At 45.6% G+C, this 228,751-nt stretch overlaps 6 protein-coding genes across 10 annotated transcripts; 2 read left to right on the top strand and 4 right to left on the bottom strand.

Moving 5' to 3' along the window:
- Positions 1 to 27,022: 27,022 nt before the first annotated feature.
- On the bottom strand, positions 27,023 to 53,816 carry TYROBP (transmembrane immune signaling adaptor TYROBP). Its single transcript, XM_053268212.1, has 6 exons — positions 53,789 to 53,816; positions 42,678 to 42,851; positions 36,033 to 36,068; positions 34,425 to 34,568; positions 30,473 to 30,510; positions 27,023 to 28,589 (listed from the first exon to the last, which is right to left on the bottom strand). Exons 1-6 carry the CDS (start codon positions 53,799 to 53,801, stop codon positions 28,527 to 28,529), a joined length of 468 nt encoding a protein of 155 aa, XP_053124187.1. The 5' UTR covers positions 53,802 to 53,816; the 3' UTR covers positions 27,023 to 28,526.
- Positions 53,817 to 54,670: 854 nt separating this feature from the next.
- LOC128332811 (IgGFc-binding protein-like) lies at positions 54,671 to 76,443 on the top strand. Its single transcript, XM_053267573.1, has 7 exons — positions 54,671 to 55,250; positions 56,295 to 56,893; positions 57,447 to 58,002; positions 59,251 to 59,416; positions 72,377 to 72,546; positions 74,784 to 74,921; positions 76,250 to 76,443. Exons 1-7 carry the CDS (start codon positions 54,671 to 54,673, stop codon positions 76,441 to 76,443), a joined length of 2,403 nt encoding a protein of 800 aa, XP_053123548.1.
- Positions 64,566 to 158,694, top strand: LOC128333117 (IgGFc-binding protein-like). Of its 5 annotated transcripts, none has more exons than XM_053268209.1 (26): positions 64,566 to 68,565; positions 71,276 to 71,436; positions 71,688 to 71,818; positions 72,377 to 72,546; positions 76,156 to 76,439; positions 119,708 to 119,914; positions 122,937 to 122,990; positions 126,753 to 127,970; positions 128,431 to 128,780; positions 131,316 to 131,889; positions 133,565 to 134,166; positions 135,712 to 136,279; positions 137,648 to 138,246; positions 139,566 to 140,145; positions 140,397 to 140,596; positions 142,766 to 142,907; positions 143,639 to 143,967; positions 145,477 to 146,050; positions 147,345 to 147,940; positions 149,170 to 149,734; positions 151,597 to 152,189; positions 152,981 to 153,551; positions 154,762 to 154,961; positions 156,360 to 156,740; positions 157,653 to 157,939; positions 158,498 to 158,694. In XM_053268209.1, the coding sequence occupies exons 7-26, from the start codon at positions 122,939 to 122,941 to the stop codon at positions 158,505 to 158,507; spliced, it is 8,991 nt and encodes a 2,996-aa protein (XP_053124184.1). In that variant the 5' UTR covers positions 64,566 to 68,565; positions 71,276 to 71,436; positions 71,688 to 71,818; positions 72,377 to 72,546; positions 76,156 to 76,439; positions 119,708 to 119,914; positions 122,937 to 122,938; the 3' UTR covers positions 158,508 to 158,694. The 5 variants fall into 5 exon arrangements, with proteins under 5 accessions (XP_053124184.1, XP_053124182.1, XP_053124181.1 ...); XM_053268207.1 differs by lacking the exon at positions 72,377 to 72,546 and adding an exon at positions 78,475 to 78,587; XM_053268206.1 differs by lacking the exon at positions 72,377 to 72,546.
- Positions 81,134 to 98,926, bottom strand: LOC128332812 (IgGFc-binding protein-like). The gene is made up of 10 exons (XM_053267574.1): positions 95,357 to 98,926; positions 94,037 to 94,610; positions 90,780 to 91,369; positions 88,900 to 89,464; positions 87,988 to 88,592; positions 87,094 to 87,667; positions 86,111 to 86,310; positions 84,593 to 84,973; positions 82,069 to 82,357; positions 81,134 to 81,159 (listed from the first exon to the last, which is right to left on the bottom strand). The coding sequence occupies exons 1-10, from the start codon at positions 98,924 to 98,926 to the stop codon at positions 81,134 to 81,136; spliced, it is 7,374 nt and encodes a 2,457-aa protein (XP_053123549.1).
- A 1,266-nt stretch (positions 158,695 to 159,960) lies between the features above and the next one.
- Positions 159,961 to 188,654, bottom strand: LOC128332814 (IgGFc-binding protein-like). The gene is made up of 14 exons (XM_053267575.1): positions 188,587 to 188,654; positions 184,425 to 184,490; positions 181,047 to 182,315; positions 179,119 to 179,447; positions 176,656 to 177,313; positions 174,512 to 175,110; positions 172,412 to 172,976; positions 170,421 to 171,016; positions 169,700 to 170,270; positions 168,380 to 168,579; positions 166,037 to 166,417; positions 164,928 to 165,214; positions 164,082 to 164,118; positions 159,961 to 160,487 (listed from the first exon to the last, which is right to left on the bottom strand). The coding sequence occupies exons 1-13, from the start codon at positions 188,591 to 188,593 to the stop codon at positions 164,112 to 164,114; spliced, it is 5,535 nt and encodes a 1,844-aa protein (XP_053123550.1). The 5' UTR covers positions 188,594 to 188,654; the 3' UTR covers positions 159,961 to 160,487; positions 164,082 to 164,111.
- Positions 188,655 to 189,990: 1,336 nt separating this feature from the next.
- Positions 189,991 to 224,513, bottom strand: LOC128332815 (IgGFc-binding protein-like). The gene is made up of 19 exons (XM_053267576.1): positions 224,420 to 224,513; positions 220,814 to 221,154; positions 217,732 to 218,305; positions 216,938 to 217,539; positions 215,153 to 215,720; positions 214,058 to 214,758; positions 210,756 to 211,413; positions 207,054 to 207,253; positions 205,412 to 205,553; positions 203,651 to 203,979; positions 201,423 to 201,996; positions 199,619 to 200,217; positions 197,471 to 198,035; positions 196,380 to 196,957; positions 195,672 to 196,242; positions 195,331 to 195,530; positions 191,587 to 191,967; positions 190,464 to 190,750; positions 189,991 to 190,201 (listed from the first exon to the last, which is right to left on the bottom strand). Exons 1-19 carry the CDS (start codon positions 224,511 to 224,513, stop codon positions 190,192 to 190,194), a joined length of 7,974 nt encoding a protein of 2,657 aa, XP_053123551.1. The 3' UTR covers positions 189,991 to 190,191.
- Between the last annotated feature and the right edge of the window lie 4,238 nt (positions 224,514 to 228,751).

Here is a 228,751-nt window from a genome sequence, read left to right on the forward strand (position 1 = left end):
TTCTTTCTTTCTTTCTTTCTTTCTTTCTTTCTCAATCAGATAGGATTACATGTACCAGTTATATTATACAGTTTCTTAGGAATAATATACTCCCTGGACATATCTTGATAACTTTATCTTGAAGAAGACTTTCCCTGCCTATCTGGATGTGGCTTAGAGAGACCGGAACTCTCCATGTCTTTGTCATTTTCAAAAAGAAGCCATGGGAAGGAGAAAGAGAATTTTGCTTGGGGGTTCAACATAGAAGAGGGAGCAAGGATGAGTATATCTAATTCCTTCCCTCTGTGCAATGGCCTCAGATCAAATCACTCACTACAAAGCTGCAATAAGCAAAAAAAATCATGCCGCCACCCACAAGTAATAACGGTGAGGGTTACCAACTTGGACTGAAGTTATTCCTGGATATGCTTTTTTTCTTAATATTTCCCTATTATTTTTCACTCCATCAGGCCATTAATATTTCTAAGATTGTTTCAATAGTCACCTGGGCGTTTTTTACACAGCAGCCTTTACTGCCAGGCTTACTGCAAGTTCAAAGTTACCCCCAAAACCAACGCAAAAAGTGGAATTTCTTTACCCTGGATATAAATTGGGCTATATTCTAACTCAGGGTTTCTTAACTTGGGCGCCTAGATGTTGTTGGACTACAACTCCCAGAATCCCCAGCCACAAAAGCCATGTCTGGGGATTCTGGGAGTTGTAGTCCAACAACATCTGGGGGCCCAAGGTTAAGAAACCCTGCTCTAACGAGCAATGAAAAACCCAAATCATGTGTGAAGTGCTTCCTGATAGCTCGCAGGAGTTTCAGGGTAAATCTGGCCAATATGTGAACACCCCCACTCCATTCTGGAGGAGTTGCAAACTAAAAGCCCTGTGTGAAAAACACCCTGGAGATTGATCCTGGAAATTCTAGGAGGTTTTCCAGATGAGTTTATTGCAAGAGGAAATGATAAACTCTAACCAGAGTCAATATGGGCTGTCCACATGGACAGCGTCTTTCTTCACATTGTTTCCCCTTTGTTCTGAGCACACAGGAGGCTTTCATATTGAAAAACTGCAGGTTTCAGTTCCCCACCTTGAACCAGGGCTCCCTGTAACAGGGATTCCCAGATGTTGTTGACTACAACTCTACTACTACTACGACCACAATGATTATTTATATACTGATCTTCAACAAAAGTTCTCAAAGTGGTTTACACAGAAAAATAAACAATATATAATTAAGATGGCCCCCTGCCCCCACAGGGCTCACAGCCTAAAAAGAAACATAAAGGCAGACACCAGCAACAGCCACTGGAGGGATGCTGTGCTGGGGTTGGATAGGGCCAGTTGCTCTCCCCCTGCTAAATACAAGAGAATCGCCATTTGAAAAGGTGCCTCTTTACACAGTTAGCAGGGGTAAACTCCCACCATCTCCAGCTGCAATGGCCTTTGGCTTGCCTACAGAACCGCCTCTCCCATCCCGTCCTGTTAGATCATCTCAGATGGCCCTTTTGTCGGCCCCTGATTTTCGAGAGGTTCGGGGTTCTAGGACCCGTGAAAGGGCCTTTTTGGTTGCTGCTCCCCTTCTTTGGAACTCTCTTCCCCTTTAGATTCGTCTAGCCCCTTCCTTACTGATCTTCAAATCTCTATTGAAGACTTTTCTTTTTCACCAGGCTTTTGCCCTGTAGTTTACTTTATTTGTTTTCCGTTAGCTACTTTAGTTTTTAATTTAGAATGCAATCTTTAATGTTGCCTTATTTACATGTTTTTGTACACCGCCCGGAGTCTTCAGAGTGGGCGGTATATTAAATGTTTCTAATGAGTAAATAAATAAATTATAGGAGTTGTAGTCAACAACATGTGGGAATCCCTGTTACAAGGGACACTGTGCCTTCCTCTTCCTGTACCCACTGCTTGCCATCCTCTCTAGCATGAGGTCTATCCTGGAGGGTTGGCAACCCTAATAGCAGATTGGGGGGGGGGCAGCGGTGTTGTGTGATTCCCATCATCTCTCCTGTGGCCGGTCACAGAACTTCAACATCCCATCTAGTTTGAGCATCACATCTGGCAAACTGTTCTTTCCCATGGAGGTTCCACAAAATCACCATGACTAATGGCCACTGATAAGACCTTTTCTTCCTCCATGTCTAATCTCCTGCTAAGCTTGTGGCCACCACCAAACTCTATGGCAACAAATTCCACACCTTAACAGCATGGAGTGTGATGACATGGGAAAGCCCCACCCACCCTCCTCCTTAGCATGAGTCTTGTCCTGAGCATGAATTGACGGTGGACTGACTAACCGTCTCTCCTCAACCAGGCGGCTTTTATAGAAGTGATAATTATAGTCTGTACCAAGAGAGGGGAAGTGATGTGTCACCGGGCGGCGAAAACAGGAAAAAGGAACAGTGGGGTCTGCGGGTGATTCAGGTGGTCTCTCACTTCACTGCTGGGGGCATACCGGGCTGGGGTACGGGTGCAGCCCTATGCTGAGGGAGGGCACGCTGCTCAGAGAGAAAGAGAAACCCGGAACGGCCGTGTGAAGACACAGAAACCCCATCACTCATCTCTGAACTGAGTCGACTCTCGAAAGTCAGGGGAACAAACAGTTTGTTCTCACTTGTTCTCCACTAAACAACAGGCTCGAGTATTGATTCATAGTGGGTTTTCCTGAGTGGCTCTCTGGGCCGATATTTTTTGTGCCTGAGCAGTGACGGGACCAGGAAAAGAAACTAGGGAGGGGGTGCACAGAAGGGGCAAAGTGCCTTTCAGGGTGGGCAAACTGTGTCCCACCCACGTGTTAGAGTCCTGAAACAGAAATGGGGCGGGGGGTGGCACTTGACTCCCCACCTCTGGAGCCACCCTTGTGCCTGAGATAACAGCATTTCAAATGATACTTGCCCTCCCTCCCACTAATTAAAATGGATTCTAATTTTAATTATAAACCACCCTGAGCCATTTTGGAAGGGCGGTATACAACGGTATACAAATCTAAATAGATAGATAGATAGATAGATAGATAGATAGATAGATAGATAGATAGAATTCTCTCTCTCCCCTGGGAAGTTCTTTTGCGCAAGCCCCATTGAAATAAACAATAGGGATGCTCCAGGAGCTCACCTGGATGGATTGTGCTCTGGGGCAGCTCTTCCAGAGGCAGGGTGAGGAAGCTGCCTGAGGCACCGGCGTGAGGAGGGCTGCGGGTGGGAGGAAGCACTGGCTCCCCGCCTCATCATGGGCATAGTATTTATTGGACAAGAGGGGGACAAATGTCCCCAGGCCAGGAGATTCAGGGGGCCCACAAGGCTCGGGTGCATGTGTGTTTGCCTGTGGGAGCGGCCCCCTCGCTTGCTCTCCTCACTGCTTACTGTCGCTGCCCACATCCCACTCGGCAGTGGCGGCAGCGGCAGCGACCAAAGTAGGGTAGGCGAGGAGTAGCCAGCAGCAGTTGGAGTGGTGCGCACCTGCGTGTCCCACTGGCGTCCCTCCCTCTCCTCCTGCCTCCGTCTCCCCGAAGGAGGGGGCAGCATTATTACCGCTCTGGGCTTCTCAGGGATTTGCATCTCTCCCTGGAGGAGGTTGCCCCGCCCCCTGGTGTCTGACATCAGATGCAGGGGGCGTGGCTTGGGGCGCTGGGGCATGCAATGGAGGCCTCCTGCCCCTGGCCCCCTGGAAATGCCCCTGCCCATCATCCATGGTGAACCTGCCCCCAGATCGGGGGGGGGGGCATCATATTGTCCACCTCAGGCAGCAAAATGTCTTGGACCACCCATGTTGTGCCCCATAGGTCAGAGCTCTCTCTCTCTCTCTCTCTGCCTCTCTTCAGTGTCACCCCAAATATGCTTCTCATTGCAGCTGCCTGCCTCATGGTCTACGTTCAGAAAAGACAAAAAACCCCACAATGACCTAAACACCCCATGGATAACTAAAAACCCTCCTCTCCCCCTGTGCCCAAACTTGAATCACCTTCTTCATTTCAATTAATGATGCTGGAGTGAAGCCCTCACTGGATTGTAAGGCTACTGTCGAACAGTCAAAGGGAAAAGCAGAAAAAAAGTTTCTGTGATCGTTTCCATAGGTTCTAATGAGAGAAGAGGAAAAACCTTCTCTCAGTCCACTAAAATAGTTTCTCCACACCATACATAATTTAATAAACCTCCATCATGTGCTCCTTAGACACAGTACATCTCAATGAAAAAGCTCCAAATGTATAGCCTTTTCTCGTAAGGGAGGTGCCCCAGGCCCCTGAGCATAATGTTTCAGTCACACAGCTTCACTCAGTTTCGGACTGAAAGCAGTATCAGTCAGGGCCAAATGACATGTTACATTACAAGCATTGAAAGTAATGCACTTAGCATTGGCCCAGTCTCTTCCTTAACAAAAAGAGGTGATGGACCATGACCATGAAGCACTCTGAGTGTGTCCTTTAACCAATTCCTCCTACCATTTTTATGCCAAAAATATCCCTTGAAGTGCTATTTGCCCTTGGAGTTGCCATAGAAAATAACAGCTCTGGGAAGCATTTTTGGTGGGGAAATTGTGTCATGGGGAAAAAGGGTTTAACAAAACCTCAGAGGGCACTGCAGTCCTAATCCAGATTGTATCCCCATTGATGATTGCTTTTTGTTCAGAAAGAGACTGGGCCAGTTTTAAGCACACTACCGTATGAAGCTTTTAAAATAATGAGGTCATTCACACAATCAAAAACTGTGTTCTGCCTGGGATTGGGAGCTGTGTGTGCTCCCAGTTTTCAGTTGTGTGGAAGGGAGGTAAGAGGAAAATCTGGGCAGAAGTGATTGTGTGGAAGCAAGGTAGGAGGAAAACCTGGGTAGCTTTTTCTCCTACCTTGCTTCCACACAATCACATCTACCCAGGTTCTCCCCTTAACTTGCTTCCGCACAACCAAACATTGGGAGCACACACAGCTCCCAAGCCTGGATACACACAGCTCCCAAAACCCAGATAGAACACAGTTTTTGAATGTGTGAATGACCTCAATGTGTGGTTTGGTCCTGACTGAGACCATGCACCATTGGCTTGATCTGGACCACCATTCTCCCATCTGTTCTCTAGCACTGCTTGAAGAGGCCCATACTTCATGAGGCTGCTTCCTTGGCAGGACAGCTGGTCCTACCATGAAGCAATCTGAAATAAGCCTCTTCCAGTGGTGGATTGTGGGCCAGTTCTCAGGGGCTACATGGCAGCTCTCTCAGCATGCCCCTCAGATGACCCATAGAGGAAGGAACGAAGGTGAAATGGCAGCACTTCCCCTCTTTCCTTTCTCATACAAAAGGAAGGGGAAGAGATTTGAAACAAAGATGGAACAGGGGTGTGATTTTCACAGAAAGAGAAAGGGAAGCAAGCTGGAAGCACCATGTTCTGCTTCAGACAGCAAAATGTCATGGGCCAGCACTCTCTGGCATGGCTAATCCCCCTAGTGTGGGTCTCAGTGTTCATTTCTTATTTCTTTTTATTTCATTTTATTTAGCATATTTTATACCACGCCAAACTCATCTCTCTGGACGGTTTACAATAAAACAACTCAGATTAAAAACAAAGTTAAAACACTAAAACAATGTTCAACACCAATCGTGAGACCCGGTTTCTTAGAGTGAGTGGGGAGAGTGGGCTAAGCGCCTACTCACAATCCAATAGCCTGGGTTTGCGGAGCACTCGCTCCACAAACCCAGGTTAAGGGGCAGGCTACTTGAGTGGGTTTGCCGCTCAAGAACCACTGGGCTCACCTGTGAGCACAGTGGTTCTTACGGCCATCTTATTTATGTATTACTTATTTTTCAATGTAAACCGCTTTGAGAACTTTGGTTGAAGAGCAGGATATAAACATTCTTCTTCTTCTTCTTCTTCTTCTTCTTCTTCTTCTTCTTCTTCTTCTTCTTCTTCTTCTTCTTCTTCTTCTTCTCCTTCTCCTTCTCCTTCTCCTTCTCCTTCTCCTTCTCCTTCTCCTTCTCCTTCTCCTTCTTCAGAAATCAGCAGGCAAAGCTTTTTACAGCATGGCTATAAGCACCTGCTATGGATCAAGTTGCTGTGAACAAGCACAGCTACATGTCCAGAAGTTGGCAACCCTATTCACAGAGCTCATCTTCAGTTTGCTGCAGTGCTACTAGCTGTGTCTGTGAGTTGCTCAGCCACATCAGAGGTGGGGGGAGCAGGAGAGGAGACCAAGTGGAGTCTTGTGGTTCTGGGGAAAGCCATTGGATGCAGTGCCAGAAGCTGGCTCTGTGGAGCTGACATGTGTCTTCTTATGTCATCCCACATCCTGCTCAGAAATTTGCAAGTGAAGCAACCTCTTTGCAGATCCTCATATTTGCCTGCTTCTTCCAGAGGTCAGACTTGAAGAACCATGTGGACGCATGCTGTTTCTGTTCTCTTCCTCTTCGTTGGTGAGTATCTTCAGATGTTTTCTCATGTCCTGGGGCATAAATTTAGGGTTAGGGGCACAGGGACATAGGGAGCTGCCTTATACTGAATCAGATCCTTGGTCACCTAGCTTAGAATGGTCTCCACTGACTGGCAGCAGCTTCTTCAAGGTTTCAGCCAGGAGTCTTTCCCAGTCCTACCTGGAAGTTTTTCACATGGGGCTTTACCTTTAAGTCGCATCTCCTCCAGAATGAAGGGTGTGAGGTCACATATCGGCCAGATTTACCCCAAAGTCCCCGAGAGTTACAGGGGAGCAGTTCACACTCAATTTTGGTTTTTCACTGCCAGACGAGTGTAGCCCGATTTATATCCGGGGTAATAAAATCCACTATTTGTGTCGGTTTTTTGGGTTGAGTTCACAGTAAAGCCTCCCAGTAAACCCGTGGCAAAGCCTGCTGTGTGTAAAAGTCCCTGGAATTGCCTGGGACTGATCCTAGGACTGATCCTGGGATCTTCTATATGCAAAGCGGATCCTCCGCCACTGAGCTATGGGCCCATTCCTGATGCAGCCATGATGCTCATCCAAACTCATGTGGTTCTAGGACTTTCCTACAAATCCATCCATTTCCACTTCATATGCTTTTTGCTGGGGACCCAGTTCATTTATACCTCCTTGTCCCACTTCTCTCCCCAATCTCCATCATGCCTGAACCAGCAGATGTTTTAAACAGGAGGAGCCATGACTTCAGTGGTAGAGCATAGGCTTTGGACACGTATGGTCTCAGATTCTGGTTAGGAATGTCTCAGGCAGCAAGGTTGGGAAGGCCTCTTCTTGAGCCCCTGAAGAACAGTTGCCAGTTGGGACAGAGACTGTATGGGCCTCTATGAGCTCAGTATGAGGCAGCTTCATAGAAGACATGGCTATTGGTTTTGCGAACAAATGACTTGTGGTGCCCCAATGAGATATTGTAGAACTTGCAAGGACGTTCTTTCCCAGGGGCACAGCAAAGTTGGAATGGGCCCCCTGGGACAAAAGTGTAGATGGGTCCCTGCCACCCCAACCCTCCTCCTCCCCACTTCCTCCCCACCTTCTCCTCCCCTCCTCGTCCTCCTTTGAGGCACAAGGAGGAAAGCAAAGAGCAAAATGTCACTGTGGGCCTCTCTTGTCCACATGAGTGGGGAGGGGAATTCTGCATTCCTATAACTGCTCCCCTTGAGGAGGAGAGCTGGTCTTCTGGTGGCAAGCATGGATTGTCCCCTTTGCTAAGCAGGGTCCATCCTGGTTTGCATTTGAATGGGAGACTACATGTGTGAACCCTGTAAGATATTCCTCTTAGGAGATGGGGCCGCACTGGGAAGAGCAGCTGCATGCTGCATGCAGAAGGTTCTAAGTTCTCTCCCTGGCGGCATCTCCAAGATAGCACTGAGAGAGACTCCTACCTGAAGCCTTGGAAAAGCCGCTGCCAGTCTGGGTAGGCAATCCTGAGCTAGGTGGAACAATGTCCTGACTCGGTAGAAGGCAGCTTCCTGTGTTCCTATGATTCTAAATGGCTCAGAGACCATGGGTGTCTGCATGAGCAGGAGGGGGATGCTGGAATCCTGTACCCATTTACCTTGGAGTAAGCTCCACTGAATCCAATGGGACTGGTTTAATCCACGGGAGGCAATTGCTCACTTGCTGCCCCCAGATGGCCATGCCAGGGGCGTTTGTCCCCTCCCCTTGTTCAATTGTATTTATGCTCCTGATCCTTCCTGTCCTATGTACTCGAATAGGGCAGGTCAATGAGCTAAGTTCACCGTTTGGAAGTCATGTGGCACAGCCTCGTGAGTCTATCACAATGCTCAGTTGTGATGTGCCTCCCACACAGACATTTCCCATGGCATGGAGAGTGGCCACTGTCAGCACCAGGAATGCCACTCCATGGGATGGAGAGTTAGGCTTCTTGCCTGGTAAGCGGCTCAACATCTTATGCCTGCCCACATTAACTGTGTGTGTACCCGTGAACCCGTGGGGTTGTCACAGAAGATGATGAGGCACGCTCTCAGTGAGTGCAGAAAGAGAGCCCCAAGCAGCATTTTTCACCTTCTGCCTCGCTAGGCTGACTGTACGGTTGACTAGGGCCCAAGGCCAGATTTTATGCTCTTTTAGAATGGAAACAATTGTTTTTGAGAGCACGTGGATAGGCTGAGATGGACTGTGCTTCTCATGTACAGTATACATTATTTTCCTTTGTTCCATTATCCCCTTTGGTCAAACAAGTTTGTAAAACTATACCAACATGTGCAAAGACAGTCTACCAGAGGCAAAAATGAGATGAGTGTAAAACCATCTTTGACACTCAACACTCCTCCACCAACAAAAACAAAAAGCAACCACTTTATCCAAGCTTTCCAGTTTTTCTGGTTATGCTCTTTTAGCAAACTTTTGTTTAATTTTTTTTGCTGTTTTAATTTTGTGGGTATTTTCAATAACATCCTGCCTGAGCCAATTATTTGATCAGCTAGAGATTATTTGATCATGGTTACACCCATTACTTGGAAGCAATCTTACTGAGATCACTTCCCGTACTGCTCTTAATAAGAAGTTGTACTCTTCTAGATAATGAGTGTAACCCAGTCTGTTTAAAATTGATGAGTGGTTTGCCTTTGATTTCCGTGGTAGGTAGATTGCACATAACCGGACATTTATTGAAGAGTTTGTAACATGACCAACCTGTTTCTGTTGCAGTTTGCTGTTTGCAAGCTGGCCTGTAGGGTCCCTGCCAGCATCCTTATTTGAAGGAGAAGAGTGTAGAGCAGGCTGAATAACATTGGGCCTCCTGCAGATGTTAGACTACAACTCCCATCACCCCTCACTATGGGCCACTGTGGCTGGGGATGACGAAAGCTGCAGTCCAAAACAGCTGGAGGGCCAAAGTTGTGCAGCCCTGGATAGAGTTTCCCCACCATCCTCTGCTCCAGAATAACTACTATTACTACAAATATTCATATACCACTTCTCAACAAAGGTTCCCTAAGCAGTTTACATAGAGAAATAAAAATAAACTGGCTTAACCCACGCACAGCATCTGCACGCTAGGATTTGATTGCTCCCCTCACCCCCGTGACAGCTCCCCTCACCTCAGAGATCTCTCCACCCTCACCTGAGCCACACTCCTGCTCCTCCTCCTCCATCCGGTTGCTTCCATCCCCCTCACCCCTCTCACCCCTCTTGGTCATGGCTGCAGCCTTGCTGGGGCCTATTGGCCAAGCTGCAGCCTCCTATCCCCAGAGACCTCCCTCACCAGAGCCCCACTCCTGCTCCTCCCCACAGGAGCAGCAGCAGCAGCAGCAGCAGCTGTTGACAGGGCCCTTCCTCACTGCCGCCACCACCATGGCCACTCGTTCCCCTCAGGCCGCTGAGAGGCCCGGGCCTGTCCCTTGCTTGCCTTCCTTCCTCCACCAATAGCCTTGTTAGCCCCAAACAGCAGCAGTGGTTGACTGGGCCCTTCCTTGCTGCCAATAGGCACCGCTATGGCCGCTCATTCCCCTCAGGCCACTGACAGGCTCACGCCCGTCCCTCGCCCTTTCTTCTTTCTCTCTTTCCCTCCTTCTCTTTCTCTCTTTCTCTCTTCCCCTCCCTTCTTTTTCTCTCTTCCTCTCTCCTCCACTAGCTATTCCCCTCAGTCTTTCTTCCCTCCGTTCTTTTTTCTTTCTTTCTCTCCTGAAGGGGCTCTTTCCTTCCTCATGACCCCTCTCTTCTCAGACCCCTGCCCACTATCCTTTTATATATATAGATTCCTCTCCTCTACAATCAAGAACATCTTCCAACCAGTAACAGTTGCATTCCAACTGACCGTAACCATCACAGGCTCTGCCCCCCACCTGCATATGGAATCCCCACTGCCCAATCACCATGGTGTGTCTGCTCTCACAGGCTCCTCCTCCCTATTGGCATATGGAATCTCCACTGCCCAATCACCACTTTGCTTCTGCTCACAAATTCTCGCGAGAGCTGCCACACATGGGATTATCCACGGGTACTCCTTAGATAATGATAGATAGATAGATAGATAGATAGATAGATAGATAGATAGATAGATAGATAGATATGGCTCCCTGTCCCCAAAGGGTTCACCATCTAAAATGAAACAACAGCAACAGTCACTGTTGGGATGCTTTGCTAGGGTTGGATAGGGCCAGTTGCTCTCCACCTGCTCAGTAAAGGAAATCACTACTTTAAAAAGGTGCCTCTTTGCTCAGTTAGCAGAGTAACTCTTGTACTCTAGTGGCTGAAAGTGTGACCCAGGAAGCTGGCTCAGATCTCAGCTCAATCTAGGGTTTCCAGTTCTAACTCTATTCAGACATGATGTTGCACAAGTGTACAGATATCATGTTTTTGTGTGAATGACTTGTACCTGCATTCATTTAAAAAGTGAATGTGGCTACAGGTTCCTCAAAGGCATGGTACAGATAGGAAGTGTGCTGCTGAACCTGAAATCAAGATAACATGTGAATAACTGTACCTGTGTACAGGCCTGTATCCAGCCTAAACTATGCGGGGGGCACAAAAAAGGAGGGAGGGGGAGGTTTTACTGCCTTAGTTGCTCTCCATTACATCACTACGACAACTACTACTTATGTCTTGCTTTTCAACAGAATTTCTCAAAGCAGTTCATATAGAAAGAATAAGTCCCCAAAGGGCTCACAGTCATAGTACAGCAGTTTAAAATTTATTTGAAAAATAGTTAGGGGAAGAAAATGACGGGTGGGGGCTAGCCCTGTAGCTTTGGATCTGGTACCGATGGGTACCTATGTATATTGTATACTCATATGAGTGTTGAACATAATATGTGAATAGGGCTACTGACTGAAGTCATTCCAGGAGATTTCCCCCTCTTCCCTGATAGTCTTAGTCTTCTGAATATCAAGCCACTAACATGTGCAGGATTGCTTGTAATAATCACCTGGAGATTGATGTTGATTCCTGGAGGCCCCAGACCAATCCTGGGGGTTGGCAACCCTAGTCAACCCTAGACTCATTAGATGGTCTTGGGGAGGTGCCTCAGTAGTCCATCTGTAAAAGTGAGATAAAAATACTAAGTAACTTTACAGTGTTGTCGTAGGGATGGCTAAGATTAAGCTAATATAATATAATATAATATAATATAATATAATATAATATAATATAATATAATATAATATAATATAATATTCCACTTTTCAACCAAGAAAAGTTTTCAAATCTGGTTACAAAGAATAAGAATAAGAAGGAAAAGATGACTCCCTGTCCCCAAAGGGGCTCACAGTCTAAAAAGAAACATAAGATGGACACCAGCCACAGCCAGTGGAGGGATGTGCTGGGGCTGGATAGGGCCAGTTGCTCTCCCCCTGCTCAATAAAGAGAATCACCACTTTAAAAAGGTGCCTCTCTCCTCGGTTAGCAGGGGACTATTTAATAAATATTTATCAATCGCTTGATTTATATTCCGCTTTCCAACCAAAACATGTTTCCAAAGCTGTTTACATAGAAAAAGAATAAGAAGGAGAAGGAGAAGATGGCTCCCTGACCCCAAAGGGGCTCACAGTCTTAAGAAGAAACACAAGGCAGACACCAGCCACTGCCTCTGGAGGGATGCTTTGCTAGGGACGGATAGGGCCACTTGCTCTCCCCCTGATAATTCTTAATTCCCCCACAAGGGCTGAGGGCTAATGGCGTACCGAGGGATTTTGAGAGCAGGGACCTAAAGGGCTTTGGAGGCCCCCCCCCACTTTAGGGAAAGCTGGGAACTGTTTTTTAAAAATACTGCACTTCACGGTGTGCCCACCACTCTTCTGTCCCTGGGGGCTTCCATCTGTCCTGGGGGGCCTCCCTGCTGTGCCCCCTGCTGCCATGCCTATCTCCTCTACGGTAGCGGCAGCTAAGCCACTGGTGGGCTCGTCCTGGCCTGCTGGAGGCCTGAGCACAGCTGAGCCGCTCCTGTGTGCGAATCGTGAAAGTGGCAAGTGGCACAAGCCCATGACGTCACCCAGCCGCTGCCACCACTGACACAGAGCACAGGAATCCCGCTCGGCTCTCACCTTATATCCCATCTGTCCACATGGCGGCACTCAAAGAAGAGATTGGTGCGGCAGCGGGGAGAGGGGGCTGCAGGGAGCCCCCCCAGAGGACATTTGGAGGCCCCCTCCTGGTGCTGAGGACCGGACTTGATCCCGGAAGTCCGTTCCAAAGAGCACCGCTGCTGAGGGCAGCTAGAAAACATGGTCCCTCCCCATTTTGTCTGCACAGTCCCGCTGGGAGGCACGCTGGGCTGAAAGAGGGTGGCAGGCCCCAAGTCACTCAGGGGTAGGTAGGGATGCCAATGCTCCCACACTGAGTGGGATGGCCCTATTTCCTCAGGAGAAATGCTCGTCCCGTTCAGGACTCAATTTCTCCCACCTTTTGGCTTTGAAAGCTTCGAAAGGCCTGAAATCGGCCCAATCTGCCTCATTTGGGAGGCAGATGGGCTGTCTGAGGAGCTCTTTTGCCACCTCTCCCGCCTGCCTCCAGTGCATGTGCCTCGCCCCAACCTCAACTGCCATAATTTGGGAGGCGGGTGGCGCTTTCGCCGCCATCCCCACTCCGCCAACACCGTGCAGCAGCAGCCACCACCGGTAAGCGCCCCCGGGCGCAGCTGGCTTCAGAGGACCTTGACCTTGGACCCTTGCCATCTGGGGCCAAGTCCCTCCCCTAGGTGGCCTTGCCCCCAACCCCCCGCCGTGTCCTGATTCCGGCCAACGTAATGAATGAGGGCTTCCTCAGCCTGAGCCCTGCTACGAAACCTCAAGTCAACTGTGAATGCTCAAGGAAAGTTTCGCATGACTACCAGACACTGGCTGTTGTGATTGCCGTGCCATGTGACATCGGCACGCTGACCTGGTGGTGTAGGTTTTAGCAAAAGGATGTGGTCCTCTGCTGCGGGGGAAAGGGAGGGTGCCCCTCTCAAAGCTGTTTCCTCCAGCGCATTAAGGGGGTTCTCCATGTCTCGGAGGAACTGAAACTGATGGCGGGGTCCGTGTTTGGTGGAAGGAAGGGGGGCGGGGGAGCTGGGGGATGTTGCAAGAGGAAGTAGCAGCTGGTAGCAAAGATAAGTGCATGAGATAACTGTCCAGCTCTTCTCGACACCGGTCTCCCCAAGAGCCCCCATTTCTTTTCTTCATCGCAGCTATTGGCCAGAATTCTCATTCACTGTCCTTGTAGCCCCCAGTCCTTGCAGAATTATTGGTTTACATCTGTACCAGTGTTCCCTCTAACAGGGATTCCCAGAGGTTGTCGGCTACAACTTCTATAACGCCCCCCCCCCAGCAAAAGCTATCGCAGCTGAGGATTCTGGGAGTTGTAGTCAACAACCTCTGGGAATCCCTGTTAGCGGGAACACTGATCTGCAGCCTAGTGGCCCTACCCTTCTTCCAAGGATCTCAAGGCAACCATGAATGAACTGACTTCCATTGTATCCAGCCAGGAATCCTGAATATTTGGTTAACTAGAGCAGAGTTCCTTAACCTTGGGCCCCCAGATGTTGTTGGACTACAACTCCCATCAGCCTCAGCCACAAAGGAAGTAGCAGCTTACACCCCCTGCTAACTTGGCAAAGAGGCACCTTTTAATGTGGTGGTTCTCTTTATTTAGCAGGGGGAGAGTAACTGGCCCTATCCACCCCCAGCACAGTACAAACAGTAACTGTGGCTGGTGTCTATCTTATGTTTCTTTTAGATTGTGAGCCCTTTGGGGACCGGGATCCATCTCATTTATTTGTTATTTCTCTGTGTAAACCGCCTTGAGCCATTTTTGGAAGGGCGGTATAGAAATCGAATAAATAAATAAATAGATAGATAGATAGATAGATAGATAGATAAAGGCCATGTCTGTGGACCGTCACTTGCTTTGTGCATTTGGGACCAGGTGAACTGGCTGCAAATAGACATGAGGGGAAAGAGCCCAAAGACTTCCCCATTCTATGCTGTGGCTTCTCCCTCCTTTATGTTTGTGCAGGTATCAAGCTACTCCTGGTGGGTCAGAACGTGCCACAGTCACTCCTAAGGTGGGGTGGGCCTCACTGTGTTGCAAAGAAATAAGCATCTGGACATAACCTTTGAGAAGCTTCATTTCAGAGAATATCGGGAAAGGTCAAGGGAAGAAAGAGAAGAGGGGGAAGGGAAAGGCGAAATGCTATCATTATGTCTGTCTGGACTTCAATAACTGACTTCTCCCCACTTTGTTTGTTTGTTTGTTTGTTTACAGTTGGCGCAGCCACTGAGGAAACAGGTGAGGAGTTTCAACAATAAACAGAAATGCATTTTTTATAATGAATTTGAACTAGCTCATTTGAACAAAAACAGGGTTTTCAGTAGACATCAGTCATGGGTAGGGGGCGGGGAAGTTATGCAGCAAGAAAACAGCAAAGGAGCGAGGAAGCAACCTGCCTAGAGAGCTGGAGGCTGTTGGTTCGAATCCCTGCTGGTGAGTTTCCCAGAATATGGGAAACTCCTATATCGGGCAGCAGCGATATAGGAAGGTGCTGAAAGGCATCATCTCATACTGCGTGGGAGGAAGCAATGGTAAACCCCTCCTGTATTCTACCAAAGATGACCACAGGGCTCTGAGGTCGCCAGGAGTCGACAGCACAACCTTTCCTTTCCTTTTTATATGCAGGGTTGGGTGACCAGATGCTAGAGGATAGGCTCCTGCACTTTTAACAACCCTTTCCCCTCCTTCACTCTTTTGGTACTATGCTATCCCCGCCTGCAGTTGCTGAAATTCTCATTAGTACACAGCTGACAACCTAGGAACATAGTAGGAAGCTGCCATATACTGAGTCAGACCATCGGCCTATCTAGCTCAGTATTGTCTTCACAGACTGGCAGCGGCTTCTCCAGGATTGCAGGCAGGAATCTCTCTCAGCCCTGTCTTGGAGATGCTGCCAGGGAGGGAACTTGAAACCTTCTGCTTTTTCCAGAGCGGCTCCATCCTCTAAGGGGAATCTCTTCCAGTGCTCACACTTCTAGTCTCCCTTTCATATGCAACCAGGGTGGAACCTGCTTAGCTAAGGGGACAAGTCATGCTTGCTACCACAAGACCAGCTTTAAATAGCGCTTCTACTGCAAACCTAACAGCTGCTTTTCAGATGCAGTTTTTCTCTGAATCCTAAGAGCTTCCCCAATGCAGACTCCTCTCAGAGAACACTTGGCACTAAATTGTGACAGAGCACCCTCTATTTGTGCTCTGAGGCATTGCAAGAGATTTTACTCAGTGCGGGCTGGTTCTCTAATTCACACAGGGAGGCATGAAGACTGCTACCAGATCACCACAGGCATCATGGCTGGGATTGTAGCCGGAGATATTCTCCTCACGGTGCTGCTCCTCATCCCTGTCTATTACTGCATTCGTCAAAAGGGCACGGAACAAAGCGACAAGGGTAAGTGAGGTCCACTCAAGCAGCTGATCTCCACAGTTCCAGGAAAAAAAACAACAACCCACAGTGGAACGCCTTCTGTGGAAAGTGAAAGGATGGGACTTTTTTTTGAGAACTGTGTTAGATGATGAAGGTGCCGGTCTTTGGAAAAGATGGGAATGGGGAGGAGAGCTGGCCTTGTGGGTCTGAATGGCCCCCTTTGCTAAGCAGGGTCTTCCTTGGTTAACAATTGGATGGGTGACTATCTATCTATCTATCTATCTATCTATCTATCTATCTATCTATCTAATTTTATTTTATTCATTCATTCAATTTCTATACCGCCCTTCCAAAAATGGCTCAGGGCGGTTTACACAGAGAAATAACAAATAAATTAGATGGTTCCCATTTTCCCAAAGGGCTCACAATCTAAAAAGAAACATAAGATAGACACTAGCAACAATCACTGGAGGGGGTGCTGTGCTGGGGGTGGATAGGGCCAGTTACTCTCCCCTTGCTAAATAATGAGAATCATCACTTTTAAAAGGTGCCTCTTTGCCCAGTTAGCAGGTGAGTGCTATCTGCTGTAAGATTGGACCATAGCTCAGTGGAAGAGGATGCTTGCATACAGAAGGTCCCAGGTTCACTCCCTGGCATCTCTGGGTTGGGCTGGGAGAGACTGCAGCCTGCAGCCTTGGAGAGCCACTGCCAGTCAGTGTAGACAGCACTGAGCTAGATGGACCAATGGTCTGACTCAGTATATGGCAGCTTCCTTCCTATGTTCCTCCTTAGAGGTGCTGCTTTTCCACGGGAATTTGTTTGGAGGTCAGGTCTAGGGAATGTGCTGAGATAAAGTGCATTTCCGAACAAACACACACGGATACCTAAGAAAGGATGAGGGTCAAACTAGGATGGATGCCTGGCTGCAGCTTCCCTGTGATGCTGAAGAAGACATCTGGCAAGGTGCCACACTACATTCAGGCAGAGTACCCCATTCCCTTCAAATGTCAGCCAATGAAGAGGCATCGTGGTGGGGAAACTGAGTATGTCATAGGAACATGGCATAGGGAGGACAGCTGGTCTTGTGGTAGCAAGCATGACTTGTCCCCTTAGCTAAGCAGGGTCCACCCTGGTTGCATTTGAATGGGAGACTATGTGTGCACACTGTAAGAGATTCCCCTTAGGAGATGGAGGCACTCTGGGAAGAGCATCTAGGTTCCAAGTCTCCAAGATAGGGCTGAGAGATTCCTGCCTGCAACCTTAGAGAAGCCGCTGCCAGCCTGTATAGACAATGAGCTGGATGGACCAGTGGCTTGACGCGGTATATGGCAGCTTCCTATGTCCAGCCCTACCTGGAGATGTCAAGGATTGAACCTGGGACCTTCTGCATGCAAAGCATATGGTCTCCCACAGAGCTAAGGCCAGTGTCATGTCAGGTATCTTATTGTAGACATGGTTCACACATGCAGGAGAATGAGGTGGTGCAATCCTGAGATCTTAACACCACAAATGGGGGAATACCATTTTTTTTAATGCTCCCCCATGTTTTTTTAAAAAAGGAACACCCTCTGAAAGTGAAGATCTAGTATTACATTCAAAACCAGAAATATTGTAAAAGTGTTTCAAGACAGCATTTTTTAAAAAACAAAATAATCATGGATGCTTCTGACCAGTAGCAATACTTGGGAGGCAGGCCCATATGGCTTTTCTGCTCCATACTTCATTTCATATGCCTTTATATCGTATTCATTTCTGCTCCAGTGTCTCAGTTTTTCATCTGTGAAATGGACAGAATAATTCATATCATGCTGGGCTGTTTGATAGACACCCAACAGGAAGATGTGCAAAGCTAATTAAAACTGAATATAAAGTATTAACAATAATTCTTGTCCTAAGGATGCTGCTTCTCTAAAAAGAGGAGACTCCTCTGCCTTGTCTCATTTCAGTATATGCAGCTATGAAATTGTCCATGAGTACTGATGCTGATTCATACACACACACACACACACACACACACACACACACACACACACAGAGCCAAGATATAAAACACAAGTAGCAATATTTATTTATTTATTTATTTATTTGAAACGTTTAATATACTGCCCACTCTGAAGACTCTGGGCGGTGTACAAAAACATGCAAACAAGGCAACATTAAAAATTACATTCTAAATTAAAAACTAAACTAACTAACAAAAAACAAATAAAGTAAATTACAGGGCAAAAGCCTGGCGAAAAAGAAACGTCTTCAACAGAGATGTGAAGATCAGAAAGGAAGGGGCTAGATGAATCTGAATGGGAAGAGAGTTCCAAAGAAGTGGGACAGGAACCAAAAAAGTCCTTTTGCGCGTTTTGTGCAGCTGGTTTAGAAGCAATTGTGCAGCTGGTTTAAAAGCACCCCGGCTGTGGCAATCTTCTCTGGCCATTCATCTCCGTGTGAAGTTCTAACTGTTGATCCTTACATTTGTCTGCAGATAAAGCGAAGAACTACATAAATATGATGGCGAAATGTAATTGATGCTCCTCCCCATCTAAATCTGACCACCAGGAACTGCACCAGACTTGACCCAAATCAGCACTTCCTATGACACAGACTGAAGAAAGTTGGGTGGAGGAACCCTTCTTCTGGTGGGCAGCAAGTCTTGAGATGTCAGAAGAGGGAAAGTGATATAAATCAGACTACACTCTAACATGCAATGAAAAACCTGAATCATGTATGAAGAGCTTAGAGCTCCCTGATTGCTTGCAGGGACCAGGGTAAATCTGGCAGATATGTGAACACACACCCTCCATTCTGGAGGAGATGTGAGCTAAATGCCCTGTGTGAAAAACGCCAGGAGAGTTTCCACACAGGGCTGTTACCATGAATCTTTTTCTGAAGAGAGTGTGTGCATTCACACACTAGCCAAACTTACCCCGAAGTCCATTCGAGATCCTTGGAAGCACGCCATACACAAATCAGGCTTTGTCTTCCGAGTCTAGCTTATCTTGATGTATTTCCAGGTTTTTAAAATGCTGGTTTTAAGTGAGTTTTTTAAGAATCATTAACATGATAAGAGGGAAACACTCTTTAGGAATGCAGATATAGCTCTCCAGAAATGCAAATTGAGCAGGCTTGCCTAGCTGCAGGAAGCAAACTCTTTAAGTTCTAGTTACAAAAGTAAAACCTCTGTGTTTGCTCCAGTTGACTTTTTTGAACAATATCAGTCCGGTTGCGTAAGGTTTTCGCTGGTTAAAACACCACGCATGTGTTGGGAAAAAGGGAATAAATCTGTTAGTGTATACAAATGCTCCCAGTCTAGGACACATGGTTTAGAAAGCAACATTGTGTTCCTACCCAAGGAGCACTCTCTCTCTCTCGTTCCGCACTGGCTACAAGGAAAATATGGAGGCATGCAATGTGAACCTGCACCAAAAGAAAACCCGAGAGCAGAGGGGAGGGGTTGCTTCCCTCATGCCACGAGTGTAATTCGAAGTGGCTTCGCTCAACATTTACCCCAGAGCTTTACCTGCTGGGTGTGAAAGCAGGGATTGAACCTGGGATTTTCTGCACACACTTTACCACTGAGCCAAGGCCCCTCCCTGGAAATGCACAAAATCTTCAGGATGTAAATCTATAGGTCTGGTTTGGTATCACTTCCAATATTCACCTCTCATCACAGTAAATATGAGAAGTGATGCCAAACCAGACCTATACGTGATATGCTCTGCACCTGACATAACCTAATTCACAAATAGTTCACTAGTGGAGAGTTTGCCGTGCCCATAAGGTTAGTGGATAAAACAACAGAATCAGTAAAATGTGTTTCATCTGACACATCTCTGAAGATGCCTCCCAAACCTTTTAATCCAGTTATTGATTGCATGTAAAAAGGTTTGCTTCCTTTCTCATGTATAGTAACCCAGAAGGGTCTGCAGGGGCTCTATATTTGCATGGCTGCAATGTAATGCGTAATTTGACCTTGAGGGAATGGAGCAGATCCTAGAGCTATGGAGCTGACTTCTCCAATTTCTAACAGGAACATTTTCTATAAATACCCAAGGGCAGAGACAAGTGCAGCAAAAATGCTACTTGGTGCTCTCTCTGAAAATACGAGGAACACTCCCCAATGGATCATGAATAAATGGATTCTAATGATGACAGAATCAACACAGGCTTTAAAAACACCTGGTCAATTCCATAAACAAGAACAGAAATGAATATCACAGAGATGATAAATCCATGGGGAAACAAGTGGGTTGGGAGAGGGGGTTGCCATATTCTGACTTTCCAAATCCAGGGACCTAATCTGCATGTTATGTAAATTGGTTTGAAAATAATTTCTGAGCAGAATAGTGACTGCCAATTTTGCTCCATAACTCCGCTTCTTTAAGGGCTAGAGCTTAGCTTTAAAAAAGAAAGAAAGAAAGAAAGAAAGAAAGAAAGAAAGAAAGAAAGAAAGAAAGAAAGAAAGAAAGAAAGAAAGAAAGAAATCTGGGTGAAACCCAGAATTTCGGGGGGTATGTCAACTCTAGGTGGGAGAGAGTTTCAGGGAGAAAACTGCTGAAAGGTAAAAATTAAACATTGCCTTCCCACTTGGAACATAGGAAGCTGCCATATACTGAGTCAGACAATAGGTCCATCTAGCTCAGTATTGTCTACACAGACTGGCAATGGCTTCTCCAAGGTTGCAGGCAGGAATCTCTCTCAGCCCCATCTTGGAGAAGCCAGGGAGGGAACTTGAAGCCTTCTGCTCTTCCCAGAGTGGCTCAATCCCCTGAGGGGAATATCTTCCAGTGTTCACACTTCTAGTCTTCCATTCATATGCAACCAGGATGGACCCTGCTTAGCTAAGGGGACAAATCATGCTTGCTACCACAAGACCAGCTCTCCTCTCTTGGTCCTCCTCCAATATAAATCACCTTCTTCTGAGCAGGGGCGGCCCTTCCAAGAGGCAGGGTGAGACAGTTGCCTTAGGCGTGGGCACAAAGAGGAGTGCGGGGTGCAGTAAGTGCGGACCTTCCCACCACAGGTAGCACCCCACTGGTCTTCCTGACACACATTGCCACCATCCATCTGTTTATTTCCCCCTCCTTGCCTTGCTGATGCTGAGCCACACCGCCCCCCCCCCCACCCATGGAAACTAGGCATAGTGTCCCTGCTACCACAGCCTGGCTTGGTGTCATAGTTCAAAAGTGCTTGCATCATCACCACAACTGTCTTGACAGGATGGACTGGGAATGTTGAGGGCCCACTTGCACATAGGTGGGTGTGTCGTGTTGCCTGACTCCGGCAGCAAAATGTCTTGGGATGGCCCCTGGTCCTAAGGGTGGCTTGCAAATGAGAAGGGGATGCCGGGGCTTTATATTTGCATGGCTGCAATGTAATGTGTAATTTGACCTTGAGGGAATGGAGCAGATCTTAAGAGCTATGGAGCAAATCAAGCACAGGATTCATTCTTCAGGATCACTCGATTCCCAGGACCAGGAGGATTCTGGTCTGCGGCGTTACTGCCCTTCCTTGAAGTATCGGCCATTCCCTACTCAGTGGTGCAGGGAATCAACACCTCCCATGCAGTGTTTCTGGTTTGAGTCATAAGCCATTTGACTGCCCCTTTGTTAACTCTAACCATCAATCAGTCAGTCTGTCAGTCAATCAATCAAATAAATATGCCTTCTCCTTCCTGGAATTGCCCCATATTTTCCAACAAGATCAAGTCTAGTGGTGGTGGGGGTAGTGGTTGGAAGCAGAATGGAACTTGTCTAGGTTGCTGCTTGAAGTTTCTCTTGTGGCTGCTCTTTTTGGTTTTTTCCTACTGCAGCTTTTGAAGCTTACTTCTTGGGTGATGGATGAAGTCATCCAGAAGGAAAAACAGGAAGACCACTTTTTTATATGTGGAAAAAACAATTCACCTCCTGGAGGGAGGGAGGGACTAGGGAGGGTTAAGCGTGGAGATGGGTAAGCCAAGGGAGGAAACTGGCCGAATATGGTGGGCCATGCACAGATCTTGTTGAGTTCATGGATAGGTCCAATGCGTAGACCGGGTCTTGGGGAGGAGCGCTGGTGGTAGTGAACATGAATTGTCCCCTTTGGTCAGCAGGGCTCAGCTTGGTTTGTATTTGGATGGGTGATTACATGTGGACATTGTAAGATATTCCCCTTAAGGGATGGGGTCATAGCTCAGTGGAAGGGTGTCTGCAGGCTTGCATGCGGAAGGTTCCAGGTTCATTCCCTGGCTTCTCCAGGAAGGGTGGGAAATGACGCCTGCCTGTGACAATGGAAAGCCGCTGCCAGTCACTGTGGACAATTCTGAGCTAAATGGACTATGTCCCTATGAAGTGACCTCTTAGACCAGACCTGCTCAACTTTGGCCCGGCTGTTTTTGGACTACAACTCCCATAATCCCTAGTCGGAGTGGCCACTAGCCAGGGATTGTGGTAGTTGTAGGCCAGCAGGAGGGCCATTAACCTGCCTTAGACTGATTTCCTCCTGCAGATTGATTGGCCTGGCCAGTAAAATGGCCACTTGGCAACCCTGGTGTAGGAGACTGATGGAGCAACACTCAACATCATTGTCGCTGCTTGCTATTCCCAGGGGTGGCGTGCAGACACTGCAGTCTGTGCTCACTTTAAAAGTGTTCTGTTGACCGTTCTGTTGTGCATGGTGTGCATGATGCAATCCGAGCTGAAAGACAACTGTCCTGGCCCTTGTGCAATGGCCGGGTGAGCTAGTTCTCCTTTGGCAATGACTAGGCAACACCATTTCTGAGAACTCTGGGCCTGCAGTTCCCCAGGTGGTAGGCCAGAGCATGCTAATCTGCCACGATAAATAAAATAAATCGAGTAAGTAAAGACTCCTGCGAGCCCAGGATCCTCAGCCTGCCTACTTCCTCTCGGAATGACCCATCGTTGCCCTGGCCTTGCCGCCTTCTCATTGTCTCCTGCTGAGGCTGGGTAATACTAGGGCTGTTCTCATGACTGTTAAGTAGGTAGGACAAGCATCCTACCCACCTTCGGAAGCGGTGCCCACTCCAGTCATGTGTGAGTTAAAAGCTAGGGCGGAGGAGGGGGAAGTGACCGTCTGGGAGGCGGGTATGGGTTCCAACCAGAGGCGCTCTAACCCCTGGACCTTGGGGCCCTGATCCATGGCCTCCAAGGTCCGGGGGGGGCTCCAAATGGCCGTGGGGGGGGGCCTCCTGCAGCCACCCTGTGCCAGCCACCTCACACCTGCCCCAACAATCCTTCTCAACTGCGCAGGCACGCCTCACAGCTAGCAAGAGACACTGGGCCGAACTGACAGGCCCAGCATCTCTCCGGCTGCTGCCGCCACTGGGGGTGGGGGAGAGAAGGACAGTTTGGCTCACCCCTGGCTGCAGGGTGGCTGAAATTAAAAAACAACAACGGAGGTTCAGCTCAGCAGGACCCCAAAAGTTGGTTTTGGGGGGACCTTACACTGGGGGTGGGGCTCGTGGCATTGAGCAGTCCGGGCACCAAAATTACCTAGGTGCACCCCTGGTTCCAATGGCATTTCTTTCTACCTTGGTAATATAGGCGCTGTTAGAGCCTGCTCCTGCCTCCCATATAATCACTCTTCCCTCCTAGCTTCTAATTCCCCCGCAATTGAAAATTAGGAACATGCACAGCTCCCGAAGCTGAGCAGGACAGCTGAGGGCAGTTCACACAAGCACAGACAGGATAGGAGGTGAGTCCTACCCAGTTTTGGGAGCTGCGAGCACTTCCCTGTTGAGATAATGTGTGAGAGAAAATCAAGGATGAAGGTGGGGAGCTCGATCATCTGTCAAGCCGTGGCAGCAGGGTAGGACGAGCATACCCTACCCAGATTCCGTCTCCAGCTTCTGAATGAGGTAGGTGGGAAAATGGTCCTATCCAGCTGGGGCTTGAAAGATGATCAAGCTCCCTGCCTCTTACCTTGTTTTTATCTAACACAGCAATGCAAAGCTCCCAGACCTGGGTCAGACTTGTTTCCTACACAGTTTATGGTCATGTGAACTGCTGTTTGAACTGCCCAGTTAACAGTCACGAGGACAGCCCTATTGGCTCACCTCTGCATGTGGTGTGACTGGATCATTCCATGACTTTACTGTGAACACGCAAGCAACTCGATAGCCCGATTCAGACATTATGCTGTACGAGTGTACAGATATCTGTACACTTGTACATGTGTTTGTGTGAATGACCGTACCTGTGTTCATTTTAAAAGTGAACCTGGATGCAGGCCCTTCAAATGCATGCTACAGATAGGAAGTGTTCTTCTGTACCTGCATTCAGCATAACGTGTGAATGGCAGATCTGTACCTGTGTACACTGCACACTTATATGAATGTTGAACATAACATGTGAATAAGCCTTATAACTCACCTTTAGAGGATGCTGTCTGTTGTATCTCTGTATGAGTCACTGCTCTGGGCTTCCTGTCCATTAGGAAGCTTGTCCAGAGTCATGCTGAAATAGGGAAGGTGGGGCTTACTGTCAGGTGGCCTCTGTCTCTCGCTAAAAAGTAACCTTTGGATGGGGCACAAGGACAGATTTTAAGCCAGAGAGCAAAATGTGGCTGAGCGACAAAACGTTAGGAAATGTTTCTTTAGAACCCTTGACTGCTTGGCCTGTCTCAAGGGCCAGAGGAAATGACTGGACGGCTGTTCTTGATCAGGGTGAGCGTTGGTGTTTGGTTAGAGGGAGGATGGAAACTTTAAGAACCATCTCACAGGTCAGGTGGTTTACATGAATCACTTCATATGCTTCTAGCTGAACGGAGGCTTCAGCCAGCTAGCAGGAGCTATTGTGCTGATTGTGCCATGTTCAAAGGGCACACAGGAAATGTGGTCATACTGAAGCTTTTGCACACAGCAGGGAACAAGCGTTTCATTAAAGCAACAGGGAGACATAAAAAGAAACAGAATTGGCCAACCCAGAGTCTTCACATTGCCAGCCAACTGTAGGACCAATGTTGCACACACATGTTCTTTCCTATGCCTTAAGTGGGTTCTGAGGCCCGACGCAGTCCATGGTAGTTCACCAGGCTCAGCAGCAGGATCCCAGCCACAAAGCTCACCATGCCCCATTCAAGGCCTGAATCCTTGACATCCCCACAGCAGGCCTGTGTTACCACCTACTCACTGAGGTCATTCACACAAACAAAAACTGTGTTCTACCCAGGTTTGGGAGCTGTGTGTGCTCCCAATTTTTGGTTGTGTGGAAGCAAGCTAGGAGGAAACCTGGGTAGCTTTTCCTCCCACCTTGCTTCCACACAATCACTTTGACCCAGGTTTTCCTCTTACCTTGCTTCCACACAACCAAAAATTGGGAGCACACACAGCTCCCAAGCCCAGGTAGAACATAGTGGCTCAGTGGAAGAGCATCTGCATGCCTGCATGCAGAAACTCCCAGAGGCTCCGGGGAGAAGGTAGTAGGATCCAAGTGCAGCATACTTTATTCCAATTCCAGCCCCCCCACCCCATCATGCCATCCTTAAACCGAAACCTGAGAACTCATCTGTTGGTGGTGTCAAGGGTGGGAATGGAGCTGTTCTTAAAAGTGCCTCCCAACAGCAGTCATAGCCAAACAGACTCTCTCTGCGATGCAGGAGAAGCTAAATTGTCAGCAGTCCTTTGCACTCAACATGCTGGAGTAGAATCAGTCATGGAGAAGTGGCAAGTTCTTCCTAATTGGGGAGCAAGGCCCTCTCTGTGAGAGTCAACAGAACCCTCCTCCTCCCTGGCCCCATGCCTCATCAGCAAGCTGGCAGGAAGTTGCCTGTGGTTCTGCTGAGACAAGAAGACAAAAATGCTGCTGATTGCCCAACTCTCCTTCCTACCAGCCTCAAGAGCCATACTCCTGCTGTTTTCCAAAACACTAGAGAGCTCACTTAATAATAGAATGTCTGTTTCTGAGTCTTTTCTCCAGCCATGCTCTCCCGCACCTCTTTAGATTACTCAAACAAAGAAGATGACAACAATAGATCACCATTTATTTTTGTAGAGGTGGGCTTCACGTGATTTTGGCCATGGATATATTGAATCTACCCATTATGTCTGCAGAGGCTGGAATCCCAAAAGCCAAAGCTCATATGGATATAAGTAGTTTCACTATCATGGCTCCCCCTGACCCCACAAGAATCTCGGGAATTGTAGTCTTGCAAGGGTCCTGAGAATTCTCTGCTAAAGATCCCCAGCCATATTCGCAGAGTTAAAGTTCCCAGGGTTCTCTGGAGAGAGGGAGTAACTTTTCAGCCAGCTAGCTTGTCTGTCTTGCTAGCCCTCTTAAAACATCCTAAGCATGTCAGCTGAAAAGTGTGTGGTGTGTGTGTGTGTGAGAGAGAGAAAGACAGACAGACGGACGGCAGACAGACAGGATTGCAGTGGCAAATTCTTGCCCCCATCCCACCTCCTTCAGCCTATGTGTGTCCATTTTGAAGTCAGAATACTTATTTTTTTCCCCATGAGTGTCTGGAAAGAATAACTTCACAACACTGGAAAGTTGGGGAGGTTACTAAGTCCACAGAAGGGCTGGCACGGAAATAAAGGTTTCAGCTGGGATCTTTAAAAAAACAACCCAACATACTTCTGTGCAACCCTTGTTTTGGGCTGCCTTGTAGAAGGCAGCTGGTCTTGTGGTAGCCAGCATGAACTGTCCTCTTTTCTAAGCAGGGTCCACCTTGGTTTGTATTTGGATGCGTGACTACATGTGAGTGCTATAAGATATTTCCATTAGGGGATGCTCAGTGGAAGAGCATCTGTATGCTTGCATGCAGAAGGTCCCAGGTTCACTCCTTGGGCTCTCCAAGTAGGACTGGGAGAACATCCTGCCTGAAACCTTGGAGAGCTGCTGGCAGTCAGTGTAGACCAGGGATTCTCAATGTTGGGTCCCCAGATGTTATTGGACTTCAACTCCCAAAATCCCCAGCCAGAGGCCACTGGGCCTGGGGATTATGGGAGTTGAAGTCCAATAACATCTGGGGACCCAACGTTGAGAATCTGTGATGTAGACAATACTGAGCCAGATGGACCAGTGGTCTGACTCCGTATCAGGTAGCTTCCTATGTCCCAAAAGAACATAGGAATAGGGCCCAGAGCTATGTCCCAGGGACCAGCAGTGGGTCTTCCTAAGCACCCATGCCTGTTGCCCAATGATGCCCCCCCCACCCCGAGACTTACCTTTGATACACCTTATATCAATCAGAGATATTGGATTTCCTCTGTGGTGCCATTTTGGGCAAACTTTGTTGAAACAAAATTACTTGAGGGAAGAGAATAAGCAAAACAGATTTATGTGGAGACAATCACAAATATAAAGCAAAACACAAGCTGACCTCCACCCCATAAGCGTCAGCCACCAAACTCTAAAGTAAAGGCATCAGTTTGTAGGAAGTCTCCACTGAAATGAAGCACAGACCCCATAGAAATGAGTGGGAGCCACAGGAGAGCACATCTGTTCTCCTGTGCAGCTGCTATTAATTGCCCTGGGATCTGTGCAGGAGAACGTCTGGGAAGCCTGTGTGCCATAGAGATCTGGGGGGGGGGGGGGAGAAATTATTTGGGGAAAAAAATGAGAGCGGCGGACCAAACTACACATTACATGAAGATGCATCACAGTAAGATATATTGCACTTGGTCCTGCATATTTATTTTTCTACATCATCTATAGCAACTTTGGCGAGGAGAGAGAGCAGGATTAGGATGCAGGACTGGCATGAGGGGAGGAGGGGTCAACCTTTCCCCATAGGCAGGGGCAGCCCTTTCGGGAGGCCAGGCCAGGCAGTTGCCTCAGGTGGTAGATTATTGGGACAGCAGCAGGGTGGCAAGATGACCCCCGTGGCTGCCGTAGGAGCAGCTATTTGGGACCAATTCAACACTTGCAACCTTTGCAGGGAGAGCCTCTCTTCACACGCCTTGCAAGGAGCACATGGAGGGAAGAGGAGGCTGTCGGCCATCTTCCCTCTCCCCCACCCCTTGTGCCATTTCCAAGGCTTGCAAAAGGTCCATTTTGAAAGGAAGCTGGCCCCCACCAGGGTCTTGGGACAAGGCAGCATTTGGTGCCTTGAATCAGCTGCCCCAAAATCTTGGGCCACCCCTGCCCATAGGTGCCGATTCTATCCATGAAAACAAGTTTCCTTCTTGTTTTATTGAACTCCCCCCAAAACCCATACTGTCAATCCCTAAAACATATCTTTCTCCCTGCACAAAGCATCTACACACCCACCCCCTGCAAATAAAATTAAGTGAGGAGTTACTCCTCAAGCTTTCCCTCTCTCACCCCTGGCTTTTGTCCCTGGCTTGACAAAAGTGCTGCCCCTTCCCAAAGCTGCTATTTCTTTTGGGAGGTAAGCTGCTATTACTACATTCTTCTTTGGCATATGAGTTCAAGTCCAATCTTGGGCACAACACAACACAAGCTGGGTTGTAGGACAAAACTGGCCATCAACCAGAGCCTGTGCTCTTGAATAGCAAGTTCCCCGACTGGAGAGCTCTGGGTTTCCATGTTCTTCTGAGAGCTTTGCACTGGCAACCATCAGCAGCGATAACCATGTGGTGATGATGGTGGTGTGTGAAATCACCCAAAAATGGGCCAGATGCGGAAGAGCACTAGGATCTCCGTGGCAATTATTCCCAAAAGAATCAGATGTAAGTTCACAATTAAAGCCTGCCCCGAAGTACAGTTTCTGAAGAGGTCCATTGAAAAGAACCCTGCACAGACATCTTCTATGTAGGTGCTTCTTGTGTAAAGCTCCTAAGAGCAGCCTGGAGAAAGGAGACTATTAGTAATTGAGTCCTGGTCTCTTCAAGTCGCTGTAAATATCCATTCTGGCTCCTTGAAGTTCCTATGACATAAGAAATGGGCAGAGAGTCAGGGCATAGCTACATTTTTAAAACAAATATTTCATTTTTATTAAAAAGCAACAGAGGGGGAAATGTAACATAGCAAAAGAAACATTGTCTCGCATTATGGAAAAAAGCCCATGTCTGAATAATCTCATCAACCTGTTGCTCTAGCTCCTAGAAAAAGAAATCGATTTATCATTAGAGCTATGCCCCAGGCCAATTTAAGCCATCCAGAATGCGATGGTGCAGCAGCAGTTTTCCAATTTGAAGCCTTGTGCATCTTGGAAGCTCTCAAAGAATTCAATTTAATTCAGTTGGGTCTGTAGAGTTAACTTCTTCCTCAAGATAACACAATAAAATCTTCTTAGGTCCCATAGGGATATTGTATCCTGGAATGGGGATATCTACATTATTAAGCTGACTATTATTAAAAAGGAGGCATTCCTTTCCCCCAGAGAATCCTATGAAAAGCCCTGCTAGATCTGCCTAAAGTCAATCCAGCCTAGAATCCTGTTTCCAGTAATAGCCAGCTGAATGTCTCTAGGGCAGGGTTTCTTAACCTTGGGCCCCCAGATGTTGATGGACTATGACTCCCATCATCCCCAGCCATTTCCATTGTGGCTGGGGATAATGGGAGTTGTAGTCCATCAACATCTGGGGGCCCAAGGTTAAGAAACCCTGCTCTAGGGAGTCCACAGGCAGGGGAATAGTTTGGTACAAGGATATTGGAAGAGCCACCTCTCCCCACCTAAATCTGCCCAACTACTTAGGTTATAATTGGAGGACTTGCTCCATGTTCCCCTGCCATCAGATGTCTGGTGGGCAGGGAAGGCGTTCATGTCATATTTCTTCTCTTTCTGCTCTCTGTGTTCCACTTTCTTCAGTCTTGACTTAATCTTATTACTCAGGCAGCCTCAGTGGAAAGTACCAATTGGCTAGCACCGATGCCATCACCCACATATATTTCTCTCCAAGCCCTTTATCAGTTTTGGAAATGTATAAGAAAAATTGAGATTGCTTTTTTAAAAAGATAAAAAATGAAGTGATATAATGTCCGTGCATTCCTTAAGTAATTTTTTTTAAAGGTAGAGAGCTTGCCTGATGCACTGCTAGGTGGTTGTCTGCCGACCTAGTCTTCTGATTGCTTGTATGTCTGTCATGCAAATTGCAAAGCTAGGCTCACACTGGGGGTGAAGAAGCCCCACTTTAAATATCCACCCTCATCTGGTTTTTATTTGAATACATGTGCATTTAGGGTTTGGGTGACGGCATATACCATAAACTGGCAATCTGTGTGTCTGTGTGACCTGTGGAAAGAACCAAGAGTCCTTTCTGAACTCCCTCCTGATGAATATTTTTCCATGACTATGGAAAGCATCTATGTCTCCATGGAAATGATTCCTAATGGAGGACAACATTACAGCAGATCTGCCCAGTCAGAAAAATCCATTGTCCAAAACCAGCACCACCATGAACTAAGGCAAGGAAGGCACCTGAGGAGCCTGGATTTGGGTGCCATTTAAGGGTAGCAGACAGGTCTGATCTACAGGGTACATATAAGTCACCAGGAAGCTTTCCTGCACACACCTCACTGAAATGAATGGGCATCATCTGCTCCTCTTCATTTCAGTGAGGTTTGCCCTGAAGTGCTTCCTGATGGATTGGTCTTTGTGTTATTTCACAAGGACATGAGCATGCCGAAATGTCATCTTCCATTTGTGACAGTAATGCAAGGGTCACAACAGCAAGCATTGTACTAATCACAAGCAGGCCTCAAGGATATATTGTTAGCCGCGCAGAGACAAAAGTTTGGGATGGTGTGCAAATCTGATAATAAAATAAAATAAATAAATATATGTTACAGGCGACTGGTCACACTCACCTGGTATGGTGATTCAAGTTCTGCTTTCGTGCTACTCCCTAAGAAGGAAGGCAGAGGGAAGTTGAAGAGGACAATAATTGGTTTGGCTTTGCTTCCCAACAGAGAGCAAACACAGATGCACTGTACTGATACTGTTCTTTCTCATCAGCAGTTCTTTCCCTCCAAATTTTCCTTCCTTGGTATACAGCTCCTTCGTTCTGCATTGGATCTGGCAAATGCCACAGCCCAGTAAGGGATGGGGCTGTAGTTTAGTGGCAGAACATCTGCTATGCGTGCAGAAGGTTCCAAGTTCCCTCCCTGGATTCTCCAAGATAGGGCTAAGAGAGATTCCTGCCTGGAACCTTGGAGAGCTGCCTCCAGTCAGTGTAGAAAATACTGAGCTAGATAGACCAATGGTCTGACTCAGTATATGGCAGCTTCCTATGTCCCTATGTTCATTGATTTGCAAGGACTGTGTCAGTGTGATTGCAGTATCAATAAGACTGTGACTATTGTTAGAGGGATGGCACACTATTTGTCATACTTGTCATACTCAAGTATGTAGTACACCGCTCTGGGCTCCTTGGAGGAAGAGCGGGATATAAATGTAATAATAATAATAATAATAATAATAATAATAATAATAATAATAATAATATGAGGCAATGAATCGAAGGCTTTGACTACAAGAAAGCCTTCGATTCATTGCCTCACACATGGATACTAAAATGTTTAGAAACAACTGCTGTCAGCAAAAACATTCAGATATTTATTTTAAAAAGCAATGAGCATGTGGAGTAAACAGTTAACAATCAATGGCGAGACACTTGGACAGGTTAGCATTAGAAGAGGCATTTTCCAAGGGGACTCACTATCCCCTCTGTTGTTTGTAATCGCCATGACCCCACTTTCACAAATACTAAACAAAACAGGCCTCGGATACCAAACATCTAAAACATCAAGTAAAATCAACCATCTGCTGTACATGGACGATCTGAAGTTGTATGGAAAGTCCCAGTCAGAAATCGAATCACTGCTAAACACTGTCCGTATATTCAGTAGCGATATAGCAATGGGGTTTGGACTACACAAGTGTGCTGCATTAATAATGAACAGAGGAAAAATAAGAAAAAATAAGGAATAGAACTACCCAATGGAAGCAACATCAAGATCCTGGAAGAGAAAGAACATTACAAATACTTGGGCATTCTCCAGGCTGATAACATCGCACACAATGAAGTTAAAAGAAAAATTGGAAGTCCAAACTCAATGGTGGGAACACCATACAAGCCATAAACACCTGGGCTATACCTGTTATCAGATACATTGCAGGAATAATAGACTAGACCCATGCAGAGCTAGAGACGCTAGATCGTAAGACCAGGAAAATCATGACCATCAATCATGCTCTGCACCCCCGCAGTGATGTAGATAGGCTATACCTCCCTCGCAGCTCAGGTGGAAGAGGAATACTGCAAGTCCATCAAACAGTAGAGGAGGAGAAAAGAGACCTTGAAGAATATATCAAGGACAGTGAAGAAGATGCACTTCAAATGGTCAATAACAAGAAACTATTCAACACCAATGAAACAAAGCAGGTCTACAAGAAAGAACAAGTCAAGAACCGAGCAGAAAAATGGAGATATAAGCCCCTGCATGGTCAATATTTGCACAATATAAGTGGAAAATCAGACATCACCAAGACCTGGCAATGGCTTAAGAATGACAACTTGAAGAAATAAACATTACTGGGAACAGCCTATATTCTGTGACGATATCTATAACAACAGCAACAACAATGACAATAAAATTCAGCCATCCCAGGTCCTTGGGAAGGACTCGATGTCTGGATAAAACAAACCAGTTAATAACACCTGTCTGACTGTGTAAATAAATAAAATAATAATAATAATAATAATAATAATAATAATAATAATAATATGAAGATGCAACAATATTATGGGACTTCCAAATACAAACAGACAAACATCTGCCACACAATACACCAGATATAACTGTAGTTGAGAAGAAAGAAAAACAAGTCAAAATAATCGACATAGCAATACCAGGGGATAGCAGAATAGAAGAAAAAGAAATAGAAAAAAATCACAAAATACAAAGATCTACAAATTGAAATTGAAAGGCTGTGGCAGAAAAAGACCAAAGTAATCCCAGTGGTAACTGGCACCCTAGGTGCAATTCCAAAACAACTTGAAGAGCACCTCAACACCATAGGGGCCACAGAAATCATCACCAGACAATTACAAAAAGCAACTTTACTGGGAACAGCCTATATTCTGCGACGATATCTATAATAACAGCAACAACACTGATAATAAAATTCAGCCATCCCAGGTCCTTGGGAAGGACTCGATGTCTGGATAAAACAAACCAGTCAATAACACCTGTCTGACTGTATAAACAAGAAATAATTATAATATGCGTGTGGGGGAGATATGGCCTTGTAATCTTAAAGCACCTTCTTGACATCCCCAGTGGGTAAAAAATGACAGTCCTCTAATAATTACTCTCTCTGTCTCTAGCCCTGCCTATATGCTGCATGTGGGTACCCTGAAGACATAGGAAGCTGCCTTATATAGAGCCCTTGGTCCATCTAGTTCAGTACTATCTAGTAGGGATGTGAAAATCAATCCGAATCTGAATCGATTCAACTCGAATCTAGTGAATCAACTCGAATCTAGTGATTCAATCTAGTGATTCGAATCTAGTGAATCAACTCGAATCTAGTGATTCGAGTGATTCAAATTTGAATCAAATCACCCCTTAAAAGGGCAATTTGAGTCAAATTCAAATTGAGAGCCATTTGGCACTTTAAAAAACCCATTCAGGCCCCCTGAGTGGTTAAAAAAGGCACCAAAACAGCATTGAATTGATTTGAATTTGATTCACGTTCAAATCGAAGTTTCGAACCAGATTTAACTTTGATTCGAATTCAAAATGAATTTCTGGAATTTGATTTGAATATGAAACAAATTGAAATATTCATTTTGTGCACATCTCTAGTGCCTATACTGACTGGCACTGGCTCTCCAAGATTTCAGGCAGGAGTCTTTCCCAGCAGCTGGAGTACCTGCTTTCTGCAGGGTTCCTAGTGTATACAATTTGTTCATGCATAGGTTCTGTGGTGACCTGATACTGAGCTGCATAAGTGTGGTGTGGAGTCAACACATGGGATCCCCCACTTCTCCTGAAGTGTGCCTTTGGCCATTGTGGCTAGGGATCAGGGATCTCTAAAAGGGAAATTCAGAACTCGTAGCACAATGCAATGTGATTTTAATTTGCATGCATAGTGTGTGTCACTGCAACACACACCTGTGCCTTTTCCTGGTCTGTGCACACATACTTTTTTTTTTTGCCTAGAATAACATTCCATGACATTTACAAGCCATTTAAAGTGGGAGAGAATCCTCAGAACTGGGAATTTGACAGTGCTATTGCAGAAGAGTGTTATCATCCCTGGGGAATACTCAGTAGGGAGTGGCAGTGGAGTCTGTGGGAAGCAGCTTTGGCAGGGGGAGGAGAAATGGGTGTGCTTGATCAGGGTCTGGGTTCTAAAGAAGTTGGATTACTCATTGGACTTTTTAAAAATTATCAGTCACTTTTTACATCATCGAACATAAGGCAACCTTTGCATGACCTGACGTTTTGAACTGCACAAATGTTCTAAAAGACATTTGACTTTTAGAACACATTTTGCTTTAGAACTGCATACTTGCTTTATGTCTGGTTGCACGTTGAAAGAAAGCCCTGCTAGGGATGATGGGAGCTGTAGTCCAACAGCATCTGGGGACCCACGCTTGAGAACCCCTGTTGCACACACAGGTAACGTGGGTACGGGATGCCAGTTCCTTTCACGGACATACACACAAGATTGACCTCTGACATTTCTCAGCAGGGAGTAGCCAAACACCCACAACCGGGGCCAAGCATGACCACCCCACACCCTGCTCACCACCACCACTGCTGGCATTCTGGCGCTGATAGATGCAGCTGGCCATGTAGTAGACAGCCAATGCGATGAGCAAGGTCAGCAGCAAGTCCCCGATCACCACGCCTGCAATGGTGCCTGCATTGAGCTGGTAGCACTGGCTACAGTCTGGAGAGAGACCAGAAAGGAGTTATCATAAAATACACAGAACATTAGTCCCTACCATCATCAACTTGGGGCCCTGATGTGGTTGGACTACAACTCCCATCATCCTCATCGTCCATGGCTGGGGATAATGGGATTTGTAGTCCAGCAACAGCTTGGCTCCCAAGTTGGAAAACTTATCTATCTATCTATCACATTTATATCCTGCTGTTCCTCCAAGGAGCACAGAGTGGTGTACATGGTTGTGTTTTTCCTCACAACAACCCTGTGAGGTAGGTTTGCATGTTAGGCAGTGTTCCTGGGGCATGACCACTTCTTTCCTGCCTTCTGGCCTGTTCTCTCACCTTCCACTCTCAACATGGGTTAACAACAGCACAGGCATATTCATCCCTATAGCCAATTGGGTTGCCAACTGATTCGAAAAAATGCCCTGGCTTGTTCTTGTGCCTGTAGCAGCAGTTTGATGTGCAGAAATCAGCAGCTGGCACTTTTTGCCACATAGAGATAAGCATTACCATCTGCTCAGGTCTGCACATGAATGAGCCACCACAGGCCAATCCCCAGACTAGAGAGAACTTTCACAGCACTTGAAGAAGTCCCCACTAGCCAAGAAGTGAGACCAAGAGCAGTCCTTTCATGAGGCGAGGAGAGGCGGTCACCTCAAGTGGCAGATTTTTGAGGAGGCAGTGCAAAGTGCCCCCTGCCTCCCTCTGCTGCCTTCTTCCCACTGCCATCAAAATAGCTCTTCTCTATGTGTTTCCTTCCTCCTAGCCCAGTGTGACCCTCATGCCTCCTTCATATTTGGTGGCATATGACGGGGTGGGGTCGGGTGGGGTGGTGAGGCAGTATTGGTTACCCTGCCTCAAGCAAGCCAAAGTCTCTGGCTGCCACTGGGCATGACCATGAATCACTATGATAGCATGTACTGATCGTGGAGCAAGGAAGTGATGATGCACCAAGAGGAGCAGAGTAACAGTACTTTCCAGACTAATTGCGCAGGGGCAGCAGGGAAGGGGCAATTTTTGCTGACTTCCTCTTCCCCAGGAAGCTTTCTGTGCCATCAAAAAATATGTCCCCAAGGGCTGCACAACCCGCAGGGACATATTTTTGGGTGGCACAGAGGACTTCCTGCAAAGGGGAGGGTGTCAACAATTATGCCTTCACTGGTGCAGCTGTGCAGTTAGTTTGGAAGTGAGGTTACTCTGCTCCTCTCACTGCAAGCTGCTTCCTTGCGCTGAATGCCAGCCAGTGACTGAAAATGGGAACCAAAGTGTTTTGTAAGCGGATGTTTTTAGGAAGCAGTCTGGGGACCAACCAGCAAGGAACCAACCCAGAGCAGCACTCGGCTTGCAGTAAAAGTCGCACAGCTTAAGTAACATTCATTTGTGGCAGACTCCAGCCTCCTGCCTTGCATAGGTTACAAAGTTAGCAGCAGCATCTACATAGGGGGTGCAGGTGAGTTCTTACCTTTCTGTACTTGGCCAGTGGAATCTTGGGCAGCTCCTACAGGAAAAAGAAATGGAAGCTGAATCCATCCTTAAATCAACGCATTCTACACAGTGTTCCCATTACAAATGGGAGTGACCTCTGCTAATTGAGGCAGCATCTTAGGAGCTAAAAGGAGCTTTGACTCTAGCTTCTGGGAATTGGTGACTGCAAGTTGATTCCAGCCCTAGAAAAAGCTGACAAAAGAAATTGTTGGAGTCTTTGGAGTGCATTTCTAGGGGCCAAGTAGATCCTTAGAAATGGCCCTGAGAGGAGAGCCAATCTGAGCTAGCCTGACTTGGTCCCCTTTGCTAAGCAGGGTCTGCCCTGGTTGCATATGAATGGGAGACTAGAAGTGTGAGCACTATAAGATGTTGCCTGTAGAGGATGCAGCTGCTCTGGGAAGAGCATCTGAAGTTCCAAGCCTCCTCCCTGGCATCTCCAAGATAGGGCTGAGAGAGTCTCCTGCCTGTAATGTTAGAGAGGCTGCCAGTCTGGGTAGACAATACTGAGCTAGATGGACCAATGGTCTGACTCGGTAGAAGGCAACTCCCTATGTTCTTAAGCTCCTGCTCCTCCTACCTCTACAACTATTTATATATTGCTTTTCTACTAGGTTCTCAAAGCCGTTTACATAGGGGAAGAAGATTGTCCCCTGTCCCCAAAGGGCTCATAAACTAAGAAACATGATACTATGTGCCTTCTCTTCTCTAGGGCCTTCTCCAGGGTTGCTCCAGTGCTCTGGAATACGCTCCCAAATGAAACCAGAACCTTCCCATCTCTGGCTGTTTGTTTTTAAGCGACTCTTGAAAATGTACCCATTTTATCCAGCGTTCAGTTTATAATGTTATTGATGGTTATTTTTATTTGTTTTATATGACTGAAGATTTTAATTGTGGTTGTGTTTTAATTTGCAAACCACCCAGAGATTTTATATGAGGTGGTATATAAACGTGATAGATAGATAAGATTGATAGATACCAGCAACAGTCACTGTAGGGATGTTGTGCTAGGGCTGGATAGGGCCAGTTGCTCTCCCCCTGCTAAATATCAGAGAATTGCCACTTTAAAAGGTGCCTCTTTTTTTAATAGCAGGGGCTGCGTTCTGACTGGAGCTTAACAGAAGGGAGTCCTTCACACAAAACCTGGGACCAAGCTACATAAGATGTGGGCAATTCGTAATCAGATTTCCTGTGCTTTTAAAAAATACACTCAAAAGCAGTCACAGGGCGGCCTGAACTGGACCTGGGCAGTGGTGCTGGGAGAGAAGGGCTTAGCCCTTCCCCCATGCCGTTTTCCAGATCTAAATGGTCCTCTAACTGCTATTAGACCTGCGGCAGGGGAAAAAAAAGGCAGCTCCAGTTGGGGGACCTGTATTTTTTCTGCTGTGCATCTAATAGCAGTTTAGTGGGCCAAGCAGTTTAGGTTGGCAAAGTGGTATGAGGAGAAAGGATTAATTATCCCCACCCGCAGCACCACTGCTCTCATAAAGATCAGAGCTCCCTGTGGTTGCTTGAAAGTGAAGAAAAAAGAACCACCTTTGGGAGATCTAATCACATCTCCTGTGACAGATCTGTTTTGGCCGCAGCTAACTCATCACGTCCAGTAGAGGAGTCTGAAAGGAGGAGAGAGATAACACCCAAAGATCAGCCTGGGATTGCTATAGCTGTGATAATTTAAAAATGAACCTTTATTTGAGGCACACTTTGACTCAAATTATCAGATGTTGGAGAGAAGCCACAGAAGTTAGTTAGTTACCACCATGGAACCTGTTTCTGAATTTCCTAAAGATGTCTGGTTGAGTGCTGTCAGAGAGATGCTTTCCAGATTAGACCCTGCAACGGGGTCACGATGTATCTCCAAAGTGTGCTTCGGCACCTCCTGTGTTGTGACACCGCAGTCCCTACGCTGACAGCAGGGTGCCGTTCACATTTCTGATGCCTTGTTTCGGATTTAATCGCTGCGACTTATTGCTAAAAGGTTGTATGTCTGGCGTAAAAAGGTTGCTGTATTTTCCGGTTGTTCATTTTCATGAGACTGCTCTTCCTGCTGGGCATTTTGCTATTTAAATTTTGAATGCGATTTGCCTGAACTGAAGCATTTTGCCCCTATTGAGCAGGTAATCTGGAAAGGGCTAGAGAGAGAGAATGCTAGACTAGATAGACTTTTCATTTGATCTAGCCAGGTAGTTCTTATGCTTTTACCAGGTTTATACTAACACGCAGCTGGGCACATTTTATTCAGTGCAAAAAAAAGGTGGGGGGGGGGAGAAAAAGAAATATTTAATATTTTAAAATAGCCTATTTCATTTTAAAATATTCTAAACTGAAAAATAATCCAAGAAAATGAAGTGTTATATTTGTTCCTGAGCTGAATTTTATCTGTTTTGGGTCATTTTTTCTTTTTTACTTTCCTACACAAATTAAAAAGCAAAAGGAAGTTTTTGTGCAGTTGGGCCTATGGAGTTCAATAAGGAAACAGGTTACTTCTTACAAAGAAATGGAGGGAAAGAGAAAAAGAAACATAAAATAAAAATCGATACTGTTTTATTTCAATCTCTTCAACTTTATACAAAAAGTATATTGGAGCCTACATTTACTGTCTCTTCTTGCTTCCGGTTTTTGTCTTCCTTCCTTCCTTTTCCCTGTTTGTCTTTCCTTTTTTATTCACTCTCATTTTTGCTGGCACCTTTCTTCCTCCGTTTCTGTTTGAATATTCTAGCGTAAGGGGATGCTTATAAATGCGGGTGGGCTGTGCCTGTCGCGTACGCAGTAGTAAACGCAAAGCTTAGAACAAACTTGTGCTTCTACACACTTATCCAAGCCAGGAAAAAGAATTTCTAGAGTTCATTTCCCACAAGATGGAAAGAGATATTAGGAACCCCGCTGGCTTGCAGTGTTAGAGATCACATGTGCTACATCAGTGCTTCCAGTCTCTGCTTTCCAAACAAGCAGGCTCCCTGGTGGTCCACAATGATGACAAGGTCCTGTATGGGACCAGCTTGGGCTTTGAAGTCTGCACAGCTTCTTGTGTGTAGTCACGGCATATCAAGAAGTATTTTTCCTTCTGTGCCACATTTCCTGTTACTGCTGCCTGCACAGCGCCTTTTGCACTTCTCTGTTCTTACCACACTGTGAATGTACAGGCCCTCTCCAGATCAGTTCCATGTGACATAGCAGAGCAGCCGACTAGGGTGCTTTAGAATAAAAGCAGCTTATAGAGGTTGGAGTATGCAAAGAGAAGGAGAGATTGGGAATCTTTCTTCCTAAGACTTCACACGGTCGTTGAGACTGCTGCAAATAGGAGGCAGGGATAGTCTTCAGATGGGCAAGGCAAGGGGCAAGCCAAAGCATCAACATCCATTTTTATTATGCATTTATTTTTATTTATATACCAAATATAATTATAACTTAATTAATTAATTAATTAATTAAGATTTCTATATTGGCCATGATAGCTCTTTCCTTTTTAGATTGTGAGCCCTTTGGAAGAGGGGACCGATTCGTTTGTTATGTTTCTGTGTAAACCACTTTGAGAACATCTGTTGAAAAGCAATCTATAAATGTCCATAGTAGCAGCAGTATTAGAACTTCCATGATCGGAGGCAGTCTCCCTCTGAAAACCCAACACTGGGGGACAAACGACAATAAGGAATATTGTTCAGCTAGAAGTGAAGTGCCTCTACACTTGCCTGATTACTGCAAAAAGTAGAATGTAGGACTAAGTTGACCTTGGCTGTGTGATCCAGCGAGGCCAGGGGTAGGGAATATATTGTGGCTGGGGGTGATGGGAGTTGTAGTTCAGCAACATCTGAAGAGCCAGACGTTGCTTACCCCTGAGCTAGGCTATGTTCTATAGCAAGGGTAGGCAACCTTGCCTCCCCAGCAGTTGTTGAACTACAATTCCCAGCATCCCCAGCCTTACTTACTTACTTACTTAGTTATAAAATATTTATACCCCACCCCTCCAGAACACTACTGGTTGTGGCAGCTCACAACATTCATTTAAATAATTAATAATGTAAAATAAATTGTGGCTGGGCACAGGGGCGTAGCCACCTAATGGCGCAGCAGGGAAATTGACTAGCAAGCTTCATGCTGCAGGGTAAATGTTGAGCGAAGCCACTTCGAATCACACTCGCGGCACTGAGGGAAGCAGCCCCTCCCCTCTGCTCTCGGGTTTTGTTTTGAGGCAAGTTCACATGCCATGCCTCCATGTTTTCCTTCTAGCCAGTGGCCGGGGGGGGGGGTGGCTTTCTAAAGAGCTACTCCTTTCCTCACACTCCTTGCAGAGCTTGCAGGAAGCTTGAGAAAGAGTTCCTGGCAAGCTTCTCTCACCTCCCTGCCCCTCTGCTTTCAAAGTTTGCAAGGGTCAGGTTTGAAAGAGGGTTGGCCCCCACCAGGCATGTGGGGCAAGGCAGCATCTGGGGGAAAGGAGCCAAAACCGTTCTCATCCTGCTGCAGCTTTGATCAAATTGGCAGCCCACTGTGGCTGCAGGTCTATGGGGGGTGGGGATGGTGATGACGATCTTCCTGAACAGGAGCAGGCACTGGATGGAGTCAGGCTTGTGGTCAGGCTGGCCTCCCCTTCACTGCATTGGGCTGCCTCTTCCCCAGTTGAGCAGATGAGAAGCAAAACCACATAGTCGTGCAGAGCAGCAATTGGATTTATATGTTCTACCTGCGTTGGCCGCATATCTGTCAAAGGTTGGCTACTCTAGTTCAAACACCATATAAGCTTTCAAATATGCCCACAGCTCTGTAATAGTTCTCAGGCTGATGCAGAGAACGGGGTGGCATGTGCCCCCCCCGCCCCCCCAGGCCACTTCATTATGTTTGCCACGGATTAATTGTAGTTTCTCCATGACATCCGCCTGCTTTGGCATCTGGCACACCACCACCTAAATGTTTTGCATCTTTCCAAGCATATCGACATGTAGCTAAATTTAAAACTAAAGGACAACCAAATTGAAAAAGAAAGGAAATCTGAATTGAGAATGAAAGGATTAAAACGGAGTTTTAAAGCGGAAGGAAAATGGTCTTCTACGACTTATGACTTAAATCAGGGACTTAAACGTGGGGAGCTACATGCCCTCCAACTACTTGATATTACTACCCAATTTGGTTTCAATTGAGTCTTCAGCAAGTACATCAGGTAACATTAGTAAAGATGGCAAATTTTCTCTTCTTCTGCTCTCTGTCTCACAAGGGACCTCTGTGTTCCCCTCAATGCTGAAACAGATCCAAGCAAATGCTAGAGTTTATATTTTCAGAAGCATAAGCTTGGCGAGGGACAGTCATTTAGTTTCTAGTAGCTTTTGGTGCAACCTGTCTTGCACCTAGCCGAGGCTAATTTTTATTTACTTATTTACCACCCCACATGAAATGTCTGGGTGGTTTACATTTAAAACCCAACAACAATTAAAACCTAAAATCAGATAAAACAAATTAAAATAACCATCAATAACACTTTAAAACATTGTACACTAAAAGCCCGATAAAATAGGTGTGTTTGATATTGACAAACGTAGGCATCTGTGTGTGCGGAGAGGGGTGGAATTGGCCCTATACGAGGGACCAATTTCCTCATCGCCTCTTCAGCAAAGACAACATGGAAGCGCCAACTTCCTCTGCTTTTACAAGGGAAAAAGAACTAAAAAGTGGAGGAAGAAGGAAAGTAACTCCTTCTTCCCCTCTGGACTGGTCCGGTTGAGAGTTGGCTGTATAGCTTGCTGCAGAGCCAGCCATGAAACCCCCACCCCCAACATGCTCAGATTCCAGGCTGTGCAGGAGAGTTGAAAGCCCCCTCCCCCTGCTATCCTGTTCAGGTTGCCCCACTGTCCTCCCTTCCCACTGACCCCCAATGATTTCTTCAGCAGAGAAGGAAATGTGAGCTCTCACTAGCCCCCAACAGCTTTGAATGTCATAATGATTCAGACAATTAAGCTGTCGATAGGGAACTTACAGATTTCCATAAGTTACAAAATGGAAGCCCAGGGTTGGGTGAATGACAGCGAAAGGGCGAAGGAAAGAAACAGAGAGCTCCTGAAAGGCTGTTTTGGATTGCCCCATTCTCAAGGCCATGCCAAAACACAGGGCACAGTTGACCCCCATGTTTTCTGGAAGCAAAACCTCTTAGTTACATCATGAGCCATGGAGAAGGTGCCAGAATCTGGGAGGTATGATAGGGCTACAGATCTCTGGGTTGAGAACGGAAGAGAACCAGATCCGAGGAGACAAAACTTCAAAATCCTGCTTGTGGCCTAAATCTAGGAGGGAGGGCTACAACAGCCCCTGGTAAAGACCAGAGAGGCCTATATGTACTTTGCATTAACAAGGGCCATTTGTCCTGAGCTCTGACAAGAGAGACTGTGTAGCAAGGTTGCCAGAACCTAAGGGGTATACTCGTGGGTCAAATGGGCCGTAAGCCAGAATTTGGCTTTAAAAAAGCCAAATCTGGCCACTCAGCTGTGTAGCACTAGGAAACGTGTTGTATGTTGTATCTGGCAAGCACCGTCAGTCCAGGGCTGAACTTCGCCACGAGCTAGGGGAGAACACTGGCCGAGAGATCACAATTTCCCAAGACCAAATACAGGGAGGAGACAAGGGAGTGTTTGATCCAACTCACCCATCTGTGTCCAAGCCAAGCCCAGGAGAAAGTGGAGGACTGGGAATGCTCTTTGGCCCATGGCGAAGACTCCCAAGTTGGGGATGTTGCTGACACTGAAGTCTCTTTCCTGGAGATGATGTGATTTCCCAAAGAAGTGGAAGCCGGGACCCCAGGGACAGCAGTGGTATCTGACTGAAGAACAAGAGAGCGGTAGCAGAGAAATAGCGTAGGCAGGAAACCTCAGAAAAGGGGAAGGGAGATGTCATAGGGGCGGGAGTCGACTGGCGGGCAGTGTCCTACTTCCCCTGTGGAAGTGAGTCCACAGTACAAAATAAGAGAAAGAGACCCTGGACTCTTCTCTCTCATTGCAACAGCTTCCCTCTCACTATCCACTGCTCATATATTACCATTTTGGGGTTTTCTTTTGCACAATTCAACAGATATCCACCTGACAATGGCTTCCTGTCCAGCTGTGGGAGGAAATGCTCACTCTCCCACACCAGCCCTCTTTCTCAAACTCCCCCCCCTCCTCCTTCAGAATGCTCCGAGAATCTCACTAGGCTCATGTTCGTGGGCCATGCTAGTGACAGGCTCTATTGTGCTGCCTCTCCCCTCAGTCCCTGCCTGAGAAGTATTCACACATGCCTTCATGCCCCGGAGTAGCTGAAGAGTGAATCTGCTTCGTAGCAGATTCGCAAGGTATTTAATTTGGCGGTCAAATGGGACAGTCCACATGGGGTCGGCTCCTCTCTGCAATCCCTGTGATGTTTCCCCTGTGTGCGTTCCTACAGCTTGCTCCAGGTTTTTTCTCCAACCAATTGCAGGTGAAAGACCTTTTGTTGTTGTTGTTGTTGTTGTTGTTGTTAGTTTGACAGAGGGAGCAAGAGGGAGGGTGTGCAGAGTGAAATTGCAACATAGGAACACAGGAAGCTGCCATATACTGAGTCAGACCATTGGTCTATCTAGCTCAGTATAGGTTTTCACAGACTGGCAGCGGCTTCTCCAAGGCTGCAGGCAGGAATCACTCTCAGCCCTATCTTAAAGAAGCCAGGGAGGGAACTTGGAACCCTCTGCTCCTTCCAGAGCGGCGCCATCCCCCAAGGGGAATATCTTACGGTGCTCATACATCAAGTCTCCCTTTCATATGCAACCAGGGTGGACCCTAATTAGCTAAAAGGACAAGTCATGCTTGCTACCACAAGACCAGCTCTCCTCTCCTATTCAACTTGGACCTTAAGATCTTCTTTGGAGGCCCTCCTCTGTGTGCGACAGATGTCTCTGGAGAGGAATGTGCTTCTTGAGAGGGGGAAATGGGAGGTGATGTGACACTTAGCTAGGCACCTGTTCATTACTGCTGCTGCTGCTGCTTCTTCTGAGCTGCCCTTCTTCCCTGTGGGAATGAACCACAGCACCTTCTTGCCGGAAGAGCGGGCACCGCAGGGTTAAGAAGCAGCCATCCCAAGTGGCTTGTCATGGAGAGAAGGGGCTGCTGAAATTTACTGAAGCTTTTGTGCTGCTTTCTCTCTTTCTGCCTCTCTCTACCTGTGCTACTGCAAGGAGAGCAGAATGAGGCTAGGGAGAGGAGGAGGAGGAAGAGGAGGAGGAAGAAGGAGAAGGAGAAGGAGAAGCAGCAGCTTGTATGAGCTGAGAAGCCAGCATAGGCGTGCATCCCAGCTGGACAAAGATCTATTATTTAGAGCTCAGAGACTTTAGTGGGAAGCAGCAGCTGCCCCACCACTGAATCTTTTGCAGAAAACATGCATTTTCCCTGGTGTCTCTAACTCAACCTGCCTCCCCTCCTGCCAGTGATCACACACAGCCTAGTGATGTAGAATCAGCATCTTGCATGCTCCTCCCCTCCTCCTCTTGCTCTGCGGTGGTGGCAGTGGCTCCTCTGAGGAGGGAAGGGGGCTGTGTCCCCACTGTCCAGCCCCCTCGCTTGGCTTTTGGTTGAATTCAGACAGCGTTTTGCTCAGTGCTTGGGAGATGGGAAGCAATGATAGCTGGCACCCGAACGGAACTCTGTGGCCCCCCCCCCCCCCGGACTCCAGTGTCCGCAACTGCAAATCACTCAGAGCAGACAACACAGCTGTCAAACTCCCCTTCGTTGTGTTTTGAAAAAAGCTGAATTACTGCCAATGGCCATGCCACATATCTTGGGAGAAACTGCGGGAAATACAAGAAAGCTTGGCTTAAAAAAAAAAAAAAAAAGCTGTTGCATTTTTTTTACCCTGGACATAATTCGGGCCAAGCAAGAATGCGCAGTAATTCTTAACAGTAATTTGGGGGAAAGCAGAGTCGGGTGTGTACTCATCCCTGATAGTCCGCAGGGACATCGGGGTAAACAAATCTAATATGTGGACTGGCACACTCCAATCCAGAGTGGATTCGAATTAAAAATCTGGTCTGTAAAGCCTCCTGCTGAACTAACTATAAAGGCTTTCCAAGGCTTCTTGGAATCCTGTTAGAACCAATAGCCTTCCTAGGCAGACCATCCTAACAAGTCCTTCACTCCTGCAGAGGTGGGTTGTGGCAACAAGCCAAACATTAAGCGGATGGTGGTCTGCTCATGACAGTGGGGAAATAATAGGAGTCCCCACCATGGAACACGATGAAATCGAGCATGTGACCAGCAATATGTGTTGGTCATTAGCAAGATTTGAGATTTATGTTTTTAAATATCCCTTAAAATGGCATCTCAAAAGGAGAAATGTTTCCAAATTCAGCCTGAGATTCAAATTCTGAAATGTCGCCCGATTTGAAATGTGTGCAAAATTTGCTGCAACCATTCATGAATTCTCAGGTTAATGTGGGATCAAATAAACAAATCTTAAAATGGTGCTCAGCTGATACATTAGAGATAGCACCTGCTAAATGATCAAAGAGGTGCCTTTTAAAAGGGGTGATTCTCTTTACCGAGCAGGGGGAGAGCAACTGGCCCAATTCATCCCCAACACAGCATCCCTTCAGTGGCTGTTGTTGGTGTCTAGCATAAGGACATAAGAACATGAGAACATGAGAACAGCCCTGCTGGATCAGGCCATCCTTCTGGAAGCCCAACAAGCTCAGGCTTTCCCATTCCTTCTTCCAGCCTAGCTCATATTTTCTCCCATGCTAGTAAAGACAAAGACTGAAATTTTGCAATTTTTAAAATAGATTTTGAATGCAAATACTCTGTTCAAATGCTGAAAAACTGGCCAACTCATTTCCTCATTCCAGAGGCCAGTGGCTGATGAAACCCTGTAAATCTACCCTGTTAAGTCCAGGATGTCTGCATTTTATTGCTGATGGAGAATTTGGGTCTAGCGTTCAGAGCAACGCAATGGAAGATAAGGAGACTCTTCTCCTTGCCTTTCTACAGATTAAATCACTTGTCTTCTTGTCTAAATATGCTGTCTCTTTAAAGTATGCAAACTTCACTGCTTTTTCATCGAGGGTTTCATTCCTCCCAGTTTCTGTGTGACAACTTCTCTTTCAGTCATTAGCCTCTGAAAGATGTAGAAAGATAGACCTAACGACTGCTTCAAATATTTCTTGTGCTCTTCACAAGAATGTACATCTGTGTAGATCGAATGCATGAAATCTGCATGCAGGTTGCCATGTTTGGTGGCTGCACACACATTTGTTTAACTGTGTGTGTGGATGTTTGCATGATGCTAAAACTGTAGTTGGCTGCTATGGGTTTGAGTCTGTGCAGGAGCAGATGCACTCTCCAGAATGAAGCTAGGAGCAGATGCTTTCTGGAATGGCATATTCCAGAACATCCCAAGGTGCTACACCCAGTCTACAAACTGGTAGAAAGCATGCAATGTCCCCTTTACTAAGCAGGGTCTGCCCTGGTTTGCATTTGAATGGGAGACTACATGTGAACACTGTAAGATGTTCTTCTTAGGGGACGAGTCTGCTCTGGGAAGAGCATCTAAGTTCCAAGTTCCCTCCCTGTCATCTCCTAAATAGGACTGAGAGAGACCCCTGCTTGCAACCAGTGGTCTGACTTGGTAGTATAGACTTCTGATGTTCCTATGTTCTTAGCTGCACTTGCTGAAATTCCTCACCTGTGCATCTATCAAAGGTACAGAAGACCAGTCCTCTTTCCCATATGGCAGCCCTACCCCATCCAATTGTGGGAAACCTTCCCGAAGCTTACCCAGAATTTTAAGTAGACATACTGTATTTATACCGATCAGCAAAATGTGTGTGTGTTTGCTGCCTGGAGCTGGTTTTTGTGTGTTCGGTTTCTTTCCTTGCCAGCTTTTAACAAGTAAATGTCAGGTTTCACTAGCACCCTACTGATTTAAAGTTCATAGCCTACTTTATGGATGGAAGTAGAATATCTGGTTACACCTGTCTTTCTCCCCATCCAGGGGGAAATGCAAATGACATCCTCATGGCATGGAACAAAGGGGAAACTATAGACTGGACTGCCCACACTATATAAAGTGATGAACCAAAGTCAGTAGTGGGACCCACAGAATCCTACTGCAGGTGAGGGGAAGGCAGATGAGGGATTGCAATCATTTTTTGCTGGGTGGAATTCTGGACTATGCATTTAGTTGGCGGAATGAGGGTGATGGTGGAATACTAGACCTTGAGGTTGCTGTCATGCGCAGGGGAAACCCAGTCCAGTTCCTCCTGCACATAAGAACTTCTGGGAGCCAGTTGGCACCCAGTGGTACTGTGGCGGCAAACCCGCCTCTGGAGCCTGCCTCCAAAATGAGGTTTAAGGGAGCAAGCACTCCCTTAGACTCGATTTTAGGATCATCTTGCTGCCGGGGCTGGGAGACTGCATTGCTCCCGGACAGTTTTGGGGGGATCCCCATAATGGACCACACTCTGACCCTCCGTGCTGCCCGAGGGGGCAGCTGCATGCCTGGGCGCGTGATTTCCACGCCAGCAGCCCAGATTGTCTGCAAGGAGGGAAGCATTTCAAGGCTTCCTCCACACTCACCCTGGTAGCCCTTTCTCACTGATTGTGAGAAAAGGCTCCTCATGTCTTTCTAAATGGATTGATTGTGGCCACTGCAGAGAAGAGCACTGTGGGCCTAGGAGCAAAGGTTTCTGGTTCTGGGCCCAGGATTAGAAGAATAAGGGAATGTAACATAATATATTCACTCATACTGAAAGTCAGAGCAGCAGAGAAAGTTGTGTATGGTATCTGAAAGATCACTTACTCCAACATGAGCCGGCCAGTATATAGAGATCATCTTCGGAACGGAGGCCTCCCTCCAGTGAGATGGCTGGTAGCTGGGGAAATGTCATTCTCAGTCGTGGCACCCTGTTTATGGAATGCTCTCCCCATGGAGGTCTATCACCTGGTGCCTACCTTGATGCCTTTTTGTTTTGTTATTTATTTATTTAGTGTATTTATATACCACCCACTACTGAAGTCTCTAGGTGGTTTACAACATGTGCATGAATGAACATGCAACATGTGCATACTACCTTTTATCAACTGTTCGGTTATGAATGTTTGTAAAGTTGTGCTGTCAAGTTGGTGTCGACTCCTGGTGACCACAGAGCCCTGTAGTTTTCTTTGGTAGAATACCAGAGGGGTTTACCATTGCCATCTCCTGTGAGATGATGCCTTTTAGTATCTTCCTTTATCACTGCTGCCTGATACAGGTGTTTTCCATAGTCTGGGAAACACACCAGAGGGGATTCAAACTGGCAACCTCCTGCTCGCTAGGCAAGTTACTTTGCCATTTTGATATAGGTGGTCTTTGGACATTAACCTATTTTACTGTGGAAATAACGTCAGTGTAGCATCCTCTCTTCTTTAGAAGTGCTTAACACTTTGGATGGATAATGCTCTCTGTTGTGTGGTGAAGAGTTAATCAGTCCAGTAAGACATCCTGAAGGAAACTGAGAAGTTTTAAATTCTGCAGAAGCTGACGACTGGAATTAATTAATAAATTTGACACCATAATGGATGGTCTACATAGGAATAAACAATGTTTCTCTCACTGCATTGTCCCCTATTCCATTTGTCTTATACCAATTATTCAACATTGGGGGGAAATGTAAATGACATTTTTTTAAAAAAAATATGTCTCACACCACATGTATATCAACAGTTATAGAAAAAACACATCACAGGTGTTTTCCCCATAGTGGATGATCTAGCCAACATTAATTTTTTTTAGCTGTAGAACTGAGCATGCAGTTTATTTCCATCGAAGCTGGTAGGAGTTGAAATATGTTTAATTTTGACTAGATCTTGGTCATTACCTTTAGCTCTCAGCTTGTTCATTACTTCTTCTGATGTGGGAACTAGCCCATGAAAGCTCACACACCAATCAATTAGCTACTCTTCAAGATGTTCGAGGGATCTCTGTTTACTTAATACAGCAACACCTCTGTAATTTGTTCTCAAGAACTTCTTGGAAAATGGCGGCAGTACTACATGCTTGTGGAAGCAGTGTTGATCCATGATTGGCCTCCATGTTTCCTTAATCTCACTGGAGCCCTTCAAAGGAAACCTGAAGAAACGATTTATCTGCAGCCTTCCTCTTTTCTCTGTCTTTGTGTAGCTATGGCAGGGATCAGATGCCTCCTCATTTTCTTCTGGGTCTGGAACTCAGCATTCCGGGGTAAGTATTAAATGCAAACACAAAGAAAAGGGTGTGCTTAAGGAACCTGGACGGAGAAATTCTGAGCCCAACTGTTCAAATGACATTAGGGCCTTTTAACTGGGCAAGGAGGAGGGAGTAAAGGCCAGGGGTGGAGACAGAAGCAAAGCTTAAGGAGCTTTCCTTTGGTTAGGTGGGGGAGAGAAAAGACAGTTTTGTGAGTTTGGGGATTGAAGATACAGGTGATTAGGATTGGCAGGGGGAGTTCAGCAAAATGAAGGGGGGATTCCTCAGATGCTTAAGAGGGGAGTCTTGCCTTGCCTGCACTGGCTAGCAGTTTGTTTCTGAGCATGATTCAAAGTGGTTTTGAATTTTGATCAAAAATTCAGCTTTAAACAACCTGGGTTGAGGTTATCTGAAGACATGTCCTCCCACATGTTCTTTCACCTGTATTACAGTTGTTTTAAAAGGGCTTGCTTTGGAGTCTCTTGTTTGTCAAAGGTGGTGAACTCTTTGGCATCTTCCATGATGGCATCCTGTCTCTGGAACTCCAGGGAGCAGGGTCAGCTCTAGGTCCCAGCCCAATACTGCACAAGATGGACCAATGGTCTGACTTAATATATGGCAGCTTCCTATGTTCCTATGACAAACTGTCCCCCATGGGCTCACTCCTACCTGGACAGACCGTGAGGTCGTCGTTCCTCCATCACTACACAAAAGCCATGAATGCAGAGGAGGATTCAGGGATTCGCTGTGGGCTCTTCTGAGGGTCCTTGGTCTTAACAACAGCCCAGCAATACTGACCCCTGATTCCAGGACGGCTATGGTGGTGTGCCTGGCTGACTTTTGTGAAAGCTTCAGAAGACTGGCTAAGATCCTCCTTATAGGAAGGCCTTTGGGCTGCTGGAGTAACTTAAACTGTATTTTTACTCTTTTTGTAGGGGGAAATTTTTTTATTATGATTAAATAGGCTTTTCTGTTATGTGGCTTTACATTGTTTTTAAATTTTAAAAATCATGCAGTTTATTTTTTTAACATATGTCACCAATCATAACTTTTTTGTTAACATTGTAAGCTGTTGTGAGAATCTAGGAGTTGAGCACACAGTATATAAAAATCAAAATCAATCAATCAATTAATTAATTAATTATAATAGAGCTTGATAAATAATCAATATCATCCTCAGTTAATATTTGTGCAGGAGTGTTCTTTAATCTTCCTATTTCAATCAGATTGGTTTGTAGAGTCCCCAATCTGTGCCTATTGACTTCTGTTCTTATATTGAGAGAGCAGTAAAAGACTAAAGCAGGTCTTTCTCTACTGGCTTGGTTAATGGCTTACCAGAAAGCTCCTGTGTAAAATCATCCATCAACCTTACACTCACAGGAGATAAGATATTTTTCAGTAGAGGAAGGATCAAGGATGGGCAAATGAATGTATTTCTTCACGCAGTACATAATTAACATAGAATTCATTACCATTGTGCGAGGGCTCCCATTGCGTCCTTGCAGACCTTACTAACATTTCCGCAGAATGTCAGCCATCATATTTTTGAATGCCAGATGCTGGGGACAAATAATTGAGGAAGCCATAATTAATTTTATTAAGCCCTGTTTTTCAGTTTCCCAAAGAGACATGCTGCTATTAGAAAAAAGATGGTCTGATTCAGCACAGAAATTCTTTTGCTCTTACTTGCTATCCACTTGACTGCCTCTTTTAACTTTGTTTACAGTTACTTGTCTAAGTGAGAGCCTAGGCACAGAGTTCATTACCTCCTATCTGCAGAATCAAGGGACACAAGGCCGCTTTGAACTCCAGATCACTGGTTACTTCAACTTGACCTCAGTGATAGTCTCAGTTTCTTGCCATAATTGTAAGCAGCAGAGATTTGAGAAGAGGATCACCCTCAATAGTGGCAGGATGGAGCACGTAGTCCTCCCAAGATCTGTGGAAATTATAGGTAGCAAATTGTTCTCCAACGTCATCCAGATCCGGGCAGACAAAGACATATCTGTAGTGTCCTTGAACTCCAAGCAGTTTAGTACTGACACTGCTCTATTGTATCCTGTGAACAGCTTAGGAAATGAGCATTATGTAGCGGCTCCATCTACAGGCCCTTCAGGGACCTTTCAAGAGTTCTCCATCTTAACCTACCAAGGTCCTAATGTGGTAGACATCTACCTGAAAAACAAGGTGACCCTCCAAAGGAAAACATACTCTGCTGGAAGCAAACTGACTGTCACACTGGATGCCTTCCATGGAGTCCAGTTGCAAGGAACAGGTGATCTGTCTGGCACCAAGATAGTTTCCCAGAAGCCAGTGGCTGTCCTGGCTGGTCACAGTTGTTCGTGGAAGTACACTAAATGTAACCATGTATTTGAGCAGCTCCTGCCAGTATCCAGATGGGGGAAGACATTTGTGATCCCTCCTTTGCACTGGCAGACAAAAAATGATATACTTTACATCTCAGCATCCCAAAGAACAGTCCTGAAGTACAAGCTAGGTAGAACTGAGAAGACAGCAAACCTGGAAGGTGGGAATGTTCTGCAGATTATGGTTTTACCCAGCAACCCAATCTTCTTCTCAGCCAGTGTGCCAGTTCAGGTGCTCTTCTATAGCACAGGTGCAATCTTCCGGACATTTGCCTATGGCACCTCTTTAATAGGGATTCCAGACACAGAGAGATACAGCCTCTCATACACTGTGCATGGGCAGAAAGGCTTTGAGAACGTTGCTCTTTTGGTGGGTAAAGCTTCAGAGATTGGCAACGTCACTGTGGACAAGAAGCCACTGACCGGTGTGAACTGGAGTCAGATCCCTGGAACAGAGTTCTCTTGGGGACTGTATAAACTGCACACAGCACTGAAGCCCTACAGTGTGGCACATCCTCAATCCCCCTTTGGCCTCCTCAGCCTGGGCATTGCAAACATGGACAGCTATGGGACAGCTGGTGCCGATGTGGAAAGTGAGTAAGGTTTTATTACTTGGACTCTCCTAGGGGCATCATGTTGTAGGGAATGGGGAGAAATGTAGTAGGAAGTAAAGTAAAGTTGTGCCATCAAGTCCACTCCTGGCGACCACAGAGCCCTATGGTTGTCTTGGGTAGAATACAGGAGGGGGTTCCCCATTGCCATATCCCACGCAGTATGAGATGATGCCTTTCAGCAGCTTCCTAGATCGCTGCTGCCCGAGATAGGTGTTTCCCATAATCTGGGAAATGTACTGTCCCCTCATTTAGTGCTGGATTGGACAACCACACTGCTGTAGGGCCTATGATAGAAATGGAAATCTACTTGAGAGCTTATATCAATCTTGTACCAATTTAACATCTGCACACAGCCTGAGCAGACACAGAGCTGGGATCTCTGGAGGGCAAAACTCTCAATGCACCGTGCTCCTCGCACAGTGCATTTAGGGATATCTGGATGCTGGGATTCATTGTTCTGGCCTCCAGAGCTCTGCACTACTCAGAGCAGTGCAGATTGTGTGGATGTGTGAGCTGTGCACCATACAGAAGACAAACAATTGTCTTGGGAGAAGGTATGTTTGACACTTCCTTCTCCCCTCGCACCGCCCTCCCCATCCAAGTAACGGTTGTGTGAATGATCTTTGTGCCTATATTGTCTGACACTTTGCTGTAAAGTTCCAGTCTGTAGGATGGGGGAGTGGGAAATATATGTGTGTGTGGGGGGGTGCCTGCTACCCAGTGCTACCCCTTGGAGTCATCCTTGGGCATAGTTACGGCAAACTAACTGGATTGGGGCCTCTGTTAAACATTAAATGAGACTTAACCATGTTGGCTACGTTATTTAAAAGCTTCTCCTCCACATCAAATTTCATCAGCAAAATTTGAAAAGTGCGGGAAATGCCAGCATGTGAGCATTTTGCTGAATTTCAGTCATGTATGTAATTTCTTTTCAACTCAAACTGACTTTTTCACAGGGCTGATGAGTAATTTTCTCTTTTTCAGTGTTAAGTGTGCCAACACTCTCCTGCAGCAGTGTGCTGTGTCGGAAAGGCATGGTATGTCAGATGATAAATGGTCGACCGGAGTGCATGCCCTCTTCTGAAGCAACTTGCTGGGCATGGGGTGACCCACATTACCACACCTTTGATGGGCATGATTATGACTTCCAAGGCACTTGCACCTACACCATTGTCAAGACCTGTGGCAATCAATTTGGGCTCCCAGCCTTCCACATCTTTGCCAAAAATGAAAACCGGAGAAACAAACGAGTGTCCTGTGTGGGGAGGGTAACAGCTGAGGTCTATGGATACACCATCACAATGGTCAGATCAGAATTAGGTTTTGTGAGGGTGAGTGATGACTGGTTCAGAAGAGATGTTGATCTCATTCATCCCTGGTTGCCAGGTTAGCAGATATAACTGGATATAACTAGACATAAATGCTCAGGTTTTCAAAACAAATATGTTGGAACTCTGTGAGCACTGTCACACTCCATTGCCTATAGAAGACAGTTAGAATCTGGGAGAATTACCCCTCAGAAGCTGCAGGGAAAGAATGATTGATTGAAAAGTGTTTCTCTCCTCGCACCTCACCTTTGGGATCCATTTGGGATCCATTTCCAGAAGCTTTTCTCCTCAACCTGAAAGTGTAGAAGGAGAAGGTCAGAGGTGCCCCCTAGATCGGACATAGAAGACCCAATAATTAATTAATTACATGCATGAAACCCCTTTCAAGGAAAGGGGAAAAGGAAAAGTGGTTAGCAAAAAATGAACATAATTCTAAAATTACAGTTCAAAAGCCAACAAGCATTCTTTGAACACAGAATTAAATACCCATTTTTAAAATCACAGGCTCACACCAGGCCTAACCAATTTATTATTTATTGTTAGATTTACTCTTGCAATCCCAGGCCAGTTCTACCTCCAGCCCAATGGAAAGTTTTTACTCTGCTCTCACTGGAAAGGACTTCCCTTAGACTGATAAAAGTGAAAATACCTAGGCCCCCACCACAGTCCTATCTTGAGAACCCCTTACTTCAGGGATTCTCAGACTTGGTTCCCCAGATGTTGGGTCCTTTGGCCATTGTGGCTGGAGATTGTGGGAGTTGTCTAACAATATCTGGAGACCCAACACTGACAATCCCTGCTTTACTAATCCCTGCCTCCTCTCTACTAGAGGGGAACGCAGCAACAACTTAACCAGATCTACCCTTCAGGCAGGAAAGACACCCCTACAAAAATATATATACAACAGCCAAGGGTGTAGCTATAATTGAGTGAATGGGTTCAAAAAACAGGGGCCCCCAGCTCCGCCCCTCCCTATTTACTTCATTTCCTCCCTGGCTCTGAGGGTTCACCAGGGAGAGGGGCAAACATGGGCCCCCTTTCCCCTAGTTGCGCCCCTGACAACAGCACTTGAGCAAAAATAATGTTTAACTGTCTGAGCTTTTAGCTTTCGTTTTCTCTCACCCTCCAATGCAGGTGAATGGCATCCAGACACACTTGCCCACCTCCCTGAACAATGGCACGCTGCAACTCTCACAGAGTGGCACCTTCGTCATACTTACCACAGACTTCCAGCTTAGAGTGATGTATGACTGGAACCATCACCTGCGGGTCACAATCAGTAGTGCTTATTATGAGGGTGTGTGTGGCTTATGTGGGAATTACAATGACGATCCTAGAGATGACTTCCAGACACCAGTCGGAACCATTGTGCCCACTACCATTGCTCTGGGTGAAAGCTGGGCTGTGAAGAATGAAGATGGTGCTTGCTGGCATGACTGCCATGGGGAATGCCAGCCTTGCTCACCCAAACTGGCCAAAAAGTATGAAAGAGAGTCCTATTGTGGTCTGATAACCAAGCTTTCAAATGGGCCCTTCAACCCTTGCCATGCCAAGGTGGACCCCACAACCTACTTCAAGAACTGTGTATTTGATGTTTGCATCAATGAAGGCCAAAAACAGTCCTTGTGTGGTGCCCTAAAGGCCTATGCAGATGTCTGCCAGAGTGAGGGAGCCCAAATTGGCGAGTGGAGGAAGTCTGCTGGATGCCGTAAGTGTAAAAGGCTATCTCAGGAAAATGATTCGCTAACTATGGTGGGCCAGTTTTGTCTCTAGCGTGTAGAGCAGGCCTGCTCAACTTCAACCCTGCTGCAGATGTTGGCCTACAACTCCCATAATCCCTGGCTATTGGCCACCGTGGCTGGGGATTATGGGAGTTGTAGTTCAAAAACAGCTGTGGGTGGGGGAGGGCTGAATTGAACAGGCATGGTGTAGTTTGTTTTCAAAATGATCCGTACAATACAATCAGCCTTGATTTGTGGGAATATCTGCTCCAGCAAATGGTTTACACTTGTGCATAGAGTAACTTTGGAGAGCAACCTGGGCATGTGGAAATCCCTGTTCATGGAAGCTGTTATGAACCATCTTAAGCATGCATTAAAATGCTTATTGCCTATACATGCTTAAACACAGTAACAGTATCAACAAATTAAAATGTGCAACTGTAGCTGCTGATGTATCCTGTGTATCGGAAAATTTAAAAAGTCAAAACTGGCTTTGAGGTTTGCTGCCTAAAAAGCCAGCCCAGACTGGAGAGTTCAGTGGCTATCATCACAACACATATATACACCCATTTTGCTGAAGCTGCGGTCAGTGCCTGGATGGACAACTGCCTGGAAGTGGAAACTCCATGTCTACTGCCTTGAGTTCCATAGTGGGGGCGGAGGGGGGGAGGTGGAAGATAAATGCAATAAATACTTTGGAACATTTGCTATGATCAAGCAATGGACCCATCCTAAACATTACAACACCCTCCTCCTTGCCTCACAAGAGGCAAACTGACCATAGGTATGTAGCTGGTAAAAGTAATGTGTGTGCCGTTGAGTCGGTGTCGACTCCTGGCGACCACAGAGCCCTGTGGTTGTCTTTGGTAGTGCATCGAAGTAAAACAAAGCTTGACTCCCCTCCCCTCCACTCTCTTCTTCCTCTCACAGGATTTGTACCTCAGAGCCCATTGCTGGCATTAGGTCCTTTGTTGTTGGCCGATCCTCTGTTGCCTGCTGTTATTGTTACCTTCAATCTTTTCTTTGCACAGCTCTGGAGTGTCCTCCAAACAGCCAGTACGAACTCTGTGGAACAGCCTGCCCAGCCACCTGTGTGAATGACAACACTCAAATCTTCTGTTCAGCGGTGTGTGTGGAAGGCTGCCAGTGCAATGATGGGTTTGTGCTGAGCCAGGGGAAATGCATTCCCAAGGACAGCTGTGGTTGTGTGTATGATGGGCGCCGCTATGTTGTCAATGAGAGCTTCTGGGCTGATGATGCATGTCAGAAGCGGTGCATTTGCAACTCGGCCATGGGGGGAGTGAAGTGCAGAGCCAGTGCTTGCAAACCCTCAGAACGATGTCAAGTAGTGAATGGCATACGGAGCTGCTACCCTATCAGCTACGGTACCTGCACTATAACCGGATCTTCCCACTATCTGACTTTTGACAAGTACCGATTTGATTTCCATGGTGTGTGTGTCTATGTGCTTGCTGAAGTGTGCCGCAAACCTCCAGAACTGGAGGAATTTGGCATCTATGTTCAAAATGAAAACTGGAGGAACTATGCTGAGCCTTTCACCTGGAACATGCAGGTCAATGCCTACGATTTCAAGATTACAGTCAGCAGGCAATATCCTGGCAGAATCTTGGTAAGTTTAGGTCACATCTGATTATCATTATCATTAGTTCCTATGGTGCATTCAGTACAGTCTGATCTGCGGTAGACTTATGCCATTCACTGTCCTAGATTATAGATTTGTGACTGGGGGCTTGCACAACAAATGACCTACCAACTGGTCATGTATTATAACCTTAGGAGAGATCATGGAAATAGGAGGTAGGTCTCTATGTATATACTACTACTACTACTACTACTACACCACTTTTCAACAAAAGTTTCCAAAGCAAGATGGATGGATGGATGGATGGATAGATGGATGGATCGATGGATAGATAAAGATGGTTCAGTCCCCAAAGGGTTCACAGTCTAAAAAGAAACATAAGGTAGATAGCCACAACAGCCACTGGAAGGATGCTGTGCTGTGGTTGGATAGGATCAGTTGCTCTCCCCCTGCTAAATACAAGAGAATCACCACTTTAAAAGGTGCCGCTTTGCTCAGTTAGCTGGGATATATTTTATACTGCATACATTTGCCCCCATGCTCTGTTTCATTTGTTCAGCATCCCCTCCTCTCTTCCTAGGTCAATGGTTTGTTAACCTACCTTCCGTACAGCGCAGCTGGAGGAAGAATCAGTGCTTACAGGAGGGCCCAAGCTGCTGTGATCCAGATGGACTTTGGCCTCACCGTCACTTTTGATTGGAGGAGCCAGGTTACTGTCACTGTGCCCAGCTCATATGCAGGCACTTTGTGTGGTGTCTGTGGCAACTTCAATGGGAACCCTGCAGATGATGCTCCGCTGTCTCTTGCCAACTTAGTTCCCAGCAAGCCAGTATTTGGCACATACACAGAGTCATTATACAATGAGATAATTGATCCCAGATGTCCCGGGCTGCAAGCCATAACAGAGGATCAGCGTGCCTCAGGTTGGGAATGTGGGCTCATTGTTGCCAAGGATGGACCCTTCCGTGAATGCCATGACCATGTCAACCAAGAGGCTGCCTTCCAGGATTGTGCCTATGACTATTGTTACTTCAAGGGGCGGCATGCCTACATGTGTGCGAGGATTGCCAGCTATGCTACAGCCTGCCAGGCTGCTGGAGTTACCGTATATGCCTGGAGATCTTCAACCTTCTGCCGTGAGTGCTGAATGGTCATCACCAGTGTCCCCTCTAATAGGGATTCCCAGATGGTGTTGACTACAACTCCCAGAGTCCCAGCTGCAATGGCTTTGCATGGGGATTATGGGTTGTAGTCAAAAACATCTTGGGAGAAAACCTGAAATCCTCTCTGTATTCCAGTTTCTTCTTAAGAGGAACCCCCTTTGTCAAATTTCTTTGATTTTCAAATTTGCAGCCCTATCAAGAGCCCACCAGGAAGAGACAAATCACATGGCACTGCCTAGAGATACACATATCAGGCGGCATATAAATATGAAAGAGAAAGAAATAAATGTGAACTGTTTGAGTATAGTGCAATAGATGCATAGAGCATGAGCCTGTATTATCTTGGTAGTTGCAAGGAAGGCTCCATGATACCACTGATGTACAGCAGGTAGTTTAGGATGTTGTCTCTGATAAAGAATATTCATGGCAGCATAATAGATAATGGATCTTAAGTTCCGGGAGGGTGGGGAAACCATTGACAAGCCTAATAATTCTGTTGCACTGCACAACTAGTATGGAAGATAACATGAGGCACTAGGCTCCTCATACCTATCAGTTCTGAATCGCAGGTCAGCTTTAGGATGTGCCAGTGCTCCAAAACTGCATTACTTCATATGATTTCTTACCAAATTTGGCCACAAAGGAGATGGCATTTGATTGTTCAACATCTGTGCCTGGTATCAATATCCTGGTGAGGCCAGACGATCAATTACATTTAGAGACAAATATATAGAGAGAGGTTTCTAGCTTTCATTGTTGCACAACATCATTAAACACATGTCTCTAGCAAAGGATCAGAAATTTTATGGTGGAAATGGTGGGAGTGTCTCTGGTTTTCGACAACAATTTCCCAGTTCCCATTCTCACTGCACTCTCCCTACCTTGACATGCATATTCTTCACTCCTTGTTTTACCATAAGCCTCAACCCTCCTCCTCCTCCACAACAACAAATATGCCAAGTGCTTAACTGCAGCTGCATGATCTGACCACGTAGCTTATCTAGGTGCATGATCTTCAATATCTGAATTTCTGTATTAGCCTCTATAGTTTTGCACAACAGAAAGAGAGAAACACAGATAATAGCGATCTTAGAACAGGTTTGATTTGGGGGAATATAGATGGAATATCTTGATTTAAGTGTCTTTAATTTGGTATTTTAAAATGTCAATGTTGTATTTATAGTTCTTAATATGTATGACATTTCCCTCTGTTTTCCTCAGCTCCATCTTGTCCTCCGAAAAGTCATTATGAACTTTGCTCCAAGGACTGTGGCCAGACCTGCAGCAGTCTCTATGATCCAATCCCTTGCCACAACAAGTGTGAGGAAGACTGCATATGCAATGAGAGCTTTATCCTGAGCAGCAGTAATTGTGTCCCAGTGGATCAGTGTGGTTGTTTCAAGCAGACCAGGGCCGCTATTGACCAGCAGGGAACTTTTTCCATCTGATATCCCAGGATTTCTGCAGGTGCCAGACCGGTGAAAAGGTGATGTGGGAGGTGGTCTGAACAAGGAATGGAGAATGGTGGATGTATTTCAGAAATGCTATGTGTATGGAAATGCCATTTATTCTACTGCTGGCAATCACCATTATCTTTCCTTTGCTAGACGGCCCTTTGATTTCCAGTGCACCTGCATTTGTGTCCTAACTAAGACCACAAAGACCACGGGAACTTGATACCCTTTACTGTTATTGTAGATAATGTGGCCTGTGGGAACAGGAAAGTGTCTGCATCCAAGGTCTATGTGGAGGTCTTTGACTTTGTGCTTTCCTGCTGCAGAACATAGCACGTAGTTTCTGCCACCAGGAAGTAACCCTTTTGACTCACAAGTTTGAGGCAGACTATGATGGTCTTCAACAACAACAACAACAACCTGATAATAAAGAACTGATATTAAAGAAAGAATAGTCCATGTACTGTATACAGAAAATAGGGTTTCCCCCCTCCAAATCTCAAGGAAGGAGGAGATAATTGCTGTTAATTATAAGCAACTCCTCTGGGCCATCAAGCCCCTGAAAACTGCAATTTCTGCTTATTCTTGTGGAGATAACAAAGAAGCCTGGACAATGTTGAGGTGAAACAGAAACTAACTTTAATCTCCCCTTTCCAAAACCTCCCATTTCTTCCCACACAATGCCACCAGTGTTCCCTCTAAGGCGTGTGCATGTGCACGCACCCACATGTTTTTTGATGTCCGCTCAGTTAATTTTAGATCCCGCTTAGGTTGAATCAGGAAGGTCCCACTCTGAATGCACGTGGGCACACTGCCTTGATACCTCCGCCCAGAACAAAACTCATTCCTCACACAGATGAAAAAAAACTAGAGAGAACACTGAGTGCCACCTAGTAACCCTGAACTATATACAACTATTACCACAATTCTGCTACAGAACAAATGGGAACGACTCAAGGTAGGTTTCTTAATATGGCTTATGATACATGCATGGAGGCTAGTCTTCCTCCACTGAGGAACCATTGTGAAGTAAACTGTGGAACTTCAGGCAACTACATAATGAGGTCATTCTCCTGAACAAACCAAACTACAACTCAAGCAAGACAGACACCCAGGTTCTGCCTTTGTCAGTCTGAGATCCAGCAAAACCAGGCAGTTATAGCAGCAATAGCACAGTATATTATGCTAGGTGCTGAGAAATCCACAAAATTAAACCTTCATTGATTCCTTCCTACTCTCCTCCTGATATAACCTCTTCAAGAGAGGCACACTATAAGGGTTCTCTCTCTGCCTCCCAGTCCATTTGATTGCATTTTGAAACTCCCTCCTTTTGAATTCCACCCTCCCTTCTCCCTCCCCCCAGCCAACGGGGGCACTGTTGCCCATGACAACACTTGATTTGTATGACAACCAGCCAACTAAGAAGCAAGGAGATCAATTGGAAGCTAGTACTAGAATACCAATCAGAAAGGGAAAAGTAGGCCTCCAAAATGGCGCTCGAAATGTCAAAACATCTCAAATTGAAATGGGTTTGTTTTGTTCTGAGCTCGAAACAGGTCCTTTATTTAGAGGGCATTTTGTTTTGAGCTGAAAACACTTGAAATGAATAGTTTTGAGTCAAAACATTTCAACATCTAAATGTTTCGCACATCCCTAAAGCAGAACACTGATAAGAAAGAAAGGAAAGGGGTTGTTCATGTACTCAGGGAACACTACTTTTTCCTTCCTCAAAGAGCACAGCTCTAGCACAACTCTAGCCCCTGAACATTGCAACACTGACACAATAAACAAGCTGGAACCCCTGGACTATGTGCAAAAGACCCCGTAGGCTGAGAAAACGTTGCCACTGTGATTAGGTTGCTTGTATATATTGACACTGAGAGTTACTCTCTACTGACAGTGGGGTAGTGTTGCCCAGATTTTGGACTTCACATCACAGATAGCAATGTGGGCCATTTTGAGAGGGGTTCAAAGCCAGCCTTCTGCAGCATGTCATATGACCATCACTTTTCTTCTTAATATACAAGACACATAATACTCACCAAGCGGTGTGTGTCTGGATTTGGATCACTCCAGCATGCAAGTCAAATCGTGCATATGTATATACAACCCTCTCTAAAATCAGATAACCCTGCCCCCCTTTTATTTTTTCCAAATATACCCCCCCCACACACACACTATCTTGTCTTTCTTTCAAAATCCTCTCCCCACCTATGCCTGGTGGTGGTCAATCAGCATATGCTTCTATTGCATCATTCTGCCCCCTTCCCCTCGCCCCCACGCTTCCGGGCCAATTGGAATGAGAAGAAGGGGCAGGAAGAGGCATGGAAGCAGCATAAAATACACTCAATTTTGAGAGGGAAAGACAGGAAGTGAGGTGAAGCAAGGTAGAGGAGAGGGAATGATGTAGCAGGGGACTGCAATTGGGAGCCTGCGTATAGTTGGCAGGCTTGGCCAAAGCAACTCCAATTGTATCTCTAGGAGCCTCTAGGTCTGTGTTTGGAAACTCAGTGCAACAGTCAGTGAATTATTATGAAGGGGCAGAATTAGAATTAAATAGAATTATCTAATGGCGCAGCGGGGAAATGACTTGATTAGCAAGCATGAGGTTGCTGGTTCGAATCCCCGCTGGTGTGTTTCCCAGACTATGGGAAACACCTATGTCGGGCAGCAGCGGTACAGGAAGATACTGAAAGGCATTATCTCATACTGCCAGAGGAGCACCTAAGTAAATTTGGAGCCTGGACCTAAAGGCCTTTGGAGGCCCCCCTCCCCTGGGATAAGAGTGCCTCTGCATACTGCGCAGGAGATGGCAATGGTAGATTTGATGGCACAACTTGACTTTCTTATTTACTTCAGTTACATAAGAGCATAAGAACATAAGAAAAGCCTTGCTGGATCAGGCCCAAGGCCCATATAGTCCAGCATCCTGCTTCACACAGTGGCTCACCAGATGCTGCTGGAAGCCTACAGACAGGAGTTGAGAGCATGCCCTCTCTCCTGCTGTTACTCCTCTGCAACTGGTACTCAGAGGCATCCTGCCTTTGAGGGTGGAGGTGGCCTATAGCCCTCCAACTAGTAGCTGATGATAGACCCCTCCTCCATGAAGTTATCCAAACCCCTCTTAAAGCCATCCAGGTTGTTGGCTGTCACCACGTCTTGTGGCAGAGAATTCCACAAGTTGATTATGCATTGTGTGAAAAAGTACTTCTGTTTGTTGGTCCTAGATTTCCTGGTGTGTTCCTTGGTGTGTTCAGATGCCCACACCACATTCTGATGGCCCTAAACCTCCCATGATTCTCCAAAGCCTGCTGCATGTATGAAAATCAAAATATCACAAAGCTGCTACAAAAGACTTTGTTAAATGACCTTATTCTCTTGGTTTCTACATACACTGTAGAATCCAGCAGTAATTACTTTGCAAAGTTTATGGGACCTTAGCCAGACTGCATCATCAAAAGGGCATGAAGTGACTAATACCTACAGAAGACATGGTAAAGTGTAGGCCACTTTTTCATATGTTTTGCTTGTGCCCAGCAATTCAAGCATTATGATTGGAAGTTTGTACATGTCTAAACAAACAAATCACACTCACTCTGTAATCTTTACAAATATTAGGGTTGATTTTATTTATTTTTATTTATCACTAAATAGTTGTGCTGCCTTTTACTAAAACAAACTCAAGGCAGTTTACAAAACATTTAACACAATATAAGGCTATAAAACCATTAGTAAAACATGGAATCCACAGGATGGCAAGGCTGCTCTTCTGAGGTATATTTTACACGGAAAGGATATCTGCACACCTCAGCTGATATACTACATGCCACTTTAAATGTGTCTGAGGTAGTCACAACACAAACACACACACACTCACTAATTCTGTTAAATCATATATATTTATATGATTCAAGGAGCCATAAGGTGCAATAAGCCCACTTTAGGCTTGTGACACAATAATAACTGCTACTATTTTTAGTTTTTACACCTAACTTGCTTAAGGCTTTATGTAACATAACCCACTAAGAACTGGCATATTTTACCAGGAAATAATCTCTCATGCAAATACCTCATAGCACATATGTCAACTTAAATGTGTCTGAGGTAAAATCTGAATATTTCATTTGATGCATCATACTTCAGCGTAAATGTGTCAAAGTAGATATGTCTGATTTTATTGTATTAAAAAAATTTGATTTGAGATATGTCTGAGGTAAAATTCGAACACCTAATTTGATGTAGCATACACAGCAGCTTAAATGTGTCTGAGGTAAAAAAGAAGCTGATTCAATGAGTCAGGTGGTAGAACTCACTTCAAGCTTGTGATAGAGTACCTGCTACTGGTTTTTTGTTTTTTTTTAATTATGCCTAATTTGATTAACATGAAATCCACTAGGAAATGAAGTATTTTACAAAAGGAGCTCTGAATATCTCAGTTGATGTAGCAAACAGGTCAGCTTAAATGTGTCTGAGGCTAAAAAAAAGTGACTTGTGGGACCAAAAGGCAGAATATCTCCTCTACAGACCTGTGGCATTTTTCTTAACATAATTACAGGTTGTACGCCTGACTTGCTTAGACTTTGTGTAAAACAAAAAACCCCCACGAAGAAATGGCAATTTTTACAACAGATCTCTAAACACTTCAGTTGATGTACCCCATTTCTGAGTTATGCTGTAGTACCTGGCACTATAGTACTGCTGGAATGAAGTTTAATGATATTTGAAGCCCATTTGTTACATATTGATCCTTAAGATGCCAGCATATGCAGTTATGGGGTTTTCCCCCCTGGTCATCTAATTATCCAAATATTTCTCTTTTGTATGAACTTCACATTACTGTTTAAATGATATACAAACAGCGGTGCCTTATTATGTCTCCATTAGATGGATAAAGAAATAAATGTATGTGACATATCTGACTTGTTTTAAACAGGAAAAATAAATTTTGAAAAGATAAATTGCTGCTGACTACTCATTGGCTAGTTTGTATACAGTGCTGTCTAAGGCAAGGGGTGAAGAGGGTGGAATTTTCAAATTTGGGTGACAGTTGAGCAGTTTTCCTGAGGGAAAGCACAGAAGGAACACCAGACTGTGTGCTGCTAGAGACCATTTTAGCTGAGGAGAGATGAGGGCAGAAGCCTTTTCCTCAGGGTTGTGAGAGAGTCTCTGAGACAATACTGACGGGTTTCTTCCCCCACACCAGTTCCTCTACACTCCACCTTTTCTCCTGCCTCCTTCCAAGCCTGATGGTTGGAGCCCAAGCTTGCTTGCTTGCCTACTATTTATTTATTTATTTATTTATTTATTTATTTATTCAGTCTTTATACCACCCTTCTGAGATGGCTCAGGGTGGTTTAGAATTAAAAGCAGAAACCATTACAACCAATAACAATTAAAATATAAATATAAATATGAACACCAATTAAAGCACATCTTAAAAAGCAATTAAACCCCTGAAAACCAGGTTAGCATTAAAACAATTAAAACTAATTAAAAACCTTGAAAGTCCAGGCCAAACAGATGGGTTTTAAGAATTTATTTTTTATAAATAAAATTGATATTCATTCATTCATTTATTTATTTATTTATAATATTTCTATAGCTCCCCAAACTTACATCTCTGGGAGGTTTACAATTAAAATCATTTAAAACATCAAATCAATTCACAATTAAAAACATGAAGAACATTATAACCCAGTATCAATTTTTTAAAAAACTATAAATCTAATTAAAAGCCTGGGTGAATAAATGTGTCTTCAGTGTCTTTTAAAAAGTTGCCAGAAATGGGGAGGCTCTTATTTCAACAGGGAGCACATTCCAAAGTCCAGGGGCAGCAACGGAGAAAGCCCGTTCCTGAGTAGCCGCCAGACGGGTTGAACAGTATGATATGCAGGGGTGAGAAGGTGAAGCTTTTTGCAACATGGGAATAAAATTATCACTTGCAAATTGTTGCAGATCAAACCTCTGTTCAAGGTATGGCTAACGGGGTCCCATTCAAAACTTGGCAAACCTAGGAGGGAAAATGCTGGCTGAGCTCCAGTCCTGCAAAGTCTCAACAACAACAAGAAGACTACTGTGAATATTTATATACCGTTCTTCAACCAAAGTTCCCAAAGTGGTTTACATATATAAATAAATAGGGATGTGCCCGAATCATTTAAGATTCGGCTCCCTGCAGCCAAAATGTTTCAGCGTGGGGCAAGGGATTCCTTTAAAAGGAGGATGCATCGGCGAATGCATTGATGTAATTTGCATGCCGATACCGCATGAGGGATGCTGGGGGAAGCATCCTGTTGCCGTGGCGGGGTGTTTTAAAGGAGACTGTGGCACAGGCTACTGATTTCACGGGGATGTTTCTCTTAGAACAGTGCGGTGTTGGGGCGGCGCGGGGCAAAGGAGGCTCGCTGGGGGGCAGGTAGGCCCTGCCTGCCTCCTCTTAAGGGAACCCCTCCCCGCCCCCTGGGATGTTCCCCCCTCCTCGGATGTGCCCATGCACATCCCTATAAATAAATAAGATGGTTACCTGTCCTCAAAGGGCTCACAAAAGAAACACAGCCTGTCCAGCCTGCCACCAGTGGCCCTTGCCACCCGCCACGCCCCCTGCATGCCTGATGTCAGATGCCCCTGTGTCTGACATCAGATGTGCAGGGGGCATGGTTGCATATGCCTATGGCCCTGTTTTTGAGCAGCTTCAGCCAGCGCTGGGCTCCCAGCCTGGCTAGGAACATGTCTCCCTGCCTTTACAAGCAGGGAAAGGTGCTCTGGCAGCTGCAGTGCTGGCTTTCATTTACTATTTACTTGCAAGTGGGGCCATGCGGCCCTGTTTGCAGACACGACAACACCCCCTGCTTGTCTGACATCAGATGTAGGGGTGTGGCTCCTGGGGCTCCAGGTGCAGCCCCTGAGCACGGCATCCCGGGTTCTTTGGAAACTGCCCCCCCTATAATGGTGGCTCCGTCCAGGGGCGTAACAAGGCTGGAGTGGGCCCAGAGACAATATTTTAAAATGGGCCCCTCGCTGATACACACACACACACACACACACACACACACACACACACACACACTTCACATGTGACTTGCCTCTGGGGGGCCCCTCGAGGTGTGGGGGCCCCCAGGCAGCCACCTCCCCTTGCCTAATAGTAGTTACGCCCCTGGCTCCGTCCCTGAAGAAACATAAGATAGACTCCAGCAACAGCTACTGGAGGGATGCTGTTCTGGGGTTGGATAGGGCTAGTTAATGCTCTCCCCCTGCTAAATCAAATTGCCACTTTAAAAAGGTACCTCTTTTAAAACAAGATTGGTTAGATTGTAAACAAGATTGGTTAAAAAGGTGCCTCTGTGCTCAGTTAGCAACCTTTACATTTCCTTTCCCATGGGGAAGGAGAGACAAAAGCCAGCTGGGTCCCTTTGTCTGTGGCTGATGGACTCTAAGCTGTGCTATTATTATATCACACACCTAACTCTGCCATTTATCATACTTGCCAACATGTCCCTACTTTCCCATTCACCTTAATGGGAAAATAGGGACATGTTGGCAGATATGCATATACAACTTGAAAATGTGGCATTTATTGATGTATAATATATCAATTTTATGAGTTCTCAGCTATCCTGAGGGCTTTTAAAGAGCCATATGGTGGGATATAAAATTTAAAAATAATTTAAAAATGAAGGGTGGGCTTGAAGAATATGAATGGCAGTGGAAAAATATAAGTGGGATCCAAAATGAAGCTCACTTAATATGTTCCTTGCATATTTTGCTTAACCTTTATATCAGGAGTTTCCAATCATGGGTCTCGAGAAGTTGCCTGTCATTTCCAGCCTTTAATCTTTTTGGCTAAGGATGGCATTTATATCTCAACAATGGATATAAACACTCTTCTGCAATAGTTCTGTCAAATTCCCACTTCTGAGGATTTTCTCCCACTCTATGTAGGTTCTAAGTCATGCAATATGATTCTAAGCAACAAAGTCTGAGTGCCCAGACAAGGAAAAGGCACTGTAGCAGTGCACACTGTGCATGTGAATTACCCTCACAAACCACTGTGCAGTCCTGAATTTTCCTTAAACATCCCCACCGCCCCGCTTTAATCCCTGGATAGCTTGAATGCTATGTGACATGGCCACCACTCAGTATTATTCACTCTCTTATACAGAAAATGAATATTTATGTTCAGCAATTGTTCTCCAATACAATTAATTGCCTACGTAGTGTTACAGAAACAATTGCACTTTGAATACAGCAGAACCTGCCACACAATCCTCACTCAGCCATGAAAGTGTTTTTTTAGGAGATGCTATCTGTCCATGTAAACTACCTCACAAGATTATTGCGATAATCCATACATGTGATAAAAGTAAACCTTCAAGCATTGTCCCATTGTCTCTGCGAATGGAGGTCATCATGACGACAATAGTTGTTTCCACCCAAGTACCTGGAATTCATAAACAACTGAATTTGCTGGCATTTTGGTAGTACTCTATATAAATATGTCAGCCTAGAACTGACCCTTGATCATTGCAAAAGGCTGGCTGTTCTCCCTTGGGCTCCATGACCTCGATTTCTGTTTGCCACCTCCATTACTGGATGCAGTTCCATACCCCTGGCTCTGATCTGGTTTCACTCAGCAGTTATATTACCAAGAGGTCAGTAAATCCATTTGGTATAATGCAAGCTGTGGACAAAACATAGCATGCCCTCAGACGCTACCATTTATTTGTCACATCAGTGTCATTTTAAACTGCCCAGAGACGCAAGTTTTGGGAGATATAGAAATATTTTAAATATTTTAAACAAACAAACAAACAAATAAATAGATAGATAGATAAATAGATAAATAAATAAATAAATAAATTTTATGGCATGTAGTTGGGCATTCTATGTTGCTTTTCCACAGTTGTGGAAACCCAGCAAAGACTAAGCTAGAGTGCAGACTCAGAGGCACTCTTACCTCTGGACTTCCAGGCTGAAGTCCAGGGTCTCCACACACGTTGGGGGCCCAAAAATCCTCTTTAGTAGGTCCTGGGTAGTGTGGTTGCTTTGCTGGGCAGCTGAGTGTGACTGTGACCTGCGCTAGGCGGTAAGCATGACCTCTGCTTAGGAGACAGAGCGGGGAGTGGGGAAAGAAATATGAAGGATGGGAATATGTTAAGTTGCATGTTGAAATGTTTCTGTTATTGTGTATTTGCATAAACATACCTGTTTTATATTCTTACATTCTTGTGAGTTCACTTGCTGTTGGTGCCCTCAAGAGCCCACATATTAAAAATACTGTGTATGTCGAGGTGTGTGTGTGTATAGGGGGATGGTGCTTAACTTGTAGTGTGTGTGTGTGTGGGGGGGGGTGTCTCCAAAGGCCTTTAAGTCCTGGCTCCAAAATTACCTAGGTGCACCTCTGTGCAGACTCAGCAAAGACTGAGCCCTTTCTCACAGTCAGTTCCCGGACTTTTTTTTAAAAGAATTTTTTTTAACCTTCTCCTCCACGGGGGAGTTCCTGGAGGCGGGGGGGGGGGGGGGCCACAGAGGTTTCCCCTCCCCCTGCCGGCTCTCCCTATGCCCCCCTCCAGCCGGTTCAGTCAGCTCTTTGGCCGTTTTACCCCTCTTTGACCAGTTTTTGGCCTTCCCTGCTTGGCGTGGTGGCCATTGTGGAGGCCACGTGTCTGTGCAATTGGCCTCTGCATAGCAGGCCACCTCTAGGAACTCCCCCAAGGGGGATAAGGTAATTTCCCCCCCTTATTTGAAAAAAAAACAAACCTTTGCGAACCACCCCCCTGGACCGAACCGAACTGGAGGGAGTTCGAAGGGGCTAAACTGGCCCAGTTGGGTTCGAGTCCGGTCTAGACTCAAACCGAACCGGGCCACCCGGTTCTATGCACATCCCTAGCTAGGAGAGCACTCACTCTCCTAACCTCATTTTTGAGGGTGACTCCAGAGGCAGGTTTGCCACTGAGGAGTCACTGGGATCGGGCCCAATCCCAGTGGTACACATACACAGGGAAAACTGGGCTGGGCTTCCTTAGACTGGTTTTGCCCGTGCATATTAATAGCTTCACTGAAAGAGACCATGAGGCTATTCACATGTGCATGCAAAACTGGGCTAAGGGTGCCCAGCTGGGATCGGGCCCAATCCCGGCACCACCATGGTGGCAAACCTGCCTACAGAGCCACCCTTCAAAATGAGGTTAGGAAAGTGGTCACTCTCCTAACCCTGTTTCTTTGATCGTGTGTCAGCCGCAGCTGCAAGCCGCCATGGCTGGCAGACTCGGGGAGGGGGAATCGCCATAATGCACCACACACTCATGCGGTGAATTGTTGGAGCTCCAAGGGGGTGGGGTGATGCACGGGGACATGTCCTGCCACCCCTACCCTTGGAGCTAACAGCAGCAGCCGGTGCTAGCAGAATGATTGTTTGCGGGGAGGTAAGCTCTTTAGGGCTTCCTCTCCGCAAACTAGGTAGCCCTTTGTCACTGCTTGTGAGAAAGGGCTTCATGTGTAGAGATGTAATTTGGCTAGAGTACTGTGGTTGCGAAGCTCCTATTTCTCCCAAATTCTCTGCCTACCTTTAAAAAAACCCTAAAATGAGCGGCGAGAGGGCACCTGTACTTAGAGCTGCCGGTGCTGTGGTGGCATGGCAGCGCAGCTCCTCCAGATTCCAGCTTCACTGGATTGCCCTTTACAAGCATGCCCCCTCGAACCACTGAACCAGTTCCAAACCAATTCAGCCCAGTTCAACACCCAGACTGAACTCTGGTCTGGTTCTACTTGAATCGGCTGTCATTCCAGCAGTCCATTTTGAGTTCAGTTTGAGTTTAGGGCAGAGGCGTAACTATAGGGGGGGCAGGGGGGGCACGTGCCCCGGGCGCCATCTTTTCTGGCCACGTGGGGGGCGCCGCCATGACCAATTTTTTTTTAAAAAATTTTTTTTGTTAATACAAATGTTTCCTGTTCAGTGCAGCAGCGCTGCAGCAGTCAAGGGAGCGCGTCGGTGCCCCCTTCCCCACGAGCGGTCCCTTCCGCGCCACCTGCGCCCCCCCCATTGCTTTGCTGGCGCCTGGCGGCCAGTCAGTAGCCTGGCTTGGCGGCGGCGGCAGGCGCTTGTGAGGAAAAACCTAAGTATAATGTAGTATGGTGGGGGCGTGGTGGGGGGCGCCATTTCAGTGCTTGCCCCGGGCGCCGTTTTCCCTAGTTACGCCTCTGGTTTAGGGGTTCTGTGCACACCCCTAAACCCAAGTGAAAAACTGATTTCTCAAAATATGAGTTTATTTTCCATACTAAAGTACTCTAAGATTCTTTGTAGTATAAAAGCTAAACCAATAATATATGTCAAAAGGGCAAAAAGGTGCACCATCATCTTGCTGGAGAACTAGTAGGATCGGACTTTTTCCTTTCTAAAGTGTACCTTCTTTGGGGAAATGGAGTTAGTTCCCATCCTTCTGAGGATCTACCAGGATTTGACTTTTGTCTTCTCCTGCAATAGAGGCAATGAAGTCCTAGTAATAAAATAAAAATTAAGTCTTCTTAAAAAGCCCATACATTATTTAGAGGTGATATTGAGTTTAAAAATGTTAAGATGCCAAATATTCAGTTTAAATGCTGAAAAACTGGCTTTCTGCCTATCCCATTCCAGAGACTGTTTGCTAATGCAGCACCCTGAAAGTCTAGAATGTCTGAGTTTTACTGCAAAGTAGGGCAATGGGAGATAAAGCTCCTTTCCTTGCTTTACTACAGATAAAATCACTTGTCTTCTTGCCCTCTGTCTTTAAGTATGCTAACTCATTGTATTTTAATAGGAGGCCTCATACTGCCCACTTTTTGCAAAGCAACTTATCTTTCAGTCGTTAGGCTCTGAAATGATGTAGAGAGATAAAGATAAGAGCCACAGATTTATCATGTTCAAGGAAGAAAAGAAGAAAGAAAATACTGGAATAGAACAAAAGGACAAAGCCTGCATGTAGGTTGTCATGTTTGATGGTTGGTTGCACACACATTTGTTTCACTGTGTGAGTGTATGCATGGTGCTGGGAAGCTATAATTGGCTGTGTGTATTCGATGGGCTCAAGTCAGAGCCAAAGCAATTTCAGAACGAACTTAAGAGCAGATACTTTCCAGAACAGAATATGCTGGGACATCTCCCGGGGCGATACCTACTTTGCACGAGGGTGGATGGCCCTCATCACCATGTACCCTCTTTGTATTCTACAGGCACTGCCACAACCTGAAGGAAACAGAATAGACCAAAACTCGGGAGGAAGTGCAGATTTGGAATTCACTCATATTTCTGACATCACAATTCATGATTTACAGCAGAACCGATGGTTCCTTCACTACATTAGGTAATGCTCTTGCATCACATTGGTCTTACTGTAATTGGCTGACATGATGAGGAAAATTATATAAAGTAGTCCTATTGGAATTAAAAGGACAAAACATTATTCAGTGGCTGAAATCCAGACTAGTCTTGTGTCAGTGCAATGGGAGAAGTTGCATGCACAAGAAGTGTGTGTGGAGTCATGCAAAGCTTTGCTGCTCTGCAATTTTTTTTTAATTGTTCAATTTTAACGACACCTTTCATTAAGCATATCAAGGTGGTTTACAAAAGTTTTTAAAAGTTACAAAAGTAGAGCCAGCGTGGTGTAGTGGTTAGAGTGCTAGACTAGGACCGGGGAGACCCGAGTTCAAATCCCCATTCTGCTATGATACTTCTAACTCCCTAATGGCAGCATGGCCTCGGATGTGGCCATATTCGGTGCTGCCTGGAAAGTTCCAGTCCCTGGTACATCCTGCACAGATGGATGTTTGGGGAACAACTGCTCAACTTGTGAGGCAAAGAGTGAAATATTCAAACAACACAGCTGCTGCGGGCTCCTCACAGCATCCAATGGTCCTTTCAGTGCTTGCCATGGCATAGTGAACCCCACAGTACATCTGAACAACTGCATATTTGACCTGTGTATGAGCAATGAGGATAATCAGACCTTGTGCCAGAACATCCAGAGCTACGTGATAGCCTGCCAAGAAGTGAATGTCCCTATCCAAACCTGGAGGAGCCTAGACTTCTGCTGTGAGTTGCGATCATATATCTATATCTATATATCTCCTACTTTCCCCTTTTAGTTCTCTGAGACAGTAAACTTTCATCTCTTTTAAAGGCCAAACCAGACATGAGGTTAAATATGTCATTGTCTAATTGGGAGCTTATTTTTACTCTTAAACTGCAGCTGCATAAAGCTGCAGTTCAGGTAGGGGCTGCAGCACATAAGTAAGGCTGTACAATTCCTTACCTCTATGCTTCTTTCCTGTCAAAACATTCCAAGAAAACAGTTATAGGCCTGCAAATATGCCATTGGGGGGGGGCATAGCAGCTTTGGGGGCGATTTTTGGTGGGAAAACAGTACGGAGATAAAACACTCCTTACCATCATGTCATGATCATAATCCAGACTGAGGCCTGCGAGCTGCAATTTAAAAATAAAAATAAATGGCTAACTAGATGACAATGTGTTTGATGTCAGATCCAGTTTGGCTCTAAAAACCAAACATCTGAGCTCTGAGGGCCTGCAGTTGTAAGGGCTGCTCTCACATACAGCAGTTGTGTTTGGAAATTCCAGTATAACTGTCATCCAATTGTTATGAAGTTCTCTCATTTACTCTAGTTGGGTGCATTCATATATTCACTCTAAATTCTGATTCCCATGATTCCCCAAAGCTATTCACTGGCACAAACAAACATATCTCAAAGTTGTGCCACAATCTATTTTTCCAGAAAGTTGTTCCAGTGGCTTTTGCATAGGACTTTGCAACAGAGACCATTCATGTTTAAAACACAACACTTATAAGGGATGCTTCTTATGTAAATCATTGTAGTCTCTTCATCTCTTTCTATCCATAAGCCCAGGGGGAAAAGTTGCCTATTAGCACTCTGTCTAGGTGGTTGAATGAAAGCATAGGCCTAGCCCTCCACCCCCTCCACTTTCTATGTCCCTGCTAGATTCTTGGCACATACTTTTAATGGAGCAGCAGCCACTGCAGTGACCTTTTGTGGGAGAAGCACTCTGGAAGAAATATGTAGGATAGCAACATGGGCTTCAGTTCATGCCTTCACAACTTATTACAAAATTTCCTTTTCTTTTGCAGAGGCTTCCTTTGGCATCAGGTTCCTCCTGAGAGTATTAAAGCCCTTGGACTCAGGTTCTCTTAGGATACTTGGATATGAGAGGGAACTGTGTCATATCTAGGATGTATTGCTTTTGAACATCTGTAAGCAGAATGACCCAATGAAAAAGAGGGAAAAAAGGAAAAAGAGAGGGGAGAATTTCAGTTCTTGTAGATTGGAGTGAGATCATTCTGCCCATCTTGCATAATTCCATGAAATCCCAGAAGCTGATCTGTTCTTCTCAGTATTTTCTTTTTTAATTGTCTAGACCCCTTGTTGGTTGGGTTTCCTCCCTTCTTTGTTGCACATGCAGTGTCATGCAAAGGCAGACACTGGGAAATATGTCACCTTTCTTTCCCCTTTTTTTCAAGGTTTGCAGTAGGGCTCTTAGGATGTTTCTAAGAAATTGTGCTAGATCTTAAGCGTAGGCTCTGTGTGTATTTCACATTAAAACAACAACAACATTCTGCTCAGAGGCCTTTCAAATTCTGTGCCAAGAACAACTTGGCACAAAACAAATTGGCACCTAATGTCCATACTTTATTTTGCAATTTTTGACTGAATTGATGACTTTACCCCAGTTCCTTTAGTCATCAGGAGTATCAAGGAGCTGTGCAGAATACTAAAATTTTGCACCCAGCCACTGGAAACCACACACACACACACACACACACACTCTCTCTCTCTCTCTCTCTCTCTCTCTCTCTTCAAATGCATCTTTTCAACCAAAACAGCTAGAAACTTCTTTTAAAAATAAAATCTGAAGGACTCAGGAAGCTGAATTAGTACTCAGTGTCACATTCTGCACCTTTTCTAGGTTCTCATGACGTTGCGACATACATATATAGCTCTGGTCTTTCTCAGTTGTTGAAGCCAGGGACATCATGACGATAGGTCATGCCTCTCAGGAGCAAATTGAAATCTTGGTACTTTGGTTAGCTTCTTCCTCTAACAATTGGACTCTCCCACTGTTCTTTCAGAGAGTAGTGTAGAAGCCACTAGTCCTTGATTTTACAGCACATATAAGCTTCCTTTTTCTCTGTCATAATTAGGTGAATGGCACAACTGTGGACCTGCCTTTCAGCCTTGAGCAGAAGGTTCATGTTGACTCTCATTAGAGCCATTTTGCTATTGTGTTGGACACAGGGCTGTCAGTCATCCTGCTTAAAGAAAACCTCAGCATTGTGGCATCTGTGCCAGGCAGTTACATGGGATACCTCTGTGGGCTGTGTGGGAATGCCAATGGAGACCCCAGCGATGATATGGCTGGGAAATTTGGGGAAAGTTGGTATGTGGAATGCTTTCTGGGCTGCTCCTCAGACTGCCCATCTTGCACCTCAGCTGAGCTAAGAAGCTATGAAGAAGATAGGTACTGTGGGCTGCTGCGTCAAGCATGCGGACCCCTTGTATCCTGCCGTGATTATGTTCCCATCACAACTTTCTTCAACGAGTGCATCAACAAGACCTGTGAAGTCCAGGGCCAGCAGCCCACTTGGTGTGATGTCGTTGCTGCCTATGTTGCTATCTGCCAGGCCAAGGACTGCCCACTAAAAGAGTGGAGGACTAATACCTTCTGCCATGAGTCTCAGCTGTTAAGGGATTAGGTGCAGAGAACATGCTAAAAACTAAACGGGTATACAGACATGAGAACCAGGACCAACACATGTTGCATATGTACTGACCTAGTACAATTAAGTATCCATACTCATTGCTGATAGCCACCTAATGGTGCAGCAGGGAAATGACTTGATTAGCAGACCAGAGGTTGTGTAGATTCCTGCATTGAGAGCTGTGTATGTGACTCAGGAACATTGGCAAATGAGGGGTCCTGTGTAAAGACTGGAGAGTGAGCCAGCGTGGTGTAGTGGTTAGAGTGCTGGACTAGGACCAGGGAAACCCAAGTTCAAATCCCCATTCAGCCATGATACTTGCTGGGTGACTCTGGGCCAGTCACCTCTCTCTCCAGTGAGTAAAACAGTGAGACCTGATTGCCCAGATTCCTGGATATGTTCTCTGTTCCACAAACAGGATGATAGCTAACATACCACCTAGGAGGACAGTTGGAGGGCCATGGGCGGAGACAAGAACTGTTGCATATAATTTAAGGCTGTCAATGTACTAAATAATTTTTTGCTTTTTGATTGTCTTTTATCTGATTTGACTGTTAATCAATTACACTTTTTAAAAAAATTGCATATTGCTAAAACCCCAGTACAGCTGCATTTTTAAGATGCTGAAGGAAGCAAAAGAGAACTTACAATTTAGTAACTAAAAGCTACTGATAATTGTTAGATGATAATTAACATTTTCATGCTGTGTACAATAATGCACAAAAATAAAACAAGTCTCAAAGTGTGCTTATTAATTGCAGCTGCTCAGATTAAAGTTAGGCCTTCAGAATTAAATGTAGGTCCCACTGAACAACCATATAATGCTTAGTGGATTTGGAGATGATCTTGTTGCACTATGTTCTTGTCCCTTTTAAGCCTTAACTGACTGCTGATCTTGCATCTCTCAGGTGAATGGGCTGCCAGTCCAGATCCCATCTGAAGTCACAGAACTAGTGACCCTTGATCTGGCTGACAACGCTGTCATCCTTCGCTTACCTCCAGTTCAAGTGACACTGAACCCTGATGGGGGAGTGGTGGTGACTGTCACCTCAGTTCTGGCAGAGAAGATATGTGGGGCTTGTGGGAACTTCAACAATAATCAGACTGATGATCTGAAGGGCCCTGACGGAGTGGAATTAAACAACTTGCCTGAGCTGCTGGTATTTTGGACAGCCAGAGATTTTACCCACCAGTAAGTTCGCTTTTGATTATTCCCTACAGCTTTTATTTATGGTTGTTTTTTTTCATTTTGAAAGAGAAGAATTGTAAGGTTTTACCCGAGGTTTTAAAAAAGTGTTTTTGACTGACAAAATTTGTTCACACAATTGACACAGGGGTGTTGCAACTGCTATTACACACTGCTTAGTAGGCATGGAGCAGCCCCGCTGCTGGAAGCAGTGTGGGTGTGCTTTAGAGTGCGTTGCAGCAGCATGTACGGCTCGCTTTTAGAGCTGTGGTTCTCTGCACAGTATATAAGCCAATGGTGCTTAGTCTGAATGTTGCCAAATGTTTTTTCACATTTCTGTTGATCTGCCTTCCACTGTACCTTGGACAGGAGTTTGCTGAGCACTTTTTAGACTCTGGTATTTTCTAATGAGACATTTTCTCTCCCCTTCTTCCTCTTCTCCTTCTCCCCCCCCCACCTCCTCCTCCTCCTCCGTCTCCATGTGGACTGAGAGAAGATTCCCTTGGTAAACTGAAGCTTTGGGTGCTGATCCTGTTTTATTGTGCAGAAATGGGACAGAGGATTACAAATGGGGTATTTAAGATTGGAATGTGGCAAAATCCTTATTATTGCATAGTAATGGCGTTGTCATGGAATCTCCTTCCAATTTCAGTTTTGTGTGTTGCATGCTTAGGTATTATTTAACATAATATCGGGGCTTTTAAAAAGGAAAATTCAGAACTGCATAATGCCATGTGAGTGTGCATTTTTCTTGTCTGTGTGCACACATACCTAGTTGCCTGGAGTCACATTCCATGACATTTAGAAACCTATCTAGAGTGGGGGGAAATCCTCAGAACTGGGAATTTGATAGAACTATTGCAGAAAAGTGTTATTCTTTTGTGAAGACTCCATGGGGAGTAGCAGTGGAGTCTGTGGAAGCAATCATTGTTGGCAGGGATAGAAGAAATGGGTACATTTGATTGAGGTATGGGTTCTAGAGGAGCATGGATTACTCTATTGTTATCAGTCACTTTTTATATTATCTACCATAATGCCACTTTTGCATGACTTGAATTTTTGAGCTGCACAAGTGCTCTTTTATAACTTTCCCCCTTTAAAAAGAACTGCATGTTTTTTTGTCTGGTTGCACATTTTAAAAAGTCCTGTGAAATATACAATCTGCTAGGAAACTGCATTTTACAGTATCATAACTCATATGACGGAATCATACTGAAATATGTCTGCAGTAAAAATAATGTGATGAGTAATAAGGAATGATTGATTGTTTGATTAAGTACTGCCAAGTCAGTGACGACTCTTAGTGAGCATACGGATAGATTCTCACCAGGATGATCTGTCTTCAACTTGGCCTTGCCTCAGACTGTTGATAACAGTTGTCCCTTAACAAAAGCAACCCATCACAAGTAGACAAGCAAAGAAACTATAGTGATACTAAGAAGAGCCGGTGGTCACTCTAAGCGTCTGAGTGTTCACCAACAGGTCTGATGTGTAGCAGAGGCAGGATCAACCTGCACATTGGTGCTTGGAGTATTGGTTTTAGTTGAGAGTTGACCCCTGTTTGTATTGAACATGCTATTGTGAGATTGAAACTCTTCAATTTAGCCACGAAGACGACCAGCCCATGGTCAAAAGGTGTTTTGGTTTCTTTAGAGATTACATGGACCATTTCCTTTTAAGAAGTACCTTATCATCTTTTGGCAATGACCATTTTCTCCAACAGAGACCTTTGTCCTTGTATGGAAACATCCGTGCTCACTATGTTGTGATATAACTATGTATTATTTGTGCATATGATTTTAGATATATTCAGCAATTTTTTCATGTATTTTAGTGTGAATGTGGCAACTCTACACTTGGTAAGGGTGGTTATTGTTGATCTACTAGAATAGTATATTGGATTGATCTCTATATGCAATATCATTAAAACTTTATATGCAGGCGTAAATATTATATATATATAGTTTCTTGGATTCTTGGTGTACTGTGCTTGTGTATTGTGAATCCAGTAGATCCAAGCTCCTTTTCCATTTCTCTTCAGTAAATCCAGGATCACCAATTGTGGAACAGCTGAGATGACAAGGAGCCCAGCCCTTGCTATGCTAAGCCTTGATCAAAGTTGGTGCAGGGAAGAAGGGACACCAGGCAGTTCTGGTAATAACAGGGCTGGTTCTCCTGACCAGACGTGTCCAGCCAGGCTCCAAGCCCTGTGCATGCTCCCAAGAAATGGCCATGTGTTGGCAAAAATCGGGATCAGAGGAGGTAGAAGTGATTATGTGCTAGCCACAATATAGGTAGGATAGCAGCCAACACACATTGTGGAGGAAAAGCATGTCCCACCCCCTCCTACCCAGATCATGCTTGGCACACAACCACTCTATTTTGCTGACACATGGCCATTTCTCAGGAGTGTGCATGGGGCTTGAAGCCTGTCTAGATGCTTCTCCTACCCACCATCCAGTCATGAGAACCAGCTCATCTACTGTTTGATTGCTGAGGTTTACATATCCAAGCCAAGGGAGAGGGCAGATGCTGTTACCACCAGAGTTAGATAGATGTCAGGTCAGTTTTGTCTACAGCCAAAGACTTCTCCCAGTCAAAGTGGCTGACATTACAGAATCTGTCAAGATGGACTAACACAAATCCATAAGCTTTCCCCAAAAGTTTTTATTGATTCTTCTAGTAGATTCAGTTGGGTGCAGCTCAAGACTCAGCTGTGTAGTGCAATGTTAGTTGTCCTACCCCTAAGGTAGCTGTAGCCTTGCATTAAGAAAGTCTTACTTTTTGTATAGTGCTTAGGCCTCCCTTCAGTATAAAACTACCAGAGTGGCACATGATTGATAATAAAATTACAATAAAGCAGCATAAAACATTTTGGATGAAAGCATAGAAAAAGCAGCCATGAAACCAATAATATCTCTTAGTTTCATTCCATGAAACTAAAAACAATTCTAACATGCTGGAATGTCTGGTTAAATAATACAGTATTAGGCACCAAAAATACAACCAGCCAAGCTTCCTGGCACAGGCAATCCATGTACAGGTGCCACAACTGAAAAGACTTTCCTTTTTGTCACCACCCGCTTAATCTCCGGCAGTGGTGGGACATGGAGGTAGGCCTCAGACAGAGAGCAGAGGATTCGGGCTGGTTTGAATAGGAGAAGATAGTCCCTTCAAGTAGGCAGGTCCCAAGATGTTCAGAGCTTTGTAGGCAGTAACCAGCACTTTTAATTATCCCCAGAAATGGACTGGCAACCAGTGTGTAGCTGTTTAACCATGCCAGAACAACATTCTTTGCTTTGGTGGGTAACTTGCTATCCAGGTAGATTTTGTGGTTTGTTTTTAATGGAAAAAAATAACCAATTGGACCCCAAGGAAGTTTAACTGTATGCAGTAACGAACATGTGCCGTAATACATACAGTAGTATACACAACTAAACACCCTTTAAACACACACACAAGATTGTGCGTGGCATATGCATATGAGTATCCAATAACTGTTGTGTTCTGTTATGAAAGTAAAGATTTTATTGAAAACAAAGTTTAGGCATCTTTAGTTTAAAAATAAAAACATCTGAAGGGTTGTTTTTTTTTTTACCATTTCTAAATGTATCAACACAGTTTCATAGACATTCTAGTTTTAGTAAGAAATTGCACATGAGCAAAAGAGATGGCTGGGCATGTCAAACAAACTAATGACAACTTTCACTGTGCTTGTAGCATTTGTAATCCTTAACACCCACTTTGTAATATCCATAAATATATAACCCCCATAATTAACATGGGTTGGGGCACAAAGTTACCTCAATGGGACAATGTAGTTGGTTCCTGGGATAACTTTGTGTCCCATGCACTTTTTCATTACTAGGAAGGCAATGGTTAACAATAACTCATTTTCCTATAGGGCTTTCATTTACCAGACTGCTGGTGACAATGCCATATATAGGCAGAGCCCCTAACCTTTTGAATATTTGCAAGAAAGTTGCCCATGGGGTAAGCAGTTATCCCCCAAAGCAAAATGATTTGTTTCCTATAGTTAGTAGTCAGGTTTTGTATTAACTGAAGTTTCTGAGATACCTTTAAAGGCAACCGCATAAACACCACATTGCATTATTTATTTATTTATTTTATTTATTTGTTTATTGTTAAATTTATATACCGCCTTTCATTAAAACAACCCCAAGGCGGTTTACAGCAAAATTTAAAAACAAGATTATAAAAATGATACAGTTAACATATTAAGCTAAAAATACAGCTTTACCCCATACCTGGGACTAGCTATCCCACCAGACTGGACTGTTGTACTGCTCAGCAGAGGTGTTCTTTTAGGTACAATTTGTGTGATGCTTCTGGGTCAAATATCTGTAAGCTGGCTAAAAAATGAAAGCTAAACAATGAAAATCCAAGAAATCAGGGGGTCAGCTAGTGATCTAAGCTATGTACAATCTCTATGGGGCTGGGTGGCTTTCAGCATTTGTGAGTCAGCGTAGCTTTATTGATGAGAGGCAGTTGATTTCAGCTGGGTGGTCTCAGATTTTTTTAAAAAAACAAAAACAGCAGGAGATGTTGTATGGTGCCTGGGAGATCAGTCACCTGCCCTTTCCTTGAACTCAGGCAGGGAAAAAGTATACAGGCTAGTGAGTATGCCCGAGACTGGTTACCATCCAGTTCTGATCCCAGTTCTGATCTCAGTTCTTGGTTCAGTAAGAGTGTATTTTTGTATGAGCTAAAAACAAGACAATAAAGAGCATTCAGTATCTTACACAGCAAACAGCAATGTTCCAAACCCCCTTTGGGGATAGACCCATAATTGTTCATGTGTGGGGGTGGGGAATACCAGATGCGATAGGGACATTGGCTGACATCCAGACTAAAATACCTCTGAGTAATCCTACTGAAATCAATCAATCCTTTAGAGTAAACTCCTGAATAGTATTTGTTGAGTAATTCAGCCTGGATGTCAGCACCGTTCTGAAGAGCTACTGGTCTGGATTGACCAATGATAGATCTAGATGGAAGAATGATGGGCTGGATTGGCCCATTGGTTCTGGGAAGCCCTTCCTCCTATTAGTTGCTGTGGGTGGGGGAAAGGCACACAGTATATTATTACAGCCACTCTTCTAACTACTACTTCTTCATGTTTTCCAGAGCTGAGTGCTAGCACTGAAAGATGTTCTGGAGCAGTGCTCTGTAAAGTCTTAAATTAAGTCCTGCTTCCAGGGAAAGGTGTTGGAGATAAAAGAGGAAAGGAAATAGAAGTGGAATAGGCAAAAAATGGAAGCAGCGAGGAATAGGATCCGGAGTGGAAAATGATGAGAAAAGAATAGTAGAGGAAATAAGGATCTAGGAATGATGAGTAAATGAGGGAACAAAAAAGTTGCATGGGGTGGTGGAATTGTGTGGGGAAAGACAAATGTAAGATCATCTGACCAGCAGCAGAAACCTGCTCCTGCTCTCTTAAACAACCCAGCTTCCAGTCATAATTGATTAGGAATCAGTGGCTACTGGGCAGTTAGATTTTCACCCTCTTACCATTGCTGTGAGTGGCGAAATCACTGGGTAGAATAGTGAACTAAGACAGGCAGGTGTTTGGGAAAACTGAATTCTGTTTTTACATCATTATATTTTTACATACCATCTTGTGATGTTGCTGTGACTCTCCAGTGGCTGATGACTTCTGTAATGGTGTGCGCTACTCTGCCATTGGGTAACAGCAGGTCATCTGCACCATTACCATTGAAGTTCCCACAAGATTTGAATACTTTGTTGGCCAGTTTCCCATGGATGACCACTGTCAGCTCACCACTGGGGCTAAAGAGAACCCGTACATATGAGCCTAGCTTCACTGTCACCACTTCCTGGATCAGAGTAACTGATACATCCTTTGATGGCTGCACTGGGAGATGCACTGGATGCCCATTCACCTATAACACATGCAAGCCAACAAGCCATATGGAAATATCAAGATCAATTTTTGGAAGGAAGATAGGGTAAGCAGATGATAATCACAAAGTGGCTAGCATTATATAAGATGAGTGGTTGCTGAAGAGAGCATGTCTGCGATTTCCTGTTTTGCCATGGGTCTCTTCCTATTGCCATGATTACATCCCACTCCTTAGGCCTCTGCATTGGTTCCCCGTCACACTCCACATCAATTTTAAACTTCTGTCTCATGCGTCTAAAGCTTGGCATCTCCCCCCCCATCACATGACTAGCACATTTTCTCTAGAACATTTTTAGAGATATTCTTGCATGCATGCACGCACATGCACACACCCCTTGAAAATTTTTGCTAGTCTTCTCAAAATTATTTTAACATCCATCACAATTCTACATATCCTTTGCCTGAACTGGACTTCCAAATGTGATTTGAATGTTGCTTTAGGTTACATTAAGTGACAATTCTATGCATGTTTGGCTCCTTCTCTGATCTGATGCCTCTGGCCCTCTCTGTTTGTCAGTCCATTGCACTCTTCTCCAAGTCCTTCTTTCCTGAAAGGCTTTCCTGAATCTTGCTAGTTTCATCCAATCTGCATCTCCATTGCCACTCGATTCTCCCTTACTGTATTCCAGTATTAATTCATTAATACATTTGTCTTTTCTCTGCTTCATCCTAGTTTTGGCTGTCTAATATATTGTCAGCTCTCTAAGACTTGAATGTTAGGGATGTGCGAATTAATTCAGGTACAAATTGATTTGTATGCATATCTAGCTGATTCGGATGATTTGGAGACAGAACAAATTACCCCTGTGGTCCATTGGCTAGATTCGGGCCCAAATAGCTAGCCTTGTAGAAGCTGAGTTATGGAGCAAAATGTGTGGTCACTATTTTTCAAGTGTTTGGATTCTTTGGTGTATAATAACTTTTCCTCAATGAATCCCTATGAGGATTCATTACACACCTTCATTTCTTCTATTCATTTTGCCAACTGTCAACTGCCATGTGCCAACTACACCCCCCTCCCACCTGCCAGGCAGTGGGATACTACTCAGTTTATGTTCTAGGGATTTTTTCAAGTGTCTAGACTCTTTGATGTCTAATAACCTTTCCTCATAATGAATCCCTTTGAGGATTCATTATAAACCAAATAGTCTAAATACCTCAAAAATTCCTAAAATATAAACTGAGTACCCAGTGGTGTGAGGGTTGTGGGGTAGTTGGCACATGGGATGCCACTAATTCCCCACCCCCACCCACAAAGCAGTGGGGTCAAAATGAACAGAAGAAATGAAGGTGTGTAATGAAGACACCAAAGAATCTAAACACTCCAAAAATTCCTAAGAAATAAACTGAGTACCCCAGTGTGTGTGTGTGTGTGTGTGTGTGTGTTGGGGGGTGTAGTTAACATATGGCAGTTGACAGTTGGCACTGTCCAATGACAGTCAAAATGAACAGAAGAAATGAAGGGGTATAATGAATCCTCACAGGGATTCATTACAAGGAAAAGTGATTATACACCAAAGAATCCAAACACTTGAAAAATAGTGAGTGACCTCACATTTTGCTCCATAACTCCACAGGTTAGAGCTTAGCTTTTTTTTTTTTTTTTTTTAAATGAAAGCTGGGGATCCATGTTATGGTTAGGATAGGGCAACTTCAAATCCCCATTATTTCCTATGGTGGAAATATACAAAATCAGTAAAAACTAAAATAAATCATTAAAAATCAACCAAGTGCCCTAGTGCCTTGAAATGTGGGTGGTAGGTGGCACCCATGGAGACCTACCCACCAACCAAATTTGGTGCCCCTAGGACCTTTATAAGTGGAGAATCAATTCAAATCAAATCTGGGGCGATTCGGGGGGACAGATTTGGACACAAAATAAATCGGGTGATTTGATTTGGGCACAAATCAAATTTAAAAAATAGATTCATGTACATCCCTAATGTTTGTATGGATTCTACCACACTGTATATGCCAAGTAAATGTTCATTAGTTGTAGCACTCTAGATCAGATAGGAATGGAGAACAACAATTTGGTGGAAAGAGATGGAAGAACAGTCAGTTGATTGGGAAGGAAGTTACTTATTAGTTACTCACGAATTCACATTACTTCTTGTGGAAAGAAGAACAGGCTACAGAAAGAAATGGATACAGAAGGTGATGGAACAGGTGGATGGAACATCAGTTCTGAGGGCTACCACTCTTCACTTCTTACCGAGACTAAGCTATTCTGGTTCACCAGTACAGTAAGGTTATGGAAGTAGACAGTGACCGCAACCACACTGGGTGTAGGGCATGTAGGACACTTGCATAACTTCACTACCACTCGGAACCAATATGGAGATTTGGTGTCAATGAGCGAGGAGATCTCATAGGACCCAATAGTGGAAATCTTTCCAGAGACCCGGTCATAAGTGGTGAAGATATGCCTGTGGGCGATAGAGCAGTGGCCCTCCTGCGGAACACAGCCCCACTTGCCATTGCTCAAGACACAGGATTCTCCAGCAGCACATGGCAATGGGGTGCAAACCACCCGACCTTGGCGGTGGCAGGTGCATTGCTCTCTACAATTGGCCGTGATCACTCTCACTCCAACCTGCCAAGAAAAACACAGCAGGGTTAAGATCATGCTAGAAGTTGGGACACTTGAATTTTGCTCCTCCTTTTGACAACATCTAACTTAGGGTGAATATATCTCTTCTATATTTTGAATAGTTTGCTTGTTTGTGCAAAATAAAGTCATATTTCCTGGTTACCTACAGACCCCATATTTGCATACATGATCCTTAACTGAATGTGCTACTTTTAACACTGGAATATGTGGGGGAAAGGTTTAATTTTTTTTTGTATTTTTAGAAGAAATTCTGAAAATAATCAGATTTTAACCGTTATTCTTCTCAGATTTTTAACACTCAATAATCAGATCAATAATTCAAAAATGACATCATGCCCAAGAGATGCAGAAGATCTTTCTCAGATTCAACATTACTCTGATTCACAATGTGTCATATATGGTAACTATTCAGTAAGATGAATAATGGTTGTTGAAATCCTACAAGTTCCAAGTTCTTTTACTTCCCTTTTGCAATTCTGACCCACTTGCTTGAAGTTCTCTCTACTGTTGAAGACCACAGTAACTCTTTCTCTTTCATTACATCACCCATATGGGGCCTGCTGTAAGGATCTGAGCACCCTGGATGAATGTGACTTGACTTCTTGATTCCCCCACGACCAGTTCTGCCTCTACTTCCTTCCCATTCCTCTCTGATTCTACAGCTACCTATTGCAGCAGTGAGAATGCCCAAATATTTCCAGTCACTGGTAACACTACCTGTCCTAATGGAATCTACAGCAATGTCATTTTAATTATAGAAAACTGGGATTTTAGATCTATACCATAAGATCCCAGTGGTGTAGCCGTAGATGCTAAACATATGAGGAACATGTGTATTCTTGCATGTTGGGTAGGTCCATGAGTACTCAGGAAAATATGCCAATATTTTAAAAGAATCAGAATGGGGACAGGGATGGGAAAAGCTAGATGAGGAAATTGCAATGCCATCCTTTATTTATTCAAAAATATTTTTTTTCTCCACTTCCCTACCTGGTCCCTATGGCAATAGGCAGCCTGAAACTGATAGTGTCTGACTGCCTTAGGTATGCTTTAACATGTTCAACTCACAGCTCTGTAACACAACAGTCCCCGTGTCTTCAAAATTGGTTTGTCACTTGCCTTATACCATGTGCCCTTGAGGAAGCACCTGCATTGACTGTCAGGCACACAGTGGTAGCTCGCCATAAAGTAGCCCTTGTTGCACTGGCAGCCTTCTGCACAGTTGTTGGGGCATTGGGTGATTCTGGTTGCCTCTCTGCATGTGCTGGGGCAAGCAGTGGTGCAGAGTTCATAGTGACTGTTGATTGGGCATTTCATAGCTGCAAGGAAGATTGAAGAAATTAGGTTGCTTAATGATGGAGAAGAGGAAACAAAAGAATAGTAACAGACTAATATTATTAAGAGACAGATATGGTGCAGGGTAGATGATGATGATGATGATGATGATAGCAGCAGCAGTAGCTTGGCACCTTTTCACTACACTGAATTTTGGAGTTCTCAAGCCTAGTAATCACTCTTTCTGTATTCTGTTTGGGCTTATTGACCCATAGAAGGCTTCCTTATTCACATCCACCCTCACTCTTATAGTCCCTAGACCAGCTTTCTCCATTTGACTCTCTTATAGAATCCAAGACCCTAGATCCTGACTAGCTTCTAGATCCTGCTGCTCCTGTGTTTATTAGGCTAGGTCTTCTATATACTTTGTCTGCTCTCTCCTGCAGTTGGCCTTTGTCTGTTGACTGACTCTTGCCTCCCTTCCTATAGTATCATGTTTTAATCTCTTGCTATTCTTTAGGAGCAGAAGTACACATTTCAGGGGCCCCTGTGCCAAGGCACAAATAGGGCAACAGAGTGCTGTCATAGCAACTGCCTGGGACCACGTAATAATAGTGCTGCTCCTTCAGTCTTTGGACACAGACTATAGACAGATGGACTGATAATTCCTGTGAAAGCAGTATGTGATCTATAGTGAGCTGTTTAGATACTCATCTGAGTATAGGATCATATTGGATAACATTGGCAAAGATTGTGCCAGTGGGATCCAGTAGCCTTGCATGTGGAACAGCCTCTCCTTGAAAGATTGACTCTCTGGGAGCACTTACGGCAGAATCTCTGTGACCTCCAGGGCTTAACCTCGATGCCAGCGGCTTGACAAGCAGTAACATAGCTGTGGATGGCTCGGCAGAGGATAACAGGGTTCCCTCTTGCCTTACAAAGATCATGCACACAGTTGTTGAAGAAGACTGTGGGGTTGATGGTGGAGTAGCAGGAGCTGAAAGGGCCATATGATGCTTGCAAGATGCCACATAGACTGTTGTGTACATAGCTGGACTTCCGGCTCTCTTGGCAACCTCCACACACCAATGCGGCACAATCCTCTGTGCAGACTGCCATGGGGATGTCCACTTTCCAGGCAGCTGCAAAGGCTTGGACACTCATAGCTGTATGACCAGTGGGCAGGAAGATGTCATCACGGGGATTACCGTTGTAATTGCCACAAAGACCACAGGTCTGGCCCTGATAGATTTCAGGCACCATGACGACAAGATGGTAGAGCTGGTCAAAGGAGACTAATAAGCCAAAGTCTGTCCGAAGCACCACATTGTCACCATGGTAGTACACCCACATACCATGATTCTCCAAGTGGAAAGGTAAGTACGAAGTAGCACCATTCACCTATGACAGTGGCAGGGGAGAGTTATCAGGCAGACAGTTCAACATGCCAGTCAAGTGTTATCCAAAACACCCTCTTATATAGTTCTGTTTCTTCCCCTTGCCTATTTGTCTCATCCATTTTTGTTCCTTTCCTACATTTTATTATCCATTGTCACTCACCATCTAATACTGCGCTGGTCTGATCACATCATTATTCACAGCTACTACAGTTCTACACTTGTGTTTGTTACAGCCAGTCAATTTACCCGGCCTCTCGTGAACTTCCAATAAACAAACCACATTCCCCATGTCCAGCACACTCAGATACACAAGAGCCTTACCAGGATTATACCTCTCTTTTCCCGCAGCATGGTGACAGTGTGCTCGTAGACTGTGACAGATACAGTCCTTGTAACAGAGACCTTGCCCCTGGCCCGCCTTTCATTCTCCACATGGACCTCAAAGGCTGGAAGGGAGCTCTTGCGTGTGCAGCTTTTAACCAGGGAGTAGGTGCAGTTGCCCTGGAGGTCAAATGTGAAGCCATCAAAGGTGAGATAGTGGGGATCACCAGCCACATGACAAGCTCCACTCCTGCTGGGTGCAAGTGAATGGCATTTCTGGACACCCTTAACCACACGACACTCTTCATGGGCACCACAGGAGGTACGCTGGCAGTCCATGATACCACCTACTTGGCAAACACACCACTCCTTGCAGAAGCCATTGGGATAGAAAGACTCACCCGACTTGTAGTAGAATCCTTGATGGACACAACCACACTGGGAGATAGGAACACACTGATCACCACTCAAAACAAACCCTTCATTGCATTCACACCCCTCGCGGCATTTAGTGGTGCAGAGTTCTGGGTTGAAGAGGCTGTGGCATGTCACGGGGCAATTGCTGGCACAAACTTTATAGTGGCTGTTTGCGGGGCAGGTTGGCCCTGAAGAGAGACAAGATGACATCAGTAACATGGCTGAATCCAATTCCACAAGTCCCTTTCTGTTCCTCTAAGCCCAGTTGTCTTAATCTCCACACTCTAAATCTTTCCCACTCCATCAGCCGGGAAAGAAGTCACTAATTTCAGACATTCATGGATCTTAAGTGTATTTCAAGCATGTAACTGTTCATTAGTAGGATGATCAGAAACCATACAAATCCATTTTATTTTCAAAATTTGACTCAAAAGAAAACCTTTCTGCCACTGCTCCTTGACCTTCTAGCTTAAAGTCCCTTGTTTGTTAACTTACTGCAGAAGTTGGTGGATCTCCACTCATGGACCCTGGCACCAGCTGTTTGGCAAGCTGCAGCATAAGAGGAGATGATGTGACATATGATATTCTTGTTGCCTTTGTTAGAGCAATAGTCAAAGACACAGTCTTTGAAGTATGACTGAGGTGGCACTTGGTTGTGGCACATCCTGAAGGGACCATGGGTGTCTAACAGGATGCCACACTCCATGCCCTGAAGTTGTGTACGCTCCACATTAATAATGTCCACACAGTTCTCCTTCTCCACCTCTGTACAGCCTGGGATGTCCCGAACCTTCCAGCTTCTGGCAAAGTCTCCTGGACTAGTTGTTATTGTGTTGTTGGACTGTAGCATATCATCATTGGGCTGCCCATTGAAATTGCCACACAAGCCACACATGGCATTCCTGTAGGTTCCTGGCACTGCAACACGTATATTGTTCTTCCCGTCAAATTTGACCGTGAAACCGAAATCAGTTTTCACCACAATATCCCAGCCTTGGTGGTAGAGTGAGATTTTGTAGTATTCAGTGTTGTAGGGCAGGTTTATCAACAAGCCATTCAGCTGGAGAAGCAGAATGGATAGAAAGAAGGAGGTTAAAAACATGGCGTGAGAAAATCTTCTGTTATCGTTTTCTGGGAATAGAATACCCCAGACAGTAAAGAGTGTATCATGTAGACAGGAAAGCTCTTCTTATGTTCTTATATGGAATTCTATGTCATGGGATGTGGTGATGGCCACCAGCTTGAATGGCTTTGCATGGGGCTTAGACAAATTCATGGAGGACAAGTCTATCAATGGCTACTAGTCTTGATGACTGTAGGCTATCTTCATGTTCCGAGGCAAAATGCCTCCGAATGGCAGTTGCAGTGGCAGGAGAGGGGGCATGTCTTCTAGGGATGTGGACAAATCAATTTTTTCAATTTGATTTGTACCCAAATCAAATCAGATTTGGGTACAAATCATTTTGTACCCAAATCAATTCACACAGACAGCAGGCGCAGGCAGTGATTCTCTCAGCAGCAGGAAGGGGTTGAAAAAAATTCTCTTCTCTTTTCCTCAATCAGGAAAGTAGGAACAAAAAGCAGAGAATCCACTCCAGGCAGCAGGCAGGCAAGGCAAAGCAAAGCTCCTCTGGCGCGCTCTCTCTCTCTCCTCCCACAAGGAGGCTGCTTGCCTCCTTAAGTACATTTGAAAATCCCTCCTTTGAACTCCTCCTACCTTTGTCCCTTCTTTGACCCTTCTCCTAGCCTATGCGAGGTCAGTCACCCCAGGCAACACAAGTTTTGAATGCAAATGAGCCAATCTGGAACCAGGGGGGTGGGAATTGCCAGCCAATCGTTGCACACTGTAAGTCACCAATCTGAAGCTTAGGAGGGTGGGATTTTCAAAAATATTTCCTGACACAAAATGGAGACAGCAAGAGAGATTGCCACAAAATGGAGGTATGAATCTACACATTTTTCAGGTCCAAAATCTGGGCAATTTGTTCTGGACCCAGCAGTCAGGCCAGCTAGCACAGGGGTGATTTGTTTTGTCCACAAATTGCCCCAAACAGGTAGATTTGGGTACAAATTGTTTTGTACCCGAATCGATTTGCACATCCCTAATGTCTTCATCTCCTGGTTGTGTGGCTTCCAAAGGTGGACCACTATGTGAAAAGGGTGCTGGACTAAATAAGCCTTAGACCTGATCTAGCAATGATCTCCTTACGTTCTTAGCTTTGAGTACTTCTACTTAATATAGAATTATCAAACCAATCAGCCTATTTTGGTTGCTTGCTTTCTTCTTCCTGAATAATCAATCCCACTGAAATAAGGGATGATTGATCAGGCCAAGGACCACTAATGGAAAAGGGAATCTTCTATGGTGCACTCACCAGAACTTTTCCACGGCTGATTATGACTGTCATCCCATAAACTGTGATCTCAATTATCTTGGCAGCAGAAGGATCCTTGGGTCTCACACTCTCATTCTGCACCAGGACTTGGAACTGAGTCAGGTTTCCTCTCTTGTGACAGAGTTCAGCCAGTAGGTAAATGCAGGTACCATAGAAGTCATAGCGTAACCCATCAAAAGTGGTGTAATGCACTTGGCTCACGGCAGTGCAAATACCATAACTGGTAGGATAGCAGTTCCTGATGCCATTGACCACACGACATTCCTCCCCTTCCCTGCAGCGGGATGCCTGGCATACCACTCTTCTGTCATGTGGCCTGCATGAGCAATGCTGATGACATTGCTGGTCTCCCCAGAACTGCTCATTGGGTGCGAATAGCTGGCCATGGTAGACGCAACCACACCTGTCTCTGGGAATGCACGTACCACCGTCCAGCACGAAACCCTGGTTGCACTGGCAAGTCTCCATGCAGGGCAGATGACATTTCTTTGGAGCTTCCAAGTTGCTGCAGGTGGCAGGACATGCTGAGCCACAAGCCATGTGCTGGCTATTGTCAGGGCAAGAGAGGGCTGCAGAAAAAGGAAGCAAAGGTGGGGGCAGGTTTCAATAGTCATAAATGCTCATATTTACTGTATACCAAAAGCTTACACAAACAGAAGTTCAGAGCCAAAATCACATCTTAGCAGGCTTTAAATGGGGAGACCCAAGTTCTAATTAGCCATGAAGCTCACTATCCTAATTTGGGAGCTCGACAGACTCCCAATTTTTGATCACGTGTTAGATAAGACCAGGAAATTTAGGACCAACAAAAGGAAGATTTTTTTCTCCTCACACGACGCATAATCAATCTATGGAATTCTCTGCCACAGCATGTGATGATGGCCACTAGCTTGGATAGCTTTAAAAGGGGCTTGGACAAATTCATGGAGGACAGGTCTATCAATGGCTACTGGTCTGGTGGCTCTAGGCCAGCCTCAGAGGCAAAATAGCAGTTGCAGGGGAGCAACAGCAAGAAGGAAGGCATGCCCTTGCCTCTTGCTTGTGAGCTTCTCAGAGGCATCTGGTGGGCCACTGTGGGAAACAGGATGCTGGACTAGATGGGCCTTGGGCCTAATCCAGCAGGACTGTTCTTATAAGGTTGGAAGCAAGGAGCTTGAGCATTAGTCAAACTCCAGTTGGGTAGGACAAGCACAGCCTACCCAGATACCCAGTTTTCCTGGACAGAAAATTGTCCTTTCCAGCTGGGGCTTGACTAATGAGCAAACTCCTGCCTCCTATCTCATTTTTATTTAACACATGGTTAAAAATCGGGAGTGCTTCCAGCTCCCAAGTTAGGGTAGGAGGCTTCTCTGACCCTAATGTCAATTGTGTGAACTGCCCTACTAACTCTCAGCATAACTTGTATCACAAGGTTGTTGTGAAGACAAAACAAGAGGGGCAATAATGTTGTGCACATCCCTGAGTATATTAGAAGGTGGTTCATGCAAAACTGATGTTGTTCATGCATCAAAAGCCTGAACATCTAACATGTATGCTCAAGACCATTTTCTACCTTTAAGTAGGGAACAAGGCATGTAATATTAGGATGAGCAGCTCAAATTTTGCTCACCAAAAAATACATGTATGTATATACAGAGTTTTTTCTAATACCTGTAGATTTAAGGGTGCATCTATAGTATAACTTAAACTTGTTTAAGTTGTGGTTTGATGGTTCTTTGCTTTAACTGCTGTGGCTTCTCCCATGAGAATTGTAGTTTGGTGTTTCTATGTTAAAAGTCTGGCTCTTAGAACTACGCTTCCAGTTTTGTTTATTTTCAAAAGGTATGGCCCACCTTTTTTATAATGTTCAACATGACTTAGGAAAAAGCAAAAATACAATAAAACATAAAACCTTGATAGGCAGCATTGACAATCAGGTTTGAAAATAGTTTAAGGCTGCAGTCCTATGCCTACTTGGAGTAAGTCCTTTGGGCATCAGTGGGACTTACCTCTGAGTAAACACTCACAGGATTGGACTGCCTGTTTGTAGTGTAGACTAGTTTTTTAATCTACCCATTCAATCTATCTGCCTATCTATATTCACTACGCTTATAGTCTTTTACTAGGCTTCTCTACTTTTAAAGAAAAACTAGTTTACTTTTCATCACTGATTCTGAACCTGTTGGAACTTTCTTGAATGACTTCAGTCTATGGAGGGAAACAATAAGGTTGTTCTCACGACCAGCCTTACCTGCGTAGGCCTAGTCCAGGTACAGCTGGTCGTGTGAAGCCCCGAGATTGCTCCCAATCTCACTGATTCTCCTGCAGATAGCTCCGATTGCAGACCAAGGCTTACAGTGAGGTAGGACGACAAGTGCTCATCTCCTACCTCACTCGCTGGCTGTGTGGGTTGCCACACTGCTGGTATCTGCTCCTGGGCTGCTGGCAGCCATCTTAATCATAGACCTGGGGTGGGGGGTGGGAGGAGAAGTGTGGTGTATTATGGGATACCTGGTGATCTGTCTTCCTTCCCCTACTCTCAGTCTCTGCTTGTCTCACTGCCATGCTACGTTTCCATGTGGGAATGGGAAGGTTGATTCCTGCCTTCCTTCAAGCTCCCCTGCCCCACTGGCTTGGTTGTGTGAATAACCTTAACGTAAGTCCTCCATAACCATGACTATAGCACCCTCTCTTATAAATATGTATAGGGTTGCTCAAAATTAAGTAGACTCTGTCCTAACTGTGATCCTGCCACAGTTCCTTTACTTGATCTCCACCTCTCAGACCCACATGACCTCAACTAGAAAGTTCAGTTCCATGTCCTTGACTGTTAGATCAATGGCAGAAAAGCTAATAACTGTACTGCTGCCCAGAAGGTGGCCTCTTATTGCAGGCATGATCCGGGGACAAACGTTAAATCTAGACAACTGATTGTTCCTTCCACCTTTCATTCAAGTCTTCAGTGCCTTCTGTCAGTTTACAGTATTTCCATATATCACTGCCTACTTTTAACATAACCTGTTTTCTTTGTTTCTGAATCTTCCTATTAAGTGACCAATTTAGCTCTTTAGAGCCAAACAATATCTATCTATCTTTGTATTGTAGATGCATAAACCAGTAGCTCTCATCTCAACATTTAGACAGCTTTCAATTACAAAACATGTTCCCTTCTGAAACTACAATACAATACCCCCTTCCTCATGTGTGCAGTTGTTTTACTAGTTCCATCACTATCTCTGCCCATCCCCTGTACTCACGGCAGCCAGCATGTTTCCTCCAGTCAGATATCACTGCTCCTTCTCTTTGGCAGGCATCAGCATAAGTCTTTAGAGCTCGGCACAAGATCTGCTTGTAGCCCTCAAAAGAACATAAGTCAGTCACGCAGTCATCCAAATAGGGCTTGGATTCAACCAAGGGATGGCAACGGTGGAAAGGGCCACCTCTGTGTTTAATAATCAGCCCACAAAAGGTCTCTGCACTGTATCTGGTGGCCAGCTCTGGAGAACAGCGCCAGCATTGGCCATGGCAACCATGAGTGCAGGCACTATCGCCATCCTCCACCTTCCAGCTCCTACCAAACTCCACAAAATCAGTGGCCAAACCTCCCAAAGATGTAACGATGTCATCATTGGGGTCTCCATTGTAGTTGCCACAGAGGCCACAGAGATGGCCCTGGAAGGCTGGAGTAACCTTCACCACTAAGTAATAGTTCCAGTCATAGTAAACCTTCAGTCCGAATTGGGTGTCAATAACCAGTTGGCCTCCTCGGTGGTATAGGGAGAGCTTCCCATCATGCAGAATTATGGGCAGGTGAGAGCGCAGTTGGTTGACCTGGATGTGGGAGGGGCAGAATAGTAATAATCATTTTTAGTTAAAATTGCAGACATGGATGAATGTATATTAAAATAGAGAACTACAGCAGAATACGAATGTTCAAATTTTCTCTTTCAGAATTACTTTTTAAAGGTTTAACCCACAGCTTTGGCTCTGACCAGTAGAATTACTTGTGATTATTTGGCCTCCAACCAAAGCAACTACACTAATTTTATTTACTAGGTAGACTCAGCTAGACCCCCCTTTCAGAACACTGGCTTACTGAAGGAGAAGCACCTTGCATATGCATTTCCCAGTGCCTTGTAGAATATTCTATGTGGAGTTTTTATTTGGGACACACAAGCTCTTTTGTGGGAAAGCACCCCAAGCTGATGAATGCAAATTTGGAATATTATGATGTTTGTGCCTGAAAAATAATAATGAAAATAGCAGTATAAAGAGGGTTGATTTTAAAAAGGCGACAAGGCCCAATAAAAATTGTAAACAGAAGCTTGTCACAAACTATCCCAATTAAAAAGTAGAAGAGAGGTGCACATGATATAGCTTCACCAACAAAAAATTGAAAATGAACCACCCAAGAAACTGACACAGCCAGAAATATGCATCACTGACAAGAGATAGGAGCCAATATCCCCAGCATCAATTGCCACAGAAATAAAACTGCCTTATCCACCTTCTGTTGACTTGGAATAATAAGTAAGCATCATTTGCTCAGTTTAACAAAACAGCACATGGACTCTTACTCTGACAAGGCCGTATTCATTCTTGACCATGGTGATGTTGGAGCCATAGACTGAGACAGTGACCTGGCTGACAAAAGAGAATGGGGTTTTGCCATTCCTCTGGCTCTTAGTGAAAATGTGGAATAATGGTAGCCCAGAATGGGGTCTGCAGGTCTTAGCTACTGTGTAAGTGCAGGTACCCTGGAAATCATAGCTGTGTCCATCAAACGTGTGGTAGTGAGACTGGCCAGAGGCCCAGCAGATAGGCTGGGGGGCCAAAACAGGAACACATCTGGGTGAGCCATCCACAATCTGGCACACAGTCCCTGAGCTGCACTGAGTTGTGTGGCAAGATTGTGCTGCTGCCACACATGTGGCCCAGCCATTTAGAATTCGACATACAGTTCCTGCTTGACAGTGGATGCTTTCACAGGAGCCTGGCAGGGGGACACATGTGGGCCAGCCATTCAAAATGTCACAGATGGTCCCCACATTGCAGTGGAATGTGTCACAGGAAGGAGGGCTGGGCACACATTCTGGGCCTCCATTAATGATTCCACAAACTGTGCCCTCTTGACAAATTATTGAAGCACACGGTGATGGAGGACCGAGAACACAATGGGGCCAGCCATTTATAACCTCACACACTGTCCCCTGTTGACATTCAGTATGTTCACAGGAATGGGGAATTGGCACACAGATTGGTCCCCCATTAATCATTTCACAAATAGTCCCTTCTTGGCACTGTATTTCATGACAAGAAGGATAGGCTGGTATGCACGTGGGTGACCCATGGATTATTTCACACACAGTTCCTTGTGTACAGTGACTTGATTCACAGGAAGGCGATATGGGGAGGCATGCCAGGCTTCCATTATATATTCCACACACAGTCCCCTCTTCGCAGAAAGCTGAAGCACAATCTGGTGGTGGTGTTGGAATGCAACTTGGTGAGCCATCAACCATCATGCACACTGTTCCCTCTTTACAGCTAGTGTTTTCACAGGAAGATGGAATGGAGATGCAAGTTGGCAAGCCACTGATGACCTTACAAACAGTTCCTTCTGAGCAGTGCAAGTTGTCACATGATGGTGGTATGGGAACACATTTGGGCTGGCCACTAAACATCACACACACAGTCCCTCTGTTGCAGCCGACTTGTTCACATGAGAATGGGGTGGAAACACATGTAGGCAAGTTATAAACAACTTGACAAACAGTCCCCTCATTGCAACTGAATTTATCACAGGAAGGGAGGTCATGGACACACTTGGGCCAGCCAGAAACCATTTGACACACAGCCCCTATGTCGCAGCTGACATTTTTGCAAGAAGGCGAAAGGGGAAGACATTGGGGCCAACTATTAATGATTTCACATGCAGTCCCCTCCTCACAGTGGAAGTTGTCACAAGAGGGTGAAATGGGAATACATTTAGCCTGACCTTCATATATCTCACACACAGTCCCTATATTGCAGCTGACCTTTTCACATGAGGGTTGGATGGGAACACATGTAGGCAGGTTATCCACTCTTTGACATGCAGTCCCCTCTGCACAATTTAATTTGCCACAGGAAAGTGGGACAGAAACACAAGTAGGCCATGCATCAAGAATTTGACAAACAGTACCCATTGGGCATTGAATACTATCACAGGTGGAAGGGATGGGCACACATCTGGGCCAACCATCAAGCATTTCACACACGTTGTGCTCTTTACATTGGACATTGTCACAGGAAGGGATGGGAACACAATTTGGCCAACCTTCAATGATTTCACAGATGGTCCCAACTTTGCAGCTAACTTTGTCACAGGAAAGAGAGAAAGGAACACACGAGGGCCAACCATCAATCATTTGACAAGCAGTCCCCTCTTTGCAGCCAATTTGGTCACAGGAGGATGGAATAGGAACACATGTAGGCCAATGATCAATCATTTCACAAACAGTTCCATTTTTGCAAGTGATTTGGTTACAAGAGGCTGGGACAGGGATGCAGGTTGGCCAGTTGTTAACCATTTCACAAATCATTCCTCTCTGGCAATGCATTTTGCTACAAGAGGTTGGGATAGGAACACAGCGAGGCCAGTTATCAACCATTTCACAAACAGCCCTTTCTCCACAATGGATATTGTCGCAGGAGGCTGGTATGGGTACACATTTGGGCCAACCTTCAGTGATTTCACAGATGGTCCCTTCTTTGCAGTAGAAGTTTTCACAAGAAGCAGGAACTGGAACACACGACGGCCCACCACTGGTGATTTCACAGATGTTTCCCTCTGGACACTGTAGCTTTTCACAGGTGGTAGGAATGGGGACACACTGGGGTGAGCCATTAACAATCTCACAAGCAGTTCCTTGCTTGCATTCGGTTTTCTCACATGACGGTGGCAAAGGGACACATGTGGGCCATCCATTCACGATTTCACACATAGATCCCTGTCTGCAGCTAAATCCTTCACAGGAAAGTGGGATGGGGATGCATGTTGGTCTTCCATCAACTATCGTGCACACAGTCTCCTCTTCACAAAAAAGGGATTCACAAGACGTTGGTGAGTCTGGAATGCAAGTTGGCCAGCCGCTCACAATATCACATACTGTCCCCTTTTCACATATGATTTTTTCACAGGAGTATGGGATAGGCACACAGGTGGGCCACTGATCAACAATTTCACAGATCGTTTCTTCTGGGCACAGAATTTGGTCACAGGATGTTACGGCAGGGATACACGTTGCCCAGCCATCAATGATGTCACAGATCGTTCCTTCATGGCATTGCACTTTGTTGCAAGAGGATGGAATGGGCACACAGGTGGGCTTAATATTCACTAGCTCACACACTGTCCCAAGTCCACAGTGAATTTCACGGCAGGATGGTGGGATGGGTAGACATCTGGGCAAGCCGTTCACAGACTTGCACTCAGTGCCAGCTTCACATCTGAGATCATCACAGGTTGGGCCTGGGATACATTTTGGCCAGCCATCTATCATATCACACACCGTCCCTTGTTTGCACTCAATATGCAGGCAAGATGGTGGCACTCGGACACATGTTGGGTGGCCATCAACAATCTCACATATGGTTCCTTTTTCACATAGAATGACACCACACGGTGCTGGTGTCTGGAGACACGTAGGCTGTCCACGAACCACCTCACAGACAGTTCCATCTTTGCACTGGAATTCACCACAGGAAGGCTGGATGGGCACACAATTCGGCACACCATTAGCAAGGTTGCACACTGTTCCTGGGTTGCATTTAATGTTTTCACAGGAGGCAGGCACTGGGATACATTCAGGCCAACCATTAGTTATCACACATTTGGTGCCTTCTTTGCAATGAATGGCAGCACATGATGATGATGATGATTGTGGTACACATTTCGGGAAGCTGTCTGTCAGAACACATACAGTCCCATCTGGGCACTGGAAGTGATAACAAGATGGTGGGGAAGGGACACATGTAGGCTCACCGTGGACTACCTCACATAGAGTCCTTTCTTGGCATTGGATGATGTTGCAAGTCTTAGGCTCTGCAACACACTGTGGCATATTGTGCTTCAAAGTGCATATGTATCCCTTTTCGCAATGCATTCCATTGCAGGGGTCATGATCAGGGCTCGCTGGGGGAAGAGTTGCTAGAAAACAGAAAGAAATCGGCATTAAACTGAAGCCAGATACAGTACCATATAGAAATACATGGAAGCCCCAGAAAAGGCATGAAAGTGAAGAGGAGATCAAAGACAGAGAGCATGCTGTATTTCACAGAATCACAAGGCTTATTCTTACAACCAACATATTTCTGGGCATAAGAACATAGGAAGCTGTCATTTGTGGAGTCAAACCATTGCTCTGTCTAGCTCAGTATTGTCTACTTTGACTGGCTGTGGTCCTCCAGATCTTCAGAGAGGAACTGTTTTCAGCCATTTCAGCCAGAGATGCTGGGGACTGAACCTGAGTTTTTAAGCAGATAGGAACATAGAGACATAGGAAGCTGCCATATATGAGTCAGACCATTGGTCTATCTAGCTTAGTATTGTCTTCACAGACTGGCAGCGGCTTCTCCAAGGTTGCAGGCAGGAATCTCTCTTAGCCCTATCTTGGAGAAGCCAGGAAGGGAACTTGAAACCTTCTGCTCTTCCTAGAGCGGCTCCATCCCCTGAGGAGAATATCTTACAGTGCTCACACTTCTAGTCTCCTATTCATTTGCAACCAGGGTGGACCCTGCTTAGCAAAGGGGACAAGTCGTGCTTGCTACCACAAGACCAGATCTCCTCTCTACTACTGAGTATAGCCCCATCCTTTTGTCAGTCATACTGATATTTTGTCAGTCATATTTTGTCAGTCATATTGAGTTTTAGCTGTGTGGAGTTAGGATTAGTTATTCATTGGAATGCCAATCCTATATGAAAAGGTCAGCTGGATCACGTGTGTGTGTGTGTATAGACAGATAGATAGATAGATAGATAGATAGATAGATAGATGGAGTGTGTGTGCACACACACCATAAGCCATACTAATTTCATCTAGCTCTGTCATTCACATGACATATTGCATATCATAATCTACACATCAGCTTGAAAAGTAGTATCAGGATGTATACAATCCAGATGGAAAATCTGAACTATGTATATTTTTTGTATTGCTTTTTCAGACGAATGCCCATCCTCTTTTTTTTTTTAATCATGCTTATTTTTTACATGGCATTAACATAACTCTATCTGTAGAAATATGTGCAAAGATAAGTAGCATTTCGCATATGCAATCCATTTAATATGCAAGATTGTTGGGGTTTAAAAGTCCACATATCAGTTCAGATATTTAAATCAGTCATATTTCCTCTGCTCCACCTATGTCTACATGGAAGCAGGTCCCCTTAGCTGTATCCTTAGCTGGATAAGAAGCAAGATGGGCAATGGGAGGGCTGCCAAGGGCGACCTTTCATGAGACAAAGTAAGATGGTTACTTCAAGAAGCAGATAATTGGAGCTCCAGCAAGGTGGCAACACACTGTTGGTGGTGTTCCCCACACTGTTACCATTGGAGCAGCTCCTTTGGGCCTGATCTGATCCTTGCAAGCTTTGCAAGGAACACCTCTTCTCATTCTCCTTGCAAGAAGTATGAGGAGAGAAGAGGAGCGGCATTTTCAAACTTTCAAGGGTCAGTTTTGAAAGGGGGTAGGTATGTGTTTGGCCAGTTTGGTTCCAGGTTCAGCCGAACTGGTACTGTGGGCTGGTTTGGGGATACTTGTAAAGGGGAATTCTTGAAGATTCCCCTTTACAAGTAAAGGGGGCATCCCTAATCCCTATCCTACAGGCACAGGGGCAGGAGAAGTGGTGAGATAAAGGGGGCTCTGAACCTTTAGCGGAGGCTGTGGTGGAGGAACATCAGAGGTGGTGTGGGGTGGGCCGGGCTGTCATTTGGGTGGCTTGGAAGAGCCACCACCATGGATTAGGGATGCCCCCTTTACTTATAAAAGGGAATCCTCAAGGATGGCAGTTGTAGTGGTCTTTGACTGAGGATTGTGGGAGTTGAAGTCAACAATATTTGGGAATCCATGCTGCAGCGAACACTGGTGGGCCAACATCTGCAGGAGGGCCGATGTTGAGCATCCCTGGTCTAATGTATGTTACATAATTTCCATAGCACAAGAATGTTCATAGTATACAATTTTCAAGAACCATCATGTAGCCACATTAATACAAAACTCCCTGGATTTCATAAAAACAGAGAACACAGACTCCTTTGATTTTTGTAAACCTTTCAAGGAATCTACCCATTTCAGCTTTTACTGCATGAATATGCAGCAGAAATAGGCAGCAGATTTTAACCATGGAAAGGTTCTGCTTTCAATCAATCCATATCTCATAATTTAATAATATTATGTGCTTATATATCACTACAGTTTTCAGTTTCTTCTATTGCTGCTGTTCATGTGTCCAACTTAGTGTAGTCCATGTATTCTCTATAGATATTATTTTGTTTTTGTGTGTTTTAAAATTTTTTGCTTTAAGTCATCATGAATTCTTCCTGCCCCCTGCTCTTTTTTTAGCCTAAACTAGAATTCTAAATCATTTTGATGTAACATGTTATGTACTTATCTCAGGATGTAAATGGTGACAAGGTTCAAGCATGAAAGCCTTAATCCCTGGCACCAGGGATTGTAAGGTCAATTGTAGAATTTAGTGGTGATGAAAATGCACTCAGCACTGCTCCTCAGCGTGAACTTTGGTTTGGTATCTCCACCAATAAATAGCATGTTTAAATTAGCATATTCATCAATAAATAAATTGGAAAATGGAGTGGGGTGGTAGTCTGCAAATTGGTGAGGAATTCATGACGGTACTGCACACAGCTAACCAGACAAGGTTGAAAACTGAACTTGTATACAGTGGTCCCTCTACTTACGAAATTAATCCGTTCCGAATGCACATTTGTAAGTCGAAAAGTTCGTAAGTCGAAAAGCGGTTTCCCATAGGAATGCATTGGGAACGGATTAATGCATTCCGGAGCCTAGAAAAAAGACCCAGACCCCCAGTAAGGCTTGCAAACTGCACAGGAACATTTCTTTTCAAGAATAAACAGGCAGTAAACAGGCAGGCAAGTCAAGGAAACCGCATGTAAAATTCGTAAGTCGAGGAAACCCTATCTAAAAATTTGTAAGTTGAAAAAACCGCATCTAAAACTGGATCTAAAACTGCCGTTTGTAACTCGAAAAATACTTATGTCGAGTAGTTCGTAAGTCGAGGGACCACTGTATGTGAAAGTGTTGGGATATAAAGTCTGGGTGTTTAATGCTGCATGAAATATTCAGCTAAAGAGATCCTCCCCAACTATTGTTGGTGGATATCCAGAGCAGATACAAATCAACTGAACAGTGCATCCATCAGATAATCTGCATAATTTGCACAATATGCAAATTATCTACAGACTAATTTGCATAACATGCAAATTAGGGTGCTTGAATTTGGAGTGTTTCAATATGGCAACTGTACATGATGAGGAGGCTGCAGTCAGAGAGGACCTAGAGCTCCTCACAAGGGACCAGGTTCAGGACAAGAGTGGACAAGAGAGGAGAGCTGGTCTTGTGGTAGCAAGCATGACTTGTCCCCTTAGTTAAGCAGGGTCTGCCCTGGTTGCATACGAATGGGAGACTAGAAGTGTGAGCACTGCAAGATCTTCCCCTCAGGGGATAAAGCCGCTCTGGGAAGATCAGAAGGTTCCAAGTTCGCTCCCTGGCTTCTCCATGGTAGGGCTGTGAAAGAGTCCTGCCTGCAACCTTGGAGAAGCCACTGCCAGTCTGTGAAGACAATACTGAGCTAGATAGACCAATGGTCTGACTCAGTATATGGCAGTTTCCTATGTTCCTATGTTCCTCCTATGACCACAGGAGAAGGACAAGAGTACAGCAAATCCTTCCCTGGTACTCTGAGGCCACAAGCTCTACATTCAGGCTGTCTAGCACATTTGACAAGAATATTTACCACATAGATGAATGATCCAGGCCCACAGAAGCAACATTTTGGTCATCCTGTCTGGAAAGAAAAGGAGAAAAAGAAAAGCTTATCAGAATCTATGAGTAAACTGCATACAGCAGTATACTGGTCTCTCCACTAGTTCCTCTGCATGGAGAAGAATAGGGCAACCAAGAAGTGGCAAGGTTGTGGGCCATTGTGACAGGTCAATCTAAACTAAGAACAGACACAGTTGATGTATTGACTGAGGCTGGGTGAAAGTTCCATGAGTCACAGTCACCACCCACAGGCAGAGCCACCATTGCCCAAACGGGTTCAAAGATCTTGGGCCACCACGCTTCAGGGGCTGCACCCTCTTCAGGTGCTCAGGATTGCTTTTGTATTCTCTTCCATTGATTCATCTCCAGTTTCTTCTCCTACAAAGCAGCCCCTTTTGCTCTCTTATAACCCGCAGCAAAATTCTCTTGAAATCTAGGGGTTTCACTGTTAAAATCCCTTATTCTGTTGAGGTAAATGTTTGTACAAGCTGCCATTTTGTGACTGGTTCTTCCTGTCCAAGCTGCCATTTTGTGACTGTATCTCCTCTGCAAACCACTATATCATGCTGCTAGGTCCCAAGACTCTTGGTGAAGTGAGAGGGACGTAGCTTCCAGAAGCCTCAAGTCTGCCTACCCCTGCTTCAGAACGTCCACAGCTTCTCCAATTGGGGATAGTAATGAAATGTACAGTAGGGATGTGCATGGAAATGTCAACTGCTGGTTAGAATGTGGGGTGTGTGTGTAGCTTTACAGACTGGGGAGGTTGCTTTTACCTCCCCCCCACTGTGTTTTCCCCACCAGTACTGTGCTTTAAAATGGTCGGTGGGGGGCAGTGTGCCTCCATTTTCAGTTTATCTTCTCCTATCCCAACAGCAAACACCAGTCCAAGCATGTGTGTTCCTATAGGTGGGACCAGACATACATTGAGACAGGCCCATGGATGTGACAGCCATAAAATCCTGGGCCACCCCAGCAGTTGGCATGGACACTGAAGTCCACCAAGGCCTAAAGTCTAGGCGACTCCAATGCCACACTAGCAATCACCTTCGTCAACCCAGGCAGAGTGGCTGTTGGGCAGCAGGGCAGGCAGTACATAAACAGAATGGCTGAGTTCAGATGTACAGGACAACCACAGTTATAGCTGGCCGAGGTTGTAACTGCAGTATGCCCAAACATGCAAAACTATAGTTGCGGGCCAAAAGCTAACTCTGGTTTGCCTTGCCAAATTGCAGTTGAATCTTTGGTTATCTTTAAGTTTTTGCTGCCAACTGAGGTTTTGGTGCCAAAGCAATACACCGAAATGCTGACTGAGCTGTAACTGCAGTTTCGTGCCTATTCCAAACTCCAATAATAGAGGCAGTGGGGTTGTGCCTCACTGGCTGGACAGCAAAGAGGGGTTCCCCTCTCCTTCAACTGGAGTTTGGCTGGCCATGGTTTGGAGTTGAGAACTGAAACCTCGACCATGCTTAACTCCTGTTAACTTGTATGCCTGAACTGGGCAAGTCTCCATCCTGTCTTGAACACCCATCTTCAACAGCAGACACCCAAGGACTGCTGAATATGATAAGGGGATAGACTCATGATAGGCTATCACAACTCTGCCTCCCTACTCCCACAGATGAAGCTGCTGTAGTGTCCCATTACCTGGAGGACAGCAGTGGGAAAGAGGATGAATGGAACAAGATGATGAATGCACATAACACTGAGTTTGGTTGCTCTTCTTGACCACCTAGTATCATGATTCACCCTAAGCAGATGTAGCTTGATAGTAAGTATTGCTCAACTGTACCTTTCCCTACAGGTGCCATGTTATTAACTGGCCTAAGAACCGGAGCAAAATTTAAAAATATAACATCACAAAAGACAAACCAACTGAGATAGGGCCAGGATGTTGTCCATCTCACTAGCAGTCTAGATCTTTTACTACCAGACCCTTCAATCTCCTCCACCACCCATGTGGTGTAAAACTCTGACAGATGAGCACCCTTCTTTTGTGTTACCTCATGATGGACTGGGCCACAGGCAGCTATTATGGGGAAACTGTAATTCATAAGCTATTGAGAATATGGCCTTAGTCTCCCTCTAGTAATAACATCTGTTCTCTCCTACCTTGACTGACTTGGTCTTTCCAGTCTTGCATTACCTCATTCCTGGTTCCCGGCTGGGCTTCTGATCTCAAATTCTGGGTTTTCTAGTCTTTGTGATCAGGGCAGCAGCCAATGAGGTAAGGGACACTCCCTTCATGAGACCATTTAGCATTCTTCTTCTTGCAACTTTCTGAATGGAAGCCAGAATCCCTTGCATATTGATGCTTGATGGAGGTGGGATCTTTCTTTCAGACATGCTAAGATAGTACTGTACTGGCAATTGATGTAATTTGTGGGTTTTCTCATCTTTCAAGATCCAGGGCACTCACGTCTGCTTGGGGTATTATTTTTCCCTAGAAAAAAAGAACAAATAAAAAAGTTTTTTTTAAAAGGCCCAGCACATGTTTTGTGCCCCTACCAGGCTCTTCACCCAGGAGTCCACATTTGCCTACAACACCAGCCTGTATTTAGACTAAGGCTTAGTTTGTACCAAGACTTAGGCCTTACTCTAAGGCTTAGTTTGTACCAAGACTTAGGCCTTACTCACATGTTATGTCAACACTTGTACAATCTGCATTCAGTCTGTACACAGGCAACATTATTCACGTGTTATGTCGACTACAGGTACAGCAGTACACCTCCTATCTGTATCATGCATATAAAGGGGCTTGTACCCAGGTTCACTTTTAAAATGAACGCAGGTACGGTCATTCACACAAAAACATGTCTGAGCATTCAGACATCTGAACACAAGTACGAATATTATCTAAATAGGGCTCATTGGTTTGTGCTGATCTTTTCCCCCCAGTGATGGTGCCTCACCTCCTCTGACAGACTTGTGAGTCCCTTACATTATTACCATTCAGGCTTTCTCTGTTATGGGAGGAGTTCTGGTCTTGTGGTAGCAAGCATGACTTGTCCTCTTTGCTAAGCTGGGTCCACTCTGGTTTGCATTTGAATGTGTAGTGCTCACACTACATGTGTGAGCACTGTAAGATATTCCCCTTAGGGGATAGAGTTGCTCTGGGAAGAGCATCTTGTATGCAGAAGGTTCCACATTCTCTCCCTAGCAGCATCTCCAAGACAGAGCTGAGAGAGACTCCTGCCTGCAACCTTGGAGAAGCTGCTGCCAGTCTGTGTAGACAATACTGAGCTAGATGGACCAATGGTCTGACTCAGTAGAAGGCAGCGTCCTATGTTCCTACTATTTGACTCATCCTATTTTCAGCAAGTATTTGGAAAGAAAAGTCTTCCTCTGGGGGGCCATGCCCTCATTTCGCTCCCACCATGTCCCCTCATGTCCCCTCATTTCGCTCCCACCTGATACATTTAAGGGCAGATTCGCCACTTCTCAGGGGTGTCGTGCATTCAGTTCTACCCCAGCTCTTTGCTGCTGAGAGTGAGATCAATCAGACCCATAAATCTCCATGTAGTGACTCCACAATGACCATGTCTCTGCTTTGGATTTGTTCAGCAATTAAGGGAAGAAAAGGCATAATCAGGCAGGCAATGTCATGATCTTGCTTTGACCCAAACTATAAAGGCTCAGGGAATCAATCAGAATCAGGCAAACAAAGGTGTCTGAGTCAACCTCCTATCCCTTGGCCAAGACAATCCTTGCTCTGCAGAACTGGCAATGATAGGACAAATTTATACGAGCAACACTACAACCATCTCCCACCTCCAATCCACCTTTAAAACCATGGGATGGTAATGATGATAAATGCTTTCTTCCTTGCATTTTTAGAATTAAGAGAGCTATGGCTCTCTCCATCTGTTCCCAAGAACAATCTTAACCCTTTCACTCCTGCTGTGACCCAAAATTAAGTTCGAGCAAGTAGGACACTTCCTTCTTCAAAAAAGGAGTATTTACTGCTGTTCTTGAACCATTTTTAATCAGTTTGATGAGTTCATTAAAGATAGGGCTGAGCCAAACAGGGAGGATTCATTTCAGGAACAACTTCACCCCTATAAGATGACATCACTGAGGGCAAATGAAGCTAATTCCATGGGCAGTTCCAGTTCCCTTAATCTGCATTAGCTTTATTTGCCTTCAGTGACATCATAACATTGGCTACAAGACAATTTCACGTTTCCAGGAGATAAGTTTTGATTGAGAAAAAAATGGTGGTTATGCATCAGCTGATTGGGTCTGCGATCACCAGAGAAATAAACGAGGTATACGTTGGAGGAAGTTCAAGAGATACTTTGGCCTCCTGCTGCAGCCCCCTTTTAGTTCACTAAACACAACACTGTTTAGAAGGCTGATGTAATGTACTCACATTAATTGACTCCATAAAATTTTACAAGATCTGGACACCCCATATAGATATGGGGATGTGGCTGTAGTTTTGCATGCAGAAGCTCTTAGGTTCAATCTCTGGCATCTCTAGTTAGGATTGGGAAAGATTTCTGCCTGAAACCATTAAAAGTTACTGCCGGTCAGTGTAGACCAGGGCTGTCAAACCCAATAGGGTGGTGGGCTGGATTTGATCCCGACCCCCTGAGGCACATAGTCTCACACCACCTTCTGTCACCTCGTGCCCTCCTCACACCATCTTCTGTCTTCCTCTTCCTCCTCTTCCTTTCTCTCACTTGTGGTGTTCTTGTTTTATGTGTATAGTTTTGTGTTCTGAATTTTGTTACTATTTTGATGGGACTATTTTTTTAATTTGGGGGGAAAGGCGGGATGTTGTGTTTTTGGTTAATCCATTCCTTGATCCAGGCCAGCTTTTGAATGGGGATTTAGTTACTTGCATTCCAGCCCTGGGGTAGAGGCAGGGCTAACAAACAGCAGACTGCACTTGCCTCTCAGTACATAATATCTATTTCATTAAACTATTATTATTCCTCATTCCACTCCATGTCCTTGCATACCACAGCTCTCTCCTCCGGATTCTACATCACTCTCTTTCTTTCTTCCTCCCTCTCCCTCCCTCCCTGCCACTTGATTAGCTGAATGCACTACCTTTACACCAGAATATGCTCACGGAAAATTTAAATACTTTTTTTGGGTAGTGTTTTGAAGAAATTCTGAATGTTTCTTCAGAATAAGTCTCTGAAATGCTCTCATTCACGTCCGCTCTTTGCCATCTGTGGCTGCTTTTAAAAAACAACTAAAGACTTTTTTATTTCTTCAGGTTTTTACCCCTTACGGTTTGCTAGGCCTCTCAGCTCTCCTGCTTCTGTTGCCATTTTAAAAAAATTGTGGTTGTTTTTTTGGTGTGTTATGATCTTTATTGTTCAACTGATTTTAAGGTTTTAAATTATTTTTATAGTATGTTGTTATATTTTAATTTTTGTAAACCGCCTTGGGATGTTTTATGAAAGGCAGTATAAAAATGGAACAATAAAATAAATAAATAAACATCATACTTCCCGATGCCCTCCAGATATCAAATTTTGCATTCACAATCCTGCCACTGAAATTAGATGTGATATCTCTTTGGTGTGGTGGTGGGCTAAAGGCGGTAGCAGGGACAGCTTGTCCTGAGACGGCTGTCTTCACATGGGCTGGTCAGTTGAGTTCAGCAGGCTTGATCTGGCCCACGGGCCAGCAGTTTGACATCCCAGGTATAGACACTACTAAGCTAGATGGACAAATGGTCTGACTCAGTATAAGACAGCGTCTTCTGTTCCTGTCCACAGTGTATTGTGGCTGGGGATGATGGGAGTCATAGTTTATCAACAACTGGAGTGCTAAAGGTTGTCTACCCTGCTAAACAGGCGAGTAAACTTGCATAAACAACTTCAAGCACAATCTACAATTTAGCTTCAGCAACCAGCTCCCCATATTACTATAACTCCCTGTTATGCTTCGGACACCAAATTGACAGCACTCAATCAATCAATCAATCAAAACTCAGGCTGGCACCGTGGCTGCCTCCCCCCACCCAGGCCTTGCCAGCTTTCTGGCCAACTGGCAATCCCTCTTGTCTTCTCCTCCCCCCTTTGCCCCCCATACTTTATGGCTGGCAGGCCGGCTGGAAAGCCAGCCTGCCACCTCCTCCTGCCCTCCCGTGAACTCTTGGCAGTGGCCACCTCCTCCTGCCAGCTGGGATGCTGCCTCCTGCTCCCGTCGGCCAAGCCGGGCCACCGCCACCTCCTGCTCCCAGTGGTGGCCACTGCCTTCTGTTCCTGATGGTGGCCGCTGCCTCCTGCTCCTGGTGGTGGCCTCTTCCTGCTCTCGGTGGCCAGGCCAGCCCACCGCCGCCGCCTCTTCCTCCCAGTGGCCGCCATCCCTATTTTCTCCCCCATCCCTGTCGCTAGTCCGGCAGCTGCTCACGAACTCTCATGAGAGCTGCCACACATAGGATTAGCGGGTACATTTAAGAGAATTAAATCTATAGATGCTTCTGACCAGTGGTTCCGTGATGCCACACTGCTCAGACCAATTATGGGTTCTCTTGTGTGTATTGTTTTTGTAACATCCTCAGTATCTGCAAATCTGAATACACAGGTATGAACCCACAAGAAAATGTTTGCAGTATATCCCAGGTGTGCATGTGTTACCTGAGCCTATGTGTGAGCATGGTGGATGTTTTAGATACCTTTCAGCCTCAGAAGCAGAAGGGGTTGTGTTTGTCTTGAGGCCTCCCTAGAGGAAAGATTTGGGGGCGGGGATACAGAGATTATAAATAAATACGATTCTAGATTATGAAGGATGCCCCCCTTTCCCCCCAAAAGGTGCTCTGCACCTGTAAAAGCTTTATGACAGGCAGAAGTTCAGAGGTTGAGCTTTTTCCACTATTGCATCTCTATTCTAGAGATTAGGAAAGGACATTGTAAAGGATAGTAACGATATTGTTAAGGATATTAGGAAAGGATATTGTTAAATATTCTGCTGTCATTCTGCTGTTAAAAGCACACAACCTCCTTCAGGACAGAAGGGGACCACCTTATTAAGGGGAAGAGAGACAACATCCTGCCTAAAGAACAGATAGAGCTACCTCAGTAAGATGCTTCCTGGAGACCTTCCAAATGATAATTGGAAATCCTGTCCAGTGCTTTTGTGTGACAAGATTAGCAGGCTCTTTTTAAAGAAAGGCCTTGAAGCACTTATGAGTAACATATTCCACGGAGAACAAAGGCCACCCGGCTTGTGATCTGGGTGGCAGCTCCTTGAAGGTGCAATTATTGTGAGCAAAGGAGCTCGGGGACCTCAGACTGAGCCAGAACATCATGAGAATAGATAATAACGGGAGCCACAGCTAATTGCAGCCAGGAGGGACCACGCTGACCTCACCAGTTCTAGTTTCTTTTCAGACAATGAGTATAAACAATGGGGAACTAACTGCCACACAAAGTTGGCAGCCCAATCCTTTGCATGTTTACTCATAAGTAACGTCCCCTGCATTCTATGGGACTTTCCTCCAGGCAAATATGCAACCTTAATCTGAATTTTGTTGGCTAATATGGGGTGGCTGCGGGGGGAGGAAAGTATCAGGAGCATCAATTCACAATAGCACCAGCAGGGAGCACCATTGGACTACTATAAAGTCAGCAAAATTTGTTAGCGCTTCTTCATTGCAGGAATAAAGAGAAGGGATATTTTGGGATGTTGAATTATGAATCAAATTAACTGCACCAAAGTGCTACTTTTAAAGGATGCATATAATTTGCAGTAACTGCAAACTGTCAGGAGCAAAACTGAATAATGCCTTTGGCACCTTCTGTCACTGTCCTGACATCATTGTAAATGGTTCCCTTGTATGAACTCCTCCCCCAACCAGCCTGTTGCTGTTTATAAAAGCTCCTGGTGTGGGGACCCAAGTTTGAGAACTCCTGGATTAACAAGATGATAGCAATATGTTGGAGTGTAGAGCAATTGTGTTTTTCTAGCATATCATTATCCTGTTCATCCCAACATCCCAGTGTCCCTTCACTAGCTGTTGCTGGTGTCTCCCCTCTGTTTTTAGCTTGTAAGTCTCTATGGGATAAGAAACCATCTCCTCTTTCTTTTTGCTCTGCAAAGCATGTTGAAAAACAATATGCACCTGTTTTGCTAATTCAGTAATACAATTTGCAGCGAATGTGGAGTAGATCCTCAACAATGGGTAATGATGGTGGCCATGGGGAACTCACAGTGAGTGTCTGGGCAATTTTAGATCATGCTTGTAGATGCATCCACCTCAACCTCAGATATTTAATAGCGATGTGCAAATTGATTCAAGTTTGGATTCAACTTGAATCTGGGTGATTGAAGAGATTCGAATTCGAATAGAATCACCCCTTAAAAGGACAATTTGATTTGAATCTGAAACAATTTATGAAATTCGATCCAAATTTGATTCAAGAGCTGTTTTGCACCTTAAAAAAACCCATTCAGCCCCCCTGATTGGTTTTTAAAAAGGCACAAAAACAGGGCCAAATTGATTCAAATTAGATTTGAATTCAAATTGGATGTTTGGACCACATTGGAATGTGATTCGAATTTGAAATGCATTTTCAGAATTTGTTTTGATTCAAAACAAATTAAAAAAAATCACTTCATGCACATCTCTAATATTTAACCTCTATAGACGAGGGGAGGGGGCTGAAACCTAAAGTATGGTCGATCTAGCAACCCACATTTTAATAAGACATCTTCAGAAGGCAAACACAAATACCAGAGATGGATTTCCCAGTGGGCCCCAGAGTCCCTGGCCTAGGGTCACAATGCTTTGAGAAGGGGCAACAGAGAAGTCAATTTTTTTTAGTCAGTGAGATTTCTCAAGAATTGGACATTCAGACTGAAAAGCAGGGCAGCATTATGACTGGTGGACTCAGCAAGCTGGGGAAGGGGTGCTGGAAGCTGTCAGCTGTTAGGCCTAGAGGTTCTTGAGGGGGAAATCAATCCATGCTAGAGACAGAGGTTCATCAGGGAGAAGATCCAATGACAGGGACTGTCCTGTTAAAGAGAGACAGTTGGAGTATATGCCCCCACCCGGACCCTCATGTTCTTGAAATTGTCAACACTTCTGCTCCCCAGATAGATGAGAGCATTTGTGGTTTGGATACAAGAGACTCTAAAGCTGCAAACCTAAACCCACTTACGAGGGAGAAAATCCCATTGAAACTAGTGGGCCATCCTTCTGAGTAAGCATGCATTGGTTTGCCTCTTACAGCTAATTGCAGGTTAGGCTGCCCATGGCCTCATCCTGGCTGCAAAAGCAGTGGCAACGCTGTGCTCAATATATCAGCTTGAGTACTGCAAAAGTTGCATTAAATCTTTAGTGAGCCCCAAAGGGTGGGAATCTCATGAACTGGACAGCATGGCCATCACCAATGGGCAGATCTCAGTGTCTGGTTGGCATTCCCACCCCACCTCTCTTTACTTATCTAAGGAGATGTGCTCAGTTGTGCTGTGCTATGTATCTAGTAAGCATTCAATAGTTCAGCTATTGTAATAAAGATGCTAATCTTTATTACAACATGCTAATAAAGGTGATGTGGAAGGCTGACAGACAAGCAAATCCTGCTAACCCAAGGGAAAACCCAAAGTGCCCAACGATTTGGGCGGACATTTGCAAACAACAATGGGCATAGAAATGGGTGTTGAAGGTAGGTGGGGAGCAGACAGCAGAAAAGTGAATGTGCTGCAGACAAAGTGAACCAACATGGCAAAAAAATGTAACTGGGACTGAATATCGTTGAGCTGGGATTTTTAGCGCACTTTACTATCACCATGGTCTTATTTGACTCAGAAATGTAGGCCCGGGTCCTACGTAACCTAAGTAACCTGGATGCCATATTGTCATCATCATGGTCTCGTAGGGCTCAGAAATGTAGACCTGAGTCTTTTGTTACCTAGGTAACTTGTAGGGCTGCACAAGCATGTCAGTCTGATAGGCCTGTCGGACCCAATACACTCTCTGTTGGGCATTATCTGAATTAGTCCAGACATGGCAGCAGGGATCCCTGACAGTCAAAACTTCTGACTAAGCTTCCCACTATCGTGCCTGAACTCCAACATTCCTGTTGGACCAAGTTAAATGGCCAGCGAGCTACCTCTTTAACTGGGCTATTTAACTATCCTGCTCTTCAGGGTCTGCACCCTCAAAATCAGGGGGAAGGTGGGACAAAGGCAATCCCTGTGAGGGATCCTCTTGCCCATTTTATAAATCATCAGGCTATTAAAATCACCAGAGTTAATTTCAATAGACTCCTGGGTTTTGATGCTGATTCTTGGAGACTCCTGGGCAAAAGTCCAAACAAGAAAACCTAAGGGGGACAACCTTTCTCCCCAAACTGTCCCAATGTAATTCAATGGAACAGAATGTTTATGGGCTCAAAGAGTAATTAACAGGCAACCAGGTGAGGAATGGGGGGAAAGAGGGCTTGAACAAGAAGAGTGGGAAATTTCTCAGCTTGATGACTACTCCCTCAAGATAGTCACAACCCCTTCTACTTCTGAAGGGGCAAGGTGCCTAAAGCTTTCATCATGCTCAGGCCACACATACACACCAGGGATAAATTCCAGCATTTCCTTGCAGGTCCATACTTATAACTCAGATTATCTATCTCTGGGACCCTGCAATATCTCTTCATGTTTCTCCAGTGCCTTATTTAAATGGTGAATTAAAAACAATATATTCCTCGATGGTAACTCACCTTCTATCACAGTCATCTATGGTCAGTACTGAGGCTATTCCCACGATCGGCAAAAATCAGACTAGAGAAGCTCAGCTTGATTTCTCCCGATCATGGGAGCTCTGTGGCACTGGGAGCGACTTGGCGGCAAGCCCGCTTACGGAGCCCGCCGCTAAACCTGGGTTTCACACCTGAAAAGGAGGTTCCCTGAGCGTGTCTCATTGCGGCAGCGCTCCACGCCTCACTGACTCATGAGTAGCCTCCTGGCGTTGGGTGGCTCCCCAAAAAGCATCACACACTCACACAGTGCCTAATGGGACATCTGGGGGCCAAGAGGCCCCCGAACCCCGCTGCCTCAACCGGCTCTGTGACGGAGCCGGTAATCATATTGGCAGCCAAACACACTCTCCTCACAAACCCTCTTTTGGCTCTACACACGGACCATGTGTAGAGCCTTACCATGTCCTAGACTAATGAGTTTTATTTCTAGATGTAGGATGTGATTTCTGCAGGGAAACCTGAATGAAAATCTTGAAGAGGGGTGTAAGCACCCTAGGCCTGAAAGTCTATGAGACTTGCGATGTCATTCCAAGCTCCAGTGGGAATCATCTCATCCGTGCGTCGTCAGACACAGGTGGTTTGTTTATCTAACACCTTCAGCCAACACAGGGGTTTCTATTTGACGCTGTCCTCTAGTAAAGTAAACTTACACAGTGATTACAAGCAGTGTAAATTTCCCAGTGATAGCTTTGGACATGGGCCACAAACGGAGAATAAAAGGAACTATCAGATATAAAAGTGAGATATTGAAGTCCAGCTAACATTGATAGTCCAAGAGTAATCCCCTCTCTTAGTCCATTCCCCTCTGAATAAATTAAATGTATTTTTGTTGGAACACTTTTTCCAAAGAAGGAGTTGCGGTTATGCTTTGTTTCTGTTAGGGGTGCCAACATTGACTGAAGCAATTTCTGACCCACCCACACACACACACCCAAGTAGTTGTCATAATATCAAGTCATTAAATTCTTCTGGATTGCTTTCAAGAGTCACCTGGACAGAGATACTGATTCCTGGAGTCTCCAGGTTAGCCCTGGATGGTTGGGAACAGTGTAACAGGGACTTCCAGATGTTATTGACTACAACTCCCAGCATCCCTAGCTGCTGTGGCTTTTGGCTGGGGATTATGGGATTTGTACTCAACAACGTATAGGAATCCCCGTTACAGGGAATACTGGTTGGCGACTCTGTTTGTTACATTGGAAATGAGACCACTCTGGACATTTAGGCTCTGAACTCTTGTCTTCCTAATGTGTATGTTAAGGTTCTTGCACTTGCAGAATGAGTGCTTTGCATGTCTAAACTGACATTGGTGCTTAATGGCTATGAGGAAAAGGGTGCATCTAGAAATCTGCCTCTTGCACACAGAGGGTAATACTAAATCCCACTGCTCACTGGGGAAAAAAATCCCTGCTGGCTCACATGGATAGGGAGGCAGATTTGCAGACCTGTAAATTGCATCTATGTTAGGGATAGGCAACCAGGATGGAGTCACCATTGAGTGAACAGGTTCAAAGAACCCAGGCACCAAAGCACCTCTTGCGTGTGACATCACGCACAAAGGGGGCATTGCCTGATTGCCAGAGGGGCTGCCCCAGCCCTCCTGATCTCATTTCCAGCCAGCGTTTGCTGGCTGGAAAGCTTATTTCCCCAGAAGGGAAATAGGGTGCCAACCACCCCCATGGGTTTCTAACCCATGGGGTACAGGGTTCTGTTGTTTCAGAGGTTTTCTGAGTGTGGATTCTATGATAGCAAATTAGAGTGGATTCATGGTGTCTCATTGAAAATCTCATTTGCTATCATAGAATCCACACTCAGAAAACCTCAGAAACAATAGAACCCGGTACCCCATGGGTTAGAAACCCATGGGCGTGGTTGGCACCCTATGTGCACTACACCACCACTCGCTCTGGGCCACCCCAGCACCCCCTAAGTGCACTTATGGGGCTGATGAAAGCTCCATTATAACTTATTATGAGGAAAAACCTTAAAGACGTGAAAACGTCAACAATTAACCAAAAATCAGCCCTCTGCCCAAATCCTTTGAAAAAATTCAGGTAGCTTCCTTGCCCCAACCCGGCACTACCACCAACCCCACCACACTCTAGGACACCCCTTTCCCCCTGACGTGAAGCAATACACCCTTCACGGGGAAAACCTTGAAGATGCGTAAACTTTAGAAATTCACCAAAAATCAGCCCTCTGCCCAATCACTCTGCAATTGGGGTGGTAGCCTCCACCCATTAGACATTACCACCCCGCCCCATCCTTTTGGCACAGATCCCACGTTATGCCCCTATCTGCCCCAAAGGCACTAAAACTTCAGAAATTCACCAAAAATCAGCCCTTTGCCCAATCCCTCTGAAATTGGGGTGGTAACCTCCACCCATTAGGCACTACCACCCCACCCCACTATTTTGCCCCTGGCACCCGAAATTCAAGCAGACGTCACATCCAACCTTTTTGCATTGAAGTCAATGGGATGCAAAAAGGCGGGAAATTCAAATAGATGTCATAGCTCAAAACGGAGGGGGGGAAAGAAGGCAAAAAAATGGAGGTCCGAATCACCCGAATTTTCGGGCCCGAAATTCGGGTGATTCGGCTCGTGCCCGAAATTTCTCGGACCTTTTCGTGGGTGATTCGGTTCGGCCCCGAATCACCCGAAATTCGCTATTTCGGGCACAGATTGTTCTGTGCCTGAAACGTTTTGCACATCCCTATTGGAGACAACTGTCTCCCCGTGCCTAATGGACGGTACACCCCTGGCACTGAGTCAGTTGAACTTTTAGAAGCCCCAGTGCTTCTCCTGTTGCACCAGCTCTTGGTCAGTCTGGATGCCAGCAACTGTTTTTAATGCAACACATTCTTGAGTAGACTGAAGTATGAAATGAGCGGTTGGGCGCTATATTTTCACCACAATTCTCTGGGCAGAAATCATATGATTTCCAGCAACATTTTTGTCTGGGTCTCCTTGGGTTAGATTTCCTGAAGCCAGCTCTTTGGCAGCTGCGTATTGATGGCTGGGACGTCAGCCAGTCCCAAATCTTTGGTAGGTATCTTTAATCAATGTTAAATGAAGCATTTTGTCTTGTTTGCCATCTCTGTGACTTGCTGTACTGGAAAGGGTTCAAGTGGAAGGAAGGCAGGGCTCAGAATGTTTGTCTCAAAGCTTAGGCAAGAAGGAATGTATTTGAACAGGGCACACCATCCGGCGACTTGAACCTGTCCCTTCTGACTGTAGTGCAGAGTTTATGAGCAAAAGGTTATGATGGCCACTGCAAATAAAGGGCCTTGTTCCAGCTTTTGGAGGCTGATCTCCCTTGGAAGCAGAAAGTTGTCTATATCAGGCCTGCTCAACTTAGGCCCTCCAGTTGATTTTGGACTACAATTCCTATACTCTCCAGCCACAGTGGCCAATAACCAGGGATTGCGGGAATTGTAGGCCAACATCTGCAGGAGGGCCAAAGTTGAGCAGCCAGGATTCAGCAGGCAGGTGTCTTCTAGAATTGAAACTGTCACAATGATTGGAAAGGGGCTTGAGTGTTGTGTGTAAGTGAGTTGTAGATAAGTGATGGCAGAACCCTTAATCTTCTTGCTGTACATGGCTTAAGTAAACAGGGGATTAAGGCCCCATGATTTGTAGGATTCCTTCCCATCCCATGTGAAACCAGGCGACAAATATTGACATGACAGCTCAGCAAACTTTTTGGTTCTGAGAAATGTTAGACTAAGAGGTGTGGTGGTGTTGGGTGGCAAAGGAAAGGTGTGGGTGTTGAAGGTGGAATGAGGAAGGCCATATTGATGAGGAAACAAAGATGGGTGGTCTAGATGGGGGTTTAAGGAAGTTCCTCATTTTTCTCCAAACTCATTTGATGGGCATTTGATTTATCTATAAAGTTATTTTATTATTATTATTATTATTAATTATTAATATTTATGCACCACCCCTCCAGTATACCTCTGCTTGGAGCGGCTTACAACATTAATAAAATAGACACAATATAGAATGAAAAAATAATAAAATTTATTAAAAGTTTTTAAAAACCAGGCTAAAACCACAGTTAAGATGATGGATTGTAAAAATTGAAAATTAAAAGTTATCAATAAAAAGTCAAACACTACGAAACTTACCAGATATAAGCAGTGGATAAGATACTGAAAGCCTTTCTAAAAAGATATGTCTTCAGTTATTTCTTTTAAAAGTCCTATTCTACTCTATTCATTTTTTCTCCAACCCCCAAATTTTAAAATAGTAATTTTTATAGAAAAATTAAAGTAGCAGTAGTAGTAGTAGTAGTGAAATGTGTCCATGGGGTTGCTAGAATGGCTCTCACAATGCATGAACTGCTAGTCTTATCTCACAGCCAGGATATTTGTCATCCCTACTGTATAGTATCTGAGACACCATGATGTCACTGATGGCTACGGCGACACAACTACTTACAGATACCCTGTGATGACCCCTTCACCAATGCTGAGCTTAAAAGAGTTGAAACTGAGTAATTTCAAGTGTTCTGCATATATCCTCACAGACACAGGGCCAATCTTCTGACATTGACGCTGCAGGTGGGATGGGGCTGTAGCTCAGTGTTAGAGCATCTGTTTTGCCTGCAGTAGGTCCCAGATTCAGCCCCTGGCAGCATCTCCAGGTAGGAATGGGAAAAGACGCTTGAAATTCTGGAGAGCTGCTACGAGTCAGGCTAGACTATACTGAGCTAGATGGAACAATGGTCTGACCCAGTATAAGGCAGCTGTCTATCTCCTTATGTTCCTATGACTTCTGCCAGCATGAAACTGACAAGGGGCTTTGGCTGAATTCAGATGTAACAGGAAACCGGAGGTCCCTTCACCTCCGGTTTCCTCACCCATACATCCAGATTTGGAGAAATGGAGTTTGCGGTGGTTTCCCTCCCTGAACTCCAGTCTGAATGCTCAGTTCAGAGTGGAGTTTGGGCACCACAAACTCAATTTCTGTGGTGCCAGCATTACTTCCAAATGCTGACACTACAGTTTCGGCCCCATGGAGCCAGAGTTGAGGGATGAAGCTCCTTCCTCACTCCAACCTGACTGGCTATGAGGGTTGTCCTATGTGGGCTGTCCTGATTGGCTATGCGGGCTGTCTTGCTGACTGTAGAGAGGCAGGTCTCCCAAACATCCGAATCCGGACAAGGAGTGGGGAGGGTGTGGAAACTGCGAGTCCAGGTTACATCTGAAGGTGGCCCTTGTCTTGAGCTTAGTCCATTTCACCAATCAGTTAAAACAGAATTCAGTGGCAGAGAGGAAGGGGAAGAACCATTAAAGGAGGAAATTGCTTTCAGAAAGGCTGTCAAAGCACAATTTGAAGGCAAGCAAGGAGGAGTGACCCAAGGTATTGCAGCACATGAGGCAAGGCACCAAATGCCGCCTTGCTCCATGCCTGGTGGGAGCCAGCCCTTCTTCAAAACCAAGCTTTGCAAACTTTAAAAGCAGTATAGGCGATGCGGGAGGATTGCCAGCACCCTCCTCTTCTCTTCACATGCTCCTTGCACAGCCTGAAGGGTCAGCTCAGCCCCAAAGGGGCAGCAGTAGCATCTTGTCACCGTGTTGCTCCAACAACTTGTGGCTTGAGGCAACTACCTTACCTTGCCTCATGAAAAGGCCGCCCCTGAGACGAAGAAGAAACAAAAGAAAATATCTGGGATGAGCAAATTCTGTGCTCAGGACCACTATCAGCAAAGGTTTACTGTCCTGTACCAACTTAAGGTAGCATCTGAGCACATTTAGTCACAAGGGTACATATAGTTACTGCCACCAGGATGAGATTCCAATATAGTCAAGGCCTGATACCATATTTAATACTTGGAAACCTGCTGGTATATGGCTGCTTTGCAACTATCCAATATAGGAGTAGCTGAGTTAATTCCAACAGATGCAAAATGGTAATATTAGTTCTTATGGCTTGCTGCTATGACAAATAAATGAAATGAAAGTGATCATATAGTGAGAAGCCTTGTATTACATTGGTCACCACTCTCACACATAGAGTTTCCTACCCTTCCCTTAGGATAGCTTTTCCCTTGGCATGCAAAAACGGGAAATATAATTGCCTCTGAGTCTGCCTAATTAATTGCCTAGCTACATGAAGCTGAATCTGTCTTATCTTATGCAGTATCTTGGCAATTGCAACCTACACAAGCTGTGGCTGCTGCCATCCAGTGTCCAAGAGAGGAATAACACCACTTCTCTGAGCGGTCTTCCTGAAGACATCTGTCAAACTAGGCTGTAGCATTCAAGGCTTACACATATTCCAAAACAAAAATGCGGTGCAGGGGAAAAACCAAATTCTGACTCATCCTGGAAATTCTTACAAAGGGAGGTAAGCTTTGACCACCGACAGGACTAGCAACTTCAAATTAAACCTTAATCAATTCTGAGCCCTGTATTTTAAGAAGGATGTTGATAAACTAGAACAGGTTCAGAGGAGGGCAGCAAAGATGGTGAGGGGTATGGAAAATGAGTCTGATGAGGAATTGTCAAAAGAGCTGGAGATGTTTAGCTTGGAGAAGCGAAAACTAAGGGGGATATGATAGGTGTCATTAAATATCTGAAGGACTATATCCTATATATGTATATAGGATTGTCAAGTCTCATAGCCACCAGATCCTTTCCTGTCCCCTTTTTGTCTGTGGTCTGTTCAGCCTCAGAGGTTATAAAGAGCACCACTTATATAGAGGCTAGTTTCTTTCCCAGAACCTCCCATGCGTGCTCTTTAACTGATGCACAGAGCTCTTGCCAGCCTGAGCTCGCGTTGGTAACTGGCCTCTCATCACTGGACAGTCTCTCTTTATATAGCTTTTGTCAATCACTGCAACTCTCAGGAGCCTCGGGCTGGAACAAGATATCTTCCCAAGATCCCATGAGAGTCCCCACAGATCATCCAAGGCCCCAGTCCTGGCCACACTTACAGGCAGCCCTCTCTGGGCCAGTTCAGCCCCAACATGCCCCCATCAGGGGTACCATTCCCCCCAAGTTGAGATGGTGGTTGGGACACACGATGGGCTAGTCAGGCTCTCCCCAGCAATGGGGTAAGTTTCTGTGTCTCTTCCTGCCCCGTAACCCCCATCTCCCGTCAAGGATATATCCCCTCTCTCTCCCTCTCCCTCTCTCTATCTATCTATCTATCTATCTATCTATCTATCTATCTATCTATCTATCTATCGGACTATAGATGTGAAATGATATTAGTGTCATCAAATATCTGAAGGAGAAGAGGACTTGCTCTCTCTTGCTCCTGAGAGCAGGACTAGAACCAATGAGTTGAAATTACAAGGAAATGGATTTTGTCTAGACATTAGGAAGAATTCCCTAACAGTAAGATCTGTTCAAGAGTGGGACAGTGCTCTGTCTTATGTTCTTCTTCACTAGAGGAAATTACAAGGAAACGGATTTTCCTTGTAATTGTAACTGTCTGGCCTTGTAAACAGAGGCCAGACAGTTGTCAGGGATGCTATAGTAGTTTTCCCGCATCAAATAGGGTTGGATTAGAAGACCCTGAAGGTCCCTTGCAAATGCTATGATTCTATGACCCTGATCTAGAAGTAACCCAAGTGGGTCTTCCTTACAAATAAATATTCTGAGAAGAGGCTGTGGAAGGGGCGTCCCTTTCATTCTGTTAGGAAGATGTTTACCAAGAACTCTGAAAAGTCCCGTTCAGCCCACAACTGCATTGACCACACTTGAACCTGATGTGTGGGCAAACAGCTCATTAACTAATCCAAATATAATCAGCTCAACACACTTCCAGGATATGGAGAATTGAATTTGCACTGGCCCAAATCCTTGCTGATTGTCCCTCCTCCAGGAAACGATGACTCAACCTCTTACATTCATTTATCTTTTAATGACACGCTAATATGTTGCGGATTCCTGGCTATATAAACTTGGCTGGCTTGAGTGTTGAGATAGTCAGGTGTTCCCCCGCAGGTAAGTGTGATCTTTTCTTCCTTCAACCCCTATGGCTACCTGTGAAATGAACATGGAAGCGTGATGGAATCTAGATTTCTATGTTTTGCTCTATTAATCATAGTTGATTAATGAGGTGAGCCTTAATCAATTATACCTGCATACATTTGCAGTAAAAGCAGTACTTCCGAAGAAAGAGGTATTCTTTGTTTTTTCGATTTAGATGTTTAGATTTAGATTTAGACATTTTTATATGACATGTGCACTTGTCTCAGTGGTCACCATCTTAGAGGAAGTATTCCCCTCATGCAAGAGAGATGCTTCTTTTAAGAAGATGCTTGCCACCCACAAAGTTTCTTTTAGTTTGTGCACTACTACTTTTTACAAAATTTGCTTTCTAAATTGATTGCATATGGGGATGGGGCAATAACACAGTGGTTGACCATCTGCCTTGCATGCAGAAGGTCCCAGGTTCAATCCCTGGTATCTCCAGGGAGGGTTGGGAGAGATTCCTACTTGAAACTTTAGCGAGCCACTGCCAGGCAGTGTAGACAGGGATTCTCAACACTGGGTGCCCAGTTGTTATTGGACTTCAACTCCCATAATCCCCATCCAAAGGCCACTGGGGCTGGGGATTATGGGAGTTGAAGTCCAATAACATCTGGGGACCCAGTGTTGAGAATCTCTGGTATAGACAACACTGAGCTAGATTGACCAGTGATCTGACTCAGTATAAGGCAGTCCTTTTTTACCTGGAAGGCTGTAGCTCAGTGGTGGAGCATCTGCCTTGCATGCAGAAGATCCCAGGTTCAATCCCAGGTAGGGCTGGGTAAGACCCCTGCCTGAAACCCTGGAGAGCCATTGCCAGTCAGTGTAGATAGTATTGAGCTAGATGGACCAGTGATCTGTATAAGGTAGCTTCCTATGTTCCTAACAAGGTTTTAAGGGAGTGGGGTGGTGCCACAGCTCACTGGTAGAGCATCTGCTTTGCATGTAGAAAGTCCCAGGTTCAATCGCTGGCAGCGTCTCCAGCCTGCAACCTTGGAGAGCTGCTTTGAGTCAGTGTAGACAATAGTGATCTACATCAGGGTTTCTTAACCTTGGGCCCCCAGATGTTGTTGGAGTACAACTCCCAGAATCCCCAGCCACAAAGGCCATGTCTGGGGATTCTGAGAGTTGTAATCCAACAACATCTGGGGGCCCAAGGTTAAGAAACCCTGATCTAGATGAACCAATAGGCTGACTTTATATAAGACAGCTAGCTTCCTAGGTTCCTGTGTGGACTGTTGCACATGCTAGAGTGACACACCGTCTCAATTTTAGGACTTGTAATTGTGACACACTTACCAAAAAAATGGACTGCCATGGATGTAGACCAATAATCTCCAACTCCATATCTCTTTCTCATGTCCCCATCTTCTCCTTTTGTTTTGTAGCCATGGGGGCAAGAATGCTGCTTCTGACTGCTGCAGGGCTGGCCCTGCTGGGTGGTAAGTAGGAAACTGGGTGTGGTCCAGGATGTGCAAATAAATACACTGTGAGAAGGACAGTTCTTATAATTAAGCTATGGAATTCTCTGCCATGGGATGTGGTGCTGGCCACTAGCTTGGATGGCTTAGACAAGGGGCTTAGACAAATTCATGGAGGACAGGTCTATCAATGGCTACTAGTCTGGTGGCTATAGGCCTCAGAGGCAAGATGCCTCTCAATACCAGTTGCAGAGGAGCAACAGCAGGAGAGAGGGCATGCCCTTACCTCTTGCTTGTGGGCATCTCAGAGGCATCTGCTGGGCCACTGTGTGAAACAGGATGCTGGACCTGATAGGCCTTGGGCTTGATCCAGCAGGGCTGTTCTTATGTTCTTATAACATCTACCCAAACAAGCTGATGGACATTTGTATTTGCATGGAGAGCAGCTTGCCTGCAGTTCCGTGCACAGGCTGATGGTGTGGTGAAGAGGAGGAATAATGGCCCTGGCCTTGCAAATACAATGGGATAGGGACATCTGATGGGTGACCAAGAATTCAGGTATGTGACCACACAATGACCTAGTTCACACAATAATTTGAATCTAGGTTTAATATGGGTTACCAACATAAGTGTTTATGGCCCCAGATGAATCCGAGATTCTGGCCTTGGCATGGATTCACACAATCATGCTAATGTCAGTAACTCACATTAATCCTAGATTCAAATGACTGTGTGAACCAGGCCAGTGGGGGGCAGCTTAAGATCATGTCATTGAGGAGGTCCATAAAAACCCAGGTGCTAGTGCCTCTAATGAGGTCCCCTGCAATTCAAATTGAACTCAAATTGGGGAAGAGAGCTGATCTTGTGGTAGTGAGCATGAATTGTCCCTGTCATTAAGCAGGGTCTGCCTTGGTTTGCATTTGGATGGGTGACTACGTGTGGACACGGTAAGATATTCCCCTTAGGGCAGGGATGTAAAATTGTGGACCTCCAACTGTTGTTGGACCATAACTCCCATCATCCAGGGCTACTGGCTGCAGTGATTGGGGTTGATGGGAGTTGCAGGCCAACAACAGCTGGAGGGCTGCAGTTTGACACCCCTTCCTTAGGCGATGGGTCCATAGTTCAGTGGAAGAGCTTCTGCATTCTTGCATGGAGAAGGTCCCAGGTTCAGTCCCTGGCAGCATCTCCAGGTAGGGCCGGGAAAGACTTGCCTGAAACCTTGGAGCTGCTGTCAGTCATGGTAGACCAGGGCTGCACAACTCCAACCCTACAGCTGCTTTGAACTCCCATCTTCCCCAGCCACTGTAGCCAATAGTCAGGGATTATGGGAGTTGTAGTTCAACATCTGCAGGAGGGCTGATGTTGTTCAGCCTTGGTGTGGACAGTACTGAACAGGATGGACCGATGGTCTGACTCGGTATAAGGCAGCTTCCTATGTTCCTATGTTAATGTTCTTCAAGGGGCCTAGTGGCAATGGGGGAGGGCACTGTGTCAACTCGGACTGAAAGTACTAAAAGAAGCCAGGCCCCGCCCCCAAAACTCCTTATCCCCCCATCCCCCCCAACTTGTGTACTAATTTTGGCCAACTCAGTGTTGGCAACCATACACAGCCCACTCCATTGGCTTGTTTGAAACCAATCACAGTTTGGCTTTAGGATCGTCAGGTTGGAAGCATCCCAGATTCCAAGATTCAAGAGGTGAGGCCTGGTGATGTCACAAGGCCACTAATCCCTGAAAGACCATTAAAAAATTGTTAGCAGGCAGAGCCTAGTGGTCATGGGGCTGATCCTAATATGTGAAGACCCAGGAAAATGGGAGAACATGTGGATTTTTATTCCAATTTTGAACCCCCCCTCACAATTTTCAATTGAAGATGTAGCATTTTCCACCCCGAATGATGCATGATACGCTTTTCAAAACAGTGTGTTTAAACATTTTTGTTAAAAACAATGAATGTTGTAAAACTCCTAGGTCTAAGTGTGAGGGAACCTTGGGGACAGGGATGGAGAGAGAAGCGGATCGGGGCTTACCATTAAGTGGGTCCAAATCCGTGCCGGCTTTGCTGGTACTTGGGGAGCTCTAGGAGGGGGTTATCGGTGCTACCTTCCCGGTGGATGTCCCAGGTTGGCCTGAATGGCAGGCAGACGAATCGACACCAGGAGATGGCGTGTTCTTGTGAGAACTCGGGAGGCTGTCGTGAGATTTTGGCCCGAAGTCTCAGACTTGGCCGAGATCTTGTGAGAGCTGCCCTGGTTGTCAGGGAGTATTTAAAGGACCCCTGGCCAGTGACAAGTGGCCAGAAGATGATGAGGGCTTGAGCTGGCAAGAGCCCTGGGATTTGTGAGGAGGCCTGGCCTGGGGCAATGCGTTCTAAAGGGTCTGTGAAGGTAACAGGCCCTGGCTAGAGGAGCATGCTCCTTCTTCTTGAGGACTCTGAGGCCAGTTGGGGTCATGCTGTTTGTGGCCAGCAAACAACTGCATCATAGAGGAAACATCACACTAAGAGCCCTTTCTCACGGACAATGAGAAGGAGCTACCTGGTTTGCTGGGGCAAAGCCCTAAAGAGCTGATTGATAGATAGATAAAGAGCTTAGCTTCCCTCAGATGATCAATCTGGCTTCCCTGGGTGGGTGCATCACCCACCCACATGGAAACCGGCTGCTGCCAGTAGCTCTGAGGGTGGGGGTGACAGGAGCATTGCCATGCATTGCCCTGCTCCCTGGAACTCCAATAATGTACCATGCAAATGCACGGTGCATTATGATGATCCCCCACCCTCCGCTCCCTCAGTCTGCCAGTCGCGGATGATGCACGATCACAAAAAACGGGGTGAGGAGAATGCTTGCCCTCCTAGCCCCATTTGAAAGGTGGCTCCATAGGCGGGTTTGCTGCCATGGTGCTGCTGGGGTTGGGCCTGATTGTGGTGGTTCATGCGCATGTGCAAAACCAGGCTGGGCTCCCTTAGCCCAGTTCTGCACACGCGTGTGAATAGCCTCTAAATTTCAAATGTTATGATGTTAATAACAGCCTATTGCTATTGCTTTTGTCTGGATTACTAAACTCTGCAACATTTCACAAAAAGGAGATGGACAGGCCTGTAAAACCCCACTCCCATTCCCAACGATCACTGCACAAACTCCCCCCATGCGTCCCCCCCTTTCTCGCTCTCACACACACTGCTGCAGGCTCCACTTTACCTGCTGTGTTTGGAGACTGACTGTATTTGTTTACTCTACAATAGCTTGTTCTGCTCTGATTTAAAATCCAGGACTGTTTGTTCTGTTGGCTCAGAATATATTTGAAAAAAGCAATTGCCCCACCTTTATGATTGTCCAGCCTCCAGGGTCGTTCTGGGATTTCCAGAAACTGGCATCAATCTCCAAGTGACTGTTGAAAGCAATCCTGCATGGCTTGATATTGTGAAAAATATTGGGTGAAAGTGTGTGTGTGTGTGTGTGTGTGTGTGTGTGTGTGTGTGTGTGTGTGACCTCCACATCAGTGAATCAACCACTGGTATCATAGTTTGCATACATGGAGATTATACATATATTTCTGTAATGCTGTAGGTATGAGATTAAGGAGTCAGATTTGGATTTTCCTCTAGGTAGCAGTCTTCTTCAGTAGCAGCCTTACGCAGAAAGACACTTCAGGTTCCTTTAATATGTGTGTTATGGCCTATGGCTTCAACAATAATCTTATTCTTTCACTCACTTCAGTTTTCTCATGCAATGCACATACACACATGCAGCACTGACTTCCTTTCTGTTCCATTCCTTCCAGGCCTCCATGCCGTAGCCCCCGTTGGCCGGGAGTTCATCACAGCCTTCATGCAAAACTACAAACTGGACTACTCTCAGGCTCAATTCCAGCTCTTTATCTCTGGCTATGCATCTTCCACCAGCATCGTTGTCTTGGTCAACAAATCCCGATTCCGTAGCACATTCTTCCTTGCTGGGGGTCAGTCAGCATCAGTGAAGATACCAGCTTATGCCGAGATGTTTGGCACTGCGAAATTCTGCAAGACTGTAATGGTGCAAGCAAATCAAGATGTCTCTGTGTTGGCCCTCAACTCCAAGGACAGGTCGACTGACACTTCTGTTGTCTACCCTGTCTCCAGTCTAGGCATGGAGTATTATGTCCTCACACCTACTGGAGACTTATACAAGGAGTTCTCTGTCATTGCGTGGCGTGATCGCACTGCAGTAGAGATCCACCTCAAGGGCAGCGTGAGATTCCAGGAGCGTGTCTACCCAGCAGGCAGCAAGCTGAATGTCTTCCTTTCTCCCTTTGAAGCCATCCAGTTCCAAAGCCGGCAAGACCTCTCGGGTACTCTCGTCAGATCAACGCGGCCAGTGGCAGTGCTGAGCGGGCATACCTGCGCGTACAAGAACTCCAAGTGTAACCATGTGGCAGAGCAGTTGCTGCCTGTGTCAAGCTGGGGCCGGGCCTTCTTTGTCCTCCCTCTCTCCTTTCAAATGAAGTATGATTTGGCCTATATAGTTGCCTCCCAGAGCACTCTGGTTACCTGTGTTTCTGGTGGGATCCAGAAGAGCCACACCCTTGAAGCTGGACAAGTCCTTCAGCTGGAAGTCACACGCTCCGTCCCCATCTACATCACAGCCAATGTTGGGATCCAGGTCTTCTTCTTCTGCACTGGTGGTACCCGAAATGGTGTGACCTTCGACCCTTTCTTCCTGAGTGTCCCTGATGTGTTCAGTTACTGCACATCCTACTCTCTCAGGGCCCAGAAGGGCTTTGATAATTATGCACTCATTGTCACCAAGACTATCGCCACTGCCGGGATCACCATGGATGGACGTGCGTTGGGAACAGTCTCTTGGAGACAGATTCCGGGTACAGAATATTCCTGGAGTGAGTACAGCCTGGGGAAAGAAGGCCGTGGCCACGCCATGGAGCACCGCAACACCCCTTTTGGCCTGCTGGGTTTTGGCATCACCTTTGAGAATGGCTATGGATCCACAGCACTCTGCCGAAGTGGTGAGTAATGCAGGGCATGATAGTAAGGGATCAAGGGGCTGAATTCCCTAGGAGTGTAGAATCCAAGGGAAAGAGTTGTGGTATGCAAGGTAGTGGATTGGAATCAGGAATATTAACAGTTTAATGAAGAAGATATTATGTATAGAGAAGCAAGTGCAGACAGACTGCTTTTCCGGGCTCTTGCAGCTGGCTGTTTGTTAGCCCTACCTTGATTCCCGGACTGGAACACAAGTAACTAAAGCCACATTCAAAAGCTGGCCTAGATCAAGGAAGTGGTGCAGCTCTTGGCGCTCCATCACCTGGCCTGGTGGGTCATTCTGAATTTGGTCCAAATTTGGACTGGAAAACAGTCCATGCACACCCCTAGTACAGATCTGGAATGTGTGAATAGGCTAATACCTATAACACAATGAATGAATTAACCATGAATTACCCTAACCCCTTGTCTTTTCCTTATCAGCCTCTCAACCTGCCCCCAAACCTTCCTGTAGTTCCACACAGTGCCGAAAGAAGGAGACTTGCCAGATAATGAATGACCAGCCAGTATGTGTGGCCCAGTCCAGTGCCACCTGTTGGGCCCTGGGTGACCCCCACTACCAGACCTTTGACAAGCAGAACTACCGTTTCATGGGCACCTGCACCTACACCATGGCCAAGAGCTGTGGGCCAGACTTGACTCTCCCAACCTTCCATGTTGCCACCAAAAATGAGAACCGGGCCAGGCAAAGTGTGTCCTACATTGGGCTGGTGACAGTCCAGGTCTACGAGCAGAACATCAGTGTGACCAGGAATGAGTATGGCCTAGTCAGGGTAAGAATTGCATCCCTTTCTCTTGGAGGTTGTGTGAGCGAGTTAAAAATTTTTTTTACTTAAAAAAAATTTAAATTTTACTCACTGTCACCTGGTCTGAGGCCTAGATTCAGCTGCGAGGGGGTCTCCAGAAGTTTCCCCTCCCCGCCCTCCATTTATGTTCAAATCGTGAACCCCCTGAACGGCCAGGGGGGTTTATTCCAATAGTGAACCAAACCGGGAGGGAGGTTCAATTCGATATCGGAGCATTGCTAAGGACCCTTTCCTCATTTCTGGCATCTCCACCAAAAGGTTCACTCATTTTCAGCGAGTATTTTGACAAGACTCTGCAGTCTTGTGCTAAAGATCGAAGCGCAAAAGTCATGCCCTGTTAAGTCACTTCATCCTGTTCACCACCTCTTGTAGTAGCTGACCGGCTGGGTAAACACACCTGTGAAAAGACTGCTATTTACGCATACTTAGAATACCTGCCATATATCAAGTGTCATCATATCATGTGGTTTGCAGCATGGTATGTGGTTAGTCTATAGACCTAGAGGATCTTGTGAGATGCTGCTTGTGGGAGGAGGAAGGAATTGCATGTTGAATGCTCCCCCATGTCAGAAACTCACTGCGCATAGAAAATTAGCTTATCAGTGTGAGCACTACATAAGACAAGGATGCTATGACCCTATAGCTTTGAACAAAAACATATTATTTATCTATGGAGGGCTCCATTGTTCCCTCTAACAGGGATTCCCAGATATTGTTGACTAGAACTCCCATAATCCCCAACCAAAGGCTGTTGCAGCTAGGGATGCTGGGAGTTGTAGTGAACAACATCTGGGAATCTCTGTTAGAGGGAGCAGTGGGGGGCTTGTGCAGCCCTTCCTCAGGTGGCTTCTATGAGCTGGGCGGATGGGTCCTTTAAACCAGGGATTCTCAATGTTGGGTCCTTGGATGTTATTGGACTTCAACTCCCATAATCCCCAGCCCCAGTGGCCTTGGGTTGGGTATTATGGGAGTTGGTCCAATAACATCTGGAGACCCAACGTTGAGAATCCCTGCTTTAAACCCATCCACCCTATTATAGCTCTGCCTCTGTTACAGACTAAAGCAGGGGTTCCCAACCTGTGGCACTCCAGATGTTGCTGAACTATAACTCCCATCATCCCCAGCTACAGTTTATTGTGGCTGACGATTATGGGAGTTGTAGTTCAGCAACATCTGATGTACCACAAGTTGGGAACCCCTGAACTAAAGAATTAGCACAGAAAACACCAGGAGCTTCTGATACTATCCGCTATCTTGCAGTTAACACAGACTAACAACAATAACAACAAGAATGTTCTTCTTCCCAGACACCTCTGGTAATAGAAGCCCCTCCTACAACTATTCACCTTTCAGTTCCCACAGTTCGGTTACATACACTTTACTGCAGTCTATGAGGATTTTTTAAAACACTGGAAATTCAAACATGAGTCTCCCCACTCCTTCTATCTGCATTCTGAAACTGTATGGTCAGAATGATCTGGTGTAGCATGGTGGCCAAGGGGCTGAGCTATGAATCATGAAGTTTCAAGTTGGATTATTGCTATTTCCATGAACTTAATAGGTAGCCCTAAACCAGCCACTTCCTTAGATCAATAGGGGGATAATGCTCACTTTGCAGGGCTGCTCTGAGGAGTATACAATGATACACACCAAGTGCTCTACACCAGGGATTCTCAATGTTGGGTCCCCAGATGTTTTTGGACTTCATTTCCCATAATCCCCAGCCCCAGTGGCCTTCAGTTGAGGATTATGGGAGTTGAAGTACAATAACATCTGGGGACCCAACGTTGAGAATCCCTGCTCTAAACACACAAGAGCACTGTACAAATGCTAAGTAGGGTCCTCCACATGATATTTCTGAGTGTGTAATGCTACTCTTGTACTCTTATTCTGTGGCACAGTGTGGCCTTGATTGTAGGGATGTGCACAAATCCGATTTGCCTGGCCATGCAAATGGCTGGCATGCATGCATGGAGGCCTCAAAATTGGCTACCATGCACCCACAGAGGGCTGAAATGATCCAAATATGGGCCAAACCAGCCCATGGAAGACCAGGGGAGGCCAGCTGGTGGAGGGGAGACTACCAGAGACCCCCCACAGCTGCAGCAGCACCCTCCAAGGCTGCCAAAGCCCTCAGCAGTGGTACGCCCACATTTTTAAAAACACAGTTTAACATCACTGGCACCCCCAAACCAGCCCTGAACTGGTCCAGGGGGTTTGGTTCTACCTCAAGCCAATCTGGGCCTGGTCTGGTTTGAGGTCGAGCTATTGAAATGAGCTGGTTCGAGCTCGAGCCAGCTCAAGGTCGAACCATTTTGCACATCCCTACTCATTTGTGTCACCTGGGTTGTTTGATGTCTGTGGATTGTCCTCTCTCAGAGCAGGGAGTTGGGCCAGAGGACCTTTGGGCTGCTCTCAGTGCTGTGAACCTATAAGCAGCAATGTCTTCACTTCTAGCCTTTGTGTTGTAAGTGCTTCTGACAATAACATTTACTCTACCAGGTGAATAACCAGCACTCCCGGCTGCCCATCTCGCTGAATGAGGGCAAACTGAGGCTCTACCAGAGTGGGGGCTCCGTCATTATTGAGACAGACTTCTCACTGAGGGTCTCCTATGACTGGAAGAACTTTGTGGTGGTGAAGATCTCCAGCAGCTTCTCCGAGAATGTTTGTGGCCTGTGTGGCAACTACAACGGGGACCCTGCTGATGACTTCAGGACCCCAGATGGGAGCTTGGCTCCCAGCCCTGTGGAGTTTGGGCGGAGCTGGAAGGTGGAAGATGGTGACAAGTTCTGCTGGGATGACTGTCATGGGGAATGCAAGAAGGTCACCCTAGAACTGCTTATTAGATACAAAGCTGAGCTTTTCTGTGGATGGATCAGCAAAAAGGAGAGTGGCCCATTCAGCCAGTGCCACTCTGTCCTTGATCCAGATATCTTTGTGGAAAACTGCGCATATGACCTCTTCATCTATGAGGGCTACAGAGAGATGTTGTGCCAAGCACTGACTAACTATGCGGATGCTTGCCAGAGAGAAGGTGTTGTCTTATCTGATTGGAGGAGACTCGTTGGATGCTGTGAGTAGCATTAATTGCTTATGGGGCGAAGGGTTGCTACTTACCATGGCAATGCCTTGGGAACTTGTAATGGAGCAGGATTTACTCCAATGGAGCAGGAAACAAAATAATATGAATGGCCATTTAGCTCAGGCAGACTGATTAAAAACACAGGATATCAGGCTGCTGATTCCCATTCAGCCTTGATTCATCTCAGCAGCATTTCCTGGTAGGAAAGAATAGATGCCCTATTGAGCCCCTTCCAAGAAGGACTTCACCTCCCTAGAAGATAATCATAAAGAAAGACCGCAGGAGTGGCTGGGAAGTTGTTTCTCCATTCCCTGGAGCGGCTGTAGTCCAGCCAGCTTCTTTCCCCTGCTTGATTGCTGATGTCTGGAGGAGAAGGCAGGCAGCTGGACTGCTGCAGCACCAGATCAGAAAAAGCCAAACCTGGCAGTGGAATTCCCAGTGGGAAAGGGTGGCCAGTTCCAGCTGAAGCAGTCAAGTTTGCCAAGTTGTAAACTTAGTAGCTTTAGTTTAGTGCTCTTGGGTATGGGAGAAATTAGCCTTTGTAACTGGTACACAAAATGGCTTCATGTGGCCAATGCAATGCAAAAATGGCGGCCTGAATATGATGAATATTTATATACAGCTTTTCAACAAAAGTTCCTAAAGTGAATTCATTGACATAGATAGAAATAAATAAGTACAACTAGCTGGGCCAGGTGCAGAGCATCTGCACCTCTAGTTCTCCCCCCGCTCTGCTGCCGCCATTTTCTTCTGCTGCCTGCCCACCGTCACCGTTTTCTTCCCCCACCCACCTGCCACCATTTCTCCCCCCTATTTTTTTACGCGCTTTTCCTGCAAGCCTGTCCGCCAGCGCTGCTGCTTTCTTCTCCCCCTGCCGGCAGCTTGCTCATGAACTCTCGTAAGAGCTGCCACACATAGGATTAGCAACAGGTATGCTTTAGAGAAATATCTCTCTCTCTCTCTCTCTCTCTCTCTCTCTCTCTCTCTCTCTCTCTCTCTCTCTCTCTCTCTATCTGGCTCCCTGTTCCCAAAGGGCTCAGAATCTAAAAAAGAAACATAAGATAAAGATAAGATAGACCGGAGGGAAGCTGTGCTTGGGATGGATAGGGCCAGTTGCTCTCCCCCTGCTCAATAAAGAGAATCCCCACTTTTAAAAGGCGCCTCTTTGCTCAGTCAGCAGGGTATATGCTAAGTGACCAACCCCATTTTTATCTGAACTGTGGAACAGAGAATGTGCCTCTGAGGTACAGTTCAGTTGCCCTGGCTCAATGCTGTGGACCAGCAGACTCTTCCTATTTCCTTTCTGGCTCCTCCTGGTTATTTGGCAGCAAACAGGCCAGGGCAATGAAACATTTCAGCTATATATTATTCCACAATCAGCACGTGGTATTTGAGGGCACTTCTAAAAGCCACGTTTTGTGGGTGATTGGCACTCTGAATTAGAATTCCAGCCACCATATTTGTCCCATTAAGGAGGAGGATCCCCCATGCTGATCGGTATTGCAACAGGAAGCACTTGACTATGTACTTCCTGTTGCACTTCCTGTTCTTCTGCTGCCTTGCTTGCTGGGAGTGATGTTTTGAAGCAGCCTGAGAGTGAGTTCTGACTGAGGCCGAGGATAAAGAATAGTGCCGCTGTGACCCTCTTGTTCCTTCCCTTGTTCAGCTCTGTCTTGCCCTGAGAACAGTCAGTACAAGATCTGTGGATCTCCATGCCCGGCCACCTGCAATGACCATGCAGTTCCCACCAACTGCTCCTCAGCACGCTGTGTCGAGACCTGCGAGTGTGACGAGGGCTTCGTGTTGGATGCTGGGAAATGCATCCCCAAGGCTACCTGTGGGTGTGTGTTTGAGGGCCGGCTCCTTACCCCCAACGAGGAGTTTTGGGGAGACAGCGCATGCACAAGACGCTGCGTCTGCGACCCAGAGAGCAAGCAAGTGAAGTGCCAGGCAACAAGCTGCAAGAATGGGGAACAATGCAGGGTAGAGAATGGTCTCCAGGACTGCTACCCGACTGGCTACGCCACTTGTTCTGCCATCAGCTACTCCCACTACCACAGCTTTGATGGGCAGAGCTTCAACTTCCAGGGCACCTGCCTGTACAAGTTTGTCAGACTGAGCAAGAAGAGCCAAGACTTGGTCGATTTCCAGGTCCTGGTCCAGAACTCCCGGCAAGGGGGCTGGACCATGTCCCTCAACAAATTGGTCAAGGTCCAAGTGTACGGCCTAGAGATAACCATCAGCTGGGCTTATCGGGGTAAAGTCATGGTGAGTCCAAGATGCCTTCTGCTTCAGGAAGGCCCTGAGCTATGGTCCCCTCTCCCAACGCTCCTGCATAGATATGCACACAAGCAGGGCCATAGGACTCTTGGCTGCAAGGAGGCAGGGAAAAGAGCTCCCAGTCAGCGATTCCATGAACCTCTGACTGGGGATGGGAACTGCTGACAGGCCCTGTACTCAGCATTAGTCCCACCCCTTGTGTCTGATGTCAGATGCAGGGGCGGGGCCAGTTGCCAGGAGAGGATCCATTCGGACCCTTTCCCATCCTCCCCAGTCAGTGTTTCATTGAAACACTTCCCCCACCAGCACAGCCAGCATTTCAGTGAAACACTGGCTGGGGAGGAGAGGGGAGTGCCTTGATTGCCCAGCTGGCAAGTGCATCGTTCACCAGCTGGATGTGGGAGGGACAAGGGGGTGCCTTTGTCAAGTGTGAGGGGGTGCCTTGGCGGAGCCCCCTCAGACCCTGGCGGCTGGGGGAAGATAGTCTCCCCTGGCTCCATAGTCCCCACGCCCCTGCATACAATCTCTCAAACAAGCTTGTATGCATATGTATGCCTGATTCTTAGGGTCATAGCTTAGTGGAAGCTGATGTTTTGTATGCAGATGGTCTCAAGCTCAATCTCTGGGATTTCTGGTTACAGGATCTTGGGTAGCAGAACTTGGAATGGCTTGTGAGTCCTTGAAGAGCTGCTGTTAGTCAAAATAGAAATTCAGAGTCATGAGTCATAGCTCAGTGACAGAGCACCTGTTGTGGACAGTCTAAGGTCCGATCCCTGGTATTTCCAACTCATGGAGTATCATATACCAGGGTTAGGAAGGACCTCTTCCAGAGATCTTGGAGTGCAGCTGCCAGTCAGAGTAGGCGATTTTGACTAGATGGACCAGTGGCTTGACTCAACTTTGTATGTTCATCGCTCTCAGTTGGACTGGGTGTATTGACCATTAATGCAGATGAACTGTAGAGATGTTTCCATGGAGGAACAGGGGCTACTAGAGATGAAATGAATTGGAGAGGGGAGAAGTTTCACAAATTCTCCTCACTCATATTTGTTTCAAATTTCCTGCCAATTCCTTTCCCAATTAGAACTAGCAGTTATGGGAACCATTGGATTTAGGGTTGCTTTTGTTGCTGGGTTTTTTGTTTTTTGTTTACTGAATGCTGTAAAGCAACAATCTGCAGAAATTTTGCATTTAACAAATGGATTCATAACACAGTTACCTTCAGATTCACTAATAATGTAAGCTTTAAGCCTTTAGTAAGTACCCATCAAAGTCAGATTTCAAAAGCAAACATGTTTCAAATTGAAAAAATAAATATTGACATTTGTTTTTAAAATACTGATGTTTCATTACAGAAAAATAGTAAAATTTCATTTGGACACCTTCCCCGCCCCCAATGTTTCATTAAAAACAACAACTGACATTTCATTTGGGAAAAATTGGCTGACATTTTATTTCAGCTAATTTCCTATGTATATAGCGAGATTTCAGGCAGGAGAGTCCTCACCTATGCCTTCCACTCTCTGTTCCCAGGTGAATGGCTTGCTGACCAACCTGCCATACAGGATGGGCCTGGAGCAAATCTATATCTATCAAAAGGGTTGGGATACTGTGATACAAACAGATTTTGGCCTCACTGTCACCTTTGACTGGCAAAGCCGTCTCACGGTTGCTGTGCCAAACACCTACCAAGGCGCTCTTGATGGTCTCTGTGGCAACTTCAATGGAGACAGAGAAGATGACTTGACCTCTGCTGGTGGTGGCTCTGCCTCAGACCCTGCAGCCTTGGGGCAGAGCTGGAGGGTGGCTGAGTCCCAGGGATGTGGAGAGGTGAACCTCAAGCTGTGTCCGGACCTGGAAAACCTTGCCCAGCGCCAGCGAGGCATCAGCGCAGAATGTGGGCTACTTGTAGACAAGAGCGGCCCATTTAGGGAGTGCCATGGTAAAATTGACCCCGAGGTGTTCTTCCTGGACTGCGTGTATGATTACTGCATGTTCAATGGCCAGCAAGCTGTGCTGGGCCATGTCATTGCTGCTTATGCCTCAGCATGTCAAGCCACCTGGGTGACCATCTACATTTGGAGGATCCACATATTTTGGAGTGAGTATGCTTTCATTTTGCACCATCTACTGGTGGGAAGTACACAGAGCAACCTATGGCACATCTGCATTGAGTGTCTGAAAGTGCATTGGATATTGCACATTATAGCACAGTGCAATATCTGATATACATATTGGACAATGTTGTATATGTGCAAAGAGTGCTTGTAATGTATTGATTCTGTCTTCCTTTCCTGGCAGTCCATACAGAATAGAATCTGCCTGGTAGAAAGTGAGGTGACACATGATGTAAAAGTAAAGTGTGCCATCGAGTCGGTTTTGACTTCTGGTGACCACAGAGCCCTGTGGTTGTCTTTGGTAGAATACAGGAGGGGTTTACCATTGCCTCCTCCTGCACTGCATGAGATGATGCCTTTCAGCATCTTCCTATATCACTGCTGCCCAATATGGGTGTTTCCCATAGTCTGGGAAATATAGTCTGGGAAACATACCAGCGGGGATTCGAACCGGCCACCTCTGGCTTGCTAATCAAATCATTTCCCCACTGCTCCGTTAGGTGGCCTGACACGTTATGTACATGATCACATTTGTATCCTGCCTTTCCTCCTTGGAACTTTGGCAGCTTATATGGAGCTCACCCATGTTTATCACAATATCTATAAAGTAGGCAAGGCTGAGAGATATTGATTTTCTCCAAGCCATCCTGTGCACTTCATTGCTAAACAACGAATGGAACCTGGGTTTCTGCAGTTCAAAGTAGAGACGTGCACAGACAAATAATCTTTTGCTATTTGATTCTAGCTCAAATCAAATAGCAAAATACGAAAAACGATGCATCGAAACCATGACCATTGCCAGCTGTTTCAATGAATCAACTCGAATTAATTCGAGTGATTTGATTGATTCGGACTTAGGGAACAGTGGGGAACTCGAATCACCCCCTTGTTCCCCATGGGTAAGTTCTAGGGACACCAAAGTCGGTTGGGTAGTAGGGCATGATGGGTTCTACCTACCATCCAACCCACAAAAGAAATGGGCAAGTGGGTGATTAAATTTTTTTTAACCTTTCCCCAAAACTCCTAATAGGATCCTAAAAAAGTAAAATAATGGTCCTAATGCATTAGGACCATTCTTTGACTCTTTTAAATAAATCTATCTCCTACATCTGTGAGATTCTGTTGCTGCTTCTTGATTATTCATACTTGCCCTTTTGGGTGGGGGGAGTACTGAGACACTGAAAACGATGTGTCAGTGTCTCAATACTCCCCCACCCCCCCAAAAGTCAGGTTTGTGGTGCTGCCCTCTTTAGTTTGCCCCAGTATGAGTTATATAAACCGAAAAAGCATGTTGAACAAAACTGGAGTGATGGAGCCTGCATTCCCTTCCCTTCCCTTCTTGTTCATTCCAGAACCGGTCTGCCCTCAAAACAGCCATTATGAGCTCTGTGCCAGGGGCTGTCAACAAACCTGTGGCAGCCTCTTCTCATCCCTTCCCTGCACCAAGCCCTGCGCGGAAGGTTGTGTCTGTGACGAAGGCTTTGTGTTGAGCGGTGACCGCTGTGTCCCCATGTCACAGTGCGGCTGCGTCTACCAGGATCGGTACTACTCAGCTGGGCAGACCTTCTACCCGACACACCAGTGCAATGTGGAGTGTGTGTGCCAGCCTGGTGGAGATGTCGCCTGCAAGGAATTCTCCTGCGGCCCCAACGAGGAATGCAGGGCGGTGGGCGGCATCCAGAAATGCCATCCAGTCGGCTCTGCCACTTGCATAACTGCTGGAGATCCTCATTATATCTCCTTCGATGGCGTCCACTTCACCTTCCAAGGCACCTGCACCTACATCCTTGCTAAGACCTGCATTACAGACAAGAAACGCTTGACTCCATTTATGGTCACAGAGGAAAGCGAGTCCTGGGGGAATGGAAGAGTCTCTGTCACCAAGATGGTCTCTGTGGAAGTCTATGGTGCCACACTTACCCTGCTGCAGAACAAAAAAGGACTGATCATGGTAGGTCTCTTTAACCAAGCCCATCATGGGACATGCCTGGGGCTCAGTCTTCTACCATCAGGGATCCAAGAGCAAAGCTAGTGATGGCAAATTGTAGCAAATATTAAAAATATTTGGGGAAGGTAAATGTATTTGGGGGAAAGTTGATGCACTGGCAGGTGGATAGGTGTTATATAAGAGATGTAAGTTTTGGGTGGTATAAAATAAGTTAAATAAATAAATTAAATTAAATAAATAAAAATATATCGAGGTTTAATTGTGGACTATGGTTGTTAGTTTCTGGTTAATTTCATTGTGTTTTTATGATTTTGTTTGTTTTATTTGTTTTGCTTGTATGCTTCGGGGTTCCCTTTGGCAAGAAAGGTGGGTTAGAAATGTTTATGTAAAACAAAATAAATAAGCATTGGGCCCACAAACAGAATATGGAAATGGAAGCTGAAAACTGCTTGGTGCAAGTTTCAGTGAAAATGTGTTGCTTGGAATGTGAGTTCTAATTCATCAATTAGATCAAATCTGGAGAAGACGAATACGAATATGGCGAATATTTATATACCACTTTTCAACAAAAGTTCCCAAAGTGGTTTACATAGATATAAATTAATAAATATTTTGGGCTCCCTGTCCCCAAAGGACTCACAATCTAAAAAGAGAAAGGAACCCATTGCCTTTATCCAGCCTTCAGTTTTACATGAGGTTCTCCAACATGGGTCTCCAGATATTGTAGGACTACTGCTCTTGGCATCCCCCGCCATCATAGCCCAAGTCCTGCACGGCTATGCATTGTGGCTAGAGATGTGGGAAGTCATAGTCCAACAATATCTGGGGACCCAAGTCGCAGAAGCCCTGGTCCAGGCCTTCTGGGTCTGTTTTCTCTCCCAAATTAGAGATGCGTTTGATCTGGATTTTCTGCAACAAGAGATGTTGCTGTAAAATGATGACCTCCAACAGTGTCTCTTCAGCACATTGAAAATCAGCTGTTCAGAGCCCTCAAGATGGGGTTGTTATAGATCCTCTTCTCTCCATCTTAGACTTGTGTTGGGTGCCCAAAGAGTGCAGCCTTTTGTTCAGATTCTAATAATATGAGTGAACATATACATCAGATGTGCATGTGTTGTACCTTCTTGTGAGAGATGGACATTTGCATATGTCTATGTTAAGCATGCTCTGAAAAATATAAACTTGGGTTGATATCCGCATGTCAAGAATGGTTGTGTGAATTGATCCCATGACTGTGATATAGAGTGGAGTCGGGGACTTGAAGCTCCTTTTGTGACTATAAACATTCCCCTACATATCCTACAACCTCCTTCTTCCTCCAGGTGAATGGAGTGTTCCAGTCTCTCCCCATCACCCTTTCTAATGGACGTCTCCGAGCCTATCAGCATGGTGCTAAGGTCCTGATCCAAATTGACTTTGGCCTCATTGTGAGCTATGACCTGGTTTACCGGGTGCGGGTCACTGTCCCAGGCACCTACCAGGGCCAGATGTGTGGCTTGTGTGGGAACTACAATGGCCAGAAGGATGATGAGTTCCTGCTTCCCAATGGCAAGACCACCTCTGATGTAGCTGCATTTGGGGCTGCTTGGAAGGTCCCAGTCCCTGGGACAGCTGGAGCCTGTTCAGATGGGTGCTCTGGGAACAACTGCCCAGTCTGTGAGCAGAGAAAGAAGGACATTTTCCAACAGCGCAACTACTGTGGGCTCCTGGTCGCAACTGACGGCCCCTTCGGGGTGTGCCACAGCAAGGTGGACCCCAACGTGTATCTCAATGACTGCATCTATGACCTATGCTTGAGCAATGGAGAGAGTCAAGCCCTGTGCCAGACCATCCAAAGCTACGTCTCCGCCTGTCAAGAGGCTGGGGTCTCTGTCCAGCCCTGGAGGAGTCAGTCCTTCTGCCGTGAGTACTGCTATGCTGAATTTCTGATCCATGTGGTTCAGAAAATGCAATGCTTTCTATTAATAGTGAATGCAGAGGTCCCCAAGCTACGGAACGCCAGATGTTGCTGAACTGCAACTCCCACCATCCCCAGCTACAATTTATTGTAGCTGGCCCTCTTGGCCAATAATTCTTGCTATCTTTAAGGACTGACTGGAGTCAATGGCATTTCCTCCCTCCACCTGTGTTTTCTAAATCTCTTTCTGTTGTAGCTCTGAGCTGTCCACTCAATAGCCACTATGAGGTCTGTGCCGACCTCTGCTCCGCTGACTGTGCCGGGATCACTGAGTCCAGGATGTGCCCCGAGAGCTGCTCAGAGGGCTGCCAGTGCGACGATGGATTCTTCTTTGATGGTCTTGACTGCATCACTGTGGAGAACTGTGGATGCTCCAGGAATGGAAGCTATTACAAGGTTCTGCCCCTTAGAGGAAACTACTGTCTTGTCATGAATAGCTGCAGGGCAGGGGGACATGTAAAGCTTTAGGCAGAGTCAGGGGTGCAGATCCCCCCTAAGCATTTGAGGAGTTCCCCCCTCATTTGACTGAACTCTTCCTCCAAACCAAATAACCCACATCTATCCCCCAGTGTCTTGAGTAAAGTTGTGCCATCGAATCGGTGTCAACTCCTGGTGACCACAGAGACTTGCGGTTGTCTTCGGTAGGATACAGGGGAGTTTACCATTGCCACCTCCTGCGCAGTATGAGATGATGCCTTTCAGCATCTTCCTATATTGCTGCTGCCCAGTATAGGTGCCAAAGTGTCTTACCTCCATCAAAAAACTTTAAGTGAGGAGTTGCTTCTCAAGCATTCCCTCTGTCTGCATCTCTGGCTAGTTCCACATAACCTTTGTTCCACCTAACAGCATCCATTACTGACTTTGTTCCATCTAGCCTGGTATTGTCTGCAGCGGCCAGCAGCAGCTGTTGCGGGCGCCCCTGGTGGGGCAGCAGGAGGCACCTTTAACTGTAAATTACTAGGTGCTTACCCCAACTCCCACCTCCTACTCTCAGCTGGTGGAGGCCATTTGCATGGCCAGCAAATGGCCTCCATGCTTGTGCAGAGGTCAGCTGAGTGTTGGAGCCGATCCTTCACTGCAGCGGGTGTCGGGTGCCATGCCACTACTCAAAACAGCTTTCAGGTGCGATGGGAAGAGAGGTAAGCACCTAGTAATTTACAGTTAAAGGTGCCTCTCGCTACCCTCCGACAGCGCCTGCACCAGTCGCTGCTGGCAGTGGATATTCAAGGTCTCAGGCAGAGGTTCCTTCCCCTACTTGTTTGTTTGCATGATATACCACCCTTCTTAAAATGACTCAGGGTGGTTTATATTCAGAGAACATTACAGTTCTCTTGTATTCAACAACTGGAGATGTCTTAAACCTGAGATTGTATATGTGTACAATATTTGCCCCATATCTGAATTATTGCAAGGGATGGCTGACTGGTTTCTTTCACTGCACCACAACACAAGGAACCACAGCTAGGGAGTTGATCCGATATTCTGTGGTATTCCAGAGGATATGAGACTCTCAGTTGTAAATGGCTTGAGCTGTGCTGAGACTGATGGAATATCACGCTTTTAGGATTTCCACCATTTTTTGGAGTGGAGGGGGGCAGGGTTCATTGATAGGTAAAGCTTTCCCCCATCACTGAATCTCTATGGCAGGGGGAAAGTGCACCTACTGAATTTCTGCATGTCACAAAACTATTAAGGGCCCAAGAACTTGCACATAAAAGTCACTCCACATTGATTGCTATGTTTGATACATGGCTCTCTGCTTTCATTTTCCAGGAACTGGGAAGACTATCAGAGATGTTGGCCAAGAGCAGGGGTTCCCAATATGTGGCACTCCAGATGTTGTTGAACTACAACACCCATTGTAGCTGTGGATGATGGGAGTTGTAGTTCAGCAACATCGGGAGTGCCAGTGGTTGGCTCCACAGGTGCTTGAACACATGGTTAAGTAGGTAGCAACTTGGTCTGTGGCTGAGTGACAAGCTGCTCAGAATGAGGAATCAGGACACAGACAGCAGTGTTACAGGACCAAAGTAAGACTCTGTTGGCTCCTTGTGACATCTGATTCCTGCTAGACTGGAAGCTGCAATAGCACCTTCTGTCCATCTTCACTGGTGGTGCTATAGTGCATCTGAATTCAGCCAACAGTTCCTTTGGCCTGCAGGCTTCCCCACTGCCAGTGTGCTCACTTTAAGGTCCCTGGCACTTTACAGAGATGATCGGATGGTTGAGTAAGAAGCTATTCAAAAGATGCTGTTTTACTTCCAAGCTTTGTTCTTCTTTCCCTGCTGAGATTCTGGCTCTCTTATGAAGTTTTTGTCTGATTCAAACTGATACATACATGATCTCCATATACACGAGCCAGGACTTGAGTTTTGTTCCCAGATCTGGAAGAGGGGGGCGGGGGGGGGGCGGGAAATACTATGGTCAGAGCAGAGGGAATCAGTACTCTGAGCTTCTGTTCCAAGATCGGTCTTCTGTGTAGCTGAAAAGCTTGCCTGTCAGTAAAAACAATGCTGATGGTGATTAATGCCATGGTCTGCTTTCCCTTGGCAAATGCCCCCGCAGCCCAATGAGAAGGTCCTTCTGAATGAATGCCAGCAAATCTGCAGCTGTATCCCAGGCCGAGGAGTCACCTGTGAGTCCCACAGCTGCTCCAGCGATGAGACCTGCAAAATCCAGGACGGGATCATGAGCTGCATCAATAAAGGTGAACAACCATCATGGACTGAAGGACCTTTCAGAAGACACTCAGGAACATAGGAAGACCTGAATGTAGCAGATGCAGGAAACATTGATTAGGAAGAATCAAACGACAATCCCAATGCATTTTGGGCATCTGCTCTTCATTAGAGGACAGAACATATTGGCACATACATTAGCAGTTCCTTACAAAGTTATCTCCAAACCGAGGGTATTTCCACACAGCAAAAATCTGTGCAACGTAAACTGCTGCATAGAAGTTCTGATAAGGCCAGTCTTCTGGAATAGTCTCCAAACTCACCTATGCACATAAATTCACAAATCAAAGAACTAGGTCTGAGCTGTCATCTTACTGTTTATTTATATATTTATTTTTACACTTATACCCCGCTTTTCCTCCAAGGAGCTCAGAACGGTATACATGGTTATTTTTATCCTCACAACAACCCTGTGAGGTAGCTTAGGCTGAGAGATACATGACTGGCCCAGAGTCACCCAGTGAGTTTCATGGTTGAATGGGGATTCAAACTCAGGTCTTCCTGGTCCTAGTCCAACACTCTAACCACTACACTATGCTGGTTCCCACTACACTATGGTGGCTCCCCTACACATATGGCCATGTATGTACAGTGAACAGTTGATGGTGCACACGTCTCCTACAAGCACTGAGATTTTGAGTGTGTCTTTGAACATCGCTCTCCCATACAACACTAAATCCAATGTGATTTCTTCTTTCAGATCCTTGCAAAACATTCAAGTGTCGGACCAAGGAAACATGCAAGTTAGAGAATGGCAGAGCAACCTGTGTCCCAGACTACAACGAGACTTGTTGGGGTTGGGGAGACCCCCACTATCACACCTTCGATGGGTGGGACTTTCATTTCCAGGGCACCTGTACTTACACGATTGCCAAGTACTGTGGAAATGATCCAACATTAGTACCTTTCACTGTAGATGAGAAGAATGATAACCGGGGCAGCCAGGCTATTTCCTTTGTGAGACAGACCAGTATCTATGTGTATGGTCACCACATCTCCATCCACAAGCAGGAAGTGGGCAAAATCCGGGTGAGTTCCCTTGCAATAGTGTCACTACAGAGCATGAGAACAGGATCTAAAGGAGAAGAGCCTTTGGGAATATGGTTGGCACCAGAGGTCAGACAAGGTGGCTGAGGCCAAGATCTATTAAGGGCCTCACTTGACAAGACGCAGTGCCAGGGATGGCCCTTTCACGAGGCAAGGTAAGATGGTTGCCTCAGGCGGCAGGTTATTGGGGCACCAGTGACGAAATGACCCCGCTGCTGCCATTGGAGTAGCTCTTCAGGATTGTTCTGACCCTTGGAAGCTTTGCAAGGAGAAGCTCTCCTTACCAGGGGATTAGTGGAGGGAGGACGCACGGGGATGGAGCACTGGTATTTCTTGGCTCCTCTGACTGTTGGGGTTTGCATGGCCCTGGGGGCTGTCATGGAGAGTGCCTGCACTTCTGAATTTGCAACTACATCATTGCTCCTTGCAAAACTTGCAGGAAGGACAGAGAGTGAAGAGGAGGCTGTTAGCAACTTTCCCCCCTGTCCACTCCCTAGGCACTTTTGAAGCTTGCAAAGTTGATTTTGAAAGGGAGCTGCCCCCATGTTCCAGGATTGTGGGGCAAGGCAGAATTTGGCACCTTGCCTTAGGCGCCAAAATGCCTTGGGTCACCCCTGGGCATAAGAACATAAGAACAGCCCTGCTGGATCAGGCCCAAGGCCTATCTAGTCCAGCATTGTGTTTCACACACTGGCCCACCAGATGCCTCTGGGAAGCCCACAGACAAGAACTGAGGGCATGCCCTTTCTCTTGCTGTTGCTCCCCTGCAACTGGTGTTCAGAGGCATCCTGCCTCTGAGGCTGGAGGTGGCCTATATCCACCTGACTAGTAGCCATTGATAGGCCTGTCCTCCATGAATCTATCCAAACCCCTCTTCAAGCCATCCAGGTTGTTGGCTGTCCCCACATCTTGTGGCAGAGAATTTCATAGGTTAATTCTGCATTGTGTGAAAAAGTACTTCCTTTTCTTGGTCCTAAATTCTTGGCAATCAGTTTCATGGCATGACCCATGGGCCGTTCTACCATCCCTGCTTTCACAGGGCCTGGTCACATTGGAGGCAGTACACACTACGGGTGATCCAAACTTGGGGATCCCATTTCCATTTGGATGTCTCCAACCTCTTTTGGGGGGGAAATGGAGCTTTCCAGAACTCCAAATGGTGGTGAGAGTCTGCTCTCTTTTTTCTGTGATCGTGGCTGGGGGAAAAATCTCTTCTTTTGCCCTCTATCTGCCTACCTGTTTGTCCTCCCATGCATTATTTCCTTTAAAAAATTTTTTTAGCCCATTTTAAACTCACATGTGGCCGATTTCTAGGTGTCCCCTGCAAGTCTCTGATGTTAGGTTACTTTTCTTCTGGGTTCACCGGTATTGGGAAATCAGTATTGGAGGTATTAATGTTGGAGATGTGAGATGAGTTTAGAGAAGGGTATCCAAAGACTAATGCACTATTACAGGAGGAGTTACATGTCTGACTCTGTCTCCTGTCTCCAGCTGAATGGCGTCTTCACGAGCCTGCCCGTAACTCTAGAGGATGGGAAGATGCAGCTCTACCAAAGTGGCTTGAATGCTATACTGGAAACTGATTTTGGCCTGGTGGTTTCTTTTGACTGGAACTGGCTGTTGGAGATAACTTTGCCCAGCAGCTACTATGGCGCCATCTGTGGCCTTTGTGGGAATTTCAACCAGAACCCAGATGACGACATGGTGACGCGTGCCGGTGACAAGGCTGCTTCTGTGGTGGAGTGGGCTGGGAGCTGGAAGGTGAAGGACCGTGACCCTTTCTGCTGGGACTTCTGCGAGGGGAACTGCCCGACTTGTGAAGAGAGCCAACGCCGACTCTTTGAGAGCGAGGAGTTCTGTGGGCTTATCACCAAGCTGGACGGGGGCCTCTTCCGTGAATGCCACCCCAAGCTAAACCCTGATGATTTCTTTGACAGCTGCGTCTTTGATGTTTGCCTCAACGGTGGTGCCAAGAACATCCTATGCCAAGCCTTGAGTGCCTATGCTTCCAACTGCCACAAGGAGGGTGTGGTTGTTCCAGACTGGAGAGCTCAGAGTGGTTGTGGTGAGCACAAAATTGTGTACATAGTTCTGAAAGAAGAAATGGGCCACGCTGTTCTAATGTGATCCCTAGCAAAATCAAATGCATGCATTCATTATATTTTTATCTTATCCTCTCTCTGGAGAGCCCATGGCAGCCTATGTGATTCTCCCCAGACCCCAGTGTTCTCATCACAACAATCCTGTGAGGTAGGTTAGGCTATGGGATGCTGACTCACCCAAAGTCACCAACTGAGCTACATGGCTAAGTGGAGGTTGGAACCCAGATTTCCCTAGTCCTAGTCCAACACTCTAACCATCACACCATACTAAATTAAGAAGGCCAAAGCCAAATAGAAAATATCCCCCTAGATTATTCTGAAAAAACCTGCCATCTTTAGAGAAGTGGAAATGTGTAGTGGAAATAAAACAGGCATGATTAACCATGAGGAACCCTGATCCAGAAATTCATTTGGCACCATAACTGTGTTACACCCATTATCGATATGGTCACAGACCAGCAAATTACATCAATTGTGTGAAATGGTATTTAAGAAAGGAACACACAAGTTGAGTGTACATGAAATGATGGGCCAACACAGTATAAGGCAGCACCTTACATAGCTAGCTTCAATGGTGGGTAGAAGGCTATTGAATATGAAGCATCCATGGTAGAAAGTGGGATGCAGTAATAGATGGACCAGCCTCCTATGTCCCCATTCTACATGTGAGGCCTTTTGAGCCTCTGTCTTTCCAGCTGTACATTGTCCCTGCTTATTATATAGCTCCTTGCAATGGCTGCTGGTAGGGATGTGCACCAAACTGGGCAGGGGAGGCTCGAAGGCACATTGGATACTTCTGGCTAGTTCTGGTAAACGGGGACAACAGGGCGGCAGGGAGATATGCTGCTGCCCCATGGACTTTGCCAAAAACGGAGTGCCGGTAGGGGGAAAGCGGTGGGAGGGGTAAGTGCACCCTTCCCAGCCCTTAAAGCAGCATCCCCCACCTTCAAACCGGTGGAACCACCCACTGTTCAAACTGGTTTGGAGGCCCATAAAGGGCCTCCAAACCGATTCCGTGCACATCCCTAGCTGCTGGTACTCTGGTTGCAGATGGGCACACAGGCTATTCTAAGGGGAAAAAATGTAACCAGGAGTAGAGCTCAGATAGTCCCTATCACTAGCAGGTAAATGGGAGACTTGATGGCCTGTAGACCAGGAGACATGCTGGCTTGCTCCAATATTTAACTGAGCAGCACTGGTGTATGATGGACGGTTCTTCATATGCTATAAAGTCTCCACTGCTCTGTCCCCTCCCAGCTTTGCCGTGCCCAGAGAACAGCCATTACGAGGCCTGCGGAAATGCCTGCCCAGCCAGCTGCTCGGATCGCACTGCTCCATCCAACTGCAATAAGCCCTGTGTGGAAGCCTGCCAGTGCAATGAAGGCTATGTGCTCAGTGCTGACAAATGTGTCCCTGTGGGGAGCTGTGGCTGCACCTACAACGGCCTCTACTATAAGCCTGAGGAGGAGTTCTGGGCTGATGAGAACTGTGGCTCTCGCTGCAGGTGTGACCCCAGCTTGGGCATGGTGGTATGTCAGCCGGCCAGCTGCAAAGCCAGTGAAAGATGTTCCACGGTCGACGGGATCCGGGGCTGTCATCCCATCGGCTACACCACATGCACTGCAACTGGGGACCATCACTACACCACCTTTGATGGGAAGAGGTACGATTTCACAGGAACTTGCATCTACCAGCTGGTTGGACTCTGCTCCAGGGATCCCACGCTCGCTCCATTCACCATCAAGATCCAAAACAACCAAGGCAGTAAGACGATGCCATTCTCTTCCATGGTTACTTTAGAAGTCTACAACCGAACCATCACAATTAGCCAGAAGCATCCTTACACAATCCAGGTATGGAGGGAGAGCTGGTATAACAGACATGAGCTATGACTTAACCCAGCTTGGGACTTACTGAATGGTCTCAGGCAAGCCACTGTCTGGGTTCAGACATAATGTGGAACTTTGGTTTGTTTACATGTGAACATAAGAAGCTGTCTTATACTAGGCTTGTTCACCCAACCTTAAACATGGTCAGAGGTATGACCATGCCCACTCCAAGGTAGTAGAGCTGTGCACACCCCCAATCGGCCGTTGTATGAACCCAGACATCAAGGGAGGAGGAGAGGAGAGTAGTTATTGTGTGGGAGCCAGGAGCTGGATAGGACAATATGATGTGAGGTCCTGCAATATCTCTAAGTTTTGTCTCATTGCTAATAAAATTCGGCTAGAGCTTGTCAATTAGTTGGTTACTTGAGAGTTCTGCCTTGTTGCAAATAACTTAGCTAATCATTATTATAGTTTATCTCATTCTGCTTCTATTTCTTTTAGTTTTGGTTATATTTAATCTTATCTAATAAGTTTTAAATTTTAGTAGTTTTACCTACCTTATTATACAAATCTAGTTGTATCTGTTTGAATCTGTTCTTTGCTATATTGGTCAAAGACTGAAATAAAGATTGAGTGATTGGGTAGAACAACTTTTCATCCACTCTTGATAAAATGCTGAAGACAGAATGTAGGTTGGGTGTGCCCACCCTATCCAGTTCCCACATGATCACTCTCCCCTCTTCCTTCCTTGATCTTGATCTTTAGGCTCATATGATCTCCAACCGAGAGTGTGCATGGCTCTCTTATCCTGACTGGGCTCTCATCTGACCCTATTTAGGGCTGTGTGAATAAGCCTACTGAGTCAGGTCACTGGTCTAGTGATCGTCTAGTTCAGTATTGTTTACACTGACTGGCAACGACATGCCAGGGTTTCAGGAGAGTATTTCCCAGCCCTACCTGGAGATGCCAGGGATTGAACCTGGGATCTGATGCAAGCAAAGCAGATGCTCTACCACTGGATGATGGCCTTGTGCTTAGCTCAACTGTGGTTTGTTTTAATGTCTAAACTCAAGCCTGCCCACAAATCATGACTGGTTTGGGGCCAAACAATCAGGATCTGAGACGATGGTCAGGAAGTGAAGCCAATAGGTTTTTTCGCAGGGTTCTTAATCTGGCCTGCTTTCCTTTATTGCCTCATCTGAATTGGCAACCTTGTTTTGACATCTTGACAATGTTCTCCTCATCCCCTGTAGGTAGATGGAGTATTTGCGGAGTTGCCCTTCTACCACGAAGACAAGGTAAAGGCCTACGTTAGTGGCGCCCATGTCCTTGTAGCCACCAAGTTTGATCTTACGGTGACCTTTGGCTGGAACAGACTTGTTCATGTCACCATTCCTAGCAGCTATCTCAATGCAGTTTGTGGCCTCTGTGGCAATGACAACAGGGACCCCAGTGACGATCTGATCATGAAGGATGGGAGCCAGGCAGCCAACCCTGCCCAGTTTGCAGAGAGCTGGAAGGTAGGCGAGATCCCTGACTGTGTGAATGGATGCACTAGTGACTGCCCAGTGTGCAAAGAGGCAGAGAAACAAACCTACAAGAGTGACCAGTACTGTGGGATCCTCATCAGAAAGGACGGACCATTCAAACAATGCCAAGGTGCAATTGATCCAACACCCTTCTTTGATGACTGTGTCTTTGACACCTGCCAGTACAAGGGGCACCACGACACCCTTTGCAGTGCCATCAGTGCTTATGTAACAGCCTGCCAAGCTGAGGGCATCAAGATTGGACAGTGGAGAACAGCCTCCTTCTGCAGTACGTATCGAAATCTGCTTCATCATGGTAGGAGAGCTTGGAGAATGTGGCAGAGGAGCTTTCTCAGTGGCATGTCATGGTATTGCTGTTGTGAATTAATCGATGGAATTCTCTGCGATGGGATGTCATGATGGCCACTAGCTTGGGTGGCTTTAAAAGGGTCTTAGACAAAGTCATGGAGGACAGACCTACCTGGTGGCTACTAGTCTGGTGGCTATAAACCAACCTCAGAGGCAAGATGCCTCTAAATACCAGTTGAGGGGAGCAACAGCCAGAGAGAGGGCATGCCTTCAACTCTTGCCTGTGGGCTTCTCAGAGGCATCTGGTGGGCCACTCTGGGAAACACGAAGCTGGACTAGATAGGCCTTGGGCCTGATCCAGCAGGGCTGTTCTTATGAAGTCATTTTGATACAGCCATTTTTAAAAATTCTATTAATTGGTGGTGTTCATGAGCAGCTTTGCTAAATTAAACTTGGTAAGCATTACTCACATGCCTGAAGCTTTTCAACAGATCTTTGTTGATGCAAATAGAGTGTTTAAATAGCCACAGATACATGATGGCATGTTAAGAACCAGCATACGACTCCTAAAGTTTGTTTGTTTGTCTATACTGCCTGACATGTGTATCCCTAGGCGGTGTACATGAGTTAAAATACAACAAATTCTGATTAATTTTTTTAATGATATAAAACCAATTAAAATTAATTAAAAGCCTGAAAAAACAGGAACCTCCTACGGATCTTTTTAAAAACAGTCAGAGATGCAGAAACTCTTATTTTAACAGGGAGTACATTCCAGACCCTTGGGGCAGTCATGGAGAAGGCCTGGTCCTGAGAGCCACCACACAAGCCAGTGCTAGTCATAACCAGACCTCCCCAGAAGATCTTAATAGGTGGAAGGATTCATGACAAAAGAAGTATGTTCTTAAATACCTTGGGCCCAAGCCATTCAGGGCTTTATAGGTAATAACCAGCACTTTGTATTCCGCTCAGAAACATAGCAGCCAGTGCAGTTCTTTTAAGATCAACATTATATGGTCTCTTCGGGTTATCCTGTAGACCAGTCTGCTGCCGCATTCTGCACCAACTGTAGTTTCCAGACTACGTACAAAGGCAGCCCAATGTAGAGTGCATTACAGCAGTAAAGCCTGGAGGTTACCAGCATATGTACAACTGTTTTCCTCCAGAAATGGGTGTAGCTGACGTATCAGCTGAAGCTGATAAAAAACACTCCTGTCCATTGCCTCAGCCTGAGAGACTAGAAAGAGTTTTGGATCCAGGAGCACTCCCAAGCTAGATACTTGTTCTTTCTGGGGGATTGTAACCCCATGCAGAACAAGCAGGTCTAAACCATCTCTTGAGTTCTGACCCCCCACAGTCAGTACCTCCGTTTTATTTGGATTAAATTTCAGTGTGTTATGATTCATCCAGCCCATTACCACCTCCAGGAAGGTATTTAGGGAAGTTATGCTATTATCTGATGAAGTGGATATGGAGAAATAGATTTGGGTGCCATCAGCATATTGATACCACCATGCACCAAATCTCCTGATGATCTCCCCCAGAGGTTTCATGTAGATGCTGGTTACAAAAAAAAGTGACCCCCAAAAAGTGACCCCAAAAAAGAGGTACCGATCGCTTTTTAAAAAACTAGTTAAAATTGAAATTAAATGATTTCAAATTCTATGATTTTGCTTGATAATCAGAACACAATGCAGTCTTGGAGTCCTGATTCCACACTGGAATATAGGAAACTGTCCCATCCCTCCTTCTGTGACAACACATCACCTAAGTCATGGTGCACTGATTCAAAAACTCTTTCCTTATACAGCTGTTCATGGTCTCTTCAACATTTTCTTTCAGGCCTTTCCTGTCCACAGAATTCCCACTATGATCTCTGTGGAAACGGCTGCCCTGCCACCTGCTATGGCCTTTCAGCTCCTAATGGATGTGAGATGTCTTGCAAAGAAGGCTGCTATTGCGATCCTGGGTTTGTCCTGAGTGGAGATCAGTGCGTCCCCATTGGGGAGTGTGGCTGTGTCTACCAGGATAGGTACTATAAGAAGGGAGATGACTTCTTCCCCAGTGCCTCCTGCCAGGAAAGGTGCCACTGCATAGACAATGGGGCTGTGGAGTGCCAGAAGGTCTCCTGTGGGGCCCATGAGGAATGCAGGGTGAAGAACGGCATTCAAGGCTGCCACCCGCATGGCTGTGGCAAATGTAGTGTCGCTGGAGGAAGTCACTACCTCACTTTTGATGGGCAGACTTTCAGCTTCCCGGGTTCCTGCACTTACACCTTGGCCAAAGTCTGCAACAGAGATTCTGAGCTCGTCCAGTTTTCTGTGGTGATCGAAAACGAGAGCATGGGTGATGGCAAAGTTGTGCCAAAGATGGTAGTCATCACTGTCCATGGTTACATCCTCAGCCTTGTAAGAGGAATGAACTGGAAGATTCTGGTAGGTCTCTTTTTCAGACATTCACTGTGAAAGCCCTGGGATACCTCCTCCATTATTTCCTGTCCATGTACAGATAATCCCTCTGTAATGCAAAAATCTCCGATGCACTTAAGGAAACTCTGGATGAGCTGAGTTATACACCCAGTAGGACTTCTGCTTACTCTGCCTGGGTTCACACAGTTATGGGGATCCTGGTTAAAAGTTTATTAGTGAGCCCAGCAGAGCTGTTTGTGTGAACCCGCATTTAACCAAAAGCGATGTTTAGAATCGAAATGCAGGGTACAGATAGTAGGGGTGTGCATGAATCACGATTCGAAGGGCAATTCTCAACACATCTGCTGCACCGTTAAAAAGGAGGAGAGCAGGTGCATATCTGCTTCCCTGCAGGGATTGGTGACGCTCCTCCCAGCTATCTTGGTGCACCAGCGGCGTTCTCCCCCAGCTGGTCCCACGTGATGCCAGCTGGGGGGAAATGCCGCCAGTGCAGCAAGACAGCTGGGATGAGTGCCACTGATTCAGGAAGTGGCAGTGAGCAGCAGGGGAGCAATTATGCACCTGCTCTCTTCCATTTTAAAGGTGCAGGGGATGTGTTACGTATCGCCCTTCGAATCACGATTCGTGCACATCCCTAACAGATGGGAAGTTTTCTGCTGTATGGGCATTGGGCATGATATGTGAATAACTGTTTGTGCATACAGATTTTATGTTTGTTGAATATAACATATGAATAGGGACTATGTCCGACTTGATTCTAATTGTGGCCCCTGGATTTTTCTCTTCTGTCGGCATAGGTGGATGGAGAAGCCTATACACTGCCTTTGGAGATAGAGAGGAGAAAAATTTGGGTAAATCATGAAGGGGAGAATATTGTGGTCCAGACCAGTTTTGGTCTCAGGGTCCTCTATGATTCCTCCTACTATGTCCTGGTGTACGTCCCCAGCACATACCAGGGACACATGTGTGGCCTGTGTGGCAACTTCAATGGTGACAGAAGAGATGAATTCCAACTGCCTGATGAGAGGAGCACCCCAAATACAACAGAATTTGGAGTATCTTGGAAAGTGTCTGCTGATCAATCTGGCTGTTCAGATGGCTGCAGGCAGAATTGCCCCGTCTGTGACTCCAGCAAGACAAGGCCATACCAGGCTGAGAACTCCTGTGGGCTGATCCAAGCCAAGACCGGTCCATTCAGTGACTGCCACTCCCTGGTGAAACCTAATGAGTATTTTGATCGCTGCCTGTATGCCATGTGTGGTGCCAGTGGGGTGAAAGATATCCTCTGCCAGAGCCTTCAGGCCTACATGACTGCGTGCCAAGCTGCTGGAGGAAGTGTCAAGCCGTGGAGAACAGCCTCCCTCTGTCGTGAGTTGTAACATGGATCTGCTTCTGCTGTCATCTTTATCTGTTAGAGGCCTGCTGTCAGATATTTCTTTGCTATTTCCAAACTACTTGTGATTCTTTCTGCAGCTACTGGCCATGCACACCTCCACTCTCTGCCTGTTCTCTCCCAGCTTTCCTTCTCTTCCCATGCTTCTAGTTTCCCCCTGTCCCCCATATTCCTCTGGACCACTCCTTTGTCTCATGAGCCCCACACCTTATTTTCTAAGACCTTTCCATCTTTCCCTGCTTTGCTTGAGCCCTTGGCTCTTTCTTCCCAAGCCACATTATTCTTCCACTCCTTCTTTCTTAGGCCCGTCTGCTCTGCCTCACGCTTGGAGCTGAGCCACTCAGCCAGGGAGTGGGCTCTCCTGCCTGCCCTACCCTTCTCTGACATCATTAGGGCAGCTCAGTCAATGGCAGCCAGTGGCTTCAGAACCACCACCTCCACCACCCTTAGCATATTGCAGTATAGACAGTTGGCTCTAGGTTGGAAGGGCGTGGTGGGGGGGCTTAGACAAGATGCCCCACTTGGCCCCTCTCCCTGAGCTGACCCACCTCCTCCTTAACACTGCCGTCATTGTCCATTTGATTGCCCCCTTCCTCTGGGCCCAACCTGCTCTACCGCCCAAAGGGAGAGGACAACGTGAGTGAAGGCTACTTCTCCTCTCCTCTCCCCTCCCCTCCCCTTGTTCCTAATTATACCCTTGGAGAGGTCAGTTAGGCAGACATAGCAAGAAGCAGCATGACAACTACCACTCTCGGGGTTGGCCCAATCCAGTGCCTGTCAATTAGGCTTTTCATTCATTCATTCATTCATTCATTCCTTCATTCAATGTTTATACCACCCTTCCAAAATGGCTCAGGCCATGTGGCTGCAAGCTGAATTTTTTGTTTGCCACTCTGACTGCTCTTTGACGTTCAACATGTTTCTCACGTCACAACCAAAAACTGGGAGCGCACACAGCTCCCAAACCTGGGCAGGACACTTGTCTTACCCAGTTTTCACTTATGTGGACAGCTTCACTGTGTCATAGTGTATGCTGTTCTGAGAGCTTCCTAGGAAGAGTGGCTAATAAACAGCAACATGATGGCCACCTGTGCAATTGAGCTATCCCTTCTTAGCCCTGCCAGAATGAGAATCAAGGGAGCTCTTGCTGACAGTGTTAACCCTGCATTTCCTTTCTGCCCCCAGCCCTTTCCTGCCCAACCAACAGCCACTATCAGCTGTGTACAAGGTCCTGTGATCATACGTGTGCTGGCCTGTCTGCTCCCACCTTCTGCACTCAGAAATGCTTTGAAGGCTGCCAGTGCAAAGCCGGCTATGTGTCTGATGGAGAAACATGTGTGTCCATGGACAGGTGTGGCTGTGTTCATGATGGGCACTACATCAAGGTGGGTGCCAGGAGAACAGTTCACTTTTGAATTTCATGGACTATAACAATGATGGGGAGAGAATGGCGCAGTGCTCAATGCACTGGCCTGCTCTCTCTATGCAGCAGGAGGTACAAATGAAATGAGTTGGTCAGATCCTTAGGGGATAAGAGTGGAGTGTACCATTTCAGATTGTGGGGAGAATGTTGTTTTTGCATGCTCCTTCAAATTCAACACTGCCTGCCAGAAGAACACAAGGAAGAAATGTTCTAGTTTAGCCCTCCCAGCTGTTTGTTTTCTATTTGCAGATAGGGATCTCCCTCCCCCACACCCCCATAAAAATGTCATCCCCCCACTGGTAGCCTGAAGTGGTACAGAGCAGTCTACTTCCTCAAGCTTCTTGCCACTTCATTCTGCTTCAAGTCTAAGCTCTATTTGGATGTTATTCAAACTGGGCACAATGTAGCCAGGTACAGGGTAAATAGGAGTGTGACAGGTAGCCATTGCCTCTGGCATTGATCCGCTCTGTAGCCACGCCCCTGCCTTCCCCTGGGTACAGTGTCCATCTGTCATGGCACATGTTGCACCTGGAGACAGGTGATCAATGTAATTTGGGCTACCCAGTATCAGCAATGTGCAAATTGATTCAAATTTGAAACAATTCAGCTCAAATCTGGGTAATTCAAATTCAAATCAAATCACCTCTTAAAAGGGCAATTTGATTTGGCTTCGAATCAAACGTTCAAAATTTGATTCAAATTCAATTCGAGAGCTATTTGGCACCTTTTCAAAAACCATCCAGGACCCTTTATTAGCTAAAAAAAGGGGGGCCTAAGCAGGGTCAAATTGACTCAAATTCTATTCAGATTCGAATCAAATTTTCGGACCAGGTTCAAATTTGAAATGAATTAGAAATGATATGCCATGTAACTCTCAGTATTTCACCCCTCTAATTCTTCAGTAAAGCCTGATGTATGGGAAAAGCCCAGTCAGGAGCAAATTTTGGCTATTTGCTCTGATCCTGTGAGTGCCTGTGTCACCTGAATATATGTCACTGAAGAAACTATTCCCTTCAGGGTCATGGGAAGCTACTTGTCTGGTCAGTTGGGCGGGGTGCTTGGATATTTTTCTAGGAGATAAAAATGTAATTTCTAGATATTTAATTGCAAATGTTGGGTTCAGCTAGGCATTCCAGGAAAGCAACATCTTGAAATTATTTAATGAAATAATTAAATGTATTTGAAAATGTATTTAAAACAACAACTAAATCAACCCCAAGTTTGATATGTTGACGTTTTCTTGTGGGTTAAAATCTTTGTTTTCATCTGAATAACACTTAAAATAAACCCCCAAAATCTTCATTTCCAGACCAGTGGAATTAATGAATGTATTTGTCTGGGAATGGTTTCATCCTCTTAGGCTGAAGAAAGCCTTGTCTCCAAGGACTGCTCTGAGAAGTGCACCTGCCATGCCTCAGGCCACCTCATCTGTGAGGAAATGAGCTGCAAGAAAGGGGAGGCCTGTGCCCTCAGGAATGGCAGGCGTGGCTGCGTGAGGCAGGAAGGCCAATGCACTCTCTCCTTAGGAGCCCAGCTCACCACCTTTGATGGGGCCTCAGGAGAAGTACTCTACAGTGGCGCCTATGAAGTGGCTTCTCTCTGTGACAGCATGGCCCGTACATGGTTCCGCCTGATAGTCAACATGGGGGAATGTAGTGATGGTGAAGTGCTGGCTGGTGCCGCCATCTTTGTTTTCTTCCGAGAGGCCTTTATTGCCATCAACAAGAACCAGGAGATTTGGGTAAGGAGACCCGGCTTGGCACAACCTGTTCTGTGGGGGGCACAAAGGCTTTGCAGGTGGGAGCAGAGTTTGTGAAAGAACCAGAGGGGACCAGAGAAAGACATTCATTGTATAGCTTTTTGCTGAGCTGAGCAGGCCAAGACCAACCACAATTCTGTGGCTGACAGAACGCCTTCCAGAATGAGTCGTGGGAGTTCAGCTTGGATTAGTTATGGCTTGACCAAGGTTTCCTGGGGGTTGTGTGAAAGCAGACTCATCCCACAGCAGACGTCATCCTGTGTGTACTATCTCAGTTGAGAATGAGCATGTAACCCAAAGGAAGGGGAAATATTTGCAAAGGCCAAACAGGAGTAGAAACAGAACTCTGTTCCCCGTTCCTTTGCCCTGACATAATGATGGCATCGGTCTGTTCCAGGAGCTTGTTACAATCAGCCATGGGATATTCTACTATTACCCCAATACTCCAGTGTCTTATCTGCAAGGCCAAAATATCTACCGCTTATGCTAGCTTCTGTCCTCACAAATGGTAATGTGGATTAGAATCTGTGATCATGAATAGAAATGGTGGGGAAACCCACCTTGATTGTGAGTGCAAGAGGCTGGTTAAAGGCTGTTAAGGGATAATACCGATTGGGAATGTAGAAACATAGGAAGCTGCCTTATACGGAGTCAGACCATTGGTCCATCTAGCTCAGTATTACCTGCACTGACTGGCAGCAGATCTCCAGGTTTTCTGTCAAGAGTCTTTCCCAACCCTACTTGAGATGCTGCTAGGGATTGACCCTAGGGCCTTCTGCATGCAAAGCAGACGCTCTACCATGGAACTCCATCCCCATCCCAAATTAGTTCAGTGATCTTGACATGTTGCATGTGTTCTCTCTCCCTCTCTCTCTCCTTGCCTGTGTGTTCCAGGTGAATGGGCAGCCCACGAAACTCCCAGCAACGATTTCTGAAGCGGTGTCTGTGACCCTGTCCCAAGATGTTGTTACCATCAGCCATGGGATCACACTTCAGGTTCTCTTTGGCCTCCAAGGGGAAGTGACGGTGAAGGTCAAGGACAGCCTGGAAGGCAAGCTGTGTGCAGCCTGTGGAAATTTCAATGGGGATAGCTCTGATGACCTGATACTACCCAACGGGAAGGTTGTGGGGAACATTGCTGAGGTTATCGATGCCTGGAAGGCCAGAGACTTTATCGGCTGGTGAGTAGCTTGGGGGTGATTCTGATTATTCCTTGCGCCTCAGCCCCCACCCTCATGGCGCCACCCTATGGTCTCCCAGCCACCTGCTACCACCTCTCTCTTTCACCCTTGCTGCCGGCCACTGTTCAGATCTAAACTCCCCCCCCGCTGACAGTGGCTGCTGTTTGCCCCAGGGAGGTAGCTGCCATTTTTAAAAAGCCAATTAAAGCTTTCCTCCAGGGCTAAATAGTAATCATAGTGGTGGGGGAATATGGATTTTTATATCTTTTGCCTCATGGGCTAAATGTAGTTTGGGAGGAATGATTTGTAGGAAGAAAACCAGCAGAGAGGAAAGGGTTAAGATTCCCACCCCTTGCATGCAGGTCTCCCATTGGAGACTGCAACCCACTCAGATATTTGAGGTGGGGGAAAACACCCCAAACCAAAGAAGAGTTGTGGGGATTCCACACAATCCACATTACACATAGTTTGTCTCCGACGCTCTGCCTTCTGGGTGCTACTAGATTGGTTGAAATTCTGGATCATAGAGACCAATTAATCCTTATTTCTCTTTCCTAGTGATAAGTAGCCCAAAGGGGCCACAAAGAACACCACCTGCAAGCGACATCAGTGATCATGATATTACCACAATATTGCCTCGGGACATTATCAACTATCATGTTTCAACAGGCTGCTGTCAAAAACAAAGGATGCTGTAAAATACAAGCACATGGTAAATGTCAATAAAGTCACCTGTAGATTTGTCTCTAGAGAAATCAGTATTTCCAACTCTATGTTACAAGTCTTTGCAGGTTCTCAGCCTGGAGGCTGGACTGGTGTAATTCTGCAGCTTACATTAGAACATAAGGAGGAGAAACTTAAGTATGTAGTACACCACTCTGGGCTCTTTGGAGGAAGAGCGGGATATAAAATGTAAAAATAAATAAATAAAATAAGAACAGCCCTGCTGGATCCCCTTCCGAATGTTCCCTAGCATGGAATTGGCCTTTTTCACAGCTGCTGCACATTGAGTCGACACTTTCAACGAGCTGTCCAACACAACCCCAAGATCTCTCTCCTGGTCAGTCACCAACAGCTCAGGTCCCATCAACGTGTACTTGAAGTTGGGGTTATTCGACCCAATGTGCATCACTTTACACTTGCCAACATTGAACCACATTTGCCATTTTGTTTTGGAGCTCTTCACAATCCATTTTGTATTTCACTATCCGAAAGAGTTTGGTATCATCTGCAAATTTGGCCACCTCGCTGCTTACCCCTACTTCTAGATTATTTATGAATAATGATCTAATAGCTTAGAAGAGTCTTCTTTTTTTCAAACCACACATTACAGAAAGGTGGGGCATATCACACTCAGTGAATTTCTAAATCCTCAAAAAAGACCTCTGGGGAAACAGGATTTCCTTTCAGTCAGTCATTCTTACAACACACAGCTCAGTAATGGATAGCAGATGGTTAAGTGCTCTCTCCCTAAGTGGTGGTTCTTTAGGCACTAATTACTGGGAAGAAATTTGAACTTGATAAGAGCCCTAAGCACTCAAACATGGGTCTGGGTGAAAGCCAGAACACACTGGAATGGGGGTGGAATCCCTGAAAATCAAACACCAGCCATGGTAGAGAATGTATGCTGGATTGAATAGGGACCAGTGTTGCCTCTAACAGGGATTCCCAGATGTTGTTGACTACAACTCCCAGAATCCCCAGCTTCAGTGACTTTTGTGTGGGGATTCTGGGAGTTGTAGTCAACAACATCTGGGAATCTCTGTTAGAGGGGACACTGAAAGGGACAGTTATTCCCCCCTGCTAAATATAAGATAATTACTACTTTTAAAGGTACCTCTTTGCTCATCTAGTAGGGTATAAGTTAGTTCTGAAAATGTGTCCATAAGTTGTGAAAAATGCCCAAATCCAAAGAAACTTTAATCTATGCTAGATGAAATTGTGCATGCATGAGACACAATTTTCACATTTTATACTCATGATTTTGTATGTGTAAGAAAATGAATTTACACACAACTATAGAGGGTTGTCAGGATTTAATTCTTCATAGACAAACCTGTTGGCTTTAACAATGAGGTGTTAAAGTGCAATTGCTTATACATGTTTAGAGGGGAAAATTATGAATATGCTGCAATTCACAAGCCACCAAAGAGTATGGATGCTGAATTCCTACAGAAGTTCATATGCCATTTGGACAGGTTGAACATAAAGGACATCAGAATAGCTTGGCTGGATGAGACGAAAAGTCCATCTAGTCGAGCACACTGACTTTCACAGTGGCCTGCCACTGCTTACAAGCTGATGAAGGTGATAGTAATCTCCAATGGTAAGTCCTCAACAGCTGTACTCAGAGGTACAGTGCCTTTGAACAGAGATGTTATAGTTAATTGCCGCTGATAGACCTACCCTCTATTAATTTGACACAGATTCCATATTTGACATGGCAGTGCATTTTGACGCTCTCCCATGTGGATGAAGGTTTTACCATCTGCAGCATCTTGTGAGGTCCAGTGTATGATTCCAGACTGTCTCAGCCTATGAGATATAGCTGGAAAAAACATTACAAGGGTGTGTTACACTTGAGCCAGTAGGAGAATTTGCAGACAGTGATTTATTCCACCTTGACTGGTAATTCCTACAGGCTATGTTGCTGGTTGGCCAGATGACATAGAGCCCTTCCCAGATTGTTTGCCCACAAATTGTCTGTGAGAGAAGCTATACCTTGTCAGACCACTTTTTCTACTGCTCTTGGATGCACAGGGAAGGCACAATTGCACCCCCCAGGCCCCTATAAAGACAGGACATGCAAATTTGGAGAAAACTAGGGCCATCTTATTGGTACTACAACACAGAAGCTGCAATGGGGAACTTAAACTAATCAGAGTGCAGATACTCCACCCATGTGGATCAACCTCATAAGGAGATCTGCACCACAGCAGGACGAAGAGCCAGGTGCCGATTCAGCCAGGCACCAAGTTCTGGCATCATCTTACTGTGGGGGCCTAACTCCTCTGACGGGAGGACTGCCTGACCCATCCCCACCCAGGCCACAAAACTCTGAACGGTAAAACTAAGCCATCCTCCGAGTTGGGGTAGATCCCAGCCAGTGGGCTGCAAAACCCAGAGTGGCTGTTCCTCTGTCCCTTCCCACCTTAAACGGACCTCCAGCCCAACACTATTACCAAAATAACCTACCCCAAAGCCACACTGTCCTGCCAAGTGACCAGAGATCCTAAATCCAGTGAAACCCCGATCATCAAACTCAGTGAGAAGTGGGCAAAACATGGCTGCACCAAGGGCCAAACAAGTACAACACAACAAATTCCTACTTGGCCCAATAGCAACTAGATAACCCTCACTGAGATTGGGATGGGCAGGTGCCTTGCCGAACAGCAACTGACAGACATTACTAAAGCCTGCTGTTTATACAGGCACTTACCTGCTCCTCACTGACCAGCTTACATCACATGTGGGAGGAGGTCAGACATCATCTTAATTGGCTGGCCCAAATCACATGACAGGGAAGGCAAGATGACCTGTGTCTGTCTATGTTGCCGGGAGCACAAAACTGCCCCCCACCCCGCAGGTACGGCAGCGGGACTGGTATATTGGGAACAGCATAGCGGGCAGATTGCTGTGCATGATCTGTATAGGTGGGGTTAATTATGTGGGTAGTGATGCAGGAAGGGATGGCTCTAATGGTAACCACCTCACATACTACCTCACGTCCACACCTGGGAACACCTGAGCAAACTTATTTGCAGCTCTAACATTATAGGCAAGGTACAGTAGCTGCAGTGACAGTTATGGAATGAGGTGACAGTTATGGAATTTAGAAAACATATTATTGACACATGAGATAGACGTTTCCCATTTGCAGTTTCTTGCTGAAAGATTAGGAGGTCAGGAGGCTGAAGTCAAGCCTCAAGATAGGGAGGAATTGGCACTCTCAGCCAGAGAATAAATGCATGCTTATCCTGAAATAAGTCTCATTAAGTTCAGTGGGGCTAACTCCCAGGAAAGCATGCAAAAGATTGCAGGCAAGTCATTTAAAGGGAAAGGCGCCATGAGATCACAAGAGAAAACAATATCAGGGAAAGTAGTTGCTTGCAGTTCCTCAGGGGACCACTTTGCTTGTCAGATGATAAGATGGGAATGAAGCTAATAATCAGGAGAACAGGTACACCTGGCTGGAACCAGGAAGTGAAGCAACTTCCAGCCTGGAAGTCTTTAAAAGGAGATCATGAGGCAAAGCAGGCTCTGTTTGGGCATGAAATTAGGGCAGAATGCTCATCACTTGAGACAGGCGGGGAGCAATTTTTCAGGGGACAATGGAGTTTTGCTAGTAGGAAGGCAATAGCTTTCCTTTCCTTGATCTCACAATGAGTGACTCTAAAATGGGTTTTCATTAAAGGCTATTTTCTAGTCACAATGTATTTTTCTTTCCGTCTCTTTCTCAAACAGCACCACCACACCCCCTGCAAGTGCAGCTCATCTTAGATTTAGAGGGGTTTTTGTTTTTTTGTTTTGTTTTTAAAGAAGGTTTAGTGTGTGCTTAATTGTTTCCTTGCTAAAGTCTATTATGGCTGTGGAGCATGCTTGGTACAGAAAACCTTCCCTGAAAAGTTTGCCCCAGAAAGAAATACTCTGACCCAGAGAGGTCAGAACAGCTTGGAAGTGTTCAAGAGTTATCGTTCTTTACACACAATAGGTTAGGTTTGTCAAAGTTTGATTCCACAAATTCTGGCACCTCCAGTCAAGTGCCTGTGAACATACCAGAGTGGTCTGTTGAAATATGTGCCTAAGGACACTGTGTCTCTGAGCAGGTACAGAATGCCTACCACTCCCACATGGAGTTTAGAATCCTAGAAGCCCTACAAGTTGGCTACATGCAGAGCAGAACCAAGAGCTGTAAAACTGTAAACAAAGCAGTTGTACAAGAACCACGTCTTCTGAATTTTTGTCTGGTAAAGGCTCATGCTTATCTGGGATTATGAGGAAGGAGTGGTGAAAGATACTCTCTAGGTATCAATAGGCTAATGTGTGCATGGCAACTGCTCAGGAGATGCTTTAGTGTGTGTGCATGCTTTCTAGCAGCACATGTGTGCGTGGTAAAGGTAAAAATGGAAAGTTTTCCAGCTTAAGCCCAAAAGTTAAAATTCTGGATGAGTCTCTCAATTTCTAGCCAGGTGACAACCTATAGGGCCTTCACCTCCAAATAAGGTTGCAGTCCTATTCCTCTCCTATTGGGAGGAAGTCTAGTTGATTTCACTGGGACTGACCTCTGAGTAAATTTGCTTTGGAGTACAGTGTAAGCCTCTGGAATTTATGCAGACCTTTTGTAATTTAGAATTTCTATTCTGAAGCATTTGGTCAATTTCTGTGTATCATGGGAATATACACTGGCAACATAATTATGACTTTAAAGTTCATATGGATCTTGCAAGACTCTAGTACTCTACTTATGAATTATTCATAGAAAATGCATGCGACATAGTATTTTCTGTATATGATATGTATGTGTATCTTCAAGAGGAATTGGGAAACACCTACATCCTGTCTTCCTAAATCTCACTCTGCTTTCTCATCCATTCTTGTAGAATCTATTTACCCTTGCTAACTGAGCAAAGGGGCATCTTTTTAAAGTGGTGATTCTCTTTATTTAGCAGGGGGAGAGCAACTGGCCCTTTCCACCCCCAGCATAGCAACCCTCCAGTGGCTGTTGCTGCTGTCTATTTTATGTTTCTTTTTTAGATTGTGAGCCCTTTGGGGACAGGGAGTCTTGTTTGTTTGTTTGATTGTTTATATCTTTGTAAAGAGCTTTGGGAACTTTTGTTGAAAAGTGGTGTATAAAATAGTCATCATCATCCAATTCATCGTATTGCCAGTACTGATGTCTAGACACCATCTTAATGCCTTTTTATGTCTACCCAGTTCCTGGCTGTAAACTCAGCTGCCTTGGGGCCTGAATCTGTTATAAATCCCTCCTGACGTAATCTGATATGGTGTGTCAGCAGAGCAATGTACCTCAAAGATACAAATTTCCAACCTTACATGTTCTTCTATAGGAATAGTTTCAAAAATGCCTTTATGATGGAAAAGATGTCAGAATAGCCCTTAGCATCAATCTGGAGAGACTTACCAATCTGAGAAGAATCTGGTCTTCCAGGTGTCAGTAACTGCAGAATGAAGCAGAGAAGAGAGTAATGCTGGATTGAACTCTTACGTTTTGTGATACGGTTGGTAGGCTGGTATGTGCCACTGGGCTCCCCACAAAGATTCTATTTGGAACTCGATGTTGCTTTCCCCTCTTTTTTTTTTTAATTGTAGCTGCTTAGCACTTAGAGGAAGTATTTGCAAACACTTTCAGTAGAAAGGGAAAGAGAAAGAATGCTAGCTCTGGAATGGAATGGAATGGAATGTAAGGAGAAAAAACTTGGAGCAGGGGGATGCGAATTTGGAGTAGGGATGCGCATGGAACCAGTTCAATCGGCCGGCGGTTCTGCCAGTTCAAAGGTGAGGGGACATCGCTTTAAGGGTGGGGGAGGGTGCACTTATCCCACCCTCCACTTTCCCCCCACCAGCACTCCATTTGTAAAGTCCCCTGTGGGGCGGCAGTGTACCTCCCTGCCGCCTCGTGCCCTCTTTGGCTGGAAGTGGCCGGAAGTGCCGGGTGCTGGAAGTGCCGTGCCAAAGAGGGCACAAGGTGGCAGGGAGGTATGCTGCTGCCCCGATGGAGACTTTACAAATGGAGCACCAGCAGGGGAAAAGTGAAGGGAGGGGTAAGTGCACCCTCACCCACCCTTAAAGCTATGCCCCCTGCCTTCGAACCAGCCTTTGCCGGTTCCGTGCACATACCTAATTTGGAGGCAAGGAATAGGCTTCTGACTAACGTTCCCAAAGAGCCAGGATGCTCCCGCAGAAAGATGGAAACCATTTTTGATTGCTGTCTAGTCCAGTAGCCCTTGACCCATGTTGAGCTACTCACCAGTCTATGAAATCCCTGGCCTTCCAGGCGTCAATGACCTCCGCAATGCTGCCTGCAATCTGACCACTGGGCAGCCTCAGGTCATCTGAAATGTTGCCATTGAAGTTCCCACAAGGGGCGCACATCTTCCCGGCCAGGGCAGCTGTGACTCTCACTGACACTCTGCCGTTGGGACTGAAAACAACCTGTGTCCTGGAGTTTTGATCGATGATGATGCTGCCTTGAGTCTCCGTGATAGATACGCTTTCCGAGACTTTCAGTGGAAGCTGCACCAAGAGCCCATTCACCTGAAATGCAAGAGAGGCAGGCTGAAGCCAAGTGGGCCTGAGAACCATTTGGGCATGAAGGACATCTCTTTCCCACATTCTAGAGGAGGAAGAGACCTGGGGAGTGAACGTGCCTGGGAGCCAGGCCCTGCTCTAGGACAGTGAGAGGGTCAAATGGTTGCAGCTGAATTGTGACCAGAACTGCTTGTTTCCAAGGAATACAAATGTATATGTGTTCTCTCAGTTTGACTATCATGACTTCCCTCTATAATTCCAGGGAATTATAGTTCAGTTATGGTGCTGAAAATCTATTTAGGGATTTATATCCTGCCCGTGCAAATGCTTCAAAGTGGTTAACAGAATCAATCAGAGTGAAGCAAGCACACAATAAAAGCCACACAAGCACACAATAAAAGCTTGGCCACGCAAATGGCCAGTGTGCATGCGTGGTGGCTTCCAAAATGGTCACCACCAGTGCACAGAGGCTTGGAACAGGCCAAAAAGCAGTTTGAGATTGGGGGGAGGCCAGCGCGGGGAGGGGAGGCCTCTGGAGACCCTTTCCATGGCACCCCCAAAGCCCTGCAATGGTGGTAAGTCTGCCATATTTTTTTTTTTTTAAAGAAATCCATTCCCTTCCCCCTGCCCTGGGCTGGACTGGGCCCGGCTCAATGTTTTTCCTATGTAAAATGCTTTGAGAATATTTTTGTTGAAAAGTGCTGTATACATATAATACACTAAGAGTTAGAGTATTGTTTGGATGCAAGAATGAAGAGTGGAACCTATTCAGATCAGTGGTGGTCATGTGCCAGTGTCTTGGCATATTCCATCCTGACCATTCCTTACCCATGTCTCCTTATAGTTGGTCACGGTAATGAACGCATCTCTGAAGAAGACATAGATGGCTGTAGCTGCTGGCACAGCATCGTCGTTGCATTCACTGACATCCACCACCACCTTAAACCAGGCTGTTGACTTCTCATCGCAGTAGGCAGCTAGCTTGTAGACACCGCTAGAGAGGAGTTTTCCTTTGGCGCCATCGAAGGAGGTGAGCCAGGCCCCGGGTTCAATGGAGCATTGGCCCTCCTGTTTTATGCAGCTGCGCACCTTGGCTGTGAGTGCACATGTCTCTCCCACAGCACATGTGGTCTCCTCACAGGTGAGCTGGCCTGAGGGGCGACAGGTGCATTTCTCCAAGCAGTCATTGGAGAGGATAGTTTCTCCAGCCTGTAAAGAAAGTCCAGTAAGTTTGGGGTGGTATAATTTTTTTTTAATTAAACACAATCATCCAATCCAACCCAACCCAAGCAAATAAGCAAACCCACCCACCTAAGCAAATCAACAAATCAACCAACCAGACAATCCAAGCAAATAAACCAACCAAACAACCCAAGCAAATAAATGCAACAAAATAATCTAATTTTTAGAAATCAACTTCTGAACATCAACATTTAGCATCTTGGGCCTATGAGGAAATAATTCTTTAGAGAGGACCACAGGATTAGTTGGCAATTAAAAATGAACAAGAAAAGTGATCTTCTTCCTGCACAGATTAAACTGTACATGACATGTTCTCATGAAATGTCTAATTTCATGGGGAAAGGCCATAGATTAGTGGTAGATCCCATTCCTTGCATCCAGGGAGTCCCACATATTTCATTCCCACATATTTCCACTGAGAAGCATCCCGATAGTAGGACTGGGAAATCTCTTTGCCTGTGACACTGTGGAGCCACCAGCAGTCAAGGTCAGTAATGCTGGGACAAACAGCCTGGTGTGGCAGAAGGCAGCTTCATATGTTCAGCTCTACTCCTGAGTAATGGTGCATGTTCTTGTGCCGCTGTGCTAAAAACACTGCACTAAATTGCCCCAGGGGGTAGAATAATTCCAAGAAATGGCTGGCTGCTAAGAACTCAGTTCTAAAGCATCTCATTCTTTCTACCAGTATAAGTTTCTCAAAATAGATAGTTTTGGAAATGTGGTAAAGAATAATAAGACAAAAATTCCATCTCATGCCAAGAACCAGTGAATCAAGACATGACTAAGTCAGTTCTACGGACTCCTCATATCTGGGTATCCTTGATGAGTCTCCAGAGTCCCTAAGCCAGATGAGGTATTGGATTCTTTGTTTCCACAGTCTCAGGACTGTGCCAGATCATGACTTTAGGCCTTGCATGGGCATTTCATGCTCACCGAGGACTGCTACCACTTGGTGGTGTGGCATTTTCTATCATAGCCAAGCCTCCATGGCAGAGATTGAACAAATTTGGAGAAATAATTTTAAAACAAATGTTCCTGTTTCAAATTTTCTGGAGAAACTCTGAAGTTATACAGAATTTTCATTGGTTTCATTGCATTTCATTGGATACTACTGGATTTCCCACCGCCACCTGCTACAGCCAAGTCAGAAAGTAGTGTTTTGTAAACACATCAGTATCTGGTGCCTTTCAGTGATCTTTTGGCAATCACCTCAGAAGTAAAGCAAATGCTCCCCCATTCAGGAATTATCATCCTGAACAGGTTTTGCTTGTTTTGCTTTGCCCCTCATCTTCCTAATTGGTTAGGAGTACCCATGTGACCAATCTAGGAAACCTTGCGCTCACTTGACACCAGCTTTGTTTGCCCTCCTCATTGACATCAGTGTATAGCCAAATTTGGTTGACTTCATAGTATTATGACACCCACTGTGTGCTCCCTGATTGCCTAGGATCACTTTGTGAAAGACAAAGTAAGGCCTAGAAGAATGTTGTGAAAGAAGCAATGGATTTGGGGGAGTAAATGGCTGAGCACAAGCACAAAATCAGGTCAACATTCTCAGCAGTAGGGATCTTCTCCAAGGAATTTGGAAGCCAAGAAACATTCTGCACAACCTTAGTTTCAGTTCAGTGCAGCATATTAGGTGCACAGAAAACTAATAACATGGCACAAATATAGACAATGTGGGATCAGGATAGTCAGTGACTAACTCAATGCTGATTTAAAAGATCTTTGCATTGATGTAGCCCTATGTATTATATCTAACTGTTTATAAGAAAAGCAAGAATGAAGTCTGAAGACGAGAAGGCCTTTCTCTTCTCACTTCACACAGCAGCTGTATCTAAGTTAGCATGTACACAGATATATGTACAGTATGTCTACCAGGATCACTGCACCTCCACTGCACGGTCTATTACCAAAATCCGCACCCACCTTGATGTAGCGCCCATCATAAGCGCAGCCACATCGATCTATGGACACGCATTCCGCCCCATCAAAGACATAGCCAGTGTCACACTGGCAGCCTTCAAAGCATTCTCCGGTGCACTGAGATGGAGCAGATAAGGCAGCACAGGTGAAATCACAGGATCGGGTGCACAGCTCGTAGTGGCTGTTGGCTGGACAGGAGAGAGCTGAAGGGAGCAGAACAAATATATAAAGAATGAGAGTGGAATTGGACAACTCACGCTCAACTGGCAAGGAATTGTTTTAGTTACTTGTCCGGCTTGTAATGGTTTCATCAATCAAAGTGCCTTTCTGAAGACCGTGAAGGAAAGAATAAATATTCTACTGCTCCTGGCTAGAAGGTGAAACTATCTTATGGTCTTGTTCATTGTGTTCTGGATAAGAATGTGTGGACCAGCTCGAGGTTGAGCCAGTTCACCATCAAACTGGTCTGGCTCAAGACCTCGCCCTTGAGCCAGACTGGGCCTAGTTCAGCTTCACCTCAGGCTGGCCCTGCCCCCCGGGTGGATCGGGGCCGGCTCAAGGGTTCTAATGTTAATTAATTTATTATTATTTATTTAGAATGACTGGCTGGTCATGACCCTGGCCATGCAAATGGCCATGGTGCATGTGCAGCAGCCTCCAAAATGGCTGCCGCCACTGGGGAAAGGGCCAAAAATGGGACAAAATGGCCCTTAGAGGACCAGGGGGAGGCTGGCGGGTGGGGGAAAAGTGAGACTGTGGAGACCCCGCCATGGCCGCACCAGCACCCCCGAGGCTGCTGGACCTGCTGGTGAGTTAGAACCCCGAACTGGCTCGACTATGAACCAAGTTGGGGGAAGGGGGCTTTTTCGGTGCTACAAAACTGAACATACTGTTTGAGTGCAGTTCAGACTCGAACTGAACCAGGCAAACCAGTTTTGTGCACATCCCTAGTTGCGAACTATGGAATCTGTCCCTTCCTCTTAACTGGCCCTCAAATGTCAACACTGTGAAAAGCAAAGTGAATTTCAGGCTTCTTCTCAAGATGGCACATCTGAGAATTTTCAAGGACAACCAAACTTATAGGTTGCTATAAGACAAGTGAAATTTCTCAGGGGGGTTCTGCAGCATGTCTCTAATCACATGGCTGACAACCGTATATGCGAGGGGCCTATAAATGAGACGCTGAAACAGCTCATCATAGCACACAGCGGAAAGACTCATTACATGCTGATACAGCTACTGGCTTGATAGCGACCTGCTTTTATATTGCCCTCACTGAGGAGGAAGCTGAGGTGGTGGCTGCAGCGTAATCTGCAAACTTACAACAGAATAAGGCAGTTCTCCAGGATCCGACCTTGGCTCCAGCCAATTGGCATGCAGCTACGTAGGCCTGAAGGCTATGGCAGAGGGTTTCCTTTGCTCCATTGGCTGCACACATGTCGTATAGGCAATGTCTGAAGTATTCTGCAGGGCTGACCAAGGAGTGGCAGTCTTTGAATGGGCCTGACATGGATTGGATCATTCCACAGGAGCTCTCAGCCTCGTACAGTGCAGTCTGGGCTGTATCACAGGTGGGGCATTGCTCACCACAACCATCAGAGCAACTGACACCATCCATGGGGACCTTCCAAGATGCCCCAAACTCATCCACACTTTTGGCGATTTCCCCATTGGGCAGCATGAAATCGTCATTCTGGTCACCATTGAAGTTGCCACCCAGACCACACATCTGTCCCTGGTAGGTGCTGGGGACAGACACACGGATGTACACTGAAGTATCATAAAGGACTGTAAGGCCAAAGTCTGACTGGAGGATGATATTGTTTCCCTCTTGGGTGATCCAGAGTTTCCCATCAACTGTATTCATTGGCAAAGTATAGAGCTCTCCATCCACCTGTGTGAACAACAAATAATATGAATGGGGAGGGGCAATTAATTCTGGACATGCACACATGCCAACACACACACACATGCATGCACACTCATGGGACTTTTCACAGTGGTGCGCCCCACCAAGGTCTGTCAGCTTGGAACAGGAACATACCATAGCCTTCCATTTCATTCTCCTTTCAAGGACAATGGTGTATCCATGGACAGACACCACAACTGCTCTTGTTAGAGCTGGATGCCCATCTTCAGGCTTCTCATTCTCCACCAACACAGAGAGATTCACTAGCCGAGGATCGTTGCTGCAGACTTTGGCTAAGGTGTAAGTGCAGGAGCCATGGAAGCTAAAACTTCGTCCATCAAAGGAAATGTAATGGGGGTCACCGGACGAGATAGTTGTTCCGTATCCAATGGGATGGCAGCCTTGGATGCCGTTCTGCACCCTGCACTCTTCGTGTGCTTCACAGGAGAACTTCTGGCACTCGGTGGCACCATTGTCCATGCACTGGCACTTCTCCTGGCAGGAGGTGCCGGGGTAGAACTCCTCTCCCTTCTTGTAGTATCTGCCCTGGTGCACACAGCCGCACTCTGCAGGAGGGACGCACTGGTCCCCACTGAGGATGAATCCAGAGTCGCAAAAGCACCCTTCAGCACATGACTCCTCACAGGTTTCTGGAGCTGCAAGGCTGCGACAGGTGGCTGGGCAGCCATTTCCACAGACTTCATAGTGAGAGTTACGTGGGCAGGAAGGACCTGGAAGGAAAGAACGAGGGAGAAATTGGGTGATATACTTGTAGCTGAACCATTAGAGGGCATTCCAGTCTAGGCCAAATATTCCAATTAAAAAGATGCTGATAGAAATTTTAGAACATGTGTATGATGGAAGGAAATGGTCATCGGAGAAGATTGACATGCTAATTAGGATTCCTGCTTTGTTAAATAATTTGGTTTGGGAAGGGGCACTGAATTAAGTGGTTGAGATGAGACAAATGGGATAGGAGCATTTGACTGGGCTAAGAGCAATATGGGATGTGTTGGCTGTTTATAGTCCTGTGGTAGCAAGCATGAGTTTTCCTCTTTGCTAAGCAGGATCCACCCTGGTTTGCATTTGAATGGGAGACTACATGCGAGCACTATTCCCCAATCTAGGAAGTGCATCTGCATGCTTGCATGCAGAAGGTTCCATGTTCCCTCCCGGGCATCTCCAGATAGGGCTGAGAGAGAGTCCTGCCTGCAGCTTTGGAAAAGCCACTGCCAGTCTGTATAGAAAATACTGAACTAGATGGACCAAGTAGTCTGACTTGGTCTAAGGAAGCTTCCTATGTTCCTAAGGCACAACAATATTATTCCCCAGGGTGCATTGCTCACTCCAGAAGAGAGCAAGGAAGGGGCCAATCACTAAATGTTTTTCCTTATGAGCACATCCCAGAAGGAAAGCAGAAAGCTTTTATTTCAGCAGTGGGGTTGGTGGTGTGATGTAGCTGATGGAATATCTGAACAGCACAGTGTTAAGGTATTGTATGAATTCCCTCAAATGTGGATTGTTAAGCATTATTACATACCATGAACACAGATTATTATTATTATTATTATTATTTTATTAATAATTATTAAAAACCCTTAAGATTTAGTGGAATCTAAGATTGTAGTCTCCAAGGATGTGACATATGAAGACTATATATGCTATAATCAAGATGGAAGAGGAAGGAGCCTAAATGTGTGCTTCATAGACTGGAGCTAAAACAGCCCAGAAGGCTTGCTTTGATCATGACATAAACTGTGAGATCTCTCTCTGACACCCCACATCTATTTCTCTGGGGGTAAAACCAGTAGAAAGTATTTACACAGAGAGAGACACACAGACAGACAGACAGACACACACCAATTTTTATTTATGGACAGAGTTTTTAAAAGTATAGTATTTCACTGTAAAACGTGGAAGGTGAACAATTATGATTATTTCCAAAGAGGAGCAATAAATGGGCCAACCACTCCCCAGTACAAGAAAGAGAAAGTAATATTTCTGGGCTCTGAGCTAGGCCAGTGGAATTTCTCTGTAGCCAGTGACACTAGGCATAGGCACCTAAACATAGAAATCCTCCCAGCTCACAGTGCTGAGTTAAAAAAGATGCAGGAGGCAACACTTACCACAGAAGGAGGCTGATCTCCATTGTCCAATCTGGATGCCCTCAGCTTGGCAGGCTGTCACATAGGCACTGATGGCACTGCACAGGGTGTCGTGATGCCCCTTGTACTGGCAGGTGTCAAAGACACAGTCATCAAAGAAAGGTGTTGGGTCAATGGAGTCCTGGCACTGCCTGAATGGTCCATCCTTTCTGATGAGGATCCCACAGTACTGGTCACTCTCGTAGGTTTGTTTCTCTGACTCTTTGCACACTGGGCAGTCAGTGGTGCATCCTGCTGAGCACCCTGGAACCTCCCTCAACTTCCAGCTGTCTGCAAGTTGGACTTCATCACTTGCCTGAGTTCCATCCTTCATGGCGAAGTCATCACTGGGATCCTGATTGGCATTGCCACAGAGTCCACAGATGGCATTGGCATAAGAGCTGGGTATAATGACCCTGGCATAGCTGTACCAGTCAAAGCTGACTCTCAGATCAAAGTCTGTCTTGATGAAGCCATGGACTCCACTGGTGTAGATCTTCAGTTTATTTTCATAGGAGAAGGGTACGTCCACAAAGACTCCATTGACCTACCAAACACATGGGAGAGATTGCCAAAGGTTTTCAGTTAAAGAAGAACACAAGGAAGCTCTTCTCACGATTGGTGAGAAGAGCTTCTCGGTGGTCTGTAGGGATAGCGGGCTTGTCCGACCCTCCCTGCAGATGAGCACTCACCTATTGCTGGGTGGGCGGATCAGCTGCCCAGACAAATGGTGGCTCTCCCGTGGGCTGCCCACGGCTCATTCAGGCGCAGGGAAGTGTCACTGTGTGGCGCTCCCCCAAGCCCCAATAATGCACCACATGAGTGCATTATTGTGTGTCCATGCAGCAAGTTAAACAGCGGGCTACTCAAGAGGGCCTGCTGCTGGGAGCTGCATGGCCCCTGGCGGTTCTCATGTGTAGCAGATACAGGGCTGGGCTTCCTTAGCCTTATCACAACTGATGCATAATTCATGAGCTGCTCTCTTGGTTTTCTCCATTTCTACTGAGCTAAACTAGAGAGAGAGAAATTGTTTGTTGGATGATGAGAGGATTAATGAGTAATAGGAGCAAGGCCTTAGATTTAATAAGAAGGGCCATAGCAAACTGGTCACAACTTGGTAATGAAAGACATTCAAAATTGAGAGCAGTGTTAACTGATATGCAGAGACCACCAGTCGCATTACTATCCACCCCACTCTTTTGGCCCCAGGACCCTTTTTAAAAATCCAAATTGATTCAGATTTGGAAAATTCAGGTACAAATAAAATCTGGGGTGATTCGGGGTGGGGGTGGGGTCAAATTCAGACCCAAAACAAATCGAGGATGTTTCGATTTGGGTACAAATCAAAATGAAAAAATCAATTCGTGCACACCTCTAAAAAACAAAACAAAACTCCACACTGCCCTTTATAATATACCTTTATAAAATATACACATCTTTTCTACAGTCTGAGTTAATCTTAGGTTCATCTCAGTGTGGGTGGGCTTGGGGTATAGGCCCAGTGGTACAGACAGGATGCGAGGTTGAAAGCTTTGCAAATGGTTATCTTGCACATACTTAATGCCTAGAATCTAAGTTCTGTGGGGTCCTTTATAGCCCCACAAAGACCACCCCCTATTGCCCAGCCTATAAAGCCCTAAACAGCTTAGGCCCTAGGTATTTAAGAGAACATCTTTTTTGCCATGAGCCCCATTGCCTGTTAAGATCATCTAGACAGGTTCATCTGTGGTTGCCGTTAACTAGTTTGGCAGCTACTTGGGAGCAGGCCTTCTCCATTGCTGCCCCTGGACATTGGAATGCACTCCCTGTTGAAATAAGAGCCTCCCCATCTCTGGCAATTTTTAAAAAGGCACTGAAGACATATTTATTCACCCAGGCTTTTAATTAGATTTATAGTTTTAATATTTTAATGTTGGGTTTTAAATTATTTTAATGTTAATGATTTTAATGTTTAAATGATCTTAATTGTTTAATTGATTTGATGTTTAAACTATTTTAACTGTAAACTCCCCAGAGATGCAGGTTGTGGGCGGTATAAAAATATGTTAAATAAAATAAATTAAAATAAATAAAAAATTGTACCTGAATCTTGCGCGGATACTCTTGGCTCAGTCTGATGGTCATGTTGTAGACTTCCAGAGTCACCACTTTGGTGAAGGACACCTTTTTACTGCCGCGGTTGTTGTTCTCCACTGTGACCAAGAACGGGGTGAGAGTGGGGTCCTTGGAGCAGACCGCTGCCATCTGATACACACAGGTACCCTGGAAGTCGTACTTTCTCCCATCAAAAGTGGTGTAGTGGGGATCTCCAGTCCCTATGCAGGTGGAATAAGTCATTCCCTTGCAGCGCCGCACCCCGTTCACCATGGCACATTTCTCGTTGGCTTTACAATTGGCCCTCCAACAACTCACTCTGCCTAGGCTGGGATCACACTTGCAGCGGGACTGGCAGTTCTCATCAGCCCAGAACTCCTCCTTGGGTTTGTAATGGTGGCCATTGTAGGTGCAGCCACAGCTCTCAGCAGGGATGCATTTGTCGTCACTGTGGACAAAGCCGTCATTGCACTGGCAGGTTTCCACGCATGGCTCTTTGCAGGTGGATGGAGCGTTGCGATCCGAGCAGCTGGCTGGGCAGGCATTTCCACAGGCCTCGTAGTGGCTGTTTTCAGGGCATGTTTGGGCTGTTTAGGGGAGCAAGAATAGATTTGGTTGTAAAGGTCATTAAATTACTTGTAGGCTAGGCAAACCACCATGAAATTTCATGGACAGTGGCATAAACATCCTTCATAAATAGAAGATCATGTAGTATATTGTTGCCCAAAGAGACTGATGATGAATGTATGGCATTCATGGTTAATTTTGAAGGTCGTTTTAGAACTCATGAAGGGAAACACGGAGATGAACTTGGCCCAAGCTGATTAAGGTTCCATAGATGCATAAGCAGTGCTTGAAATCATACATGATCATGCTCTACCAGGGGGAGAGTTCAAATAGAAATGTCAGCCTCATGGAAAAGAGAGACATGGTGGTTCTCAAAGAACTTGTAAATAATTATTGAAGAGCTGGGCAATAAGAGATTGACATATCAGGCGGTATAAAAATATGATAAATAAATAAGCAGACATCTTATTATCCAATAAACATGAGATGCTGCTTTGATTCAGCAAATCCTGGAATATAGGTGCGCATGAAACACATTTTTCAATTTGTTTTGAATCCAAACCAAATTTGAATCAATTTGGCCCTGTTTTGGCATCTTTATTAACCAATCAGGAAGCCTGAATGGTGTTTGTTTTCCCCTCAAAAAGGTGCCAAATGGCTCTCAAATTGAATTCAATTTGAATTTTAAAAATTCGATTCAAATATCTCTTTTAAGGGATAATTCGATTTGAATTTGAATCACTCGAATCACCCAGATGCAAGTTGAATCAATTTGAATTTGAATTGATTTGCACATCCCTATCCTGAAATGATAACTACAAACTCTCAATGTCTGTATCCTCTTTTTTGCTCTTGCCACACCCTGATCAAGTTCTCCACAGAGCTGGCCTCCCACTTCATTGGCTCTCTCTCACTAACTGATCATCTGATCCTCCCTGCTGCCTAGATTCTGACTCTCTTAATTGACATCTGCCTGCCTTTGAATGCTCCTATAAACCACAAATTGCTCTTTGTCAGCATGCCAACAGAGCTAGACCATTCCAGATGTTTGCAGGGAAATTCAGGTCTGGTTCACACAATCATTTGAGTCTAGGTTTAATGTGGGTTACCGATATTAGCACGATTATTTGAACCCATGCCAAGGCAGGAATCTGATTCATCTTGGACAATAAGCAGGTTCACACAACCGTTCTGAATTTGGTAACCCACGCAAAACCTAGATTCTAATGATGGCATGAACCAGGCTGCAAGCTCTCTGCATCATAAACCCTGGGAAACTATCTTAATAAAGTACTTCTGCTGACCCACCCCCTTTGGGAGATGGACTGCTACATACTCCTCATCTCAACTTGTCAACAAGAAATAGAGTAGCCCCAGATACAGTGCATTTCTGTGGGATGCAATCATAAAATATGCAAACTATAGATTTCCCTATAGCTAAATGCTGCCCTATTCTGTAAGAGGTCCTCCAGCTGTTCCTGAAACTCCCTTCTTCTCTCTCTTGCCTTGAACCTCAATCACTCCCCAACTCCATCCTAGCATTGCAACCTCTTCTTCTTTCTTACATGCAGTGCTGTCATTGCGTTCCCCAGCTGATTGCAGAACATTCCTTTCAGGACTGACATCTGGGCCAAATTTCTCATATGTCAAGTTGACAGGCTGGATTTGTTCACAACCAAGCATCATTTTCCATTCATCTATGGCAACACCCTGTTCCTCGCAGGCAGTGGCATAAGCCCCCACCATTTGGCACAACCCATTCTTGTCGCCTCCATTTAAGCACATTCCATTAACACAGTCATTGAAGTTGCCAGCTGGGCTCACGGTGAGGTGGCATGCTCCAAAAGGTCCTCCTGAAGCTTTGCTGATGACCCCACAATACTCCTCACTGCTGTACAGCTCCTTCTGTCCCTCACTGCAGGCATCTGAGCAGGCAGGGTCTTGATCATGGACCTTCCAGCTTCTGGCCCAGTCCCTGGCAGAGGCGGCTTGGATACCACTGAGATACATCATGTCGTCATCTGGGTCTTCATTGAAGTTTCCGCAAAGCCCACAGGTAGCTCCATAGTAGCTACTGGGGAGAGTCACCACGGTAGTCTTGTCGCTGCCATATGTCACCTGGAGGCCAAAATCTGTTTTGAGGGTAGGCTGTCCACTCTTCTTGAAGACTTTGATTTTCCCATCCTCCAAAGCTTCAGGAAGGCTTCCCGCCACACCATTCAACTCAAAAGAGAAAAGGATGGAAAAATAGTACATTAAAGATCCGATGAGGTCATTCACACAATCAAAAACTGTGTTCTACCCGGGTTTGGGAGCTGTGTGTGCTCCCAATTTTCAGTTGTGTGGAAGCAAGGTAGGAGGAAAACCTGGGTAGCTTTTCCTCCTACCTGGCTTCCACACAATCACTTCTACCCAGCGTTTCCTCCTACCTTGCTTTCACACAACCAAAAAGTTGGGAGTGCACACAGCTCCCAAACCTAGGTGGAATACAGTTTTTGATTGTATGAATGACCTCATTAAGGCTCTACGCACAATCTGCATGTGGAGCCAAAGCGGGCTTGTGGGGAGAGGGGGCTTGACCCGCTCTCCCCACAGACGATCAAGCAGTCCTCCCTGGGTGGCTGGATCAGCCACCCAGACAATTACTGGCTCCATCACGGGAGTCCAATAAGGCACCACGTGAGTACACGGAGCATTTTGGGCAACCTCCACGTGCCGGGAGGCTACTCATGAGTTGCTTCAGAACAGAGCCACGCAGTAGCGACACATGATCCTTTAACTCAGTTTTGGGGTGCTCTTCTGTCCGCAACCCGGGTTAAGTGGCGGGCTCCTTAAGTGGGCTTGCTGCCCGCTGCCACCAGGAGCCATGCAGCTCCCATTGCTTCTCATGATCGGGAGAAATTGGGCTAGCCTTCTCTAGCCTGATTTTTGGCAATTGTGGGATTATGCAACTGCTTAGTGTTAAGCTATTTTACTACTTCAGCACTGGCACCTCGAAGAGGTTTCTGATCACAAGATCCTCAATACAGTTTTGGCTGCAGATGCAAAGACCTACCTTGATCATATAACATCCTAAAAGTTTAGGTATAACAAAATTCTGATCCTAAAAGGGATGTCTATCTGTGAGAACTAACTTTTCTGTGTGTTGGACATGTGTCTACTCAGACTTGATCTCAAACGATGTCCAGAGGATATCTCATGGGAAATTTTTCCCAAAGGCCAACTATTATTCACCTTGTGCATGATCTGAAACACTTATTATTAGCATCTCTTTTAATTGAAAAGAGGTTTGGGACCAAACTGTTGGGATCCCCAGCTCTGCTTGCGCCTTTCTAATATCTTTAGGCTTGGCCACTTATATATTATATCATTCCCAGGCATTGAGCTGACTTACTGGGATTCTTTGACTACTTCACCGGGACAGTCCTTTATGCCAACTTTTCACTCCTCCCATTGCACAGTAGTCCTCTGGGGAAATAGTTCAGAGGTAGAGCATCTGTTTTGCATGCAGAAGGTTCCAGGTTCAATCCCCGGCATTTCCAGGTAGGGCTGGGAGACAGGCGTGGAGAGAGGCTGGCGGAGGCCTGTGTTTGGCTGCCACTGCGGCCCCTGCCCCCGCCCCCCGCATCTGACGTCAGATGCGGGGGCCTGGTCTCCCTCCCAAATGGGGCTGCACATTTAAAAGGCAGGGAGAGTCACTCTGGCTGTGCTGCCAACGCAGCGCAGGCTGATTTCAGTACCAAACAGGGCTTCATGGCCCTGTTTGGGAGCGAAATAATGCCCTCCGTGTCTGGCGTCAGATGCAGGGGGTGTGTCTGGGGGCGGTGGCCCATTTTCTTTCAACCCATTTGCCCAGTGGTGGCTCCGCCCCTGCTGGGAGATACTCCTGCCCTAAACCCTAAGCCATTGCAGTCAGTGCAGACAATACTGAACTTGATGGACCAATGGTCTAACTCGGTATAAGGCAGCTTCCTGTGTTCCTATAACTATTAATGGGAAATTGCTACTAAAAGATCCTGGATTCTTACCATGATTTGGCCACCTTCTCCCTTGTCAATGGTGATGGTATGACCATACACCTTGACATGGATTTGCTGCTGCCTGGAGGAGGTGGGGCTATCCATGTTGCTGTTCTTCTCTTCAATGGTGAAAGGCACAAGCTTGGGGTCACTGCCGCAATACTTGACAATGGTGTAGGTGCAAGAGTCTTGGAAGTCCACAATGAGACCATCAAAAGTCTGGAAATCTTGGGAAGTGGAGCCCTGACAGGTCCCCATGTACTCATGCACACAACTTGCTTGGCCGTTCTGCAGCTCACATGTTTCCTTTGTCCGGCATTGGAGTAATTTGCACGGATCTGTAGAGGAAAAGCAGAAATGGGCGATATAACATAAGCTGTGATAGACAACATAGGGGAGGGATTTTATTTTATTTTATTTTATTGGTTGCTTATAAATAACACAATGTATATGCCACTGTTCTTCATGTTTGAATCATGGATGGCTTATAGCATTTTTTTAATTCAATAAAATACAACAGCTCCTAGAATAATAAAAGCACATGGATAAAAGACAGTGAAGTGATTCTCACGACTGCCAAAAAGTGGGCTAAGGGAACCTAGCCTACTTTTTGGCAGTCGTGTGCTGCAACGGGAGCCACCTCTCCTTAGCCCAGGTTTGTGGACCGTGTGTGGTGCCATGGCAGTACACGAGGAGACCCCTGGCCAGGAGGCTGCAAGCAGCCTCCTGGGCTCAGGGGGTCTCTTCAAGATGCCCTGCATGCTCACACAGGGCATCCTGGAACTTCCAGGGGCCGCGCACCCCTGATCCCTGCAGCCCACGCTGGCTCCTTAACAGAGCCGGCAGTCGTGTGGACGGCCAATTTGGCCGCCAGGACTTCCTGCCTGCTCATCTGTGGGGAGAGCGGGCTAAGCCCACTGTCCCCACAAACCTCATCCCAGCGAGTCTCACTGATTGTAAGACTCACCTCAATAATTAAAACAGGGCAGAGAGAAATATGTATATAATTAAGAGAAGGTCTGATGAAATACGAAAGTCTTCACCTTTCATTTAAAATTCAACACAGAATGGTAGCCTGAGATCAAGGGACAGCAAATTCCAGAGGGCCAGGGCCACCACTGAGAAGACTCACCCATGCATCACCAAAAATCATGCTTTAGAAGGTGGCAGGATGCACAGGACATCCTCTACATAATCTCATGGACCAGGCCATTACACCAAGGCAGCCTTGTACTATACCCAAGAGCAAGGTCTGGAGGTTCAGTCTTTAACATTTAAATGACTGACCAAGGTAGAGCTGAACATAAGAACAGCCCTGCTGGATCAGGCCCAAGGCCCATCTAGTCTAGCGTCCTGTTTCGCACAGTGGCCCACCAGATGCCACTGGAAGCCACAGGCAGGAGTTGAGGGCATGTCCTCTCTCCTGCTGTTCCTCCCCTGCAACTAGTACTCAGAGGCATCCTGCCTTTGTGGCTGGAGGTGGCCTATAGCCCTCTGACTAGTAGCCATTGATAGACCTCTCCTCCATAAAGTTATCCAAACCCTTCTTAAAGCCATCCAGTTTGTTGGCTGTCACCACGTCTTGTGGCAGTCACAGAGAATTCCACAAGTTGATTATACATTGTGTGAAAAAGTACTTCCATTTACATTCTGGGTTTCTTAAGTACATAAGAAGAGTCCTGTTGGAACAGACCAAAGGTCCAGCTACTCTACCATTCTGTTTGCAATGGTGGCCACCAGATGACTCTGGGAAACCCACAATCACAGTTTGCCCACCTCTGCTGCTGCCCTACCAGAAACTGGTATTCAGTTTGCTGGAGGACAACATCAGGAAAGTCTATTGGCTACCCTCAAGATTGATGAGGTTGGTTAAAGGATGAAATAAGTAGAGATGTACAGGAGCTGGGGGAGGAGGGAACAAAAAATCTCAACTTTACCACTGGCACAAACTGCTGGAGAGCCATAAGCCTTCTCATTTCCAATCCCAACACTCAGCAGCCCAAAGGGGGAGCTGGGATGTTCTACCGTGTGGACCACATATCTGTGTCCCAAGCTGTGTGCAGCCCAGGAGTATTCAGTGCCAGGAACCAGGCTCCATTGGAGCTTGCTGAGTGGTCTCTTATCCAAGGTGATCCCAGTAGTCTCAGAGGTTTTGGCAACGATCAGTGCATAGTTTTCAAAGTGTTCATGCCCATAGATGTAGTAGGCTTGACAGTAGCTAGAGATGTCCGGGATAGCCATGAAGAAAGGATCATATCTGAGGTTTCCATGAGTACCACCATCACTGAAGAAGGTGACTTGGATGCCAGAACTCGCTGAGAGGGACAGGGCAGTTGTGCCTTGAATGCCGTATAGCACCGCACGGGCGGCAGACAAATCCCGGCTGCTCTTGCTTTGTCCAGTCTGAGAATTGACGTGAGTCCTTTGGGAAGTGGAAACATACACAATGTCATACTCCATATTAAAGGGTAAAGATGGAATGATGAAGTTGGACCCCCAGCTGGAAACAGGCAAAAGCTGCTCAGAAACATGATCACACTGGACTTGTCTAGAGACACAAGTGTGTCCGCTGTAGACAGCCACTGGCTTCTGGGAGACTATTTTAGTGCCAGAGAGGTCCATTTGGCTTTGCAGCTGCACAGCTTGATAAGGTCTAAGTGCAATGGTGACTGAGCTTCCTCGGAGGTATGCTTTCCCCTGGAATGTAACAGGCCCTTTTAGGTGGACCTCAACTGATGTGGGTTCTTCCCAGGCTACAATGGCGACTTCTCTGTAGCGATCTGTACCCACAGTTGGAGTGATGACATAATACTCGGTCCCTAAACTTGTAACAGGATAGACAATTGTTGTGTCAGCTGTGTGGGATTTGTAGTTAAGAGAGAGGATGGAGATATCCTTGTCAGCCCGGACAATGAGGGTGTTGTCAAATATACCACTTCCAACCATCTCTGCTTCTGGTGGGATTTTTATGGACAACGTTTCACCAGCATTCACATTGACCACTACCCTCAGTGCAGGTCGCTTCATGGAGACTGTGATGGATGTGGCAGGAGCATAGCCTGTGATGAACAGTTTGAGATCCCCCTGGAACATTCGTGGCAAGCCGTTCTGCATGAAAGCAGTGACAAATTCTCTCCCCAAAGGGCTTGAAGAAACAGTGACTGGGAGCATGTTGAGCATCACCCAAGCAGGACCACTCAAAATCCCTAAATAGGAAAAAAGGAAGTTTTAGAGAAAGCAGAATAAATTTTGCAGGCCATAGGATACTATTCAAGTGAGTTGCCTGTTTCCTATAGGTGTGGTGGGAAAGTGTGGGGAATACCACCAGCCAGTAACATGTTAGCTTGGCTTCCCAAAATTTGTCATGGCAAGTCATATGCAGAAAGTTATCATCTGTTCTCTCTAAGTCAATCCTAATTAAATTTAAAGGCAGATTAGATTGTTTGTTTGACAATCAGGTTAAAAGAGGAAGTTTGTGGGAGTGGTGTTGCCACTTTGGCTCAGAGAATATAGGATGGTGACCATCCTAGATGATCAGATGACCAGAAAGAAACCGAAGTGGAATGCAATGTATAGGGCAGGGGCAGGCAATGCTGGGGTTATACACAGCCATTATAAATTGTGGCTGGGTTATGATGGGAGTAGTAGTTGAACAACAGCTGCCTGGAATGCAAAAGGTTGCCTATCCCTAGTATAGAGGGTTGGGCCAGCATTCATTTTGCTGGTATGCATGACTGTCATCTTGGCTACAAAGTTAGAAGGAAGCCAGGATTGCACAGTGGCTGAAAAAATTAACTGTGGGTGCACTTTTGAGCCATCTTTGTATTTGCTCCTAGGTTCCAATCCTTGCTTCAAACATAGAGTTTTCTGATTGGTCTTGAACCCAGCATTCTCTCTCTTAGCCTGACCTCCATTGTAAAAATGTCGAGAGGTTAACTTTGAACAAAGGCATATATTGTAAATTTGGTATTAGCTTTTTGGAATAAGGTGGGAAAGAAATCTTAGCAACATTTTTGGCGGTCCTGGTTCAGCTAAAGGCATACATGGGGATAGGCAGAAATGTATTTTTAGAAGTCTTTTACACTTCCTGGCAACTGTCCATACCTCCCTAGAGAGACTTGACTGCTTCACAGGTGGGTGTCCGGGTTGTCAGCATGTGACAAGATGAATGACCCAAGCTGATGGGTAATTTTGGCACATGGTGAAAATCATTGATGACATTATTGACCATCATTATAGGCATCTTCATATGCATATTATTTATTTATTTGAATTGATTTATATAAAGCCCTTCCAAAGATGGCTCAGGGCAGTTTACCTTAAAATCAGAAATACATAACAATTAAAATAAAACATCCAGTTAAAAGCAGATTAAGCATAGCTCAATGCTCAGAGAGTGAGGAAGGAAGGAAGGAAGGAAGGAAGGAAGGAAATGTGCAGGAACTTTGAAGGGTTTCATGAATGTTTGCCAGCAATACAATGAAGGCCAGAATAAGGATATTCAGAAGCCCCCTATAAATTCTCATATCCTAGTGGAAACCTATTTGATTTTCCTTGTCTGTTCTAAGATGTTTCTGCTTTGGAGAAACTCTGAAATCAGGGGTGGCCCATGGGGCACAGACCCCCAATTAATTGCTCGGAGCCTTGAATCTCAGCAGCCACCTCCCCTCCAGAATGGAGGTGCAGTGGTGGAGGCATCTGCACAGAGTAGGAGAGAGAGCTCCTACCCTCATCTAGCTCTCTGCTGCTTCTACCTTCATGGATGCTGCTGATATGGAAATGTTTAATACACGCTCATCAATAACCAATAAGTGTAAAGTTTGCTTCAGGCTTCTAACAGCAATGTTGTATGTTGGGGGAGATATCTTGTTTGTTTATGGCCAGAAAGCCTGAACAAGATTGTTAAAGAATGTAAGGTCATTCTCTCTCGCTGCCAAGAGATAGCAAAATACCAGAGCCTAACAAGAGTCATTGTATGTAGCCAAGAGCATGAGACAATTCTCCACTCAGCAGCAGAAGAAACATTTCCTAGCACCTGAAGATACCAGAAGATACCGATAAGGAATAGGGAGGGTGGGTAGGCCAGACAGTGACTCATGTCCAAAGCTCGTTGATTTGTGAAACTGATCTGGCAAGTGTCTTGTATATCCTCAGACAGGATTCTTGGGACTGTTGCCAGCACTGGGAGAAAAAAAAACATTGACTGTATTCACAGGGGCCCAAAGTGTGAAAGTGTGTCTCTTGTCCAATTATACTCCCTCTTTTACACCCTTCGTAGAGACCAATAAATATCAGTGATTCCACTGTAGACTTACCCCATAGTACACACAACTTGGCCCAGGGACTGATCATCTGCGTGCTTGGTAGCATATTAAGAGAGGCTGCAAAATAAGGGTTAAGATTAGGTTGGAATACTGGGTCCTTCCAACAAGACAGCCGCCCACCCGGCATTTCACAGATGAAAACAGTGGCATGTTTTCATTACGCAAGTTGTCAGCTCAAAAACCTGTGTTTGTGAACAAGAGGATCAAGTTCAGCTAAGGTCTGTGTGATGCAGAAGTTGCCATCCTTCAGAGGCTTGTGAGTAAATCCTATTAAAGCCAGTGGGACTTCCCCACATAAGTGTATGTGAGTGTCTGCAGCTTCTTAGCAACCTAGATAATGTTTTGCAGAGTGCAAATCTATAAAACACTTTTGTTGCACACAATCTCACATCCTCTAATACAGTTTATGATGCCCACAGAATGATTTTGTACATGTGGAGATGCTTCACACCTATCTGAGAGTGTGATGCCCATCCAAAATCATCCCGCCTTCTAATTTGCCCGAATCTGTTTGTGAATGTATATCGGTTTCTATGTCTGGTGATAAGGCTGGGCTGAATTCTGCTTTTCAAAGTCATTTGAAGATGCATTTCCAAAAAAAGAATCCAATATGTATCCTAGAATTTCAGACTCCCTTTTCAAAGCCTTCTCAAGTTTCCTCATCATTTAAAACATGAGGTTTTAAAGGATTTTATTTGTGAGAAGTCTTTAGCCATAGGCATAGCAGCAGTAATGTGAGGATCTTAGCATGTTGAATCCATCCCATTATTGACAGGGGTGAATCCAGCCTTTTCCATACTTGTGTTCCAGATGTACACTAACTCATCCCATATTTGAATACTTATCATTTATTTGAGCAGGGCCATTGTTCACTGGTAAAGAACCTGCTTTGCACGGAGGTTCATTCCCTGACATCTCCAAGAAGGACTAAGAAAGAGCCCTGTCTGAAACTCTGGAGAGCAGCTCCCAGTTGATGTAGATGTGTAGAACTCACTGATAGGATTTCCCAGTGTTCTGACTCAATATGAGAAAGCTACTTATGTTTGTACACACATCTGCTGGGATAAGAGCTAATCTCTCCTGCTTTTGTTGGTTAAATGGAATGCTATTGTATTCTTGGCAACTTTGGGTAACCCACAGGGCTAGATCCAGTCAACCATAAGAGTAGTCCTAAATGTGAATGGAGCTCCATTTCCCCTCCTTCCCTGTGAGGTGCCAGACCCATAAAGGAATCAAAGGCCTCTTTACACCCCTCATTTCCTCATGCAGCCCTTCACAAGCATGAGTGCTACAAAGAACCATGAACACCAAATAGATAATGCTGAGACATCACCAGCGATAGATGATCACAGCTCATTCACTCATTCACTCCAATTCGAATCCTTTCCTAGAATGTAATGAGTCACAATCTGGACAAATGTTGAAACACTCATAAGACTAGTTGAGCATGCCAGAAGGTTAGCTCATGTTGGCTTCTTCAACATGGAAAAGATGGATGGGATAGATGCTTGTCTGACTGGTAGGGATGTGCACACATTGATTTTTTATTTGATTTGTGCCAAATAAATCACCCCTGATTTGTTTTTTATCCAAATCTACCCCCTCCAAATCACCCCAGATTTGATTTGTATTTGCTTTGCTTTGGATTTGGACTGATTCAGACCACTTAACAAGGTCCTAGGGGCACCAAATCTGGTTGGTGGGTAGGTCCCCATGGGTGCCACCTACCACCCAAATTTCAAGGCAGTGGGACACTTGGTTGATTTTTAAGGTGTTTTTTTTTTCGTTTTTACTGATTTTGAACATTTCCCCCACAGGAAACAATGGGGATTCAAAGTTGCCATATTTGAACCCTAAAACAGGTCTCCAGCTTTCATTTAAAAAAAAAAAAAGCTAAGATCTAGCCCTTGTAGAAATGGAGTTATGGAGCAAAATGTGCAGTCATTGTTTTTCAAGTATTTGGATTTTTTTTGTGTCTAATAACTTTTCCTCATAATTAATCCCCATGAGGATTCATTAGATGCCTTCATTTCTTCTGTTCATTTTGTCTATCATTGGGCAGTGCCAACTGTCAACTTCCATGTGTCAAGTACCGCCCGCCCCCACACTGGGGTACTCAGTTTATTTATTTATTTTAGGTATTATTGAAGTGTTTAGATTCTTTGGTGTCTTCATTACACACCTTCATTTCTTCTGTTCATTTTGACCCCACTGCTTTGCAGGTGGGGTGGGGAATTAGTGGCATCCCATGTTCCAACTACCCCGCAACCCACAAGCCACTGGGTACTCAGTTTATATTTTAGGAATTTTTGAGGTTAGACTCTTTGGTGTGCAATGAATCCTCATAGGGATTCATTATGAGGAAAGGTTATTAGACACCAAAGAGCGTAAACACTTGGAAAAAAATCCTAGAACATAAACTAAGTAGTACCCCACTGCCTTGCTGGTGGGAGTGGGGTGTAGCTGGCACACGGCAGTTGACAGCTGGCACTGTCAAAAAGACAGTCAAAATGAATAGGCAAAATGAAGGTAATGAATCCTCATGGGGATTCCCTGATAAATTTATTACAACTCATTTTGCTTCTCTTGAAATGCCTCCGATGCTTTCCCCAAACAGGAATTTCCACATTTTGTAAATCCCAGCTTTTCTCAGACTTGTCTAATGGCCTGGAGAATTGCTTTATCAAACCCCCAATTCCCAACAGAATATCCAGTTCCAATGTGGATCAACTTGACATCCACACATATGTGTTTTCCTTTGCGTTCCAGGTAGGGATATGCAAACCAACCCATTGTGGAGAACATTTGCTGGTCTTACAGAAACACATTGTGCTGTCCTTGAAATCCCTCAGATGGTTTGTTCAAACAGGAACCTTGTGCATGAGAAGCTGTGGAGGCTTGAGGTGTCCCAGCAATTCAAACTTTAGGCACGTATGGCAAATTGTGGAGAGCAAGGTGGGATGTAATTAAATAATGCATCAGCATGAGGGCAGGGCTTCTAAAGACACTTAAGGGCATTGTTTTGGGGTTCTCCTCATTTTGGGCTTCTCTCTCATTTCCATAGTCATACCCACTCCCATGCTATCCTTTATTTCTCCTCTCTGCATGGGGCTGCTTCCCTCTTCTCCTTCAGCTCTCCTTGTTTAGCAAGGGCTTTCCTGAAGCTCATGATTGGCTTTCCTGGAAGCAGCCCCACTGATTCAGCAAAGCAGGGGCAGCCCATTCATGAGGCAAGGTAAGGCAGTTGCTTCAGATGGCACATTATTATTGCCTCAGATGGCACATTATTGGGGCACCAGATGGGTAGTGAGATTCCCGCTCCACCCACCACCACCAGAGGCGCTCTTACCCCTGGACTTCAGGGCCAGAGTCCAGGGCCTCCACACCCCCTGGAGGCTCCCAAATCCTCTTTAGTCTGTCCTGACTGGTGTGGTTTGTGCCCACAAGAACCTACATGTTAAAAAAATTATGCTTGACTTGACCTCCAAAGGCCTTTAGGTCCAGGCTTCAAAATTACCTAGGTGAACCTTTGCCTACCACACACATACTGCTGTCATTAGGATAGCTCTTTGGGATTGATCTGACCCCATGCAAACCTGGCAAGGAATATGCGGAGACATTCCTTGTGAATTCCATGCAAAGTTTGCCCACTCAGGACAAAGTTTGCCCACTGCCAGTGGCAGCACCAAGAATAAAACCTGAGTGGGCACAGCAAGGGCAAAACACATTTATGGGTGGACAAACTGAGTGTCCCACATATTAGATTTCTGAAACAGAAATGGAGGGGGTGTGGGAGAAGCCACTTGTCTGGGTGGGCACTTGCCCTCCCATGCCCCCCAGAGTCGCCCTTGCTCACTATAGCTTAATGTCTCATATCTATCCCTGTTGAATTTTGGATCCTGACATATAGCTATTGAGATCATAGAAGCTTTGCCAGGGAAAATATGGAAGTCCAGAACTACAAGAGGTTAATGTGGACTTGTTCTCATTTCTCAAAACTGCACATTGGCATTCTTCAATATTGAATAAAATCAAATCCATTGTTTTCCATATGGAACTGAAATGAGTCCCTTACAATGTTTAATGGAGAGAACAACAGTACTTGTTGAAATTCTAGATCTTGTGTAACAAGGGGCAAGATAGAGTTTCTTACCTTCCATCCCCTTGAATTTTCAAAATGTTGGAGTGGAGAATAGAAGAGATGGTGCCGCTTTATTCCTCCCTCTGAATATTTCCCTTTCGATGACTTTCTTTTATATAGGAATCAAGCGCCAGTTCCAGGAACTCTCAGGCAAAGCGCCCATAATCTCCACTGGGGTGGTGGTTTTTGTTTTGTTTTTTACCAAAAAGGATCCAAATTAATCTGGGGTGTGAAGATATCACGTAACTTTGGATCTGGGTTCCCTGGACCAGCCCTTATGGGGATGTGTCTTCTGATTGTGAAATATTTGGCCATTGGAAGGCCAATGGTGATTAATCAGAACAAATTATTGACTTATTCTGGCACTCCTGAAAACCAACCATCACTTGCTCACAGCCGACACTGTGTTTAGCCATTGAAATTATTATTGCAGCTGAAGATAAAATAATTTATTGGGTGTCAGGGCAGAGACATAGTTAGCAAGTCTGGTGCAATGATGAAACCCCCAAAGGGTTACCAGACACAGCACAATACAGATCTGATGCTTAAACTAGGTCTCCCATTCCAAACCAGAAGAACAGAGATTTCTGTGAGATGCTTCCCAAAAGGCAAGTGTGGAGGCCAAATTTCGTGTGTGTGTGTGTCTGTGTCTGTGTATGTGTGTGAAAGAAGGTTCAGGATTATTCTGGATTGTACCCCTGAGTAGTAGTCTGAGGCCTATGTTGATCCCTGAAGGCCTAAGAGTCAGAATGGATTTCTTCATCATTGTTTATAAGAAAGGGAGTGGAACCAGATGGTGCCCAGAGGGAACAAGATAACTAGGAAATACTAAACTTTTTTTTGCCGTAACAGAACAATTTAGAAAACTCTTGGAAATGAAAGGAAACTGTGAGCAAAGGGAATAAATGAGAGATGGGAGAACACAGATATTTGAGGGACATTATATGGAAGTTCTGTGACAGAAAAAAAAGTGGAGATTTCCAGTTCCAAGCAGCAGCTGCAGGAGCAGAGGGGCCCTACTATTTCCTCCCAGGAAATAGTAGGTGCTGTAAACCGAGAGCATATAGCACTGGACTAGATGAGTCAATGCTGGTTTCATTAAGAAGGTAGATCCATATGTCCTGTCCTTCTAGGAGGAGATCACTTCTCTGTGCTATCTGCCATTCTGTTATGCACACTCCTCACTTCCACAAGCAGAGAGAAATTCCAGGGGTTGTAGCCCTGGAACTTCCTCTGGAGGAGAGATCAGTGAAAGCTTAGGCTGTGTTTGTATTTGGTTCCTTTACCAAGTGGGAGTTTGGCGAATATAGTCATCACAGCTGTCAGTCTTTTTTTTTTTTTTGGTCTTACATATGGGAGATTGAGACCAATTATGAGGGGGAACAATCATACAGACAGAGTGATATCATCTTGGAAGAGTTTCCAAAAGAGTTTTTATTGGTTTTAGGAAGAAGAAACATAATTTCATTGATAATCAGAGTATAATTGATAGGAGGCTGAGTAACATCTGTGACATTAGAGAATACTTTACAGAGAAGATCTGTGCTCCAGATTTTAGGTATGAAAACTTCCTACCACGGGAGTGACACCAGGATTCCACCCTGGCTCAGATGGATTTTAAACATAACTGGAAGAGAAAAGGGTGAAAAAATAATTATAAGCCTGTACATACCACAGTCAGAGCCCATAGCACTTCCTCAGGTAGCATTGACTTTAGAACACAGTGGCTCAGGTTCTGGTAGTATTAACCCCTGAGTGTATGAATTTAGTCGCTCAGCTTTAAGCACCTAGTGCACAGTCAGATGCTACTCTCTGTTTCTATAAAGCAATGAAAGTGCCTGTCTTATCTTGTGCCCTCCTTTGGCAAGGCAGTTCAAAGAACCACTCACCATCTAGAGAAGTCCTTGGCTTCCCAGGCATGAATGACCTCATCCAGGTTTCCTGCTTCCTTCCCATTGGGCAGCGTTAGGTCATCTGCAGCATTCCCATTGAAGTTTCCACAGGAAGCACACAGTTTTCCTTTCAGGCTTTTCTCGACTTGCACCTTGACTTCCCCTTGGGGTCTGAAGAGAACTTGTACTGCAGAGGCCAAATCGATCACAACTCCATCTTGAGTGACACTTATAGATACATCATCAAAGGCCTTTGCTGGGAGCTGCACCTGATACCCATTTATCTGAAATGGAGAAATTGGGAGGGAGAAAAGTCTCACACTGGTGTTGTGTAGAGGAGAAAAGATTCAGAGACAGTTTGCATATTCCCCCTGCTGGAAGAGATAGGAAAGTTTCATTTCCTTGTGCTTCTTCATTCCCCAGTGACAGGGGATGGCTGTTGCTATCATTCCCTCACTGTGAGCTGTCTGGCTGTTCATTGACAGACGGTCCCTGATTTCTCCCTTCTCGAGTTGTCTGTTTATAAAATCTCTTCAAGGGACTCTCATAGGAAGGAATTCTATTATTTTTAACTGTTGCACAGGACTTAGCAAATTAGGTGCATCATCATCATCATCATCATCACTTTCTGGGTAAGAAACATATGTCATATATATTCGGTAGCAAACCTGAAAACATTTTAAATAATGATGATCATAAGTGTCAAGCATAAGTGGCAAGCACAACAGAATTATGGGACCAAATCTTGGTTTTTGGAGCTTAGAAGGGGAGGAAGCTGGCCGTACCACAGAGTGGAGCAACTGCCTGGCAAGGCAGTGGAATATGAGAGGGGAAAGACAAATAACCCACTGGAGACTCTACAAAACCATGGGCCAGGCTAGATGGATGATGATGATGAGATGCTAGTCCAAGCCTCTATTAGACAGCATGTGGGGCCAAGGGTGCATTTTAATCACTAGGCCTGATCTTGATGACAACTCTCTAGGTCTCTGGAAAGCTTTGTATATTTCTGCACTACCCCTGTCTTCTCAGCATTCATTTTCAGCTGGCCTTTGTAGAATGGGTGTGTGAGTTCCTCCTCTTAATCAAGGGTTCCATCCACTCTGTCTTTGGCCCTTACCCAAGTCTCTCTGTTCTTTTTCACAGTGATCAGAGCTCCTTGGAAGAACACATGGAGTGTCGACACAGATGCCAAATCCCCGGCACTGCATTTCTGGGTAACTGCTATGATTCTGAACCAAGAAGGGTCTTCCTCATTGCAAAGCGAGACCACCTCATAGGCGCCATTGTGTGGGATTTCCCCAGAGGTGCCATCAAAAGTGGTCAGCCGTGCGCCAGGGGTGAGCAAACACTCTCCTTTCTTCTTCATGCAAGCGCGCACACCATTATTGAGGGCACATATTTCTCCTTCCCGACAGCTGGTGTCCTTACAGATGAGCTGGCCCAAAGCTTGACAGGTGCAAGTCTTCATGCAGCCCTCTAAGACAACACTTTCTCCTATCTGTGAGAATTGCAGCAAAGAACAAAAAAGAATACATTAAAATGCAAACATTTTGCTAATTGATGGTAAGGTAAAGAACATCTCACCATTATACCCTGCAACGTCTCAAGGAAAAATAAAATATTGTGTGTCTTTTTGTTTAAGAAGGATTCGTGGTTCTTCTGTCCATCTGAGTAGAGTCTGAGAAATAACAAGAGCAAGAGCTTTAAAATAAAATGCAGTAGTGTAGGGAAGCTGGCAGTGGCCCGTGTGCGGCCGCTGCTGCAGCCCCCTCACCCCGCCCCCCTGCATGTGATGACAGATGCAGGGGCCTGGCTAGCCAAGCCCCCAAGTCTGATGTCAGACATGGGGGCGTGTTCTCCCTCCCAAATAGGGCCGCGTGGCCCCATTTAGAAGGGAGATCAGCCTGCGCTGCGTTGGGCAGCGTGGGCCAGAGTGACTCTCCCTGCCTTAAAGGCAAGAAGAGCCTTTCCAGACTTGCTGCCAATGCAGCGTGGGCCGATTTCAGTTCCAAATGGGGCTGCACGGGCCCATTTGGGACCAAAATAAGGCCACCCGCATCTGACGTGAGACGCAGGGGGCGTGTCTGGGGCTGCGCTCACGGCCTGATTGGTGGCGGCCCAGGTTCTTTGAACCCGTTCGTCCAATGGTGGCTCCGCCCCTGATAAAATGTTCTTTGAACCCGTTCGTCCAATGGTGGCTCCGCCCCTGATACAATATATGTAATGATGGGCTCCAGCTCAAACCAATTTGGAATTGTAATCTGCTAAAAACTGAATAGTTTTGAGGGTACCATTGGTAACCTAGAGACTTTACCTCAGCCTGTGTCATTCCCAGCTTTGATGGAATCCACCTTAGCACTCAAAATACATGTTGCCTAACAGAGGCAAGGGTGGCAGCCATGGCAGAGAGGGTCCTATCTAGGTAAGGAGAGTCCCTCTTTGATGCTCTCATGATTGTATGTTGCCTGTAAACATTCTTCCACCATGCCTGGATACCTCAGATGTATGGGGTGATCTCTTCAGCCTGCACCATTCCCAACCTGGTCTGGACTTTCTCAGCAACTTCCATTTTTGCATTACTTACTAGAGGTGGGAGTAGTTAGTTTTAAGGGTTGGAGTAAGCTGCAGGAAGGCCTCGAGGTTCTAATCACTTCATTGAGAGCATTATGGCACATGGAAGTCTCCAAACCTGACTGCCGGTATGGGTCAGGCTCCCCCTTGCTATCGCAAGTGAGTCATCTAATGATGCAGAGCTAATGGGGTGTGCTGAAGGAAGTGCTAAGATTGCTGCCAACAATGCCATCAGCAGCAGTGCAAGTCCTAGAAATGATTCCAACCTTTTTGACCCCTTTTCAGCAGCAGCAGCAGCAGCTTGTACAGGCAGAGTGGAGGGGGTGGTAAACTTTCCCACTCTCCTCTCCCTGCTCTAGCTGCCTTGTTCTGCCTCACCTCCTTTGCCACCATGTAATCCCCAGATGCTCATTTGCCTGGTTCTCAAATCCAGGTGAATGAGCAGCCCACAGACCTGGGGTTAATATGGTGGCAAGGAAGGAGAGGCAAAATGAGATGCAAAACTTTGGTGTATTTATCAGAGAGAAATCAGTTAATATAAAACTCATCAGAATTATTTGGGTATCTAAAAACAAGAGCAATATATCTAGAATGCAAATCATGAGAATGGGGTATTCAAGGTAGGGAGAGGAGAGTTGGAGCAAGTCACACCTGCAGCTTAGGAACACAGGAAGCTGCCATATACTGAGTCAGACCATTGGTCTATCTAGCTCAGTATTATCTTCACAGACTGGCAGCGACTTCTCCAAGGTTGCAGGCAGGAGTCTCTCTCAGCCCTATCTTGGAGATGCTGCCAGGGAGGGAACTTGGAACCTAGATGCTCTTCCCAGAGCAGCTCCATCCCCTGAGGGGAATATCTTACAGTGCTCACACTTCTAGCCTCCCATTCATACGTAACCAGGGCAGACCCTGCTTAGCTAAGGGGGCAAGTCATGCTTGCTACCACAAGACCAGCTCTCCACTCCTCTAGAGAGGAGAGTTGTTTATCAGCACTGCCCACTCTGCCCCTATGGGCAACATGCACTGAGTGGTATAAAATGCTCTGTAGGCAAATCAGAACACAATCCAGATCCACCTTTCTACTAATAACCACGTGCTCATCACAAGGGAAGAAGTGGACTTCAAGTGGGGCATTGTGGAGAAACATACATGCAGAATGTGTTGTGGGGAGACAGAGGGAGAGTGAGTGAGCAGAGGTTGTCATGGAAACCACATGGAATGTTCAGAGAGGGATTTAAATATTGACAGATGGTGACAGTTTGAAGCAGTTAGCAGTTGGGAGTTGAATGTAGATGGAGAGAGGTTCTGTGTGGTGACTGAAAAGGGAACTTGTTCAGGTTTTGTGAGAGTTCTTGGTCAGTGGATATACAGAGACTGAATAGCCAGTGGTGCACTGGTGCAGTACTCTGGGAGTCTGGAGTAATAAGCCTGAGGAGGAATCCTATGAGAGAAAAACTCCTGATAAAACAGACTAAAAGGTCTGGACATCAGAACGTACATCAAGTCCCTCAGGGGTTAAAATACATCTGTCCTGAGTTGTTTAACATCCCTAAGAACTACATTTGAAAGAAAATAAAAAACACTCAGAGTCTGACTTACAGTATTTGGCAACATTGCAGTGAAATTGGTGTGTCTTGCTTTGCAGAGATCTTTATTTCAATGTCTTGTAAATAATAAACTTGTTTTTATTTGTTTCTACACTTTAAGCTTTGTTTTTATGCACTGAACAGTGGCGTAGGGAGGTCAGCCCCCTGCCCACTGTTAGCAAGCAAAACCACGCCCTTTAAGTCTGACATCAGGTGCAGGGGGCGTGGCCTGGGCATGAGTCACGGCCCCTGAGTGCAGCGGCCCGGGTTCTTTGAACCTGTTTGTGCAATGGTGCCTCTGTCCCGGCACTGAACATACATGCCTATCCTGCGCTCATGAGGCTACATGACCAAAGAGTTAATTACTGAGAAATTACTGAGTTTATTAATTACATAATAAACAATCATATGGTGGCAGCAAAAGAAAGTAATAATTTAATATAAAACAAATCACCTCTCTGGACTTAGGAGGGGCATCAGGGTGGGTTCCTGTTGTGCTCAACACAATCTGAGGGAAAACCCTCTTCATAAGGGAACAAGTAAAGGGAAGAAGTGGGCTTTAAGTGGGGCATGCAGTGGGATGCAATGCTTCTTATAAGACACAGTGCATGTGACTCTCAAGTTCAACATCATGGTAATTCCAGTTAGATGACGATGATTTGTGTTGTAAATAGGCACAATTCAGTTATGACTGCTACACTTACCTTGATATACCGCCCATCATAAATGCAGCCACAATTCTCCATTGCCACGCAACTGGCACCATCAAACAGGTAGCCGTTGTCACACTGGCAGCCCTCAAAGCACTTTTTCGTGCATTGCCTTGAAGTGGACAAGCTGCTGCAGGTGAAATCACAACTCCTTGAGCACAACTCATAATGGCTGTGGGAGGGACATGAGAGTGCTGAAAATAAAGGGAGGAGACTGTCAAAAGTAGGCATAACCATCCAGGGATGGAGCACAAATTAAACATTCTGAACTTATAGGGACCCTCACCCCCCCCTTCCTGCAGAAGATGAATCTGAAGATTACTGTGCCAACTTACAGCAGAAGGTGTCTGTTCTCCAGGCTCCAATTGTAGCTCCAGCAGCTTGGCACGCAGCCACATATGCCTGAATGCTCTGACAGAGGGTCTCTCCTGCACCATTGGACACACACATGTCATACAGGCAATGGCTGAAGTATTCAAGAGGGTCCACCAATGAGTGACAGCCCTTAAAAGGGCCTGATTTGGCTAGGATCATCCCACAGGAAGTCACGGGCTGGTACGGAGCTGTCTTGGTTGTATCACAGACAGGACATTTCTTGCCACAGCCATCGGAACAACTGACACCAGGAACAGGAACCTTCCAAGACATCCCAAACTCATCCACAATCTGGGTGCTTTTTCCATTGGGCAGAGTGAAGTCATCAGTGCTGTCACCATTGAAATTACCACACAGGCCATTCATGTGTCCCCAATAGGTGCTGGGGACAGACACCAAGACGTAAGCAGAGGCATCATAAAGGACTTTGAGGCCAAAGTCAGATTGGACGATGATGTTGTTCCCTTCCTGGTTGACCCAGAGTTTCCTGTCGTTTGTACTCATGGGCAATGTGAAGACTTCTCCATTCACCTGTAGGAACAAAAACAAAGAACTTGACTATGGATGCATTTTCTGATTAGATCCATGTATATGTTCAAAGTACATGTGGCCACAACCACAGGGTAAGCCAGAAACCTCTTGAAAGAGAGTAAAATGAGGGAACTCACCTTGACCTTCCATTTCATTGCCCTCTCAATGACAGCGGTATAGCCATGAAAAGATATCACAACCATCTTTGTCAGGGAAAGCCCATTCTCCACTAGCACAGAGAATTTTTCCAGCTGAGAATCTGCTTTCTTGAGTTCAGCCAAAGTGTAAGTGCACGTACCCTGGAAGTCATAGTCCTGTCTATCAAATGTCAAGTAGTGGGAGCCTCTGGATACAGTGCATTTTCCACAGCCCACAGCATGGCAGCCTTGGACTCCATTCTGTACCCGGCATTCCTCATGGGCTCTACAGGAGATCTTTTGGCATTCAACAACTCTATTGTCTGTACAACTGCATCGTTTCTGACAGGAGGCACCAGGATAGAAAACCTCTCCCTTCTTGTAATACTTGTCCTGGTGCACACAGCCACACTCCCCAATAGGAACACACTGGTCCCCACTGAGGAGAAACCCAGTATTGCAGTAGCATCCTTCTCTGCAAGATACCTCACAATCACGTGGAGCTGAGAGGCCATGGCAAGTGGCAGGGCAGCCATTTCCACAGATATCATAGTGGGAATTAGATGAGCAGGTAGGGCCTGGAAGAGAGGGCAGAATGTTATAGCATGTGGAGAAATCCAAGGTAACATTCACGTTATTACAGAGGAATTACGTTTTGTCATGTTGCACCTGAAAGTGCTGAATAAATATGCATAGATGTAGCAATGCATGTAGATGTAGCACCATTTGCCATGTCCAGAACGGATGGCTTAAGAAAAATATGGTAGCCTTTGAAATCTCAATGTCATGTTTTTCCCTGCTTCTCTATTACAGAATATACTTGAAAACATTTGTTTGCCATATTTTAGGTTATTTTCTATGCCAAGTAAAAGAGGAATGTGAATGATTTTGGGCATGATAATTTGCTACATTTTCAAATATTCTAGTTCATGCTGAAGATCAGATGTGGGAGCGGAAATAATTCAAAATGTCCAATTTCAGAAGGCTGTGAATTAAAAGGGGATGCAATTTTTTCACCTCATGTGCATTAACATTGACATGCCCTTGCTCAGTGGTTCCCTGCATAACTGCTCTAAAGCAGATCCACTTACTGCAGAAGGAGTCTGATCTCCATTTTTCAACTGGAATGCCCAAGGCCTGGCAATCTGCCACGTAGTTGCTGATGGCATCACAAGGAATGTCACGCCGACCATGGTACTGGCAGGTGTCGAAGACGCAGTCATCAAACAAGCGTGTTGGATTGATGGTCTTATGGCATTCTCTGAATGGCCCATCCTTCTTGATGAGGATCCCACAGTACTGGTCACCCTTGTAGGTTTGTATCTTTGCTTCCTCACATACTGGGCAATCATTAGTGCAACCTGCTGAACATCCAGGCACCTCAGCCACCTTCCAGCTTTCTGCAAATTGAGCTATGCTGGCTGCTTGTTTACCATCTTTCATGACCAAGTCATCATTGGGGTTTGAGTTGTAGCTGCCGCAGAGGCCACAAATAGCATTGGTGTATGTACTGGGCACAATGATCTTGGCATAACTGTACCAGTCAAAGGTTACTGTCAGGTCAAAATTGGTCTTGATGAAGGTTCGAACCCCACTGATGTAAACCTTTATTTTGTCTTCCAAGTAGAAAGGCAGGTTCACAAAGACGTCATTAACCTGGAATGTGATTGAACAGGAACAGTCACTATTCATCTCAACAATGCAGAAAATGTGTGTAGAGATCTATATACATTTGCTTCCTTTTCTATGTATACATGTATCTTGGTTTTTAAAGCACTATTAGTGATACCTTGAGACATTCAACAAATATGAACACATCTGAAACCTCACATCTGACTCTTCCCAAATAAATGTGGAATGGGCTGTAGAATGTACTCCTGGCAGAAATGTGTAGTTTGTGCTCATTGTTGGCCTTCAAAAGAGCCCTAAATATTCGTTTGGTCTGGCCTTCCAAGGTTTTAAATTGTTCTTGAATGTTTTTAATTGGTTTTAAATGGTTTCAAACTCTCTTTAAATTTGTTTTATATTGTTTTGTTTTAAATGGTTGTTCGTTTTTGTTGCTGTACACCACCTAGAGCCTTTGGATAGGGTGGTATAGAAATGCAACAAGCAAGCAAGCAAGCAAACAGACAAACAAACAAAAAAAATAAAATGTGATTTTGAAAAGACTTAGGAATAGATAGTTGCTGTTTTTGTGTGGCCATGCGAATGCCACATTCTTTTTCTGCAGTCTCCTAGGGCTCCACTATGACTCCTAGGTTGTTTTTGGTTTTTTTGCTGTTACCCTGTTTCTTCCCTATCCCAAGAGCCTCAGCCTCAAGAGGGGGTTTACATCACCCACTGCCACCTTCTTCCTGGATTCATCTCCTTAGCCATGCTCCTCTCTGGGTTTGAGGTTGCCCTTCCAGCCAGTTCTGCCTTCTCCTCAGCATTGTCTGGCCCTCCCTGAAATCCCATCCCCATAAGCCTTCACAGTGGCTGATTGGCTCCTGGCAGCTCCAATGCAGTGCCCTGTTTCAATGTTGGGTGGCAGAAATGGGCTGGCTTGCACGACTGCCTGACTATCACTCTTCCCTGAAAGTGGTGACATTTTCCCTGATGCCAATACTGATACTGGAGGAAACCATGGATCTTCCCTTTTGGATGGGGGGAGGCAAGGCATCTCTTTGGATGATTGACCACTATAGCCCCAACACTATTTTAGTATTAAGATGATCCATAAAGCAATTCTAAAATGTCTGCATATAGATTTGCTGAGGTTATCACTAGTGCCTTTGAGAACTATATGGTGAATGTCTGCATTCACAGGAAATCCAGACCCCTATTATAACAAATTATGCAAACAATGTACCACAGCAGTATAGGCCCAAGTAGACCTTTTGTAGGGAGCCATTAATTAAAACTCAAGTCCCAGCAGGTCATAAACTGGTAACCTGAAGGCAGCCTGTGTTCTGTCACTCATCTCTGACCCAAAGAGGATGATCCAATCAGAGGAGAGAGAAGCTGCCTTGTACCAATAGACCAGACTGCATCAGGGTGATACATGCTCAACACAACACACCATCAGTATTCTTCGTAGGTGCTTTTAGTTTACATGCTGAAGATCTTCTTGTTATTCAATAGACCCCGGGGTTCCAGATCTGTGAGGCCCCAGTGCCACAGCCAGCCCTCCAAAGGGTACTGCAGCAAGACACAGTACTCCATCACACCACACACACCAGTTTTGTCTGTGTTATTACCTGCACCCGACGAGGATGCTCCTGGCTCACTGTTATGGTTATGTTGTAGACCACCACTGTCACCACTTTGGTGAAAGAGATCTTTGTGTTTCCTCGGTGGTTGTTCTGCACATTGACAGTGAAAGGCTTGAGGGTTGGGTCTTCAGAGCACAGTCCAGCTAACTGATAGATGCAGGTGCCCATGAAATCATATTTCTTCCCATCAAAAGTGGTGTAATGAGGGTCGCCAGCTGCTGTGCAGGTAGCTTTGCTGATGGGATAACAATCCCGGACTCCATTGACCACAGCACACCTCTCTTTGTCTTTACAGCCAGCCTTCTTGCACACCACCATGCCCAGGGTAGGATCACACTTGCAGCGAGAGCCGCAAATCTTGTCGGCCCAGAATTCCTCCTTGGGCTTGTAGTAGAAGCCGTTGTAGGTGCAGCCACAACTTCCTATAGGCACACACTTGTCCACGCTGAGGACAAAGCCATCATTGCACTGGCAGGTTTCCAGGCATGGCTCTTTGCAGGCTGCTGGAGCGGTGCGATCAGAACAGCTGGCTGGGCAGGCATTTCCACAGGCCTCATAGTGGCTGTTTTCAGGGCATGGCAAGGCTGGAAGTGGGAGAGGACAGAAGAGCAGCAAACATTTAACAAGAAAACAAACAAATGGATCATAGAACAAATCAATCCAGAATTTTCACTCGAGGCACAAATGACTAGCCTCAAGCTATCATACTTTGGACACATTATGCAAAGACCCAGCTCCTTTGAGAAGTCCATAATGCTGGGGAAAGTTGAAGGAAAGGAGAGGATGACCAGCAGCAAGGTGGATGGACTCGATTACCACAACAATGAATGCACCACTGAGAGACCTTAAAGGCCAAGCTGAAGACAGATCATCCTAGAGAGAATCTATCTATGTGGTCGCTCAGAGTCGACACCGACTTTATGGCACTTAATCAATCAATCAATCAATCAAAAGTGCTAAAAGCTCAGTTTGGTAAGCGCTCATGCTAGTATTGTAGAAATACTAGAACTTTGGGATTTGTGGTCAAAACAACATTGGAACAGTACCTCAAAGGTGTTAGTATAAGGAATCCAGAAAGGATCCTGTAAAAATACCCCAAGGGATCCAGAAAACTCTGTTATGGGGGTGCTAGAGGAGATCATGAGACAGATTGTTTGGTGTTCCTGACTGACCTTGATAAAGCAACCACAAGGTGATTCAGAACAAACAGTGAAACTGTTCAGGATATACTACAGTGAGGAACAACAGGCATTTCCTAAAGATCCAGAATCTCATTGTCCCCCTGCACACAAAAGCATTGCTTGATGATCACCAAAGCATAGAATGGAAGTCGAGGTCTGGATATTGGTTTGTCAGTTTGCCTATAAAAATGTTAGGCTGCCTTCGGACAGCATGCCAAACTGGAGATGAACTCACCCCCTAGTTCGGACCCCGTGATGTCTGAATTATCGGAACCACAGTTCCTGGACCCAACTGCTGTTCTGGTAATTCAGACCTATTTTATCAGCTGATGCTTATTCTTGCACATTATCCCTTTTCTTAGAGGTTATGCAGTATGAATTTCTGGAACACTGCTGTATCACAGAGATGTGTACAGCAAACATCACCACCACCTCCTCCTCAACATTTTGTTACTCCTATTGAAATGCTTCACTTTCCTCAGGATCCCTATAGCTGTTATCCTAGAGCCAATATCCTTCAAATTCACTTCAAAACACAATTTAGGCACTGCCCAGTTCAGATTATTAAGCAAACTCAGCCATTGTGTGCATAGAAGAGGAGCACTCACCACAGCCAGAAGATGTCCTCCAATCATCTACAGTAGCACCTGCTTTCCTGCAAGTTTTGGCATAGGCCTCCAGTGCCTGGCAGAGGATATTTTTGGCGCCACCACTCAGGCACACATCATAAACGCAACCATCAAAGAAGTCATTTGGGTTCACTTTGGTATGACATTTTTTGAAGGGCCCTTGAGAGGTTTTGTTGATCATTCCGCAGAACTTTTCATTTCCATAGAGCTGTTTGTGGTTTTCACTGCATGTTGGACAATTCCCTTTGCACTCATCCCAGCAGAAAGGATCTCGGTCTTTGACTTTCCAGCTCCTGGCCCAGCTTACAATGGAGGTGGCCTTGGTGCCATTTGGAAAGGTCATGTCATCTCCAGGGTCTTCATTGAAATTTCCAGCCAGCCCACACATGGCTCCATAGTAGCTGCTAGAGAGAGTGATGATCAGGTACCAGTTCCAGTCGTATGACACTTGGAGGCCAAAATCTGTTTGCAGGAGAGCACTGGAACCGCTCTGGTAAAGTTTGATCTTACCACCTTCAAGAGTCAACGGTAGGCTGGCACTTACATCATTTATCTACAAGCAGAAGGGAAAGGGGGAAAAACATGTCAATTCTTTTTTGTTTACTAGATGTAATGCTCATTGAAGATTGTATGAAATATTGTCTATGAACCCATGTGCCATGAAAATTGGAACAGCTATGCATATAATGGGGCTGAAATAAATCACTTGACATCTCCCAATTCAAACCTATTGCTTAATTTCTGTAACTACGTCTGAGCATTGGAATCTGTCTGGAAGCCATATATTCTAATCTAGAAGATCTGCCTTCAGTCTGAAATGCTATGCGGAGATTCTTTTAGGAAGTAAATGTACTATGCTCAGAGGCACCCTCAATAATGGGTGATGTTAGCCTTGAGCCCCTGGGGCATGTATCCCACATGTTTTGTTGGTTGCGCCAGATGTCTGGTGCCCTTACTCCCCACTGGCTTTGTCTGGAGTATGTAAAAATGGTGCCTGGGTGTGACTTTAATTCCAGCCAATTAGTTTTTAATTCCAGCCCAGCAGGTGCATCCTGTCATCACCTTCTCTGCATGTATCTTCCTTCCACATAGTAATGAAGAGAGGGAGAGATGGGCAGAGCAGCAGAAGAGGAAATGTGGAGAAGGTGCACTATATGTTTTCCCCCACCCTTTCCATTATGGCATGCACAGAATTGGCAGGTGAGTGGGGGAAAAGAAGTTTGCTGGGGCTATAGGCTTTCTCTGGGCAGTAACCCCCGTGACCTCTGGGGTCACTAGACGGCCCAGAAGCAGGAAGCAGAGTTTCTGCACTGTGGGCTCTCTTTGATGCTATGCATGCGGCTGGGATGAATGAGGAGCTGGAGAAATAGAGGTGGAGAAGGCAGAAGAGGAAGCCAGAGGAGGAGGTAGGTTGGAGTCAGAGTAAAGAAGGCAGAAGAGGAAGCCAGAGGAGGAGGTAGGCTGGAGTCAGAGTAAAAGGTATGGGTAAAGAGGGATAAAAAGAGGATGGTGTCAGCAAGGCAGGCAGGGGGTGCCTACCTTGGATTGCCTTCACTTTAAAAGAAGAGAGAGCCTTTTTTGCTGCCAGGTGCTGGTTTTTGACATGCAAAAGTACACGTCTAGACCAAATTGATTTGATCTGCCAGCTTGTGGGAACTAGATCTGGAAATATATTTGACTTGAAATTATTCAATTTGTCTTCATGGCAGTGAGTGGATACTATTCTCATGGTAGAAATTAGCAATAACTCCACCTCATCAAGTGGAATTAATAAAAAAATTAATATAAAGGGCACTTTGGGACAATATTAGGAGCAGGTGGTGGGTGCAACTCCACAGGGCACTAAGCCTCATTAAGGGTGATTTTGTGATTTTTCAAATCGGGTTCAATCAATCTTATTTTTCACAGAGGGTTAACTCAGTTTTGCATATGTCCCTCTACCCACACATTCAGTCAAAATCAAATTCAAATGCAAAATGTGCTTTTGAGCACATGATGTTGCATTATGGTCATTACCTTGGGTATTCACAGTTGGATAGAAATCAAAATTCCCTGGAAGTGGCCTACAATTAAACTCCCATCCTCCCTGATATATTTATTTTAAAATATTTATCCCACTGGTTAATACCAGTCTTTCAAAGTAACCATATATCAAAGCTTCATCAACTCAGTGGGGCTCACATTTCCCCACTTGGCTCTTGACATACCCTGACTTTCCCATTTTCCTGCTTATACATGGAGATCTTGTACCCGTAGACATAGATGTTGGTCAAATGTATGTAGGATATGGCTTGGCTTCCCCTGTTGTCATTCTTCTCGTCTATAGTGAAGGGTACCAGGGTAGGATCATTTCCGCAGTATTTGGCAAAGGTGTAAGTACAGGTGCCATGGAAATCGAAGTTCCACCCATCAAACATGTGGTAGTGGGGGTCACCCCAACCCCAGGCGGGCTTATGGTAGTCAGGGATGCATTTCACTTGGTCATTCTCAATTTTGCATGTTTCCTTTGCACGGCACTGCATGTCTTTACAAGGATCTGAAATGAAAGGGGGGAACACGGGTGAGTTTTATGTCCCTCTGAGGGTGACGTTGTGCAAGAGTTGAGGCTGGGTATAGCCATACAGATGGAGGGAAAGGCAATAATAGTAGACAACTCTCACTTCCCACTCCCATTTTATTTAGTTAAACATTTCTGCACTTACTAGGTGCATTGTCCACAAAAGGTGCTAGAAGCACTGTACAGTCTTTGACAATAACAAATTGTGTAGCAGGATCATGGCATAGATAGGGGAAATGTTTCTGCCACCGAATCTCTATGGAACAAGCCCTTTTAAAAAAACCTAGCATTAGTCACTCACTACCCAAGCAGCCATGTTCACTTGGGAAGAGGATGTGCTGCTCAAATTGCATTGGAACTAGGACCTCTTGGTTTTTGCATCAGCCAGGCAATCAGATAAATGGTCTCTTATTCTGAATGGACAGGGAAGTATCCACATTTCCTGGCAATAGCTAATGATTCAGGGTGATGTTGCTTGCTGCTTTGCCTGTCTGTTTGATGTGGCTTTTGGCTTGTTTTTGACTCCTGCTTTGACTGTTTGACTCCTTGTCCTTTGGCTTGTTTCTGGCTCCCAGCTCCTTTCTGACCTTCTGGCTTGACTGATACTCAGCTTGATCTCCAGTGTGTTTCTGGCTCCTGGCTTACCCTCCTGTTCCTGGCAACTACTTGGTTTGAGCCTTGGCATGTTCCTGACTTCTGGCTTGTGTTTTGATCCTCTTGACTTCTGCCTGGCTGTCCGGTGTGACCTCTGGTGTGAGCTCCTCCCAGTTCTGGCTTTGGATGTGCGCCCCCTAGGGACTGCTGCCCATGGCCCAGCTGCCTGACACTGCTCCAGTCTTATAACTTCTTCTTCTTCCTGTTCCCTTTACTCTGAAGCTTCATGTTGCATAGTATTGTCTGCTGTGTTTTTTTAATTACAGTAAAACCTTCCAAAGAAACTCTTTGCTCCGTGTGAATGTCTGATTTAACTCTGCTAAAAGCTGGGACTAAGATATTGCACCTTTTCAAAGGTCTATAACAGCCTGAATAAGGAGGAAGAAAAGATCTAATCTGTGTTTGCTTAGCAGCATGCTGAGACCAAGAGTGTCTTGGAGGTGGCAGCAGCAGGAGGTTTCTGTAGATTACAGGCCTGGCTGCAGGTCCAGGAAAACAGGAAGACAGCAGAAGGCTGGCTGTGAGCTGGGGCAGGAAGGAAAAATATGGCTGTGGAGGAACCACTGTGATAGAAAGGTGGCAACTTCCTTTGTCAGAGGAAGTTAGAAACAGTATAGGGGACCTTATATTCTTATCCACACATACATTTTAGAATAAGATCCTTAGGTTTACAGCTTTTGACCCTCTTCATATTCATCTTGACAAGAATTTCATTTAGTTTTATACTCTGCGAGCTGCAATGAATCTCAGTTGTTACCCTTATTAATGCAACCCATGACTCCATCCTGGATCTTGCATTTCTCGTCAGCAGTGCAACTGTGAGCCTCACAGGTTAGCCCCTGGAGTGGGATGCAGGTGCAGCGTTCCTGGCACTCATTCATCAGAACCTTCTCATTGGGCTAGAGGGAGATTGGAAAACAATAATATAAAGCAATAGAATTATGCCAGATATCAAGTCTCCATTATCAGCAATGAGGTAAAGGACCCACCCAAGAGACTGAAATATATTGCGTTTACAATTAGAAATAAAACCACACGCTTTGTAGACTGTTTTGAAGAAATGTTAGAAAAGAGGCATACAAAAAATACCTCCTCTTCTAGTCCTAAGTGATTCCCACATTCATCACTATCTCATTTTAAGGAAACCCATGAATTTGTCTGGTGAGAGCAGACAAATACTTGTTAAGCTGGAGCAAATTCATTCAATGTGCTGCCTTTTGTCAGAGGCACTTGAAACAATAGAGAAGCAGGGTAGAAATAGGTTGAACCGGTCAATATGCTCTCAGATAGAATGGAAGAAAATATTCGTTGGTGGAAACATATAGGGAATGGTTCATGCAATGAATCCAGGGCTGGCTTAATAGTTCTGGGTGTGACTTTGCCCCTTCTTTTGTAAGGAAAAATGAGAACCCTAGAATGGACTGTTATATGTATTTACTTGGCATTCAAAGTTCTGTGTCTCTCCAGTCAGGATGGCCCCTGGAACAGATGCTGGCTGCTTGCTTGCCTGCCTCCCTCAGGCTGGTCATGGAGAGGTGGGGCCCTGATCTTCCACGGCTCATGGCTGTCTGCAGTGGATGATGGCTCTTGCTACTCCATGACCAGCCTGATGTGGGGTGGAGGTGGGGGAGGGCAAGCAATCAGCCAGGGCCATCGTTCATCTAATTTGGCACCCCTTAAAGCTTGGTGGCCTAGATCACTATCTAGTTTGCCCATATGGTCAGCTTGGCTAAACCAGAATGAAGGAGAAGAGGGAACAAGGCAACTATAAACCTGGTCCCAGCATTCTAGGTCTGAGACATGCTCGTTACTTAGATACTTTAATGACACTTTGTCTTTACTGAGTTTAGTATTTAGTACTATGAAGGGGCTTGTTCACAGTATCACATTGCTCATACTGTACATCATGGCATCTTGCATGTATGGATGAGTCACCACACGTTGCACACCATACATGTTTATATCACCCCACAAGTTCTCAAGCACATTTCTTTCCAGTGGTGCCATTTAAAGGATAGTTGGAAAGGAAGACAGGAAAGTTCAGGAGATTTGTGAAGAAAGTCCAGAGGCAGAGGAACTTATATTATTAAAGATATAGGGGCTCTTATCATCAATTCATCTGATGTGTGAAAGATGCTTTACTTCCACATAATCTCTGCAGAACAAAAAATAAAAATAATCATAGTAGTAACTGAAAAGTCAACCTTTTGGAGAAATTTATCTATCTCTCAACTCTTAAAAACGAATATACAGGAGGTAATTCAAGAATGTGTGATATTTGATTGGAAAGAGAGTATGCAACTGATCCAGGTACAGAGACCCAGAAGAAGATATAAACCGAATAAGTGATAGCAATGAAATGTGGAGAGTAGGTGAAAAGGTTTCAGAAGACCAGCTACCTTGAAGTAGCGTCCATTCTTGAAGCACCCACAATTTTCTGCATTAATGCAGCCATGGCCATCGAAGAAGAAACCATCATCACACTGGCAGCCCTCAGCACAGATTGCTGGGCATGTCCCAGGGTCTGTGATCTTGGCACAGGTGGTGGAGCAAACGTCGGCACAGAACTCATAGTGACTGTTGGTCGGGCAGCTCAGAGCTAAATTAGAAGAATGCACATGATTAGATGAAAAGTTCCCGAGTGCTACTCAGGGGAAAGGAGAGGTAAGCTTGGGTATGGACTAACAACTGAAGACTTAAGAGCAGGGTTGGAAAAGGAACAAATCACTGATGGCTGTATTATAAAGTACTTAAAACAAGCTTAAGTACTCTACATATCTGTGAGAAATTTCCATAATTTTGATGGAAGGAAATTTTCAAGCACATTTTTTCATTATAGTTCTCATTTATGACTTATGGCTCATTTTCTTTGCATATGACAGAGGGAATCTAGGGAAAAAAACAAGGCATCCAAGTAGGGATGTGCAAATTGATTTGGGTACAAATTGATCTGTACCCATATCTAGCTGATTCAGGTGATTTGGAAACAAAACAAATCATCCCTGTGGTCCATTGGCTAGATTAGGGTACAAATCGTGCCTAATTTGATTCGAATTGATTCGAGATTCTGATCCCTCCTATTAATTCCTCCAGATTCTCAGCTTTCAATTAAAAAAAAAAAAAAAAAGCTAAGCTCTAGCCATTGTAGAAGTGGAGTTATGGAGCAAAATGTGTTGTCACTATTTTTCAAGTGTTTGTATTCTTCGGTGTTTAATAACTTTCCCTCAATGAATCCCTATGAGGATTCATTACACACTTTCATTTCTCCTATTCATTTTGACTGTCTTTTCAACAGTGCCAACAGACAACTGCCATGTGCCAACTACACCCAACTCCTACCCGCAAGGCAGTGGGGTACTACTCAGTTTATGTTTTGGATTTTTTCAAGTGTTTAGGCTCTTTGGTGTCTAATAACCTTTCCTCATAATGAATCCCTATGAGGATTCATTACACACCAAAGAGTCTAAACACCCCAACAATTCCTAAAATATAAATTGAGTACCCAGTTGCTTGTGGGGTAGTTGGAACATGGGATGCCAATAATTCTCCATCCCCACCTGCGAAGCAGTGGAGTCAAAATGAACAGAGGAAATGATGGTGTGTAATGAAGACACCAAAGAATCTAAACACTTCAAAAATACCTTTAAAAATAAACCGAGTACCCCAGTGTGTGTGTGTGTGGGGGGGGGGGGTGTACTTGACACATGGAAGTTGACAGTTGGCACTGTCCAATGATAGTCAAAATGAACAGAAGAAACAAAGGTGTCTAATGAATCCTCATAGGGATTCATTATGAGGAAGAGTTATTAGACACCAAAGAATCCAAATACTTGAAAAATAATGGCTGCACATTTTGCTCCATAACTCCACTTCTACAAGGGCTAGAGCTTAGCTTTAAAAAAAGAAAAAGAAAGAAATCTGAGGATCTGTTTTAGGGTTAGTAGGATATGGCAACTTCGAACCCCCATTTTTTCCTATGGCGGAAATGTTCAAAATCAGTAAAAACTAAAAAAAAAAATCATTAAAAATCAACCAAGTGTCCCACTACCTTGAAATTTGGGTGGTATGTGGCACCCATGGGGACCTACCCACCATCCAAATATGGTGCCCTTAGGACCTTGTTAAATGGTCCAAATCGATTAGAATCCAAATTGAATCAAGGAGGCGGTAGATTTAGATACAAAACAAATTAGGGGTGATTTGTTTTGGGCACAAATTGAATCAAAAAAATTGATTTGTGCACATCCCTACATCCAAGTATTGAATTTAGCAACTTCGGCAAGTTTTGTTTTCATTCTAAAATTTCACTAAACTACAAACTAGTGTTTTATCTTCATTTCATATGTAAGAACAATCTCCAAATGGCTCATGGCCTGAAAACTCTATCCCTTATAGGTAATGAAATATGTCTGGGAACCAGAACAAGAAGCCCAGACATTTCCTCTAAGGGGAAACATGGTGGCCCTGTTCCAACCAGTAAAGTAGGGAACAGGATTACTTCTAGGAAAGATTTTCTTTCATACTTGGAAGACACCCAGGTATGCAGGAAAATTTACTTTGGGGAGAGAGAGAGAGAGAAAGAGAGAGATATGCTTATATGGTTCCACCAGTTGTACCACCCTTAAATCTCCCCTCAAAAGCCACCTTTACCACAGTGATGGCAGAAAATTGAGGTGGTCAACAGAATGGGAAAAGTACATTTATGGGTCAGCAAGCTGTGTCCCACAGATAACTGAAACAGAAACGGGGGACAGGCCGGGGGAAAACAACATACTTGACGGGGTACTTGCCTCCCTTGCCCCTCACTACCGAACTGTCCTTGCTTTTCTGCAAAGCCACCCTTAATCTCCTGACTCTAAACTATGTTTAAGCTTGATAATCCAGCTCCCATGTTCCAGCTGAGGTGGCCCTTTCCTCCCACAGCTGCCGCCACAGAGCTAACCAAAGGACCAGTTTGCTCTGAGGAAAGGGGAAACAACAGACTTTGGGAAGCTGCCATTATTCAGGTCCTGATGCTCAAGCTGAAGGGGTTCTCCCTCCCCGAACCACCACCGGAGCGATCTTACTCCGAGGCGAGAAGAGACTGTCAGATACAGGCTGGGAGCTGCCACCATCCAGCTTCATATGTTTCAGCTGAGGTGATCCTCCTTCCTTCAACTGCCACCACACAACTACCTGAAGGACCATCTAGCTTTGAGGCGAGGAGAGATGACCAGATTTAAAAGCACACTGTGAAGAAAAACCTAGCCCTTGACAAGTCCTTTTGTTACTTTGTTGTATAGTTTTTGTAGCTGTTCAGTAACAGTAGACAAGGTGACCAAGTCTAGGGAGCAGCAATTATTTAAGGTTTGTTTATTGATTTACATTTGGCAGCTGAAAGACCATTGGTGGCAGTTAGGCTGAAAAACGGCAGCTCTTAATATTGTTGTACACTTTGTGAGAGAAAAGAGGAACATAGGAAGCTGCCGTATACTGAGTCAGACCATTGGTCCATCTAGCTCAGTATTGTATACACAGACTGGCAGCGGCTTCTTCAAGTTGGCAGGCAGGAGTCTCTCTCAGCCCTATCTTGCAGATGCTGCCAGGAAGGGAACTTGGAACCTAGTTGCTCTTCCCAGAGCGGCTCCATCCCCTGAGGGGAATAACTTACAGTGCTCACACTTCTAGTCCCCCATTCATTTGTAACCAGGGTGGACCGTGCTTACCTAAGGGGACAAGTCATGCTTTCTAAGAATGATACAGGCTGAACCACCAACCTATTTCTAAAAAGATAGAAGAGCAAAGTGAGCCAAATTCTAACAGAACCAACCGGCCCAAGCCGGCTTGCAAGCAGGCTTGAGGGGTATACTTCTAAAGGGGAATCCGGTAGACATTCCCCTTTACAAGTAAAGGGCTTTGCCAAATTGCCGATAGTAAGTGCAGGGTGGGGGGAGGTAAAAGGAAGCCAACAACTCAGCTGGCTGGAGTGAGGGGCAAGGGGCAAGCCAGGTGGCTCCCATGATCTGGGGGGTGGGTCTCGTATTGTTTAAACCTATCTGCCCAATTATAGCTTAATTCCTGCAAACTACAGACATGGCAGTGCTGAGTCCACTAGTACTTACGGCAGAAGGACTGACTTCTCCACGGATCGAGATAGACCTCGGCATCTTGGCAGGCAGACACGTAGCTCTCAATACTCTGGCACAAGACGTCGCTGTCCCCATTGGCCAAGCACACATCATAGATGCAGTTGTTGAAATACACTTCAGGGTCCACTGTGACTTGACAGTCTCCGAAGGGTCCATCTTCCAAAAGGAGGACCCCACAGTAGTTGTCCTGTTTGAAAATGGCTTTCTTTCTCTCCTCACAGACTGGGCATTTGTTCCCAGGGCATCCATCTGAGCAGGATCCACCTGTCCCAGGGACCGAAACTTTCCAAGCAGTGCCAAAGGCAGTCACATCTGTGACTGGCTTGCCATCTGGAAGCAGGAATTCATCATCATTCTGGTCATTGTAGTTCCCACACAGGCCACCCATCTGGCCCTGATAATTGCCTGGGACAGTGACTTTCACTTGGTAAACCTGGTCATAGCTCACAATGAGACCAAAGTCAGTTTGGATCAGGAATTTCATGCCCTGCTGATAGGCTTTGAGCTGCCCTCCAGCAAGGGTGACGGGGAGGAGATGGAATGTATTGTCCACCTGTAGGAAGCAGAACATTTCCCTGTTGAGGAGGATTATTTGGCAAAGAAGAGCTGGTCTTGAATCACATGAAGGAGTAATTTTTTAATCCCTTTGTCCCCATACTGGTCCAATTATAACACTATTCCTCACAGATACTTTGCTCCAGTTATTCTAGCATCAATGAGGGATGTAAAATTTCTATAGACTTTGAAGTTAGCTGGGGAACAAGATTCAGGAGGTGGAGTAAATAATATGTGCAGAACTGACTGGGACCAGCTCCAGGTCTCTGGGGGGCCCTGTATGTCAAGGGCTGTTCTTTTCCTCTGTGGTGTAGTTTTTATGAGGAGAAGTGTGAGCCATTGCAGCAGCTCCTCCTTCTACCTTTCTCTGTGAAGGAAAAGCTCTCAGATAGTCATGGTTGAGAATATTCTCCAACCACTTTTTTTCTTTATAAATTATTCTTCACATGCAGGGGAGGAGAATGCTTAAAATAATTATCCTCCAAGTCACAATTTCTCCCCTCACCAATTTCTTCACACATGGCTCACGTAGGCATGGCTAACAGAGGAAGCAGACCTCCAGAATACCTTAAGGAGCATACTCAAGTTTTAAAAAATGACTAAAAAACCAAAACTGGCTTCTGTTTTTGAAAAAAGGGTACACAAGCTTCTGATAGAATCTATTTAATTTTAAAACCAAGTTTATGTACAAATCATATCATTTTCAAAATCAGAGAAACAATTTCCTTAATTGTCTTGACAAATCTTTCTTTCTTAGGCTAGAAACGTATATTAACTTGCAGTTCTAAAGACACCTGAGCAGCTGAATGTTGAGTCACTAACAGGTATTCAGTACAACATCAACCCCTCTTGTGTTTCTCGCTTCATTCAGTGAGGCTTGTTACTGAATTATGCATACTGTTCACTCTGAGCATGTGCTGAACTTAAGATTGCAATCTGCTTTGTATAAATCTAAGTATGTCCACATCCCTGAGCATGCGAGAGTCATAGACTTGTTCATAAATTTGGTTATAAAATTAAATAGATTCTATCAGCCGCTGTTGAGTGATTCTCTTGCCTTTTTATAGAAAGCAAGCAACAATCCAAGAAGTCTCATTTCTGTCCCCCTCAGTGGTGGCTAGCTGCTATTGTTTTTTTCTTTATTTTCTTCTCCTGAATAAGGATCATGTGGTGGTGGGGGGGAGGATTTCATTTGTGTTTGCAGAAAAATACCTTCATGAGAATTTCAGAGAATATTCGAAAGTTCAATAAAAATTCCTCAGAATACCCCCTATATTCTCCCCCTGAGAATTTTCAGAGAATGTTTGGGGGCCATATTCTTCCCCAGTCTACTTCCCACCACAGCATAGATGAGCAAGGTGGTTGCGGGTCGGGGGAGAGATCACAACCTTTTAGCAGCAGCTCCTCTACAGTGAATGGGCTTTCCTTCCAGAGGTCCATGCATAAGCAGGAGGTCTCTGGGCAGAAACCCATTTATGGATGGAGAAGAACCAAAAAGGTAGCTCTGCCACTGCCTTTCCCCAACTGCATCCTCATTTGGAACTGGGACATTTGGACAACAGTTGCCTTCTCCTGGCACTTTTCAGACAGCAATTGCCTTCTCCTGGCACCCTGCTATATGGGCCCTCCAGGGTTGGGTGTGGGTCTATTGGCTGTCACCTAACATGGCTGACCCATATTACTGACCCACATATTATATCGAAACATTTTTTTAGCACTTTAAGAAAATGAAATTAAGTACAATTCAGTTAGATGAGCTGTAGATGAATTAAACAAATCTATCTATTTGTTAATCACAAAATAGTGCTGTTAGGTACATTAATGAAATAAAAATGGGTGGTGGGGGGACCCATTTACTCTGAATTGGGTATCCAGAGCCAGACAATAATTTACTCAGTGTTAGTGATGTAGCTGTTGCCCCCTAGAGGTAGGTAAGCATATCTATATGCTAGTTGGCAAATATGAAAAGTTAAAATAAAAGTTAAAAATTAGAATATACAATTGAATAGTGGTGAGCAAACTGTAGTAAAATTATTTCTGCTTCATAAGAGAATGTAGATCTCAGTATTATGCAGAAATGGAAGAAATATTGGTCTATCCCAAGTAAGCTTAATTTCAATAATGATTAAAACAATATTTTTCATACATTTCTTTATCATACAACGTTGCATGCATAAATATCCAAAGGTATACATGTTTTAATATTGGGTTGGCAATGAAATTGGGGGTGGGGAGTTGTTTCCCCCCCTTGAAATTTTTAGTTTGTTTTTCAGGGCCTATATATTTCTAGTATTACCTTTGTTGAAGTTGATGGTGTTTGGGTGCATTTTTACCATTGTTATATATATATGTGTATGATCTCTGCACTGAAAGTATTAGAGGAATGTCAATCTTTTGCAATTCTTAAGCATGCCACCTCCATTCACAGATTCAGGGCAACAATGCCATGTTAAATTGCAGGCCGACTGGCTTACATTATGATTGTTCCCCTCTTGAAAAGAAGGGGAGGAATAATGCAAACCAGGTCACAGCATGATCAAGCACTCATGAAGTACATCTTATCCACACTGGAGGCTATCCTTTGATGGAACGGAGAGCTTGTGAGGTCCTTCCACTATGCTATTACATCATGGCCTTCAGGAGAATGTGAGAACCAGGATAATGATTCTATGAATAAAGAAATGCCAAAAGATTGCTGCCAATTTGTGGCATGGACTCACCTTCACTTGCCCCTGCTTGTCCCGCAGAAATGTGAGTGTCATGCCATAGACGTGGACAGAGACCATCTTGGGAACGGAGACCTTCCCGTCTCGCCAGGCTCCATTCTCCACATTAACAGTAAAGGGTATCAGGTTCTTGTTGCCTGTGCTGCTCTTAGCCAGGGTGTATGTGCAGGTGCCATGGAAATCAAAGGGAAGTCCATCGAATGAGAGATAGTGAGTGCTGCCAGAAACAGAGCATGTGGCGCTGCCGATGGGGTAGCATTTCTGAATGCCATCGGACAACTTGCACTCCTCATTGGGGCCACAGGTGAATGCTTCACACTGCACAGCTCCACCACCCTGACACACACAGCGCTCCTGACATGTTGGGTGGAAAGCCTCTCCAGCCAAGTAGTAGCGGTCCTGATGGTAGCAGCCACATTGGGACATGGGGACACACTGATCCCCACTCTGCACAAAGTTCTCATCACACACACAGCTTTCCTGGCACTTTGCTGTGCAAGGGACCGGAATATAGATGCTGGCACAGCTCCGGACACAGTCTGTAGCACAGAGCTCATAGTGGCTGTTTTGACCACAGGGAAGACCTGTCAATTTGAAACAATGAAGGGAGAAAACATAAGTGGGAAGAAAATGTAGTATTACATGCCAGAGACGGCTATATGTATGGCACAGGTAGCTTTCAAAGAGGTGATTCTCTTATATTTAGCATTGCGAGATCCACTGGCCCTATCCAGCTCCAGCACAGCATCGCTCCGGTGGCTGTTGCCGGCATCTGCCTTATGTTTCTTTTTAGATTGGGAGCCCTTTGGGGGCTGGGGGGCCATCTTATTGATGTATTGTTTATTTTTCTATGTAATGCGCTTTGAGAACTTTGGTTGAAGAGCGGTATATAAATATCTGTAGTAGTAAAAGCTTATTTCAGGCTAAAAGGTAATTCGTATTCTCCTCCCATCTGGTTCCATGTCCCACTAAATGCATACCTCTGTGCCTGTTCTTTGCTGATAGCCAGCATTTGTTCTAACTTGTACTCCCACCCTATTTACAGCACAAAAGTAAGCCAGAATAATTGCTTGAGATATTTGTACTTACTGCAAAAGGTGTTGGATCTCCAGGCATGCAGGGTCGCCCCAGCTGCCTGGCAGGCTGCTGCATAGCTGGCAATAACCTGGCAGATCACAGTCTGCTGGCCTTTGAAGAAGCAGTAATCGTACACACAGTCTTGGAAGTATCCCTCTGGATCAACTTTGCTGTGACACTCTCTGAAAGGGCCACTCTTGTTGAGGATGAGCCCGCACTCCCTGCCGAGACCCCGTTGGCTTTTCTCAAGGTCCGATAGGCCAGGGCACCCTCCCTTGTCAACTTCTGTGCAGCCTAGTACATCCCGCAGTTTCCAGCTCTGGCCAAAGGCTGTTGGATTTGGAGCCAAACTGCTATCTCTCATGGCCATGTCATCTTCTTTCTTGCCGTTGAAGTTCCCACCAAGACCACAAAGGGCCCCAGCGTAAGCGTTGGGTACCTTCATGGTCATTCGACTTTGCCAGTCAAAGGTGACAGTCAGGAAGAAGTTTGTCTGGACCACTGCCTCTTGTCCCCTCTTATAAATGGAAATTTTGTTGTTTCCGATCCTGTATGGCAGGTTGATCAGGAAGCCATTAACCTAGTAGCCATTGAACATGAAGAAATGGGGATTTCAATAACCTTTTTGTAATGCCTTATTTCTCTAGAGCACAAGTCAAGAGGGAAACACATTATCATCTTGAAAGTTTCCAGCTCATTGTTTTTATTATGCTTAAAGGTGAATGATAAACACAACTCAGATCATTCTTTATGGGTTGTAAAAAAATGTTCACAGGATATTTTGCTAAAATACTGATAAGAGAGACCATCACCACCCAGCAAATAATTAACTAATGCAAAACCTTGAATGATTTTCCAGAATCCTAAGAATGCCCTTAGTTGTATTTATTATTCTCTAGACCAAAATCTATGTATTTCAAAATAAGAAAGGAACACAATAGTCTTTTTAAAAAACCACTGGCCTGAAGGGGGAAAAACAATTTGTATAATAACCATAGTGATAAAAATGATTTGTTTGAAGAAGGGACATGAAACAAGGCAAACAATTTACATTTTTAGTGGACACGATCCATGAGGAATGGGGGGGAAGCAATGTGCAAATGTCTTGTTAGAATAACTGTTTTGCCATGGACATTGTCTCAGTTCTAGAGGAAAAGTAATTTAACTGCAATACTGAGTTATGGGATCAGTTATGAAGCAATAAGTTGTGAGATAAAGGGGCTATTCTCACGACCCACAAAAATCGGGCTAGCAGAGGCTAGCCCGATTTTTGTTGGTCATCAGAACCACCGGGCTCTCAGCCGAGCCCGGTGGTTCTGGAGTGGCTAACCTGCTTGAGAACCCCTGGCAAAAAGCAGGTTTGCAGAGCGAGCGCTCCTGCAAACCTGCTTTTTGCAATCATGAGTAGCCACGGCGCGCCCTGTAGTTTACTTTATTTCCTTTCCATTAAATATTTTATTTTGCAATTTTTGATGTAATTTTTGATTGTAATTTTTAATGTTACCTTATTTACGTGCCATTGTACACCGCCCGGAGTCTTTGGAGTGGGCGGTCTATTAAATGCTTCAAATAAATAAATAAATAAATAATGTGTGGTGTTTATGTAGTGAATTTATTTTTGCTTTACTTGTTATAGACAGGAAAAAATTAAAATTGAACATGTTTGTTCAACGATCAAGTGAATTTGTCAACCTCCTGACAGAATGCTGAAATGAAGTAAAGAACAATTGTAAAGAACAATTAACATAACTGATTGAAGTCATCATAGATAGAGCAAACAACAGCTCATAAACTCACCATGACTTTTCCAGGGTATTCTCTGCTAATCACAATTGCTGTACTATAAGCATTGATCTCCACAGCCCGAGTGAAAGACACGGACTGGCTGCCTCGATGGTCATTTTGGACCAGCACCAGAAAATCCTTCAGAATGTTTCTCTTCTCACACAGCCCACTGAACTGATATATACAGGTGCCCATGAAATCAAACTTCTGCCCATCGAAACTAATGTAATGTGGGTCTCCTGATGAGGAGCCTTTGCCATAGCCAGTAGGGTAGCAGTTCTGGATGCCATCCTGCACCTGGCATTTCTCCCCAGGCAGGCAGCTTGCTGTTTGGCAGGTCACTTTTCTTGTCTTTGGGTCGCAGATACATTTTTTTGTGCATGTGTCATCTCCCCAGAACTGCTCACCAGGGGAGAAGAGGTTTCCCTCAAAGGCACACCCACAGGACATCTTGGGGATGCATTTCCCAGCATCCAGCACAAATCCCTCATTGCACTGGCAGGTCTCCACACAAGGCAATGAGGAACAGTTCTTGGGACCAACTTGGTCATTGCAGGTGGCAGGACATGGAGATCCACAAGCCTTGTACTGGCTGTTCTCAGGGCAGAATAAAGCTGTCAAAGATATCAGAGAGTTAGCGATGCTAGACTTAAATGACTTGCAGAAGCTAAACTGCAAAAGATGAAGTACCCTGACCACATAGTTTAATTATCACCACATCTGAACGAACACCTATGAGTAAGGGAAAATATGTTTGCCATGTCTAAACACACCCACCCTTTGCTTCAGCATACAAGGATACTCACGACAACCAGTTGGTGTCCTCCAGTTGGAGACAGCAACTCCCTTTCTCTTGCAGGTATCTGCATAATTCTTCAATGCATTACACAAAAAGATCTTGAAGCCATCATTCAAGCAAAGGTCATAGACACAATTGTCCAGAAAGACCTTGGGGTCAATAACAGAGTGGCACTGGCTGAATGGGCCACTTCCCCTTTTGCTGATCCAGCCGCAGAATGGCTCAGCTTTATACTTCTTGGCTTTCTCAGGTGGGCAGCTTTTGCATTCCCCTTTGCAGTCATCCCAGCAGAACTTGTCACCATCCTCCACCTTCCAGCTTCTCCCAAACTCCACAGGACTGGGGGCCAAGTTCCCATCAGGCTTGCTAAAGTCATCATTTGGGTCTCCGTTGAAGTTGCCACAAAGGCCACAGATGCTCTCTGAAAAGCTGCTGGAGATCTTCACCACCAGGTAGCTGTTCCAGTCATAGGAGACTCTCAGTGAGAAGTCAGTCTCAATAAGGACAGAGCTCCCACTCTGGTAGACCTTCAGTTTCCCCTCATGCAGGGAGATGGGCAGCTGAGACTGCTGGTTATTCACCTGCAAGAGAAGTTAAACACAGCCCAAAGAATAAGGAGAATGGTATTCTATTTAGAGGAGGGATGTTTGTAATGGCCTACAGCTAAAAAAGTAACAACATTCATTTAATTATTTATTGACTCCATAGACTTGTTTTCTACATTAGGTTTAAATACAGCCACATTCACATTACCACTTTTCTGGCTCTGGAGCTTAACAGGATCAGTGGAGGCACCTGTCAGATGATTACTTTTGCTGTCAGCTTGCTGCAGTGATTTGCACTACCCCTAGTGCAATTTTCGAAGGGGGCTTTGGCCCAACTTGATCTGGTCAGAACCACAAAAGGGAAGCCCCTTCAGACCAAGAGCACCCTTGTGTCCAGGAGCAACGTGTGCAACCCTTCCCATCCCATCTTTCCCTGCTCACATGTCATACCAGCATAAACACTGATCCCTCCATCTCTCCAAGTGGGCAAGCAGCATCCCCCGGCATTGGTCTCACAGTGGGACCAGTTGCATCTAAGTCTCCCTGCCAGCATCTGTCAGTGGGGTGTAGTGCTTCTGGCTGTGGCATGTTGTGCTGTAATGTGAAGGGGTGGGAGTGTGGGTGATAGGGCAGATTTGGATGATGTGATGTGTTGTGTTGCCAGGCAGGGTGAAGGTGTTCTGCTCTTTGGCCACGGAACATGTGAGAGAGACTAGAGCATCTGTTGGCACGATCCACTCTGGGCACGGGAGTCTATGGTGTAAGTGCAGGTGAGGGCACAGCATGTGAAGGTAATCAAGATTGTTGAGAGGCATGGGTTCTTGTGATCAGTGAATCCTAGTCAGGGCATCTGAGGGGATTATTATCCCAGAGCTGATCCTAGATTGATCCTTCCCATTTTGAAAGGGCGGTATATAAATCTAATAGATAGATAGATAGATAGATAGATAAAATATCTTGCTCCACTCTGTGGAACTTCACTGGGATTGCTGCCGTGCATGGGTTCACACAATCATATTAATGTCCTTCCAGCCCATTTTACTGGGATTAACATGGTTGTGAGAAAATGGCCCATGTAAACAATTTTGGAAGCTCCTTCACTCCTTTTCTTTTGGCTGGCAGGCATACCAAGGGTCAATTGGCCAGAGAACCTCTGGGCCAATGAATTCAGCTGCTGCCATTGCTGTAGTTCGTTCCTTGGGGCTGCTGGCAGTTTTGAGAAAATACCTCCATGCCTGGAAGTGGCCATACTTGAAGCAGGCCAACTGTCAGTGTCAGAACTGGGATGGGGTTTCCTCCCTTTCTGAAACACAGTTGTTCTTGTAGCAACCTTGTGCTTTTTCTTCTGGCTGGCAGGTGTCAGAACTGATTGTGTCATTAAAAATGAATATGCAGATCTTCCCTGAGAAACTTCACTAGTGCTATCAAAATGCTTTCTCTTCCAGTTTCATAGATGTTTTTAATTCAGTGGCAATGCCCAAATTCACCTTCATATTGGAGTCTAGACATACCAGTTCAATGCTGGTGTGATGAAGTGCTTTCACCAAATTAAACCCACTTCAAGGGGGACAGCTGTGCTTTTGACTAATTTTCCACCCTTCTGTTCTCTCCTATTTTGAGCATCCCAGAAATGTTAGGCATTGTGTGTCTAAGTTTCTAAGGTTGTACGTGTAACCTAAACTGAAGTTTCAGTTCTGCCCGACTTTGCAGTATGCTTCCTAAGAAAGGTTGTCTCTTCCAAGCTGGACTTTCATAAACTAGAGAGGAAAACACCCCATTTAGTTGAGGTGTGTTATTAGTTGGGCTTATTTGTTGTCCCTGAATGATGGGTTTTCTCTTGCTGATTTATATACTATACAGACACAGGCATTTATATACTATATTAGTATACTATACAGGCATGGGCCTTCTCTGTGGTTGCTCCTTAGCTGTGGAATTCAATGCGCTCCTTTTAGACATTTGTGGTCTAACATCTTTGCCAGTCTTCAAAAGAGCCCTTAAGACACATTTTTTTCCAGCCAGGCTTTAAGAAATCACTGAATGTTTTAAATTATTAAATTGCTGTTTGTAACAGTTTGTTTTCTTTTGTTTTTCTTTTGTTTATTTGTGTGAACTGCCTAGAGCTTTTGGAGTCAGGCGGTAAATAAATAAATTAAATCAATAATAATAAATAAAATAAATGTATATACTCCTGTGTCTGTTTAGTTCCTGCTATTTCTGCGAGTAATATTTTTTGTATTATGCTGTTTTCATCAGATTGTGTGCCAGTTTTGGGGCATGTTGTAGAGAGCAAGCTATAAAAATTCAAAAACAAAACTAAATAAAATCAAAACACAACATCATCTGCTCTTATCAAAGGAATCTGAGAGTGATGGTTCTCTGCATGAAATCAAAGATGAAAGGAATTTGGAAATGCTGAGTTGTGCACCTTAGAATACATTCAGCGAGAGAAGACGTGGTGTAGATTCAGATGACACCACTCTCAGGAAAGAGGAAAATTGGATGCTTGGGGAACTGAGGGAGAGAGAAGCACATTGGTCTTACCCTCACAAGTCCGATCTCACTTCTGACCACAGTGATGATGATGTTATAGACTCTGACTGTCACAAAACCAGTGTAAGAAACATGGGTATTGCCCCTGTTATCATTCTTGGCCTCAATGCTGAAGGAAGGAAGAGTCTGTTTTAGAGTGCAAGTCTTGGCAATGGTGTAGGTGCAGGTGCCCATGAAGTCAAAGTTCTTCCCATCGAAGGTGTGATAATGAGGGTCTCCTTGAGCCCAGCAGGTGGATTCAGACACTGAAACACACACCGGTTGACCGCTTATGATCTCACACTTCTCATTCTTCCTGCACTTGGTTGATTCACATAAGGATACTGGTTCACCTAGAATGGGACATTTAGGAACATAGGAACATTTCCGTGTCAATACAAGAACAAGAGCAGTCAGAAACTCCTGGAGGATGCCTCTTGGTAGCATTTCGTCCTTTGAAAGTACAAATACTTGACAATCTGGCTGCAAAATCAATGCTGGCTTTGGATAATTGTTTAAGGTACATACTAATGGTCAACAGAGAGATGGATATCAAATTAAAGCAAGCTTGTGAATAGTCACCAGTAGGGATGTGCACAAACCAGTTTGAAGGCCCTTTTACGGACCTCTGGACCAGTTCGAAAGTCCAGTGGTTTGGCCAGTTTGAAGGGGAGGATAGCTTTAAGGACCGGGGAGAGAGCACTTAGCCCCCAACCCCCATTTTCCCCACTGGTGCTGTGCTTTAAAATTGTCCCTTGGGGCTGCAGAGTACATCCTTGCCGCCCCAGTGCATGGCAGACTGAAAGTGTCCAGTGTTCATGTGCATGTCATGTTCACATGCACATTGAGCTCAAGCACATTGTGTGCATGCATGTGCACTGGGCACTTCCGGGTACTTCTGGTCCGCCATGAACCAGGGCGGCAAGGAGGCATGCTGCCACCCTGAGGGACCATTTTAAAGCACTGCACCAGTGGGGGGAACGTGGTGTGGGGGTGGTGGTAAGAGCACCCTCCCCGGTCTTTAAAGCTACCCCCCCGACACACACACAAGCATCGGAGATCCGGTTCCGTGCACATCCCTAGTCACCAGCCTGGTTGCCTGTGATGGGTAGGAATTGTCTGCAAGTGATCAGGTAGGGAAGCTTTCCAAAAGTTGGTTCTCTTTTCTTGAAAGTTAAAAATGACTACAGCGGGTGTGGGAAGACATCCCAGTAACAAAGTTGTGTACCTCTTTGCAAGACTGGAGCTACAAAAAGTTTCACAGCTGAGGCTATGGTAATTGTGGCTAGCCAGCATGGTCCCATTTTGCCTTCCAAACATTCAATGAATGCATTTCATAACTACTGAAGAGGGTCCTGCAGGGATTTCAGGAACCTGCTCTTAAAAAAAATAAAGCAAATTCTGCACCCAGGCAATCCAAATTCTCTACCAAGAAAATCTGACACTTGGATTTACAAAAAACAGAGAAAAAACTGTATGCTGATTTAGTCTAAAAACAAACAGAACTGAATAAAGGAAAAACTTTGTGCTCAGCCCAAATAAATGACTAGCAGCAGCACTCTGGCTCCAGCTGACAGAACTGAACCCTCACTAGAAATTGGTTCAGCCGTTGAGGTGTTAAGAGGATGAACACTCCAAGTACAGCTCAGGAGTTAAACAAAAAACAGAAAACCTTTCAGCAAACAAAACCCCTTGGAAAGGCAGGGCTGTATGCTGTGATTGGGATCTGTGCAGCAGAGAAGGGTGCACAGCACAGAACATCATGTGCAAGGATTGCCATCAGTTGCCATGCATAGCATGGGCAACCAACACTGGCAGTCTTAATTTGAAGTAGGGGTGGTGAATGTCAGTTCTCCACACCAAGCAACCACAACTGAACCCTGGCATACAATCTCACCCCAGTCTTTTTCAGTACACAGATGATCAGGAATTAGGAGCATGTGCACTTCCTCCTCCTTCTGCTGCCCTGCATTCAGCAGCATAAGTACCAGGGGCGGGGCCGCCATTGAGCAGATGAGTTCAAAGAACCCAGCCACAAGCCATAGAAGGGCCGCATGAGTCCTCCAAAGTCCATTCCCAGCCAGTGTTGTCTGGCTGGGTACATTTATTTCCCTTCCTCTCCCTTGCTGGAGGGAGAGGAGAGGAAATAAATGCACCCAGACAGCAAATGCTGGCTGGGAATATGCTCCAGAGACCAGAGGGCTTGCATGGGCCCTCCAGTGATCGAGCCACACCCATGTGCATGTGATGTCACACGCAAGGGTCGTCACTGGTGTGTGCAGTGCACGCACAGCAGGGCCACCGGGGATGGGGCAGAACCCATGCCTCTGTTCCTTGGCTCCACCACTGATAAGTACAATTGCTTGATCGTAAGAACCAGCTCGTATGGACACACAGACACACAACCATTGTCAAGTGATTGTCAAGACGTATGTGACATTTGCTCAGGCTCCCAGATGACTAGTGCTACAATAGTGCTGTAAAAATCTGAAGATATTTTCTTTCTCAAACTGTATGTGTACTATTAGGAGTCTGAATTGTTCTGGCTGCAGATTCAGAATAGATCTCGGAAAGCTGCAGAGGGAACGAATTCTCCATAATTTGAGACCTTTACATCTATTTTGCAATGTGTTTTATATTATGGCTCCCTTAAACACTCCCTGCAAGAAAGACAAGATGTTATAGAATGAGGATACTTACTTTTGGAGCAAAGGGCTACTGAGCCATAGCCATCCCTTTGTGAGACTCCAAGGATGAAGAGTCCAAACTGCGTTCTGGGATGCTCAAAGGAGAGCGCACTAGCTCTGTTGCCCAGGCTGTGTTCAGCCCAAGAATATTCTGTGCCAGTGATTGGCCTCCACTGGATGTTTCCAATGGCTTTCTTCTCTAAAGTTATCCCACTGGATTCTGAGGTTTTGGCTATGATGATAGCATAATTATTAAACTGGGCTATTCCATCCATGTGATATGATGCACAATAACTTGTCAAGGCTGGGATATTGATGAGGAAGGGGTCATAGGATTCACTTCCTTTTGTGGTACCAGCAAAGAAGAAAAGAACCTGGATTCCAGCATCAGCAGAGATGTAAAGTGGCTGACTGCTCTGTGCGTCTAACTGGATAATTTGTTCAGCCACCACATTACGAGAAAGTTGTGTGTTCCCAGACCGGTATTTGATTGAAGTGTCTTGAGAAGCAATGACATACACACTGTCAAATCTACTTTGAAAGGGTAGAGAAGGTACTATGAAGGTAGTACCCCAGCTGGAAACGGGCAGGAGTTGTTCAACAACATGGTCACAGTTGGTAAGTTTCCAAGCACAGCTGTGCCCACTCAAGACAGCCACAGGCTTGTCTGACTCAACCTTAGTGCCAGACAAATCAGTTGAGCTTTGCAGCTGGATTGTCTGGAAGGCCTTGAGGTTAGCAACAAGCTTGCTCCCCGCATGGTAAATTTGCCCTTTGAATCTCACAGGCCCTTTCAGGAGAATGTCAACCTTAGTGGGAACCTCAGAGGCTACAACTGCAAATTCCTTGAAAGTGTTTGCCCAATCTCCAACTGGAGTTACCACATAATATAATGTGCCCAACTGGTGGACTGGGTACACCGCAGTGGCACCAGTTGAGGCTCGCTTGGAATTGCTGGCAAAGACAGAGATGTCTTTGTCAGCTTGGATCCACACAGTTCCCTCAAAGATGTTGCTCTCTGTCATCTCTATGGCAGTTGAGAGCTTGACTGACACGGTCTGTCTCTCATTGACAGAAATTCTTTTCTGGTACTTAGGCTTGTTCACAGTCACTGTGACAGTAGTTGTAGGATGATACCCAGTGATAAGCAACTCAAGTCTAGGATTAGGTTGGGTATTCCAGCTGTTATGTAGGAAGGCTGTGACAAATTCCTTCCCAGGGGAACTTTCCACACAAGTGCCTGAAATAATGAAGAAGAAACAATGATGACTATTTAGGAAAGGGCAAGTATATAAATGGCCACATTTGCACATAACGGCAAACTTGAGGTTGATTTTTGTAACTGTGAATTGCATCACAGAGGTTTGTCCAACCATAGCCTGGAAACCTCTGGTTCCAGGGCAGGGGAGCCCCTCCCTCTTCCTGGTCCACTGAGGCCACATCCCAGCAAGCTTTGTAGCTGCCAGACTGTGGGCAAGGAGTCAGAATGTCTGCAGGGTGGCAGCCATTGGTCATGATCTTCAAGGGGGCATGTGCAATCATGCAGAGAAAGGGCATTTGGATCCCTTTAAATGGCATTTAAATCCCTTTAATGGGATGGAGACAACCTTGGTCGGCCTGGTGGATGATCACTACCAAAGAATGGATGGAGGGCGTGTGACACTGTTGGGTCTTTTGGATCTCTCTGTGACTTTCAATACCATCGACCGTGGTATCCTTCTGGATCGTTTGGAGGATTTGGGAATAGGAGGTACTGCTTTGCAGTGGCTCAGTTTATCTCTCTGGTAGATTTCAGATGGTGTCTCTTGGAGATAGCTGCTCTCTGAAATGAGAGCTATTGTATGGTGCCCCGCAGGGCTCTATCGAATCTCCGATGCTTTTTAACATCTATATGAGACTGCTGGGTGAAATCATCAGGAGGTTTTGAGCAGAGTGTTATCAATAGGCTGATGACACCCAAATCTATTTCTCCATGACATCATCATCAGGAAATGGCATAACCCCCCTAATTGCCTGCCTACAGGGAGCAATGGACTGGATGAGGGATAATAAATTGAAACTGAATCCAAGCAAGATGGAGGGACTCATGGTAAGGAGTTATTCTTCGAGGGACGCGATAGATCCTCCTGTTCTGGATGGGGTTGCACTCCCTGTAAAGTGTCAGGTGCGTAGCTTGGGAGTGTTTCTGGGCCCAGGCCTCACTCTGATTTCTCAGGTTGAGGCTATGGCCAGGAGCATAGGTGGATTACGAGAGAGGCAGTGGAAGCGGGTGCCTATGGTGGCAAATATCCCCCCAGCGGCTTTTTTTTTTTTTTTTTGCAATAAATAAATATATTTACATTATGTTTTTGGTCTGAAAAGAAAGCAGCTGCCAGGAAGGAGGCTGCAATGTTGTTGTTGTTGTGGCCGGAAGCCAGCAGGGGGCTTCTTCTGCTGCAGGCTGGCTGCTGCCGGAGCCGTGCCGGGGAAGTTCCTTTCCATTTTCAAAGTGGCAGCTGCCTGATGGGTACAGTCAAACTAACAGGACAAATACTTGGCTTCATTCTAAGGGAACCAGTGATGCAGCTCGAGACTATGCATGTTTGCTCGGGAGTAAGCCCTGGAGAGTTCAATGGGGCTTACTCCCAAGTAAGTGTGGATAGGATTATTGCAGCCTTAACTGCTATTGTGGGTCAGGTGCTTGCTTTGAGCAGCTATTCTGAGTGGGGAAAGGAAAAACAAATTAGGAATGTCCTTCAGACAACAAGCCTCGCTATTAATATCCGCGCACTCAGACATTTTGGGGCAAAGCAAAAAAGTATTCGCTGCCTTGGTGGGAAAGTGATAAAAGCCCTAGACCAAAGAGGAGTGCTTACAAGAACAAGGAAAACAAAACTTCCCATCAGCATTTGGGAATTCGAGAAACCTTGGAGACCAATCTAGCCGCTGCATTTTGGACCAACTGAAATTTATGAACTACATACATAACCACCCGGAGACACACGTTTTGGGCGGTATAGAAATATTTTAAGTAAATAAAATACAAAAACAGCCCTGCATAGAGCACATTGCAATTGTCAAGCCTAGAGGTTACCAGAGAGTGCACCACAGTTCTGCAATCATTATATTCAAGGAATGGACACTGCTGTAGATCAACCAAAGTTGACGGAAGGCACTCCTGGCAGGGGCAGATTAAGCTTTCTGCCACCCAAAGGAATTTGCCCTCCCGCCTCCCGCCCCCCGCCCCCCAAGCCAATCCTGGCCCCAACTCTCAAGCAAAGGCTAGGCTGGGCCCCCTTCCCCAAATTCATTGTTTAAAAAGACAGAGCAGAGCCATTCAAGAATCCTGGGTGGGGCTGCCTTTTAAACCCAACCTCAGGTATCATTGCCCTGTCATATGTTATCTTTGCAGTGATCTAAATGGGTTGTCTGGTTCATGGTGCCACCACGGCTGCATGTGCTTGTGAACATAGTTTATTGATTCATTTTTGGAGACCAAAACATGTAGTGCCTGTCTTGCCATCCCGTCCCTTCTCTTCTGATTGTTGTGGCAGGGGGCGGGGGGGGGGGAGGGACGGGGGGCGGGGAGAGAAACTGTGGAAAGTGGGCATCCCCCAGTGTGACCTTTCCCTTTGACAGGTCTAGAAACTTGGAATGGGACAAGGCGGCATCCCTGTTGCCAGGCAATGGCTTGAGGAGAGGAGAGACAGTGGGCGGGGCAGTGCTTGGAGAGGGCAGCCAGCAAGAAGTGCAGCAGACATGGAGCAGGCACATTCCTGTTAGCACATGAGCTAATTTTGACTGGGTGTTTGGAAGAGGGAACTATCTGCTGTTTGGCCAAACCATACTTTGTCTGGACCATTCTGGGTGTAAAGGAGGGCAAGAGTGCTGTAGTTAGGAAGTTTTGTTCCTTTGCTTGTTTGTGGGCCTAGGCATGTGTTAGCGTAGCCTTCAGTACATGGATCTATGTCAGGTACCCACAGTCATGTGCTAGACATTTTTTGGCCAAGAAAAATGTTATCAGCATCTAATACCAGACCAGATTTTGCCCTGTCAAAATCCCCAGTTGCTCCACATGCAGGAGTCCAAGGAGGATCTCTCTCCATGGATGGGCTGCATCATGGAAATTAAAGACAAAATTGCCACCCATGACGGACTGCAACTTCTCCCCAAGAACTTGAACTCGCAGATGAGGCCAACCCAGATGCCCTTTAATACCAAACTCACCACACAGGAGGGCCAGCCAGGTCCACAGCAGCAGCATTCTCATTGCCATGACTACAAAAGGACAGACAGAATTTCAGCTAAGCCTGACACTCAGGGTGTTTCCCCCCAACCCCTTCAACACTCCCCATTCCTCCCCATCCAGAGCTTGGATACAACACAGGAGTTCTGGCTCAAAGACATCCCTCACTTGGCCTACCAAGCGGTAACCACCTGAGCACATTGACTCCAGGTTTCAGCCAGCCTTCAGCAAATTGCCCTGGATGGGGTGGGACGGGCTCACCCAGTTTTTCTACTAAGCCCTCCCCATCGCCTAGGTCCATGGTGGGAGACGGGATGGAAAGGGACAGATGAGGTGGCCATGGAGCACCTCTCTTGGCTAAAGGTGTCGCTCTGCCATCATGCTGTGAAGCCTCCAGGGAGAGAGATACTCTTGGGAATTGGCAATGAGCCCTTTTGAGCACCCTGGGCTCTTAGCAACCTTCAGACAATGCCAATCCCTGATATCCACCCTGTACCTCAGACTGCAGAAGAAAGTGCAGGTGGCTTCTTGAGTTCTGGTTTCTTTTTTTCAGGGAAGGGAAGGCAGCGGAATCCTCCTGACCTCTAAATCACCAGCTCCTCCCTCAGTGGCTGCTAAAGTATAGAAATAATAGCTCCTGTTAATTAATACAAAAGTAATGTGTATATTTTGTATTTTTTCTTTCAGTATGTCTGAGTTGAAGTTGAGCATTCCATATGACCTGCCTGCCAGTTAAGGTCACCATCTTAAGAAGACCTGATCTGGGTGGTCCTGTTTCTTTGAGATGAGAGGCTGGCAGGTGGAGAGAGGGCCTTTCCTGTAATAGCACCCAAGTTATCCCCTTCATAGTTATTCCCTTCATGTTATTCCCTGAAGGGAAGCTATTCTCTTCATGTGCCTGGTGCCTGTGGTGATTTTGGTTAACCCATTCCTTGATCCAGGCCAATTTTTGAATGGGACTTTAGTTACTTGTATTCTAGTCCTGGAGTAGAGGCGGGGCTAACAAATAGCCAGCAGCAAGAGCATGGGAAAGCAGTC

The sequence above is a fragment of the Hemicordylus capensis genome, chromosome 7 (assembly GCF_027244095.1).
Source record: "Hemicordylus capensis ecotype Gifberg chromosome 7, rHemCap1.1.pri, whole genome shotgun sequence".
NCBI lineage: Eukaryota > Metazoa > Chordata > Lepidosauria > Squamata > Cordylidae > Hemicordylus > Hemicordylus capensis.

Excerpts from the sequence above, each read along its gene's own strand:
- TYROBP (XM_053268212.1), bottom strand. Across the intron at positions 36,069-42,677 it reads CTTGGCTTGGACACAGATGG|GAGCTGCCCAAGATTCCACT; the intron begins GTGAGTTGGATC and ends TTTTTCCTGTAG. Across the intron at positions 34,569-36,032 it reads CACTGGCCAAGTACAGAAAG|ACTGTAGCCAGTGCTACCAG; the intron begins GTAAGAACTCAC and ends GTCTCTCTCCAG.
- LOC128332812 (XM_053267574.1), bottom strand. The coding sequence starts at position 98,926 with ATGCATTGCGAAAAGGGATACATATGCACTTTGAAGCACAATATGCCA. Across the intron at positions 82,358-84,592 it reads ACCAGAATAGCTTAGTCTCG|GTGAATGGGCATCCAGTGCA; the intron begins GTAAGAAGTGAA and ends CATGTGTTATAG. Across the intron at positions 81,160-82,068 it reads CACAGCAACATCACAAGATG|CTCATACAAAAATACACTCT; the intron begins GTATGTAAAAAT and ends TCTTGTTTTTAG.
- LOC128332811 (XM_053267573.1), top strand. The coding sequence starts at position 54,671 with ATGCAGGTGAATGGCATCCAGACACACTTGCCCACCTCCCTGAACAAT. Across the intron at positions 59,417-72,376 it reads AATTGTGTCCCAGTGGATCA|TGCTTGCCATGGCATAGTGA; the intron begins GTGTGGTTGTTT and ends TGGTCCTTTCAG. Across the intron at positions 72,547-74,783 it reads GAGGAGCCTAGACTTCTGCT|GGCTGTCAGTCATCCTGCTT; the intron begins GTGAGTTGCGAT and ends TGTTGGACACAG.
- LOC128333117 (XM_053268209.1), top strand. The coding sequence starts at position 122,939 with ATGGGGGCAAGAATGCTGCTTCTGACTGCTGCAGGGCTGGCCCTGCTG. Across the intron at positions 127,971-128,430 it reads CACAGCACTCTGCCGAAGTG|CCTCTCAACCTGCCCCCAAA; the intron begins GTGAGTAATGCA and ends TTTCCTTATCAG. Across the intron at positions 152,190-152,980 it reads GAATGAACTGGAAGATTCTG|GTGGATGGAGAAGCCTATAC; the intron begins GTAGGTCTCTTT and ends CTGTCGGCATAG.
- LOC128332815 (XM_053267576.1), bottom strand. The coding sequence starts at position 224,513 with ATGACAGAGAGCAACATCTTTGAGGGAACTGTGTGGATCCAAGCTGAC. Across the intron at positions 205,554-207,053 it reads AGAATGGACGCTACTTCAAG|CCCAATGAGAAGGTTCTGAT; the intron begins GTAGCTGGTCTT and ends ATCTCCCTCTAG. Across the intron at positions 191,968-195,330 it reads ATGATGGGCGGTATATCAAG|ATAGGAGAAAGTGTTGTCTT; the intron begins GTAAGTGTAGCA and ends CAATTCTCACAG.
- LOC128332814 (XM_053267575.1), bottom strand. Across the intron at positions 172,977-174,511 it reads AGTATCCGCGCAAGATTCAG|GTCAATGGAGTCTTTGTGGA; the intron begins GTACAATTTTTT and ends TGTGTTTGGTAG. Across the intron at positions 171,017-172,411 it reads GAGATCAGCCTCCTTCTGTG|GTCCTTCCTGCCCACGTAAC; the intron begins GTAAGTGTTGCC and ends CTTTCCTTCCAG.